At 39.4% G+C, this 288,358-nt stretch overlaps 1 protein-coding gene across 1 annotated transcript; it reads left to right on the top strand.

Annotated features, from left to right (window-relative positions):
* Positions 1 to 63,012: 63,012 nt before the first annotated feature.
* EPHA3 (EPH receptor A3) lies at positions 63,013 to 282,145 on the top strand. Its single transcript, XM_061342566.1, has 17 exons — positions 63,013 to 63,089; positions 80,430 to 80,494; positions 136,183 to 136,843; positions 209,281 to 209,436; positions 209,927 to 210,262; positions 226,816 to 226,940; positions 233,522 to 233,684; positions 236,035 to 236,137; positions 236,603 to 236,670; positions 240,893 to 241,018; positions 247,449 to 247,634; positions 252,696 to 252,757; positions 255,039 to 255,248; positions 262,814 to 262,963; positions 264,934 to 265,127; positions 276,459 to 276,614; positions 278,385 to 282,145. Exons 3-17 carry the CDS (start codon positions 136,249 to 136,251, stop codon positions 278,488 to 278,490), a joined length of 2,736 nt encoding a protein of 911 aa, XP_061198550.1. The 5' UTR covers positions 63,013 to 63,089; positions 80,430 to 80,494; positions 136,183 to 136,248; the 3' UTR covers positions 278,491 to 282,145.
* The last annotated feature ends 6,213 nt before the right edge of the window (positions 282,146 to 288,358 follow it).

Genomic DNA, 288,358 nt, shown 5'->3' with positions numbered 1-288,358 from the left:
TCTGTGAGGGACTGTAGCTCTAAGATCTTTCCAGGCAGTAGTTCTTCCTTTTAATGTTACAGAGGTCACAATCCTCTCCTTGTTCTTCTCTTAAACTTGATCTTAGCCAGTAACTTTCATGTGACAATAAATCAAGATGCTTTACTAAATCCCAACAGAGGATCCCTTTGTTCTCTGCTCCTTTTAGGAAGAGAGGTGTATTATGAGAGAAAGGATACTGGGCCAGTTTGGATCAATCTGTTTCTTGTAAATTTGATTGTACTTTACCTTTTTACTTTGGAGCTCGAGCCAGAGTTTTATTTGTGTATTATTAAAACTGCAGTTGTGCAAAGCATTTCCTTTCTTGCTGAAGTTACTGGGTTTGCAGATTTCTAATTACAGGGCACTATACACATTGTAATAGATTACTTAAACATCCTTGCTACTGTACATGCAGTTTTGTATGCATTTTTTTCCTGTCTTCTGGACTAGATATTTTCCAGTCCCTCCTGCTCATAACAAGCAATACTAGGTTGTATCTCCAAAAACTCTGTTTCCTCTTGATACCTCTACTGACACTCAGGCAAAGTCTGACACTCATTCTGGCTGTTCTTTAGTGTTACACATTTTGATCTCTGAGATAGCTTAGTCTGCCAGTGAGCCTGTAGGTTCTCAGTTTGTTCCAATTATTCTGCTAGGGATGGTTGATTTACTGCATCCTTTTCACAAAATATCTCCCACTTGCCCTTTTTTTGCATCCTTTTTTCCTCCTCAGCCTTTGCCTCTTTTACAGATTTCTTCTGGAATTGTAGCAGCTTTCCCTAAAGATAATCCACTCCTCCTGGAGGTTCATGTAACTCAAGTACTTGATCCAGTTGAATTCATTGCTTGGGTAACTTCTTAGACTTTCATTTTCAAGTCAAGGTCAATGAAACCTACTTCTGATCCCTTTCCTATTTAGAATGAACTTATTTGGAATAGCTTGATTCAAGGTTATTCTAGAAACACTTACAGGAAGTGCTTATCTACTACTTATTAAGGCAAGATGTCATCTCTTCATAGCTCTTTTTGGCAGAACATTTCCCATCTGAGCTCTGCCTCCATGGGCTTTCAAGGGAGCTGCAGAATTTTCTCTTGTGGTGCAAGACTCAGTGGTATTCCTCTCTGCTGAAGCCTGTTTTTACTCATACATGGTTCTGGCACAATATATTCTAGATCTACCACAATAGCTCAATCTATCAAAGTAACCTTAATGTAAATGGATTCTTTTATTCATCTTATCACAGATTAATAAGCCAACAGGAAGCTCAGACTTAAATCAGACTGAGCTTTCATTTTTTTTTTTCTGGGCTTCATTTTAGTTCTTACAAATCTATTTGAGATAGCTATGTGTGCGCTTCAGCAATGGTTTGAATTGCAGGTGATATTTGTCACTTATAGATTACTGCCTCTTTTTTAGAAAGAAAAAGCTTTTTGGTTTAATTTTTTTGTTTTAATTTTTTGAATTTTTTTTTTTTATTTTCTCACTATATTTGTTACTGCCAGAGCAAGGTATTGTGAAAACAAAAATATGGCAGTTTCTTTCTCCAAGGGAGGCCTCTCCTTCCTCCTTCCCTCCAGCCTCAAGTCTGGACTCTAAGGCAAAGAAAATGCTTCTTTGTACTCTGTTTTTAGGTGAATGTCTAGTCCATTATAAATTGATCCTATATGATCAGTACATCTTCTGAGATACTCTGTTTTCTCCACTTGTCAGCTAATATTTTGTCCTGGCTCTTACTTAACTCTCTGCCAGTCTTCCTATTATATAAAACCCAATCACAGTTTAAATACCTAATCTTCTGAGAGAAACATCTGCAGTGTGATGTGCTGCCACACTCCAATTACTTAAACAGAGCTGTAAAGGCTCCTTTTCTCTCAAAAACTATTTACTGTAGTGGATCCAAATAATTAGGGACAGCTTTATTTTATAGTAATGGAGAAAGAGGCACTGGAAAACTTGCAAGCAAAAGATCCAATTTCCGTATCCAAGTGTGTGGAGAGAAAGGAGGAATGGACAAAAAAAAACAATTAAAATTTGAAGAACAGTGCACAAAGTTTGTTCATGCACATTTATTTAAATACAGAGGAAAGCTTGAATTCCAGGTCCCATTATTATGGGTCCATTTTCCAGATACTGCTCTTAAGAATTAGCTTACTTTTAGGGGCAGGGCTAAAACATCACATAAGGTTCTATCTGGCAAATAGTTTTATAATCCTCTTCACGGTAAAACACAGATGGCCATTCAGCAGCAATCCAGATGCTCCTGCAGGAAGCTTAGACTCTCTGTGGAGCCATTTGGAGGGTATCCGTGGGTGCTGCTAGCTTACAACAATGCAGCATTTATTCTGTTTTTGAGAGATGATTTGAAAAAGCAGCACTACCTTATTATATCAACAGAGCAGTAGCTTTTAGCATTAGAAATAAATTACATTTTCACCTGGAGTGATGGTTATATCCACCTATCTATACCTAGAATGAGATACCTAGATTTTGTGGTATAGCCTTCAATATTGCCTGCATTTTTGCAGTCAAAATGCATGCATTAAAATGTGGATGTTAGTCTGATATTGTACCAGTTGGCATACTGTACCAAGCAGCACGCTGCAGGAAAAGCTTTATTATATACTAAATAGAGTAAGTTATAGTCTAGTGAAGAAAGCAATGCTTGAATTTATAGCATAGAGAGCATGTCATAGTGAAAGGCATCTCTTTGAAACCATATTTCGGAAATACGCTTACTTTGCTATGGATAATAAAATACAGAATGAACTAAAAAGAGTAAGAAAACAAAGTAGACAGATAACAGAATTCAGTATCATTGCTTCAATGAGACTACTAAAAAGCATGAAATTGAACATCTGCTTAAGTGCATGTCTGGGTTATAGCATAAAGATAACTATCATAATTGTATCCTGATATTTCCATAGCAGAGATTTTAGTGGATGATAACTAGCATAATGCAAATATAGATGTTGTACTGTGGTAGAAGCTGTATGATTATTTTACCTGTGATTGACAGGAGGAAAAAACCCCAAAATCAAGTTCTCTGCAGCTTACTTTTTTGAAGGAAATCCTTTGAATCTATTAAATAACTGAGGAAATGTTATCATGAATTTAACATTGAAGCTTTGTCAGCAGAAAGTCTTTTCCAATAAGGGAAACTGCTTGGAGCAGTTCCCACAGTGCTTGTGGTGGTTGGATTTTTTGATACTTTTTTCCATGAAAGAAACATTCCTTATGCTGCCAGTTCAGTCTTCCTGCTGTAGAAAAGACCTTCTTGAACAACATAAGGACATAATAACATAACCAAATATTAAACTGGGTGTTTGTTTTTACAAACTTAACTAAAGAAAGCTTCCATAAGAAATCTTTCACATGAGATGCCATGTTAGCTTCTGTTGCTCATACGGGGAAGACTTGAACTGAAGACCAGAATATTCTAGCAAAACCAGTGTTTGGGCATGGGAGGATGAGATGCCAGTGATGTAAAGCAATTGTTTAGTTCTTATTAATCCATAGAGGCTGCGATGTAGCAGAGGCCGGTTCCTAGTTCTAAATTCAAGTGCTGAGCTTCACATAAGCTAAGTGAGATCATCCTTACCCTTCTGGACTTTGTAATATGCTTGAAGTTCCTTAGACTTTGTGACTACACACAGCAAATGATACAAGACTTGGGGCTCTTATTTGTTTTTTTCCTAATAGGACATTGCTAAAAAGGACTGGGTCTTTGTAATGCCTCATTGTTATTCTACCATGTACAGCTTTGGGGCAGCTGGTCTATTATAAGTCCACATAGTTATGAGTGGGAGACTGCGAATTTGTAATTCTAAGAAAGATGCACTGTTTCTGACATATATAATTAGTAACGGTGCCTTTTTGAATTTGTTTGGGCTTTTTGTCTTTTGTTTGTGGGGTATCAGTTGAAAGGGTGGTTCAAGTATATGGGAATACTGTGTATTTTTAAAGGGAGGACATATAGCTCCCTATAGCCTTCAGACTTCTCAGAATGCTATGGATGAGTTTAGGAATATGGCATGTTATAACACTTAGAGATTTGAACTTAACCACCCTACAAGACCCCCAAAAAACAAGGCCAACCCCCTTCAGCCCCTCACTCTCCCTCCCCAAAAAAGAAGACAAAACCCCCACCTACTTAGTTGAACCAGCACCAGACCATGATAAAATCCTAAAGTAAAACTCATGCAGGAAAGGTATCTCAAAATTGGGCAGATAGTCCTCCACAGTAACTAGCTGAACATTTTAAGCCGGCTTTGAGCATTCACGCTCTTTTCTCTGAGATGATGACTTCAGCAGTAGGGTAGTAAAGAAACATGGTTTGCCTGTCTTATTGTTTTACAATTACAGGCATTTAATATGAAAATATTAAAGAAGGAATTGGCTTCCCTCTGCTGCAGGCTTGGCAGCTTAAAATCCCTCAGCTTTCCAAGACTCCAGGTAACACTCTCTGTGATGCAGACGCTGCCTTACAAGGCTCAGACAGTTGTATGTGTATCTGAAGAAGCTGAGATGACTATGACAGGAGAGCAGGCTGCTCAGAGTGTGTATTGCTGTGTGGGAGTTCTTGCTGACATTTTTGTGACTGCTTAAAATGAGAGAATACAGTGTTGGTGTAAATGCTCTCCAGCTTTTGGCAGTGACTTTCAAGAAGATGCTTGTGAAGTTTGAAGGTTTAAGCCCATAGATTCCGATTAACACCTGAACAATCAGGAGAAACAGTAGGGTCTGAGCTGTTTAGGTGGAAAGCTAATAATAGATAAAGGTTTTCCTCGGTGAACACTGTGTTCTGTCATCTCAGCAGTATGTGCCAGAACACTTTAAATGGGTTAAATATGTCACTGAAAAGTAAAATGACAGAAATAAATACATTGCCAGTCTCTCCTATTGTAAACGCTTTGATTTAGCTATTGGGATTTAGGAACATTTTGTCAAAACTAAGTTAATGTTGAAATGTATTTAACCTGTACAAGGCTTGTCTTTTTTTCCTTGAAGACATGTAAATTGTTTGCACGCTGAGACCCAGATTCTCAGATTGCAAACACAGTAATAAAAAAATAAATGTAACAGCTACTTCTTCTCTTTCAGGGAAGATATAGTTGAAATGGGAGAGTAAAACTAAATAATGACTCTTCAGCAATGACAGTTCAATAAGAGAGTTTCTATTATGTTAAATTCAGAATACTCAGAGTTAATCAGAATTAATGGTGTGGCATCTTCATTAAAAATAGCCCATCTTCAATAAACCATTTTCTTCTCATTTTGATTTTTTTTGAACAAACTTAATATAATATCTGATTGAGATTTAACCATTGGACTCAAAAGCTTCTATACTGTGCAGCTTAACAGACCCTGCATGAGAAAGTAACATTAGCTAAATAACTACCTACAGTACATAACAGAAGTGAACAAGAGATTTCATTCACTAAATGTAAATGCAATCCTATAGAAAATAACTTCAACTCAATTTACTTCCAATCGGGGTTATTAATCCATTGAAATGAATATTCAAAATGTGCCTAGGTAAAAACTTGTTGAACTTACGTGCCTGTGTTTTAAGAAAAAAACTTAATTGAAGGGAAGACTGAATTGTCTCATTTTGTAAGCAACAAACTCAAGAAATACAGATTTAGGATCACTTGTGTTGAATTTATTGCAGTGTGGAAATTAACTCATATTATGTTATGTATTTTAATGCCACTGACATAATAGAATCATAGAATAGCTAAGGTTGGAAAGGACCTTAATATCATCTAGTTCCAGATGAATAACTTTGGCTCTTCTCTAGATATTCCTAATCTTCATCCAAAAGCAAATGCTCTTCATCTCCTCATGGTGGGACTACCCTCAGGACATGGGACAAAATGTGTTAAATTGTGTTTGTAACTATGTGGCTACACCACCAGGTGCTGCTGGAATTGCTCTAACGTCTGCCCCAACCCTGCACTTCACTTAAGGATTCAAGAATCATGCCTTCATAATTAAAGTAACACTAAGCTTCTAGCTCTGAGTGTACTGATTAGCATAAATATTTAATATATGATCTGCTTAGATCTGGAGAGTAGGCTTCAAGAGCATCTTTCTTATTATAATGAAAATGCATGGTTTAGTTTTAGTTCCCCTCACCCCCAAGTCATTCTTTGTTCCACATCAAAGTGCTTCAGCAGATTGTTGGGAATGGATAAGCTTCACTGGAAACTCCTGCTGTTGTGCTCCACTAAAGTAATTTGGCCATAGATATTTGGTCAGAGGTAGAGTATGAAGCACAAAGATTATACACTTCCTTTAGATAACATTCTGTGTGATTTCAACTATATTCCTTATAAATGCCTTGCATAGCTTCTCCTCTGTATGCTAGAATGAATGACTTGCTGTTCTGGTGCCCACTAGTCCTCAAGAGTAGCACTGGAGATGCCTGACATTGCAATCTGTTATGTGAACTGTCTGCTGTTTTCAGCTGAACTCAGAGGCAAAACAAACCCTGGGCAAAGTGCAGCTAATGGCGTGACTTCAGAAATAATTTGCAGTGGTGACTGGTTTACTTTTAAGACACCAGAGAGACTGTTTTCCTGGTGGCCGTCCTTCGTAGATTCAGCTGCTTGTTTTATGATAGCAGTTAAAGGAGAACCCCAGATGCTCTCTGACCCTTTTAGGTGGCTTATGGGTTTTTAATAGGACAGCTGAGAATTAAGTCCCTAGTAATCATCACAGGGACACTATGGAGTCAGCTACATGTATGCTTGCAGGATTAGGCCTTGGGTCAGCTCACTGTTGGCAATATTTTTCCTTAAGTGTCAGAGGTACAATAGCTGTAACGCTTGGCATCCTTCAGAGAGATGACTGCATCTGTTCACAGACAGTTCTTTGTGGTCACTGTAATTAGCTTCAGTGGCTGAACTCTCTTCCAAGCTGAATCCAATTGTTTCCAGAACTGAGTTTTATATGAGTTTTATACAGGTTAAATCTAATGATTAGGTATCTGTGGTGGGTGGACCCTGACTGCATGTGAGGTGCCCGCTAAAGCTGCTCTTTCACTCCCCCCTCCTCAGCTGGACAGGGGAGAGTAAATGTAACAACAGGCTCATGAGTCCTGGTAAGGACAGGGAGAAGTAATTCACCAAGTTTCACCACAAGCAAAACCGACTCAACTTGGGGAAATAAGTTTAATTTATTACCAGTCAAATCAGAGCAGGGTAATGAGAAATAAAACCTTAAAACACCTTCCTCCCACCCCTCTCTTCTTCCTGGGATCAACTTTATTCCCAAACTCTCTACCTCCTCCCCTTCAATGGAGCAGGGGAAAGGGGAGTGGGTATCATCCTTTGGCAGCTTCACACAGAAGCCACCCCTGTAGCCTCTCCACTACCAAACCCTTGCTGTGCAAGCTCAATAGGATGTTTTAAAAATGCATTTAGATGCAGAGAATGCAGGTTCTATTTCTCATTCCTTCAGACTTCGTAGGGAGAGGTACAAACAGTGAGTGGCTTTCATACTTCCCTCTCAGTAATGTAAAAGTAAAAACTGCTGCTACTCATGATCAAATATTTATCTTCCCTTTGTTGTGTTTATTGAATTCATCTTTGCAATTGTAAACATGGAAGAGCATTGGAGTTTGCTCATAGCTGATTGGAAGACTTGGTCAGGAAAGATTCTCTGGCGCAACTGAGCCGATTAGCTTGATCTGTACTACTGCTTCTGTCCTGAAGCTACTGAGATTAGCAATGTTTAGAAGCGATGTATATTACATGTTTATCTCACTCCTATGACAACAGATTTTGGCATGGCTTTACAAAGCAAATCAAAGGATTTACATGTCCTTTTTGCAATAAGACTCGTCTTTGCCTTTGGCTAAAAGTAAAAAAAGAGAGGCAAACTGTGATTTGTTTCCCATAGTTCAGTTACTTGTAAATTTACCCTATAGAAAAGGTCATCAGTCTCCTGATAATCTCAAAGTCATTAAAACTATATTATTGAGCAAAAATCATGTTAAAATGCACCCTATCTCACATTTTCTGAAGTGTATGGAGTACGAAATGGCATAGGAAAAGCATGACCAGCCTTGACCATATTCACACAAAGTATATTTTTGTCTCTCACTTTTAGTTTATCAATCTTCAACAGCATCACAAAGTGTGTAGTGGTTAATTATTTAGCCTTTTCAAAGGCTTTGTGTTTCCAAAAGTTTAAAAAATCTCTTTCAGCCATTTCAACACCCATCCCACTCCTCTTATATTTTTCCAATTAAATTTTTGCATGTCTTTTCTCAGGTGATATTCTTATTTAAATTTTCCATGAAAATCTGTAATTTTGTGTTCATAAATGTGTGAAAAGCATGTGTTTATCGCAATAAAAATGGAAGAGATGAGGAATAGAGGATATTGCCACTTCTCTTTTTTTTCTTCACCATTAACCTCTTAAGTCCTTAGTAAATTGGCTGTCCTTTAATGATGTCCTTAACAATGCATGATTAATTGTATGGATACTGCATCACTTGCAAAATCCCCCAGTACTGTTTTAACTTTCCCATCCCTCAGATTATAGAAACAAGAATTTATCTGAAAACCCTTTCTTTAGTTTCTTCTTAATTCTCATTAGGACTCCAAAGGTCATCTCTCTAGACCAATATGAAGTGGTTTTTTTCCTTTTAGTCATGATAATTTCACTTTATTTATCATACAGGCTCACAAAGATGACTTTTTCTTTTTCTGTTTCATGTCTTCTCTTTTTTTCCTGTCCACAGAAGATTTTATTTTTCTTCTGAAAGCTAAAAGAAATTCAACTGATAGCAGGCAATAGATTACATTTCTGTGTTTTATCTTGGGATGTTCATATTCTATTGATGGTAAATGTTGGGTTTGTTTGTTGGGGTTTTTCTTGTAAGGATTGAGAGGATAACACATTATTAGATGTATTTATTTTGTCTGACCTTATAGAGATTATGGCAATTTCATATCAATAGAAGTTAGATCTTAAAATAGCAGCTTTCTTGTTGCAACTTGGTTTGTTTCAAAGCAGGTTACGGGCTGCAGGTTCCACTTACTTTTATTGCCAGTTTAATGATATCCAGAGAAAGAATTCTGTCAATTTGTATGGGCCACTCTTAACCTCCATATTTCATCACTGTCTAATATTCAATTAATTTCTGATTTTCCTCTTTTACTTCCTCAGACTGAGCTAAAGTGGAACAATTCCAGTTTGTTCCCTTTTGGGTAGCTTCTGTATTGTGTTTTCAATGCCATACATAGCAATGCAATTTTTTCCTATCTTATTTGCTGAATATGCTACTTGACTTTTATCCTAAAATTGATTCATCAGGGGCTTTTTCTGGACTATGTGTAAAAGAAGGCATGCCTGTGGTGTTGGTAGTTGTGGTGTTTAATTTTCTAGATTCTTATGGAAAAACTACAAAAGAAGCAATAAGGCAAAGTATAATGTTGCTACGACATGCTGATTCACTGAAAGACAACCAGTAAAGCTTTTATATGAAAATTCATTTGAACTGCATGAAGAACATGTATAAATGAAAAGGATACACTTTGTATTCTACTGAAAGTAAGTTCCTTGTCATACATTTTGTTGCCCACTGTGCCTATCAAATTGAATTAACACTTAATGATCTGGTGAAAAACGGTACCTGGATCAATTGTTTTGGAAATGGCTATAGGAAAACTGATGTGTATTCCATCCAACACCCAAAAATCAATGAGACAAATCTGGCTGTTGTCATCAAAGCAACTCAAATTCAGATCCATATTTGGTGTGCAATGAGAAATCAGCACTTACTGGACAATAACAGCTATTTTTAGCCGAGCCTACTTGTTTGCATACCTGCTTCAGCCATGCAAACAGGTCAGCTGCTGCACAGTAAGCACCCTCTCAAAAATTAATAGATGGACATAATTTTTTACATAATAATTACTATTTTGTGTGATATGCCTGGTTTTGGCAGAAACCTTATTCTCACAAATACCACTTGATGTACCTCAAGCTCTAAAACAGTCTTGAAGCCTCCCAAGAATACAGTGAGAGGAAGTGACAACTCAGGAGATAAAATTGACAAAGAAATAGTAAAAGCAATGCTTAAATTAAAAAATCCAATAAGTTTTTAGTTAAACCAATGCCTCTTTAGTGAAACTCTGTGCATCAAACCTATATATAATAAATGCTCTTTCTTCAAAATCTACGCATGGACAAGATCCTTGCCATGATTTAGAGAAATACATCTCTCAAGTAACAAGTGATAAAACAAGAGGTAATGGCCTCCAGTTGCACCAGGGGAGGTTTAGATTGGCTATTAGGAAAAATTTCTTCACCAAAAGGGTGCTCCAGTGTTGGAACAGGCTGCCCGAGCAGTGGTGGAATCACCATCCCTGGAAGTGTAGATGAGGCCCCTAGGGACATGGTTTAGTGGCAGCCTGGGGGTAAAGGTTGGACTTGGTCACCTTAAAGTCTTTTCCATCCTAGCTGATTCTATTAAAAGAGGATTTCAGAAATAAGAATTCCTCATAATAGAAATCAGCCTGGGAATTTTGTATTTTTTTTGTGTTTTTCAATCTACCTGTAAGCCACAGTCTATAAGCAACAGAAACTGTAAGATTTTTCTCCCTGCATTAGGGAATTCTGTCTTGTGTGGTTCATTTCCTCACCAAGCTCTCATACAGAGGACTCTTCTTTATACACAGTTGTACAATTAACTTTGAGGGGGAAACATCCAAAAACTTTTGCATTACAGGAAGTTGGGAACTGAAATCACTGAAGCAGACTTGCCATGTTTTTAAAAGGTGAGGGAGTTATTTCATCTAGTTTTCCTAGGAGAGGTAACCTCTTATTAGCTGACTAAACACGACTGCTACTGATATTGGGTACACAAGGCATTCCTTAGCTCTCCTTTCTCACTGATGAGGGAAATGCTTTATCCCCCAAGTGATTATGACTGAATGATGAGATTGTGCATTGAGCAACTGCAAAAAGTAGCAAAGATTATTAGGCCACTTGAGCTAAACTCCATTTGCAAAAATCAATTCTACCATGAGAAAAATATTTGTCACTTTTAATCTTTGTGAAGGATTGATGTTTAATATCAAAGAAAACATTCAGCCCCTGGTTGGCACTCAGAAAATGCACTACATTTGCTTGAGTTGTGCCATTACAATATTGCATGTAAATAGAAATCAATTATGCACCTTATTTTCTTAAAGGTAGGAAATTATAACACGGGGCGATGATTACTTTGCTAATGTGTATTTATCTATTAGGTGGGTCAGAACATACAAGTGATATTAGCAGGTATATCTAAAATCCCACACTGCTAAACCAGTCAGTGCATCTCCTTGTCTAAGCTTGTTTCAGGATCTACTTGTAAGAAAACTCTCCTCAGTTATACATCCTGTGGACATGCATTGTGGCCTCGCTCAGTAAGATGTCAGTGGTTTCTCTAGTGTTACAATCACTGTTCAGTATATGTGCCCTGCAACAAGTTCAAGATAACTATATTTTTCTTATAGTTATAATTAAGGACTGGGGTGCCAAAATAACCTTCTTGCATTATGATTGAAAAACCAGTTAATTAGGGCTTTTAAATCACTTGTTCCTGACCATATGAGCACTAAAGTGTTATCAAATCAGATTTTTCACCTCCATCCATGCTACGCAGTGATCATACACTGCAGATAGTGCAGAACCCTTCCCTGTGTTTTTGTCCCTGAAAAATAACCGTAAGAATGGCTCTCTTTAAAACAAGCAAGCAAAAAACCTTTCAAACAGCAAGCAGAGTTTGTTTTACCCTCTCTTTTGGCATCCGGGGCTCTACTAAGCTAAGTAACACCTTCCACACAGACATCCTGAAGCAGAAAGGGCACTTCTGGCATCTTGAAAGGCAGTAGCAGAGGCAGCCTTTGGACTGGCCCACCTCTTTCTATTTGAAATGTTTTTGATCTACCTCTCCCTCACCACTGTGCACGCAAAGCACTCTGGGTCACCCCATGCCTCTCTTCCTCCAACTCTCTTCCTCCAACAGCCTGGATTTTCCTCCACTACCTATCTTTTCTGCCCATCACCCCCTCTGAAATGAAACCCATCCTTTTTTCCCAAGTACCAAAAAGGACAACTCTCACTTCCTCCATCTCTACAGCTTTGGGCACCTTTGCATCCCCCTTCTCCAGGCAACAGCCTCTTTTCGAGTTCTTGGAAGTCCCCGGCAGGCAAAGCAGCTTCCCTTGCTGCCCCACTTCCATGTGGGAAAACTGGGGATCTACGCTACTTACAGCTGTTGTAATGTCCTTACCGGGGGAAGAGAACGGGTGGAGGGGGAAGAGGGAACAGCTGTTTTTCTGACATCTCACCACTGCCACTCATAGCATGCCTCCAGGTCTCACTTTGTTTTGCTCTCCCTGCCTGCCATCTCCTGTTACACTGCAAACCCTTGAGTCGCAGTAAATCCAGCTTTATTGGGGAGAAAACTTTGGGGGTAAACGGAGCAACAAATAGAAGAGACAGGAAACCAAGAGGAAAAAAAGGAAGGCCAAGCATACCTTGGGTGAGAAGGCTTTTGTGATTCTCCTGGGGGAAACCTGCCGACAAAGTCAGCAACTATAATAATGGTTTTCTACCATGGGCAAGTTAAAGGTATTTAATTGTGAAGCACTTTATAGCGGTGTGTATGTAGTATGTTTGAATGGCAAAGTGATGTTATACTTGGCCATAATATAAAAGTAAACTCTAACTTTTCTAAATCCAGTGAAACCCTAATAAAATAGCTTGAGCTATTTTATTAGTCATTGTGGACCCCAGCAGAGGTGTAGGAATCTCATTAGGAGCGTAAATGTCAGGTTAGGATGCTTAAAAACCTCATTATGGGGAAGAACGCAAGTATCAAAAGTGACATAAATTGCTGGCCAACCTGAATGTTGCAGAAAAGAAATCCTACAGAGCTCTTTAATGTGGTTTAATTGGAATGACAATTGTTACCAGCTTTATCTTGATATAATGAAGATTAAATATGCAGATAACTAGACTTGTGCTTAAACTGACTAAAAAGAAAGTAATGCTGAGAAAGGTAATAAGTTTCTAAGTATACAATAAAGTTCTTAGGCAATAAAAATATTTTGTAGGAGTTTTGTGTACTTTAATGGTATATCTGTTAATAATAATGCCACAGACTGACATATAGTATAAAATTGCATAGATATATCTATTTCAGATCTGAAATCTAGGTTTATTCAGTAAAAACTACTTTCCTAATATAAAACTAGCTATTCATCAGTCTCTGTATTTGGTTGTTTAATACTTCCTTCGCCTTGCTTTATGATGAAGAAGCCAGGCTCTGCTTGGCTGGAGCATGAAGAAATGCCTGATAAGAGGATAAGCCCTTGTAACTGAGCAGACTCGGGATGCACATCTTTAAGTGATCACACATCTTTAAGTGATTTTAAAGCTGAATTGGAAGAAATTAAATGGTAATTTTTGAAGATGCACATTTGTGACCTGCTGCTGTAATGATGCAGCGTGGGTGGTTTGGCAGGGAGGAAGGATAACCCTAGGAATTTGCAGGGGGAGATGAGGAGAATGTAGACAAACTGCTCTTGATTGCTTTTCACTGTTAGCTGTGTCCTTGTCCTGTTTTCTTTCCTTTCACATCTTTCCCCATTATCAAGGAAAGTTTGGAGTACAGTAGGATTGCTTTGATGCATATGAAATGAAACTGGAGTTTTGCAGGCAATCAGTTTTGATTATTTTGATTTCTCTTTATTTAAGGAAGTTGATAGAGGTGTTATAGCACATCCAGAACTCTGGTTGTGTTGTAGAGGCTAATCAGAATACAGAGCTTTACATACACTACCGTACTAAGATCAGGCACATGGTGGCTAGGAAATGCCTAACCATGTTCAAGAACCTGTCTAACAGAGGCATAAATATCCAGGAAGCATCAATACACTTTCAGCAGTTAAGCTGTTCTATATAATAGATGACATGCATTTTTTGTGCTTTAAAATCAGTAACACTGTCCAAACAGCGCATCGTATGACACACGTCTTTTTTGTGTGTGAGGAAAGACAGCAGAACCAACAGGAGATGTAAGTAATGAAGGCACTGGGTTGAGTTTGTTATACCCATAAAGCATAAATTAGTTGGGCTTTAGCTTTAAATCTCCATTGGATTTACTCATTCAGTGCTATCCATATAAAACCATCACACTGTTTAGCACAATTAGGCTTGATTGTTTAAGCAGTCTGGATTGAAATAGCATTAATTAGCGATGTCATGCTATTATTCACTGTCCATAAACTTGCTGTTATCATTCAGATCATGTTTGAATTTACTGGCAGAGCAAAACCTGAAAAATATATCAGACAAAGTATACGTTATGGAGCTGTTTTAGTTTTCAGTTATTCAATTTTCTGAAGGAAGACATACTGCAACATCACGAAAAGCTTTTTAAATCTAAAATGGAGTAAAGAAGGAGAGAGAAGAGAGAGACAGGACCAGATGTTGTGTAGCTTAATTAATATGTAGCTTTCTACTTTTCCCTGTTTCATAGTCCATCTTAAAATTTCTAATCTGACTTCCTGGGTGCATGGAGCTGGTCTTTGCCTATTACAGACATCCCAATCCAGCAATTTACAGGCATAAGATTTGCTTCTCACAGATGTTTTATTTTGCCTTGCTTTTATATTAACTTTATTTTCTTTTTAGCTCTTTTATAATGAGCACATATATCCAAGAAATACAAAATGGCTTAATTTAAGATTTAACCAGTTAATTTAAAGAAATACAAAGTCAAGCACAGAGGCAAAAGTACACCATGCTTAAGTTTGTGATTCAAGTCACTTTAAAAAAATAAAGCTGAATAAAAATGCCACCATTTATGCTCATTTACACAAACAAGTGCCTGTTTGTGTATAGTATGTGGGGTTTTCTTATTTAAATGAACAGTCATCTTCTAGTTGTAAGAACCAGCCATTATCAGATCCTTAACCTCATCTGATAACAGTAACTGCTGTCTCCAAATTCTGCTTTGTGCTTGGATGATGCTCCAGTTTGCCCCTTTGGTGTAAGCAATTACTGTCATCAGGCATAAATCTGTTTCATAAAGTCACAGTTTAAGCTCAGGTTTCTTAATTCTGGGCCTCTTTGCTAATGGTTTCTTAACATAACATGTGAAGAATTACCTATGTGAATCAAAAAAAAAAGTCTTGAATGAAAAAATTATTCCGTCTTCCTGAAGAGTCTCTGATTTGTTTTATGCTGCTTAGGCACATATACTGTTATTCCATTCAATACTAACACTTGTGCTGAGCTCATATGAGAACTTCATTTACAGACAAAAGGAAGACAGGAAAGAATGAATGTCTCTAGTTTAGCAGGCTCTATTCTCTCACACAATGTTCCTATATAAAAAAAGTAATAAATCCATGGAGAAGCATAACAGCAAACAGTAACTCCTCCTTTAAGACATAAACCTCCTGCATTTGTTGGGAAAGCTTCATTACAGAAGACATGTTGATACATTTCAAGAATGCATTAAGCAAAAGGAAAAAACAAAAACACCCTGCTCACAAGTACACATATTGAGAAACTTCATCAGTCCCTACGTAGATAATGTAAGGAAGGAAAATAGAGTGTTACTGCTCTTTTTTGTTGCTGGGACTGTAGGATGTGTAGATTTTCATATAACTGTTGCTATTGAATCCTGTGGAAATATCCAGGTGATTGGATGTCATGGTCAAATTCTAGTCCCAGTTTGGTTTTTGCCTTGCTGATAAGCTTGGTAACCTTCACTGTCCTTCCCTAAAGACAAAGGAGAAATACTGGCCTTTTGAGTGGCTGGTAGAATTAATGCCTGATGATTCTGCGATTAATATTATCTTTATGCAGCAATTTCCACTGTTGTCCAATATTCAGGATGAATCTCTTCATAGCAGCTATCAAATATGTTAAGAAATTGTAACTTAGTCACGAGCATGAGATGCACATCTAATCAGAACTTTCTGAATGTAAATCATATTCATGCAACACAGACAGATTTCCTTGGTAAAAGAAGTCAATAACACTAACTAGGAAAAATTCATTCTGTTGAACATGTAGTACTTTTAATGTGCTCAAATTTTGTTGGGTGCTTTTAGACTGTCTTTTTAATTTAGATTTCCAGACACAGCTAAACCACATCCTGGATGCAAACCATACCACAACTATATGTAATTTTGATCCAGAAAAATTGCTCACAACCATCAAGAGCTACATGGATATCTTTCTTTAATTTCCTTTCAATACTATTGACATCCAAGTGAGTCTCAGCAAATGTGGTTTAGTCAATAATTTCTACTGGCATTACTAGTAAGGCTTACAAGAGAGAGAATGAGTCACCTACCAGACATAATAACTGTATTGGGAAAGATGCTATTTGTCACACTGATCTTTGCCTGCCTGCACAGCAGGAGATGAGAAGGCAGTTTGCCTGACTTTGTGATTTTTTTATTTCTTTTTTTCCCCCGCTTTCTCTGATTTGGCTAAATCTATTTCTGCTGAAGCCAGTGGAAATACTTTGCTCATCTCACACAGCTTTGGCTCATGTAACCTTTTAACAAATGTCTGGTTTATATCTGTATCTAAGACTTCTTTTCATTCAGAAATCCCAGCAATATTGCAAACCCCCTAGCATTTAAGCTAATATATAAAAGAACCCTCCATCATTTCCAAAACCTACAAAGCCTGCAATTAGCATCTGAATAACATGAAGCAAATGTATCAGAAGAAGATTTTTGAATATCTGGATCAGGACAAGACTCAAAGATTGTAAGCACGTGGAAAGGCTGAAAGCAAGAATGTGGTTTTTACACCCTTACCTTCATCAGTTGCTCCTGCTGGCTTGGTATGAATTCGTTAGTGCAGGTTAACATATAAATTCACAATTTAATCTCACTAGGAGTTTACTTTTTGTATTTGTCATATTTTTTAGAATGAGGATTCTGAACTCTGTGTTCAATATTTTTCTCTTTTGTTGTGTTTTTTATAGTCTAAATCAGCTACAAGAAAAAGACCAAATGCTTGCTTTGGTGAATCATAATCTGTTTTGTCACTTAGACCTTGGTGGTAGAACATAGGATGGGATGAGATATGCAGTGGATGAGCTGCCACTTTTTCTACAGTTGAATGTCAGTTAGATGGAGACCTTCCTGCCTCAAGGTCTCAGCATTAGCTAAAGAAAATTTCCTTTAAAGTAACACATGAGTTAGAGCAGTATAAACAGTAAGGCTGCCAATTCATTGCTATAGACTTCTGTCAGGAATCTGAGTGAATTTGGTACTTGATTTTGACATGCATGTTTATTCTACACCAGAAGGTTTGCTTTTTCCAATCATACTTCTCCTCAGGGTTTATTTAGTTTTGCCAATACTAACATAACTATTTGTGTGGTACCTGTTGGATTATTATCAAAGGCATCTAGCAAGTCATTCTACACCCTCTTCTTAAGGTATTTTTAACTCAACTACATAAACAGTTAACTTATTCCTTAAGTAACTGCCTTCCAAATCCCAAGTCACTTAAGCTTTCTCTGATTATGTATTTACAAGATGTCACATGTCAAATTTTGTTTTCTCAACATCATTAGAGTGAAATGCTTTGGCTATTGGGGCGTAATAGTGAGTGCTGTATATATACTGCAGTCATCCCATGCTAATGTGGGCCTGTGGGCCTCTTATCCTTTTTACACTGCTTTTTCTTGTCAAAATGTTGGTCAAAGTCAGATTCCTTTGTGAAACATTTTATTTGGTATTTGCTTTTTTGGGGGGAGATCAAGGGGAGGATGAGGTGATGGTAATTAGCCAGCTTAATAAACTATCTAGACTAGTTCACTGCTTAACAAGCAAAAGCCTATTTGCATGCTCTTTCTCCTTTAGGATACTCTAAATTTACCAGATCTCCAGAGTAATCTAATTTTGAACTTAATATGCTTAAGAGTTTACCCTGTCTCTGCTTTATTTTCTGCTGGCTATCACTGATCAGTGCTGAGAATTCCTACAGACCCTTGTGTATTTCAGCCTTTCTCTGCCATGACTATTATTATGCATTGTGTTTTCCAAGGACAAATTTCACATGGGATTGGTGAATCAACATTTTCTGCCAAATTTCATGAGTATTTGGCAAAGTGACAGTATTAACTGAAAAAACCTGCTGGCAGTTCAAGCGTGCTAATGTAAACAGGGGCACTTTTTGTTTCTAGCCATGTATTCGAGACATTTAGTGGCAGGATTTTAGTTCCTAGGCAAAGGAAAGGCTCTCACAGTGAATGGCAGGGAAGTCTTCCTTCAGAAAGAATATTATTCCCATTCAAGATGAAAACAGATTAGATCAGCTGAAGTTGTCCCTGTTCTCAAGAAGACTGGGTTTTATTCTGTGATTTGGGAGTGATCTGGGAGAAAGTACAGTAGAAAAGTTTTCTCTTGAGGTGTTCATCTACCAGGAAAATTAAATGGATGAGGAGATGCGTATTTTCCATCCTAAAAAGGGATTTTGAAATCTTCACTGTTGGCATTCCTGCATCATCTGCCTAGAGGACAAGCACAGGCCTATATAGAATCATAGAATAGTTAGGGTTGGAAAGGACCTTAAGTTCATCCAGTTCCAACCTCCCTGCCATGGGCAGGGACACCTCACACTAAACCATGGCACCCAAGGCTCTGTTCAACCTGGCCTTGAACACTGCCAGGGATGGAGCATTCACAACTTCCCTGGGCAACCTATTCCAGTGCCTCACCACTCTTACATATATGTACGATACCATGCTGAAGTGATTTATGATTTGTATGATACCAAATTGCTGATTATATTCGCTTGAGAGGGTAAAACTCCAGTTTCTGTTTAAGTTGAGAAACGTGCTTCTATTCTGCTTTAAAGGTGTGTTGTTGTTTTCTAGTGGATAGAATATTTAAATTCAGGTTTGAAAACAATAGAGGACCATTTATTGTGAGGAGTTACCATCACCACATAAAGAATTTAATTGAGAGCCTGCATAAAGACTGTTGGACCTCCCTTGCTAGAAGGGCAAATTCTCACTTGTTAGGATCTGCTGTGTTTGCTCAGACAGATGTTGATCTGCAACTGCAATGTGGTTCTTCTTCCCCCTGCAGTTCTGGGGACAAATAATCACAACTGGAACAAGCCCAGGGCTCTGCCCGTTTACCTGCTTTGACATCATTAGCCTCCAAGCCCTGATGCTTGTACTTTGCTCTCCAGCTGAGTAGACTTTCTTGCAGGCAAGGAGGCAACATTTAGAGCCAAGCAACCTGGGCAGAATATTTTAATATTTAGCACTGGAAAGCTATTTCTAGTTCAAAGTGGGTTTCTAATTTAAAGTAGCCCTGCTGGTTTTGATGGGACAGGGAAAACACTTAAGCCTTGCTTTAATCTAGTTAGTCAGTCCAGATAGCAATAAGAAGGTTCCAGCCAGTTCTCAGGATAATTAGGCTGTGTATTTATGTGTTGCTTTTTTCTCTGGCTAATACCTGAGCTAGATGTCTTCAATTTATCCTGGGTAAAGATACATTTGCTGCAGTCATGATTCTGACTGTGGTGTAGACACAGCCTATGACTCTCATTTCTCAAGGGAAATAGGCAAGTTTTCCTGGCATAAGTAGAAAAAACTAATGACTCCATCTACTTTTCTTCATTATCTTCATCATTTTGCTGCTGCTGTTTGGCAACATGTCAGCATTTAGCCATAAACATCTCTGCCATGTAAAAGATGTATGCTGACTTATAAACATCATGTTATGCTGCAAGCACACATAAAATTTCCAAGTGAGGTTTTTTCCCTTCATGACTGCAGGGTTATTTCTGCAGGTGAGATTACTTACTGGTCTGTATCCCTGTGTTCTTATATTGTTACTAATTGCCCCTTGCTTTAGAAGTAAACCAAACTGCACAGATTCTTTTTCAGATATAAGCAGTGAGTGTTTCTGGTAACAAAAGCTACTATTTGTGAACTTATGTGCTGTTATTGTAACCATTTTATGTGATGGAAATTGGTGGGAATCTTTATGAGTTTTATTAAGAAAGAAGGCAACAAGACTGGTTTCTAGTAAAATCCCTGTTTGTGAATAAGTTTTCAAAAGCTAATGAAAATATTATCCTTTTTAATTAAGCTGCAACCTAGGCATTGAAAGAAAAAATGGTGTGCAATAAGTTGATTAAAAATGTAGAAAAGGCTATTACAGAATTCTCCCTGAATTTAAATCTCGTGATGTGTTTGAGTCAAATCATTATGTGCTACCATTGACAATTTATACCAGCTGACTTTAAGTGTACTTCATTAGTGTAATGCCAGTGAGAATTTTCCACTTAACTGAAAACCTAACAAATGCAGAAGATTTAACAAGCTTTAAATCCACATTAATCTAAAACATGAAAAATCCAAAATAACGATGAACTTTTCACTTATAATGCAATTGATCATTTTAGTGACCCCCGTAGCCTGGAATCCCTATATCTTTTTTTGAGATCTTAAGCACTGTTAGCACAGGAAATTTGCAGTGTCTTTGGTAGGAAACTAGAGCCCAGCTCTGTTCATAGGCTATTTAGTTATAACCTAACCATTAGTTATTACAGCGCTACTAAAATCCATCTTAAAAACAGCAACAAATTTGTATAAAATAAATTCTAGTGCTTCAGTACATCAGTCTTTAAGATGAGTTTTGCATGATCTTGAATAAACTTGTGCTTTAGAGAAGCAGTTTTCTTATTTTATGCAATGCTAATAGCAACTTGTTTTTCTGTAAAATGTAAATGGATTAGAGGTTTTGTTTTATTGCTGTCTCTGGTAATGGTAATGACTTATTGTTTGTTCATGGGAGCAGCAGAAGACATCCTAAACTGAAAATCTTAACAGTTCTATATAAATGGGCTGGTTCTGATCTCATACTTTTTATACTTGAGTGACTTCAATGCTGCTGCTGTTGTTTTTATGCCATCCAAAGTCATGATCTGACTCAGTGGGAAACTGAAGACCTAAATTCAAACAATGATCATTAGCTGAATGCTATTTGGGGATCAATAGTATTTCAGACTAAGATTTTTAATCTTTTTATTCGATTCATTAAATCTTATTAAGAGACATAATGAATACAGGAGTTCATAGTCCTGCTATGTTATGTCTCTGCATCCAGCTTTAAAGCCAAGTTTGAAATTACTTTGTCTGTAACTTTTTTAGCAGTCAGACTGAATTAAGCTGGTTGAATAAACCCACAAATGTCACTAAGTAATGATATCTCACCATAATTGCTAAAAGAGTCTTAATACTGCCAAAAAGGAAAGTCATGTGCAAAGGACACAGAAATCACGGAAATTAATGTACTCTTCTGAAAGCTTCTAAAGTTTCTTTGTAGCTCTGACACCACCAATTCATAAATATCTAATGTTTTTAATTAACATAAATCTTTATGTATTATAGTGTTAAATGAATGAGAGATGAGGAGTCAACATAAGAGTTTTTAGCATTTTATAAAGAGAGAGATTTAAAAATGGATGATTTAATGACAGAGACAGGAATCTCGTCTATAGTCTATGCTCCATTAATTTTGGGTGGTATCTTGGGCAAGTGTATTCATATAAATATGGTGACAGGGAGAGCCAAAAGTTGCATTTTACTCCATGAAGGACCATTAAAAGGGTTTTTTCCAGGTTAAAATATTGAAGATTTGAAATTTTAATCATGTTTGTAGAATATTCTGTTTATTTCCAAATTGTAACATTATTGATTACATATATACACTTTTAAAAGCAATTAGGTTTTTTGGGGGGAGTAATTCAGCTGGCAAATCACATCAGGCATTGTCTTAGAAGCACTACATAGTTACATTTGTACTTCAAGTGCTGTTTCAGAAGGGTAGAGGCCCTCAGCCATGCATCCTGTCCCCATAGGCATGCTTTACCTTGGAGGATCTTAAATAGCATGAGATGCATATGTGTAAACAGCTGAATTCCACTGTTATAATAATGTACATATAATACGTATGTATATATATTGTATAATTCCTATTATTTTGCTTTTCTATCTTGTGGAAAGAATACATTTTTCAGTTACAAAATTAATTCTATGAAGAACTTAATGAAGCAGAGCATTTGATTACTTAATTCACTCAGTTGCAACTCAGTAGCAACAGTTTGCTATAGAAACTAATTGCTAATCTTTACTAGGTCCTTGTACTGCCTTAGATACTTGAAATGTTGGACAGTACCAGTAAATATCAACCAGTTAGTTTAAATTGCTGGGAATTTTAATACAAGCAGTAGTAAAAGAAATGAAACTCATAACTATGTTAAGACAGAATTTTTAGTGCTGTACAGATTATAATGTGCAATGAACATATAAGATGCACAGATGCTTAGTTTCATACAGGTAGGAAAATGAGGATGTTTACAAAGAAAACTAAAGCTGAAACAAAAATTAGGACAAACTGAAAATGAGGTTTGTGGAAAAGATGTAACAGAGAGCTTTGGTCCTACAAAGAAGCAAGTGCAATGCACATATGTTTGAACATTTGCCTTGACTTACATCAACAAGTTGCTGGGCTGACAGAGAAAGGGTTGCAAAAGCTTGCAAAAAAAGGTCAGTTTTATGCCCTCCATCTTGGCAATGGTTAAGGAGAAAATACAGAGGCCTAATGGCTTTGAACATATGTTATTGGCAATATGAAAACAGAGAGGCAAGATATACAAATCAAGAACTTTTATAGAGCCAGTGAGCAAGCCAAGCCTACAGCATAGTCACAGAGCCCCCTGGCCATGTGGACAACAACCACATCCAAGGACCTGAAAATATAAGCTGAGACCTCAGAATAATGTTTTCTGTGCCTGGTGGTGTAAGAAAAAAATCTGTAAAGTTGGCAGAGAATCCTCCATTACTCTGGCAGCCTGCCTCCATGCCTAACAGCAATGGTTTCAGACATGCTTGTGTATGTGGAATCACACTGCCACCATTCTATGGTCTTCAAAGGCTTTCTGTCACTTTTGGCCTGCTCCAAGGCACAGTTAATACACCCACCCCCTGTGCCGAGTAGTTTATATTGCCATAGCCATGTTGGCAGCTTCTGCAATTTGGGTCCAGTCCCACTCTGTTGAGTATGATATAGGGACAACTCAAGACAGTACCAGTTTGCCTCAGATGTAACATTCAACATCTACAGTACGTTATACATATAGATTTATATGATTCAAGAAGTTTTCCCTGCATCCTCTAATTTTGACAGCATTTTCCGAGCCTTGCATGAGGTTGCTCTCCATCTCTTGTACTGGAAGAAACTGCCTGTCTGGTTCAATAAATGATGTAACATGTCCTGCTGTACCAAGAACAAAAAGACAAAGGGAAAAAAAGGAAGAGCCTACTTGCAGATTAATTCCCATGAGGAAAACAAATATTTTATCACAGGAAGGAGAAAATCAAGGACTTTTCTCCAGTACAAGAGGAATGTTGAGAGAAGATCAATCAGCACTGACTGAGTCATGTTATTTTTCTTAAAATTGAGGGCACTTTTGCAATTCTTACAGCTAAAACATTAAAATTAGAATGTAGTAGATGCAGACAAATGTATGGGTACATATAATTGCTCTGTTTAATCTTTCACATGGAGAGCAGAATAGGGAGAATACATTGTGAAAAGATCTTTGTCAAGCATTACTGACAAGAGGTAGAAGAGAAAGCCGATAAACCTAACATGCAAATAGTGGTTCTCATGAATCAGCCCAGTCTCCTGTTTGCCAGTGTAGGAGAAATACAGTATGGTGTAGACATAGGAAATCAATGCAACTGCGACACTTTAAGTACTCTGAGCTTCTAAAGGTCAGAACAGCCTGGCTATCGTGCATTAACTCACTTTTGTTACAGTCCCCTTCTCTCTCTGCTGAGGATGTCTTTAAGAAAGGAGAAAATTCCTTAAGCTTATGTGTTTTTTGTCCCTCCCTCAACTTTTGTAACGCTGCTGCTCAGGTCAGCTCAGTAAATAACTGTTCTCAGGAACAGGTGATGCAACATTTTTTTTGGTTTTTAGGTTTCTTTCTTAAGAAATCTCGTATTCGAGGAATTTCTGGGAAATTATGTCAAAGGACCATCTTTGTGTTGGATGTTTGTATAGCGCCTGCTATTGCATCTGTGCATCCCATGCACAGGGGGAAACAGATATCTGGATATGCATACTTGATACTATGACTATATTAATAATAGAGAAGCAAGACTGAGTTGGCAGTTGGATTTAAGCAGTGAACATCATTACAGGTCCAGCTATTAACTCTGCTTAATTTCTGAGAGAAGTGCTTGTGTTTGAGTCAGGCCAGGATCATGCAGCTGATGAAAGGATTTGGAGTACCTTAATATTTGTACCAGGGAGGCCTTGACAAGCATGAAAAGGGGAGTCTTAGTATGGACAAGGATATTCAGACAGGAAAATAATGCAGCCCTAAAAAAGAGGGCATATATGAGACTGATTTAATAACATAGAATAACAGAAGTGTTGTCTGGAAAGGATCTATGAAAGTCCAACCATATGCTCAATGCAGGACTGTCACCAGAGGTAGATTAGCTCAGCTGTGGCTGTCTAGCTGAGTATTAAAAACATTTAAGAAAGGAGATTCCAACATCTCTCTGGGCAGAAAAATATATATGTGTATGTGTGTATATATATATATTAAAAAAAAAATAGTGCCCCATAAATCAAACTGAACCAGGTGATGAGTTGCTTCTGATTCATCATTTCTGTGCAGATCTGAGAGAACACACACAATTAAAAGCGAGGATTTGGGTTATTCTCTTTGTTTTAATTTTCACAGCTACATGGAGATCCATAATATGTTGCTGAAGAGGTGTATTGTGTGACACAACTATGTTTCGTCACTAGTTTCTGCGTGATTTATGCACAACAATAGAATACATTGTCTATAAACCATAGGTACATTTTGGATGAACAGCTAGAAGTTTGGTAGAGACCAATCCTTTATGCATTAAACTACTGTTTGTTGAAAGGGGTTATATTCATATATTGCTGCAGGCGGCACAGAGTAGACATCAATATGTAGGAGAAATACGACTGTTTCCTTAGCAAACATGACTTAACTTGTACCTTTCAGCTGCAGAACAGACTGACCTGAAGAAGCCAGTGTATACCTTGTGTAGTGATCCATGCTGCAGGTACTGTTGGATCACTTTCTTGTTTTGTAGTAGTGGCAATTATCTGGGTGGGTGAGTGTGTATTATTAGCATAGTGCAAAGATTTTACTGATGTATGCTCCTTTATGATGTATGTTCCTTTTTCCCCAACCTGGTGCAAATTGTATGCAATAAATGAGTACCTCTACAGAAATCCTGGGATTTCCTGGAGACTCAGGAGGTAAAAACAAATATGTAAGTGTGGTTGTGGGGATAGAATAGGAACATTTATGCTGTACTGTCATGTAGCAAATGTTTTTCTATCATATGATTACTTCTCTCTTTCTGACCTGCTATCTTGTTTCAAGTTGCCGCTTTGGTTGCATAAGACTGTTAATTTAAATGGCTCTTCATAGTATTTCTCCATGGCTCGCTATGGGGTTTAAGAACTACATGGATGATAATTATCAGTTTCACATCACTCTTGTGAGATTTGTGCAATAAAATAAAGAATCCACCATGCCTTGGTTATGAGAGTAAACTAGGGTATGTTCTTGAAGCAAATTATCAGAGTTGAGGCTTCCTGGTGTAGTACTGGGGTAGTACTTTGTCTTGCTCTACATTGATAAATGTCCTGGGTTCAGCAGTAGCAGTCATTTTTCTCCTTCTTAGTAGCTGGTGCAGTGCTGTGGTTTTGACTTTCAGCCTGGGAACAGCGCTGATAACACCGATGTTTTTAGTTGTTGCTCAGTAATGTTTACTCTGACCAAGGACTTTGTGAGTCTCATGTTCTGCCAGGGAGGAGGGGAAACCAGGCGGAAGCAGACACAGGACACTTGACCTAAACTAGCCAAAGAGGTATTCCATACCACAGCTCGTGATGCCCAGAATGTAAACTGGGGGCAGTTACCTGGAAGGGTGAGGTCACTGCTCAGTCAGGCTGGGTATCGGTCAGCGGGTGGCGAGCAGTTGTGTTCTCTTCCCTTGTTATTTCCCTTATCATTATTATTATTGGTGACAGCAGCAGTGATTTGTGTTATACCTTAGTTACTGGACTGCTCTTATCTCAACCCGTGGGAGTTGCATTCTTTCAATTCTCCTCCCCATCCCTTCAGGAGCAGGTGGGAGGAAGAGGTGGGGGGGGGGGGGAGGGAGTGAGTGAGTGGGTGCATGGTTCTGAGTTACTGGCTGGGTTTAAACCACGACAGTAAACTAGGGAAAATACTTATTTGGGTATGGATTCTGATGTTAACTGGAACAGAGACCATCTACTTTCCATTAGATTAGAAAAGTTTTTAGAGCAGAATGATACCAAACTGTTACCAGGGAATTCAGATTCAGAACCTGGGGCTTCTGTACCATCAGATCTTGCAAAGTCTGTTTAGCAAACCACAGTCACACTTTGTAGTCTGCCTCCTAACCAATCTGGTGAAGTTTTGGATAAAATAATTACAGAGCTATTTGTGAGTTTTCTCACGTTTCAGAGGTTGTCAGTAACCTCAAGCTGATTGCAGAAGGCTAGGAGAATTACTGAAGTTTTGATAGAAACAAATGCCACTTTAAAGAAACAAAACAAAGCTAGCAACAAAATAAAAAACCCTTTATCTATGGCAGACAGAAAATTCTAGTTCTGTTTTCTTTAGCATTTCCATGATGTTTGTGAGCTTGACAGGACATAGAAAAATCTGAACACTCTTCCTCCTATTGCCTTGCAGTAGTCAACTGATACTATTCCCTAAAAGCTAAAGGTGAAAACTGAAATAATGTACAGAAACTTCTAGTTTGAATTGTGCTTGATTTTTTGGAGTAGTGTTTTCAAACATTCAAGTCACACGTGCTTTGGAATTCTGTTTTCTATATTTCTGACGTTCCCTATTTGCAGTCAAAGTTATAATCTGGTGCCCTCCAAATTAAGAGAAATTATGTAAATGTGAGGGTATTCCCACATATTTGCCTGCTTGAGTCTGTAGCTTCCTGACTGAGATTTTCAATTCAGAAATGCTAACAAAAAAAAATCTGTGTTAAGGCTTACGTAAATTTTACAGAATGCCTAATCTTGGCCATTTTGAAGTTTGTAATCTACAGGTGAAATGCTATTCCCAAGTTGCTTCTTATTTATCTTCAGTAATGGGATTTTGTACAAGTCAGTACTTACAGTTCTGTATTTGCTCTAGGTTGGATTAAATATCTCACATGAAAGGAACTGGATTTGCTTGTGTTTTGTTTGTTGGGAAAAAGAATGCGTGGTTTTGCTTGATCTGGTTGTACTTAAGTTCATTAAGTCTAAAAAAAACATCTGGCAAACACAGTTGTGTAGTTTTGTTTGTTTAATTGTCTTCTGTCCAAAAATGCCTGTAGTGGGGGTTTATGTCCATCTGCAACTCTCTCAGAACTGGGTTTTCCCTTGTAAAGTGTGCAGAAGTTATGGGTTTTCTTCCTTGATTTTTATTCTAAGATTTTACAACATTCTGTCTGGTTGAATAGCTGAATAGCAAAGCAGAAAGTCAGCCATTTATAGTATGTAATTAAGCTCTTTATATGCTGAACATTTGTCATTAGAATAGGAAAAAATATTTGCTTCTCTTGTGTAGTGTTCTGATGGTAAATACTGTGAATACATATCATTATTACAGGTGTATTTTTGAGAAGCCAACATTTTTAACACAGGTTTGCTTTTCTTTGCAAAGCAATCATCTGAAGTATAATAGAAGAGGCTGCAAATTAGAAGTGATCTCTAATGCAAAGAACATAACAAAAATCACACTTTTGGTGCACATCTTCACAGAACACTGTGTGTTACAATTTATGACAATCAGTGCAAATCAAATACCATGCACCATGCTGAGCTTGGAATCAGCATTCAACATACAACCCTCCAGACAGAAATAGGCGGTACGGGTGGGGATGAAAACCGGTTTGGCTGAAAACTATGAAAAGTAGAAAAATAGATCTTATAAGGACAAAATCACACCTGGTGTTAAAGCCTAGTCTCTCATTAAGCAATGATTATTGCCTGCTGTGTATAAAAATAGCCAACATAAATAGCACAGCTTAGCAGTGCTAATTTAATAGTTGAATGTGCTTATGGGTGTTCAGTGGAGCAGAGCAAATAATCTGGCAGGAGTAGTATATTGAATGATTTTAGTCCCTCTTTTCTACTTACGGAATAACCACAAACAGATCATAATTTCCTTCAGTTCATCTCTTTAAATATTTTTATTAACAGCCTTTCCCAGATATAATTTACTACCTTGATTGATCATGAATATTCTGAATTTGAACCGTAGTGCATGCTTGTGGTTAATCACAGAAGTCACATTTTATCATTCTTGTTGACTGACTGGGTAAGTACCCAACAGCTTTCAGGGAGCTCAGCTCAGGCATATGTAAAAGGAAGCAAATGTACAAAGGAACACATATGTCTAAAGTATGGTACTAAAACACATTTGCACTATTTATCTTCCATATAGGTAGAACAGAATCTTCACTGCATGCATTAACAAAAAGTAAAACAGGACCTGTAATTTTGGGTTTAATGAAGTATTATATGTTGCTATTGCAGATGTGTATTCTAGTGGGTGACGTGCATGCGATGTTTCCTTCACAGGGTAAAGTGAAATAAAACTTAGCTGTTGGCTTTCCAACATGGTACGGAATTGTCACACTGGAAAAGCATAGAAACAAAATCTAAATATTTTACCTTGAAACAGAACATGAAATTCATGCATTGGCTGATAGCCTGCATGCCCACTGATGAATCACAAGCAAGAGAATAAGATGATGTAGGGCTATCAGGGAGAGATGCAAAGTGTTGGGATTTGCTTCAGAGAATCAGCAGGAAACTTGCAATTAACAGGGATGAACACAACAGTGAGGACCTTGTGCAGAAAGAGAGGCCTGCTGGAAGGGCCCATGGCAGATCACAGTGCATCTCTATGGTCCCATTCGCTTAATTTCTTCCACTTTAACTCTGGGTATGCTGTTCCACCTCCAAGTACACACTTCATAATGCTTTACAAAAGCTAACTCATTTGGACTTGGTGAGCAATTCATCTTGTGCTTCATAATCCGTGCTTTGTATTATGAACCAGGGACTGTAGTGATAGGACAAGTGGTAATGGGTTAAAACTTAAACAGGAGAAGTTTAGACTGGATACAAGGAATAAGTTCTTTACTGTTAGGGTGGTGAGGCACTGGAACCTGTTGCCCAGGGAGGTTGTGAATGCTCCATCCCTGGCAGTGTTCAAGGCCAGGTTTCCTATACAGTTTACACACTAAACATAGCTTAGTGTGAGGTATCCCTGCCCATGGCAGGGGGGTTGGAACTGGATGATCTTAAGGTCCTTTCCAACCCTGACTATTCTAGGATACTATGAATTTACACTGTGGATAGACCTACAGGGACCCAGTCCCTTTTGGGCTTCTGGATGTAGCTGTAACCAACTGGTGCTATAGACGGCAAAGTAGAGCATAGATTTTGGGCTTTACAGATCACTCTTATTCACATATGTCATTTATGTATGGTATGTATCACAGAACAGCAAAGCTTTTCGTATATTCTTTTTCTCAGTGTTTGAGCCAACAGCGAAACCTGGGAGGTACGGTGTTGAAAATTCACCATCCCTCAGATACATTTAACTTGCACATAATTACTGCTAAAGTTTTCACTTGTAGCTGTTCCTTCTAAGCAAAACAGATGCTCAAAAATCCTTTCCATAATAAGAATTAAAAAAAGAAAAAATCATGGATACATCAACATGTTCTTCTGTGTTCAAAAGGGGAAATTTCCAAGCTCTTGATCCTTGTTTTGCCTAGATTACCCTAAATCTCAAAACAACCATTACTGCATTGAATACTTCTGTTGTAGGCTCTGACTTTTGCCAGAGCAAGGGTGCAAACAGTTAACAAATGAGTTATGTATGTTATCCTATGGCCATACTTTCTTCCGAGGCTGGAAGAAAGTAATGATGAAATAAAACAGTAAAATAATCTCGAAACATAGTATTGATTGTCTCATTTAATGTTTTCCCAACTCTTTCTGCCTCTGGAAGTTGCAGATAATTTATCCTTACAAAAGACAGGAGGTAAATCAACAATAATTTGGAAATGATACATTAAAAGGGTGCTTGAAAGAAGAAACTATCAGAGCTGTTATGATATTTACAAACCAAATCTGGAGCATCACTATAGGCCTCTGTTTTGGCACATAAGGATTGTTTTAATTCAGCTTTTCAATCTCTTCTTGCAGTTTTTAAGTACTTATTCATCTATAGAGATTCAGGGTTTATTTTGAAGCACTAGGGAAGGGAAACAGAAGCTAGGAAGGTCCTAATACACTGGAAATTGGTGGTGCTTATTTTCATAAGTAACAAAGGTAAAAGGTGTTGTCTGCATTCATGTAGTGCATAACTCTGCTCCATTTAAGCTTTTTGACTTGTTAGGCTGATTAGGTGTTAGATGTGGTTTGCAGTGACTAGAATGAGACTTACACTTGTAACAGTGTCATATTTAACTATTAATTTATAAAACTGAGAGTACTCACTCTGAAATCAAGCTCAACACCTTTTTTCTGGGAACATTACTGGTAATGTTCACTGATGCTTTCCTCCACTTGCTTTCCCTTCCTCCTTTAAAACAAACTAAAGCAATAAAATATTGCAAAAAGGTTATTTCCCAGCCAGATGCATTTGCTGATCCAGTCTGCTGCAGATGGAAGTGTATTAGCCCAGCAGGAAAGAACAAGCATGAGAGGATGCTTCAGCTGGTTTAAAGTTACCTGCGTAGCCATTTTCCCAAATGTATGAAACTACAACTCTGGCACCTTTTTGCATGAGGTTGCATAAGAAAGAGTACCATCGAATGAATGTGTCTCCTTTTGTCAGGAGAAGTAGGACAAAAATTGGATGCTTATACCAAGAAGTGCTAAACAGTTTCAGCATTTAATGATTCACTGACAAATACCTGCATTCCATGCTGCCTCATCTCCATTTGCATTTATTTGCAGGTTTAAGTTTGAATTTAGCATGTATTTCATTGCAGAATGAAAATAGACATTGATATTCACCACAAAACAGAATTTCAGTTCCAGTTATGGCAGGTGAGTCTCTAAAGCATGTCTAGGTAGGATCCCCATTGACTGGAGATTTAGTACTTCGGCTTTATCTTGCTTATTCAGACAACTGATATCATTTTAAACATGTGGACAACAAGGCATGGATACAACTGACATTGCTGTAGCCAACATGAAGTGAAGGAATCTTGAAACTGACTTGAATCAAAAAAAGGTGCTCTTCACATAAATAATAATAGCCAAAATTACTGTATGGTTTAAACTATAACCAGAAGTGTAGGAAAGCCTGTGCCTCAGTGAGCTCAGTAACACATATGAACCAACTTTTCTCACGTGTCCTTCAGTCATTAATTCCCAGCTGTTTTCTTTCAGCCAAAGATGGGGAGTGAAGTGAAAAATCCTCTCTCCATTCCTACCCACCTTAACTGGAAGTAATTAAAACCTGTTAATTCAGAGGATGCTACAGCATCAGTTCCATCATTTATGCCCAGGAGGAAAATGCTTTCTAAGGATGGATGATGGATGACATTCTTTATCCCGTGGTTTCAGAGAGACTTTTCGTTTATTTACAAAGCTTTCCTTCAAAACACAAATGCATCTCGAGTTAGATAAGTGCTCTTTTTAAGGGGGTGCTAAAGAGGCAGACATTTGATAAAACTGGTCCAGCATGGCTTTGCTGTCCATTGTCATCTCTCATTTCCTTCCTCCCACTAGTATCCCTGCCCTATGCATGCTACCTTTTCTCCCTGTTCCGCCCCCCCCCCCACACACACACTCTTCTCCCTTGCTGCTTCACTATCCCCTCCTACAATCTCCTTTACTTCACAGGTACCAAACAACTTTAGTTTAACTTTATTCAGAAGAGTCTCACCTTGTATTTGTCTCAGATTTGTCTTGGCTCTCTTGCCTCATATTTGCCTTTGAATCTGTTGTGTCTACTGAAGACCTAACTTTCTGAACTGCATCTCTTGGCCTTAGAAAGATTTTCCTTCTATTTTCAAATCTACAGAGGTACTGAATTTATCCACAGGAATTTGTATCTTATGCAAATGCTCTCCTTTCTTGGGATGATAGCATCAAGGTTAGAGACATATTTAAAATGTAATTACAAGACTCAAGTCTCACACATGGTGATCAAGCGTTTCAGCTTGCTGGGCTATAGGTAAGATGTGATATATGACAAACATTAAAAGTGGAGATGACACACAGTTCATTCAGGAGAATTTAAACACTGTAGAATGATGTATACACAAGTGAATGTTTTCTAGAACCATTGTCATGATTTATTAACTTTGTGGTTTCTAAAATAGCAAATGAAAAGACACTTTTCCATAGAAAGCCATCTTTACTCCTCTAGATGGGTGACTAGATGACAAATTGAATAAGTCAGAGGTCTGCTGTCACTACAGGTATGGGAATACCTGAACTTTTGTTTTAGTGAATGTTAAAAAAAAACCCTAACCCCCCCCCTCAATATTCTCTTAGAGTGCTTTATGCCACATTACTTACTTCACTCCTGTTTAATTTTCCTGAACTAACTGAAAGCTCTTTGGTGAAGTTCTGAAACATTGCTTCATTATATTTTCTCATTGTCTCTGTGGATAGCTGTTCTTAATTTGGCTAAAACTGAATTTCTATATGTGTGGGGTACTAACATTAATAGAAGAAAAACGATCTGGTTTGGGGTTTTGTTTTTTTAATGTGTTAATTTCTTGACTGGCTTAAATGAGACTTCTTAGAATAAGGAAAAAATAAAGTCTGAAACAATAGAGCTTTGGGTAGTTTTACTTGGTCTGAAATTGTTGGTTCACCCTGCTTCCTAGGCTTTGTACAATTTGACCTTGAGTGAAAGAGCTTTCGTTCTTGATAGAAGCTAATTGTGTGTGTGGTGTTCAAATCGTAGTGTTAAAATGAAATTGGTACTGCACAGGAGGGGATAATACAAGGAAAATCATACTCTTAATGGGCTACAAACCTTCTGAGTGAAGCACTGTTCTCAAACCAGTGAGATAGATGTAAAGTCATCTTTACCATCTACAATCCAAGTATAGCCCTGGAAGTTATATTTTATACCTTAAATAAAGTCTGCAAAGACTGAAAAACTACACTCTGATGCTGTGCGATGTCTTCCCCTGGGGCAGCAGGGTCAGGCAACAATCTTAGGCTGCTCAGGAACTGGAAAACCTTCCTAGTAAAATTAGGTAAGGGCACATGTAGCTTGTGTCATGGCAGCTTCCTTGCAGCCAATTGACTGGTGCAGAAAGATGCTGTAAGGTTCTGGGCAACGTGCATGTTTCAGTAACATGACAATAAGCCTTAGAGAGTCCAAGACATTGAACTAAGTAAGGTTTATAGCTGAGATAAGTGTTTTACCAAATTTCAGTGCCAAAGATTGATGTGTAAAGATTTTTTGCAGGTTCTTTAAAGGAAAGTCAGGTTTCACTATATTAATATGAATCTGTGAGTTGTGCTCTTTATTTTTTTAAGAGCACATGATAGAAATTAATGTGGTTTCCACCTTTTTTTTTACAGCACGCTTCACTTTCACCGTGTACACAGTGATCTGATCTCAGCTTGTTTGCTCTGACGATAATGTAAGTTTTGCCAATGACTTTGTCAAAGAGAAACACTTTGCCCAGTAATTGATTGTAATATGCAGATGTAGCTATCTGTAATACTACATGTTGTATTTCAAAAATAGAAGGAACAAGAAATGTGAAGCCATAATACTGAAGAACTGTAGGCTTCAGTTCTCATTTGCACTACACACCCTTTTCACTGCTTAGCTCTGGGAATGTAAAGCAGTCTTGAAATGGTACAATTATGAACTGGGGTCACTTCAAGGTTGCTTTACTGTGGCACAACGTAAATAAGCCTTTAAATACCAGTGCACTGGCACCAAGTAATAATCACTGCCCCATCCCTTCCTTAATGTACCTATCTACAGCATTTCAGAATGTATTCTTTCGGCTCTGTTCACTTTAGGTAGTAGCACTTCCAGTTGTGGTGATCTCTTAGTTAACTTACATAAGAAAATACAACAAAAGTATGCTTTAATTATAATTCCTAAATTTTTTAATAATTCAAACCCCTATTCTTCTGTAAATAGCAATATGATATTGAAGGCTGTTACAGAAAAAGTGCTGGCTCTATAGCAGAAGAAGCTCTTGTGATAGTGAGTCTGTCCTGTGCTCTTGCATCAGGTTAAGATAGTCTTTGCTTACCTACCTGTGATCCTCATCCAGAAGGGTCTGTTGCTATTTCAGTATTTACTGCCCTTTTGGTGGGCTTGTCTCAAACAGCAATAGTAAATAAAAAAACATTGGTTTAAAAGAACAAATGTCTGCGCTGTAGACCATTGTTGCTTCTGCATCATGATGAAAGGAAACTTCAAAGGATACACAGGAGTATTACCTCCTCCAGGCAGTAGCATGCCCAGCACTCCTGCTTTCCAGTCACTGTTATGCTGGAGCACAGGTAGGGTGGATGATAGCTGCTTCTCATGGCTGATTTTGCTGGCTGTAGTAGCGTGTAGTGACTACTATCACCACATACCACTTTATTTCAGCTAGAGTGGGTATCATCCTGGACAGGATTCATGGTCAACTGAAAAAAGCACTAGTTAAGATGTTCAAAAGCAGGTGGCAGGTGTATGTAAAGTGAAATTATTGTTTAGTAAACCCAATAAATACTTATAATGATCTTCACTAGTTCAGGTATGGGAATAAGAACATAAACTCCCATGTCCTTTGTGTTTTGCATCCTCTGTTTTGGAAATATTATTCAGTGGACTGAAAGAGAGCTTTTACTGCTTCTAAAAACAAATTTAAATGTGCTGTGTGAAGGTAGTTTCCTAGAAATGTTGAAATAAATACATGACATCTTTGTTTCTGGATATTCAAAGACATTTAGAAATACTACTGCACAAGAATTATACCTATTGCCACTCCTGTGATACCCATTTAGCAGGGATTTTTTTCCCCCTTTAAAGCCATGTCTCTGAGTCTTATTTTTAAGTGGAGTCTCGGCTTTTATTTGAAGAAACGTCTGTTTTCAGAGGAAGACTTGCAAGTGTAAAATCAAACTGAAGGCAAGAAAACCAAAATTATCGTCTTGGACTTTAGTGTAGTGTGTTTCAGTTTAAGGCAGTCTCAATATTTGTGCGTGCCTAAGACTGACAATACTGATTAGGCATAATCCTGAGACTGCGGAAAAAGGAGATGACCATTTGTATTGGGTCCTTCCTCTTATTTTACTGTAGGCAGGGAGAGAAATGATAACAAAATTACTTCCTGAAAAGTGGCCCTGGCAGGAACATAGAATCCTAGAATAGTTTGGGTTGGAAAGGACCTTAAGATCATCCAGTTCCAACCCCCCTGCCATGGGCAGGGACACCTCACACTAAACCAGGTCACCCGAGGCGTTGTCCAAGCTGGCCTTGAACACTGCCAGGGATGGAGCATTCACAACTTCTCTGGACAACCCGTTCCAGTGCCTCACCACCCTCACAGTAAAGAACTTCTTCCTTATATCCAATCTAAACTTCTCCTGTTTAAGTTTTAACCCATTACCCCTTGTCCTGTCACTACAGTCCCTAATGAAGAGTCCCTCCCCAGCATCCCTATAGCCCCCCCTTCAGATACTGAAATGCTGCTCTAAGGTCTCCAAGCAGCCTTCTCTTCTCCAGGCTGAACTGCCCCAACACCATCTCTGCAGAGTTTCTAATCCAAAACCACTGATCTAACTGTTAGAAAGGACAGGATCCCAAGGCCACCTCACTAGCATGTCAATACACTCGCCACAACTTCGATTCAACTCTGTTCCACATCTTCCTTTCCTTGGCACTCCAAGGGGAGAAATCTGGCAAGATGGCTACCCTAGGGAAATGGGTATTGTTTTCCCTTGGAAACTTAGTGAAGGAAGCAATATGCTCATGACTGAATTATTTGGGCACCTTTTTTTTCACTTGGGTAACATCTATTTGTTGTGAGAAAGCATACAAAGTCAATGAAAGAGCCAATGCCATGAAATTAAGTATGCACACATACATTTTCCTATACCCTTTTTAAAGCATACATAAATAAAGTAAAATAGGGTTCTCTTCCTACTTCTCTGGACTGAAATTCTGCAAATGTGTTAAAGCTTTGAGTAAGCATTTCTTCTCAAGGAAACCCTGATCCTGCATATTTCTCATGAATGAATAACCACTTGATCCTCTTGGGTTCTTTGGAGCTCCCCCCAGCTGAATAAAAAGGGCTGGACCACTCTTAGAAATGTAGAATCTCTTCCATATAGAGCTGAGGGAAGTTGTTCAGAGATTTTGATTAAAACTGTAGAACATATACCATATATATGCAATTTCTACCAGGAAAAACTATTGTTAAAGTACAAAGCTTACCTGTTCACACCTCTGGACTCTTGTCTCTAATTTATTTCTTGTCAACAGCACAAAATGTATTTGGCATCTTTGTTTAATGTTCACACATCTGAATGCTGCTGTGGGTCTTTCCAACAGGCACAAGTGTTATGCTCCAGTGAAATGAAAGGAATTTCACTTGCTTATCTCTTTGGCAAGTGGACAAGAAAGTTGATAAAGGAGAGCTTTTGCCAAATGTATAATAGATTAGTAACGATGCAGGATAGTATAAGTGAAGTACGTCTGCGAATCAACAAATAATTTGAATGAGGTATATTTGCATAAAAAAATAACAACTGTGTATTTCCTTTAAATTCACAGATTTATAAAGGATGATTTGGATGAAAAAGACAATTTCATCTCTATGTTACCACTGTCAATTTATACTTGAAGGAATGCTTGTTAGCAGTGCCTATTCAAAAAATATGACAACTTTAAATGATGCTTTGTGGTTTTTTGGTATTTTAGTTTGTATTCTTCTAAAAGCAAGGATTATTTTATAATTTACAGATGCAACAGCGTTTCTGTTGCCAAATCAGTATCATCAAATGTCATGTTTTGAAAAGACAGAAAAATAATGCAGTCATTGCTTCAAACTGAAGGTTTTCTTAACTTTAGCAATGCTGTAAACTGTCATTAACTCCAATGGGATCTGAACATATTTTTTTGTTGTTACTTTCCATTTCAGAGTATCCAAAGTGAATTGCAACCAGTGCTCATGTTGAGAAGAAAGTTGGCTAGAAGTGAGGATGTAACCCAAGTGCAGTATTTTCAACAAAGGTGGGGGTTTTTTCCATGGAAAGCAGTGGAACTATGTAATATTTAATTTCATTTAAGAACCATTTTTCTGTTTTTTTAATCAAATAAGGTCTACTGTAAAATCATTTGTGGGTTTGAAAGATAAGATTGGTACTTTATAAAGAATACATCTCAAGAACCATTTGAAAAAAAAAAAAGTCATTCTATTCCTTTAAAAATAAATGAACTACAAAAAATGGGCTTGATGAATATTGACAAATTACTTCAGCTGATCTGAGCCTGAATGTTGGTGTGGGCAGAGAGCGCTGCTGTATAAAAAAGGAAATGTGTATATTTTCTACTTAAAATGAAATCTAGAGACTATAGATACTCTCCAGACTGAAGTGCACAAGATGAAATTTAAAGCATATTTATGAAGAATGCAAATATTTTGTGCATGAATTATAATGTGGCTGTAACTCTATTGTTTATAACTGAAATCTAAGATACGCTATATGCCCAAAGTGAAAACAGTTGCGAGTGAATGGGAAATTTTTCTTCATTCTATAGAAGTATTAGATAGATAGTAGGAGTCAGCAAAGCAAGAACTTGAGTTTCCATGGCTAGAGGCATTAGTTGAGTTCTACCAATCTGTTATACCATGAGCAAGGGCCAGCAAACCATCATTTTCAATAGCAAAATCCAAGATTTCTGTTATATAGCATCACCCAAAGGGTAATAAACTGAAGCACAAAATGGATGCCCACTTTTATGCTGATTGTTGGAGAGAATTTTGTGAGGATTTAAACAATTGTGCTTGTTGAAATTACCTAAAGTTGGAATTGATGTAACAAAGAATCCAAGCCATTATTTGTTTATTCGTTTAATTCTGAATTAGTTGAAACTTAAAGATAGCACTTTCTGGGGGACCTGCAAATAGCAACACACAAGTGAAGAGAGATTTTGTGGTTTTAGGTTAAGCAGTGGCCTTAGCTAGAAAAATTGAAAAGAATAGCTCTGCCCATTTTAATACCATATTTTGATATCTTTTTAATGATGATTTGAGGGTAATCTAACATCTAAATTGGCTTCACACTTCTCTACAGGCAATCTGTGGCAAAAGAAGCAAACTGAGGAAATAGCATTATCTAAATGATATGAGGAAAAGCAGTGGGACATCCAAATGAACCACATGCCAGTAATCAGAGCAGGAGTATTTTTAATAGCAGGATGTTAACCCAGTTTCCAAGTGTAACTCAGCACATATTGGTTTTTTTCTAAAAGTAACAGAAAGTTCTTACCAGTATTCATTCGGTTGTAGTACATTAGGAACCTTTAGACAGGGAAAGACATCAAAATATTTGTGAGCCCTCAAAATGGAAATATTCAGCTCATTTTTTTGTTTCGGGGTTTGGTTTTGGGAGGTTTTTGGGAGGGTTTTTGTTTTTTTGTTTGTTTTCTTTTTCTCTTTTTTATAATGTCATTATGTAAACCTGAGAAATTGCTGGAAACAACATTTTCCCTTAAAAAGGAAAAAAAAGTAGCCACTTTTCCTTGCAGATGTGAGGTATCAGGTTAGCAGCCTTAACCATGGGAAGGGGATGGTTTTGCTGCAAGGGGTAACATAAATCAAACGCTTCTTCAGAATCAATTCCACTACAATTTTTTGCCACTAGTTTCAGAATCTAGGGAAAATAACCCATAAATAAATGAAAATGTGGTTGTGCTGTACCTTAGGGATATAGAATGGATTAGATTAATTTAATTAGATTAATCTGCTGCTGAAGTGGAAAACATTTCCTTGGTAGAGTAAATAGGAAGGCTAAACTTCTGAAACTTTATTAAAACCCAAGTTAAACTACCTAAAATAAGTTTCCTTTTGATTCCTTAAGGAAAATAAAAATTAAAACCCTAAACAAACAAAAAACAAAACCAACAAACTAACCCCCAAACAACCCCCCCCAAAACCAGTAAACCTTAGAATATTAGCCATGACCACAGAGATGATGAGATTTTCCTTAATTGCACAGAGCTGTTATCCTTTCCCATCTCCTTGTCTTCTAATTCAGTGGGTATTCAGTTTTACAATTTACTCTTCTCAATATCACAGTCACGTCAACTGTTGACTGTCCTTCTCTCTACCAGAGACATGCAAGATGGTGATGAATGTCAATATTGACTGTGACTTTAGGTTTTTCAGGCAGGGAAAAATGTTATTGAAAATCTGTTATGCCTGTATTATGAAATTACTACTATTTCATGAAAGCAGAAGGGGAAAAATGAAAATATAACAACAAATACATCATATTCAGTACATATGGAATCTTCCTCTCTGTAAAACCTACTTATGTCTGAGCTTAAGACATCATCCAAAGTATGAGTCCCACATCGGTTGTAATTTTTGTGTGTGGCTGCAATTTAAAGTTTCCTGTTCTTTTAGTACTAATGAGAAACAAACGACAAAACAAGTTTTGTGCTCATACACACACAAAAAGATTTTATCTCTGAAAGCAGAATTAGGGTGATTTTAGTTCTCTTACGTACTTTAGGTTTTTGGTTTGTTTATATATTTGATTTTGCTTTCTTGAAATCAGCTCTAAAAGAAACTTACTCTGCTCTGTCTTCTTTGTTAAATCTGGCATAGGGCATGGAATCAATGCTGGGAAAGATTATTTCTTGTAGAAATAATGAAGAAATAAGAACATTGCTGCCTTTTTTTCCTCTCTCTCTCTCTCTCTCTCTCTCTTTAAGTGGATTTGAATACACCCAGTGGTTTGAAAAGATCATATGCTGAAATTTCCATGAAAAATTCCTTAAGGAATTGGAAGTTTATTCTTGGGTTTATTTGAAAATGCCAGCTCAAGTTCATAAATTTGATATAGGGATAGGAAATAATATCACATGTGGAGTAATTTCACTCGGGACAGGAGAAACTGCCCACATCTAACTCACTGCAGGCACCAAGAGATACAAAAGAGGAAAGACAGTGATTCAGACTTATCATTTAGGAGTACTGATAATACTGCCTGCTTAAGAAGCAGGTTTGAGGCATTTCTATGAGAAACCTTTTACATGTAATGTTTCTCACTAGCTTAGTCTCTGTGACTGTTAAGTCACAGTTCTACTCCTCTTAGTTTAGTCCATTCTTTAATTGCCCTTTCCCTTTTTTTTACTTCTCTTTTTTTCTGAACAAATTTCTCTCAGACTTCACTTTTTTAGCGAGGGATCATTTATGGTCAGAACAATTCTACTGCGTTACCGTGTTTATTTAAATCATGCCTGTCAAGCCCATAGCAGCTGTTTTTCAGGGCTTATGGATAACTGAATCCACCTGAACATGGAGAAGCTGCTTTAGTTTCAAGGAGTCTTAAAGTCCTAAAAAGCTTTTGCAGGTCTTCGTCAAAGGTACTACTGTGTAGCTGAAAAACAGCTTTAATCACAGAATAATAAGCATTGCCACTGTGGGGATGTGCATCTCAGTAAAAGCTCATCTGTTCTGCCCAAAGTGTCTTGACATTGGCACAAGTTTTTGTACTGAGAAATCGCAGTTATTGACCAGCTCTGGGTGACTTAAACTTGCTGCCTTGTGAACCTTCCATCAGCACTTTTGGATCATCATTCCTCTAAACTACATGACTTCTATGTGATAACAGTGGCCTGTGGTACTGATAATGTTTAAATAACATTGTGATAACCTTTTCAAATGGGTTTGTTTTGTTTCACAGAGACAATAGCATTGCTGAAGAAGCGCTGTTTACGTCTCATATGGCTCATGCTTTTCTGACTGAGCAACAAGGATGATCAAAATCCACAGTTTAGTATACTTCCCTCTTAAATTCCAAGTTATTTCTTGTATTTTTCAATTTAAATTCTTGAAGTAAATTGGTGCCTTGAAACTCATCTGCATATCCCCAGACTGTCAAATACCCAGGGACAGATGTTGAAGCTACTGGTGTTCACTGTGGGTTTATGAGGAGGAAGCAAGCCTTGCAACTGTCCAAAGCACATGAGGGAATCTTGTAATAGTACTTAAAAGAAATGATCATGTGTAAAAAGTATTTGACTTCTCTGCCTCAGAGCAAGCTGGCACTTTGTTCTTCACAGTCTTCCTTCTTAGTACCATTTGGATTAAGGATATTTTGGGACAAGAAAGATCCTTAACGCCTCTCTTCCCTCTCAGCATGGTAGGAAAAAGCCAGAGCTAATAACCAATTTGGTGGCAGATTCTAGCTGTAACATGTAAAATATGTGACATAAATATATATGTCCTAAGCACATGTGTTTTCTCATTTCTCTTTTAGCAATTCCTAATGTAATTATGAGCCACGACATATGGAGTATAATCTTGGGGTGAATGCAAATGGGCATTTGAGGGACTAAATGCCCTAACTGGGTATGGAGTGCCCTGCCTTTATTTTGGCTTCAGTGTCTGATCTAACCCAAGGTGCAGAAGGGCAAATGAGGTTCATTCTGTTCCTCATTGCTGCACAATACTGGTGAGGGTGTTTGGAAATAGAGCTCTAAGATCATGCCTTAGGTGACATGGTTTAGTGTGAAGTGTCCCTGCCTGTGGCAGGCGGGCTGGAACTAGATGATCTTAAGGGCCTTTCCAACCCTAACTATTCTATGATTCTATGTTTGTCTTCACTGTGTTGACAACAAGGGTCATGGCTTTACTGTGAATCAGCCTAATTACACAGGTACCTTGTTCATCTATGTAAAGCAGGAAGGAAAGCAGCATTGCTGTGGAAAGTGTTCTGTGCAGAAGAATAAACACAGCTGTAAATATATAAAAATGCAACCAATGTGTTTATGAAAATACAGAAACTGTCCTGATTAGTATTTAGAAAGTTAAAAATTACTTAGGCTCTGTCTAATCAAAAATATATTTACCAATTTCTCTGCAAAGCAGTACGCATTACCTAAATATTACAATCAGAATATGCTGTCATTCTTGCCAATTTACTGGGTTCTGTCATGTTGCTGATGAACAGTGACAAACTGCAGCTCCTTTAAAGACTCTTGGTACATTTGAGTTTTTGCCTTCAAAAGAGCTAGGAGAATAAATCATGTGAGTCTTCTTTTAAACCTGGTCATTATCTCCCACAAACAGTGTCTGTATTCTAATGTGATATAAATGTGATTCCTTGAGTTGCTGCCCATGGCAATTGGCTCAGATGCACTGGCAAAGATAGTTGTATGCCCAAGACTTCAGCTTCAGTGGTGAAACCTGACTTCATTAAACATCAAGTAGCATAGCCCTGGGTATGATTACATTTACAACCAGTTCCTAGATACAGGATACCCACCTTTATGGCCACAGTTCAGAACACTAGAATCCCTTACTTTCCTCAGGTAAAATGTAGTGCAAAGAATTAGGAGACCTGCTTCTGTGATTCTCAGAGCTCCTAAACCATGTGCTGTTTTGGGATAGCTCTCAGCCAGTACCCCAGGTTCCTATGTGAGTATGTGGGTCAGCCTTGATTACCTGGCTGCTGACAGTCACATCCTTTAAAGCTGTGGCAACATTCACAAAGCTTCTGCTTTTTCTGGTACTACAAAGAAGCTGGGAGTCCTGATAGGTCAGTGCATCTTGGTTCCCCAAGAAAATTCTGTTGTCATCCTGCTACATCAGGCAGCACCAGCATGGTCCTACATGTGAGACCTATTGAAGATAAGTTGTGCAGCTTTGCAAACTGACTCTGTTGACCTTCATATTAGTTCATCTTTCTCCATGCAACCACTTTTTCACTTTGGAGGTGGACATTGAAGTAATAATGACTTGCTTTGAGTTGGGGCTGCCTACCTTAAGGCAGCTAACTCCTACACCTGACAGGTTTTTTTAATAGCAATCAAATGAAACAAGGAAGTAAACAGCCAAACAATATGTCAGCAGTCAGAAACAAATACAGCAAACGGCTTTAGTGTATAGGCGCTGGTACAATTCAGTGCTGTTATTCTACTTAGAAAGTGATTAGAATGAGTGCAGAGCAGTGCAGTTTGTAGTTTGGCATCTGTGTTGCTTGTGAAATGCTACAGTCACCAAGAAACACTAGAGGGACTTTGCAGGAGCATGAAGGAGAGGCAGAAGAAACAGAGGACTTGATAACTGGAAACTGAAGAGCCTGGCAACTGCAGATAAGTAGACACTTATTGCTTAATCTATGAAGAAGTATCATGAGACAGGTAACAGGGTTGGCATGCTACATAATTTATTTAATATGCCATTTTTTTTGGTTTGCTTCTAATTCCTCTTTGCATCTTAAACTACATATTCAAAGAGGCACAGACCTGCCCCTTGGTATGAGAATGTGCTGACTTCTGTGCACTTGTGATAACAAAGCTTACAGACTTCCTTCACAGCTTGTGGATTCCTTCATATCTGCAACTGAAACTGAAGGCATGGTCTTTTTTGGATGCAGAGGTGCTTACTGAGCCACTACTTTTAGGTCAAAGTCATCATCCTTGTTGAATAGATATAAAGGAAGAAATTGCACTGGTTTCTATATATCAAACTCTTCATGGGACAGCTGTGATGTGGGCAGAAATAGAATTACCTGTGCTGTATAGCTAGAATATGATGTTTTTAAAAGAAGTCTCTTACAAAGTCTGCTGACCCTTAGTAAGTATAAATATTGATAACAATAAGAAGCTCGATGTAATTATTCTTGACCCTGTCCAAAGCTTCTTTCCGTTGACAGAAGCATGAAAGAATTGGTAGCTACACGAATGTGGGGGTTTAGTAGAGAAAGACTCTTTCAAAGACATTGCAAAGGGGGAGAAACAAGCAAATAAAAAGGGAGACACATTGCAGATTTCAACCGCAAAAGTCAACACTGGACTATTCAGCCCCGGGAAATTCAAAGAAGGGGGATCTACTGTGAATTTAAGAACACTGTGGTTACGCTGTAGTTTATATCTTGTGGCATTCGAGTAATCTAGTTAGAAACTGTGTTTTCTGTGCTTAGCAAAAAACATAAGAGAAGAAAGTTTTGCTTTGTGCTTTGTAATGTTGAAAGCATTAAGATCCATAAACAATAGCATGGTTTAATTAAGTTTTGCAATTAACTCCTAGAATTATTCCAGAAGTTCCCAAGGTTCTGGCAATGTTTTCCCTTTCTCATCTGCATTCACAGTCCTCACGATGTTCTAAGTCTCATGTGATGCACACAGGAGTGTCCACAGAGATCACTGTTTCTCTGATCACAGTTCTTCACTGGCGAAACTGCTTTTTAACATGGTAAAGGTATGTGATGATGTATTTTAATGTAGTGCACATTTGATTCGCATACAGCTAGAGAGAAAAATACCCATTTTGTGAGGTTAATAGCACTGTTATTCAATTTAGACGCTCTTCCATTTGTACATTCATCTTTATCATGCAGCATCCCTAGCAAGCATCTCTTCTGGAAACTTCTCTGGCGCTCTGGTCAGAGGCATTTGCAGACTTTGTCAGCGTCATGTCAAGAGCACCAATGCTAAAGCAACATCATTTCACTGTTAGTGTTTGCAGCAAGTATACAGTCCAACATGTCGACAACTGTATTTCACTGAAATTTATTTGAGAGTTTACATTTGTAGTAAGGAGCTGGTATGTTGGGAAATTTACCGTCAAGCTTTGACTTGCAGCATTTCTTGGTACACAGCAGGATAAACTTTTGATGGATTTTTTTTCTCCAGGTTCTGAGATTCCATAGAAAATGCTTCACAAGATTGCTTTTTCTGAAGGTTGCACATCTCTCTGTTGGTCACATGATTTTCTATTTTACATTTATATAGAATCATAAAATCAGAGAATGGTTAGGATTGGAACATGTAAAACACTTCTAGGTTTGCTAGCATAAACTTCCCGAAATAACATATATTAGTCTATCAAAGCAAACATATTACAGGAAGAAAATAAACACAATGTTGCATATTTCCAGTAGAGAGGGGTTTTTCCCCATTAACATTTGTTTTATTATATTTCTGGTCTGAAGCATGTGTTGTGAGAGAGTCTAATTCTTTGCTAAATGAGGATAGTAGTTATTATTAGCCCAACTGTAGCTTTATTTTTGCTTCTTAAATGTTTGCATTAAGAGAATAGTTTAAATATTGTTATTAACAACTGGTGCTTGCTTTATACCTTAAAAACTATCATGCTTTGCATTCCTTTTTTAAAGTAGTGTATATAAGAAGATGATTTTGAGCATGACCAAGAACTTGTACTTTACAGACAGGGTCAGGATAAGTTTGCTTTTGTGTTAATTGTGGGATAGTTCCTTGGCTCAAAACAGCAAAAAAAGAAAAAGCAATATTGAAATATAGGAATAATTTTCCCAGGTGAGAGAGCATGTTTCTAAGTCAGATGAGCTTAGCATATGCGTATTCTTTTAATATAAAGTAGAAAATTCTTGAAAACTTCATTATCCAAACTACAGAGAAGGTTTGGATGCCTTCATTGCATTGAGTGCTTATATCTATGTCAGTGTGTCCTAGAACTCCTTTCTTCCCAAATAAGCTTTCCAACATCTGAACAAAGAGGCAAATGCCTTCCCCTTCGTCTTTCTTCTTGCCCCTACTGTTTTTAATAACATATGTCTGACATGCTAACAATCAGGCACATGCTCATTCATTGTCGTCTCATTTCAGCTGCCTGATAATGGCTTAAGAGGGATGATGAGTGGAATTGCACATCAAGGATCCCTTTTGTTGATGGAGTAACCAGGAGTGCATTTCCAATTTGCAGCTTGGCTCTGGGGCTTCAGAAGCACCACGTATGTTTGATATCCACTTGGTTGCTTGCCACCGAACTTGAGGATCAGTCACTATGTTGTGAGAGCATATATTAAAACACAAAAAAAAACCCCAAATCAAGACAAAAAGTAGGAAAAGAAAAAAACAGGTAAAAACCTGACTTTTGTTTTGAAAATAATAGGCCATCTCACGGATGGAAAACTTGTCTATTGTAAAACACGTGGAGGAGCAAGAGTGTGTGTGTGTGAGGGAGAGGGAACGTATGTATGTCTCTGTTTCTCTTTTATAATATCTCAAAGACAAAATAATGCATAATTTGATTCCGCAACTGTTTTTGAGTTAAAACAGGGATTACATTGAGCCCTTCTTAGACAACCATTTCCTTGTTAGGTCAGGGCTCCTTGTGGCAAATCTGCATTCTTTGTAATCACTTGCAGTCAGTCAGATTTTAATTTGCCTTTGTCTTCAGCCCTGCAAAGTTTAGGCCTGGAATCCCTTTGCTTCAAGGATCAAAGAATGTTTTCCCTGTCTATGTCAGGCACACTTATGGAATGCTCTTGTGTGTTTATGTAGCTCAATAATTATTCCATATTAAGAAAACCAGATTGATTCGGGAATGTTTTTCAGAATAGCCTTTTTGAAACCTTGCTTTGTTGGAATTATGGCACCTCCAATCCTGTTCTTTTCCTTTTGAAATACATTGTAGGAATTCACTATGAAATCTATAAAAAACCCCATTCAGGGATGAATGGCTTCTTCTTCTTATCTTGTTAATCAATATTGTTAACTAGCTGTGATGGACATAATTAATGCAATGACCCTAGCCCCCCTTAATTAAAGATAATTGTTCAGTCACATTCAGTCTCCCAAATAAGTGTGAGCATCAATGTCATAATATATTTTAGGCTCTACCATGATGATTATGAATTCTATTTTCTTGATAACAGCTAATTTTAATTCTAGCTCACCCAGCAAAGTTGAAAGCCATAAAACAGCCCTCTTACCTCTCTGAGCTGGGTGTCTAAATAACACATTAGTCTATCGCACGCTTACAGTCAGGAAGGGTTGATGAGGGTAAAAACAGAATTCCACTACTCGCTGGGCTCTGATGCTGGCCTGAATCCATTTCCCAATAGCTTGGTAAAGTGCTGCCTGATGAGATGTATGTCTTGGCTTGAAGTTAAATGGTGCTGATATCAGAATAAACCTCCTGGATCTTGGTATGTGTTTCATGTATCCTTTTATCAGCTCTATTTGTTATGCTTTTGCTGAGCTTCCTTGAGAAAGAACAAAAGGGTACACTTATTATGCAGAAATCTCATGAAAGCTATTTAAAATAATATTTGAGGAGGAAAAAACAAATCAAAATGAATAAAAGCCTAGGAAACACATGATGAAGCAGAACGAATATCAGAGCTATTAAATTAATAAGCTTGCAAAGCATTATTTATGGTATCTCAATAGAAGTTTAGAAATTGATACTGACTTTCCCAAAGTAATTGAGTACCTTTGTTGTATTTCAGGAATACATATTCAAACCCACTGTATCCATTCCTTGTGGAGAAAAATTGTTCCACCTGCCAAAAATCTCAGGAGTTTCATCTGATTTTCATCTTCCCAAGGTAAACAACCGGGGTATTGACTCAGTATGGTGTTCATTCAATGAATCTGTATAGTCTGAGGTTGTCTGTAGATGGTTGTCTTTGTTCTCACAAGTTGCCCATTAAAAGAGTGTTTGAAGCTGTGCAGAAGCAGTAGCCTGAAACAGAGATTTGGCAGTTCCACAGCCCCACAGGCTGTCCTGTCAGGGCAGTTTACTTTTAGGTACACCCTTCCTTCCCTAACAAGTACAGCAGAAATGCATGTGAAGGATGTTATTCAGGACTGATGTGCTCAGGAAGACTATGTGCTCACCACCAGTGTTGAGCCAGTCTGAAGCCCAGTAGTATGTTCCTGTGGAGCATCTCACACTCTTGGGCTAGGACCTCCCTCAGCTGAGCCCCCAGTTCTCAGTGGCCTGCAGAGAAACACAGGGTCAGGCTCTGCTGAGCCCTACAGTGCTGCTACAGGCAGACCAGTTGATAGGACTGGAAGGGCAGAGAACTGAATGAATGGTCGCTGAGCCTCCCAGTACAGGTTTCTTTGCAGTATTCATTAGTACAAATGAGATGGAGATGCAGGTACTTAGGTACTCTGAAAAATGTCAGCAGACCAGAGCTGTTTCCTTAGTTTGCTCTCTGCTTTCTGATGGCTTTGAGTTGTAATGAGTGGCTGAGATTCTAATCCTTTCTGCTACAGACATGAAGTCTCAGTGACCAGAAAGAACCCTATACCTGCTGTTTCAGTTTATTAATCCATTTCTCTTCCCTCTTCCTTGTTTCTTTTTTAATCTGAACAAGTTTCTCCTGGACTTTAAGTTATTTCAGTGAGGGCTCTTTTCTCTTTCAGAAAAGTTCTGTGTCACAAAATCTATAACATGCTTTCCAAGCCCCTAGCAGCTCCATGCAAAGCTTACAGTAATATAAGAATCCCATGCTTAGTGTGCTGCAGTGTAGGTCCTTATTTTGTAGTGTTTAACTATTAATGGGATAGTAGCTTAAGCTTTGCGTTGTTTTACCTAAGGCAGCTTGTACTGTGGTTGGATAAGGGTGCTTGGTGTGTGCTTAGCACACTGGGAAAGGATTGCTCATGTGGACGCGTTGAAGCTGGACAGGTTGTGTCTGTAAGGATGTACCAGGACCCATAGCAAGCGCACTGCTGCCTGTGCACGCTTCCTGGCCTCCTTGTGGCTGTGGAAAGAATTAACAGGACTTAAGTGCTGAAGCGCTGAACCAACCAACCTGCCTGGCTTTCTATCTGTTTCAAGCGACCTTACACAGGGGTCTTGCAAAACTGATGTGATGCTGCAAAGAGCCAGGCTCCCCGAATGCGATCTTTAAACAACATATTGGATGAGAGCTCATGATTTTTAGAAAGCATTCAAGGGTGTATAAAAGAAGCAATAGAGTGAATTGGATAACAGCAGGAATAGCCAATTCCATATTTAATCTGTCTTGCAAATCTACTTCTGCAAGTATTTGCAATTCTGCCAATAGCTGCAAATGTTATTTGCTAGTGCAGCACACCATTTCCAAGGAAGCAGCAAAAATCTCTTGTACATCTTGGTTTCCCCCCTCATTTCCCCTCTCAGAATAATGACAGCTTAGCTACAAATAGTGTTGTTTCCAAATAAAATTTCAAAGCTTTATTTCTTTGATTGTAGTCATCACCTGAGAGGTGATACCTCACTACCCAGTGAGTACTAACCCTTCCCCTGCTTAAATGGAGAACCCTGCTATAGAGAGCTATCAAAGCTTTTGTCTCTTTGATCTTAGACATTAACAAAGCAGTATCTTTCCCTTTTAATACTGTCTCTGATAGCTTTTTTTCTTCTCCAAAATGTTCCTAACTTAAGCTTCTGAGATCAACCAGTATTATAAGTGCTTAGGGTTGTTCTCAGTAAGGGTGAAAAACCCAGTAATTGTTTAGACTGAAAGAAGCAGAGAAAGGATTTTTACAAATCCTCTTTCTATCTGCATGCTAGCAATGAGTAAGTGCTTGTGGTTTTGTTTCTCTTTAATTTCTTGTCTGTGCCTTGCATGTCTGATTGGGTTAATAGCAAGGACTTTATGGCTGAGGACTGTATACTCATAGATCGCAGCTCTAAAGGACATCGTTCCTGGCTGGTATCTCCAGGCACTGCTATAGTGCAAAAAATACCCAAAAGGATAGGGTAATTGTATATGCTGTTTGTATTCATGTTTGTACCTGTAGGGATGTGGTGGTGGGGAGCTGTGGTGAAATGATAGAAATGTTACTAAAGACAGATATTCCTTTCTGTGAAATAAGGAAATCTGATGGCACCAATTTAATTCCTAGGAGCACAGTGAGAAAAGGGCTAGCACCATATAAAGGTAGCACCAGCAGGAACTGAAAAATAATAATGGGAAAATCTATATCTAAAGCACAGTCTGAAATATATTTATGCATGAAGAATATCCAGTGATTGATCAACAGTAAACCTGAGAGAGACACAGAAACTATACATAGATGTTTGTATCACTCCACAACCACCGCTGGAGATAAATATGAAATATAGCCATATTTCATAGGAGACCTATTTTAATCTTTTCTCATTCCAACATGCCCTTAACTTTTGCAGTGGATTTGTAACCACTTCCTTGCCCCTGGTGGAGCCATTTTCATCTCTTTGACCCATGAAACGTTTTCAGAGAGTACGTTTTGTCCTCAGTATGGAAATGGTTGCCTTAAACTACAGAGGCTACGATTCTCTAAATACATGTTGAGAGACAGCAGCCCTGATTTCTCTCAGTCATATCTCTTTATACCCTATTTTATGTTACCCAAAGAAAACCTTGTGTCACGTTGTCCCTATATGAATTCTTTTATTAACCACAAAGTAGAAAAATGTCCAGTGAATTATAGATGCCTCGGTCTCTCACTGGGATTATTTTTGTTTGAATATGGAAAAATGCGTAGATAATTCATTTTTTCTCCTCTCCTGTTTGTAAAAAGAAGAAAGTGAACTAAGTCTTAGCAGATTCGATAGATTCTCCTTTTAAATTTCAAGATCACTGGGCGGTAGTGAGGATTTAAGTATTCTTCTTATTAATCTACTTTTCTTTGACAGCACACAAAATTTAATGCCCTGGAAGACCTACTGAGTAAAACAGAGAGGCTTCTGAAATGCAGAAATTGATAGTCAAAGCAACCAACGTGTTTCCTGAGTCTGAAATGCTAAAGTTACAACCCTGGCCTCAGATTTAACATCACGTGCCTTGAATTTGACATCATTCTTTTCTTTGGGAAGCAACTTCAAATATTACATTTCTTGGTAAAGACTTGCACTAAACATTCTTTAGTTAGAGTTTTTTCAATTAATGTCAAAAAGAAGAAATTTTCCTTTTATCACCAACTGAACTAAGAATAATGATTTCCTTAATCAGACTGTCTGTTCAGGCTAAGGATGATCTGGTCCAGAAATAAGACACAGGACAAAAATAGCTTTGCATCTCTTAGCGTTCAGGACCGTACAGTATGTTTTAGGGAGAAGAAATTAGGCTAGTTTCTCAGCATGTGGAAGGGAGAGGTGCCTATAGATCAGGAAAAAGAACTTTTTCCATCCCATTTTTCTTTGATATCTGAAATCGGATCAGTAGTACTACTGTTTTCTTTTTCATGTCACAGCCTACAAAGGATTAATTTTAAAAAGCAGAAATGGGCAAGTGAGTTCAAGTGAGACCTGATATTTACACTCAAGTTGGAAAGTCCAAAATGAAAAGCTGTGTGATACAGTAAATGGCACCCATGATTCATTGCCCAAAATAGCAGCTTGCAAAAGAAATAATGTTTGAGATCCCCCTGAGATAAAAGGAAAACCTTCTGTGGTATGATTGGCCTTTGCATCTCGAAAATGGTGTAATTTATGAAGCATTTTGTATTAAGGCAAATGATAGAAGAATCAGATGAGACAGTGAGGAGGTTTTGTGAAAGAAATCTGTTTTCCATCTTGGTTTGTAAGATTAAATCTCAAATTTTGTAACATTTAGTGTCATAGAACCACATAACTACTTTCAGAGAAAACTTACTATTTGGCTATACGTAAGGCGAACTGTATTCCCTTTAGAGAATAAACAGCCCTGAAGAAGTCATTGGGGTGTCTGCAGGCCGATAGACACAGCAAGACAAGCCTCTAGAATGAAGTATTAGTTTAAAGCCTCATATTTACTGCATCATATACTATAAGATTCATGGATTTTTTTCAGCATTTGGGGAAAAAAACTCACAAATGAGATAATTGTTCTGCAATTATTGATGAAAAGGAAACTCAGCAGTAGAAAAACTAATCTAAAATTCAAGTCAGGATGAGGGGAAAGTCATTAGCTATGCTGTGTAAAGCAGACATATACAATCAATGTGTGAATGTCATGTTTGTCAGGCCAAAGCGATGGGAAAAGACTTCTACTAACAGAGAGAAAATTGAACACATCTATAACAGTGGAGGATAGTTCATATCCTGTTGTAATCACGGTGCACTCGAAGAATGAGAACAGCAAGGGGAAAAAAAAACCCCTCTCCTGAGCTTTACAGCAGCATTGCCTCGAATGAGTGACAAAGGTAAAGGCTTGAAAGGTGATGTTGTGAAGAAATCTGAAGCCAAGCAAAGAAGCTCAGGGAGATGCTGTGAAAAAAAAAGCTCCAAATTGAGCTGTAGGCAGCTAGGAAGAAAGTAACTGTAAAAGAACCCCAGATGGTGCCAGGGAGAGCTGATAGTTTTGTTCCTTCTGTCTATTAAAATGTGTCAAGCGTGCAGGGTCAGAGTGCACGTGAGGATTTGATGGCAAACAGAGGCATGGTAGAAATAGGAAGACTTTGGAAGTTTGGAGATGCATTATTGATAGGTGTGTATTGAGTAAGATGCTTACGTATCACTGCTCACTTCTGGTCGTATAAGGTGAATGAGGTGCCACCAAGGACAATCTTTTATGGAGAGAAAAGCTGAAAAAGCAAAAGGCACAATGGAAATATTATTACCCCATTAGAAAATAATGAATCCCAGATATATATCAGTCTGTATCTGTTAAAAAGTCCAAAAGCATCTAGGTGTACACAGAACGAAGAAAGTCTGAAGATGTGAAATTTTTGCATTAATTACTGTTGTATACTAGATGCTATAATAATGGGCAAGTATGCCATTATGTGGGAATAATAGCAACAATAAAACCCCCTACAATTATAACCCCAAAGCATCACCACATATAAAGTAAGAGGAATAGCAGGTACACACTTGACAGTGGAGTATGAAAAGGTAAATAAGACAACATTGCTCAGCAAGGCAGTTGTGTAGACTCCCATTCCATCAGAATGAACCAACTTATTTTGTTGTTTCGTTGGGTTTTCTTTTTACTGTGAGGGTTTAGAGCTGGGAGCAATTTGGCTCAGTGCTACCTTTCAGATTGTGGCATTCTCTGAAATCTCTGGTGCTGCTGTGATTTAATCTGATGCTAAAGAGGCTGAGAAGCAATGCAAGACAGAAGAGCAAGATGCCTGTATTTCCATGCATGCATTTCTGCAGTTAGTTTGGAAAAACCACCCGCTTGCCTGAAACAGTCTTTCTTTTCACAAGCTACTTCATTGTCCAGAAACATAAGCAGCAGCTTCTGTGTATTACGGGATGGAAACAGTAAATTTTACAGCACAATTCATCAGTGGCGTCAGTCAGATTTAAGAGAGAGAGCGTGTTTTTGCAAAGCTGCAGAGATTGCTGTAACTGAGGTCAACAGCAAACTCCTAGTGCCTTTAAAAATTGATTTTACTGAAATCTTACTCCATTTTCCTAGTAATAAAGGCCTCCAAGGATTTAAACTGCTGTAACTGAGAGCAGTGTTTGGCCCCATTCTCTAAGTAGGTGTGGTGTAGCTCCATTACAACTCCAGCGCAAATAATAACATCCTTTAAAAATGGAGACCCCTTCCTAATATTTTAGTGAGCAACCTTCTGTTTTCTCTTGTAAAAGCTCATAGGTCATATGCTTGATCTTCTAAAGTCTCCAAGAAACCTATTTATCTCTTTTGCAAAAGGTCTAAAATGAAATAAGAAAACACATGTGACAGGAATAGAAATGTATTTGCTTATCTGAGAAATCCAGTGCAGATTGCTTCATCAAAAAAGCCTTGGCAAAATCAATGTGACTTGGTTATTTAATTTGAGACAGAATTTGATACCATATAAAGTAATGAAAGATGCTGCCTTGATTATTCCAGAACACACGAGAATCTTTCACAGTATTCTTAAGGAAGGCTAAAGGGCAGGTGCCCCAGCATACATGGATCTGAAATTTATAGAGCAGCAAAGTAGTTAGAAATGGATAATAGTGTCATTTGCAATTGTAATTAAAAAAAAAACAACAACAGAAAAAATTCAAACAACAAAACAAAATGCATAAAAGAAACAAAACTAAAAAAAAACAACATAAAACCCCAACCAACTCAACAATCAGGACCTGTACTATAAATGAACCCTATCTGCCTGTGAATGAACGTTGTCCCCCTGGGTCACAGATCTCAGGCTTCTGCATTTCTCACAAGGCATTTGCATGGTTCTCCATTCTTAAGCAGGACAGAGGTTACAGTCCTCCTTCTACTTCCCGTGATTTATCTCAGCAGCTTTTACTTCTGTATATGCTGCAGTCCTTTTCTCTTCTGGGCAATGGTAATAACTCATCCAACTGACTCCTTAAAGCAAAGTATTATTCAAGACAAAGTCACGTCGGAGGAAGCATATCCATAAAACCAGCAGAGCACACTGTTTGCATGTATTGTGCTCCAATAAAACCTTCCCTTCCACAGATCTGGCATTTTTTTCACAGACCCTCTGCAGAGCATCTCCTTTTTTCACTTTCTGGAAAGCTCTCATTTTATGTCATTGTTGACGAACGTTCTCTTTTCTCCAGAAACCCTCTTTGATTGCAGTGGGTTTTGGATCTTCAGTTTTGCAGCTTGGCACAATGTTAGTGTCAGTTCAGTTTAGAAGCTGAACGTGGATTATTTTCTACTAATTGCCCCCAGCTTTTCCAAGAGTGTCTTTTCATTCTGGTCCCTTTTCTGTACATGTTTTCTGCAGCTGCCTTTTGAGCTAGAACACTGCATTCATTTAGGAAAATCTTGCAACTATCTGTAATAAATTCCTCCAACCATATTGTCCAAGCTATATAATTGTCACATCTTTCTATTCATCCTGCTGTTACTTCCCAATTCCAAAGCTGATGCAGAAGGCATCTGAGGGAAATGAGTGAAAACTGGTTGCTGTGTTTCTCTCACAAAGCCTGCAGAATGATGACTGATTTCAGTGTTGGTATACCTTTTCCTACCAACTTTTCTTTGGTAATACAAAGGACTAGGAAATAAACAGTGGCTTTCTCCATTTCTGGTACCATAAAAGTAACATACATACTCTCCCATGTTTTGGTAACAGCTCAAAAAAGAAAGAGATATGCTATTTATGCAAATGTTTAAGCTAACAGTCTCATTAAATCTTGGATTACCTGTATAATGAAAAAGAATGATGATTAAAGGTGTTTTAAAGATTGATGGATAACCCAAATCTGATATTGCAGTGGGAAATGCCATTTTTTTTTCTCATATTCAAGAAAACAAGAAATCTTTGTAATAATTCTTTCCTGACATAGATAGCACATCCATAGTACAGAATATGAAATGCTTGCATTTGTCCTGCTAGTTAGTGGGCCTTCTGGGTTAGAAAGGCTGAGGAGCTCTATCCTTCAATACAGAGCTGCAGCTGGCTACAGGATTGGGGAGGAAGTCATGTCAGAAAAATATCTTACTTAATGAATGAGAATTGTTTGACCAAAAGTTGACAGACTGTCATGCTGTGGGTCATTTATTTCCTCTTGGGCTGGGAGAATACAAATGACATTAGCACTGACTAATGCTGATTATTTATTGCATGTGTTTTATAATTGTTATAACAGCAATATTAAAAAGAATAATATTTAGGTAATGTTATCTTAGTCTTTAGCAGAAACTGCAATTCTTCATGGCCCAAGTGGCCATAGAGGATTACTATAAGGCTACCTCATCCATTCTGGCAAAGTGATTAACTCATTGTAAACAAAAAGAAACCACTGGAAGACTTCAGCACACCCAGAGTCAGCTGGGATGATGTGTCAGGAGGATGGGGAGCTTTCACAGCCTGTGGCAGAAGTTGAAGGCATTCAGTACTACAGGTAAGACTGGTGACAATTTGTTCTGCACCCAAATGTTGCTGACTGCAACTGAGGGCAAGTCTGTTGCGGGGGGCTAGGATTAGGAGATTCCCTCAACTCTTATGGTCTTACTCTTGCTGTATTTTGATTGCAAGATCAGAAATATGGGAAAATATGGGCATATATCTTCACTTCCATGAAGGAACTTTTGGAAGACTTGTATACCCTGACAAGGACTTGTTCTGAACATACACAGCTCTTAATTATCATATATTATGTTCTCAGTTTCCACATTAATTACTCTTCCCAAACAGCTGAACTAAGCAGATCTTGAAGCAAATAGGAGCCCTTCATCTACACGCAGTCATTAGAACTCAGAACAAGCCTTTTGGAAAAGGTTGCCACCTTTTGAGTTCTGATTTTCTTCCTGGGGGGAGGCATTTACTTAGGAAGTACTAATTATAAGCACATCGTGCAGTGAAGTATATATCTTGCTATTGGGAGCAAAGGTGTGAAATAGTTTCATGCCTTTGTGAGGGTTGTGAAGTTAAGACTTCTAAGATAATGCTACTTTCGGGCATTTGCCAATCTTATTCCATCCCTACATGCTTCTTTGGACCATAAATAAAACTCATGGTGCCAGTTTCAAGAGGGTAAAGAGGAGAATACCTCAAATTTGACTACAGGGCAAGCGGTGAGAGGATTTGAGAAAAAGCAGCAAATGGGCACAAAATAGAAAGGGACCAAATATATATATATATATATATATATATGGGATCTCATGTAATCTTTGTTGTAGCTAAAAAGCATGCAGTAAGATACCAACTCAGTTGTCAAACACAAAAGGTTCAGCATGGGAATGAAACTGTTAAGGAGGTTCTGCATGCTGTGAGCACTGACACTTCGAACAATTTGATTATGCTCTTTTAACTTGCAGTTTACAATAACTATTTCTGCAGTTAGCTTTTTAGTTAGCAAAAATAGACGACCCATTTTGCTGTCAATGTGCAGGCTTGGCTCTGCAAAGACAAGGGAATACTTCCAATCCAGCTCAGCCAGATCACAGAAATATGTCTGTGCACTCTCCAAGTACATTCTCTAAATTGGATCCTGATCCCCAGTATTAGAAGTACTGCAGCTTTTACTTTAAAATGTGAAAGGTGACTGCCTATTTACTGTCCAGTGCTGCCTGACAATATCTTCTGTAAAGAGGAAGAAGCCAGTTAGTTGAAATACATAAGAATAATAAAAATAACCCATTTCTTATTATCTTTTTCTCTCTTTTTTATGACAAATTTGTTTTGAACATCCATTGGGATCTGCAAGAAGAAAAACTAATCAAACTCGCCATTATGCACCTCGCTGGAGGTCTGCCAGTACCTCCATAACACAGTCTGGTTTTGCAGGATTCATGGATTTCTACTGTAAATGCTCAGTCCAAGCTGAGATTTGGCAAGCTTTTTCATGATGTAGTAATACTCTCTCCTGCACATAAATGTTGCTTTTCTCTGAAAACTGGCAGTACTGTTAGTGAAGCTTTTCTTTTATGGCTTCTATAGATTTTTGTTTACAGATAGGTAAATTCAGTCTAAGTGCTCGAAGTGTCACCTTTTTATTGCATGCTTAACAAATGATTCAGCCTTTACGGGGAGAATTTGCAGTTAAACTGCATTTGCATTTTGCATGCTTTTCTGTTGTATTCCATTTCCATAACAAGTAATGCTTTTTGTTTTCATTATGGAACTGGTGTGCAGTCTCTTCATAACTACAATTGCAGCTACGCTGCTGCTCAAAGCTGATTTTTTTTTTTTTTAATGCTGCCTAGTTCACCCATTTTTCTGGATTTTAACATAATTATTGTCTAAGTATTGATTATCAAGAGCTATAGCTTAGCTTTAAATGAGTTATTTAAAGTAACTTTTCTCACTTCGTTCATCATTATCTTTTATTGCTTTATTGCATCCTGTCTTATGTTCCTCTGCATCCTGCATTTCCTCATGTGCTTGCACTTTCAGGGAAACATTGTACATAAGGGAGACCTTTGGGTTATGTTATAAAACCTTTCCCAAAGAATGCTTAAAACAAGTAAATCTACTTACTTGATGGTTCGCAGGAGGGTTCTTCCTCCTTGGCACCATTTCTAAGTCTGGCACAGGGCAGACTGCTGCCTTATGACGAATTCAAGCAGCATTGCTTGCGTTTATGATGTTTTGAGCTCAACACTTCAAACAGTTAATCTGAAAAGATATGCAGATATATACACAAGCGTTTATTTGGAGGCCTAAATTATCACTGAAAGACCCTGAAAGGCTGCCCCTGGTATGATTTATGTGGAAATGTTGTGTCAGCCCAGGTCTCTGTGAAGGGGGAGGGATATCAACACCACAAACAAGAACCTTCATAAATAAGTACCAGAAATTGAGGAGGAAATGTTCTCACGCCTCCGAACAATCCCATCGAGTCCCAGGCGAAGCATCTACCGATGGGAAGCATTGTTCTGCCGTGCACGTTGCCTCCTCCCTGAATAAATGGGGGATTGTCCAGCCACCTTTCTTTATGAGTGGTGAACCTATCATTAATTCTTTCTGTTTGTTTTAAGGGCGATATTTTATCTTTAAATCTCTGAGATTAGAAGTTTCGTGTCATTCAATTAATTAAACAATGCCACTCCAGAGCCGTAAACATTAAAAAGCCTTCTTGGAAGCAGACTGTGGCCCAGTCCATTGGATAAGTTGATTGATTGCTTCTGTGGCTGTTCCTAATAATCTGTAACATTTTTTCATTAGGCAGAAAGTTGTTTTCCTATTTAGTATGCAAACGTGAGATCTGGAGCATTCTGCCCATGTGTTATGATTTCTTTTTTCCATTATGCAATCACAGAATGTGTCACTTCCCTGTTTACAAAAGAAAAATGTAAGAGATAAAATTTGTGTTTAGTAAGGATTTTGATCTTCGATATATTAAAGAAATTAAAGTCCAGGGTTGGCAGAAATTCATAAATCATGGTTATGGGCTTCTCTAGAATGATTTTATGGATGCTAGGGCAAAGATATTACCATGTGCACTCGGGTTATATGGAAATGCCACTAGAGGCTATTTGCTTTCTTCAAAGGTGCCCTTTAAGCTCACACAAAATTACTCTAAACAGAGTAAACATGCAATTTGCACTAAACTAACACAATACATTCCAGGTTACGCGTCACAGAGAGAAAAAAGACAGCAAAAAACTTGCAGTGAATTTTGTCTGTCTTTCTGCTTTCTCCCAGAACCTGCAGTTCTCCAAAAAGCATTTGTTATGTCAATGTGTTCCAAATATTTCTGCTCTTCTTTTTTAGCTGCAGAGCTGTCCTTTGTAAAGGTTCGATACTCAAAATCGAGTTACATGGATTGTGTTGTTTAATATTCTTTGCTTCCCAAATGAGATGAGTTCTCTGGTGAGAAGATCTTTATGAATTCAGAATGTGTTTGCTATGACTCACCTCAAAGTATTTATCAAGAGTAATGTTTCTCAAATCTGGAGAACAAACTCTATGTAGTTCAGCTTTAGTGTCGGGATGTATTATCCATGCTGCCCCTTGCTATGACACTTTCTAACAGCTGTCCACAACGAGACATGAAAATCTGATCTTTCGTTTGATTCTAGGAGGTGTATTTCTAATGCTCACAAGGAGAAGAGAAGGCTGATGGATGGTGAAATTAACCCAAAGTACGTATGCGTGCATGCATGTGTGCGCGCACACAAGCTGTCATGAGGTAGACTTGGGAATTCACAATCTGTTGTTTACCATGCACATCTGAAGATGTTCCTCCTCTTCCTTCTTCTATTTCCTTTACCCTTTTAAACAAAATCTTTACCTGGCAACCCCATCGCTATCTTGGAAAACGTTACATAGATATTTGTAATATCCACCTTTCTTTCTTTCTTACAACCAGCCACCACGAAGGACCTCATGGTGACATTACTACTTTGCACACAATCACTTGCAACATGTCTTATCTTTTCCATTACATTTTCTTTCCAGCTTTTTTCCATCAGTTTTGCCTTCCATAATTTTCTCTCCCTCCCCCTCCAACCTCCCCCCTCCACCCCCCCCTTTTCTTTTTCTTAGCTTGGATTTACACCTGTAGAATATGGCATCACGAATTTGTAGCTACAAAAAATGACACCACAGCAGAAGACTGAAGTGGATTCTCTCAGACATGGGCTTTGTGGGTAAGTTGTAAGAACAATCCCAAACTTAGAGATGTAGGCTTGGGAGGAATTCAAAGCAGCCACCTTGTTGATGTGGTACCATGCTCAGTCTGGAGGGATGCTGGTCAGTCCAAGCTTCAGGGTGCGATACAGGGCAGGGTAGTGTGGGGGGATGCTGGGTGTGGGTCAGGCTCTGGATGCCAGCCCTGATTCCTTGGAGGAGCACTTTTCCTCCCTGGCAGGTGAGGCTGTGTGACACACATCCTGTGACCAACAGCCATGCGCCAACATTAATACAGGGCTCAGAAGTGCAGGGGGATGGCGTGTGCTGGTGGAAGGAGAGGGCTGTGCTCCTGCCTTTGGCAAAGTGCTGTGACCTGCTTGTGATCAAGAACCAGCTGGAGAATATTGACTTCTTGTGTACCCTAAGGAGTTGCCTTTCCCACCTCCATGTCTTATGGGTTGTAAACGCTCCTCCTTTACAGAATAGCATGGGAAGGGAAATGCTGAACGCTGCAGCTCTTCCCAGGAGGAGAAAAAACAACTTTGGCAGTTGAACGTGGTTGCCTCTCCTATTTCTCTTTTCCTTCAGCTAATCAGTGTTGTGTGGTAAAACCGTGATGGGTGCTCAGCCTCCCACTCCCACAGGGAGAGAAGAGCAGAATCAGGTGCTGAAGCTGGAAGGTGCAGATGTTTTATACACACACAGCTTGAAGATTGAGAGCCAAAAATTTCCTTCTTTGCTTCTTTGAAAATATGTTTTCCCACTACCTGAAGAACAGAATTTTGTGTATTTGTCTGGACTTTTTGCTGTGGAAAAGCATCTTTGTCAAATAGATAAGAAGGTATAATGAAATGAGCCTTCAGAAAGACAAAGGAGGACAGGAAATCCTCTTCTCTGAGCCATACACCATTAACCGTATGGCCAGACCACCCTGTTCTTCTCTCTGCCCCTGGGCATCTCTCTGTCTCCTGTTGGAAGTCTGGCCAGAGAGGAAACAGATAGGGTAGATGGTAAATACAAGTGTAGTGAAAGGAAAGGTTGAAGACATGAAACAACAGATGCTATTAGAGTTGATAACTCCTTAATGTGATTGAATGATCAAACCTGAAAACAGGAAAAGAGAAAGAAAGTAATGCACTCGTCTTCAACTGTAGCCCCTTGAGACAAGTACCTGACTAAGACTGACTTCTCATGGCCTTATCCCTCCTTTGGTTTAGCTTAGGCACACTTCCAGCCCCTTCAGCATGATGTTAACCTGGCAGAACTAAACTGTTAGTTTGTGATATGCCAGTATTGTGCAGGGGAGATGTTGGCACAGGCCCTGACTTCTAACCAGCCCAGCACCTCCTCTTCTTCAGGTAGGCATCAGGAAAGCTGCACCATTGCAAAGTGAACTGGCAGTACCATGTTGCAGAGTTGCTCCACAGGCAGCATTGCTGTTGATAAACTTGGAGCTCAGATGCTGCAGGCAGCAGTTCTCAGCTGTCCTTCTGATAGTGGTGCCCTGAGGACACACAGGACAGTTCTTTTATACCCATCAAGAGGAAGGTTGTTCGGGTGTTTAACAGACTGGTTTGTGAAATGTGGGATTTCTGTTCCATGTGGTATCAAAGACTTTTGATGTTATTCCTGCACTGTGGTTCCACTGCTGTTGCTGAAAGCCCCTTTCCTCACAGCCTGTGTCTTGCTGGCTGTGCAGACAGCATAGGCATTCAGAGCAAGACCTTGTCCTGCGTGGATGCATAACTTTGGTTTCGAGTAAAGTATTTACTTGACCTCAGTGTTATTCACGTATTTTCCCATTTCCACAGAACCTCACTGGGTGGCTCTGGAGACCTGAGATGAGTCACTTGGGAAGAAAGATGTCCGTATTCTGAAGAAAAGATACACAGAAAGGGAAGCTTGGGAAGTGCTGCTCTACAGTGATTCCCCTTGGGAGTGGTGGAATAGCGGTACTGCATGCCTGCTGCTCTGCCCTCTGCTCTGACAGGTACTCTAGGGCCTGTGATGGGCTAAGGGGAGGCGAGGTGCGCTCATGCAGAGAGTGTTTCTAAAAGACATTACATAGTAACTTCTAGAGTAAAGCTGCGTATCTCTACAGTTAGCAGCGTCTGGGGGGAAGCCGCTAGCACTGCCACGGCTCCAGTTTGCTTTAGTGATGTCAAAGTCAGTCTGTTATGTGGGTTTAGCGTTCTGGTCCCGCATGGAGCAGACTAGAGTCACTGTGGACAGCAAAGGGATGAGTGATGTAGCTGGCATTTCTCTAGCCAGCCTGCTATGGCCGCACTCAGAATACTCTGACGGCTTTACCGCTACTTTGCAGCTGCATTCAGCCTAGGAAAGACCGGTAATTGGACATGATCGGATTGTAGCTGACTGAAACACCCAACCGAGGCTTCCGAGTTATGTGACTTCAGTCATCCTGTACTGCAGACACCCTGCTACGTGACGCATGTGACCGGGCATCTCTTCAGGCTCGGGGCAGGCTCTGCGCTTTGCCCCCGGTCCGGGATGCGGCACTCGCCTCTCCGGGAGCGCCGAGGGGTCCCGGTACCCGGGCGGCGGCCACCTCCGAGCGCGCAAGTCCCGCGGAGACCCTGCTCGGGAGCGCCCCCCCGCCCCGCTCCCCGCGGGCGGGCAGGTGGGCGGGGCGGCGCTAGGGCCCGGGGCGGCGCGGCGGCGGCGGCGGGGCCGGGCGGGGGTGGCCCCTCCCGGGCGCAGCGCGAAGGCGGGCGCGGGGCATGGTCCCGGTCCCGGTCCCAGTCCCAGTCCCGGCGGCGCGGAGCGGGCGCGGAGCGGTGGCATGCGGCGCGGAGACATGCGGCTCTGCCTGCGCGCTGCCCCGCCGACATGGACCGCCGCCGCCTGCCGCTGCTGCTGCCGCCGCTCCTGCTGCTGCTGCTGCTGCTGCTCTGCGCTGCCCTCGGCGCCGCCGCCGCAGCTGCCACCGCCGGGCGTCTGAGCGCCCGCCCCGGCAACGAAGGTGAGCCGCGGCCAGGCCGGGTCCCGCCGCCGCGGGCGGGAGAATGGGCGGGTAGGGGAGCACTTCGCGCTCTATTTTTCTCCCTCTCCTATTTATTTTTCCATTTTATTTTATTTTATTTTCTATTTTGTATTTTATCTTATTTTGTTTTATTTTTTTTTCCTATTCCTTTATTTTTCTGTTCTCCCATCACTGTGGACCCTGCGGGCAGCGGTCTCTCGCCCCGGGACCTCAGCCTTCTCTCCCCGGGGCCGCGTTGCTCGCTGGCAGCGCGGCCGCGGCCCCGCTCACAGGCGCGCAAGGGAGGTGCCAGGAGGGGAAGCGGCGGCGGTGGAGAGGAGGGGGGGAAGCGGCCGCCCTGGCCGCCCCCGAGGAAAGTTGGCTTGGGAACCACAGCGGGGCCGCAGGACAGCCCGAGTCGGCTCCGGCCCTCCGCCCGCGGCGGGGCTATGCGCTGGGAGCCGCAACGCTCGGGGCGAGGCGGGGAAGGGCAAGGGGGGGCTTTGGAGCACGGAGCGGTTGATGCCTCCGCCAGCCCTTGGCAGGTGCCCGGCGCCCCCGGGGCTGGTCCTGCAGGGCGAGGAGGAGCCGCCTCTCCGCTGGCCTCGAATAGCGAGCGGACCGCTGTTAGTTGACAGCGGTAGGAGCTGGATTGGCTTGGTGATTAACAAAAGTAAGCTGTAAAGGCTAATGGGCAGCTCCCGTCTCCCTCCTTGCAGTGGTCACTGCGATGTTAGCCCGCTCGGGTGTGCGGGAGTCGCGGTTTCATCAGTCGTCCTGTGTTTCAAAACTTTTAATTAATACAAGAAATATCCTCGCTCCCCTGTAAAACTCCTGTTTGGGTTCGTAGTGGTTTCGTAACCGGCTTTCTTAACGTGGTAAAATGATGTCCGTGTTTGTGGGTGAATGTGTGTAAATGTTCAAAACAAAGCGGGAGTGATTGGTGCTCCTTTGCTATGGTAATTTTGAAGATGGCATTTGATGGAAACGCATGTTAGGCGTCAGGAAAATACGATGACCACCAGACGCTTTGAAAAAGTAATTGAAATACTTAAAAAATGAGATAAAACTGCTTTTTCCTTCTTAATAAAATAAAAATACAGGTTTTTTGCTCATTTGAGCAGTGGAGGTAGTCAGCATGGCCAGGATGTCCAGTGTAATCGTCTTTCAGGATAAAATCTAGAGGCCAAAGGTTGTGAAGAACTTCTCATGTCAAACAACCATGTAAAACTTGCACCTGCTTGAGTGGTAGTGTTTGTGCAGAGAAGCAGATATCAAAGCTGTCGGAGCAATCATTTCTCCTGTATAAATAATGCTGACATGCTTATTGATAGTCTGGGGGCTTGTGGGATAAGGCTGTGAGATAACGACTTTAAATGATTTCTGGAAGGAGAAAGGAGTATAATGCAAAACAAATAAGGGAAGATTCGAACTTTACAAACCCTGGGTACTCTTAAATCAGTTGGTTTTATGGCTAGGAAGGAAGCTATGGTGCCATCCTACCAGAAAAAGCAATATATTATCTGTTTGTATGTTTTGTGTAAATTTGTTTTGCGTGGACAGTGCTTTATAGGCTGTTTAAAGAATGTGCTTTTAATTGTCTGTCACTTTTAAGCCTCTAGATAGATGCTGTTTTTTAAATATTGCCGTGTTTCACAAATGACTTCCAGAAATGAAAACAGGAGTGCTAGTAGGGGTTACTCTTATCTTAGTACTAAAAGCTTTTGGGGAATGTATGTAGTTGTCAGTCAGTGGAACAGCTCTGCTTCCATGGAAGTGGTAGCCAGGCACAGCCTGGAAACTAAGATTAATTATGCCAAAAAGATACCCGAGCATTCCAGTTTGCCACAGAACCCACTTTTTTGTTTCTTTGTTTAAAATGACCGATAGCGAGAGTTGAGGAAGGGGGAAGAAAATCATCATACACAGTGTGCATGAAGCATACATACTTGTCCGAGCCAGCGTTCAGCTGGTACTGCGTCTGTTCTCTCTTTTCAGTTTCAAGAACTTGTGCGATACGGGCACTGTTTTCAAAATGGCTAGTGAAAACAACAGCATGAACGCAGTTATGGGACACTAACCCGCTCTTGCATGCTTCCTTTTTGCAGTATGTATTTTGCTGTTCTTTACAAAACAAAGAACACTGACAGTTTCTTTTAAGAATGAGACCAACTTTAAAGGACTTATCCTTTCCCCCACACACACACATAGGAAGGCTCAGTAATTCTTTTACCATTTTATAGCACTTTTAGGCTGATACTGTGAGTTTTGAAATCTGAATTATTATAATTTGCTGACACACGAATTTGAAGGTGAAGCGTTAGCGTGCAGCTTTAAATCGTGTCACAAGATCGTGCTTTCCACTTTGAAATCATCTTTTTCTCACCACTTCGCTTACTTTCCTGCTGTCGTTACCACAAATTTCCTCCCAAAACTAGAGATAGGTGTTTCTTCATTTCAGTGGGGTAGCTAGAAAAGTTTTCTTCTTCCACCACTGCAAATGAAAAAGGTATACTTTGGACAGAGATTGCTAATATAGGCACATAGATAAAAACATACTCTTTTTTCCCCCTATGCTTTATATTAGAGCTACTGTTGAAATTCTCCTCAAATGATTGTTTTAGCAATGGATGGAACTGATTTTTGATCTTTTTATATAGCTTTAGCTAACTTCTGGGAGCCATGAGTGTTACAGTGTGCACATTACAAGAGTACGTTCAGAGCTACCAGTGATTTTTTCCTACATTTATATAACTAGAAGGAATTATTTATATTTTTTAATTTCAACTTCAGATAACATTTAGAATTAGTGTTAAAGCTGATGACTGCCTCAGTTAGGACTAATAGTGCAATGGGAATGGATAGGGTGAAAGGAGGAAAGGATGGAAGAAGGGCTGAAGGCAAGTTGTTGGGTTTTTCCCCCCCCTTGGAGTGCTTGACTTTTTATTCATTTGCTTCATCACAGAGACATTTTATTTGGAGCTTTTTCTTCACAAAATGTAACATTTTCCACTGATTTTGCTTTTAACTCCCTTCTGTGCTCATCACGAGGTTGCATGTGTTTTACCTACGTAATCACAGGAGCTCAAGAAGGTTCTCTAAAGTTTAGGTTTATCTGTGTGCAGTGGTTAGGTGCGTGCCGTTTTCTGCGAGGCAGGAAAACGTCAGGAAGATTTAACATCTAACTTCTCCAGTTTGAAGTTGCAAACCGAGCCCTGTAGGTGCATATAAACCACATGTTCTGCTCTTCCATTCTGTTGGATGTTTTCTGCTTCGGGAGGGTTGTGGGTTTTTACTTAGAAGGATGCAATTTCTTTCTGAATAATTCCAAAGATAAGAAGAAATCGAATGAGCTATAAAATTATGTCATTTAATAATTTTTCCTCCATCTCTTCTGTAACTATAGTGCCTGCCTGAGGGTACCAGCAACCTTAATTTCACTGTTTTATAACCCACAACAGTTAACACTTGACCTAGGTCATTAACAGGATTATCAGCAAATTTGTTTAAGCTTTTACTGACAACCTGAATTGCTTCAATAATATTTTGTCTGTGCAGACAGGAAACTTATTGTAAGCTCTCAATCTAGCATAAAATTAATTTCTTGTGAACACAGCTACCAAAAAATCAATATGGTAAATATGCTTACAGTACCTGGTTTCAAATAGTGTCTGTTTTGGTGTACAGGAAGAAGGTTCCAATTAGCCTCTCTTTTCAGTCTGTATTATATTTGGGAATGCAGTTTCATCTTTGATTCATTGATTACAACCTCAGAGCTTTATGTAACTACAGTTACATGCATCATTTTATCTGGGCTCGTCTCTGTTAATACTTAAAGTTGCTAAAGATGACTTACTGTGCCTTTGGAGTAATGACAGCTCTTGGCACGGCTTTGAAAAATGCGGTGTTTGCATGTGGAGCAAAATGCCTGCCCAACTTTTGCACGTAACCTTTGAAAGGCAGGCAAGACTGGGAACTCCTCGCTGGAATCAAAAGGGATTGAATAGGGAAATGCCATTTACAAATCTCACCTCACTGTATGTCAGGTATTGTTAGATCTGCAGAAGTCTTCATTAATCGCGACACAGTTCCTGCTGGTGTTTCTGGCTTGCTCTGGGGTGTTTATCTGTAAAAGCAGTTAAAAGTAGGTTCAGAAATCTTAATTTTAAAATCTGATTTTAGAAAGCTCAGAGTCTTGGGGGTCTAAAAGGCTGTTTTTCATACAGCTGTGTCTTATTCAGAGCTTCTGTGCTTAGTCCTGACCTGTGCGATTAGACAAATAATGAGCATGCTTTAAAATTCACACCATGGTGTTCTTAAAATGCTGCATAATAGGGGAAGTAACTTGGGTAAATTCCCCCTTGTCTGTCAACATTTTTGATAGCAAGTGAAACACATGGGATAATTCATTTTCTTTTCTCTTTGTCACTGAGCTTTGCCTTTACTTACTACTGATTTCAGTATTGTATATTAAGAAAAATCACTATGTTGTATATAGCAAACTGAAGGCAGATGTTTAAAATATAAAGATGTCCAAATTGGACACAGCAATTAATTCTTACTGCAGTTAGTTTGGATACAACATATTTGCTACCCCACAAAGCAGTCAGGGTGTAGAAATAGGTTAGAACTCTTCAGTACTCAGCCTCAAGAAATTAGGCTTCAGAGGCAGTACCAGGAGGGAAAGCATTAAACAGATAATAAGCACACTAAGTTTAACGCTTGTTTACATGAAATCTTTTCAAATCAGGAGTGTGTTCTGATTGAACTTAAATTTTTAATTCCCACCTGGGAAGATGTACAAATTAGGTTTTATTTGTTTTTAGCAAATTGCTATTAGTATACTTGCAAGTTCTCAAGCAGAATCAAAAGTAAGTTTTCCTCTAGGCGCATATGTAATGGCCCTTGTTCTTGTAATCCCCACTTGATGAAAGTTTAGAAATACGGATGCAGGTGTTCGTTTTCTTGTTTTCGGAGCTCTGGATTTTATCACCAGTGAGGGTCACTACAGAGCTGTTACCGAATACAACAGTACTGTTTGTGGATTTTTATTGTACAGAGCCTGAGTTAGTTTCATACAGTACCTGTAATTCTTGTAGATACCAGTCTTTTGTAGCTGCTGTTTGATTTTTCTGTTTTATAAAGAAAAAAGAAAAATAAAAAGAAAGAAGAAAATAACTGCAGATATAATCATATCCTTACTTTTGTTAAAGTTCGGAGCTGTACTTAGCAGAGCTGTTACTGAAACACAGACAAGTCATTGTGGTACCTTAAGGTGCAAAATTGGCTGGACTTGTCCAGAGATGTTAGATGAAACTTCAGAGGTGGGGCAGAGGGCTCTCACTAACCCATTGCCTATCTAAAAGATCATTCCAGCAGCGAAAGAGTTGTGCTTTCTGGAGTGAGATGTAGGGATTTTAATTTGCAACATTTTCTTTCTTACAAAAATGTGGTGTTCAATTTGTTGAAGCGTTGTTGAAAATGGATGAAAATATATTTAGAAGAAGGAAAAGACTTGCAGAAAGATATTATACAGTGAAATGGGAGGATTTTTTGTTTGTGAATGTATGTGACTACTGCTAAGTGATCCATTTTCCTAGCAGTACACTCACTGCTGTGGTGTATTCCTTCTTATTTCCATAAGCACTTTAAAGCAGTAGCTTTTTTTATATATATATTTAAACTCTACTAAACAAGAATTAAGAGAAAATAGTTTAATTCAGAAGATTAGATAGGAACTCCCAGTGGTGTAATTTTGGAAACAAAACGTGGTAGTAATTTGCTGCGTTAGGATTCTATTCCCCACCAGTAGTCTCGAGCTTCTTAGTTTCTTAAGTGCTTGATAAATCCTAGCACAATTACTTTGTTTTTCAGTGTGAAAAAGATTCCTTTTTATTTTCTGCAGTGAATGAATGACAGAAATAAAGATATAGCAATAAAGATAATCCTGCCTGAAAGAAGTCTTGGGACGGTGACAGAAAAGTTCATCTGTGAGAGTGACGGGTAGCCTGAATGAAACACTGGCATGCAAAGCCTTACATTTGCAGAGATGTTATTAAACCAGACACACTGTAAGCAGAACCGTTAGTGCCACGCTCCTTTTTTTTTCTCATTAAACTACTATGTCCTGCTGTTTCAGGCAAAATATGGAGGAAAATCCCATTAATCTGCTGGAAAAATATTGATGAAAGAAGAATAGCAGACCAAATGAACAGTGGTTGAAACTTGCTAGCAATTAAGCGAACAATAGGATGAATGTTAAGGTTCAGTTGGGGCAGTTTAGTGTAATAAGGTGTGGGAATGGTGCTTTCTTTTTGTTTCCAGCTGGTTTCTCATACCAATCTTATATCTGTATGTGGATGGAAAGGTTTGCATTTCATTGGTCTCTGTTTTGTTCATTGTTGTTTTACATAACAGTTAAAGCATAGCTGCCTTGCACAAGAGGTCAATAATTAATACCTAAAACTTCTAAATTGTTGCCTAAGAAAGGAAATTTTTTGGAGAAAACCTGGAATGATGACTTACCATTTAAATAGATAATAATTAAAGCACAAAAGTATGTTTTGTTCTGCAGCAGGCTTCCCACAGACTTTGTGCCATAACAAATAGCCATGAGTGAAGCTGGGTTTCTTGATTTAGTTGTTGAGAAGCTAGAAGGCAGCTAGAGGGCTTTTGCTGTGCTTGACTTTTTAGAGGGGCAAGGCTTTTTGAGAGATCTCTTTTGGAGGGGGAGAGAAGGGTTAAAGGAAAAGGATAGATAGGCAGAGATTAAGCAAAAGTTGGACCTGTATCTGATTAAAAATCAGACCAAAATCCAACCTTCCTCCGATTAATGACAGTGTTAGGCACCCACAATTCAGTGCTGACGATGATCTGAACAGTGAGCAAAGCACAAATGAAGAAATTCCTTGCCTCCCTGAAAGTCTGAGCTTTGTTTACATTAGTAAGCTTCATGACTATGATTTACCAGTGGTGAATTTCCACAGACGCTGCAGTTAAGATGGGGTAGAGGCATTTTTACTATTCTAGTTAATCTTTCCCTAACAGTGCTTTATTATTAAAAAGGAAAAAGTCTTATTAAAAAGGGAAAGTCTTTCTTTCATGCCCGTGCATTTCCTTCTGTCCCTTCCCTCCCCAAAATCAGCATTTAGCCATCAAGAGTAGAAGGCAAAGATGGTCTTTCGTTATCTGACTTGGAGGGCTGCATGTCCATTTTGTCTTACTGAATGCTGTTTACTGGGAGGGAGGAGGGGGGCTTTGATCCTGTTGATTCCCAGGAAAAAAAAAGACACAGGAAAATAATTATATGTTCAATGGCATTGCTTTTTCCATGGTTACTTGGCTGTGTGTGCATCCTGAAAGCTGGGCAGAGAGCGTTTGGGAACTTGAAGCCGAAATTTTCCATGCTAACCAAGGAGAGCAATTCTGGAGAAGAGGCATGAGGAACATGCTTAGTTTGTAGACCATAATAGAAACCTGAGCCATTTGTGAGAAGGTAATGGAAGTAGAGGAATAAACCAGAAGACAGGGGTCCGACAAACTGGCTTGTGGCTAGATGGGGATAGAACAGTCATTGAGGCATTTACCTTTGTTATAAATATTTGTATTTCTCACATATGGAAATAGTGAAAAAAGATGTTAGTGGGGTTTTGGTTGCAAAGGCAGCAAATGAAGTCAGGGGCAATTCCATTTTTCATATGGATAGCTCAGCACACATGTTCTGCATTAATTACCTCCATAAATTCTGTTAACCTGGCAAACAATGAAAATATCATGTTGGTGACATCACTGTATTGGAAAATAAAACTGGTTTTAGCATCTTGATTTTCTCAACATGACATTTGAGGCGGTATCTTATGCTATTGGCATTTTACTCCCCCAGTTTGCATCAGGATGTTTAGTCGTTTATTTATTATGGGTTTATCTATGGAGCAGTTGTGTAAGGACACAAGTGTTTCATAGCCCATGCAAGCTGGAGCTCTTGATTCATGGAAGTAAAGAAGCTTGAGCTGTCAAGGCACACCTGAGAAAGCCTCTTTCCAAATGTAGCACTTCAGGAATCTCTTGGTTTTTTTGTTGCAACTCGCGACTTCTGTGTTTCAAACTGAAAACCACCAAAAAAGCCCACAACAAAAACTCCAAACACAACCAAACCCAACACAACCACATTCACTGGCAAGGGTTTGCGTTTTCTTGTGCCCCATGCACAGAGGAATTTCTTAGAAGCATTGCTTTTCCTCCTGAGTTGTGGCATGCTGCCAGCTGATTCACTTGGGGATACTGCAGCCTTTTAAACGAATGAATGGTCGTTTGCTTTACTTATGCTCTGGTCCCAGTCTCAAAAGTTTGTGTCCTCAAAGGAGAATCGATTGCTCGCTGCAGGACCTTGAATACGCTTGAACTGCAGTAAAATTTGTGGGAACTTAGGAACTTCTTGTCATGGGTGCTGCATGTGCCCAGGTGTCTTTTCTGTGGCACCTTTTGGTATCTAGAATGCTAGAAACTGAGCATGTCCTACTAGGTTTTGAATTCTCAGTTTACCTTTAATGAACTTGGACACTGCGGTGCAACATTTTCGTTCCCCTTTTAAGCTGCTAGAAGCATTCCCAAGGGAGATTTTGTGCCACACTGATAGACCCCAGATGCGTCAGAGCTTTGGAGCGCTCAATTCTGCAAAACTAGTGAACGCTGAATATTAGTTTTTTTTCCCAAGGGAGCAGGAATGCAGAAGTAAAAAGTCTCAGTTGTGCAGTGTGATCAAGCCCTTTTGAGAAGTGCTTTAGAGCTTATAAGAATTATTTGAGTTATGTTTGTTGTTGAGTTTTGCCTAGACATAGGCATGTGGTCCCATTTTATGTGCCTTAGTATTTGTGCACCAAATGGCACGGATACATCTTGCATGACACTTCTATTCTGGGCTGGTGAAAGGCATGGAGTGGCTGTGTTAGGTAACCGAATCTCATCCTTAGGTTCTGGTCTGTTTTTTAAATTCCCTTTTAAGACAGTGGCCCCCACTTTGCATTTACGTGTTTAACATGATGCTTCACTGATGTCAGATTTAATGCTATAATAGTAGAGTAGAAAGAGATTTGCATGATTTGGATTTGAATGCGAGTTCAGTACGGTAATTCGGGTATCTAAGGGTTTATGCGTCTTGTTGGCGCATTGGTCCTGGAAAAGGACCAATTGGAACTGCTTAAAATTAAAAGGAGGAATGCAAAGAAGTGAAAGCAACACAGTAATTTGGAACCCATTAAGTTAATCCATTTTTAATTTTTATATCCTTGTCTTAATGAAAAGAACTGGCACATATCAACTTACAGGAAATAGCCTAATAAAACCGAAACCTTATTAGGCCCCTTTGATAAACATTGCATTCCAGCCCACCAGTCATATGTTTTTGCATACTTGGAAATTGAGCTTTGCGCCACTTTAACAATATCAAGCGAGCTCTCATGTTTCAAACTAATAAAGAAGAAATAAAATCTGTTTTGTCTGTGTTCATCCATGAGAATGGATGGGCGGTTGTCGACATAACGCAGACAGGTACTCCAAGAAAAAGCAGCGTACAGATTTGTCACCTTACTCCTACAAAAGGAGCTGCTGGTTCATATGTCATCATTGCTGCAGAATTGGCTTGCCTTTGTTTTCACTTCTCAGTAGCTGGAATGACTTCTGCGAGGTGCTAAGTTAGAAGGTTTGAGTGTGCCTGCACACCTACATAGGCTCAAACCAGATTGATGAGAGGGTAATAGGAAAGCTTAGCATATGTTGTCTGGCCTTAGCTATCACTTGGAGTCCCTCCACAATAGAATGGGGATGGTGGAGGGGACGGCACACAGCTTTTGGTGTTACAGGAACACTTCTAAGGTTTCTAGCAACAATATATCTGTTATCTGTTCTGCTTTGAAAAGAGTTCTGGTTTTGTCTGCTAAGGAAGAGTAGTAGTTCTGCAGTTTTGCTCTCTGAAACCTCTCATGTGAGGCTTTTATTTTGGGGCCTGATTATCATTGTCCTATCGATTCAGGAGATTTAGGATAGTGTTGTTCCTTTTCTGCGTGCAGCCTCCATACTTGGCAAAAAGAGGAAGACTGCTGGAAAACTACTTGGCATTGAGCGCAGGTGACGAGAGCTGGGCTGGCTGGGCTGAGGCACACGTAGAGCTGTTAGCATGATCTGAGTCACCGTGAACTGGGCATGGGAGTGCCACTGATGCCTAGCAGTACTGAAATCCATGCTGTGTGCAGCAAGCAGGGAGAGGGCTGCTATGCGGTGGTAGAGCCTCCCTGATTGGCTCTGCTTTTGCAGTTTACAATCCCTGTATTTATTTATAGGCATTCCTGCATTGCTTATTGCTATCCTGTGTTCCCTCCTTCATGGCAGCCTTTTGAGAGAAACTTTCAATAGGGTTCCTCCTTTGGCTGCTGCAGTATTCAGCTGTAGGAGAACAGGAGGTATCTATAGCTGGCCTCAGATGCTCTTGGGGAGTGTGTTTGAGAAGAGCAAAATCTGAGAGGAAAATAAAGCCCTTCCTCTTGAAAAGCTGAGGGTAACTACCATAAAAAGAGAATTTGCCAAATAATCCAAATTGACATAGGACCATTATATGTTCTATAGAAGCAATAATCTATAGGGTAACTTGATGCGTATTGCTAGTCTTTTGTCTTTTCATCTGAGATTTGAAGCACAGTCTCTTAATACTGGAAACAGTTATTTACTGAACATTTAAATGAAAGCAACAGAGGCTTGGGCTTTCCAGTCTTCTTTTTTGAAGACCCCTGTGTTCAGTGTTGGAGCAACTGTTTTTTAGTACATTTTGGTTTCCCCTTGTTTGTTCATCTCTTGCTCCCACCCTGGTGGAGTTCTTCAGTCAGCAATTTAACCACAGATTGGACATGACAGTTGCCAAATTTGGAATGTTCTGCACAAAATCATATTTGCATTGTACAGTATAAAGGCACAGGCAAGAAGGGTTGAAAGTGCAGACCTCACAGCGTTGTGACTCTCAAAGGACTGTAGTCTGGCTTTGAGATGTAGCAGAAATCTCACTGAGAGATCTTGCATTTGGAGATAAGTTGTGTAGCAAATGGGCCAAACTTACTGGCACTAGGTTGGGTATGCATTGCAATGTATGTTCTATTGGCTGGGTTTACTCTGTGTGGCTGACACTTTGCTTCCTAGGGTGGCCATTGCTGGAGGGGGGCAAAGCTGTAAAAGCAGAGCTAGTAGATGGGGACTTGAGAAGACCTCTCTTACACTAGAGCCATTTTCTTCCAAGCAATAACATCTTCACTACAACATTTGAGGGGAAATGCAGGATCATAAAATCACAGGAAACTTGACTTTTCTTCATGAATAAGCAGCAAATTAGGCCCCAAGTCTGCTGCTTAGAATGAGGCTTCATTGTTGGACAGCCTTCCATTAAAAGAGTATTACATTATTTAGCATTGCGTCGTGAAGTGGTTTCTTATCTACTGATTTTACTTATTTATTTATTTGATGTCCCTTCCCAAAGACTTTGTGGTCCACCTGCAACATCAGCATGATAGGTGAATGAATCAAGGTACAACATTGACCTTGCCTGTTTGTCTGTATATGTTGCTTCTAGTCTCAGAGTAAGCCAAGGACACAAAGCTGATCTGTTGCCACTCTTATTTGACTTTTGCCACTGCTGGGGGAATGAAGAGTTGAAGAGACTCAGATCTGCAATCGTAAGTGGATGTAAATCCAGGTGCAAATCCTCTTTGCTGGGCAGAGGCCATCATTCGAAAGACGTGCGTCAGAGTTTGCACTGACTCCGCTCTGTCCCACCTCAAAACCAAGTTCTGTATGACTTCCTGCCACAAAGTGCTTCCTTTGCTGCTCAGGATTCTATGACACATTTCAATTGTGGGCATTCACCATTTTTTTTGCTTTTTGGTTGCACAGCAAATTTAATTTTCCCCATTTGTTGGCATTTTTTTAATACCTGACTAGCGTGTTTCTGAGCCGGTGGTTTGATGCCAAACAGGAAAGGACAGAACAGTGGTGGTTACTTGTTCGTTGGTTTTGGTGGGGTGGTTTTAACTTTTAATTGGAAGGGTTAATTAGTTGAAGAAAGAATGTTTTCTGTACTTGACCTCATTGTCTATTGCTCTGTATTTTCTTTGTAAAATATATGACATGAAACTGCTGTCAAGTGCGAGGTTGTTTCTAGGTGGCTCTTGACGTATTGAAAGTTGCCTCCTAGCAGGCTTTTCCTCACCATTTCTCAGGCAGTGAGGGGGATCTCGGGGAAGTTCTACCTGGTACATCCTTTGTTTGTTTGGTTTTTAGTGGGGGAGATATTTATACTGTATTGTAGCAGTTGTGACTCCACGTGTTTCTCCAAGTGCTGCTGCTTTCAAGTGGCATTTCTTAGTTTTACAGTTCTCCTCCTTTCACTGACGCTAATCCTGGTGGAACCTGCTGTTCGTAAGCCTCGCAGCAGGCCCTCTACCATCAGTCTCAGCCTGGAAGCAGTTTCAGGTAGTGTGAGCAGGCCTCCTGTCAAACTCTACCTGAGCCTTCATTTGTCTTCTGCCTGATGCCACGAAAAGGAGAGCGAGCGAGCTTCGCATTTCCCATTCGTGTCCCTGCTCCAGTTGCTGGGAAGAGATTTGCCTTTACCCCCTGTGCAGAAGTGTGTTTTAAGGGAACTAATAATGCTCTCTCTTGCAATTGTGAATGGGGAAGGCCAGAAGAGCTGGGCATGAGAGAGCTTCTAGAAAGAGAATGTGTTCTTAACCGGCATTTTGCCGCTATGCTGCCACTTGGCAGAAATAGCCACAGTGTACAGTATGGTGAGCAAGACTGTTGTACAGAAGGACCAAGCCATTGATTTTCAGAGCCAGAAGTGATGGTTGCTCAGTTTGTATAGCACTGTAGTATTTTAATATCAAGAAACTCTCCCTTGTACTTACCACTCGTTTTGAAGCAAGTTAATTACCTGATGGGAACCCATGCAGGATGCTGAGATTATTACACACTACTTTATTTATTGAAAGTTATTTTATGAAAGCTCTCCTGTGTCTCAGCATAACCAGTGATCCTTTTCAAGGCATTCTGTCGGAAACAACCATCGATAGCAGCAAAACTGGTCAGCTAGTTGAAGAGTTACCCGTAGTAACCAGCTGATCAACATCAAAAATTGCTGTAAGATCTATCTGAATGATACTCAGTTTTGCAGGAGGAAGAGCCACAAGAAGAGCAAATGCATTGTATAAGAAATGGATAAGCTTTAGAAATAGCCTGGAAATGCTGATTCTCTTTCATGTGGCCTGACTTGTAAAATCTACCTCTTCACTCTCTTGTGGAAAGCAGTGATAGGAAGGAAGAAGAGTTATTAGCTTACCCTTCTCCTGTTCCCCGGTACCCTACTTAAGATATTGACAGTTGTGGGTAAGCAGCTGTGAAGTGATCTGACCTGTGGTTACGTTTGCTTGCGCAGCCGTGCTCTTTGCTGGGCCAGTTGCTCTGGAGGAGATGGTCATTACACTTGCAATGAGAGAAAATGTGTTGCCACACGAAATAGCTTTACCTCTTTTTTGGTTTTGACTTTTCTTAAGTTGTGCAGTTCCCTTCATGCTAGTGTGGCTAGAGATGCACCCCTTGTGCTATGAGAGACCTTAGAACTCTCTTCCTCTCCTGTTCCCTCCTTCAGCTGGTAAATACATGGCCATAGGCGTTTGTAGTACATTAAACACCAGCTTTCATTTAACTTTAATTATATGTGGAAAAATGTGAGGGTCATGCTGATATATGCCTGCTGCTGCTAATCTGACTGAATATATCCTCATGATACACTTCATGAATTGGTTGGGTCAGTTTTGTGAACCAAATGTTGCCTTCTGTTACGCTAGAGGATATATCAGGGTTGAAAGCAGTTGAATTGAGTCATTCTATGGATCAAGTGCTTGTGTAAAGTTGGACATTTTTTGCTTTTTACCTAGCCTTACAAATCCATGCCAAAAAAACCATTAAAAAATCAGACAGTGAATACCTAATCCATTCTTTATGTATTTTTTCAGTCTTAGTGTAGGGAAATGCTATTTTCTTCTTCAATTTCCAAATTCATATGTAATATTAGGATATACAATGACAAAATGAAACCCCACATTCCCTGTCATTTTTGTCTAGGGGACCAAGCTTGTAAGTTCTGTCATCATTTCACCGTTTGCTCTCTATCCAAGGTGTACGACTCCTTGAAGTCACAGGAAAATGAGTGCATTAGAAACTTCTTTCGGGGAGAGGGAGGTGTTGATTTGTTGTTTGCTTGTTTTTTTTCAGGTGGCTACCTGAAAGGAAATACGTTCTTCATTTTACACGCTATTGAAGAACAGCACAATTGTAGTGAAAAGTTTATTTGGGGGGTTATTTTTTGGTTCTTTTATTTTTTTCCATAATTCTTTAATAGGAAAAAAAGGATTGGATGTATGACTTCCAGTTGGACTCTAAACAATCTCAGAACTCAGGCAGTCTGCTCTGTGTTTCTGCTTGCCTGTAATGTAATTCTTACCTGGTAAATGATAAAGACATCCAGGCAAAGTGATGGTTTTCTAGGAAGTTAGTATAATTGTTTTCTTCCTTTGGGTATTTTTTCCCTCCTGTGGTCTTTTATTTCCTGGCATTTCACACACACGCTCATACACATGCCCCCAAAGACCCCCAACCCAAACAAGTGGTCTTTATAATCACTGAAGACTATGTGGCTAGATAGGTGAAGGACCTTAAGATTTACTGATCTTCTGCTAGATAGAAAAGTTACTTGACATGACATGCTTTGTTCCTTCTTGCACAAATGAAAATGAAGGAAGTCGAAGATTGTGCAGTATAAATAGGTTTAATAAAACTAAAATCGTGCATATAAATATGTTTAGCACAAAAGTACTTGCTGATAAAGTTACAGACCTGGAACATAGCTTTACTTTGGGGTTTTTCTGTTTGTTTGCATGTTATTTGGTTTTTCTTGTCAGTAATGGTAGCATTCATACCACTCTAAGTACCTCCCTGCGCTCTCAGGCTTGCATCTGATCACCTTTCTTCTAAGGGTTTATAAAATGTAGTGAAACACGTACAAGTATGGAAAAGCATTTTGCCTAATGGTTCCAGTTAGTTGGAAGGAGGTGAGGAAGATAAGGAAGATGGAAAGAAGGAGAGATGCTGAAGAAATATTGTCATATATCTCGTAGATTCGATCCCAGCGTGTTGCGACACAAACTGCGCCATGGCTGAGACATCTACCTGTCGTGGGGCACATCCACGGGGCATGAACGGGTTTCACTGAATACTTAACTGCCCGTCATGGCCCTGTCATGATGCCTGTGAGTGCTTCCTGTAAGAGTAGCTGGTAACTTGGTAAGCCTGTTCTGAGATGCAGGCAGGCAGTAGGGAGTTGACATAGAGAGGTTTGGGGAGTGATGCTGAACGCTGATCTGCACCTGGAGGGCGTGCTGTAACTGCTAGGCTGCTTGGCAGCCCAGAGAGGGAAACTACCACCGGGTTACGAGTCTATTGCCTGCTTATTTTTTCCAGATGAGACTGATGAATTTGGGCTGAATTCATGAATTCCAGAGTTGCTGCAATCATGTTTTCAAGCAGCTCATTCTTAAAGAATAAATATGTTAGTTACATTTACTCCCAAGTGATTTGCCGTAGCAACTTACGGCCAAGCAATTTACCTCAGAAGTCGTACTTCCTTCACCACCATGTATTGCAGATGCACAACAAACAGATCTGTCTTATCACAGGAGATCCATAATCTGTGGGAATTTGTAGCCACAAAAGCAAGAAGTGCATTTTTCCCTTTTGGGTTTTGATTAGTATTTATTTTCTATAGATGCCAACCTGCCTGCAGAATAGTATGCCTGGGGCCCTATGCCCTCAGTAAAGGACTGACTGTTTTTTCATGGTGTAGGTGATTGGGAACTTAATTATTGATGAATTCAGAGGAAGAAAATATAAGACTGTATAATGTTTTTTCTATCAGATTAGTAAAGGTATTTTGCTTATTGGTGTAGGCAAAAAGTCAAAATAGGGTTGCTTTCTTTTAAAGGGATGTATGCAGGGGGAAATATTTTCCCTCACATAGATGGCAGAGCAGCTTGTTCGTGGTAGTATATCTCTGTGTGTATCCACATACACAACACTAAAGTGTGTGCATACAAATGTAGACAAACTGGTATATTTATGGTTATTTATACAACGAAAGGAAGCCCAAATTGCAGATAATAAATACTGAAGGTGTTCAGATTGGTTCCGTTGGGAACAGCCTTGTTATGTTGTGTACTAATACTTCAGTTTGGTTGCTTTTTTGTGTGGTACTTTGTATTAATTCACCTGTTCTGCCTCATGTTCATAAAGAATGGTTAGTTAGGGATTAAACTGTGTGAGTAGGGAGATTACGGATTAAAATGTGTGATTAAGCACTTGGAGGCTATCCGGCCAGGGTTAGGAACAGAATTGATTTGTGGGCTTGTGAAAACCAAGTAAATAAGAAAGAAGAATATGCAATGATTTGTTTGTACGTATGTATTTGAATACCCGTCATATCTTAAAATGGATGTTGAATAAAACACTGTGATTTGATTGACTGGAAAATGTCTGTCTCCGACTGTTTGCAAATAAAAGCTTCATTCTTACTCTGGAAATTGTGGCATGCCCCTTAAAATAGCAGCAAGATTAACCGTGAATTGATGGGTCTCTTTAAAAGTAGGTTTGTCTGCACTTGTCACATCGTAAATAATGACTTTTGTATCTAATGCGTTACACGTGGCATTTAGAGAACACTTCAGGACTGCAAGCCCGTGTGAGAGCAAATTAGATCAGAAGCCAGAAAGAAATGAAGACTTTAATCAGCATTCATTATTTATTCCTATATCCTGAGACAATTATATATGCCAAATGCAGGGCTTTAATCAAATAATGATTAAAACATTCAGGTCTCACCTATGTAGTTAGATGCATCGACCCAAATTTCAGGCATCCAAGGGGAAAACGCTGTAGTTTGTGCAGCTGATAGAAGCGCTCTGTTCCCACCCCCTGCTGTAATTAATTTGGCCAGCCATCCATTGTTTGTTTTTTGTCACTTTCTTTGTTTTGAGAAGTTCCCCCGTCTGCTGTTCATAGCGTGTTTTATGATAAACAAGAGGATCCTTTTTATTTGTCTGCCTTTTTCTTCTTTGTAGCTAACTGCCAAGCCACCTGAATAAATCAAGTGCTCACAGGGTCCCCAAATAAACACATCTTTTGGTACGGGTAAGCGCAGTTAACTGGACGGAGGCAGATGAAACTAATTCCTCTTCATTTTGTCTTCTTTTGTAGTTAATCTGCTGGACTCAAAAACAATTCAAGGGGAGCTGGGCTGGATCTCCTACCCATCACATGGGGTGAGTTCACTAGACTGTGAAATAGAAAAGTGCTGCTACAGACCAATGTGCTATTTAACCATTGTTTCCTCTTCAGAGGACACCGTGCAATAGCCCTAGTTCTTTGGAGCTTCAAAAATAGCCTGCTCTAAAGTTGCAATATGTAGCTTATGTAGCCATGGTGCCTTCTCTTTTGAACATGCATTGCACGGCATGCGATCCCTGGGAAGAGCTCTGTCTGGTTGGAGAAAATGAAAGCAAGAGGTGCATTGAACAAAAGAATGTAATAAAGAAATTCCACTTTAGGTATTGTTCCCTCTTCTGTCACAATGTGTATTTTGAGAAGGTATCATGGGACTGTTCCATAGTGTTACTTGCTAATTTATGCAGATAGAAGTAGCGGAAGGTGAAAAATATGTGGACATAAGCGGGTGTTGTAAGTATGTGATAACTTTTGCGCTAAATTGTTCAAGTACCGTTACTAATGAGATAATATATTATTAAAGAAATGTCTAAATAGTGTTCTTGACCTGTTTTTTCCTAATTTGCTGTGTATCCAGGTTTAATAAATCTAGACATTCTATTTGGAGAAGTAGAAGTGCAGCCTTAACACATCTGTGCTGTTGAACTTTGCTAACTCCATCATTTTTACATAACATTTGCCAGCAGACTCTTTAAAATTCATGATGGCTTAGTACCAGTGCGTAACCATCCATTGGTGCTGATATCTGGTCACTCCCCAGCTTCTTTTTTTCTATGGAATGTGTATATGTGTTTGTGTGTAGGGACAATCCATTACTCTTTTAAGACATTGCATAGTGCAGGTATGTAAGGAGGCTCCTGCATTCTGTCCCTGGCGCAAACCCCACTCCCATTTCTCAGGCTGAATTCCTGGTTTCTGGAACTTCCCTCATTCTCAGAAAGGGCTGTGCCATCAAATCTTTGCTGAAAGAAGACACTTAAGAGACCTGTGGCTCCTTCTCTTGCTGTGCTGTCACTGGTGCCTACTCTTTAAGGTGCTTTGCTTCCTTCCTCTATGACTGTCTTACTTTGGTTTTCTACCTTTAGAATGACAACTCTGAGAAGTCTTCATGTGCCTGTGTCTTCTACCCAATGAGTAAACCTCTGTCAGAGGGTACTGGCATTTCTAAGTCCTTGAGAAATGCTGTCTCTAGTCCTGATAAGGGTGAGAAGTTGCTATCTAAGAGTCCAGCAACTGTCCTTTTTCCAAACCAACTGCAGTTTGAATTCTCGCTGTTGGCAGGTATTTGCTCATTGGTTTGTCTGTAGGATCATGAAAGTCCACGTTTTGATTATTCTGTGGCTTTGGGCAAGCTTTTACTTCACCTTTATCACTTTTACGGATTACAGAGATTAGTGGTAATAGTACTTTTGCATCTCTGCCTCATGGGATTCAGTTGTTTACATTTAAGAAGTGCCTTATTGATGTTAAGTGTTATGCAGGTGTTTAGCAGCATTTAAGGATTAAGGCTTGGTTTATTTTTTGAGTTTACACATGGATCTCTTCCTGTGTCTCTCAACAAATTGTTCCGTTCTCATGGGGAAGAAGTGGGAAGAGGGTTCATGTTTCTTTCTAGTGGTGGTTCCTGCTGGCTTTTCCCAATAAGAAACCTCTATAAACAGGATGTCCAAGAGGGAACTCTCCAGCAGTTTCTAGCTCATCATTTTTTTCTTGTCTTCACTTGCAATTTTGGTCCTAGATTGTTTCCCCCCTCCTCTGCTTTACTCTTCTGCTCTGTTCATCTTGCAGCTGTGCAGCTCTGCTGCTCTGCTCCCTGCAGCTGTGCCTTTCTTGCCTTGGATGCCTAAAGCAGTTGGTAGGGAATGAGACAGGGTACCTTGGGGGCTATAAGAAAAACAGATGTGCTACATCAGCCTACCAAAAAGGGCCTCCACATCTCTGAAAGCAGTTTTATTAGCTTTTGCAAGTTTTTGTCAGGTAAATCCAGCACAACTTGCGTGTGTCTGTGCATGCTGTTCCTATTTACTGTAGTATCCACGGATATTGAAGCCAAAGTAAATTTCAGTACACAGAGTGTACTGATGTTCTTACATGTTAATGAAATTCTTAGTTAAAAATCACATGGTAGTAAATTAATGTAGATCATGTACTGTGAGTGTTTTTGTAAGAGAACTGAGACTAAACTGCAGCCTTCAAAATGCTGTGAAGTTTTAAGCTTACATATTGAAGCATGAGTGTGCAGTATAGAAATAGTAGCATTTATTCTATCTAAATTGGCATTTTGCTGTAAAACGATGACAACTTGAACATCGTGTGAAAGAGACGCCTTCTTTTTACAGCCTTTTATTTATAGTCAATTAATGAAACCTGGTAAATACGGCTGCATCTATCTCTGCGCTAACTAAAATATGAACTTAAACTTTAGTGGGAAAACATTATAATAAAGATGTCACATCATATTGAAAAATTGCTAATAGCATGGTGGTGATTTACGGAGTAGAGCTAATAGAGCTACACTGGAGGCTGTGATTCACAAATGAGTATATTGGTGGTGTGCCAATTCTCCTCCAGCTTGCAGCAGTGTTCTCATCTGAAGCCATGAATGTCAGTACACTGCAGCCAGTGACTTATGGAATTCCTAAAAATAATTTAGCTGAAGTGTTTAATAAGCCTCTTACTTGGTTAATAATTTTATCTTATCAATATGTGATATTGATTGATTTCTGGCAAAATGACCAAAATGGATTTGTTGTCATTTTCAATATTCTTCTTTATTCTTTTAAGTCTGCCTTGACATATATAACAACAGCTTTCCAGAAACTTGTGGATATTCATGTTAAGATTTATAGATCACTGGTATTCAAAGATTTCTGTGTCCCACATAAGAACACGCTAATGGCAGTGTTTTAGACCGTGGTTAATAATATCACCCTATAAGAATGTGATCTCTCCTTGAACCATCCCACACAACCACAGTCTTGGCGTCAGTAATGCTGGTCTGGTCAAGCTCATTAAAATCCCTGAAGTACAAAACGTCAGCCCCTCTAGATAGCAAGGCAATGGAATTGGAAAATATAATGGGTGGGCTTTGCTGATGCTTGAGCGTGATTGGCAGCAGCCACAAGGCCTCTGTCCTGTACTACCATCTCCAGCACCTGCCTAGGCAACCTTTTTGTGATGCCAATCAGTCAAATACCAGTTCCATTTCTATAGGTTTCATTAAAGGGGAAAGAAAGAAGAGCTACTTAGTCTGTGCAGAGTATATTATTGATATGCTGATTAAGCATAATGCAAGTGATCATTAACTGCAATTCACGTAAATTACAGCAGCACAGATGTGGGGGTTGGGAGGATGGAAAAGCAAGTCACTTTAATAATATACAATAGAAATGTGATGGATTATTCATGCAGGACAAAAAGAGTACAGTCTGAATCCTGCTCTGCATATTCATGCCAGAAGTTGTACTGGTTTCAGCATCATTTTTTTTTAGGAAGATAAGATGTATCTTATTTGATTCCTGCTCCATGTTCTTTGAAAGTTTTGGAGAAAAAAATAAGGAATTGTGACATAATTGCAGTGCATCGTTCTGCTGTCACCCTACTTGTGACTGGTCTTTATATGGTTATCATTCATATTTACAGACTGGACATTTTGGGGCACTTTTTATGTAGTTGGTAGAAAAGAAAGCATGGGAAATTATGCTTATCTTGTTTTGCTTGTAGCTTGCAAAGCGAGTCGTAGAATCATAGAATAGTTAGGGTTGGAAAGGACCTTAACATCATCCAGCTCCAACTGCCCTGCCATGGGCAGGGACACCTCACACTAAACCATGGCACCCAAGGCTCTGTCCAACCTGGCCTTGAACACTGCCAGGGATGGAGCAGTCACAGCCTCCCTGGGCAACCCATTCCAGTGCCTCACCACCCTAACAGGAAATCATTTCCTCCTTATATCCAATCTAAACTTCCCCTGTTTAAGTTTTAACCCCGTTACCCCTTATCCTGTCACTACAGTCCCTAATGAAGAATCCCTCCCCAGCATCCCTGTAGGCCTCCTTCAAATACTGGAAGGCTGCTATGAGGTCTCCACGCAGCCTTCTCTTCTCCAGGCTGAACAGCCCCAACTTTCTCAGCCTAAAATCCTCTGACATTTGTTACTATCATATAATAGATAATTGTGAAAAAGCCCAAACAATTAAAAATAAAACCCAATCAAAAAAACCCAACCAAAACCCAACCACAACATGTTCTGTACAAGACCAAAGTTAGTAAATTGCTGGCAAAATTGAAAAGGCTGGTTGGGAAATAAAGATACTGTGTTTGATTGTGACAGTTTTCTAGGTCCCTAAGTTTCTTCCAAAGCATCTGATTTCTTTGAGAGCTGGCTGTGCTCAGTACCTTCAACTTTTGGGCACGTACTTGAGCTGCTGAGTATACGCTGAAGTGCTTTGAAAATGTGGAGTGAGTTACTTTGCTTTTCCTTAGCGGTTGCTCTCATGATCCTTTGAACAAGGCAAGCTGATCATCTCAGTAATGGAAACTGGTTCGTAAGTATTGGAGAAGGATAACATTCCCTATTCTGTAATGGTTTGTGCTGGGAAGGCTGGAGCATGCGTGACTGAGATTATTAGAGCTTTTCCATCAACCAAAATTGGGTTAGAATGCAAAAATTCAAGTGAAAATTAGGAAAATACCTCCTTTCTTATATTTCAAAAGCCTGAAAGTAGTTTGTCACATTAGACTGTATTACTGCCAACCCATGGTGGTGGCAGTCTCCCTGGCCTCATTTATTCTGGTTTCAGTAGTCGGCTGATGTGTGGCACTCTATAAACTTTTTGGCCTCTTTTCTTGTGGGATATCATGGACATGGTGACTGCAGAAGAGTCCGACTACATAAGCATTGGGATAGCCCTTGTGACTAGATGACAGTAGAGGAGAACTTGTGTGGAGTCACTTTTTGGCTGTGAGTAAGTTGTACTCAAGGAAACTGCATCCAAGAATCAGTTCTTCACCTCGCTATGAAGTGATTTATGTGGAAGACGTTTTCAGGATTAATAAGGATTTCCATGACTGGCAGAAATAATGAGGTTTGTTTTCCTGTGGCTTTGTGCTTTGTGGTTAATTGCATCCTGTGACTGAAGGGTTTTTGCATTAGGTCCTTAGTGCCAGTGGGTTTCCTGGTGCCACGCTTCAGCTGGGCACAGAGCGAGTGTCTCTTCCTGTACATGTGTCTCATTTTCACACCACTGAAGAATCTTAGGACAGCTGAGATGTCAAAAAAAAAACAACAAAACAAACCCTTAAAACTGGCCAACAAATATAAACCAACCTGATTTTAGTTTTCTTCTGATACTGATTGACATCTTAGACTGTATTCATTTTTTGTCTGAGACATCAAACTTATCTTGTCAGCTTCTGAGTGATACTGTATCCGAAGTATGTCACCAAGTGGTTGTGAAAATGAGTTTCAAAGTAAAATGAATGATATCAAACAATTGGCATAAGACAAAGGATTGAAACTGAAAGGTATCTTTGTAAAATAAAAAATGAAGTCCTTTTTTTATCAAAATGAAACCTGGCATGGGATGCTATTACATCCTTTCTTTTTCCTACTCGTTAACACTGGAATTTCCTAAGTCCTTAAAACAATTCATTCTGTTAAAACCAAAATTTATCCATGTTTTGCTTCAGCTCTGCTTTCCTTACGACTTCATATATTTCCTACTGTCACCCTGCCTTTCACGACCGGTGTATCAGGTCTGAAATGCAAGCAGACTGTTTTGGCGATTGAAAGTCAAACGGATCACTTGGAATTCTGGTTTTGTGAATCACCAACTTTGTTTCATCTTACACTGAATGGTTGATTGAGAAAGTAATATTTTTGGCTAATATTCTCTGGTTTTACTCCCCACTACGATATTTGCTTTGGGCTGCACTTTAAAGTGTATTTGTTTCATTTTATTCTCCTCTTTCAATGATAATGAGACAGTGTTGAAAAAAGGAGTGCACTTTTACTACAGCTTTTTCAAGTTCTTCCCTTCACCTCCTATTTTCTATGATCAAGCATGTGCTGTTTCTCTCTTAGACTTTTCTTTTTTGCTACTAGAATAAAACTGCTTGAATTTATTTTTGTTACTGTGAGGTAAATGATTTTGCCTTGGAAAGGGGCATTTCAAGATTCCTGCCTTTTCTGAACTAAAATCTCTTCACTCACACTCAGAGCCTTGAATCAGGATTGCAGGGGTGGTTTCTTCAGTGTGTGGGTGCTGCTTTTGCAAGACATCTGAACATGATGAAAAATACATTTATTTGTACTGTATTTTTGCCCCTTCTGATAGGTATTACATTCACCATGATACAGCTATGAGATATACCAGATGATTATTTTAATTACATGAATATTGTTAAACTGATGACAGCATTGTTTAGTGCTGCTTTCTGAATATAATGTGAATGTTTTCTTGCTGACTTCACATGCGAGTAGTGAAGGGTAGAATATACTTTTGGTGTACTTTGGCTGGCTTTGGCTGTTTCATCTGCGTACTGTCTTCAGCAGCTTGCGTTAAGCATGCATTTAAAATGGAAGTTTAACTAAAAAGAAATAGGTGGAATTGACTGAACAGATGGGGGAAATGATTTGGGGGAAAGAAAAATAATTGAGATCATCGTGCATATTATCTTTATGCCTGTCTTTTGTTAGGAATTGTTACCAGAAAGAAATGCCTTTTTAAAATGTGGAGCACTGTGATATTCTTTAGATGAATTGTTTTGATCACTGTAGTCTGTAATGCCGTATGATCATAATGGCATTGTGTTTTGGTACGTTTTCAAAACAGCTTTTAACTTGATCTAAAGTAAGAAGTGTGCTCATTTCCATTCTGTGTTCATCATTAAGGAAAGGGGAAAGCCTTTTTTCTTGTTTCTTTTGAAGCAAACATTTTACCATATTCAAATTATGAGATTTTATATATATATATATATATATAAAGTAACAATAACAAAAAAGCTAAAGGTGCAATAAGTGCAGTGCCTTTGTACCATTTTTTATAATGCAAATACAGGACCCCCCCCTCCATTTCATTAGCCTCATCGGTCATGTTACTTACTGGTAATAGATTGCTGAAAGTTGGGGATTGGTTTTCTGCGGTTTCAAGAACAAAAAAAGGGGGGCGGGGGGGAAGTTTTGGCTTCTATTCCAAGAGTTAAATAAAGACCTTATTTAGAGTTGGAATTGCAGCTTCCAATTTTTCTCTTTAACTTTTCAAGCTTAGAAACGACATCCTTCTCCTCATGGGCAGACTTTTATGTCTGTCAGCATACACGCAGGTCATCGGTGAGAAGTTCTCTCAAATGGCCTTATCGCCAGAAGATCTTTTTACCTTAGTAAAGAAATGCTTGCTTTATAATTTGATTAATCTTCTTTTGTGCTGAATTTATTTGCGTAAACCAGAATCTAGAACAGGGTAAATATGGTGACTGCCATGAAATGCAACGTTATTTATCACAGGGGCACACTGCAGTCGGTTTTAAGACTGGTTTTATAGCATCAGGATGGCAAGAAAAGTAACTCCAGTCTCCAGTTAAAAATGCTTATAAGCGCTTTTGCCTGATAGATTTGCTGTGGATATGGGTTATTTTTTATGGTCTAAATAGTTTTGGTAGGTAATTTATTCTGGATATATATATATATATCTCCCCAGATTTCTGAAAATACCCATTGTGAAATGGTTGTCGGTGTAGAACAGTATTCAAATTGTTCTTTTAGACGGCACTGGAAAGCAGGCGTGTAAGTGCACCGACAGCTGCTGGCTCCTACGCTAAAACAGCGAGACCGAGGGTGCAGAAGGATCTAGGCAGGAGGTTCAAGCCCCGTTGCTTGCTTTGCACCCCCCCAACCTCTCCAGGTTTGTGCAGACAGCCCGAGGACCCTGTTGATTTCCTAGCTTCGCACACTTTAACTTCTCCCGAGTCATGTTCCAAGCTTTCCCGTTAGCTTTTGGAGACCGTAAGCAGAAGCAAGCAGCAGCAGCAGCGGGGAGCGGGAGGCTGGCTTCCGGAGGTGCGCGGGTGCCGGCGGGGCTGCGGCCGATGCGGGCTTGGTCCTGCGTCTGGAGGGAAGGTGAGCAGCCGCGGGGAGGGATGGGGGACACCCAGGAGAAGGCCTGTGCGGGAGCTCCTTCCTTTCCTCCCTCCCTCTCGGAGCCTGCGGGCTGGTACCGACCAAACAGCAGAGAGGTGCTGCGGTCCTCCGCAGAGCTGACCGCTCCGCCGGCCCCTCGCAGCGTGACCCCGGGGGGTTCAGGCCCGTTTGCCAGCAGTAGGGCCGCCGCAAAACACGCGGCAGGTTTCCCCGGGGATGCAGGCGGCCGTCGGGGATGGGCAGGCGCTGCGGTGCCAGCACGGGAGTGGGTATTGGTGGAGGAGGAGTACCGCGGGGCGTCTGACCCGTCTAAGCCTGCCCCTCACAACCCGCTCAGCGTGGGCAGGCAAAGCCCCTCGGGCGACGGTGGGATTCAGCTGGGTTTCCTCCCTTGCCAGGGGGGCACGGGGTGTGGGATGGGTAGGGCAGTGTTTCAGGTAACACTTTGCCCTCCTATTAATAGTAGTCACGGTATTACTCGAGAGCGAGGGGGAGGCGTGGGTCCAATGCGGTCTCGTTTAGCTCGGAGCGAAACACTCCAGCTCCTCGGGCGTCCCCACTCGTCCCGTCCCGTCCCGTCCCGACGCCGGGAGCTGCGCGGGCGGCTCGGCAGGTGGCGCTGTTCCTACAGCGCGGCCCCCGCTGTGCCGGGCCAGGCTGGGCTGCGCCTCTGGCAGCGACCCTCGCCCTCGGGCATCGGGGGATGTGGGCTATGGGCAACACCTTTTGGCTCCCGCATGGTTGGGCTCGCCGTGTCCTTTTAGGCGTGCCGCCAGCGCCAGAGCATAGCAAGTATTGCAGGTCCTCATAGGCTTTGAGTAGGTGTTACAGTGAAATGAATGTTTCCTCCTTGTGTTCTGCTTTTAATCAGCGGCTGAGCTCTATGAAGGATATGCTAGGGTTAAGGGCTCCTTGCACTGTGTATAGATACTATCTTATACATAATATGGTGATGAAATCTGTGAGTTTTACTCGGTGACATTTGGTCCTTGCATCTGTGTGTTAGTTTTCCCTGCTGAACTGCTGTTCCTCGATGTCTCTCAGGCTAGAACTTCATTTCCAGCTGTTGGATTTGCAGAGGCCCCCAAGGATAATTAAGACATGCAGAATGATTGCTAGTTGTCTGTTAGCGCAAGTACATATGGATGAGTGCTGCGCTGCTATGTGGTTTGTGTGCTGTTAGGTTGAGACAAGTAGGGGCAGTCAACACCATGCCTCCTCAAGTGCCTGACAATTGATTTTACTTAGACTCCAGGGAAAAAGATTGAATCACTTTATGTTCTTATTTTAAAACCAAATTAAAACCTAACCCCAAAGTGAACCTTCTACATTGACAGGACAGTTGCTGTTTACAGTAGCTGAAGTTTAATTTCTGAATTGGATGTCAACATTTACATAGAGTGCTCTTGGCACAGAAAAGCCATGGAATCATAGGAACTAGTATCCTTCATCAGTTGTTAATCTTAGAGCATTACAGGTAGATTTTGACCACCAATTCTTTAATTCTAAGCGCCTGCTTGGACTTGATTGACAATGACAAAAAACTGTGGTGAATTAACTCCTTTCAAGTTCTGATGTTGCCCCAAAGTTATGATTGATGAGAGGGGTTGATGATGGCAATGTTGGTTATGGATCAGGCAGCAGAAAGGCATAAATCTGAATCTAGTTTTCATTTGGAATCTTTTTCAGGGTTTGATACTGAAACGTGTCTCTGTTTCAGGGATGTAGGTTGTCAGAGAAATAATAAAATGGTGCTTCAAACAGTTTCCAAGGGGTCATTGACTCCATCCAATTGCTAGACTATTGCTAACATCGCATCAGGTCAGGAGCAGTGGTTTTGGATAATGAAGTCAAGGAAGCACAAGAAGATGGAGATACCAGAGCCTCTCCAGGCAGCCTGTTTCAGTTCTGCACAGGCTTCTTGTGGACAGAATTCTGCCTGATACCTAATCTGAATGTCTCAAGACACAGATTGTGGCTGTTTCCTCTTCTTACAGCAGCTGCTTCTACCGAGGAGAGGTTGACTGTGTTAAGTCCCTTTCAGGTTGTTGCAGTCTGTTATTAAATCACTCCTTAGCCTTTTCTCTTTACAAGAGTGAGCAGCCTCTGCTTCCTCACATATTGTGCTTTTGTCCTCTAGCTGTCTTGGTATTGAGCAATCTTGTTAGGTATGATGCCATGATTATTGCCATACTCGCTTCCTTAGCTGGGAGAGATGAACATGTGGAAAACCTCTACTAGAATGGCAGGAAAAAACCAAGGCTGGGATGAAGTAAGAATATAATGTGCTTCATCTGGGAAACTGATCAAGTGGTTTTTGTATAGAAACAGTTCACAAGCCACAGTATATTCTATTCTACATTGCTTTTATCACCCAGGGTTTTGACAAGTAGAAGCTAAATGGGTTCTGGAGGAGTTGCTGAAAAGAGAAGATAACAGCGTACTATGGCTTACTTCTCCACCGCTCTAAAAATGAGAAGTCTGGTCCGACACTATTTTTGTTATCCAAAAGACATGGGAGACATGGAGACATGTTTGTCTAGAATCTAAATGTTTTCAAGGCCTTTTCCAAACTTAAGAGCTTTTTCCATGATAGCGGAAAATCTTAAGCTCCTGTTTGTTGCCCGAAGGGGGTATTTGATTTATTTAAGGTGCAGTAGCAGGAGTCCTGTTTGGATTTGAGTGAGTTTTATTTGTTTTCATCTTTTTTAAAGGCAAACAGGTTACCTGAGGTTGGATAGGGCATAAAAAAAGAAGGGTGAGGAAGCAGTGGCAGCTGAAGATGAGAACTCAGTAGTATTTAGCTTCTGCAGGAGGGAGAGAGATTAGGTTAACTTCTAGCTTCCCTGTTACTTTGACTCCTTCCTTCATATTGCAGAGATGGATTCAGTGACATTCATGCCTGTTGTCTGTTCAAAAGTCTGCCTCTGTGAACCTCTGTGTAAATATTTACCAGAAGCTCAAGCAAACCGGAATCTCGCTTTCACACTCTCCATTTGATGTTAATGCACAGTTAAAATCCCAACCAGAACTTCAGAAGTTAATTTTTTTTCCCGGCCATGTAGTTTGATATGTAACGTGCAATGCGTTCCGTCAAACTTATGGGACGTGTAACCTGGCAAATCAAACATCGCTACTGGAACTTGAGCATTTATGTTCCTTGATACCCTTGTGTTACCTGTTTAACTTTCACTGATATGTTTGTATCACTTTATTAATAAATGTAATGTATCCATGATGGTGATTTAATTTTGCTCTAAAACCTGGTAATAAACGTTTGAACTGTAGAGCATTTATGTAGAAGTGCTTTAGCCTGAAGAAATGTTTGGAGGGAAGGCTCAGGCGTTGGCGCTGTAATTCAGCAGCATGTATTCAGAAGTAAATGGTTTTCAGATTAGAACATCCTCTTAAAATGAAAACAGCCAGAGGGGTGAACGTTAATAAGGTTGGTAGAAAAAGTACTGTGTGGATGAAGGACAGGAGTGGTGAAGTAAGGCATAAAATAACTGTGCAGCCCAGGTGGAAACTTTCCTATGTGACTGAATTGCCAGGGTGGTAGGACTCCTGAATGATTATTCTCTTGTAGAATCGGAGTTAACTGGAGGTATCTCCAATGTATTTATGTGACTAACAGAGATATTCACTTTACAGCACAGAGGATAGGATTTGATGGACAGAGAACAGTTACCAAATCTTGGAGCAAACCACTTACTGAATGTCAGTACTGTCACGTCTTCAGTTTATGCAGTGTTTTAAGAGAAGGCTATATGCTCTGTCTTGCTGTAGATTATGGACTACCCCACTTCTGAGTTCTGAAACCGAGTGAATGGAGAACACTTTGGAACTACAAAGTAAATGCTGAGAGTTGGTATTCCTAAGATTTTAGGGAAACTAATAGACACATGGCATACTACATCTTGAAAATTAAGTTGTTGCATGTGACTGCACTAGTGCAGTGTCTTGATTTAGAAGGTGGAGGGCAGCATTAAACTCATAGAGCTGTCTTGGTTAAACCACTGTTACCAAAGATGCAAAGCGAAAGGCCTGCAATTTGTGTTATATAGGATGCAATGTAGTGGCTTTGAGGACTGAATAAAGAAAAGACAGTTTTACTGACTGGAAGTAATGCTTTGATCTGAAGAATGGCAGGTTTCTATATAGAAGGTGTAAAAGAATAATACTATTCATTGTTAGTAATATAATCTGTATTAAGTATATAATCTGTGTTATGTCTTCTTAAAACCAAAAAGAATTCAGCAGCAGAGCAAAGAAGTATCTGAACTGAAGGTATGCCCTTGGCCTCTTGCAATGACTGATGTACTAAAGTTTACAGGATTATGTCTGCCATCCTATTTTATGTTAAATATAAAATGTATATGTAACTGTTTCTGACCTGTTTGGAAGTGAACCTTTTCAAGCCATATGCATTTTAAGTGGTGCATGTTAGAGGTGTTTACAAACACTGGCCAAATGTGATGTAGCTTTGTTTGACCTGGTTTACTTAGTTGGGCTAAAGGCAGCGCTGTGGCCAAAATGAAATAAGTTTTGGCATGGCCACTTGCAATGTGTTTTATTTAGAAATCAAGTTGATTTAGCAACTAGGGCATTGTTTTTTTTTTTTCCTCTTTGGTTATGCCTTGTTTAGAAAAAACAATTTAAATACAGAGATTCAAATCTATTTGCATTCTCCTGTAAAACAGCGATTTTGAATTAAAACCTTACAAGGTCTTTTCAGTTTATTTGCCTGTTCAAATTCAGCAAAAGGCACTCATCCAGGAAAGAGCAAGGAAACAGACAAGAAACAGTCTGCTTATGATTTCTGTTGCTTACTTTCTCTATAAAACTATAAAAGGGGGTGAGTGGATGAGAAGAATAAAACTGCAAGTGATAGCATTCCATTCAGCTTACCTTTTTACTGCTAAATTCCCCTCAATCACCGTAACAGGAAGAACAGACGAGTCTTCCTGTCCCTGTTTCTTGCCAGTGAATGCTTTGGTCCAGTAGTTTCTTCTTGTTACCTATAATGAGATGCTACCAATTCCATGCAGGATTTTGCTGGATATAGTTTAGTGCCAGGCCCGGAGGCTCCTGAAGCCCTTGCAGGGTAGCAATAGGGTAGGAGTCTTCTCCAGTTCTCTGCTGAATTAACCATGTGTGTTCTCAGAGTTAACCAAGTGTGTTCTGGAAGAACATCATTTATATTGCCTTATACCTCAGCTGATCTTGAGCTGATTTGGGGACCGTGTGTCCAAGGCTGAAAGATCCTGTAGAGTGTGTTGTCAGTGCAAGTATATTCTTCATCTGAGGTGTTGGTACACACCTCTGGAACATGTATATAGAGATACATGCCTCTGGACATGGTATTACTAAAAGTTATGGTAATATATATATTTTTTTTAAATGGCTGTTTTCAACGTTATAATATTAGAATTGAATCCTGCCATGTTTTGTTTGATCCATTAAGGAAATAGGTTTTAATAATCCTGATAAAAAATCTGCTATTTTCCACCCATCCCTAATAGTTTCTGAGAGCTTTCTCTCTGATTCCAGCCACATTTGACTGTAGGGAGCCAGGCAGCTTAGTTCTCAAATATACTTCATTCCTGTGTTTCATGTAAACAGGACTTTGTTTTCTGTTGAGTAACCCCACTCAAGCTTTAGTTATTAACCTTTGCAGTATATACATGCAGGACAGCCATTATAAATATCCAGTTCAGGAGAATCATTTAGATAAAGCTCTGCATTCCTACAGCTAATATCATATAAGCATCAGATAAAAATCTGTATGAAGCCAGGCTTCCTTACTTCTCACATGCATAGGAATTACATTATTCTAGCAAGTTTCCTTTGGCTTTGGAGGGCTTCTAAAGCATGGTATATGAGGTGCAATGTCAAACGATAAATATGACCACACAGAGGATATACACGTCTATCTTACTGCATAAAACCAAGGTATGTGGATAGAATTTAAAAGGCCTTAGAAGCACATCTATGTTTGAAAGTCGATGTTTATATTCCTAGCAATTAAAATCCTTCAGAAAGTCTCAAGTGCGTGATTCTGTGTTTGAGGGGAGTGCCTTAGGGATATATGTTCATGCTCACTGTTTTGCCCACTGAAACGTGATTCTGCATCCTAGTAAAAAATTGCATTAACAATATTTGAAAATTGGCAAAACCAGCTATTAAAGATACAGAAGAAAGGGATCTGAGAGTAAAATACCGGAGGTGGGAGTGGGAAGTAAACAACTGCTCCTGAATATCTATACATGACGCACCCATTTGATCTTGAATATACCAGATGACAAGATCATAGAATCATAAAATGGTTAGGGCTGGAAAGGACCTTAGGATCATCCAGTTCCAACCCCTTGCCACGGACACTTCACACTAAACCATGTCACCCAAGGCTCTGTCCAACCTGACCTTGAACACTGCTCAGGGATGGAGCATTCACAACTTCCTTGGGCACCCCATTCCAGTTAGTCTCTGCTAGGTGCTCTCTGCTTCCTAGCAAGGGACATCAGAATCCTCACTGTAAATGACATAGTTCCTTCCCATCTGAATACTTTTAACAATATGGAGTAGTTGAAAAAGTTTATGTGGAAAACCAAAAGGATGTAAATGTCGGAGGGTGATGTAAAGGATGCCTGGCAGAGTTACCCTGGTAAATTTCCTGAACTTAATTCTTATCAGGAGACAGAATCACTCTTATCCTAGCAAGTCTGTCACTTTGGGCAGAGCTCTAGGGTTCATAGTGTACTAAAGTTGTTGTTAACCTACCTGTGAACCCATTTTAGGCACAGAAAGTGTGTGTTGCATTCGCATTGTAACTAACAGTAAAATATAGCTTCATGCAAGTAATGCTCCTGCACTAAACACATCAAAGAGACTAGTTAATGTAATCTTTTCCTTTTGTCCACCTCTGTCATCCTAGATGGGAGTAGTGATTTGTAAATGCAACAAACTGAAATGAATATAAACTGTTGCATTTTGGCACTGCATTTTGTGCTAGACATTCAATGGGATAAAGTCATGGCTGAAAAGGACAGAGGTGAAATAAGTGTCTGAAGAGGAATCTTTGGTTCAAAACAACTATAAATGCCTTGGTTGTGAAGATAGAATGAATACAGAAGTGCAAAAAGCAATCACTGGTGGCTGGTGTGAGCAATGCGCATGGTATACTAGGTAAATGTGAAGGTTATGGAATGGTTAATGGCAATATTGAAATGATCATAAGGTAAGAATGCCAGAAGGTCAAAATAAATAGTAAAGATGTATTGTTGGAGAGAGAATGGGCCAATGAAAGAAAGAAAAAAGTAAAGAATCTCAGAAATAACCAAGACTAATTTAATTAACATTGAATTAACATAAAACCAAAATTAATGAATTGTTATATATGGCTTTCCAGCCATGCAGCCACTGACTCCCACCTGATATAGTAGTTGAACAACAGATGACTGCAAAGTTACATACATTTAATACTGCATTTAACCTTTTCTGTGTATAAATACATACATCCCTATTTCATAGCCTTACAGTACATCTTGTATGAGAGCTGTGTGAGTCTTGCCAATTTTGATTTATAATGAATTTATTTAATGAATTAAGTTTTAGGTGCTTTCATACGTGGGTTGTTTCAGGAACACCAAAGAGAAAACCCTAACATAATTAATTAAGTGTATATGTTGTGAAAATTAATTTCTTTGCCCAAATTGACTCTGACAGAGACAAAAAGATGGTATGGTCAGAGCTGTAAAAAGGACTGGATGTCAGAGCATAACACAGAGCTTGCATGTATAACAGGTATTTACATCAGTCTTTCCAGGCAGGAATTGATTGAATCCAGTTGGCTATGGAAAATTGCTATTTGGGGTATTTTTAAGACATTTTTGATTTTCTTTCTTGTTTTGTGAATGGGAAGGCTTTTCTGTGGATGCAGGGAATTAACATGAAACAGTCTGTTAATTTAAAAGATATCATGTCTCCCATGCAGGTAGCATCTTTTGTATGTCAAAAGTTAGTCTGTCAAACAGCATCTCCCCTTAGGAGTGCTCCTAAACTCTAGTGGTATGAAGATGAATTCTGACCTTAGCAGTAGGTCGCAGAACTTGGTAAATGTGAGTCTAGTTCTCACACTTAGTTAAGCCTTTAAATGTCAGCTTGAGTTCTTCTGGATGCAACTGTGTTTTTGTCTGTCCATTTATCTTTCGACATGTTCCACTTTCCTTATTAAGGTTTCAGACTTCTATGAGCATGACAGTTTTGAGTCAGCTTGCATATGTTGTCATGTAAAGATTTCCAGCTGGAAACACTGAGAAATGTTCTTGCTCCTTCGGCGCGGCTTATACTTCAGGTGGAAAAAGATGATAGGAGCAAAGGACTCCATGTTTCTGCTAGGAGGCAATAAACAAGAAGGGGCAGAGTGAGAACTGAGTATGCAGGGAAAGGGTGTGTGCAATTTGCAGACATACAGGCTGCTTTTGTAGGGAATTTGCTAAAGTGGTGCTAAGATTTGGGTTCTGTGGGAGTTCGTTCGCTGTGGATTTTCGCTTTTTTGGGTATGTGTGTTGCATACACACGTGAGAATGACTTACTCCATCATTAAAAGTACTATTTTAGGATTATAACCTGAATGAAATTGATTGCATCATGGAGATGTAAGTTCTCTCTTTCCTGCCCCTTTTTTCTGCTTCGGATACCTAGTCCTCAAGAAAGTGAAGTTTCTGCTCTTGAATTTCTGAAATCAGAACCTTGATCTGCAAGGGGAGCTTCTGTCTTTTTTTTTTCTTTTTACTTTTTTAAAGATTTATTTATTTTTAATACAATTACCAATTTAGGACTTTGGATTCACACATCTGAGCCCATCTGAGTTTGTTCATATATGCTAATAGCTCCTTTTCTGTTTGACTCTGATGTGCCGGGTTGGTGAATGGTCTCTCACAGCTGTGGAATACTTACTTTATTGTGAGGGTGGGAGCACCAGCAGGAATCATGGTTCAACAGGAGGCTCAGGTGCCAGCATGCTCACAATTTGTTGAATTTCCTTTGAGAGCAGGCTTTTCCTTGTTTCCCATTTGTGTTTTGATGGTGGTCTGTGTCAGAAGCTAAAGTCCTGTCCTGTTTGTAAATACCATTGTTCTAGTAGTGTTAGGTGTGAAAGAAAAAGCTGTTCCTCAAGCTGCTGATAGCTGTGACTGGCAGCCAGTACATGTAGTCCTGTGAAGTTGGCAGAAGGGTTTTAATTTCCAGCTCTGTAAGTACAGGTAAGCCTTAGGGAGCCCATACTCCCTGATTCTTCAGTAATCGGATGAAATCAGTATCAGGGAAATAGAATATTTGCATCATTTACATGATAGTAAATCAGTGTAGGAAGTATTTTCTGCTCATCAGCTGACCTTTTGGTGCTCAGTGCCATATACCTACATGTTAGCTCTACTTTCCTATTAGGAATTCCCCACTGGAAAATGAGCTGTTGCTAATAATTTAAAACCAACAATAGTATCCCACCCCCCAAGTCTGTGAGCTTGGTTGTAGCTTATGGTATTCAGTTAAGCATGATGTACTGAATTACCTGGATTATATGGCATTAAACACAGAAGTACCTTAACAGGTCAAAGTTTTTTATCATTGCAGTCTGCCTTACACATCTTATCTTTTTGTCATGTAAGCATGTCCATGTTTTGGTTGGGGGTTTTTTAAGTGCACACAAACTAATTTCAACAAGAATCTTCTAAAAGAACATGAAGAGTGCATACTTTTTTTGTGAACTGATATTTCTTACACTGGACATCTAATGCTAAGCAGTGTGTTAGTATATCAAAGTAGCCAAATGCAGTGGATGTAACTTGTACTGGTCTTGCTAAAGGTTGGTATGTGGAACAAGTTTCACTGACCATTCTGTGGACTGACAGCACTGGCTCTTCCAGTGGTGTTAAAGTAAATCAATTTATGCATGAAAGTCATGGAAACAGAATGTGCCTTTGACTGATAGGTAATTTGCAATGAGTTTTTCTAGGGCTTCAGCATGGTTTCAATGGCAGCTATAATCATAATGTTGGGAGGGAATATGTGTGTGCTTTAGGGTTTGGGGTTTTTCAATTGTTTTCTTCTCTGATTTAAATATTCATAGGAAATTCTTTGGATGCAAACCTGATCTCAATTTGGCTACTTTTTACTGTAGCATTAGTATGCTGCTTTCAGAGGAACAGCTCTTACATACTGTGATTATATCACTATATAACCAGAATAAATGCTTATTTTACAGTATTAATGAAATCACATTTTCTTCCCAATGACTAAATGTAAGTGGCTGAAAGTGTAGTAACAGCTAGAATCGTAGCTTAATGAAGTTTTGCTGTATTTATATCAGGCTGATTTTACAGGTTTGATTATTCTTACAACTAAGAAACATCTTCCCCCGCACACCTTTGTCGAAGGTGTAGGCATGTGGTTCATTAACATGAAGTAGTGCTGTTTTCTAAGATGAAATTAGTAGTCTGTGTTATTTAGTGATAAAGAGAAGATGTATCCATTGCATAGGTGCTGTATGTCTCACTAGCATGGGCCATTGCATAGGTGCTGTACGTCTCACTAGCATGGTCCATTGCATAGGTGCTGTACATCTCACTAGCATGTTTTCTTTGGTCAAAAAAAAAAAAGAAGAAAAAAGAAGAAAGAAAGAAAGAAAATGCCAGACAGGAGCTGGCAGAAAAAAAAAACCAATAAAAATCACATTATAAAGTTGGTTTTGGGGATATGAGAAAGTGACCAAGAAAGTAATTTTTAATGAGAAAGTAGTTTTCTGTTTCCTGACTGTGGTTTATGCCAGTTGTTGCAGTATTAAATTAGAGTGAACCAAATGGTACAAGAAGTAAAATTACTGAAGTATGGATTCTTCATCTGAGGTCTTAAGCTTTGAATTGTGATTTTTGCTCTATTATTGAGCATGTCTCAAAAATATGGAGAGTCTTGATATTTGGAGACCAATAACTCATGTAACTGTTGTTGCTTTGCTCCATGGACTCAGTTTTCAGGTTTTCTGTAATGTCATTTTCAGCAGAAGCTCTTTAATTTTCCCTTAATATATATTGACACATTGTAAACTACAAGATAAAGGTTTATTGTGGTGATGTTTGCAAGCAGTAAAGTGCATACCAGTCAAGAGCTTCAGGTAGGCGGTAACTAATAAGCCACAGTTTAAGAATGCTTCCTTAGGATCATTGACTCAGTTTAGTAGGGTATTGGATGTGTAGTTGCAGAAACTTCTTGCGTGAGCTCTATCCTTAGGCCTCTCCAGAGATCTGTCAGAAGTGTAACTTGTAGCAAAATCCATGTATTTGAGTTTCTGCTACAAACTGTGATCATTAGTCTGTGTTATATGCAGTTTACCGTGGGGGTTTGCACAGGGTGGGATAGTGGGGTACCTGGAACATGGGGACAGGAAAACTGAGTTGCAAAATTCAGAAGACATGACACGACTTTAGTAGGTGTAAGCTTAGCTGGAACTGACCCAAGGCAGAGTTTCACTTCAGCAAAACACAAGTGTTTGGTGGGATTGTCCTAGCAAAAGGCTAGAAAGTAACAAAAAATCAAACATTTGGTGGGTGAATGGGTTCATGTCGTGGTTTAAGCAAGAGCAACAACTTTGAGAGCCAATAAATCAGCATTGTGACGAGTACTTTTAATCAAAAACAATAAATGCTTATCACAAATACAGTTAGACACACTCTTGTCAGATCTGTTGTTATTTCAACCCTTCGTTCTCCACGTTGTGCACCAAAAGGAACGGTTGTGGTTTAAGCCCAGCCACGCAGTCTCTCTCTCACTCCCCTACTTCCTTCTCCCCCCTTCCAGGTAACTGCCCCCAGTTGTACATCCTGGGCATGATGTGCTGTGGTATGGAATACCTCTTTGGCTAGTTTGGGTCAGGTGTCCTGTCTCTGCTTCCTCCCAGCTTCCCCTCCTCCCTGGCAGAGCATGAGACTCACAAAGTCCTTGGTCAGAGTAAACATCACTGAGCAGCAACTAAAACCATCGGTGTTATCAGCGCTGCTCGCAGGCCGAAAGTCAAAACCACAGCACTGCACCAGCTATTAAGAAGGAGAAAAAAGACTGCTACTGCTGAGCCCAGGACAATACATTTTAAGAAATAACAGCATTTTGTTAAGGATGATAGAGTATTGCTGTCCATTTTTTAAACAGTGTTCTATAACACTCTTGGTTCCTCAAAAACAACCCATACTGAATTTCGTTTTAATTTATGGCTTGGGATCTGTGTGTCATGCACATGATACGTTTATGGCTGATATGTTTGTCAGCTGTCACAATGACACATCCCATTTTGTGAGTTGTAGCATTTTAATTGTAGCATTTGGCTTAAAATGGTGTTATGTCCTTTATGGAGTTTGAGACTAAAATTACGTTCTTAAATTTGCATGACCTGGATCTTACTTAAGTGTAAAGAAGAAATGTGAACCTTCATAGAGTATCTTTATAGGAGCAAAATAGCTCATGTTGTAGTTCAGTCACATCCATAGCTGTTAAAGCTCACATCATGTGAAAAAATATATGGACAATATATTACATGGGAGGACTGCAGTGTGATAAGAGAGCGCAGGATATTAAAAGAGATTATATGTCCAAAAGAGGAGAGATTTACTGTACTAAAGAATGGCAGCATGGATGTGGAAAAATGAGAATGGAAAAATAACTTGCAGATATAAAAGAAAGAAACGCAAAACAATTGAAGGTCAAACAGTGACAGATTTTGCATTTGGGTGATAGATGGGGCTTTGTCACTTTCTTTTGTACCCTCCTGCTCTCTGCACTTACTGCACAGTGGTCGCAAGTGCCAAGATCAACTTCCCTAGTCCTCTCCTAAGGCAGCCTGTATTTACATTTGTGCCTGTGGCCATGGTAAATAGAGACAGCAGTGCAATGCAGACCTGGGGTAGAGGGTTTTCCGGGCTTTTCCAGAAAGCTGAATCACAGGCTGTTGTATGGTCATGAAACAAACCAGGCATCCAGTTGCTGTATTTTCCTTTGGATGCGGGGTGTGTTGGGGGGGAGGACAGTCTTTTTCTTTCTTAAAATCAGCCAGCCTTTTTCACCCTGAATTAGACATATTTCACCATGTGTAACTGACACCATAGTTCACAGCATCCCTGAATTTGTTCCAGAGTTTGTCATAAATACCTGAATACTTCATTGTCTTGTTGTTTATAGCCTGCTTGAGCAAATGTGATGAACAGGATTTTATCTTTTTTCTATAGATATTATTTTACTCAAAGCAGATGTTTTGTGACAAGTAAGTTGAGGGTGTAGCATTGAAGAGGCATGGAAAGAAAGCTGCTTGAGAGCAGCATTGTCTGAAATAAAAAATGGAGGCATGTGGAGATAAAATAATTTAATGGTATCAGTGTCATTGCAGTTAAAAAATGAACGTGTTTATTTTGGGGAAATTTTCTGGGAGAAATCCATTTAAGATGCCAGTGATGTTAGAGTTGAGTTCATAGTATAATTTATCATATTTGCTTTAGGGCAAGATCTCGCTCGTTCCTAAACAATATCTGGATGTAATAAAACAAGGATGGAAAAATTGCAGGTAATTCTAGTACTAAAAATGAGCACTGAGGGGACTGTAAGAGACAGCTTTAGACTGAAAAACAACAGGTGGATCAGAAACAGGACCTTTTTTTGAGAGATCAGTACAAAGCTTCCATCACCACCATCACCCCCTGCCCCACTCATCTTCCTTTTGACTTGGAGTTTTCAGAGGTTTATGACTATGAGAAGTGTGTTTGGTAAGTATAGAAGAGCAGGAAACACTGTGCCTTACCTTGGTGAGTCTAACCAGTGTGCTACCACAGGAGAGGTGTGAGACCTTGTAGGGTAGAACACTTTTTGCTCTTGGATCAAAACTGAGGTATTTCACCTGTTCCTGAAAGATGTCATAAGAGTAGCTAGTGCTTCAAGCAGCACTGTTGTATTTCAACGCTGCTGTGGAAGGTAACGGTGTAGAATATATCTTGAACTTTGCATCTTTCTCCTGTTACCCAATACATAAGAGAAAGCTATAGGTAGAGAACAGTTAAAATAACTGAGGCCATAACTGGATAATTGTGGACTCCCACCCCAGGAAGGGAGACTGCAAAAAAGCATCAAAATCATTCCTCTAAGAACTGATTGCTAATGGTTCCACCTTAGTAGCCACAGAGCTACTGCTGCATCATGTGTATGATCAGTAGAAATTTTATTAGCATCTACATTTTCAGTAGTCTTCCTTAGTTTATTTAAATTGTGTTATAAATTTATTTTAAATTGTATTATAAATCTATATTGTGTTTAGAAGAAGCAAATAGGCCTGTAAGAATTGCGGAGGTGCTTTTTGTGGTATTAGACTGTTTTCTGGCTTTTTCCTATGTCCAGGAATTTTTAGTATGAAACTGCAAGAAAAAAGTGATCTTGCTGTTCCTGCTCTGGTTAGCAATCAACATGGTAATGTGCTGAAATAAGCTATTTGTTACAGCCTAACTCAGGCTATTTATTCCCAGTTCTTTGAAGGAATGCAGGTGGTCTTACTGCTTGGCTTTCTTCTCAGTGCTTTTCTCATTTCAGACCTCCTAAGCAGGTATTGCACAAAGAGGCAAAATAAATCGAGCTAAACTGGGAAAGGAAAACACTTGAAAGCACATCTTTTTATCCCCTAGATGAGCAGGTTGGATCCCTGAAGAACATATTCTTATATGTTATTCAGCCTAATTTTAACATTCCAGCTAATGGGCTTCCTCTGGGAGATCTTTTTTCCAGCCTGCTTTATATCTCTCACTGTTATGAACTATTTGCTGATAATCAGTCTCCTGTTTCAAATGGGATTTTTTTTTTTAATGAGTACTTTTTGAGTTTAACCCTGGTGAATCTTATGAAAGTAGTGATTTGTGTTTCTTTATTCTTTAAATAACTGCTATATGACCATTTAGGTTTTTCTTTGTTTAGCAAAAATTCATAGTTCTCTAACTGCTATTTTGCTTTCTCTTTTTTCTTTGGGTTCTCTGCCATTGCTGTTCCCTTTCTGTTGCTAATAGTAGGAAGTGAACTCACTGGTCAGTGTCCTAGTTTTGAACTGATGGGAGCATAGGTATCATTTGAAGGAATCTAAGAACTTTTTTCCATGCATAGTAAGTGATGATCAGCAGTCAAGAGAAGGTCAAATGAGTGTAAGAATGGGAATGTGCAAATTAACAGTGGTTGCAGAAGGACTTCCTGGATGAAGCCAGTGAATCATGTAAAGTGTTTGCACAGTAATAGTTCTCTTTGAAAGTAATAGTTTATTAATGTTTCATTAATTGCTTGCCTCCAATTTGTACGCAAAGCTGAGGTTAGACTGAACAGTGGTAAATTAGAGACACGGAGATAGTGAAAGAGGGAAATCATTTTGATTTATACAGTAAACAGTAATGCTAGGTACTGTTTAGCATGTGAAGGGGAAAGAACTGTTTCATATTTTAACGTCATTGAAAGAAATGCCTCCGTGTACAGGCGACATAAGAAACTTTCCAGTTTAGGCTTTTGGTTATCTCTATCCCAGCATACTTGAATTAGGGAATAATAGGAAATTTCATTAATGTTTTTTGTAAGCATTTTCAAGTAATATACACTATAACCTTAACTCTGCCATTAAAAAATGTGATACCCTATGGAAAAGAATATTAGGCCAAATTAAGACTTAAACATCTGATTTCAACAGATGAGAGAGATCCAGTTGAACTTGTAAGTCAATTTATGATCTCTACTTGAGATCCAGTTGAACTTGTAATTCATTTTATGAAAATTGTGGCGTTTTTGTTTGGTTTTGCCTCTTAAAAATCACAATGTGACAAAGAGAAAATAAAGCTAGTTCCTTCTAAACCCCTTTTGTTAATTTGTATTGGTTGAGTGGTTAGAATGCAGATAGTTCTTAATTATGTTCCACCAGGTTCAAAAACCGATGCTAATTCTTCTGTTGTGTAACTTTGGCACTAGTTTCTGTCTGTCTGTGTCAATGGTAAATTTCGTGTGTAGTGGCAGTGAGGAAAAATGGTGATTACTGGTATTTATACTGTCAGTTCTAGTTGTTGTGAAAACTTCAGTTTTATGGGAAAGCTTTCAAGTAGCTTATGATAAAAAGGATCTGCTTTGAGGAGCATTTAGCAGCCTATGTCTTGCTTTGAAGGTGTCTGTATGATAGAAACCAGCTGAAGGATGAGCTTATGCCTTTGTTTTCCCCTTTTGGAAAATAAAAGTGGAAAAAAGGATGCTTAATCCCCAAAACTTAGTCCACCATGGCTGCATTAATTCAGTCTTGAAGGACCTGGAGATATCTATTCTACAAATTGTAAAGCACTTCCTAACTCTTCGTAATAAACATAAGTAGATATGTAAATAACAAACTTGCATAACAGTAAATCAGCCACACTCAACACAGAACTGAGATCAGACATTAGTGCTACCTCTTTCTGACACAGGAAATTTGTTATTGCAAATGATCCTAGGAATTGGGCCATGACATGGGCAAGATGGCAGAATATGTTAATGAAAGATCCCAATTGTTATTTATTTTCTGATATGAAACGTTTTGATAATCGTATCTGCAATGTTAAACATGTTGTATAAACTATACATACAAGAGACTTCAGTTACATGGCAGCCACAGGGATACCCTATAGTGGAGGTGGATTTACATTCTTCCCTTTTCCATATTCATTCTTCAGCATTCCTTTCAGTTTACTTTATGTGTGGTTTAGGAATTCGCAGTTTGCTCCACGCAATTCAGCGGGAGTTGCCCAAAATAATGGGATGCACAGGCATCCAGTGTGCAGCTCTGTTTCCAACCCAGGTGGAGATGCCAGAGCATCTCAGAAGAATTCCAATGCAAACTTGGGTTTTTTCCCTCTGTTCGCAATGTTTAGTAAACACCAGTTTGAAACACACTGCTTTGTCTTCTGTCAAAGGTCTGTTGATGATGCACAATTGTTTATCAGCTTTAGAACTGAGCAGACCAAGTAAACCTCATCCTTTAGCATCTTAGGAATATTTGATTTTAATAGAAGAGCTATTTGCAGTTAATGTTTTATGGAGCTATGCAGAAGACAGCTTGAACTCATGTTTTCCTACGTGTTATTTTATTAATAATATTTTACATTTTGGGTACTGGATGTACCTTTTTTGGAAAATTTCCCTCTGCTTTGGTATTTTTTGTTGTCTTGCATGAGGAAAGTGCATAAAAATATCCTTACCTTAAGTGACTTCAGAACCTAGCTGGACTGGTTCCTGCATATCTTACTGCTTACTGAACAGTGGAGTATTTATCATCCCTGAGAGGTCTGATGTTTGTGTATTCGTACCTGAATGGAGGAGTTCATAGGTGGTTTTCCCTGAGTAAGCAATGCTTGTAATTTGTGCATTGCCAGCTCTAGCTACTATTATGTATCTTCTGTTGTCTGTGAAAGTGAAATGTCTGTAGTGTACTCCTAAACTGGAATAGTGGTTAGGAACTATCAGTGGAACATGCTCATAGTTTTTAGTATGATGCATGTTTCTTCTCATGGGAGCATTCAGAGTGGGTTTTCTTTCTTTCAGCTGTTCTTATTTTAAATCTGTAATTTTAATAGCTTAAATCAGAGCAACATAGAAGGTAGATTCATTACAGTGAATGAACTATGGCTCTAGTTCTGCCAAACATTCTACACCTGTATCACTCATCTCTTTGGATCCCACTGGAATTAGCAAGTTTGCTGTCTGTGATACTTCCAGATCTGCAGGAACAAGCATTAATCAATTTTTGGGTTTATTGTTGTTGTTTCAAATGTTAGTGTTATAAAAGTTACTTCATTTTCTCCATGTGGAGTTAGAGAACAGAAAGTTCTAGGGACTGAAAGAGCTTTAGTTTTTGAAATATCATCATTTACTTTGAGGTTGAGGAAGAGGAATTGCACTTTTTCAAAGAAGCTTGTGCTACCGTCTTGCAGTGAGGTTTCATGTGCTGACCTCATCTCTGACATTTTTCCTGTTAGCAAACTTGCTGTCAGGATGTGTGTCATGGTTTAAGCCCAGTCAGCCATGCAGCTCACTCGCTCCACGCCTCCATCTTGCTGCCCCTGGTCCCGGAGGGATGGGGAGGACAATCAAAAGAATGCACCTCCCATGGTTTGAGATAAGAGCAGTCCAGTAACTAAGGTATAACACAAACCACTACTGCTACCACCAATAATAATAATGATAAGGGACATAACAAGGGAAAATAGTACAACCGCTCACAACCCACTGACTGATACCCAGCCCAACCCAAGCAGTGATCTCACCCTTCCAGGTAACTGCCCCCAGTTTATATACTGGGCATGACGTGCTGTGGTATGCAATACCTCTTTGGTCAGTTTGGGTCAGGTGTCCTGTCTCTGTTTCCTCCCAGTTTCCCCTCCTCCCTGACAGAGCATGAGACTCACAAAGTCTTTGATCGGAGTAAACATCACTTAACAACAACTAAAACCATCGGTGTCATCAGCGCTGTTCCCAGGCTGGAAGTCAAAACCACAGCACTGCACCAGCTACTAAGAAGGAGAAAAAAAGACTGCTACTGCTGAACCCAGGACAGTGTGAAATAAAAAAGCAGTCTTAAAAAAGATGGAAAAGAAGGAGCCTTGTTGGCATTTTATTGGAAAAGTTTAAAGCAAAACTGCTAATGGGAAGGTTAAATGTTGGCACTGTATTAAGAAGGAAAAGTGATCTTGAACTAATTGGAAGTCCACTGTTAGCCTGGATCACAGGTGGCAAGAAAAGTTTTAATGATAGACTGGCCCGGGCCTTGAGGTAAATTATGCGTAATTATTCATAACTGCTATTTTTGGCTTGCTTGCATTTGTCCTAGACCTCTGCCTGAGGAAACAATTTGAAATAATTAGTGTGCGAGTGCACTGACAATGATGAATGAATCAAATGCATCTGGTGCCAAACACGGGTCTTGATAAGAAGCAGATAACTTCGGCAACTGTGGATTTTTTGTTTCTAAATCCCCGAGACTGGGAACAGTTGGTTCTTTTTTTTTTCCTGGGCTGACATGTTCAAGGTAGAAAATTACCCCTCGCTGGGCCGTGATCAAAGTGCAGCTAGGAATTCTAGCATTGCGAACATGAAACAGGTCTGCACCCTGTGTGTGCAAATATTCAGGGCAAAGAAAATGAAGGGGATATTAAGGCGGAACGTTTTGAGCACACGGGTCAGAAAAGCCAAAAGTTAATGTTCCAACAGCAAGATGCATTGCTTATCTTACATAGGTTGCAGACATGTTATACGTAGATATGCAGCAACGTAAATACAGCTGTATGTCATTAGTCAGGGCAAAGCGAAAGCAGAAACAAAAAGATTCTGTTCGGATTCATGCATTATAACTTGGTTAAGAATGCTTCTGGAAGCTTCAGGTGTGTTTGTTGCTTTCTCTGGCTTGAGTGCTCAGTTTCCCATGTATGTAATTAATTCACTTTACATGGTTTTAGATGCGGATGAATATGGGGCTCTTTAAATTGAAGTGTTTAATGAAGATGGGAAACAACACATTTCAGTTAGCATGCCTAGGATAGCTCATTTTTGTCTTGTCGGACTCGTGCAAGGACTCTTAATACCTTTGAGTTTGCTCATAATAAATAGAATAAAGCAAGAAGAGGGCACAGAACAGTGTTCAGGTCAGTGATTCCATAACTTAGCTATGACTGGCAGTCTCTCAATGCAGAGATTGTTTGGCTTATAATTACTACCTTGAAATGATTATACTGGGAATCAAATTCTCTGAGACAAATATGGCTGTAAAGAAAGATTTTACAGAGTGACTTGCCAGGTATAAATTTAATAGAAGAACTGACAGGTTGGGAGCTCTGCTGTTCATCCAATTTTGTCTCTAGATGCTTCTGGTGAAGCTGTTACAATGAGGATTTAAGTTTTTCAGCCTGTTAACTGGTGATGCATGTTTTATGCATTTGATTGGATTTGATTTGGGTTTATGGATTTGAAGTTTGTCTTCCAGCTTGTTTCAATATGTAGTTAATATTTTCCTAGTAATTTTTCTAATAAGAATCCTAACATTGCCCCAGAAACTTACACCTGTGTAGGTAGCACTCACTGCAGACCTCTTATGTCTTTTGGGTGCCTTTGGCAGGACATGGATGTAAAGCAGCTTTTTAGCCTATCTAAGCAAAATCCCTGTTCCTAAGAGGAGTTCTGCTGTGATGTGTTTGAATGATCAGATATTTTTCTTGTCAACATTTCTCAGGGCCATGTCCAAATCCCTTAAAATCACTGAAAATTTTTGTTTATTTACTTGTTCTTTAATCTCTGTGGTCTCTGGGTTTGCTGCTTGGTGTTAATGCGGGAAGAGACCAAGGAAAGAAAACATAGTGAATGAGTGCATGTTAAGAGTCTTCATTTGACCAGTTCAGAAACTTAAAGTGAGCCCAAGTATTAAATGCTGACGTGTTGCATAAGCACCATTCAACCTGTATATTTAGAGGCAGAAATTGCCTGACTAGCGTGGGCCATTTTAACTGCCAAAGATCCCAGAAGCAAAACTCCTCACAGTTCTGAGGCTACCAGGTAGGATGTCAAATGAATGCCTGCACAAAGGCTCTGTCACAGACAGACTGCTGAGAGCTCTTTTTGTTGTCTTTATTGTGGATTCTGCTTCTCTTCATGACTGGTGAGCTCCTGCATGTCCAGCATCTGAAGCTGAACCTACTCAAGCGTTGTCTTTCTTCAGCCTGCTGAATGGGTGCCCCAAGATGTATCTTCAGTGGATACTGCATATCCACTGTACCAAATCCAGGGGTATCTTGAAGTGGCCAGAAGTTGGGGTACAAGTTTTGATTATCCTGTAAATTGTCTCTCCCCAGGATTACTGAATCCAGACCAGATCTTACTATTCAGCACAATTTTTCACTCTCCTGGAACACACAGGTCCTGTGGGGGAAAAAAAGATGTATAATTGCCTAATTAGGTGGTATCATAATGCGTATGCACAGTGGAGCACAGTTAGATTTCCATGTCTCAAAGAGCATAAGATTGACATTTCAGTGGCTCTGGGAAGAGTGAGAGGAAATGATGTTATTTTCTGCATTCCTGTCTTTTCAAGGATCTGGTGGGGATGGTTTCTATCAGTAGGCAGTACAGGCCCTTTAGTAAAGAATTTGCAGTTCTGCAATCAGCCTACCATTTGTATTCAACACTGTCAGGTTATTTTGACCTACAGGGCAAACACAGCATCCTGACTCATCCCCACTTCCCATTGCACTTAATGTTCCATGGGAGATGGGGTAAGAGTATTGTTTCATGGTAGGCGACAGTGTTAACTGATGGCGCAGTGATTTCTACAGGATGATGAGTGGAGCATTGGATGAATGTCTATTTTCAAACTGGAAGGAGTAAGATAATTAAAAAAATAGGTTGTAAGCTCTTCTAAGTTGTTCAAGCTGCTTATAATCACTAAGTATGCAGGTTTTGACTTTCCTGAAGACCTTGCCACATGTTGCAGAATGCTTCTGCTCGCTCAACTGTGCTTCCTTAAGTGCAGTGGCTTAAGTGCAATGAAGCTCAAAGTATTTTGTCAGTGTTACTGAATTATATCTGGACAAATTCAGTAGCTTGTTCTGCAAGCAGCAGAACAAAGCCATTATATTTTCTCTAGACTGATATACTAGCCCTAGGTTGCCCATGTATGTCCTGTGGCTTCTGTCCTTAATAGCAATGCCATTATTCTGTGTCCATTGTCATTTCTTTTAAGGAGTTTAAAACTAATTCCTGTATACGCTGGTTTCCTCTTTGCACTTGTCATCTTCCTTCACTGCCCCTGAACTCCCATGGACAACCAGCAGTCTTCTTATGTTGGACCTGTGCTTTTAAAAGCGTGTGTATGTGTGTGGACCCGAGGCAGCTGTTAAGCCTCAATGTAGCTGTAACCTTGCCCTTTGTAAGGGGCTTTGTCTTTCTGTCCTTTACCTGACTAGTGACTTCTGCAAAACTCACTGCAATCCTTTGAGTCCCAATCCTCTAAAATTCAGATGAAATTGGCCAGGAATCTCCAAAGGTAATGGTAGCGGTATGGATGGGGTAGGGAAGAATAAATTTGGTTGGCATAATGATTTAAACCTTGTGTTTTGGGGAAACCAGACTAAACTGCCTTAATTTCTGCCTTTTGCAGAGTATAATGTGTGATTAGCTGAATCTTATATGTTGGTTTGGGATCCTAAACTTCTCCAAAGTGTGTTACAAATCTGTCCGATGCCAAAAAGTGTCAGCTTTGCATGCAGATCTGGTGAGAGCTGAAAGATGTGTGAAATCACTTTCAGTAGTCAGCTTCTCATTCTCTAAACACCTGATGAGGTTCATGTAGGCTGTGTGTCGGGAATTACATGAAGTGTATTGTACTACTAAAATGTCACCTCTCTCTACACACCGTAATCTTTCTGCTGAGCTTGGATGGCATGCAGATACCTTGTGGAAAAGGCTAAAAGCCTTTCATTTGCATGTGTTTCTTGGAGGTGTTAGTGAGAAAGAGTGTGCACCTTCTGGAGCAAATACTGCTGCCAGCATTGCATGCACAAGAATCTTTGTCAAGCATGTGGTTTGCTTGACAAAAGGGGTTGTTTTCTTAGAAACGCAAATTCACTCTGTTCCTATTAGCTTGGTTTGGTTACAATTCAATTCTGCTGTTGTTTATCCGAGCTTGTAAAAAAAACCCCAAACAAGAGATTTTTGGGTTCTAAGTTGGTGTCAAGTCAAGCTCCTCTGTGCATGTGCTTGTAGCAGGCTCATCTGTGACGTGAAGAACTGAGTCTTGGTGAATATTTCTCTTTAATCTGTCAATAGGTCAAAATCAGACAAATGTGGGTTTCTTGGTCTTATTGACCGTCAACCAATTGATACTCCTAGTGTTTAAAGCATGAAGATAACACCAGGAATGACTGCTGTCTTGAGTAATGTATTTGCAGGTAAAAGCCTGACGGGTTTGATTTCATGGTGTCACAGTGAAGCGCAGGCATCTGTGGAAAAAGAATCAACTGCTGAAAATGATCAAATGTGAACTAATCAGGATGCTTGATGTTTTCTGATGGGAAAGGAGTGAGTGCTGTGATGCTGAGTAAGAAGAGACAGAATGCTTCCTTGGGGGCTTTTTTGTGTGTTTCTTTGAACTTGCCATACTAGGTGTTTAATTCTTGATTTATCTTCATGTTCTTCCTATGGAAGGAGCGATACTGTAAGGATTTGATAGCTTAGGGCTGTAAAGGCCTAATTTTCTTTCTGGAGAACAGGACTGAACCCTATGTTCAGGGGAAATAACTTTTTAAATTTTCCAGTAATTAAAAAAAAAAACGTAAAAGATAGAATTTTAAATGGAATGGAAATGGGAAGATTAACAGGCCAAAATATATGAATAATTTAGCCTTTAAAGACTATTTGGTGGTCCTAAAACTAATTGGATTTTCATATAGTCACAGAAACAAAAGTAATTTTCTCCTTACCTCTAAAATTCCTCTTCCCAAATCACATTTATGTGCTGTATTTCGTATGGGCTTTGTTTTGCTGCAAGCAAATCTTTTGGTGTGGATTTTCATGCAAGTTGAAGTTACTAGATAATTTTTTATTTTACAGTGTATTGATTGCCCAAACAAGAAGCGTAAGTTCTCTGAGGCAGTAGGACTGGACTGTGTACTAGTCTTTCCAGGTGGAAGTGTAGCACACATTAGGAACTCCTTTGAGGAGGAGCATATGTAAAGGTTCTCTTTGTAATGGATAAAGCTATTTTATTGCTAGTGTCTGAAGCTGTCACTGTCCATCTGTGGACTGAGTATGGTAATCATAGGATAGTTTGGGTTGGAGGTGCTTAGCATCTTCTTATATATGACAGCGGCTGCACAGGCATTGAGGATGGTGGTGTATGGATGGACTTTTTGGTGGTAGTTTGGGGTTTTTTTTGTTGATGGCTTTTAATATGAACCTGAGCAGAAAAACCTTGTCATTCATCCTGTACCCCTAGTCTCCATTGCCATGTTAGGAGCCCATTGTGGGGCTGACCATCCTCAGCTATCACTGCTGCCTAATCATGTTGGCTTGCAGTTCAGGGCCAAGGCAGGGTGCTGGAAAGCCACCCATGTCCCAGTGGCTGGCTGGTAGGTAACATGCAGTTTAACCTAACTCAGCTGCACCATGCTGCAGAAGCAGGCCTGGACAACAAAAGGCACACATGTGTCCTTCATAAGCTTCATTAACTCTTTTAGCAGAGTGCTACTTTGACATATTAATTAGTTGCCATGCTTTCTTTTACTCCAGGTTAACCTTTGCTTTGGTCACTTGATTCAAATGACTGATAATTGCAAGGCTGTTAGAGGTCTGTTTATGCAAAGTGTACTTAAAGGGGCTTTGCTGTCTGAGTGAACAGGCAAATGTTTCATATCATTTGAGGGCTGCTGGGTTGTGCTTGCCCCACACTCCTCTCCTTAGACAGAAAGAGCAACTAAGGAGGAACAAAGCAAAGATAACAGAATACCAAAGAAGTTACTGCTAAGGAAAACAGTTCTTCATTGGAAATTAAATGGAATAGCGAAGGAGTGGTCCGATATAAAGTTGTTAGGCAAAGAGAATACTTACTATATGTTATTTCCTGCATTATGTTACTTTTTTTTATATATAAGTGCTTTTAATGTGCTTTATTTGTTCGTTTAGAATGAAAGCAAGGAATGCTTTTCACAAAACGCTGCGTTGATGCTTTGTTGCAACTTTTCTCCACTATTTCAATCAAAGCTTAGTGCCCAGAATCTGTGAATAGTTTTGATTGTCCCCAAACAGGATCAGGTTTTTGGTTTTAGCAGTAAGTTATCTGAGTGAAAAAATTCACTCTGACCTGATTTCTAGAATTATTTGTAATGTGTGTTTTCTGTTAGCTGAGTATTGGTTGGTAAGTGCTGGTACCACAAGCAGAAATATGGTTTTAGACAAACTACCCCATTATGTATTTTAGCTAAAGTCTCAGTATTCAGAAGATAGTGGCATTAAAGCTGACTTTTGTCCATTTGTATGTACAAACACTTGCATTCAAATGTTAAGGAAATGTCCACTTGAGTTTTCCGATTCCTAGTTAAACTAGGACATTACACTTACGGTACACCAGGACACTTAGACTGATAAAACATGAGCTTCTGTTTTGAGATGTGTTGTATCCTTCTTGCTGTGATAATTCATTGCAGAAAGGCATGGGGCTTATAAAATAGCATCTACTATTCAGACTGAAAGCTTTTTCTGGCCAGACACGAGTCATTCTTACCTATTCCTATTACACCTTGCACAGTGGGATTGTGCCTTCTTAATGATACCACTTTTCAAGTAATAAATGTAGCAGTAAAAAAAACTTTTTCCTGAACTTATCTCTTGCAAAAAAGTGCCATTATCTCACTGTCAGGGACATTAAAGTTTCCTTTTTCTTTCTTTCTGTGACCTACTTTGTAGGGTAGATACTTGCTTAGAGTTCTTCATTTTCCACAACCAATCTGTCTGTATTCTTTATTGCACGCATCTCGGTTTCTTTGTCATTTAGTACATTGTAATTAATTTTAATTATAACTAAATCTTTAGTTTTAAGGTAGTGCTCTGTTTTATGGTTATAAACCAGGAATACTAATATGGATCTTAAGTAATTCTGAGAGACAGATTGTTTTTATACAGATGTATATTTAAGATCATCAATGTAGAGAATAAGATTGGCTTGAAATTGTAGAAATTAATTTTTTAGCTAGCATAGGTTCATGCCAGGGTATTTACATTGCTCATTGTCAGAGATATTTGGTTGGTTGTTATTCGGACTGTTAAAAGATGTAAAGCACAGGAGCAAGTGTTAGGTGCCAAAAGAAATGTTGTTTGAGTACCTAAAAATACTGCACTGCAGTTTTTTAAATGCTCTTCATGATCTGCTACCCTTCTAGATCTGAAATAAAGGGGAAGTGACCTCCAAATGGTTCAGGAGCAATAGGGGAAAAAAGGGGCTTTTTATAGTGACAAGACAGCCTGAATGAAAATGGCACAGGCTGCTTTCCTGTTAGCTGTTTTAGCTGCTAGTTTTGTACTGTGCTTTCTCCCAGGCTTGGTGCGAGGTGGGTAAATCAAAGTACTTTCCTGCCATTGCACATTTTCAACATTGCAGTAACTCAGCAAGACTTTTTTCATACAGCTGTATAGTGTGCAGTGTTGTGTTCTGAGATGTGATGCATAGGATCATTTTGGTACAGGTATAGCATTGCCCTCCATGGTTTCATGTGGTGATGGGGATTGGTCTTCCCTGTCAGGAATATCATCAATCTCATTATGATTTTTTACATTATTTGATTCCTGGATGGTGGTTCTGCAGGGCTGAGGACTGTTGAGTATTGATGCTTGTTTCACGTGCTGTCTGTGGGACAACTAGCCAGACATCTTAGAGTGAAGCATGTGATGATGGGGCGTGTGTTAGCAGTTGTCTTACATGGCTATTATTCTTATGTTCCAATTCCTTTTTAACTTATCACAATTGTCACACCTTTTTTACCGGGAGGAATTCTACCACACTGATATGGTAATTATCTTTCTCTTCCCCCAGTTAAAAATAAATAGATAATATAATAATAATAAAGTATTTCTTAAGTACTGACCTCAGCTACCTTATCCCAGAATGAATAGAAGTCTACCCATCATTACAGGTTGGTCTCAGTCTTTGTCTCTTACACTTTCTCCACCAAAGCAGGTGGCTGTGTGTACTGTTGAGGCCATGAGTTTGTCAACCCACAGAAGTGATTTGTGCTACTTTTCCCTAGTGTTGTGCAGAGAAAGCCTCTTTCTGTTTATAAAATATACTTGATCTTGTCTTTTCTAAAAACACCCAAAAACCAGGTTTCTCACATCTCTCAGTTACCCTCTGTATGCCAACAACCACAGAAATCTGTTAAAGACCAAACTGTCTCAACAAGGATAACAGCTGGACATGCTTGCTTATACTGTTCTTTAAAGTCATGAACGAGAAGTTAAATGAAATCTCATTTAATTCTTCCCAATTTGGATCACGTGTGTGCAGTCACCCCAGAGTATCTGTCATGGCTGAATTAGGACTGTTGGAATAAATGACTGCCAAGTATAGCCTGGAAAGAGTTAACAAGAGTTTCTACTATAAAGTGAGAATATCTTCCCTGCTGATGAAGGAGACAAGCCCTTAGGGTACAGGCTTGTGGAACTGAAAGTACCATTGATTAGGTCTGAGGGATCATAGAAGAAGGTGTCTGTGGAAGTGCTTTTATGTAAGAAGAAAAGGCCTTTCACAGGTATTCTGTAGACTCTTGTTTTTCATCCTTGGTTTAAATCACAGTTCTCATCATAATTTAAAGCAGAAACTTTGTGACCTGACCTGTATGCATAGAGATGCTATAAAGTGCAGTTACCAAGTTACCAGTTTAACCTTATGTCACCTCCAAACTGTACTGTTTTACTGAGGTTTGTGCTGTGCTTGCTGGTACTATTGCTGAGACGGACAACTTTACTCTCACGGTCAAATGGTTTGTGCCAGACACAGGATGCTCTTCTGAGAATCGGAATGAGGTCGCTCTGTAAATTATGCAGGAAACCAGCAGTGCTGGATCCATTATAAACTCTTTGCTGTAATGTATAGAGTGGTGCCAGTGTAGAAGAGGAAGTAATCTAGAAAGCAAGTGCATGGATCGAGGTGTTTTTTTACCGAAGTTAGCTGCTTATGTTTGGGTCATGGTGGGCTGATGATGTGCTTATGTGCAGGGGATTCCAGTTTTGCAGAGTAGAAGTTCCAAGTATGTTCTTCCCCAGCTGCAGGACTTCACACTTTCCCTTACTGGACTTCATGAGGTTCTTGTCGGACCAGTTCTCCAGCTTGTTGAGGTCTCACTGAGTGGCAGCACAACCCTCAATGGCATATTAGCCATTCCTCCCAGTTAAATCTCATGAGCAGATTTGCTGAGGGTATGCTCAGGTCATTAATGAAGATGGTGAACAGGGTTGGATGCATTGTTGATGCTTGGGCCACACTGCTAGTTACTGGCTTTTAGCTAGATTTTGTGCCACTGGTCACAACCTTCTGAATTTGGGTGATCGGGCAGTTTCAGTCTTCTTCACTTTCTGCTCATCTAGCTTATACTTTGTCAGCTTCTCTATGTGTGTGTTATGGGAAAAGTGTCTAAAGCTTTCCTGAAGTCCAGGTAGACAATGTCCATCGCTCTCCCCTCATCTACTAGGCCAGTCATTTCATCATACAAATTTACCAAGTGGGTCAAGCATGACTTCCTCTTGCTGAAGCTGTGCTAACTCTTCCTGAGGATTTCCTTGTCCTTGTGTGCCTGGAAATGGTTCTCTGGATTAGTTGTTTGAGCACCTTCGCAGGGATCGCTGACCAGCCTTGAGGTTGCTTAGATCTTCCCTACTCCTCATACCTCTGTTAGTACCCCAGCCTTGGAACTGTGTTAACACTTGGTGACCGTTGATCATAGTAGTTGCTCTTGTGACTTATTTAGGGCTTAGAAGGTGTTGTTTTTTTTCCTTTGGTCTGTTTTTGGTATGTTTTTTGCCAGGTTGACGTTCAAATGGACCAGCTCCCTGTACTGTCACTTAAACACGAATGCAGGAAGGAGAAGAGAAGGTGGGAGGAGGGCAGAGCAGAATCAGCAGTTAAGCTGTTGTAGAGCCATAACTTCACTGTATATGTACGAGTTCAATCAGTTTTCCATGTGGCGATTAGAGGTCACACACCCTGTCTATACTCGTCACAAAACATCAGATAGAGTATATTTTGGCAGGTATGTTTTGGTTGGTGTTTGGGTTTTTTAGTCTGTTTGGTTTTTAATTTAAGCTTAGTGTTGCAGTAGGCAGCGGTTATTTCTGAAGGACAGTGTCTTAGTAGTAAGTAATTCTAAATTATGCCTATGTTGTGGTAGACAGTCTTGAAAAACACCCAAATTCATGTCCAAAATGTCCCATCTTGAATACTGCGGAGTTGTCACTCTGCTAAATTGCCATGCTCTCCATGTGGAGGTATGCAGTTTGCTGTAGTCAAGAATACAGCTTGGCTCCAAAGAACACGAGTGTATTCCTTCCATATTCTATCACCTTCACAGCCTTCTGATTTAATTAGGAATTGCCTTGCCAGATTTAGGAATGCTGCATGAATTTGCTCCTCACTCTTTCTCACCTTCATTATATTTATTTGCCCATCCAGACCTGGGGGTCTGCTTCTTCCCTACACTCCCCTGTCGCTAGCAGTAGTTTCTATACAAACTACCATCTTTATGTTTACAATGCTTGCTTTTTCCCCCAACTTTCATTTCTTGTTTCTGTCTCAGTCTCACTTGATTGAATTACAGCTTTCTTTCCTCAGCTCCTTTGTTCATAACAGTTTCTGAACCATACCTGCTTCTGCACTGGATTGTATGTAATTGTTTATTCTTTTCCCTTCTATGATTGCAGCCGCGTTCTTTTTAGCTCATTTCTTGTCATTTAGTGGCCTTCTCTTTGTGACCTAGTCTTGTAAGCCTGTCTTCCTTTTTTCCCCATTTCTTTTCTTTCACCTAGGCTTCTGATGCTTTTAACTTTTTTTTTCTTTTAATTTCCCTAAAATCTGTATTTTTCTTTTCTTTCTGCTTGGAAAATACATCGTTGCCTTTTGAGATAGAGCAGTGCAAACGGTTTATAATATGCTCTGTGCATTTTTGTTTCTTCAGTAAAAAAGCTTGTTCAGACTGGGTTCATTCGTAAATATCATTTGAATGCTTTGTGTCAACAGATTTCAGCTGCGGGAGGCTCGCGAGGCTTTCTTTGTGATTAATGACATACATTGCGTGCCGGTGTTTGTTTCTTTGCTAAGATTACAAAAACTTCATCAAACATCTTCCTAGGAAACTGGTTTGCTCCCTTTTCTTGTCTTCCCCCCTCCTCCCTGCACTGACCTTTAGGAAATACAGCAAAACCATCGCTGAAACCAGTATGTAACCGCTGAACAACAGCAGCAAGAGTAAACGGAGACTAAGCTTTGGTCTTTTTTCTAAGTACGATCTGCCTTGCTAATGCAGACAGAAAAGGAAGAAATCACCCTCGAGAACAACATTACAGTTTTATACTTGAATTCAAGAACCTGCATAGAGGAAAGTGGTCAAAATCATAACAAAAGTTGCTTTTACTCTCATCAACCTTTTTCAAAGCAAAAGGCTTTTGTCTTTTCTTGTCAGTCCAGCATTTTTTGTGAGAAACTGAGATTTCATAGGGTCAAAAAATGCTTTCATAAAAGAGAAATTATGGTACATGAGGTATATAGTTTATCCTTTATAATAAAAAAAGATGTCCTATTATTTCAGTATAGTTCTTGTATTATCCTTAGCTACTTGGGAGCTCTGTCCATGCAATTATAGTTAGCAGTACTTCTAAGTCTAAGAAATGTCTTCTAAGACATGGAAATAATCTTATATTCTTTCCAAAATCTCTGCATAAAATGCAGTGATTTTTTTCAGTATTTTCACTGACTTTTTGTATTCAATTTTAAGCAAATAATTGCTGATTTATCAATAATGGCAACATAACTATTTTCCTCTTGGAAGTATCCTTGTTTATGGAATGAAATATGTGCAGTGTAGTTACAGTAAACACAGTCTTTAATTTAGTCTGAAATAATATTGCGTTTAAAATTAGCAGACCAGAATATTCCAGAATGTTTAATGTATAAATTATAAAACTGCTGTGCTGTGCAGATATGTTATAGGGTTTTTTTTAGTTATAAATCCTGATTTTTTTAATACTTTTTTTTTTTAATTCCTGACAAAATGAAATTAAACTATCGGATAATGTATTTTTGGGCTGTTATGGGGGTAAATTACAATTTTCATGACTGAACTATTAGCACTTGTAATTTTGGTATGTGAATTAAGGTGGTTGGTGCCATGAAAGATAATGTGTATATTTACCTTCCACACCCCCCCCACACCCCCCCCAGCTCATTTAGTTTTGGCTGTTGCATTACAGAGGTTCATCAGTAAAAAGTTTTTTCATTATTGTGTCAAAAACGGAATTCCATGTGTTACGGTTATCAGCTTCCTACGTTCTCCATCTCATTTTCTGCTGTGGTAAGCTGTAAGTGGCATATGGAATTCAAGCTGTAGTTCTCATTTCCCCAAACATTGCCAATTAGGATGTTGGCTCTGGGACATGCGAATATGAAACAACTATGAAATGCACTTTTGAACTTCATTGTGTATCAGTAAATCTGTATCACTAGCTGCATTTCATGGGGTATAAATCAGGAGCAATACTGATTTTTTCTTTTTCTTTTTTTTTCCTTTCCTGTTTCCTGTGGCTTGAAGCACATTCCAAGTGTTTTCATGTGACAGGTTTCTGACTGGGTCCCATCCATCTTGTAAGAGAGAGCTATGATTCCATCAATGGCGAGGATTCTTGACAGCTTAGGTTCTTTGTTAGAAATGTGGGGGCTTTGAATTTCACTCTCGTGACACGCTGAGGTGGATGCTATGAAACAAGTAACTAAGATCTGAAAGATAGTTACCTACATATGGTAACTTTCCTAATCAAGCCTGTTCAAATGTAATTTTTATCTTCTGGTTATGGGACTTCAAACATTTGCATTGAAAGTCAGTGACGGTCTTATCTCTGTCCTGAGATTGAGTCTTCTTTATCAGAAGCATAAATAATTGGACACAGTTCCTGACCTTTGGGCAGGAAAAGCCCAGGGGGATGAGATAGTGCGAAGGTTAGGCTGTCTCATCCTTTGAGTTGTGATTCACCCGTTAATGTTGAGGTCATTGTCAGGACAATATGGAAAACCATATGGTTCCTACTGCAGGGCTACCCTGTTGGCAAATAGAGGGTCTCATTGTATTCTGGTTCTACATCAACTTTAACCTCTGGAGCCACAATTCAGCAAAATAAATAAAACAGTGAAATCCGTGTCTGATTCCCCCTCCGCTCTCCGTGCAGAGAACCAAGTCAAACACACCCACATTTATCGATACATATTCCCAGCAGGGCTTTCATTTACGTTTAGTGCTGTGGTTTGTGGAAGAAAAAAACCCTCTCTCCTGTGCAGTTGTTTTCATTTTGAGCTTTTCATAGTATGTAATCGGTGTCTTACTGAGAGCAGTGCAAGGTTAACTTTTTTTAACAGGACCTAGAAGTGAGGCAATTTTGAACGTTTGGCTACAAAATCTGCAGTGCTGTACTATTGCGTATATTTATATCTAAGCTAGTTATAACAAAGAAATCAAGCTTGAGTAAATGAAAATAAGCCATAGATATATTTTCAGCATTACATCTAATGAGCACTGTTTAACATCACAGTAGTTCTCTGAACCGTATTTAATCTCTGCGCGAAGGTATTGATAGTTATGATGATTAGTGTTGTGTATCTTTTGAAGCATGTGCTCCATTGCACCATAGTAAGCTAAAAAATGAAATCTAAGCTTTGTATTGACATAGAAGAGTCTTAGGGAGGAATTTTGCTAGTGGGATTGCAGGTCAGGAATTTGTGTTCCTGCTAATGTCTGTCAACCTCCCACATAGCAAGTATACAAATAGACCTATATAATGAGGTTTGAATTTGAGGTTCTTTCTGAGGCTTTTCTAATACATGACAATAATTCCAGTATTACATGTATCCCACTGATAGAAGCTATTTGACGACTCATTGGGTTGCAAGATGCAGGTAATGTGTGAACAACAGATTTTTTCCCCAAGTTGTGGGTTTTATTTTGTTTGTTTTTGTTGTGTTTTTTTTTGTTGTTTTTTTTTTTGTTTGTTTTTTTGGTGAGCTATTTTATCTAATGGTCTTATGTTTACTCAAGGCTGAAACTGAAAGCTGCCCCATGGCTACTTTTTATTCCCCGCCCCACTAAAATCAGGTATTTCTGTGGCAGGCTTATGTTTGGGGCGGGGGGGGTCCCAATGTGTACAGTGTGTCAAATAATTAACATCGAGTTTTTATAAGATGGTGTATCTCCAGCTTACTGCTACAGTCAAGAACTGTGAAGCTTAGCTAATGCCATTGCTCCTCAAGAGTCTTTGGTTAAAGTCCTGGTTGAGTTACTTCTGTTTATTTATCTCATATTAAATTAGGCGTGAGTTCCTCTTTCATCCCTGGTTTGACATATGAAAAGTAATTGTTTAATAATGTTTCAGAGCCTTGAGAAATTAAGAGCATCTTAGCCAGAGGTTGAGAAGATATCTGGACTATCTCCAGAATTCCCGCTCTAATTACTTTCTTCTTGTTGAGCTGAAGCGAATTTATCTTCAGAAAATATGAAATGTCAGCTATGAGTTCCTGTATTAAACATGGTTTTTAATTAAAATAACTATGGAAATATGTGCATAGAACTAACTTTTCCTATTTGCATGGCAAGAAAATTAATTTCCATGGGATTACAGTAAAAACGTGATAATTACAATTATTCTTTTGACCCAGTAGTTGACAAAATAATAATAACCTCTTTAGGGGGTATTTTTAACTTAGCCTTTTAAGCATAATAACTGTTCTCCGTTTTCAGCATCTGCTTAATTTTCATGACCCTATAGATAGCTAAATTTAAAAAGCAATGCCTGAACTATTTCTTTTTGTTGCCATTTTTTGCTGTACTTCCCAATTAAGGGACTATAAGAAACAATATTGTGCTTTTCAGGTACATCTCATAACTATTTCTGGCTTATCCCCCTTGAAGGGGAGGTATGATGGCAGAGACAGGATTTCAGATGTTGTGTCTTTTAAGAAAAGAGTGGGTGTACTGCCTTATACAGGAATGAAAAAGCAATATTAGGAGGAAAAATGCTGGGGTTTATTGATGACTTTTAGGAAGATCATAGTATTAAGTACTTCACCTTCTTTGCTCACAGCAGAGCTGCTGATTGACCTTTGTTAACCTATTGTCACAGCTTCAATTAGTCGATTCTGAGCTGATGTAGGAGGTGAGACCTTTTGCATACCAGACTGAAAGCCATTCTGTGTAGGTAAGGTTACTGGTTGTGGATACAGGCCTTATGCAGCACCTGAATAAAGAGGTTGGAAGAGAAAGCTTTTAGTGTACAACTAAGGCATATGAGGGCAGTGTAGGCTCTGGTCATTGCTTCAGCTGAAATACATGGCAGGGATATAGGAGAGGTGAGTCTGGACACTGGAAGCATGTGTGAAAGGTAGCATCTGGGCAATGGGATGCCAGAGCTACTTACATCAGCTGAGTTGAAGCTGAAGAACTGGCAGTTAATGACTGACATTAGCATATGCCTATTTAATGATTTTTTTTGCTAGTATTCATGATAGTGAACTCTAAATAACTATACTGAAGAATGTAGTTTTCAAAATAGTGAAATGATGAATGAAAAGAATGGCTTTTCAAGTTGTTATGAAGAATGATGCTGAAGATGGGAGCGTGAAGATGGGAGAGTGTGGAACTCTGCTTAGCTGCAGAATACCAAAAAAAGAGCATTGCCATCTGAACTAGCTAAAACCAAAGCAACCCAAATGCCTCTACATGACAGTAATTACACTGAGCAGCCTTTTATGGAATTGACTGCGGGCTCCATCTGTCACGGACGTTTGAGTTTTCAAATTAAATCGGTCTCTCATAGGAAGTTATGTAGCGTTAACTATGCTTCGCTCACACAAATTAAACTTTCCCATTTCTAGATTAGTTCTTAATTTAGGTTGTGCCAGGGAGTTGAAAAAAGTTTCAACAGAATCAGGGTCTTATAGAACAGAAGCCCTTGCTTTTCACTGTCTGCTGTACAGCATTACTTCCAGTGTTGTGATCTTAAAAACAGTTATCATGTTGGAGGATACAGATCCTATGGCTTTCCTCAGAATCTGTGAAGCTGCCTGTAAAGGGGTCCAACTTTTAGGATTTGCAGACCCTCTTCAGTTGGGGGAAGTTTACTACATTCAGCAGTAATCTGCTGTACAGTTACTTGGCAACAATGTGGTGGTCTTGCCAACATCAAGTGTGACAGAAAGCTGGAAACAGGGACACGAATCGTAGAGCATGTCCATAGGCCAACTCCGTTGTGTTTGCATTCTTTGCTGTATTGTATTCATCTTCCACTCAACACTAGTTAGTCTGCTTGTGAGGAGTAAAGTTGTCCTGCGCATGCATAGGGGAGTTGCTCATGGGAATAAGTATCAACTTCTGGATAGCTGGTACTGTCTGAGTGTTTCTTGGAGTGATCCAACACTTTCTATGGAATGAATAATGAGCCACTCACCACCCCGGACACTTGTGCTATGTCCCATCTTTCTACCTCAGCACACTGTACTTGTCAATTCCTCTTTATTCATGGTCTGTGAAAACACTGATTGAAGGCTACATTGGTCTCAGAGCAGCTGGCATAAAGATGCCTGGTATTTATTATTAAATATGTTTTTTCTGTTCAGTTTTGCCCTTAGAAAGGAAGCAAATATTGTTTGGATTAAAGAAAAAAGCAATGTAAAATTTGCTCGGAACTTTACATCCATCTTTGGTTTAATGATCTAAGAACAAACCAGATTTTCTTTTGGGAAGTAGTTTTATATGTATTTGTGTTACTTGTCCTTGTGCAGTAGTGCTGCCAATTATATTTATTAGCTCTAAATATTAAACAGCTGGCAGGATTCCATTGTATATAAATAAGACATTTGAGACCTGGAAGAATGCCATTTCTAATACAGCCAGCTGGTGCTTTTTACAGTTACATTCAGCACAACACTACTGAATTTCACTGTACATTCAGTGTTGGGTTAATGACAATAGGAGAACATGGGGTGGTTTGGGATTTCTGTAGGAAATGCCATTGTGTAAAAATGCATTGTTTTGAAAGATTGACTCTACCAAAGAAATGCTATATTGTGCACCTGTTATGTGCATTTTGATGTAAATACTTTGTGGGTTTTGATGGCAAATCCAAAGCAGCAAATTGCAGAGGCTTTTCAAATGTGAATTTTTAAGTGTCCCTGTGCCACAAATGTGTTTCGCTGTCTATTGCAGTGATGTTTTCTTATTTAAGTAATGGCTTCCTGCTTCAAATACCTGCTTGCTGCTGCTTCTGAACCCATTTGCTGATATTTTGGATGTTTTTCGTAAAGGCATGGCCTGCTCTGTGTTAAAATCCAAGTAATAACTAAAATAGTAACAAATATATCTTCCCACTATTCATTTGTTCCTCTTCTACTTGTTGGGAAACTGAGGCATAAATGTGGAGTAGCTGTATCTTTAGATTTACCTAACTAGCAGGTAATTTGGAGAACTGGCTTCTTTCCATTCTTGACTGACTGCCATGGTAGTTTCTTTGTAAAGGTTGGCCATCAGTACTTGTCTTGCTACATCCAGAGGCAGAGCTTTAGGTGAAGCAGAGGATAATGCTGGAGGACCTGATGCTTTTTATTCATATTAAATATTAAGAGGAGCTTATTGTTATGAGCCATTTAGGGGAAACTATAATGTCTAACGTGAAATAATTTCTAATTTTAAATACTGAATACACATTTTTTCACCAGATTACCATGCCCACAGCCTTGGGTGAATTCCTTCATGGGTAAAATTCTGCTTGCTGAGGGTACCCATTGTACTAAGCAGCTGCTTGTTTCCATCTCTGAAGCAGCTACACTTAAAGGCTGAATCTTTCCTAGCTCATACAATCCTTGTGGATGAAAGGTGCTTACACGTCAGTGGTCATTCGGTACAGATTTCAACCATGGAGACTGTCATTTTGAAAGTCCCAGCAAATCTGCTTAACCTGTGAGATAAATAAGAGGGAAATCTGTTTCTCAAGGAGACATCCAGCCTAGAGAAAAATAAAGCTGTAAATGTTTTGCTTGTCCGAGCTCTCCATGGGCATTTGAATGCTGGATTCAGATGCCTGTTAGAGAGTCAGATGTTTTCCTCATTGTAGTGATCTTTTTTACCTCACTGTGATTTTAGAGGATTTTGCTTGCAGAAGGGTGAGAATCCGCTGACCTTACAAGTTTGATGATGAGATAATCAGCTCTCTAGCAATTAGAGATGGAGAAAATGATGGCTTTACTTTATCTTTCTGCACTTTGGTTTAATTATTAGCCTAGTACTCCCATGATAAGGTGTGTACTGTTGCTTTCTGAAATATAGTGTGTCTGTGTGTGCTTAGTACCTACAACATAGTTGCACTTATGCTTTTAATCCTATTTATTGTAGTATTTATGTTATTTTACTTCCCAGATGAAAGCTGTTTAAAGCCTAAGAGCTATTAGTGCATCAACACTTCTGGTGGCTCTGTTTTGAGGGAGGGAAAGGCTCAAGCTTTATGTTAAATAATGTATTTATTTGTTGTGCCTTGGTGCAGTGAAGTTTAATTACTTTGAAAGATATTCAGATTACTTTCACAGAATGTATCATGCTGTAGGTAGCAGCGGATGATGCAGCCATAGTAGGAAGAGAGAGGAGGTTCTTCTCCTTCGCATCTTCCAAGTCTGGTCTTATCTTTCTGACCAGGCTATGGTTCTATGGTCACATCATGGAACACAGTTTCTTTCCAGTCCCCTGTCAGGTCATGTGACAGAAAATGCATGTTCTTGTGGGGAGGATAAGGATAAAGGGTGGGCTTGCTTTTCTTAAAAATAAGAACAATTAAAAAAAATAAAAATGGAAAAAATAAAAAATTCACTATTCGTAATTTTTTGGAAAAAAATAGTTTCACTATTTTGACTTTGCTTACAGAGAAAGAAAAAATGTGAAGGAACAAACCAGGCAAAAAGGTTACATAAGAATTTTCCATTAGATTTGGTTGTTTTAGATAATTTGGAGCTATGCATTATATGGAAAAATGCTGTATCTCAGGTTTTGTTGGCCTAATTTAGTGTCTGGGTACACTTAATGAGTTTCTCATTTCACCTGAGTTCTCATCAGAAAGACATTAAGATTATCTTCACTGTAATTGTGAAACTGTTTGCTTAGTTATGAACAAACCCCAACTTTTAGGTTGAGGCTACAAACAGAGTCTCCTGAATGCGATGATAAGCAGTCAGGTGTGTTCTGTCTGCTGCCACACAAGCAAAGAGTGCAGTGGGTAACTGGACAGAAAATGAAGAACACCACAGTGGTGGTACCAGGTGGATCTTAAATTGAATATTGCTGTGTGTAATTTTATACTAGTATATCCTCCTTTCAAACTTACCTCCTCCACAATATGCTTATTTTCTGTCACAGCAGAGCTTTTTGTATGTAGCAGTTAGGACTGCTTCATGTAAAATCATAGGCTAGTAAAACATTATTAGGAGAAAGTGTACCAAAGTCTGTGTCTTAGAAGGGTTTATGTCATGGCAATGATCATTTCACTGCTTGTGTAACTTAATTGGAAAACTCTTTATTTTGCAACTTAGAAAAAGCAAAAAATTGAAACTGGGGAGAGACCCATTACCAGCAGGTAATTTCATTGACTTCTTAAAGCCAGACATTTCCATGGTACTTCCTGAATTCCTTGAATTCCCAAAGTGGATGATTTTCTGTCCTTTGTCATCAGCTGACTGTTATTTATGGGCCTTGCATTAGCATCTTTGGCTATGTTGTGAGAAAAGTGTTTTCATATTGATGAGCTGGTCCAGATTGCAGTCTTCTATGATACGGTCATTACACGGGTTTTCCTAATAGCAAGCTTCAGAGCTCTTGCATCCTGTTACTAGTTAAACTTTTACATAGTGGGAAGGTTCCACTTTTCATGTAGATTTGAATTATTTTATTTCTAGTCTCAAGCTGTCCTAAAATGTGTGCTGATTTATTTTGGCTGCTTGATTTCCTCACTCCTCCTCAGAATTTTGGCTGTTGTTTATAAGAAGTCTGTCCTTGAATACAATTCTACTTTCGAGTAAGTGAAAAAGTTCTTTTTCTCTGTGTATTGGCTAGGAAGTTGAGTAGAATACATTAGAATCATGTTCAACATATGTGAAAGCTTGATTCTCTTACTGATCTGAATTTGGACATATTTAATGTTACAGTAAAAAAAGTCAACAGAAGAGCTAACTGCTACAGAAAAGGAGGCATTCAAGTTATTCATCTCATCTTAAATCCTGCAACCTGTTTCCCAAAAGTGTGCTTCAACATGGTGGAAATATTTGATAGTGTGTGATAGGAAGTGTTAGACTGAAATATATATATATGTTTGTTTAATTATGATATAATTTCCTATTATCATACTGAAAGACTTTTAGCTCAAAATCTTCTTGAACAAAAAACCAATCAAACAACAAAAAGCAAACCCTTTCCCCCCCCCAGTGCAAATGTTATCTAGATAAGTGGTGAATATTCCCACTCCTTAGGCTTTCAATCTTGGCCTGTTCTGCTGCTACGGTATAAAGTCAAGCAAGATGTTTTATACTTGGCATGGATTCTGTTTTCAGTTAATAAAGGTGGCAAGCACGGAATTGTCAGAAAATTGTAGCTCTTTTGTGTTCTTGTGTAAAGGTACAAATGTCTCTGATGGTTTTGTCTTTTTGTTGTGGTTTCCCTTTACCCAACATTATTTGTTCAGTTTTAGTCCTTTCTGAAAGCCTTGCTTATCACAGTGCATTTTCCTTAGGAAGTGGGGGTTTATTTCAACCTTTCAACTCACGTTAATATCAAGTGTCCCTTGAGAGAAGGATCAAGGATTCTTAGGCAAGTGTCAGATAGACACCAACAAGTAAATGAAAGGTCTTAGATCAGTGAGGACTAATTTCCCATTCTTAAGATAAATAGCAGAGAGCATTGTGTAATGCTGAAGGATGCTTACCTATTACAGCAACAAATACACAAAACTTGGTTTAATATCAACTTGGCAAGGTTGTCATTGTAGCTCAATTTCTTTGGTTACATGCTTGTTGGTAGCACTTCCATTTTCCAATATAAGAAAATTAAATGTTTATACATTTCTGACACAAAGAAGTACAACTCTGAAAAGAATAATCAAATAAAAAGTCAAATACTTACTTAATGTCAATCTCTTGTTTCCAAGGGAATGAACTTTTCACCAGGAATGTCTACTTTATGCTTGTGCTCAGGACTTCTACTGAACTGCCAGCTGTCACTTTTTTCCCTTTTTTAAAATCATTTATTTCATTTAAAATTACTCACTGAGGAAAATACTAATTGCAGTTGGTATTCGGATAATACAATGTCTCAAATGCCTGCAGATCAATCACCTCAACACTTTTAGGAATTGAAAATATAATGTGGAGTTTTGGACTACTTCAGCATTTCAAAGTGCTTCCTAAAACCTTCATGTGCCTAACTTGAAGCTCATAGCAGAATATGCTGATTTTCTGCTTGCAAATGTAGATGTGTAGGGTTTTTAATGCATAGTGTCTACACTAATCTTAGCTGTTTTAAATACTATGCTTGGCCTGTCTGTGAAGCCACTGCCCCATCTCTGGAGAAACTGGAAACTACCCCTTAATAGTTGTTAAACTCGGAAGTGAATTTCAGCAGTTTCACAGAGGAGCAGAGGTCTCCAAAGCCTTAAGGTCCCTATATGATTTATGGCAATAAGACATAGAAGGAGAGAGAGGGAGAGGGAGAGACTGCATTAATGTTCCTAATGAAGAAGAGACTTTTTTGTGCTCACCTTCCTTTAAACATCAGAGTCCATGTTGGAGACCAAGGATGAGACACAGATTTATAGGAAACTGGGCTTCATTCATTCTGTTGCTCATGGGGGGGGGGTTGGTGGTTACTTCTTTTTACTGAGATTGCCTGGCAACCAAAGGGAGGGAAAAAGAGGAAAAGAAGAAAAGGTTATTGACCAGTTGGTATTCTGTCAGTCAAATGCTGAAAAGTTGCATGTATTGACGATCTGAAATGTTGAGTTCCCATTATAATGATCTTTTTGTCTGGAAGGGAGTTGCAGAAACTGCACTGAATACTAAGAGCCAGTGTGTGAGAACAGGGTAATTTTTCAGTATTAGGACAAACCCTGGTTTTCAGGTAGATCTTGAATGCTGGTTCTGTAGAGGCTTATGTGAGCCCCTCACAGACAGTGAAAAGCAATTTCATTGACAACAACAAAAAAATCACTTCTTAAAGTTAGTTCAGAAATAAGCAGTGATTTGACTGCTCTGCTCGGTGAGGGTGAGGATGAGACATCCTAACACATGAAGATGTTTCCATGTGGTTTCAAAGTCATTTCACTCAGTATTTTATTTCTGATTCTTGAGCACTGTATTCCCAGTCTCTGTTCTAGCATGCACAGCAGTTATGTAGTATTAACTTACATCTTATGCATCTTCTATTAGAACTATTAATTTATGTTAAAGGACAGTGGGACGTCAGTTGAACTGCTGCTCATACCAAATGTGTTATCATACTAAATTTGTTAGTGGAAGATAAAATTGTTAATAAAAGTTGTTAAAACTGTTGCCTGAAGTTCTCAGTGGAGTCTTGGAGTTAGCTGCCTGGGTTCCAGTGGTATCTTCAAGGACTATAAAACTGTGTTTTTAGCAGGACTTTTATAGGTTAGGAGTTTTATAGATATGTGATGCTGCAAGAGAAAATGTAGGGTTTCTGAATCATGCATATGTGCTGTATTGTAAATCACAAAATACCCTTCAGTTTGTTAATATCAACTCCAGAGTCTTATTTTCATTTTTTATTTGAAGGATAAAAAGCCACACAATTGAAGTACATCGCAGGAAGGGTGAAAGGATTGTGGAGATAAATCATGTTCTAGATTGCCACATTGCGAGGGAACTATTTAGGGAGACTGCTCATGATATTCTAGGAAACGACATTCACTTGGTGCATATTCACTTCTTTACATTCCCTTTTGTAAAGAAAATGGAATTAAAAAACCAAAGCCATAAGTCTGGTACACACTGCTAGATCTGTTCTGGAAGAGAAAATCCTTTATGTCCCAACTTTTTCAGTCAGTATGACAGGAGCATATGAGTTACACCCTCTCCCTGGGGATCTCGGAGATTTTTCTATGCCACTGGAAGCACTCTCTTGTTTCCTGCCATTAACAGTATGCAAAGAGGATTTGAAAAATGAAAAGCAAACAAAAGAACACTTCCCAAAGCCAAATGATGTGCTGAGGAGGGAGTGGTACCATGGCACTTCTCTTCTTCATGTTTCAGAAGTGTAGAAGGTGCCTGAGGTGTTAGAATCACGTAATGTCTTGGGTAATGTGAATTCAGAAGTGGTGGTCACAACCATGTTCCTTCTGTCCCTCTTGATGATAGGAACAAACCCAGCACCCTCATGTCACAGCCTCATGTTTCCAGCTCTCCCACCTTGCTGTCATAAAAACCCTGACACAATGTTATAAATCTTTTCAGTAAAAAATACTTGGATTTGTCAGCCTTATTGAACTGCTTGGAAGACATTCTCATCCCTTCGTTCTTCCAGCATTTAGAACCTGGATTGTAATTTCTAGTCTAACCATAACTGGGACTGATAAATATTCTGTAGCTCCACAGTACTGAAAGAAAGAAATGCCACTTGGGGCACTTATGAAGTGTAATGCGCCATGGACCAGAGTTACTGAACTAATTGCATGTAATCGAGGTGAGAATTAGGTTTGTGTCCCACCAGTGTCTGACTTACGCAGTATAAGTACAGATCTTTCATGCAGTTATTCTGCCAGCATCTCAACAGGTTTTCCTTTAAGTTCTCAGCCTAACACCCACCTCGGTATTAGATAGGGCCAGTTCCTTCCTTCTTGGATCAGGTAACCTTCTCTAGGTCTTACCAAACTTCTCTAGGTCTTACCGCCTGTGCAGGGATTTTCTGCAGCATTTCTTTGCTGTCATGGCTGTGTAATCTTATCTGACAGCTTTTCCTTCATCTTTATGCTTATTCCTCTGATATCTTCTGCTTTATCTTTTCCATCTATCTGGAGGACAAAACCTTGCACTGTTCTTATTTTCCTCTTAGCAAACCTTCAATAGGATGAAATTTTGCATGGGAAAAGGCAGTATCCTCAGAAATAGTTTTTCTGAGCTCCAGGTGGGTTTCTAAGGTAACTTTGGGAGCCTATACTTTCTTGTTGGATGCTTTCTTGGCCATTGCATTGTATTCTTGCTCCTGCAGAAATGATAGTGGTTGCATGATGTACTGTTTAGAATTGATTCAGTAGAAATTAGCCTCCTGTGCCATGCTCGTTTTCCATGGGATGGAAATAGTTTTGGGAAGCTGAAGGTGGGAGGAAAGGAAGCTGAAAGTGAAGCAGCATAAGGAAGCAGCAGCAATTGGACTCAATGCATAAAGTGAAAAGAAACGTGTCCCTTTCACCTATCTGTTTGGCCTATGTAAAGTAAATATCTGCCTTGCAGCTGAAATTTTCTTTTCATGCCTCTCATATCATTGTTGCATGATTCTCTTTGCATTTCATTGTCTCAATTCCATTTTGGCTGAATTCTTCTTCATGACTTTTCAGTCTCACTTATTACAGCTACCTGCCTTTTGACCTGTTCAACTAGGTATTTGCATACTAAAAATGCTGTATTTTATGTATCCTAAGTTACAGAGACTCATTTTAATTACAACATAGTAACTCTGAACTCCTCTTTTAGTTGATATATCCCTACCTTCCAGGAGATCAGAATTTTCCTTATGTGTTTGAAGTATCTTAGATACACAGTAATGAGAAGAATAATTAGAAATAAAAAGTATCTAAGGATACTTTAAAAAGAGGTATCTCTTTCATTCCTTATAGTAAAGGCACCTTGTCTGTAGCTTTTGTTTAAGAAAGATCTGTATCTTCTATTATAAGGAATATCATAGATTTTTTTCTGCTTTTCTCTAAAATTTGATTTATCCCATACTTACTCCTGCTTATATATCTCTTCCTTTACTTTTGACCTCCTACCTTGTTCTGTTATTGCAGCTAGCTGTTTGGGAATATAAATGAGAATGATGCCTGTACCAAGTAACACTGCACTGAATACTATAATACTGGATAGGCTGCTTGGTGATGCCGCACAAGGGGTTCGCTTCCCATTGCCACTTATCCTCTTAATAGCCAGCGTGTTTTTGTGACAGTACCTCTCTGTAAAGCTAGCGTATTGCACTGGGTTTGTGTGACAAGGTTTTAATAACAAGGGGGCTACAGGGGTGGCTTCTTTAAGAAGCTGTCAGAAGCTTCCTGTGCCTGGCTGAGCCAATGCCAGCCAGCTCGAAGGTGGACCTGGCTGAGTCCATCAGCGACGGTGGTGTGGGACTGGTGTGCTTCCATTCAGCAGTCCCTCGGCATTAAATGATAGATTTGAACTGTTGTTGTTTGTGTAAGTGGGCTAACGTGGATTACAATTGTTTCCAAGAAATTTTGTCTCCATTGCAGATGAATGCAGTTATAATTGCATGTTATAACCTCAAGGTGAAGAACATAGCAGTGCTACCTTTATTGTGAAACTCGTACATCCATATTCAACTCTGTGTGAGCATCTTGGAAAAGAAACTTCTGGGAAAAACATTGCAATGAAACTTGTTCAGAAAAATAACATCTGCCTTGGAGAGGCTTTAAATTCTGCAGGTTTTGTTTCTGTCTCCCACTGGACATCTGAAATCTGTTGAGCTGATTAGAAATCATATGGAAGAGATAATTGGTAGATCACTTCTGAATCAGTGTGAGCTGCTTTAAATGTTCATAAAATGATGTTCCATTATATAATCTTATTAATTTCATCGGGTTGGTGTAATTGAATATTTCTGTTCAGGTAATACCTGTAGTTAAATAAGTATATCCAGCTTCATGAGAGGCAATTACAGCATCTGAATGGCTTTTTGCAACAGCATCAGATTGTTGGCTCAGGAGCCATGCTTGTACAAGGACATCTGTCAGAGGAGAGTCCTCCGCTCAGTTGTGGGAACTTGGCAGAGGCTGGGAGCCAGCGTCCAGCTGCTTCTTTTGCAGGCAAGAGCTTGTCCTTGTTTGATGGGCTGCCATGTGACTTCAAGCTCTCGAGTGGCTATGAGTTCTAAGTGTAGTCTCTTTGAGTCAGAGCATCCCTGTACTGCTAGCTCTCTTTGGCAGTGTAGCGTATTATGGCTTGCTGCAGCATTTCAGCTGCTGTATACACATCCAAGATTGTGTTTTTAACTCTGTTGAACTAGTCAGGAAGAGATAAGACTTGTGTATAGTCAGATCTGTAAAGTGAACTAAAATAAACGTTGTTTCAATTAAAGGAAGAGTATTTATACTGCTTTTTATCTGCTGGTTTAATAACATGATTTAAAATCGCATCTTCAGCGGTTTGTGGACAATTTCATTGTGCAGACTAGCTCTTAGTCATATCAAACTTCCTAAAGTCAGTTGAGACTGAGAACTCTCAGATGCTACTCTGATGTGGACATTTCTTTTGTTTTCCCTTTCTTTGTGTGTGTGTCTTCAATGCATGCATTGTTTAGGGTGGTGAGGCACTGGTGTGGGTTGCCCAGGGAGGTTGTGAATGCTCCATCCCTGGTGGTGTTCAAGGCCAGGTTGGACAGAGCCTTGGGTGCCATGGTTTAGTGTGAGGTGTCCCTGACCATGGCAGGGGGGGAAGGAACTTGATGATCTTAAGGTTCTTTCCAACCCTAACTGTTCTGTGATTCTATGATTGTAAAATCAGGAAACTGTAGAGACAGTTTACACTTCTGCACCTCAGTTTCTTCGTCAGTAGAGTGGAAATAGTACACCAAGGTCCTGCATCATATACACCTGCATAGGTAAAATGAATAATTGTTAGGCTGAGATCTTGAATATAACACTGATGTGATCTGATTTTTGAGGGAAGGTGTTTTTTTCTGGTAGAAGTTCTTCTTTGTCTCCCTCCCCCCAAAGTGGCAGTGATTTTTCATGACATACTTAATTTTATCTACCTTGTATCTCTAGTTTATGTAGCATGCAACAGCTCTGTTGAAGCTCTACTACTCCTCAGCTGCTTGGCATCTGGTTGCATGGGGCAGCATTTGTGGTCTTTTGTAGAGGCTGTGTACATGGGTGATAGCAGAGCAAGGATTTCTTTAGCTGCTGTGCTCCCATATGCTCTATTATGTGCTTCATTATCATGATAGGAACTGTGCCTCTTTTGTTTGTGTAATTAACTTTGAAGCATAGAAAAGAAGATGATAAAGCTCAAGGGGATCTTACCAACGTCCATAAAAGTCTGATGGCAGGATATAGAGAATATGGAGCTAGACTCTTCAGTGCCCAGTGAAAGGCCAAGAGGCAATGGATGCAATCGCAAATACAGGAAATTCCATTTAAACGTAAGGACAAGTGTTTTTACTCTGAGTGCGAACAAACACTGGCACAGCTGCCCAGGGAGGCTGTGAAGTCTCCATCCTTGGAGATATTCGAAAGCTAGACTGGACAGGATCCTGAGCAATCTGCTCTGGCTGACCCTGCATGGGCAGGGGGGTGGGCTAGAACATCTGGAGGGTTTCTTTCAACTTTAGTAGTATTGTGAGTCCATAAAGGCGATGTTCGTTGCCATAAGTTCTAGCACTTTAGTGGTGAGGCATCTCAGTTTGTGTTTTAAGACTCAGAAAATAGAACAGCTGCAGCATTTGTGTGCATAAAAGCTGAAGAATGGTGACCTTAAGAACCAAAACCATTTTGGTCCTAATTATCCATTCAGGGGAAAAAGTGAAGAAAGGTGCATCTCAAGTCACTTAGTTTTGTATGGTACATGGCTAACAGTAAATAGTTACTTTAAGCATCCCTCTAGGATTTCTTTCTTTCATGTGATTGGTAAATATTCCTCTCTGATAAGAGTGACTTCAGGTATCAGGTAGGACTGGTACATGAGTAATTCACAAAAAGAAAACCCATTCCTTCCCTGTCTGGGTCAAATAATTTATCAGCTTATGACTGATGTAGAAACAACTGATGAGTATGTATACTTGAAAAATCATTCTAGCATCGTAGCCTATATAGTCCATAGAAGAATTAGGTAACTAAGATACGGTAAGTTGGTGGTAATTTTTATTAACTCTGCCAACTGGGCTATACTGTTTGTCCAAAGGACGTATAACTGAGGCAAAATCAGTTGTCATGCATCAAATTAATTTAAAGCTAACCTTTTATTATGGCTGTATGAAATTTCAGTGGGAGCCATAGGCTTTTTGCTTGCAAGATGTTAAATTTTGTTTAATCTTTGAAATACAACTTGATTCTAAGAGTGAAAATGTGATGTTGTCCTAGTAAACCTCTTCTGTTTGACATGAGTGTAGTTGTAAAGACATGTTGTCATGATTGAAAGGACAGCACTGCATGTAATTTAAGAAAGCACAGGTTTTTAGTAATGTAAAGCAGCTGTAGCATCTCTTTCATGCCACCTTGAAATAACTTGGTAAGGATTGGCTTCTTAATGGTGAATTCTGTATTCATTTAATATGTTTGTAAGTTTAGCAGGAAAAAAAGAAGTGCAAGCTCTTGCAGACTTTGTCTATTTTATAGTGATTCCAAGCAAAGTGATTTTTGCTTTTTCACACCTTTTGACTCTAAATGTGAATTTTTTAATGGTGTAATCATTGGTCTTAAAATATTTCATTTTTTTTCTCTGTTTTCCTTTTTTTTTTCTTGTTCCAGTGGGAAGAGATTAGTGGTGTTGATGAACATTATACTCCAATCAGAACTTACCAGGTGTGCAACGTGATGGATCACAGTCAGAACAATTGGCTGCGAACAAACTGGATTCCACGCAATTCAGCTCAGAAGATATACGTGGAGCTGAAGTTTACCTTGCGGGACTGTAATAGTATCCCCTTAGTTCTGGGCACTTGCAAAGAGACTTTCAATCTGTATTATATGGAGTCTGATGATGACCATTCGGTAAAGTTCAGAGAGCATCAGTTTACAAAGATCGACACCATTGCAGCTGATGAGAGCTTCACCCAAATGGATCTTGGGGACCGAATTCTAAAGCTGAATACAGAAGTCCGTGAGGTGGGGCCTGTCAGCAGGAAAGGCTTTTACTTGGCTTTTCAAGATGTAGGTGCGTGCGTTGCCTTAGTCTCAGTGCGAGTGTACTTCAAAAAGTGCCCTTTCACTGTCAAGAACCTCGCCATGTTTCCAGATACAGTACCCATGGACTCCCAGTCACTGGTGGAGGTGCGGGGTTCTTGTGTCAATCATTCCAAGGAGGAAGAGCCGCCCAAGATGTATTGCAGTACAGAAGGAGAATGGCTAGTGCCCATAGGGAAGTGCTTGTGTAATGCTGGCTATGAAGAAAGAGGCTTTGCGTGCCAAGGTAACAATGCCCTCCGTATTCATAGTTCAATTATTAATAGGGGCTTCACTTTATGTCCCTACTCTGTGTATTGGGTCATGTTAATTTTCTCCAAATTCTTGGCAGAATTAAATTAGTTCCTAAAATCACCATGAAAATGGGGTTTATTTAAATCTGTGTAAATAATGTAATTTGATAAAGGTCAACAGCTGCTTTTTAGTTCATGCGGTGCGTATCACATCTAATCTCTCTTACCCGTCTTGGACTTCGTTTTAGTAGATTACAATTTTCTCAAATGCATTGTTTGTGTCCAAATATTTGATTTTTTTGTGTGGATTTTTTTCCTTGAACTTTGTGGTTTGATGTATATTTTTTGCTACTGAGCTGTGTTGATTAATTGGGATCGGTTGGGGAAAAAAACAGGTAACATGGTTTCAGGTAGCATAGTTCCTAAATGTGGATACATTTGGAAAATGAATATTTGAACTTCAAAATTCCATTTGCATGAATACTGAATTTTTGCCAAACTTTTGGTTTCTGCAAACTGTGGTTATGTGAATGCTCCCAAGAACAAACGCCAGGGAGTTTGAGTTTTTTCCAGAGGTGGTCTTTTAAATGGTAAAGAAATGCATTTTATATTCCCCTGATTTGAATATCAACTGAAATTATGATGGTTTACGTTTTGCTTTATTGTAAAAATACATTCTGAAGTTTTGTGCTAGTTGAATCTTAAACCTCTTCTCACAGAGTGCATCAAAGGGTGTTGGCTGTGGCAGAGGGTCTTCCATTAAATAAATAAGTAAAAGTTAAATAGTAACCTCTACAGATACCATGGATGGAAGGAGTGGTAGTTCTATCCTGGGGAGGTGGTGTGGGGGGGGTGTATAGGTGTTTGTATACATGTGCATATGCATGTATATTGAACCTGCTTTCAGAATAGGAGCACCTATTCTTTTTGTATCAGTCCTAGAGCAAGCTTTGTCAAGCAAGTAAGTCCTGTGGAGATACTAGGGGCCCACCAAACCATAGCCACTGTTGCTCAAATTAAGGTGACTTTTCTACAAAATGACAGGAAGTTGTGGGAGGAAAGGGGTAAGAGTGTGGGTTGTTTCTGTTGTTGTTGTTGTTGTTGTTTTGCTTTTCAATAGGGTTTAACATTGGTTTTGCCCTCAAAATGAATAAACTGAGCTGTGTCTGTTGAGCATCTTTTTCTGCCATTAGATATCTACAGTAAGAAAAGCAAGTTCTACTCTTCTGTTAAGAGCTGAGTCCAGGAGCGGATATTTTATTGTTCAGAAATGCTTTATCTAGGGCCTCCTATAGCTACACTTAAAAATGCTAAATTGTTAGTGATACTCTTTTAACCACTGTACGTAGTCTTGCTTACTGTAGAGCCTGTGTCCTTGTAAATGGTTGAAAGCTGTTGGTGTAACATTTCAGTTACACATGAGCACACAAAGCCAATCACTCCAGAAAGTGACAGACTACAACTGAGCAAAAGTTGAACTAAGTGAAGTAAAATCAAATGTTTTATTAAAAACAGGTTCGCAAATGCTTGGGATAGGCAGGGCAGCTCCTACTGAGTTCTGTAGAGATTAGGAGTGAGTTCACATCCATATGTGGGGGGTATATCATATGTGATTTGGAAGGCGTAACATCAGTCCATAAGACTACTATCTTTTTCTTCCTCCCTTCCAACCCTTTCTCACCAACTGTTGATCAAGGGAGTGATATATGATGAAACCATTAACAATAGTGACAGGTCCTTCTCATTTATCCCGATTTAACATATAATGTTCTGCTAACTTTTATTGTAAGTCATATTTATAAATATTTTCAGTGTGGTGTGATTGAAGTGGCACTCTAAAAGCAGTCAGTAATTCAAAACCTCCCATTTGTTGGCATCAGTAACTCAGCAGAGTTGGAAAGCTTGGAAAAGACTTCAGTTTTGACCTCAGGCTCAAGGCAGCTCCTGCACTTTTCCTTATCTTGTTCTTCTCTCTTTTTCTTGCTCCTTCTTTTAGTGTGTTGGGGTTTAAGGGTGTTTTTTTTGTTGTTGTTGTTGTGGGTGGGATTTAGATATTTTGGAGGAGTGAGGTTTGGTTTTTGTCAACAAAAGGGCAGCCAAGTCAGGATTGTAGAATCTGAAGAAGATCCAAGATGGTGTCGCGAAGCTGGTCTGGAATGAAGGCATCATTTAGGAAAAGAGAAAAAGCTTCAGTTGAAGTTTGAAAAAGTAACAAGTAATAGACAATATTATCTTCCCAGTGATTGAAAACATTCAACAGCTTAGTGTCTGTTACTCCTCCACAGTTCAGACTGTTGCTGATTTTGATTGCTTCCACAACACTGTTTTCAGGATTAGCAGATTATCTCTGATGTTTAAAATTGAGTTCTCTAATAGTATATAGTCAAGCTATTTAAATTCCCCCAGAACAGCTTTTCTTGGTACTTGGAAAAATATTAAGGCACAGTCATTCCCCCAAATAACACAAATTGTACCATTGTCCACATCTGCTTCCTTTGTCTGCATAGCCAGGAGACGTTGACATAAGGCTCAAGCCATTTGTTGCTGTTGGTGTACATGTACATATAAAACCATACGTGTTTATAGAATGTATTTGTATATAAATCATCAAAAGCCAAGATTGGACTATTTGCTTTACTCAGTGTATTGTTTCTTGTTGGAAAGATTGTTTTTCTATTCTGGGTCCTAGCAGCTGATAAGCATTTTACATGTACAGCATTAAGATACCTACCTGTCAGTCAGTTAAACAAGCAAAATCAGTTTTGCTGTCACCATCCTTGTCCTCCTTAATTTCTCAAACGCAAATTGTATACCTCACCTTGAGGAATTCTGGTCTTCATGGTATACTTTAGGTTAACATTCTAACACCTCTTCTAGCAAAGACTTTTGTATCTGGTCAGTATTCTGGGGGATTAGGTTTTTATAAGGTAAGATGTATTGAGAAGTGTCTTGAAAAAAGTACTCTTTCATACCTTTTATTTCCCTTATAAGTATGTATGTTAGCTAACTAAATACGGTATATGTAATCCACCACAGACTTATTACAGCCTTGTTAGTGCTTGCGTTGTAGCGATCCTGTCTATTTAATCTTACTGTAATATTTCATGGTTGAGTAGGACTTCTTCCTCACAATGTCTTTCTAAAATATGTCTTCGTGCCATTTTGGCCAAACTATATCTTTATAACATCTTCTCTCTTAGAATTAGTGCATTTTAATTTGTTTTAATGAGGGGGAAAAAAACCCCAAACCTGCACATTAAAATTAATGCTTTCTGGTCTCCATCCTGTTCCCCAGTCAACAAGAATGACTCTTTTCCATTGGTTCCCCATCAAACAACCATAGCAGATCAGATCAGAGATTTGCCTGCCTTGGTGTTCTTTCTCTGACAGTGGTTAGTGGCAGATTCTAAGCAAAAGCATAAGTGTACAGAGCTGCTTTCCAGGGTATACCTTTCACCTTCTGCCAACCTACTGTTGACTTTCTAGGACTTAAGATACATCTTGTAAGGAAAGCTATGAATAATAGGTGACATGTCAACCTGTAGTCTATTTTTTTACTTTATACTTATGGTAGTGAATGCCAAATCTTGTCTTATGTGGAAAACTTATCTTCTTCCTATGTTTAAGCCTTGTTTTAAGTCAGTTGGATAAGGGTTTCCATGTCCTTGTATAGTGAGAAAGTAATAACTGCTCCCTTTTCAGCTTCTGTATTAACAATTTTCAGGGTCTCTTTCATGTCTAATATCTCGTCTCTAATACCTATTTTCCCAACTCCTTCTCTCTGCTAGTGCCTTCTTATGTGGAGGACAGGCTCAATTGCTCCGTACCTCAACTTATCCTTTTTAACTGTCTCTGTACATATTGAAAGTAAACAATGTGATTTTTATGTAAACGGCAGTGGGGCTTGTGTGCGATGCTTAAGTTGCAAGTACACCAGGAGATTACACAGTGGTGTAGTGTTGGGAACAGCCCAAAGTCTAATAAAAGAAAAGGAGCATTCACATCACCTGCCCAGTGAGTGATTTGTATGTGGAAAAGCTACAGAGAGGAAATAGATCTCATGATGTGAAAGTTGGTCAGTTGGGGTAACAGTATCAAAATAAATGGGAAAATATAGGATCAATGACAGAAAAAATGTCTTTAGTTCTGTAATGATCGAGAAGTCTCTTTGGGGAAGTAATGGAAGCCTCATTTCAGAAGCTGTGTTTTAAAAATGCAGTAACCGCATGGTAAAGGAAATCCTGCACTGGCAGGCTTGGACTAATAAATCTCTTCCATCCTGAATGTGTCTATTCTGTTGTTGGTTTATTTCATGCACTTCAGAAAGACCAGCTGTACATGGAGAACAACATTTATCATGATGATGTACTTAATTAGCAAACATGCAATGGGCAATTGTTTATCCATGTGGGAGTGCGAGTGAGCTTTAATGTTCTTTTGAATGCTTCCAACAGGTGACCCTTTAGACCAAAACCAAGCTTTGTGGCTCCCATTATCAAACATAAAATTAAATTGCTGGGCCCAAACAAAATTACTCCAAAAGCACCAAGTTAACGTTTTCTGCATGCTGTCATTTCAAGGTATAGTTCCAAATTTTAGTTGCTGGAATTGAGTAAGTCTAAATTGTAAATTTCCTATGTAATACTATGAAATAAAATTGTAAGCTTTAACCACAACTGACTGACACATTTTCTATAACAAAGCCAGATGAAAAATAGAGAATGTAATTCAATGGTCCTTCCTTATGTACATGATCTTTAGCTATTAATCAGGTAGATTGAATGGGAGTAAGGGGTAAAGGAGGGGGAGGTGAACTTCACCCACTGTGCCTGGTTATTGCAAAAATGACTTCACAAAACTTCCCCTAACACTAAATTATTCAGTGCTTCAAGTCATAGGGTGAGCACATCCTAAATCGTATTTCTCTCTCTGAGTTTGTGGTGATATGAAAGGAATGCCATCCGCTGCTGCTAAATCCGAACCATTGCATATTGCTTAATTCTTTCAGGAGAATGAATGCTGTGCTTGGGATAAAAATATGTTAAACATCCTTAATGCTAAGGATGAAAAACATTACATTTTTCTTCTATGCTTTAACTGTTTTGTCTCTACATAAGTAAATACATGACTTACTTGCTTGTAACAGTAGATAAAAGATAACTTTATTTGTAAAGAGAAAAGGGTACTGTGAGGGTCTACTCAACTCTGTGCAAGTGGAAAACAGACAGAAGGCACATGTGCTTGCTGCAACTGCAGAGACAATAAAGTTTTCCCTTGGAAATAGCCGAGTGGCTCAGTTATGTTGCTAACACTGAAGAAGTGTGTGGTTCTAACTCTTAAGCTGTGTTCAGGAGTAATTATGCTTAATAAAATATAGGAACCAATCATATGAAGATCATATAATATACTAAAGGAATTATTAAGAGAGTTTGCTTTCATATGGAATCTGGAAAAGGCAGGGATTCACATTTTATAAAGCAGAGGTTTGAGATGTATCTTTTTTCCCCTTTGGGTGGAAGTATTGTTTTGATTTTTAAGAAGCGAGAGAGATGCTTTTTTAAAAGGAACTCTTAATCTTTCAAGCTAGTAAATGAAAATGACAGGAGCTATAAATTATGAATCAGTTTATTTGTAAAATATTCATTGTTCTTATCCACTTTATGTTCTATAAGTACACAAACAGAGCACACAATGAAGGATTTACCTTATCACTTGGAATTTATTTAACTTTTACATAAATTATGTCGGAGATGTTCAGATTATTTTTCAGACAGGAAGAATTATGTTGCACTGAATATTTCAGAAAGACCATAACCAATTTTTTATGTAACATTTTCTTACTGTTACGAGTTTGAGAAGTATTTTCTAATTTGTGCATCATAAACAGTAGATTTCTTCATTGGAAACTTAACAAAAAGTATTCTGAAATTACTTAAAAAGATACCATTTCAATACGACACTAATTTTGGTAATACAGATGATCAAGCTAGAAAATTGTTTCACTGCTCTGTAGTTGAGAAGAATCTTTACTAAGTTTATTGGGGATTGTAATAGAAACATGGAAACAAAAACATGGTTATTCTATTCATTTTCTATGTTCAATAATTAAGAACCTAGTGTTAGTGTTCTTTAACAAAGTATACTAATACACCTCTCCAAGTTGTTCAGTACTACAGGGTCAACGTGTGACATGATCGAGTAATTCAGAATGGAATTTTTGCATTTGAAACTAGCTGGGAAATGGACAGGTTTACTTAGAAAATATTTGTTAGTGTTAATGGCTCACAAAATGCAACTTAATATAGCTGCACTGTCTGTTTGTTCAATCCAGATCTCTTACCAGTTTAGAGGTGGTGCTTTCTATGCCACATTGTGTGTATTTTGGCAGTTTCTTCCTTGTCCCCCTCACCTGCTTTTCAAGGAGCAAAAGACCCCCCAAGGGCCAACAAAAAAGAACAAAACTCCTCTCTTTCACCCTGAAGTAATGGAATATACTGGGTATTGACCGAGACTCTCTACAATTTAACAAGTATGTATGAGACATTTACTTCCTCTTTTTAACACTGAAATTTTCACCCTAAAGCTCCAACTCTTACATGTTTAAGACCATAAGTGCTGACTTTTTGTGCAGGGTTTTACTGCAAATATCTTGCGGATATCTATCACTGAGCATCCTAAGGGATCTTGCTGGCATTTCCTTAACCTTTTCATTTTAATGGCTTTGCTTCTTTGGAGGCTTTCAAAAGATTAAAAACTAAATTAATAGTATCATCCTGAGCATGTTTTGCTTGTACTGTCTTTGGTGACTTTCAATATCAGCTTAGCTCAGAGTTGCACAAAGGTTGGATTGTTAGTGTGAATTCATCAAATACATGCTTTTTTCCATCAGTTTCTCTGCCACTTGTGTCTGTGTACAGAGCTATCCGACAATCCCTTATTAGTTCCAGAGTGGAACTTACAAAGGCTAACAGGGGTTTGCATTACAACTGGCAGCTGGTACTAGGCTTTAATAGAGAGCAATTGTAGTGAGAGCTGTAAGTTTTGATAATGTTCGATGAAAATGCTCTTAAAGTAAGAACCATCTTGAAAGATGAGTACGAGGCAACAAGAATCTTCTTTATGTCTGCTGCTGCTCAGCGTGAAGCACAAGATGTTGTCAAAACATGCTGTTGGCAGACATCTAAATAACCAGCAGTTGATATTAGACGTTATTGAAACACTTAGACTTCAGAAGTATCAGAATTAACTGTTTCACTGGATGACAAATTGGATAACAGAGTTGTATTTGCAATGTCTCTTTTTCTTTACATTTGAAATTGCAGTTTTATTCTTGATAGTACAAGAGGAACGCAACGACTTAGACTTCGCACAGTCTTTTTAGGGAGAGATGGTGAATTCGTTGCCTAGAATTTGTTTGTAGCGTCAGCTTTAAGTACCTGCCTGCATCGGATACCCTGACAACTGGTGTAGCTGTTGTGCTAAGGCAGAGATAGACCTAAACAATGACAAATCCTTCACGGGTCAAGGAGGTGAACTGTTTCACTGTCATGAATCTGTGGGTTCAGTGGTTGTCTACTGTAAGGTTAAAATTTGATGTGATAATTTAGAACAGCTGCTCTTTGACAGAAAGATTCACTTTCAGCAAGGGAAGAAAAAGCCATATGGTAAAAGTTGACACTGTGCCAAGCCTGAGTAACTGCAGAAGTGATACAGGACAGTTTTCTTCAACAACATGGTTGAAGTAATGTATTTTTACTTGCCATTGGTATTTCCAGTCGGTATGCTTTTTTGAATCAAACCTTATCCCATGATACTCCCTTTGTAGTTATTTTTGAATAATATTTTTTTATTAATAATGATGATTAAGTGACAGAAAAGGATTTTGAGCTTTAAAAATACAGTTTGTTCGTAACCTTGTCCAGGCCACTCTCTGTGCTGTAACTCATCAAGGTTTCATAGAACAATTGCTTCAAAATGTGCAGCCAAAATGAGATGCATTATTATAGGGGATGTCCAACACCTGGGTTTATATACTTTAAGCAGAGTATTTAAGAATTCACTTAAGTCACACTGCCTTGATACATATACTTACATTTCAGTAAATTGTGCATGTGAATAGCATTAAACTTAATGAAAGTAGTCATTTACTGTGCTCAGCCTAAGCAGTAGTGGTCAGTTTACGTGTAGGAGTAAAGTGGTCATCAGGTATTCAAAATCCTAGGAAGAATTATTTTGTCCTCCAATTTGCAAGGAACCATTTTTCCCAACAGTTAGTTGTAGGTAAAAGATGCATGGACTCTATTGTCTTTAATGTGGCAGAGCTTTTTAATGGAAGGAGAATAACAGAAAAGATTACTTGGAAGTAACAAGATCTTAGATCTAAGAAATGCCACTAAACAAAGACCAAAACTCCCTTACCTCTAGGCATGTGTCTGGTTTTGTTCCCCCTTCTGTATAATGGGAATGGGGCACAAAATAGTTTAAGCAAGAAAAACCTCACTTTGCATTCTCTTGGTGGGGAATGAGGGGGAAGAGAGAGAATCTCTGGTTATTATAAAGTAGTAAATTGAAATGGTCATCCCTTGCCAAGCTGAACTAAGAAAAGTTTGGCAAATATATTAAAGGCAAATATTAAGCATGTTCTTTTGATGTTTTGCAACCTTATACAGAGTTTACTCATACAGGATTTGACCTAACCTGATCAGTCCTTTACGCTCTGTAAGAGGTAATTCTAAGCTTGAAGTATGCATGTATATAATTTTTATTTATACATTTATTTAGCTTTTTATTAATATTAGTCTGTAGGCTACAATAAATAGAATTGTTCCTTTGTTTTTACAATAAATGGTGTAATGTAGTTATTATATGAAGAAATACAAGCAAATTATTTAAGAGACTGTAGTTTCAGTTTAACTGGGCATCTCCAGCTGCTATAATACACTGGTTTAGATTACAAAACAACTTGAATTCTCTGAAGCTCTAACAGGATTTATTTTCTTATTTTGGTAATGCAATCCTAATACTGAGATGACAGGTATGGGCAGTTATTGTAACAAGCTGCTCTTCAAATCTGTTCTAGGAAATTCCAGGTTTTGCTCCCAAAAGAGTGATACTGAAAACTAAAGCAGGGCTGAGGGACTGTGACTTGAAGTGAAGTCAAGGTGTATTAACCATGAACATGAGATCACTGTTCCAGATGTAAAACTAGTGTTCATCCTGAAAAGACAAACCAGAAAAGATAAAAGTTGGGTGGGAATCAGGACGAGCTAGAGGATGTTGTTTAGCAATCCCTGTTAACCACAGCTAATGAACCTTCTGCTTCATAAATGGAGAGACCATTTGCTAAGCTGCCGTTTTTATACAGTGCAAAATGTCTCTGACTTCTCTGACTGTGAAGATGAGATGCCCAGAGCTTTCACCTGAAGGGTACATAAATATATATATATGTTAACACAGGAAATGGAATTAGAAAGACATATAATTGCTACTTGTGCATGCCATTTAACAAGCAGTGATGGTCCTGTTTCCCATACTGTGTGAAGGGATGAACTGGCAGTGAAATTAACAGTAAAAGGGGAATCAGCTTCCGTGTCTTTTCTCTACCCACACAAGCCACAGCAGATGGTGGAAGAAAGAAAGCTAAAGACATTTTGTAAAGGGTCAGAACAGGAAAGAGAACAGGAAGAGAGAGAAGAACAGAGGGGAAAAAATAACCTGGTAAGTAAAATACGCCTATGTAATTGTATAAAAATTGGTGAAACGTAAAAGGCTCTCATGAGGAAAGGGAGAATTCTGGTTTGAGTTCAGGCAGCAGTATGATTTAATGCTGTCTTTAAAAGAAGAGGAGTATTTGTGCAAGTTTGCTCCGTGCCCGAGTGCTAAAAAGGCATTCCAATTTCAGCATGGGGAAAATGTGACTGTTTAAAGTTTGTGTTTGGGTATATGGTAGGTCTTGCATGGAAAGGGTCTGCAAATAGTAATAACAGTATTGTAATAATGTGTGTTAAACTGAGAGACTTAAAGCTGGTCTGAATTACAGTAAAGGGGGACACATCTCCTGTGTTTCAATGAGTTGCATTAAATGAATGCATAAATGAAGTTGCAACCTAGAAAGTACTTGTTGTTTTCCCAAGAGCCTTTCCCCCAGGGGAGAGAGACAACATGGAAATGATCTGATTTTCTTCTGGCCAGTGTTTTAAGAGTGTTTCCTTGATATTTCTTTACATCACTGAGTTTTTTGGGAGTTCTGAATATATACCTATCAGCATCTCAGAAGTTACAGGAGCAGTTTCAAAGCCAAATGCATCTTATCCTGAACTGAATGGACTCTCTTCTTTTCACTCTCTTTGATGATTCAGAGAGCCTGCAGTCCAGTGGACCTTGCCCCACTCTGTGCAGTACTTAGTAGAGGGACATGAGATAAAGTGCTTGTCAGTGGTTGGGTATATGTATTGTTTCCCTTTGTAGGGATGATTTAGAGGTGTAGTTTATCATCCTCATCCTTTGGGAACAGCTGCTTCATGCCGTGTTTGCAGGCAAACAGCTGCTGTGGCCTGGGATATGAGGTGTGTGTAGAGTGGAGCGTTGGCAGGGAAAGCCCTGAGTCCTCCTGGTCTCTGACTTCTGTGTCCACTACCTTACAGCAGTGAAGAGGAGGATATCAGGTGATGAATCCTTGAGAGGGCTGAAAGAAGGAGGTAACAGAGGTTCTCAGACTGAGTAGGAGTTAATCCTTGGTTGCCCCCACATTGCAGCCATGCTGCTGAGCCACAGAGCATCTGAAACCTGACTGTAAGACAGATCACGTTAGTTCTTACTTAACTGGATTTCTAGTTTTACTGCTGATTCACATCTGCAGTGTGATAGCAACCTAACCCTTTAATTCTTAAGCTCTCCTCTGAATAAGTAGATTTTGCTGTTTCCCCCAAAAGCTAAATATTAGTCTTTTAATTGAAAAACACACAACCCCTCTGAAATCCTGTGGTAAAAGCAGGTGTTCAGGCACAAGTCTGTTTAGTATAGAGCTTATTTAAACATGGATTAAGAGCTTCTTTGGAATGAAGTACACTGTTTTTCTGTGCAGTCATTACTCTGCAGGGCCAGTGTGTTTAAATTACTGCCTTAAAACACAACCATGCCATCTATCCCAAATTCTCTTATAATTAGGGATTATCATATAGCCTGTCAGTTATCCATTTGTTGGGAAGCTTCCTTGTCTGTCTTGCAGTCGTAGCAGTGAAGCTGTTACCTCACTCTTGCATGTTAGCATCAGGTCCCCAGATGTGCATCCGTAGATTGCACATCCACGAGGTTGGAACAATCATCTGATCCACCTGTGTTTTCTTGTTTTTGTGTGGCAGGAAGAATACTGCATTCATGAGCAATACACGTGGTGTGTAGGTAGTTTCTAGTAGAGATTAAAGTCCAGGTTATAATTCCCTTAAAAATAAAGCAGAATAAGAAGGATGCTGTTTTAACAAGTTTTCATAAACTACTGTCTATTTGTAATCTGTAGTATTTCCATACTCTTCTTTAAAATGTCCACTATTTCAGAGGACTTTTTCCACTGGAGCATAGCAAGTTGACTTCTAAATTGTTGCATTTTTCATTTTCCCCCAAAGCCCTGAATTAACCATAGCTAGCAATCAGATGTTCATTAAGGATACTGATGTTTCTCCAAGTTAACTTATCTTGGGCACTTTGGATGTCTTGTCCTGCTCTTGCCTTGTACATTAATCTTTTGGCTAGAACTGTGGTTTGAGGGCAGGAAGGGGATTTTGCTCTGGATCAGTCTATCAGGTTCCCACACCCCCTGCCCAAACACATGTGAACAATAGCTCATGCATTCACTGTACTGTAGGATACAACTGATTTTGTAGGATTATCTGGAAACTGGGGACGTGTGCGGAGAAAAAATGTCTTCACTGTTGCTGTGAGCTAGGATTTTAGGAGCGCTCTTGGCATCTTTGAGATGAGGTGTTTTGATACAGCTGTGGCTTTTGGTCTTTTAGTCCAGATTCTAAATCTGATTCGGGGCATTGCAAGTTGTTTTGTGGTGCTTGATAATGTGTTTTGTTGACTTTCTGTGGACTGTTTCCATGAATTGAAAATCTGGCTGCATCCAAAGGTTGCTTTAAAAACAAACCAAAGAATAAAGGCAATGTTGCCTGCTACCTCTGCAACCAATTTAGAAATGCTTACTCTTTTTTGGATAGAAGTCATATCCTGCAGTAATTGGATGAGGTTTCTAGTGGAAGATAAAATAAAAAGGATTATTATTTCCTTCCTAATTATGAAGAAGTTTGGAGTCAGATGAACTTGACTGTTATGTACTGAGGGCTCCTGGATATAAGCAGAATCACTCATGCCAGGTCCCATCAGGAGTTTCCTTTATGTTGAGCTGAAAACATGAAGAGGTGAGATGCATGTGATTTTGTGTAGGGATTGAAAAAGAGAAAGTATTTTATGAAGACAACTATTGACAGAGGTATAAAATGTTTATTTTAGAGTCCCACTGCAGAGTCATCAGGAACATGCTTGCAAAGCTTGCCTAAGTTCTAATAAAACGTTTCCTACAAAATAAAGGCTTGTTCATTCTGCAAGAGCTCAACTGGAGAGAAACTAGTAAAACTAGCCACTGGCCCTGTGGCTGCTTTCCCCTGAGGAGCTGAGGACGTGTGCGGAGAAGGCAGGAGGGGTTACGGTGCACACAGCACGCCTCACCTTCTGCTTCAGCAGCTATTCATAACATCAAAGCATTCGTTTTTTTTCTTCTTTGTTGTTGTTGACATAACTTTTTCCTTCACCTTCTCATGCTGCGCTGGACCTGCAGACCTTCGCACAGGCTGCTTTTTTATCCTTGTCTACTGCGTTCCTGTTTTTGTAAGAGAGAGTAGGTGGGTAGAGAAAGCCAGCTTTCCCATCTCAAATAGCTGGCAGGCTGGCTGAGGATTGATGCTCGTTGCTGGCTCTCAGTAGGAGTTGGTGGAACCCGTGACAGAGACAGATGATGGCACGCTGGAGCCTGTCAGCTGAAAACGCAGTGGCCTGAATGAGAAGGAATGCTTTCCTCATCAGAAAAGCTTCCTTTCACCTTCTCTAAAGGTGGGACATGGGGGAATGGTTGCCTGGTGGAGTATATTTTTTCTTTTGTCTTTGCATTTTACAGGCAAAGTCTCTAACTCCATATAGGGATTGCTCCTGCTGTCTCTTGAAGTCAGTTGCAAAGTTCCCATTGATTTAAGGGGAACAAGCCAAGAATTTAAAACAATAAGCAGTTCTTGGACAGATGAGAACATGTGGCTTTTTGATAAGATGCTATTCCTTTTAAACAGCAACATATCCCTCTACAGTTAGGGAAAGCAGTGCACTAAATCGGCGGATATGTTTCTTTTTGTATTTGAGAAAAGCCTTTTAAATCAGATTATGAAATTTACAAAATGAGGAATGTGTGAATCGTTTAGCCGGTCTACCCAGAGAAGATCTTTAGCTCTGTCAATCATTCAAAACCACTTTGTACTGTAATTTAAATACAAGACAGTTGGTGTGCTAATATTAGTCAAGTGTTATTCTTTCAGATTCCAGTTGGCTAGCCTCTATAACTAACATCACTACGAGCTGTTAAACATTTCAGTGAAGTATGTGACATTTGTGTGATACTAATTTAAGTGCATCGTATGCAGTTAGGAAACAAAAGCAACTGACCATGTGGTTGTTCTAATAGAATTAGCCCAACTTTCAAACTATCAATTTAATAAATAAATGTGTAGCTAAAGAGATTCTTTAGCAAGAATCCAATCTAAAAGTAGTGTCTTATAAAATAAAGCATCAGCTGAGCTTCACCAGCACAAATATTTGCAGTAGTTGTGTATTAGTGAATGCAATTTGCTCCAGCTGAAACTTAGGTTAGAATGTAGATAGCTGTCTGCATACTGGTGTTTTTACAGCGCTCGTTGTTCAGGGTCCAGTTCTGCCAGCTTTATGTATATTGGGTAATTGTAAGAAACTTAATCAGATGTTTGTACATGAGGCCTTTGAAAACATAAATATTTGTTATCAGTTACAGAAAATATCACCAGTTGCCCACACATTTCGGGTTCTTTTTACAGAATTACAACAACCTGAAGGCTTTGTTTCTACTGCTTTTTGTTTTGTGGTGATAGAGTCCTCGTGATCACAGTTTCATTATTGCTATGTGCATGAAAAAATGCTTCGATCAGCAATATGTCGAAGCGGTTTGCAACTGTCATGCTCCTGCCTTATAATTTAGGAATGTGCAGAAATCACTGCATTCACAGGACTGAACTTCCGGCATGCCTGAAGGCTTTGGGTCTGGTCTTCTCATTCAAATAAATCCTTTCAGTTCCTTAAAAGCAAACCTGTCCTTTTCCCCCCTCTTTTTGTCTTGTTATATATTTTCTCTCTGTCATACCTACACATATATCTCTGTGCAGATATGTATGAATACATAGATACATCCCACAAAGACAAGAACTGAAGGTCTGGCCTTTACTTGCTTTGCATGTCTTGAGAGAGTAATTTATAAAACACAGGACAGGGAGATTTATTTGAAAACATATGGAAGCCATGGGGGTGAAGCCTGAAGAGGCTACTTGTCCCAGCATGGGACGCTCCATCTTAACCTGAACAGGAGCTGCTGGATCAGGCTAGATGACCCCATGCTGGGGCTGGCAGTCTGCATGAGCTAGGCTTTGTGACCAGCAGACCTATTTGGCTCACAGACCGCTGCTGCCACATAATATATTGCCCTGTTAGTAATGCCAAGTACCTAAACTTGCAATAGAGGGATTTCACCTAACGTGGTATGTTAATAAGCGTTACACGTTTCATCTAAAAGCACATAGCGCTAATGCAAAAAGAAATCGAGTTTATGTGTATTTAACGGAATTGGTGGAGGGAAACTAACTTTGGCTTAAAAAATAATTGATACTTTTAAATGTGGGAGGTCTGTTTTAACACTCTATTTTAAAGACTTAGCTACCAAGGTGTATGCAGTGAAAAGAATCAAAATCTGGTGTGGAAATGAAATGTTAGTGTTATTTAAAACCCCTAGCAGCAATAGTGTCTGTAGCCAGAATAACGTTTGCTTGCTAGGCTTAATCAGAACTGTGTTTTGGTTAGTTTTTAACAGCTGTTTAAGTCCAGTTTACCCTGAGGAAAGCTCATAATTCATAATTCAAACACTGCAGTAAATTACTGCCAATGGGTGGCTTTTGTTAATACTTTATAGTTAGCATCTTCTCAGATCTGTTCAGAAATGTCACGTTTTTTTATGAGAGCTAAAGTGTTATCTTTTTACATTGCAGTCTCTTGCTCACCCTTTTTAATTCTGAGATACGAGTGATTTACCCCAGATGCCAGTCCCTGGGAGATTCGTTGAGCTGAGGTGCTCACCCTTCAGTCTTGTCCCCTGAGGTGCTGGGGCACTTCTGAGATGGCAGAAGGCATAAAACTGTACTATGATCCTCTGGGAAGGCAGGTTGCTGGTGAGCCCAGGCAATCCCATCCCAAGGACTGCTGATCTGATTGCACAGATGAAAGGGACTACTTTACTTATGGCAGTGTTGTTGTGCAAGCACGTTTTATACAGGATTTCATCCCTTTTTGGGGTGGGAATGAAGGCTTTTTCTAATATTTCACATGTATGCTGTTGCAGGTCGCCGTGCAGCTAAAGGCAATGGCTGCAGCCTATTAGGGATGCTGTGCACCAGTGCTGCTCCTGTTCCACACCTGAATTCCCACCTGCACTTTAGGGTGTATCTCCTGCAAGCTCCTCCGTGACTTGCTCTCATAACCTACTTTTTATTTGCTTCCTGCCTTCTAACTTGTGTTTATACTCATTTCCCCCCTTTCCTTTCTTCCTTCAGTGTCCAGTGGTTGTATAGCTCACCCACACTGTGTAGTCCTTCTTGACTGATATGACCTTTTGTTACCACCTGGATTCACCCAGCTCAGGAATTCAGGAGCTCTTCAATTCAGTCAAATCATTGTTTCTAGCGTTTCTCGTAAATATACCCCAGGGGCATTTCCAAAAATAGTCCAAGTTACTACTTTCTCCTCCACCATGTCCCGTTCTTGTTCACAGTGTGTTAAGCATATTACTGTAGTGCAACTTCTGTCGGTATTTGGGGAGCAGGTCCTTCCTCACACGGAAACAGCCAGGCTGCTGGTTTTCAGACCAGACTGCACGCTGCCTGCTTTGGGATTCACAGATGCACACTAAAGAAGTCACTTCTCAGCTCCAGGAGCAATTTTTTCATGTGCTGGCTTGCCTCAGTCCCAAGCGTGCTGAAGCTCTGTGCTGGGGAAAGGGTTGAGGACTGTGATGATACCAGTCTGACCCATAGGAAAAGGCAAGCAGTGATCTTGCCATACAGGTGTTGCTAAAGCAAAATCATCTGTAAGGTCAAAGGACCTCGGGTACATGGCCATGGAAAGAGGAGTGGACATATTATGCCCCAAAAGGTTTGTGAGAGTCTATGTGCCTGTAAAGGCTCAAGTTACCTGAATGCTTGCTTTCTTTTCTTTCTCTATTTGGTAAAATTGGCCTGCCGTGTAAAGGTCACAAAATCAGGATGGTTGTAAAAAAAATGTTGGGTTTTTTTAGTGAAGGTGGACTAAAACACACCTTTATCTTATGGGAATACTTTAGCTCTGTTAAATGACAGATTTCCTGCTTCCCTGTATCTCATCAAATAGTGTCTTGTTCATATTTCATTATGCTGATGACTGTATTTGTGAAGAAGGCTCTTTGCTTAATGATCAATCAGGGAATTTAATTCATTAATCTAAAGCACTTCACAGCATAATAAAATATTATCTACAGTTTACAAATAGAGTATTAAAATCAGAGAAGATGAAGTTGCTTGGTCACATAAATCTGTTGCGCAGTGAGAAACAAGACTCAGAGTTTTGAGTCTCATCTCTCTCCTGCTTCATGACCTGTGGCCACCTCATCACTGAGAATGATAAATGCTTCCCATTTATAAGCGCATATGCATGTTCTGGTAATACAGTCAACAATGAAGCCTTTCAGTATTAAGTGAAAGTATTCGCAAGAGGCCGAGCCTGTGGTCCTTACGTAGACAAAGCTCTTGTGGGCTTGAGTCGGAGTTTTGCTTTGAAAGATTACTAGACCAAGCTCATAATGTGTGTTTAAACCTCCTCAGGGGAGGAAAACATCTAGCATGAAACAAATCAGAAACGAGATTTTCTTTCCTTCCTGTGGAATGAAGGAGAATAAAGGTAGTATCACTGAGGATGAGATCATATAAGAAAGCCCTTTGCAACAGAAGCGAGCTGACTTTTGCTGTTCCTAACATGGGTTTCCTTGAGGCCAGTTAATATGTTTCACTTCCATAGTTCATCTGCCTGATGACTTACAGAAAAGGTAATGCTTTTATTTGTGCAATAAATCATGTACGAATATAACGGGTGCTCTTCCTAATTAATGTTCTGCAAAATAAGATACAAGTTTAGTGAAGGACCTCACATTTTGTGCTTTTGCAGACACATTAATTGGCCTTTGGCTTCGAAGGTTAAGTTTCAGATCAAAGGTATTATTTCTTAAAGGTCTTTTCCAACCTAAGTGATTATCTGATGCAATAGTTAATTCTACTGCTGTGTTCTCCAGGCCATTACACTTTAAATCCATAGAGATGGAAAAATCTATTGTGGACAGTTGTTTTAAAAACAACCACCACTACCCAAAACATCCAGCCTTTACCATGAGAACATTCTGGAGGTGAAGGTACCTTAGAGTACTTTGATAACACAAAATGTAAGGATAAGTATTTTCATCTCACCTCCTCCTTCATATAGTGGGCACCTATATTCCGAGATTAAATCATTTCTTCCTCTCTTCTAATGGGGGTTCATAGCTGCTTGTAAGGAACCCTGGTGTTTACATGCAAAACTTGGAAAATGTAGTCTCTTTTGTTCCTTTAGTCAATAAGCTTTCCTTGTTTGTCTTTAGGTATTTTGTACATAGAAAAATCAGTAATTCAAGAGGAAATGGAATCGAATAAAGTTGAACGTAAAAGGCCATGTAACACATACTCACAAAGTCGATACTGAAAAAGGTTAATTCTTCTTTTCCCTTTTTTTTTTGCTTTGATTACTTGTCATAGTGAATTTGCTGAGGAATTGCCAAGTAGCTAAATGTAAGCTTTCTGTGGTGGGCTGTGGTGCTTAAATGGGTCCCAGCTCACTCATCTTTTGTAGTCTTACTCCTTCCAGGAGCTGCTTGCAGCAGTGAGGCTTCTTTGAGTGTCTAAATTTGCTTGTATGTATGCATTTCAGAGCAGGGCTTTTTAGCAGTTTGTACCTATCTTGAGTGTTTGTGTCCGTATTTACATGCACGTAACATATTGGCACAGCTATGGAATGCACTTTCATGCATTTGCACTGGGCTGTTTATAATGGTGGCAGAGCACACTGATTTTATTGGAATATTGAATGCAGCTGTGAGCAGCCTTGCAGCTCTGTCCTCTGCTATCTATACAGAAGGATCGTGTCTCATGCATGATCATATGCTGTCATAATAATTCAGTGTTTTTTTTCCAGCTGACTATTCAGGGCTAGTGTAAGTGTGGAATAAGTTAGAATAGCAGAAACAGTGATTTAAACACACTTAAAAACAAGTAGTTTTGAAATACCAGGCAGTAAGCTTCTAATAAACCTATTTTTTAGGATGACATTCTTGGATTTGTATGTGGAATGTTAATTTACAGTCTCACAGTCACCCAAACATGTATGCACATGCACACATCTTGTCAGTTTTGAGAAGGGATTTCAGTCTTGATGTAGCAGTATTTTTGAGCAGAAAATTGTTTGGTGAAGGCTTTTCCAATCAGTTATAATCGTACATGTCTGAGTAGCTTTGAAGTCATTCTGGTTTTAGAAAAGAAATACATTTTTCTGCTTCAGATATTGAATGCTCCTACTGAAACCATCTCTGTCCAAAGATGAAGGGGAGAAAAATTCAATCAGGGATAACTTCCCTATTCTTTAAAGTATTGTAGTTTTCAATTGGTATAATTGGTACCATTAAGTGAAGGTTCCTGGCTCAGGAATTCCCTTTACCACAAATAGCTGGAGTCTAGGAAAATACTTGGAGGAAGCATCAACTCATTTGTCTTGTTGCTATATCCTTGTCAAGCATAGACAGATAGATGATTTTCAGTAAGGACAGAAGTCTCTGTGGATGTGGGGTCTTACTTGCTAGAGTGCTTCTTGTTGTAGTCCTTACATTTGTAAGGATATGCCTATGAAATTTTACCCTAAGAAGCAAATAACCTTATCTGCAGCAAACTGGCATTCAAAATAAGTGAGTGCAAAATGCAGGTTGATTAGAGAAAGGGCTAGTGTAGGAGGTCTCCAGGTTCAGTCCCATTTTTTCTGCCTAAAATTAACTGATACTTTATGTGTACACTTAATGCATCACATTGAGTGCCATATTTCTTATGGTGTCACTTAGTGGTGCCTTGTTTATGAATACTAAATATTTGGACCAATTCAGGTTTATGCTCTGAGCTTCTGAAAGTAGTTACTCTTCCATTTACTCCAGTAGGGTCTAATCAAGGTTTGAATTTGTACTTCCAACTCAATAGACGTGAACTTGAAAAACTGGAAAGCAAACAACACACCACCACCACCCACATTTTGTTGATGAGAGGAAGGGGTGTAACTTGTGTGAGATTTAACTCTGATGGAACTGAGACATGCGCCTGTTGTAGAGATGTAGTTGATAAATAACTGCTTCATGTTAACAAACCAGCAAAAAGCAGGAAGAAGGTTATCAAGTGAATCTGTATCAAACCAGTCAATATCTCAAAGTCAGATTATTTCCTTTACCCTGGAGCTATGGCAGAGAAGTCTGAGGACAGTGAGAGGAGCAATTGTGAAGAGCCTAGGTACTACTTTCATAGGTATAGGGATGTTATTTTTCATTGTGGTGTAAAAGGAGTTTTACTCACTTAAAAAAAAAAAAAAAGGTTAAAAGCATTAAAAATGGGTTTTCTAGTTGATTAAACATTCAACAGACGGGAATACCAGACCCAGGCTTACGGAGCTCAGAACTGGTATAATGTTTTTTCCTTTTGTGCCCTTTCTGAAGCAGCATAATTAATCAAGGCAATATTTTCTGGTAATTTCTGTGGAAAGTAGTTTGCTTCCTCCTTGTCTCTCAAGTGACAGATTGCTGAAGTTGAACCCGTGATCAGGCACCTCTTTGACAGACAGTTTCCTATTTCAGTGAAGGTTTCCCCAGCCTGGTTGGCTTGATTTATAATGGCTGAGGTTAGTGTGAAATTAAAAATTAATTAATTTAAATGAATTTGTAATCAAGCAGACTGGCCTGAGCTGTGGAGGTGTTAATGGGTCTCCGGTTTGTTCCCCTCCAGCCAGCTGGTCCCTCAGAGTGCAGAACAGCTGCACAGGCAAAAATGACATCTGAACGTAGGCAAAGGGTCAGGGGTCTGTCTTCCAGCCCCACTGGGGCCGGGCTTCCTCCTAAAGCTTCAGGTTAAGGAAGAAAGTGCAGCAGCTTGTGAACATAACCCATTGGTACAGTGGTCAAGAGGGAAGCCTCTGTGAGTAGTCATTGGTGTTAAGCTTTGGTATCTGCTGTTGCCATTTGGGGTGCAGATGTCTCGATACGCTTAAATACTTGAAGGACAATGTCATGGTTTTGAATACATAGGAATAATACTTGGTTGTATGCTGATCTAGAGGGTGGAGACATTTGAAAACAATAATTGGCTTTTTGAAGTGAATAATTTGGTCCTTACTGTGGTTCGTGGGAGGTGTATAGCACATCAGAAGCTATGTTGGGAAGGTATGTTGATGTAGGTCAGGTAAGTAATTTACACAAGCTGCAGCAGAGACTTGGATGCCACGGAGTACTCACTTCTATCCTGTGCAAGCTACAACCTCTTTCATGGCAAATAAGAGCAGTGTAATCGACAGTAAGAGGACCACTAAATGCTCAGTGACATGACGTATACAGTAGATGAATATGTCATAAACCTGACATGACTGAATCCATCATGTAAAAAAGAAATCATCTCCTTCACAGCAATTCTTGTATTGCAGGGAGGTAATTTTCTGGAGACTGTTCCTGTCAAATGGAAACGTGTGATACATGATGCACTAGTTTTTCATCAGTTTCTCTCTTGTCTTCCTTGTGAGGGAAGAAGAAAATGGTAGGAACAGGTACCACAGCACATTCCTTATCTCAGTTGCTTTCTGAAACACATCTGTGATGTATTTGAATGCAAGATGAGCAATTAGACCCCAAATAGTAAGATACTAAGTGTTTCCAACCTCTACTGAAACAGTAGGTTAAATAGGCAAAAAGGTGTGATGCTAGCCTGATAAATATCCCCGTCCCCCCCCCTGCTGTTCATCATACTTTCAGTTCTGATGATATACAACTTCAGACTCCTATTGTCCCGCTCTGTTCAAGGAAAAAAAGATATCTCAATTTAGGGATTTAGTGAATTTCTCAAGTTTGTACCTGTCTGAGAATAAAACAGAAGGGATGAATTACTGTGGGACTAATTTGACCAACTGAAAAAGTACAGCTTGATTTGAAGCAAGCCTTATCATTATAACATTTGACCCAATATTGGCTAATTGTTTGACTAACTATTCCCATGACAAAAAAATCTACTGGCATTAGTCTGTATGAGGCTGCAGATATGAGGCAATTATGAGTTATGCATAAATGTTTCACTTATGAATTTATCTCTTCAAGGATGGATTTCCATTGACTTTTGCTTCTCCCGGAGGACCATGGGTTAGCTCTCTGTTTTGAATATAATTTTAATCGATCTGTTTGGGGACTCAGTTCATCCCTAATAGCTCAGAGTCATCCAGTGTATTTCTGATCTAAATTGAAGTGGAAAGAGTAGGTCTAACTCACGGGGATGCTAATCTTTCATTATTGGTTCTGTGACTAGAAGGAATACAACCATGCCTCTGTCTGATTTGCTTTGAAGGTCACTTTAATTCTTTGAAGGCTCAGGAGAAAAGTGTGCATTAATAAGTATCCTTCCCATCTTCACACTGTACTGCATCTGTTTATTTATTTAGAAATCTGGACAGAGCAGGAAAAACAGAAGAATAGTCTCATAGCATCCCTTTGCAAACCCCTTAATTGCTGAAATAACCTCTGTGTATGTGTGTGTACATATGTACACGGTTATATGTATGCACATATAAGTTTATCTAAAGCTGTTGTGAGATTTCCTTTCTGTTGGAGCAAGGTTGGTTAAAAAGATGTTTTGCCTTCTCTAGAGTTGTTACATGAAAACCAGAAGGATATTTTAAAATGTCAGCGTGAAGTATTTTCTAACATGCTATACCATAAATGCTAACTGTAAGGAAGTATGGTAAATATAAAATTGCATGACTGAGATTTTAGCTTGAGCTGAGTATTCAACCAGCAGCAGGTACTCAGATTGAGGCATCAATATGTGAGATGGGGGGCAGCTAAAAATAAAGATGAATGGATTCAGTTTTTCCCTATGAATGGATTTCAGTTTCATGACTGGCCCAAGACTGGTGTTTAGTTTGTTTAAATGTTGTATTTCAATCTGTCCAAGCGGAATGGATGTATCCTCAGCCATTAGCTTAGTGAAGTATGGAAAAGTGACCCAGCTGGGCTAGGAGTGTCATTTGGGAAGGATGCATGACATAGAACAATTGATCTGTGCTGCTTCTAGAGAGACATTTGGTGGACAGAACCACAGATGGTAGCTTTCCCAGTTTCTGCCTGCTTAGCGCAGTTATAAGGAAAGATACTTACTAAACTTGTATAGAAATGAAAAATAAGAGCAGCAGTGCACAAACAGGGCATTCGTAAAAGCCCCATATGGATTTATCCCAGTAAGTATCTGTCACAAATTTAATGGAGTGCCTTACAAGTATATGGAGATGAGGGTTTGTACTTGAAATGTCAACATATATTATTGTTTTAATGTAAAAGCACGTATCTTTGACCTACTTTGAGACACATAGATTATGTTGTTTTCTGGTAGAGCAATATTTTTTGGTATTAATGGAAATGACAGTTATAATCTTATTAATATTTATTTTGGCACTCAGTGTGCTTTTAACAGTTAGATACCTTATAAACAAGGGGAGACAGATGGGTTGCTTCCCTGAACACCTTGCATCCTAGAGTTTTTTACCAGCCCAGCATGCCCGGAAATCAGCAGGAATTACTGAGATTCAGCATTTATTTCATTTATTTTCCAGCTCCTGATTGTTTTTTTCCCATTGGAAAAGCAGGCATCTATAAAGTGAATTTCAGCTTGGCTGTGGGCTTCCTTTTCTTCAGTAGCTTTTGCAGAGTGCCTTACAAATCATTCAAGGACTACAGGTTGAAAACCAATACCTGAAAAGCATTTCAAGACAAGGTTGGATGAACCCTTGGGTGACATGGTTTAGTGGGAGGTGTCCCTGCCCATGGCAGGGGGGTTGGAACTGGATGATCTTAAGGTCCTTTCCAACCTGAACTATTCTATGATTCCATGATTCTATACCTGTTTCTATTTCAGACCCTTGTTTCCAGAAGTTTGATAGCTGACGCTGAGATTGTGATACCCTTAAGATTTTGAATGTAACAGAAATTTCTTGTCTTTTAAATATATTGTGGTAGGTAGTGACAAGAATTTAAATAAGCAGGATTTTTGCAAGCCTGAAGAAAGCTGCCCCATTGATTGTATTGCATTGACATATGGATGAGGTTTCAAAGATAATCACAGTAGTTTGGGTATTTCTTCCCACAAAGCATGCTTCAGATGCCACATTGAAAAGAAGATTGAACCAAGCCATAAGATTACAACACTGTGTTCATTAACTGTAGGGCATTGACCTCTTCATCTCTTATCCCATTTCTAGAATACTCCAAACATAAAATGAATATATTTAAGATGAGTCTGACCATAATATTCTGGATAAATTCCCCTCTCAAATTCATCTGGTTTAAGGAAACGTGGGAGTCTTTAGGATGCTTTTTCATCCTGCTTCAATACTGTTCCCAGGTGTCGTTCAGTTATTCCCAGCGATAATGAAAGATTTATGCATTGACAAGTGTGGAGGTGAAACAGTGGTTAAAGCAGTGTTGCAAGTGATACTCCTGATCCCAGCAGGAGTTGCTGGCATGCTTGCATTTTTGGAAGATTTCGCAAAGTTTCCCCTTGTGAATAACCATAAATTACTTTCTGGAGCCTTTTCTTGTGGAAGCTAATGTCACCTCTTCTGGCCTAGAGATTCCTGAGGTGCATAGTAGAAGTTAATCCAGTACGTTTATGTTCAGTGGATCTAAAAGGCTTTTAGTATATGAAAAGAAAGAGAGGATTTTCAGGCTTATGAAATAAGAACATTTACCATCACTTAAGAAGTTGGAATACTTCTTATTCCTTTCACCCACCACTTTGTTTGGAAGAGAAGGGAATTAAAAAAACCCTATCTAAATAAAGAGGGGCAGGATGGGGAGGGAACCCCAATCTTTTAAGGACTCAGAGTAAGCCAGTTGCTATGATCGTGCTTTAACTGCAGTTAGTCTCTTGAGAGCTGAAACATGGATTGAATTCATCAAAAACAGAATGTGTGTCAGAAATGACCCTGTGTATAATGGGGAGAGATCAGGTCCTGCTTTCATGGTACATTAAAAACAAAGGCCAGTTTCAGGTCTCACACAGAAAGAAAAGAGGAGAGGCTTTTGGGGAGATTACCGAGTCAAGCAGTGATGTTATAAATAAGTGCTTGCCTTGACTGGTAGAGCACAGGCTGCACTTCCAAATATTTGTGGGTCTGAAGGAGCTTCAAAAGCCCTGGCTGATAACACCGAGATTCTCAGAAGAAACAAACCCCATAAGGTGCAAATCATAAAAGTTGGGTTTGTCTGCTTAGGGAATAAGGGTATGGTGGGCATTTTTAAGGAATAGTTGAATTTCAGCTGTTCTTTCCAGTAGCATTTTAAAACTAAACCCCATCATCCAACACTGCATTTCAGCTGTTTCAAAGGCAAGAGTTGCTAAAGAGAGCCTGCATGTAGTGTATGTATCTTGCTTGGTTTTAACAGCTGGGGAAATTGAATTTATGGTAATCTGAACTGCACGGGTCAGTTCATCTGCAGATTACATTATCAAAAAAAAAGAGCAAGTCTATCTCACTGTATGCAATCCCAAATCATGGACTTGGGGCTTAAAGATTGTCAGATTCTGAAGTGGAAAAGCTTGTAAGGTTGAAGGGCTGGGTATCTGTATTCAAAAATTTCATTAGAAAATGTTGGTGAAGATCCTAGGGGCTCATGGATTCCCCTTCCCATCCTCAAACAGGCTGATAGTGGCTGTGTTATCATCGCCACTCCACTGAACCCTACAGATGTGCTTTCCTATGTAATACAGTTGCAAAGGCTCTCTAGCGTATACCAGTTAGCAGGTTTAAGGCTAGGCAGCTTCAAACTTAGATTTGAAAGTTTTCCAAGGGATTTGAGTGAAACAAAATTGTGAAGGAAGGTTCAGATGCACTGAGGGTACCTTTGATGTATTTTATACACCTTAGTGACAGTAAGATACTGTCACTGGCTTCTATGCAAAGCTGTATACATAACACTTTTCTTGATCCAAAATGAAAATATGACCAAGAGGTAGATCAGTCAATGTATATGTGCTGTTCTGTCAGTCTGTTGGGGGAAATTACTGCTCCAGACCTAATTTAATGTTAGCTCTTTCTCCCTGGGAGGTTTGAAGGGCAGAGCAGAAGACACAGCTTGATAGCCAGTAGACCAGTCCCCCATTCACAAATGGAGGTGCTTAGTTTGGGAGATGTGACATTCTAAGAGGAGTGAAGAGGACAGGCCTTTTCCTAACACTATAGGAACTGGTCTGTTAACCTACTGTCACTCAACCTTATGTCGTCATGTCTCTGTATTATGATTTGTTTTATCCTGTGTGGCTTAAAGGAAGAGTTGATAGACACAGCAAGTTCTTATTTGGTTTTGCAAAGAGGATGAAGCATGCCTTCTTGAGAGCTCTCTGGTTATTCTTCAGGTCAGACTCATACAGTCCCTCAGATCTGAGGATGATGAGAAGCTTCCCCAATATCTGTACAAGTCTGTCCTCTTGATCAGAGGAAAATTAACCTCAGGCTGAAATACAAGATAAAATGAGGTGGATACTAACTTCTTTTACACTCATATGCTTCAGTTTACCTGCTTGTTTTCATTCTTTCTTAGATTCAGGAGACTGGTGGTTGGGGAAAACAGGAAAGGAGACAAAGACCAACACAGGAAATCACACAAGGGAGTAAAGAGGTGGAATGAGACTCGTGGGCAGCTGTTAACTTTGAAATCCGCCTTTAACTCCAGGCAGAATTAACAGAATCCAGGTCAGCACCAATGGATTTTTTCCCTAAAGCTGGAATGCAAATTGTCCCAACCATTAAAAAGGCTTATCTAGGGCCAAAACCAGGACCCGGGCACATGTTGCTGGACATGCAAGAATGTATCAGTGCAGTCTTTTTCTTCGTCTTCCGGTGTGATTGGATAATACCTTTGCTGAATGGAGCTTCCCAAAAATGTAGGACATAGGTGGCTATTTGCTATTTTGCCTCATTTAGTATTTTTTCTGTTACACCTTTGAGGGAGGGAAAGGTGCCTGTCTGAAGAAAGGCAGGGTAACTGTGGCAGCAAACACATATTGCAAATAATATTTTTTGCAATATTATTATTTTTTGCAAATATTTGCATATATCATTTGCAATAGTATTGTCATTATTTGCAAATATTATTGCAAAAATACTTTTTGCAATATGGAACATAAATGGAAAGTGCAGAAATGAAGCAGGGGAAGTATGATGATTACTGACTTTGTAATTTGTCAAACTCCCCATGCATAACATTGTTGAGCTGCTTCACTACCTTATGATATATGCCGGTTTGCTTGGATACTGAGATCCTCCTACTCAACCTTTAAAGTCCTTCAAGAGTAGCTGACCTTTAAAAAAGTATTTAAAACAAAATGGCAAACAAGAGTTTTCCCAAGTAAAACTCTTTTCCCTGTGTCCTTTTCCTTTGATATTGTTCATGCCTTAGACACATTTTATGCTCTTTTGCTATTACAATACAGTCAAGCTTGCTGGTAGAAGCCGAGAAAAATGAAGCAATTAAAAAACCCTAGACCCCAAGACTGTTCTTTCTCTTTGGTAACTAAGTTGTAAATGAAACTGAGTAAAACATGTAGCAGAAAATTAGTAGAAAGCAAACTGGATCAGTGGGAAAAAGTAACCTTATCCTCAGAAAGCCAAATTCTGAAACATACAAAAAACGTTTCAAGGCCTCCAGGAGTAATTTAAGGAGCTGGTGAGCACCATTATTGTTTGCTCTGTAAATTAATTCAGTCGCCTGTCTGCTGGTGTGGGAGCTTGAGTTCTGGGTAGGCCGTTTGCTGTATATTCACTGAAAGCATGTAATTAATTATCTGCGGTTATTTTATGCAGTGGATAAATCAGACATTACTGGGCCAGCAAACAGGAAAGAAATACGTTGTAGGAAACAACCATACAGGGAAGGAGGGAGGGGAGGTAAAAGCATGGGCTGGATGACCTAGGTCTTTTCCATCTCCGGCATCTATGTATCTATGAAATAGGCTTACTGGGGCCTTGGGATATTCTCATTAAAAAAAAAAGGAGTCAGCAAATACACCATGAGCAACCATAATGCAATTCCTGCTGGAAATTGAAGCGCAGTGATAGAAGGGGAAGTACATGTCAAGAACTGCTGGACTCAGACCTTGGTGCACCGGTCACAGGGAGGGTATCGACTAGACAGTGTTATTGGTTAAATTCAAAATGCTCTCAAAAGTTTCCATGTCAAATAGCAGGAAAATACACGGCACTTGTAATATGGTGTCACAACCTGAAGATCTGCTTTGTGATTGACATTTGTGTTTAGCAAGCGTATCCTGTTCTGTCTGGCTCTGCCCATTTTTAGGGGGTTTGATTTATCTTTTTTGCAGCTTTTGTGAAACTCTTCTTGAACCGTATATGAGGCTTGTGTACTTATTTCAGCTTCTTAAATCTGACCTGTGATGTGGGTCTTTACCCATTTCTGGTTAGAGAATGGTCTGAATAGGTCACCCTGGGAAGGAAAAGCAGGTACCATGCCGTACTGGGCTACTGTCCTTTCTCCTCCTCTTGCCTCGTCCAACCCTTCCTTTCAGTCTGCCTCACTGCTTTGGGGCACGGAGCCCTGGCCGTCCGTCTCCTTCCATCCCACTGGGGTTGTATGGCTGCAGGGAGAGGGAGGCATCCTGCCTGCCATCCAAAGGCAGCGTCTAGGCTATCTGTCAGACTATGGCACCTGTAGATAAGGGAGGAGGGGCAAGTCTTGGGACTATCCTGTTCACCAGTGCTCTGTGTTTGCCCTAGGTGCCAGACCCAGAGTCTCTCTGGACTCCAGCTGGTTTCTTTTTACAGATAAACCAAATTGCCCAAAGCTTCATCTGTCAGGAATGTGAAAAATTAAAGTGTTCAGGTTTCACTACTTGCACATATTCTGTACCTCTTTTGCGCTTCTCCATTGTTGGTGGTTATACAGAAGCACTGGCATGAAAGTAGGGCATAATTTTGATATGAAGTCATTTATTATACTAGTTTCACAATTTTTTCATAAAACTGGTCCAAATCCTTGAATAAAACCAGAAACCAGGTTGGAGAAAAATCTCTGATGGCATGAAAGTTATGTGGTCTGCATTTTGACAGAACCATTTCACACAGCCTTATTCCTAACAGCTACTCAGGGCTGAACACAGATCCTCAAAAGATCAGCTTTCCTCTTTGTTAAAGCAGGTGAGGAATGTTCTTTAGAGGGATTTATTTATTTTAGCATGCTAAGACTTTTCTAAAGAAGTATTGTCAAGAATTTATTTTGGTTACGTGCATTCACAGAGACAATGTTTAGACATTTTAGTATTTTCCCAAACAAAATGAAGCTATGAAAGTGATTCAAAACCAGGCCAGCATGCTTGTAGCATTAAGGATTTCACTTTCAATTGCTTCAGGATAATTCTAATGATTAAAAAAAAGAAAAAGAAGAAATCCATAGCAAAAACTTCTAATGATAAATTTAGAAATGTCTAAGCTAAAGATGAAAGAAGACCTACTGGTTCTGTCTTTCTCTTTTAGTGTTGGTTGCTCCCTGCAGGACAGGGTCTTTTTGTGCTTCGCTTGATCCTACCTTAAATAGATCCGAAGTGGTAGATTCCATTGTTTCTTTTGAGAAGTTATTCTGAGGTCTAAGAGATGTCAGTCTCTTACACGTATTTCTTTCTCCTGGAACTCATTAAATCTTTTCCCTGTAGTTTCAACCCCTTTTGCTTCCATTTGATACAATCTTTTTGGTTTCCGTTCATATGGTGTCTGATATTCTTTAGATACATTAGATGCATACTGAGCCTCTCCCACTGTAATAAAGCAGAGTGGGAGGAAAATGTGAGATGGCAAACCTTTTACATGACATGGATGGTCAGATGATGGCATGATCAATGGGTTTGTTTCATGACAGTGTTTCTACGTGTTGCGAGTAGTGGGTTTGCTGGCTTTATCTTTCCTCTTCTTCCTTTGTACTTACCTTCTTTAGGTTGCTTCTTTTGTTTTAGCTCTCAGGGCCTGGGGAGTCAGTATAGTGATAGGAGGGAAGGCTGGAGGAAGGCCATAGAAATGAGATACTTGTCACTGTAAGAAGGTGCTCGAGTGTCATGTGTAATACAGCTGGGCAGTAGTTCAGAGTATGGGATACTGAATCAAACACATTTGCCTTGCATTGCAGACAAGCCCTCATTTTCTAATTGTCGGGTTTTCAATGGTAACTGTAGGTAAGGAGAATTCTGCTGTCATATGTCCTAACAAAACTGTTCAGAGGTTTCAGAGGAAAAATGGTTTTAATAAGCTATTGATAAGGGTGGCTCTTCTGTAAGGCTGATGTTTCTTTGCTGTTGTCCATGTTGTTCCCTTCCCTGTTTCTTGTCTGGCCATTGTCAGTCTCTGCTCTGCAGCCTTGCCCATCTTTGGCCACCTTTATGATGTTTTGCTGAAGCATCCTTTAACACTGTATCTTAATAAGTGTTGCTTCTCAGACTGTTTTCACCCATTGACTGTGTTCTTGGCTTTTCCAGCGAGTGCATGGTGTTCTTGTGGAATTCATACACCTGAGGCTGTAACAGGGCAGGTTTAAAGCAGGAGCTTGTCCTCCCACCTTCCAGTGCATCGGGAGCTTTGAAAAAATGCCAACTCTTCTGCCAGCAGGATCACTGGAGTCCTGGAAGGAAAACACCTGAATCCCTTCCCACTGCTGGTATTTATTGGGCTGAGTCAGAAAAATCACTGCCAAAACCTGTTGCCTCTCACTCCAGGAATGGCAAGGAGTTATGTGGTTTTGCTTGTGCTGAAGTGCTAATAGCCAAGCTGCCGTTCAGAAGAGAAGTGATTTATTATCAAAGGTTTAGCAACTCTACCAAGTTCCATTCCCATATTCTCCAGATGGTTTTGGTCATAGTTTTTGGCCTGAGCGTTTCATCTCTAAAAAGGAGCAATGTTCCCTAGTCTGGTGAGTGCATAGTGATGATGTTTTTTGCGATAACCCAGATAACATGATTGGCTCATGTAAGTGTAAAAATCAGGAGCTCCATCAGTTCTTTTTTTTCCTGTACAAGTACCTATATGTTAGGCATATTCCTCAGTTAATAATGACTGAGATAACAGAGGCAGTCTGAGCAGTGTTCCTGGGCCTTGAATTCAGGAGATGAAATGTTTTTTACAGGTGCCTCCTTAATTTGAGCAAGTAACCCTTCTAACCTGACATTTTCCAAAAGGCATCGACAAAGCTTTAGGAATAACTGGTACTGGGGCTATCTATGAGTAGTAACTTGGTGCTGTTTTCTTTGTTCACATAGCCATGTCTCCTCTTCCTGAAAATACTGTGTTCTGCCTTCACAAGGGGAGTTTGGAATAAATTATAAGGGTCCTTCTTTCAAAACATGATGTCCTAAAGTAACAAAAATTTTACAGTTATTTGAACTAAATAATGAAAGCTTGGCTCCCTCCAAGGTTTTAGGAAAAGCTTTCTTGGACTGAGAGGAAAAAGTGTTTCCTGTCATAGACAAATGAAACGCAGCTTCTTTACTGGTGTTGTCAACAAAGTTCATAGAGCAATACTTGAAATTGATAACTGACTACTGAATGAAATAGAATTATGACAACTGCTCCAGGTAGCTTTAGTCTTTGCATAGTGATGCTTGCATGGAGCCATAAAAACTGCTATTTGAAGTCCCAACAAGCCTTCCAAAGACCTGATAGGATACTTTCACTGTTGAAACTAGGAGTAGCATAAATGGTTTATCATCTTGCATGTCATCACATGGAAATTCTCTTGAGAACCACTGGAGGAGGGTAAAAAGTCTTTTTTTTTTCTTTTTTCTTGGGATATTGTTTATAACAAGCTACAGATTACCTAATAAGTAATCCAAGTTACAGATAGCTTGAGAAGCTCAGCAAGAATACAAATCCTGGTTCATGACTAGTTTAGAGAGGATTAAATGTAGTGTTAGAAATTTGTTCTTGTACATCACTTAGAGCACTGAACTGTACTTAGGCAACTGCTATTGGCTAGTAGATTCTTACTGTTTCAGGAAAACAGATTTGAATCATTAGAAAGGAAAGGAAAAGGTTTTCTGATAATCTCACATGATTTCTATAGTTGCTTGCTTATTTAACATACGTTTACCGTTTTCTCATACAATGTTGGTTTTGGTGCAGGTTCAGTTTGTACCTCACAAACCAGAGCAGGGTAATCTTCCTTTACAAAATTTACTGGGAGGCTGAATGCACTCAGAGGCTGACACTCTTGTTCCTTAAAGCAAGGTGTCTTATTCCAGGGTACAGTGTTTTGCTAACCTAGTGCTGGAAAATTTGTGTCTGGAATAAACCTTTGCTGCTTTGTCAGCAGGGCTCTGAGTTGACTGTCATAAATTTCTATTGTAGTACAGCTTCACTTCTGCTGATCCAAAGTCGCTTCTACAATTTGGCTTCCTTTGTCTCAGTTACGAAATCCTAAGAATAGGGTTTTATGATGGCAATACTGACACAACTTGACCTATAGCAATGAAAGTACTGCGCCATTTGAAAGCCTTTTAAATAAGTTCCAACTGAGTTCTCAGTGTGAGGAAAGGGAGATGTGCCATGCCGAGACTTCACATCCAGCCATCATGGATTATTGGCTATTCTACCTGCCAGGCTGGTACTTACAGGCAGGGCAAAGGGTGACTGAAGGGAAGAGGTTTCTTTGATGATTGCCCACCTGCTTGTGAGGAGAATAGTGTTGTATGTCCTTTATGCCATATGCCTAATTAACGCCTGAATAATAAATACATGAAGATGTCCTCTATTTTTATAGAGCAGGTTCGCATGGTTGTATTGAAAAACACAGAAGCTGAAAGCAGCAGTGAACAGCAGAGAGCTAGTTTAACTACTTAAGATGTTTTTAAAAGAAGCCTGATGTAATAAGCTTGATTAAGTAAGAAAGTGAGTTTTACTGAGCTTTCTGCATTTAGCAGGAAGATATATGAGAATAAGGTAAATGGTGCTCTCAGGAAGCCAAAGTTCCCACAGAATGCAGGAAATCACATATTTTTTTCTGCAACACTAAAGAGGGTGTTCTGCATTAAAAGACGTATCTGTGAGTCACTGATGTTCTGAGAGAGTGCAGCTGTGATACTAATCCAGGCCACTGTAATTTTACTCCCATTTAAAAACATAAAATAACCAAAGATGGATTTATGTATGTCTGGCAAATATCTTAAACTGAAGATTCAACCTAGACAACTTGTTTTAATCTGTAATCTTTAAATAATTCCCCCACCCCACTTTCCTCACAGCACAATGCTTCCAAATAAGGGTTAGAGCTCACTTCCAACAGGGATATTTCAAAAGCCTTGTTCTTCTTCTTTTTTGCCATCTAACAACAATTTGTTTCTTTCTTTTGTACTAAAACACGGTATTTGGTCTGAGAAATTCATTTTGTCGAACAGTTACTGTTTGATTTTTTCCTTGGTGTGCTTGAGATGTTGTTGCAGTTGACAGCCGCATTCTGTCCCTGATGTCTGACAAAGCACAAGCACTCCAAGTGAAATGGAAACTCTGATTTAAGATATGTTATTTCAAGCTTGTTTTCGGAGTTGCTGTTTCATTTGCAAAACGTGAACATAGATTGGTACAGAAGTTCCAGGAGATCATGTTTTGGCTAAAACCGTAGCCATATCCTTTTTTCTTTATGTGCTCTCTCTGCTTACATTTAGTATCACATGGAAGGATTAAACTTGTAGCTTTTAATGCAGTTATATTTTTTAACTAGTTCTCCTATGAAATGACCTTTCTTCCCTTAAAATTTTATAGATTGGTATCTGTTGAACAGCATGACATCAACAGGCTTGGCAGCTGAGGGTCATCCCTTCCCGGGAAGACTAGGCCCTTGTGTTTAAGGGGAAGTCCTACCGTGGATTTTCTAGCCGAGGTATTCTTGTCATTGAATGGAAGGGTCAACACTGAAATAATCCCTTAAGAAAGAAGATAGATAAAAATCAGGGGATGATTTCTTGAGCTGCGATCCTGAGCTATGTTTAATTCCAGAGAATTTTGAAAAGAATGTTTTTTACACTAAAAAAAAAAAAATAATCAAACTTTTGGAAGTTTCACTTATTCAAACAATTTACTGTTTTATTTACAAAGATACAGAATTAAACATCTTAAAAGTGGGTAGACACACTGTATGTTGCATAAGCATAGATGCATATTCATTGCTTTAGCAGAAAGGACAGGATGAGCTGTCTAGAGTGGCATTCAACCCACCTCAGGGAACCTAGTATTTGTCTGGGTTATGCTATTGTCCATAATAGTAAGGTTCTGATTAGGTGATGATATAAAGAATAGTTGATGAAATAAGAATATGAGCCAACATTTGTTAAAGTGAGTGTTAATGTTGCTTGCAGGGGAATCCTACCATGCCTGTGATTGCACCTCAGAAAGAATTGGTAGCAAATAGCTGCATTTAGAATTATCACCTTCTCCTAAGTCTGCTTAAATTTCAGAGGCATTTCCACATACCTTTTGGATTTTCAAACAGGACTTTGTACTGTCAGTGTTGAGTTGCCAGCTTTTGACTATTTCTTACCACTTTGTATTTTAATATGGATCTTTATTTTCGCATGTTCTAGAGACCTTTTTAATTTTCATCCTTTAACATCTTCCTTGAACAAAAGTTCAGTGCTGTTTACCTTGATTTCCAATTGTGTAAGACCAGAAGTTGAATACATCTTTAGGTCACCTATATTGAATACTGATTTGCAGTAACAACATGATAGAAGACAAGAGTTTTTAAGCAGTAAGAGGTTTAAAAACTGTCTTGATCTATTCTAAATAAGCCTTAAATTAGCAGGATTAACACAATTGGATCTGTGTTTTACCTGGTAAAGACCCTCTAGGGGATAAAATGGCAGAGAAGAGGGGAAAAAGGCATTCATCTAGAATAGCATTTACGTATGTGCTTCGCTCCATGGGATAGAGGTATGTGTTTAAATTAAAATGTACTTTAAACACACTTCCTGAATCAGATCTGTAGAGAGCAAGACATCCTGGAGTACATGCAATAAAGATTGAAAAATAAGGAGACAATGAAGTCAGGTAAGGGAAGGGAACAGAATTCAGATTCTTTTTAAAGTATGAATAGTGTCAGTTATAGAAAGAACAGCCGGTCATGCCAGTTCATATTTTCAAAGCTTTGATCTAATTTCAGGACATTACATTTCTGTCTGTCTCTTTGTAATGGGGAAGAAAGTGACTTGTCATTGAAAAGTAGTTTGGAGTTGAGGAGAAGGCTGCAAACCTGAACTTTTCTAAATCTGAACATGAACTGAAGAAATGCACACCATCTTTATTTTCGCTAGCTAAATACAGCTGATATGCAAACAGTGCTGTTTCTGGAAATGTTGTGTGAGCTGTCAGCTCACCTTACAAAGTTTGTAATCTTTACAAGAAGAGTGGCAACATCTTACTTTACCAAGTAGCTCGCCATGCTTCATTGTAAAAAAACCCACAACATTTGTCTTTGTATTTGTGTTTGCTTTTGGAATGTCCACAATGGGTTTGTACTTTTACAGTATGACTTTGAAATAGCACCTTTTTAATTCCCCTGAAACCTTTTAAAACGGGCTTTGGCAGCTTTGCTGCTGAATGAAGATTACCCCGAAGACAGATTTATGGTAACTTCCCTTGGTCACCTTTCCCTTTTTGAAGATGTATTGCTAATCCCAAGCACACTGGAGCATGATTCAAGGCATATTGCTTAGTTTTATTCCAGTGCTCTGCTGGTTCCTTATCAGTATCCAAGTGTGTGATGTCTCTTGAATAAAGGCAGCAGCAAGCATGTGGTTAGCTCTGTAGGTGGTTTCAGGTTGAAGAAGCTGCCTTCTTTCAGGTGGGAAATCAACCTGTCAGGCTGAGTTATGGAAACATGATTAGTTTACTGAGTTCATTAAATGAAAACTTTTGCAGCTCTGGGTTCCCATAGCTCGCTGTGTTTGTTACAGTGAAACAATCCAGTTTTTCATTCACTGAGTGGAATACCATGTGTAGGCCCAGCGGGTGGACATTCCAGATTCCCCGTTGATTTCCTCTACCAGAAAGTTGTTTTGTGATCTGCTTGGTGTCACGTATAGCATGTGTATTGTCAGTTCTCTTTTCTTGCCATTGAGTATGTGCACAAACTAGCATTCAGAGAAAATATGGAAGACCAGCATGTAACAGAATCAGTCAGACTATTACAATTGCCCTTAAAATATTTTGCTCAGTATAGAATATGCGTATTGGTACCCACTTAGATATGGGACATTTACAATCCATGGTTGAGAACCTGCAAGAAATCTTTAACACACAATTTGGTGCAAGATTGGATAAAGAAGCATCTCTCTAGCTCCAGATGTTGCCATCCTTCGTTATTTTGAGCAGCTAAGGGGCTCGCCAGGTCAGACATGGTAACAAATATCACTTACTGTCAGCAAGGAACTGACATGTGGTACCTGTTTACTTTTAACACAAGTTCACTTCTATTTGCTGCCTGTTTCATGGGTGTAATTGTGAGAGCATAGTCTGGGAAGTCATTCCTATCAGAAGTTTATGTGTAGTTTTCGTATTTTCCAGTGTGTTATCATCATTGTTATTGAAAATAACACCAAACAAACAGAAACTCTTTATGCAGGCTTTCAAGGGCACTTTCAAGATGTTTATCTGACACTGACATCCATTAGAAGTGTGTTGTATTCATTCCATTTTGTGTCTCTTCAAAATCATCCCTTGAAAGGTTTTCAGAGAGGGGTAGGGTGTTTTCCATTGTTATTTATTCATATGCTTGTAACCAGAAAGAGTAGCCTTCTTCCTAATGAAAGGTATCATCTTCTGTTAAGCTGAAAGTGGCCATTTCTGACTTAAAAGCAAACTGCTATCAGTCAGGTATAGATTCTTCTCTGAGCAGTAAGCAACATGCTTAAAAGGTTATGCAGTCCTGGCTAAGACAGAGCTGCACTCTGCTTGTCTACCAGGGAGAAGATGGAAAAGGTCAAGGAGGTACAATTGCTGTACTGTAATATTTACAGATAAAGTACCAGATAACACCAAGTTTATAAAAGAAACATCATGAACTGCCCATCATTAATTAATTTTATTAAGTCCTTTTAAGTAGCTGTCTATAGGTAATTGTTTAAGGACTTAAAGATTTGTTTAATAAATGCCTAGGGTAAATGGAGCTGAAAATTCAGAGAACTGGCTCCATTTGCTCCATATTCAGTGAAATAAGGTGGTGTGTGTCATGGTTTAAGCCCAGCCAGTACTCAGCAACATGCAGCTGCTTGCTTACTCCCCTTTTTTCCCTTCCCTGGCTCCGGGTGGGATGGGGAGGAGAATCAAAAGAATGTAAACCCCACGGGTTGAGATATGAACACTTCAATAACCTGAGTATAATATAAAACTACTGCTATTACCACCAATAATAATAATGATGAAGGAAATAACAAGGGAAGAGAATACAACTGCTCACCACCCACTGAGCAATACCCAGCCTGAGCCGAGCAGTGATCTAGCCCTTCTGGATAACTCCCCCCAGTTTCTATACTGTGCATGATGTGCTGTGGTATGGAATACCCCTTTGCTTAGTTTGGGTCAGGTGTCCTGTCTCTGTTTCCTCCCACCTTCTTGTGCCCCTCCTCACTGGCAGAGCATGAGAAACTGAAATGTCCTTGATGAGGGTAAGTGCTACTTAGCAACAGCTAAACCATCAGTGTGTTATCGGCATTGTTCTCACACTAAAGCCAAAACAGCACTGCACAGCTACTAGGAAGGAGAGAAATAACAGTTACAATTGAACCCAGGACAGTGTGTCCTGTGTATAGGTAGTTGTATGAATAGTGATTTTGACTAAGTGACATCCCACTGTTCCTTAAATGAGGGAATTCATCGTCAGTTCAACCCCTTTCAAATCAACATGAGTTTCTTGATGATACTACTCATTTGAGGATGTAAATTACTTTATGTTTCTGTCTTATTCTTATATTTGAGAATTAAAAAATGAATAACCCCTGTTTTTCTCAGATTCCCTAAGGAAAACTTTTTTTCCTCCTCAGTAGGTATTATGTGGACTTAATAAAAAACCCCAATCCTAATAAGAAAAGAACTACAAACCTACATATCTGAACCTATTGTGACCTATTGCTTGAAAAGTACAGGACAGACTCAAAAAAGTCTTAAGTGTATCTATGGTATTTGCCTAGGCTAAATGCATGAACTGGCATTAAGTGCATCACTTATGTTATTCATTATTCAGCCTCTGGGAACCCTCTGGAATTCTTTCAGTATAACACTGTATTTAGCAAAAGTGTTGGTAAGTTGTTCCTCAGAAATTGAGATAAATAGGTCTAGAAAGTTAGGGCCTTTTTGCACAGACCAAGGGTAAGTGTTGCATTAGACAGTGTGTCTGCATCCTCATGACAGCGGTGCAGGGAGAGCTTCTCAGATTTAATACTAGATCAATATGAAGGCTGCCAGGGTCTGGTGAAGCAAACTGGGGACACATTGTCATCTTGTCTGTGCTGCCTGTTGTACAGCTCATACGAATCAAAGCACTTCAGCAGTGACAAGTGATGTTTCTATTCCTATCGATCTAAGCTGAGTGAAGTATCCTGGAGGGAACGATTATTTTTCAGTGTCAGATGTCCTGTGATTGGGTTTCAGACACATTACAAGCCCCATCAGTGCAGCTGTTAGAAGTGGTTGGAGTTTATGTTGATACCTATCTACCTGTGCAGTTGCATTGTATAATGCACACCTTCTGTTAAAATGGTAGAGTGCTCACTATGTTTTTTATCCAGTTGATCCACAACCTGAAAGAGGAACCAAATAAAATCAGCTGTGAATTAGGTAGAAGCCAGAGGGGTATTTGCAGTGTTGGTGAGCCTCGCCTCTTGCTTCCTCCAGGTGGCCTGAAGGCAGATGTGCCACGTGCAGCCAACAGAGCCAGGTTTTGATAAGTTTAAAGGTTCTGCCCCAAAAGCAACACATGCAAATTGTTGATGAAGATTAAAGATGGACAATGGTGAAGCTGTATCAGTTTAGGAAGCAGTATGCTGGTTTATATCAGCTGGTCATTTCATTGGACAGTGCTTTTTCATCAGAGGGCTTCTGGCTTTTCATGGTCTTGTAGACCAGTTAGTAAACTTTCAGATTTTACGCAGATAAATGAGTATGCCTCCTCCAGAATGTCTCCCAGCAGAACAAGCTCCAAAGATCAGCTGGCCTTGCCGTTACAGGAATTTAGGCATAGTTGGGCTCTTTTCCTAGGATGGGAATGCAAACCAAACCAGACATCATTTCAGCTGATTTTTCTCTTTCTCAAACAAAAAAAAAAGGAACTAAACCAGCAACTGAATAAAAAACTCACTGGAACAGTTAATTATTTTCAGCACTCTTAACATAGCTGATTGTATGGGATTCTGGTTTTGCTGTTGGAATTCTTTGCAGCTATAGCGGAGGATGAAGGCAGCTAGACACTTGTGCTTGCTGCATCAGCTTTGAAGAAGTTTTGCCAGTGAGGAATGAGTTTAAAACTCACAGAACATAAGAAGTCTGTAACTGAATATTTGTCTTTTGTCTTAATATGTTTTCAGTTTGAATTACTACCTGCAATTTTGATGTTCAGTTTTTGTAGTTTTGGCAAGGAAAACTATTGAGTGTTGTAATGTGCTGGTGTGGAAGACAGAAAGATTTGCTTTTGTTTTCATGCTTTGTGACAGCCATGAAGAATAGAGTCCTGTATTTATTGAAGGCTTTAGCTGATATTCTATAGACAAGATCAGTGAAATTTTCCTATAGTGGTGGGCTTCAAATGGAGATCAGCTGAAAACCAGGCAATTTTATGTTTATTTGCTTTATGCCAGTGTCCATGAACATTGTTATCTAAAGTATTAATGTGTTCTGCATCAGAAGTCCTCTCAAGAATGAGAAGGATGCCTAACATTTTTATGGTGGGGTTAGTCCACTGGCTAACCAACCGTTACCAGGTAATCTGAAAATATCAGATCTGTTGTTCATGATCGTTCTGCTCAGTTATCTGTCTCTTAAGTCACTGAGATTTTCATTCACTGTAAATCCTGATTTAAGGAAAATTAAAGGAAAAAAATCATTATTAATCTAAAACCACCTAGGTGGGACTGTGATATTCAGCATTCATTTTATGTCATTATTAACTCCTGGAGAAAGAGACTGAAGAGTGGACACTGATAGTATTTTATATGCTTTGCATTTATTTTGCACTGTTTTCAATTGGTTTGTGTCATACAGGACAAGAAATCCAGCTGAGATACTAACAGCACTAGGCAGAAATTGTCCTGCAGCACACAGTTTTGGAAAGTTATATGTGCTGAACTGATAGTCATATGTTGTGCAAGTTTTACAATAGCTGAACTGTAGTGTTTGATTGACACCATTTCTTCTTCACTCCTTATCGTTGGAATTGCATGTAGGAACTGTTGAATTTCGAAGCATATGTGGACATCTGTCATGGTAAAGCTATTTTTGAGCAAAGGCTCTGTGCCAAAACTGTACAAAATTCTGTCAAAGTATATTTCTCAGAAGTTACATGGTCTGTACTGTTAATAATGACTGGTTTGATGGGTGCCAGTGGTAAGAAACATTCCTTTATTTATTTACTGATCTTGTGCACTTTAAGTGCTCTGAAAGCACTTACATTCTCCTGGGAACTTGTATTAAATGCATGTGTTGTATGGCTAATTTCTATTTGCAGCAAGCTAATTTTTGTAAGATTTTCAAACATCTGAAGTTGGGCTGTTGGCAGTGGTGAGTGTAGCTAGCTTTGAACGCCTCCAGAAACCCAGTTTTAGCTCTAGCACATAGAAGTGATAAAGAGGAGAAGGCGGTGAAAAGATAAGTTGCAGCTGGCAAGTGTAAGTAGAGGCTTCTTGGCTCCATTGCTCCATCTTTGACTTGCTGCATAACCTTAGGCGCATTATTCATCCACATGGTGTCTCAGCTTCCACAGATTACAGTAAGACCAATACCCCCTTGTATAAATGTCTCTACGACACATAGATGAAAAGTGACAGAAAAGGCAAATTAATATTACTGATGCTCTTCCCATTTTCTTCTCTCTGGTCTTGTTGAAGGTTTTAAAGCCTCATCCCAGCCCCAGGATGCTTACCATGCAAGCAGTCCTGTGCTACATTTATGTGTATGCTGTCTTCAGTGCAACAGCCCTTTATGATGGCTTTATTCCGTGCCAACAAATAACTAAAAATATTGCTTCTTCACTGATGTTCTGTAATAACAACTCAAATCATTCTGTCTCTGAGATCCCTTTAAATTTATTTGCCTTAAAATATCTATTGAGGCAGTTGAATCAGGTTTTTGTCAGTAAATAGCTGAAGATAAGCAATCACCCTGTTGACATACATTTGAGAGACACAAGAGGCCCTTTACAAAATATTCTGTATGGCATAAACTCACCGATGGCTTAAAGAAAATACCGTATGGAGGAAGATGCCCAGGACTGTAGGTGTGAACATTAAAACCTTGTGTTCTTTGTGCTGCCTCAGTACAGGGTGTCTGAATATGACTCTATTACAATCATTCATAAACATTTGTTACATATGCTAATGATAATTAGGCATGAAATTGGTACACATACACTGTTTTATCTTTCTTAAATAACTAGCAGAGCAGGCTTCGCTTACTAATAAATGGAACTCCTAAGGATTATGGCACTTTTTCTGTTCTTTATTATAACATTAAAATGTCTATTCCAAAAATATATATGGAAATCACTATTTTTTAGTCATTTATTTGAAGTATACTTAGTTCTTTTATCCAGATTTATTTCTGAATCATATTATAAAACAAAATACCTTAGGACTTCAGTATCTTAATAAATTTTCCATTAACGGCTTGGAAAGAATGACTAAGATTGACTAGTAATTGATGCTTAATTTTAAAATTAGAAAGTTAAAAAGCTTAATTTGAAGACAGTCTCCATTTTTTTAATCTAATGTACCCTTTTGTGAGAGATATTTCTTGATAGATTTTTGTCATGGTTTAAGCCCAGCTGGCAACCCAGAAACCATGCAGCCGCTTGCTCACTCCCTCCCTTCTTCCTCCCGCTCCTGGAGGGATGGGGAGGAGAATCTAAAGGATGTAACTCCCATGGGTTGACATAAGAACAGTCCAGTAACTAAGGTATAACACAAACCACTGCTGCTACCACCAATGATAATAATGATAAGGGGAATAACAAGGGAAGAGAATATGAGAGCTCTCCACCCGCCAACCGATACCCAGACCGACCAAGCAGTGATCTAGCCCTTCCAGGTAACTCCCCCAGTTCTATATCCTGGCCATGATGTGCTGTGGTATGGAATACCTCTTTGGCCAGTTTGGGTCAGGTGTCCTCCCAGCTTCCCCTCCTCCCTGGCAGAGCATGAAACTCAGAAAGTCCTTGGTCAGAGTAAACGTTACTGAGCAGTAACTAAAACCATTGGTTTTATCAGCGCTGTTCCCAGGCTGAAAGTCAAAACCACAGCACTGCACCAGCTACTAAGGAGAAAAATGACTGCTACTGCTGAACCCAGGACAAGATTCTATCTGACTGATATATTTTTTTGCTTGTTAAAAAGAGAGTGGTTGCACTGGCTTGTTTTGCATTGCATTGGAGGAAACTTCGTGATTGAACACCCTGTGAAAACTCAGGAAAAAGCAGCCAGATAAAGGAAAAAGAATTGTTGCTTTTTCCAGTTGGCTTGTTACGAGGTAGACCTAGTATTAATTTTTGTGTTCTATTTTCTAGATTTACCAACCCAAAAGAAAGTTTCTTGTTCTCAAATCTATCAGTAGGCTCACTTTCACAGATAGTGGTCTCAAAATACAAGCTGCAAGATGACTAACATGTGCATGAGTGTACTATGTTATTGACATGATAAACCATAGTTAGCCTTCATGAAATTCTAGGAACCAGTGGATCTCTGTTTTACATATGCATTCCAGTACCTTTTCCAGTGATGTTGAACAGTCTTTAATGGAGACCTCTGGAATTGTAAAGAATACTTAAGTTGAAAAATAATAGTTTTCAATTAATTGGGAAGTCTCCTTATAGTTATTTTTCAGCATGCATTCCAGAATCTTCCCAACTCAGTTCCCAGGTTATCCTGCAGGAGTGGAAAAGAAGCAGCTTAGCGGGAAGTAGTTTTTTGCTGTTGTCTAATTGAAAACTTCTTAAGGCTCTTCTTGGAATGTGGGGAAGTTGTCTTAACATTTCCCTAAGCTTTTGGTCCTGCCATCTTGCTTGATGTAAGAGCATCCCTTATAATTTAATATGGCTGGGATTATTTTTTTCCATTTATGAAAGAGTAAAACCTTTTGTTTTATTCCTCTGAAGTGTTTTGTGCAAGATTCTAATGTGAAGTGTGTCATAGGTGATGTTTTGGGGGAAAACTATTTATTTTTATTATGGCTATCTAGATGGTGGATATTATAATGACTTTATTACATCTTGCATTTTTAAGTTTTCTTTTTAAATGCGAGAAGTAATAGTCTCATGGATAAATCCCTGAGTTTTGTGTGGTTGAATTTCTGTCTCTCTTAGATCCTTTTCAGAGCTGAATCCCCCTGTCTCTTCCTCAGTTCCCTGTCTGTGTTTCCAAGCTCTTGTATCTGAGGGATAGCAATGGCTTCGACATTAATTGTGGTATGAGTGAATTCCATTTAATGCAATGTGTAATGAAGAGTTGTTTCCTTCCTCTATTTTTGCCTTTTCTGTAGATGTGTGAACATATTCTTAGCACAAGTGGTGTGTATGAAATGCAAATATGGCAGTTGTCCTGGCACTCGCTACCTTACATCTAACTTCTTCAAGCGGCTGTGATTCTAGAGAGAGCTATGACTGTGCAGGTGTTATGTGGATTTTTCAGAAGCCAAAATGTTGAAGCATTTGCTGATGAGAAGCCATTCTTCTAACTTGGAATTGAGACGTATTAGAGATTTTCAAAGTACGTTTGTATGATTTACCGTAAACCAGCTTTATTCTTTACCACATGTTTGGCATGACTCCTGTATTATTCAGTAGAGGTTAAAAGACCCTACCTGTGAGAAAAACAGTGGTTTTGTATTCCTTGCAAGATCTCAGTGTCTTGAATTGACATCTTTGATGCTTTAGCTCTGACAGGAGTAGCCAGGCAGTTTGTTTTTCCTAGACCCAATCAATACAAGTAGATGGTGTTAGATTACAGGTTAAGGAGTGACCTCTCAGATTATATAATTGAGCATGGACTCAGTTTTAACAAGCTGTTAATTACGTGGAACAGGATGGTTGCCTCACTGGATAGAGGGCTGAACAGTGTGCTGAAGAGAGATCCGACTGGAACTGTGCATAGTACATGCCCAAACTCTAGCTCTGCAACACTAGAAGTGCACATCCTTCTCAAAATACTGCCTGTGCCTAAACCTTGCTCAGGAACCAGTGAGATATGCCAGGATCCTCTCCTTTGCTCCATGAGCTAAGCAATATCAGAGAATCTCTGCACCTGAAGGGGCAAAGGATCCAGTATTTGGGTGGTTTTGCAGATTTGCATCCTTCTGAAGAAGGTAATACTCAAGAGCTGGTCAAAAATCCCAGATTCGCCCTGTTTAAGTTACAGTGATAAAGAAGGTTTCTAAACCACCTTTAACTATAAATGTGGTTGTACCTATTACAGCATGCTCATGTTTGATATGCTTGCATGAGTGCAAGAGGCTTACAAAAGCAGTATTTAGTGGCAAACTGTAGGACATTATTTCAGGCTTTTGATACTAGAGCATTGTTCAATACAGATGTAGGTTTTTGACACTGGAATTGCAGTGAGTGCAAATTTATGTCTTGGTTTCTTCTACAATAAATGTTACTAGTGCAAACATTCGTTAATATAATGGCGCTCATCATATAAAGACCACTGTGTTTTCCTGCCTATGAGCGCTTCAGTACAGTAGCCTTCATATTCTCCACAGCTATTTAAGATTGTCTATGAAAAGGGCTGTAAATGCCAGCGTGGTACAGCACCATAGTACTTCATTTGTGTCACAGAAGGCATGTTACCAGTTAAATATTTAACCTACCCAGAAATTGTATTTGGCATCCAATTAGGCAGATGTTTAGAATGAAAAGCATATTATGAATGAGATGCCTCTTGCTGTGTGACGGGCTATGAAAAATGTGTCAGTCATTAGTGGAAGAAAAATGCTATTGTTTCATATATCTGACAAAGGATGATGTTTTGATATTAGAGTATGTGCATGTCAGTGTGTGTGCCTGGTGTAGTTTAAGACCTATGGAAGTGCAGTGGTAATAGAGACCTGAGTGAAGAAAAAGAGGAAATACAATTCAGAGGTTTTGTGGGGGTCTTTTTCTCAACACATATTGTTTCATTCCTTTCAACAGCAAACCTTTTTTCCTTCTCTTCAGCATCAAAGGCTGTAATGTTACTGCAGTGTGTGATTTGTTGCATTGGCAGCCTCGCTGCTGTAACAAGTACAGGACCAGCAGCGCAGCGCACTTTACTCACTAGACTACATCAACATAGAATGGGTGTCTTTAGGTTACTGTTTAGTGGGATTCTTTTTCAGTGGCTGAACTGGGTGAAACTCTATTTTAATAACTGATAATTGATTAGAACATTCACACATTTTTCCATGGGGTTGTCATCGTGTGCCTTTTCCCAGGAAGACAATGTTGATCTGGTCTCTCTGCGGACATGCGAAGCACCCCACAACCCTACACGGGGGTGGTATCACACAGGTATATATGCAGCAGCAAAACCCAAGATGAAAGTTGTGATATTTTAGAAGCCTTTGGCCTTACTCCAGCTGCCCCTTCAGAGAACACAGGGGCTTTCTGATTTAAATACTTGATGGAAAATTAAGGCCGAAACATCAGAAGACTTGTCATTATATCAGGTGTAAAACGTGGTATCAAGAGGTCTGTAGTAGTGTCTACCACTGACTGTGGGTATGAGCTAGGAAAAAGCTTTTAACCTCTTATTTTAAAGCCTTTATAAAAATATGGTGATGGTACCTAGCTGTCATCTTGGAAAGATAACTCTCAGAAAGAATTTAAGGGATTTTGATCAGTTTGGGCCTGAGTAGTAATACATAAAAAAGAAAAGGATGTGCCTGTGCTGAACTGTGAATCTTGTTTGATTTGCTGGGATAAAGGTTTTTGTTTTTCTTCTCAAAGGCAACCTTGCCTTTCCAAAGCTAAGTGTGTAATAAATTTCTCTTTATTAAAAGGTATATGGGCATAGGGTAGGACATCAGTGAGAAATCAAGAATGGACTATTGCCATCTGAGTAATACACAGACTGCACTTGTTTTCACATGGGACTTACAGAGCTGTGGAAAGACATACATGGCAATACAGGTATAACTCTATGCATAGAGATATGGCAGCTGCTGGTTAGAGATTGTATTCCAGAGGTAAATTACACCAGAATATTTTTGTTGTAGAAACTTTAATTATGATAAATGTCTGCTCTGAATGGAAATCTTTAACTTTTTAATGCAAAACTGAGCACTTTAAATCAGAAAAAATAAATAAATTTACAATTAATACAGAAAATCTTGATTAGAAAATGTCATTTTGTGACAGTAATATGAATTCCTTTGATTTTCTGTGTTAGGCTGCTTGTGTAGATAGACTGCTTCTTATGTTTTTACCCTCAAAGTCCCTCATTAAAGTAGTGTTCCAAGCAGCTCTGAATAAAGCAGTGTATTTAACCTCACTTCTCTCTTACCTGTACCTTTTGTTTGGTCTTGAGGGGAGAGGTTAGTTTGTTCAGCTTTACTTTAAGCTTTGTCTTGCAGAGATTAGGAGCTTCCCCCAGCACACGTAGAATTACCTTCTCAGAAATGTCTTGTCTGCTTGGGCTGCCAAGTGTGTCAGGGAAATAACACATTTATGCACAAACAAGCATTTTATATGGAAGGCTTTATTTTATATAAGGCTCTGCCTTATCCCCAAGCAAATCTGAATTCTAGATTTGAATGAGCTGGTCCTGTAATGTTTGAAGTCATGTTTCCTCTAGGGTGGTGGTGGTGTAGGGTTCTATTCTGCACCTGAGTATAGTTTGCAACACTTTATGTGTCAATTTTGTGAGGTATATTTCAGCATTTCTGGATATGCTTATGTGATGGAATGGGTTTGATAAAGTTTATTTTGTATAAAAGGATAACGTCGTGCCTCAAAGTTCAACTTCTGGCCACAGGAATTTTGTAATGCTTTTGCTTTTTTAAGGAGTATAATGTGAGATAGAATGTAGTCTGCCAGCACAAGTTTTTGCTTTGGAAGCTAAATTTCTGGAAGCCTGGCTGATTTTCTGTGAGCTGGGATGCTGCACATTCCTGTAACTGTGCAAAGTGATAAGCAAAAGGAATATATCCATTTTGCATCATCCATGAGAATATCCAGTTTGTAGCATCTGACCATGTAGGTGAATGTAATTCAGTGTATAAAGGTTAGTAGAGTTAAATCAAACTATTTCTTGTAAAAGTTAATAGCTTAACAAGCACCTTATGCAAAAGAAGGGGTTTTCCCACAGATAAACTCCTTCAATGTCAGGAAAAAGTGAAGCCCTCTTCTAACAGGACACGATGTCTTGGAGGCCTTTGAAGGCCTTATTTCAAAGGTAGTAAAATGGATGAAATGATGTGGCATGCTCAGAGACTCAGACTTGGGTCAGTGCTGACGATGGACTCCTTTTGTTGGTGTTGATTGTGTTGTGAGTTATTTGGGAGGCAAATATTTGGCACAGTGAGCAAATCAAAGCCTTAGCTCCCATGATATGGATAGATACCTTTACCAGTTTATCTCTAATGTTCAGTTATTAGCACGTAGTTCTGAGAAGACAAATCCTCACCTTTCCCAAAGGACAGTGCATTTGCAAACTTCCAAATGATACAAGAAACTTCTTCCTTTAGCATTCCCAAGGCACGCAGGGGATGCCTGGCTTGGAGAAAAATCCTAATGCTCTAAACCCAGAGAACCTAATTATGTTAAACAGCTTGATGCATATGCAGAGATGCTTAAGGGAAGTTAATAATGCACCTCTAGTCCTGAACAAAAGCCCAAGCCTAGAAGAAAGGGGAGGAGAGGAGAGAGTTGTTTTACAGAATATTTGAATAATGAGATAAGTACAAGATTGCACATCGCAGATAACCTTTTAGGCAATTTAGGTACTTAGGCTGAAGAGCTATTATTAAGCCACTGAGGACCTTGAAGTGCAGTGTTGCATGAGATTATGTGCAAGGATCGTTTTCCGCACTTTATAACTCTTGTCGCTTACTGACAGAAAAAGAAAGAAACTTTGCTGTGCGCGGCTGAAAGTTTGGGCTGATTTATGTGGCACGGGTGCCCAACTGGCATGATATATGAAAACATCTCTCCTCCTGATGAACTTCTTGTTGTTTTGCGAGAGGTGTGATGTATTTTTGAGCAGGTTTACAATCTGCCCTATCGCCGTTTCAGTGCCCAGTCAGTGGAGATAAATTGGAGATGGCTGGCAGGGAAATCTTAACAAATGTGCTGACATCCCAGCTGAGCCACAGGCATCCGATTTGATTGATTTTTAGGTTTATTTTATTTTTTCTATCATTTTGGTCTCTGGGTGGATGCAGAGGCTTGCTGTCCCTAGAGGTTCCTCTGCTCTGTTAACCTCTGATGAGCATTTTTAGTTGAGGTACGCTGAAATAAATCAGTGCTCTTCTCTCTCAGTAGTTAACGCTTCTGTTACAAACTTTGCTAGCTTTCTCTCATTATTGTACACAGTAGGCTGGAAGGCTGGACAGCTTTTTAGTGTAGTATGATCTCAGATGCTGTAATATGTAGTCAGCATTTTCTCATCTGTTTCCCTCTAGTGTAATTATAAAGCCTTTGCAGCCTGCACCATCGCTTCTTTTCAACTTTGTTTAGTCAGGCCTATTTCTGAAACTAAATAAAAGAGAAGGAACTGAAGAATTAATACTGGCACCTGCCAGTGCTTGAGTTAATGAGGTATATGAAGGAAAGCCTTGTGAAATTTCCTCCCTTTTTTTCCCCCTTCTATTTTAATTACTCTGGTTATCCTATAGCACCGGTCAGCACTCAAAGCAGTGTTATTTGCCAAAAGAAAGCCCATAAAAAGAGCTACATCCACATGTAATTTCAGCCCTTACATTTTTTGTACCATCTGATGCAATTAAGGAGAAAGCCTAAGGCTGGAATTTCTGCCTCTTAAAAAAGCAAGAGCTTTAGCATGAGACATTTTTCCACTGTATGTTGAGCTGGGAACTGAGAAGGCAGTAACTCTCCAGTTTTTAACTGGCCCTCTTCATTACAGCTATCTAAGCCTGTAGGTACGTGCTTGTGACCATTTGAATACAGCACTTTTTCTGTTCTAGGTGCTGTTTTGGGCTATTGTATAGAAAGGGATAATCGAACCCTAAATTGTACACAAGATCCAGCTAAGCCTATTCGGAAAGGACAAGTCTTGCAGTCCTCCTGTTCTGAGTATTTAACAGCAGCTTTGTAAGATGCTTTTCTTTTTTTGTAAGATGCTTTTTTTTTTGTAAGATGCTTTCTTTGGTGTTTTCTCATATGATTAATATTTTAAATTGAATGGTTAAATGGTTGAATGACACATGGTGAGGTGAACTACATTTCTATGTTGCTGATCATCTACGCTGTGGTTTTGCATAGGCTGTGTGGTAAAAAGCAGCAACTTGTTACCGTACCATGCAGGTTAGTGACTCCCATCAAAACGTTCTGCATGTTTCATTTAAGCATTCAGTTGCCACAGCTTTTTGAAAGTCAAAGCACTATATTTGTGAAGCCTTTGACTAAACTAATGCTCAGCATGTGAGGGTAAACCAGAATGGTGTGCTGAGCATTCCCGAGGAAAAGGGAATGTCACCTTTGGAAAGGTGACATGGGAAACCAGAAATGTCTAAAGAGTATTTTTGTCCAGATATTCATCAAATAGTGGTTTCATCAGTCCAAAGGCCATGCAGACAGCGAAACAGCAGTCTCAAGAGGATGCTACTTACTAGCAGGAGAAAACCACCTAATTGAAGACAGACATTAATATAGAGTGTTAAAGTGTCAAAATGATTGTTTATGTGAATTGCCAGCAGGTCCCTGCTGTACTCTTCATAAATATCAAATAATCTTCCCATGGTAGAATGTTTGCCTGACTTTCTCTTTATAGAGGCAGAAAGTAAGCTACCAGATTCTGTGTTTCTGAATGTTTAGTATAACTTCAGTGTAAGTACAATAAGAGGTTCTTTTCCCCATGTCTAAAAGGTAAGATTTCTCTGTTTTCATGGAAAAATTCCTTATTTTTTTAGTACCACAAACAAGGCACTGCATAATTTCTGAGAAAATAAGCTCTAAGCTGTCATGGGGCAGTGGATAATGGCTTTATTGAATGCTTGAGTTTGAAAATGTGAATTGTATCTTCTGCTTTCGAATAGCGTTTCTTCTTTTGCTGAAGACTGTCCTTTGGGTATGGTTGAGATTTTATCTCCTGCTTGCTTTCTGCTGCTGCTTTTCTTCTCCTGTTTGTGTGAATTGCATCCCACCTGCTTGTGTGCTGCTGATTCAAAAGTCGTCCTATTTTAGTAGTTGCAGTATAGCAGCCTCTTCCTGAAGTACAGTAGCAATGTGAAAAGGAATTACCACATCAAAAAGGAAATTATTTTTCTCTGTCATTATTGTGAATGGTTATTTAAAACAAGGAAATTGAATTTGAGCAGTGTGAATTATTTGTGATGTGACCCTAAATGAAAGATATAGGGCTGCTTGTGCTGCTACCTCTATATCTTTTTTAGGATTGCCAAACACACATGCACTAACTAATCAGTGAAAGGGAGATAGTTTCTTCAGACTTTCCACAGCCAGATAACCCAGATATTTCTGGTGTAATTCACGTGGGTCTATCACAGTATGTATTTGGTTTGTTCCTGTAACTTTATTTTTGCTCTTGTTTCAGTCTAATTTAATATTGGTAATTAAGACTTTGAAGGATCTTGCTGTCCTCTGAAGAGATGAATAGTGGCCTGTAGATAATGCTTTGTTCAGACAGCAATCTACCTTTAAAATCTTTCTTATTTTTACAATTAAATCCTTTTGTTCAGTTTTTGTTGCCATTGTGGGGGGTTGGTGATGTTTTGGTTTTGAGGGGTTTTTTTGGTTATTTTGTCAAGAGTCTAAAGTATCTTGTAAGAATATTAGAATTAAAGGGCATAATTGAAAGAGACTAATTTTCAATGCATTTGCATCACTTGAGCAAAAGGAGGGCCCCTCATCTCTCTGTGCATGCATGAATAGCACAAGTTCAGCATCTGCCATGAGTATTTGAAATGATTATGAATTTAGCTCTTAGGAAAGCAAAGGATTAACAATAGTAGCTTATGCCAGGATTAGAGTAGGGAAGTGCAACAACAACATTTCTCAGTCACTTTGCCAAGACACTTGAGTTTTAGCTGGTGAGAGCAAAGCTGTTCAAGTCGTTTAAATTGCTCTTTGCAGAAGGAGACCTCAAGGTCCCGGAACACGTGTTCTCAAGATGTGAGTCGTAACCAAGTTTCAGTGTTTGGCACTCACACTTGCTTGTCTAATGGCTGACAGGGAGCAAGGTCATTTTGCTGCTTTGTTTGCAAAGGTTGAAAGTAAGAGTCAAAGATATTAAGGCTGCAAAAGAGCTTCTGAAGCCATTTTGTACTCACCTGTGGGTTATTACGTGATAGCATTGCTAGTTTTCCACAGCAGTTCTTTGTCACATCCAACCTTGAAACCTCTATTTGAAAAGGTGGTCTCAGAATCTCCTTTGCCAAATGATTACACTATTTGCTTTTAGTAGTTTCTTTTTCATCTTTTAAGATGTTAGCTTTAGTTTCTTGACTCCAGGCATTTTTCTCTTGCACTTGCCTCACTTTTTATGAATATTTCCTAGGCTTTTACAAATAATGTTAAATTTTGGCAGTTTTTTCTTTTCCTCTGATTGGTTGTTGAAACCACTTCTACAAAAAATCAGGCTTTTGAAACAAATAGAGCATTCTGTTTCCTGGCATCCTGGATGTTTTTATGGGCTGTTGGTGGGCATCTGTAGTGTAAGCACCGTATACATGCAATTCACCACCAGGTACCTGGTAGGTGAACCAAATTCTCCCAGCGTATTGGATGAAAGATGGCATGTCCTTTGGAATGCTATTCTTTCTTCAGCTCCAAAGCAGGAATTTCACTGTTCTCTCACTAGTACAATAGTATTTTTTTGAAGTTCCAATGAGAATGTAAGATGCTCCAGTGGTAGCTTCACTCATGCTATTGCATGAAGTTCAAAAGTACAATCTTGGAGCAACACATCATTCTACATACCAGCCTTGATTTGGCTTTTATTCTGAGGAAGTATCCCATTGCACAGCTATTTATGGCCCTAGTTTAGTTATGTCTGGTTTTGGTTAGTTTGTCTTTTCTGTGCAATCTTGATTTCTCTGAAATGCTCCATATGGACTGAATGAAGTTTTAAATCCATTTATCTAGTTTTGTCAACTGCATTTGCCGCATCTGCAATAGCATTAGCCCAGGACATTTTATGGGGATGGGTAATATCTTTGGAGCTGCATAGTAGTCTTTGGAGAATTCAGATACTCTGCCTTGATGACATTCCAGGATGTCTCTGAATGTGGTTGTATTTATTTTCACATTAGTCAATACATGTGCTTGTTCTGCCAGCTTACCCCTTTATCTCTGGAAGTTTTTTCCATGTAGGTTCTTGCACTTGTTTTGGCAGTGCTCTTCCAAAGGTTCTTCTCTTTTATTCGATGGCTCACATACATCAAATCGTTTCTACTCGAATAAAACTTCATCAGCCTATTATAACTGATCATCTTTCTCTTTCTAGCTCTCTTTTTTTCTTTTTCTTCTCTCATTCATTATGAATACCAAAGTTCATCAGTAAAATAAAGCAGAGAATGCTGTAACTACCTTTCTTCTGTGCTAGGGCTTAATCTCAGCGGCAGAAAATTAGTGGGTGGGATAACAAAGGGACTTCGCATTGCTTGTGCCTGGCTCCAGTCATGTGAACCAACAACCTGCAGCCTCAGGAGCTGTAGGAAGAGGAGTTGTAGGTCTTGGAGTTGTATAGTGAATGAAAATTTCTAAAGAGATAGAATAGGCTGGAACTCAGCAGGCCATTTCTATGAGTGTATGATAATAGAAATCTTGAATTTCAACAAAGGATTATTCTGAAACAGAAACAGGTTTGGTATATCTGCTTGACTCAGCTTTATGTGGAAGAGAACCTGAATTTCTTCACAGTAGCACAGGTTGTTCTTAGTAATGTCTGGCAACACTTTATCTCAGATATTCAAGCAACTATGTTTAGCTTAATTAAACAGAAGACAGCTAAAGGAAATCAACATACTAACTCAAAAATAGTTAAGTTTCTAATATTGTATGTTTGGGAATATGAAGCAGTAAATAATGGAATATATACTTTATTCTACCTAATAAATTCCCACAACTAATAGCACTGCATTTATTTATTACTGCTTACATTTTTACCCATATATATGCATAAATATATGCAGAACATCTACGTAGAACATATGTGTATACCTACAAATATATAGCAATTTTTCTAGGCAAATATAAAATAACAAGAGCCATTTGAATAATTATAGATCAAGCTAACAAAAATCAATCATTGCCCAAATTGGACATTACCCTAGAAACAGCTGCAGTCACCAAACTTCATATTAAAGGAAATAAAGCACAAAGTAAACCGGCTTCAAAATAAGAATGCTGGATGGGTGACCTGCACTTTAGAGGCAACTGTGAAGATGAAAGACTGATTTCCCAGTTGTCCTATAAATCCTTTCTATCCATCACGTCTAAGGAAAATTAAAAATCATTCTTTGGAAAATGAGGGAAATATTCTGCTGTATCTATAAGCCTTTAGGAAATCACAGAAAGCCATTCTTGTACTCTAATTGCACAGGTAAAAGAGAATGAGAACATAACTGTGATGTTTTGATGTAGTTTATTTTGTGCACTAGGGTGACCAGCTAGGACAGACCAAATGTGTGAGTGCTGTCACAGGAGCTATAATGTGTGGCTCTGAGCTGAGGAAGAAGGTGCAGAGAATGCTCAGCAAGTAAAGAAAGCAAAGTGGGAAAAAAAATAGAGAAGCCCTGGATTACTATTATGGAAAGGCAATGAGAATGGACAAATAGGACAAGATGGGACTGAGCAGTTCTGCCCAAAAATTAGGGAAATAAATAATTAAACAGCTACTGTATAATTTGTATGGGTTTGGCCACTTCCCAGTGTGAGCTGGGATTCTCCCACAGGAATCTTAGAAGTGCCAGAATAGGTAATTTTGCAGTAGTACTTTAGCATGGATTTTTGACCTGTTTATGAAGAAATCCTGTTGGCTCCCATCCAGATTTTCCGCTAGATATGCTGATGTCCTGATTAGTGAGGACAGCTTAATTAGGTAATTGCAAACACACATGTGTGGACATTATTCTGATATAAGAAACTCTGACTTGATATTAGTTCTTATACCTTCGTTTAGCACATCAGTAAGCTCTGTAGCTGTAGGTGAGGTTGCTTGAAATTGATTTACCTAAGCTAGTGCTACTCTTGTATAGATCCTGGCTTAATTTCAGGCTAATTTTCTCTTAACTGAAATTGATTAAGAGCCTATTTAAGATAAGCTGATATAAATGACTGTTAAGCAAAAGCTGTGCAGAGAGATTTACAGTCATGGAACTAAACCAGGTTAATCCATGCATTTAGGTGGTCCATCTTTCTCTAGCAGTTACCTGAAATGTGATTAGCCTTAGGAAACCAAATAAAACTGTATTAAATGCTCGCACACACAGCACAGATACATGGTTGAATTACTTTGGATCAGCTGAAACCTCTTGCAATGGTTTAACGTAGTTCACAGTTTTTCTCTTAGAGCTTAGATGTGCATGCAAGTTACTGCAGCCAAATAAGTGGCGGTGTGGAAGAAGGGCGAGGATCTGCTTATGGTAAAGAACAAAGGAAGCTTTATGAGTGCATTTTACAGTCTTATATTTACACCAGGTGAAGAACATACACAAATGCAGTTACTGCTGCTCATGATAACCTCTTGTGAGTCATGTATCCTTATTTATTGCTTGTGATAACCTCTAGTCGGTTATGTTTGAACCCTGTTGCCTACCTCTAAATATAACTCAAAACCAACAAAGACACACACACAAAAGTGTTGGGTGGTTGGTTTTTTGGTTGGTTGGGTTTTGGTTTTTTACAAGTACTTCTTCTTATGTATCCATTATGAATATATTTCAGCTGCTGCAGAGGAGCAGCGGTCTTGATTTTTTATTGCTGGCTATAAAAATGCAAAGCTTCATATTTGAGTATGAAGGTATAGCTAAGAAAAATATTGATATATAGAAGTATCTATAGCAATTGCTGAAAGAGAAGAACATACCTTAGCCCGTTTTACTGGCATCATCCTATGAAATCTAGGGACTACCATGCAGAATGGATGGAGACAAGTGGTTTTCTAGTCCAGTGTCCTCTTTCTGATACTCATCAGTCCTAGGTGCTTCCTTTTTGTAGTCTGTTTTTTCACTCGTGACTACGTACTCACAATATGCATTCAGAAGTATTTCTTTCTCACGTGTTTTAAAGGCTTATCTAAGAAGTTCTTGTCCTTGTCTTGAGGTGGGAAAGAGTAAGGAAGGACCTTACCCCAGGGCCATCAGCATGGGCAGGCAGGGATCTTGAGAGGACTTTCAGTATCTCACCAGAAGCAAGATCAACCTTACCTGGTTTTCCCATGCTGAGTAGTTATTTATCGTTTATAATCTGATCATGTTCCCTTTAACTGGTATCACCCCTAGAAACAACCTTTTATGTTTTCCAGAGGGGAGGGTGGTGTTTACCCTCACACACACTTCTTCCTTTTGTTTTCTGATCTCTTTATCTACCTCTGAACTAAATCGCTGCTTCAGTAGCTGATCAGTCATTTGGGTTCGCTTGGACTCAGAGATGGACCCTGTTTTCCATCAATGGGCAAAAGGCTGGCCTGTATAACTTTTTAATATCTTTTCTGTTATTCTGTATACTCATTTTCCCAGTCTCGAGTATATAGAGAGCTAAAGTCTATAGACAAAGCCATCCCCTGCTAATCTGTTTTCTCTGCTCAACATTCGTAGAGTCAAAATCAGGCTAGGTAGAAGCAAATGCAGTCCCACTTTATTTTAATGGGAATTCCGGATTTTCCTATCGTGGATGATTAAAAGTGCTCCTGATATTAATTTCTTATAAATTATTCTTGTTTTGCATAACCCCTGAACACATTAATTTACTACTTAGAGCTGCTGCTGCCTGCTGCTAACAATTAGATAACCAAGTTGTCGCTCCAAGTTTCTCACCACTGAACTTGGCAGTGCCTAACTGACTTTCTTCTGTCTTATCTCTGGGAGTCCATCCCCAAAGAGCCAATGTTAAATTTAGCGGACATGAAGACTGAATAATCACATGGATTCCTAACTGCTCACCCAGGCCAGCTCTTCTCTTGCTTAAGTTGGAACTGTTTCAAGAGCTCTTATAAAGCTGGGTTATTTTAGCAATCTGGAATTCATAGAAGATTTGGCTAAGAAAATATCATGCTTTTTCCTGTGTATTAGGATGAATACTACTGATGGATGCTATTTAGATATTGCACACAGGTTCTACTTTTTACTTGCATTGTGCTATTTTAGCACGAATAAGTGTTGAGATAGTAAGCTTATTTGATAAGAATGGAAATTAGATGGGTAAATGCTTATTAAAAATACTTCAGTCTTTCCTCCTATTGTTTTATGATTGTTTTCTTTATGTCCTTAAATATTTCCTTCTCTGTTTATGGTCCAGTAGAAAACTCAACTTGACGTTTGCTTGCAGGCTTCATTTTGAAATTGGTTTGGTTGTACAATGCTTTCCTGGGACAGAAATTACCTCCTCATAAAGATGTGGCCCCTAGAAAGGGCCACAGGTTGCTTTTTTTAAACCTTTTCTCTGAGCAAGTTCCCTACGTTAGAAAACCTGAAGCAGTCAAGTGGTTCCACTGTATCCTTTCCTACATGTTTCAGATGCAAGGTGGAAATGGGCTGATTTTGCTTGGTAATAGCAACTGTTCCGGCTTTCTTAGAATAGTTGAACAATAGCCATACACAGCGAAACTGCCATGGATAAGCATTCCTGATGCCTGAGAGTTTCATTTTCCTTCCCTCACCACTTTGGAAGTCTCTAATGCTATTGCACAGGCTGGAATCATTTGCCTTAACCTTGTGAGGTAAGCATGTTGTAACCCAGGAGTTTTAGAAGAAAGATGCTTTTCATAGAACACTTTCTTTTGCTACCAGATGAGCTCTAACTCCTTTTCTGAGTTTTTGTTGTGCTGTAAAAGATGGAGAAGAGAGGGATTTTCAGTATTAAATGCAAAGCAGGATTTTGAATGTGATATTAGCAACTGATATAAGAGGGTAGAAAGAATTGGTAACAGCAGTTCCTCTAAGTAGTCATGTGTCTGCAAAACTGGCTTTCATTTCAGAGCTGTCAGAAGTGGGGATGTGCAAAGACTTATAGGTACAAATCATCCCACAAGCCTGAAGTCTAGGATTTCCGCCCCTGGCCACTAGGCAGCTGGATGTCTCTTTTGGTGAATTTTAGATAATGATTATTTCTCCCCCTTTCCCCTCCATCCCTGCAGATTTAAAGAACTATAGGGTATGCAGAAAGTGCTCCACATGTCCTTCTGTTAATTAGAAGAGCCAGCTCTGGAAGTGCTATTCCTTCTTCCCCACAATGATGCATTAGGTATAATCTTTGCTTCTGCTTTGGAAGGGGCCACTTATTAAACTGGGTGAGTCTCATACCTGAATTGATCATTGTAGTATCTTTCTCCAAGTAACTTCTGAAGAGTTGAGGGTAGGAGTCATAAAGCATAAGGAGGGTGCCACTGAGCAGGCCGGGCAGTAACATTTCCAACTGCTTGCAGGGTAGCAGAAGGGGATGAATACAATTCAAGGCAAATTTACAAGCACTGCATCACTCTTTTCCAAACTGGGACTGTTGGCAGCTATTAAAGCAGTTGTAAGTATTACAGCTCTTAAGTTACATTATTCATCAAGAGTAACAAGTCTACTTGCTGCTAGCCTGTCAAGTATTTGCTGTACAGATATTTAACCCAGTGTTCACTGTAACCGAAAGAAGTGGGAGAAGAGCAAAACATTCCTTAATAGTGAGTCCTAATGTAGAAGTAAAGTTTTCCTTGTTAGGGAGAGGTTAGAAAGTGAACTATAGTTGTACCTGAAAGTGACTGGCTTCCCAGTCAGTAAAACCAGTGTCCCTGTTTGTAGCTGGACCTGAACACGGATGCTCATAATCCCCCAAGTGGCACAGAGCAATGAAGAAAACTGTGGTGGCACTGGAGTAAGCTGCCTGCCCTTACGTTGTTGGCCATGCATTGTTCAGACAAGGGTATTTTGTCAGTACTGGAGGCAGTTCAAAGGAGATTCACTGCAGAATTTATAAGGTGGGAACAAGCTAAAACAAAGGGCTGTATGTGCTGTTTTCTCAGTGCCAGGTGGGGATGTGAGTGCTTCATAGGCTGCTGTGGTTCAACGTTGGATCTGCTGTGCCAAGTTTATAACTGTGGAAAGCTGTCTCTGTATTACTTCATGATGTTAGTAGAGCAGACCACACTATTAGAGACATTCATGTTAGTGGAAGATCATTTTGGATTTGTTATGCCATAATATGGCATTTCTCTAATGTATTTTGACAATACCTTCACAATACAGTTGTACTTGTCTATTGTAATCGCTTGTGTTCTTCTAATCCGACATACAGTGTAGGCAGCAGGGAGAGGAGCAAGAAAACAAATGTAAAAGCTTTACTGACTTACATGGGCACTGAGGTTTATGTTGGCCACAGAGCATGTTTATGGATGTTTCTACATTTATTGTAAAGAGGTTTCTATTGTACTTTAACTAACTGGATTCAGCTGTCTGAAGAACAGAGCCACTTATACAGGAGAAAAACTGCATATGGGATGCTTAAACTGACATGTGCACTTATTCCATGGTTTTGGTGGTGAAGAGATAATTTGTGATCTGCTGAACCACGTCTTACTGTTTAAGTAACCCCCCTTGTAGTCAAATGTTGTCCCAAGCTCAGTCCTTGTGCAGGATCTGGACGAGCTACACCAAAGCAGCAGCTTGCCTCAGGAGCTGGCTTCCACCTGCAGCGTGCACAGCATCCCATCATGAGGCTGGGAGCTCCAGCTGTGGCCAGGAGATTTGTATATGATCTAACTAATCTAAAAAGCTTTTACTTCAGGTGTAGGGTTTGATCTATCAGTCCTAGGTTCTGAGAAATGCACGTGGTTAGTAATGGATGTGAGACATCTAACCACTTGTGAGGCAGGGAGGAACCTGTTTCCCATTCTCCTCTGTCAGCTTGGGAGGAGAGCACGGATTCTTAGTATCTCATTTTTCTCTTGGTTTTTTAATCTCGTTTGTTGCAAGAAAAAGATAATTTTAAGGTCATTTTTGTGTGGTGACTTCAGGAGCTTTTCTGCAAAGCAAGGCGATGGTATTACCTTTATTTTGTCTATCTCAGTATGGTTCTGATTTAAGAATTGGGGTCTGGAAGAGGAGTTTCTTGTCAGATGCCCAATGATGTCTACTGTTGTGTGTTCAGTTGGCAGTCTTTCAAGATGTAGTATTTAGTGACAAAAAGGAGCATGTGTATGCTGGAAACCAATTGTCCCAATCAAAGTCATATTAATAAGAGGGAAACTATTTCTATTATAACTTTATTTCAAGAACAAACTTTTCTTACTTTATTGTTTCTATTAGGGAAATTTACTCTGCTTATGTGCAACAGGATAATCCTTTGTGCCTTTGCAAGCTGTGCCTTCTTTTACTTGAAGCTCTGTAAGGCCCGTGCTTTGCAAGGAAATTTATGCCAATCGGGTCAGGGAAATTGTTTCTTAGTGTATGACAGGATGATAGAAGACAAAAAGAATAGAGGACTTTGGTATGCTTTTCTTATAGCTTTCCCAAAGCAATCTGAGAGCAATGTTCTTCAGTTACGTGAACTGATTTGTTTAACTTTTCAGTTAGGAACAAAACAAGCAAGTATTTTGTGCCCCGTTTCTTGAGCACAACAAAACTGATATTGTTCATTTTTATGTGCTATTTTGTGTTTTGTGCTATTTTCTTTGGCTGTTAAGTTTAGAGTGTGCAGAATGCTTTCTTCCAAATGTTTTTTGCCCTTTAAAATAAATACATAGAAAGGCTGAATATGGGACTCAGCCAAGAGAGAAGAAAACTTTTTTTATTGTCTTGAGTTTTGCTCTATGCTTTATTGCTGTAACTTGCTTTAAGTTTTACACACAATATAAGATTTAAAAGGCTTTATTGAATTATAAATTATAGGTCTTTCATTACAGTTACAACTAGATCGAAATATGTCTTTGCTTGAATATGTTGGATATTCTTCAGAGGGCTGATTAAATTACTATTCTATTAATGTGCAACAATTTCCTGTGTTTTATATACGTCACCATGATGGTATAGCACTTATAATCGAGACAGCAATGGACTGCCCTGACCCAGTAAGATTCAATATTGGTTCAATATCCTACCACATCATAGAATCATAGGATATGAGACATCATTTACTTCATTATCAAATGTGCCATCAGGTTTTATGACCTGAATTGGTCATAAGAAATAAAAGAGGTCTTTTAGATCTCTGATGAGAGTTTTGCTAAGCATGGTAACCAGTCACAACTGGACTTCCCTGTTTCCAAGATGAAGCAGAAAAATTACTTCAGCTCAACTGCAGTGTGTGTGTCTCAAAACTCATAGTCAAGTCAAAAGGATTCTAGTGGGAGTAGGTGGGAATATTCCTAGTAACAGAAAACCCCACCACAACCCTTCTTCTGCATCGGTTGGTACTGATAGAAGCAGGATGTCATATCTCATGGTAGATTTGCCTAAATGCTTTCAACTTTTGAGGGGTTTGCAATGTCCTTTCAGGCTCCTTGTTTTCTGGTTTTGAATTGTTAAAGCAAGAAAGGGAAAAATCAGGAATTGTTTGGGTTGGAAAGGACCTGTAACATCATCCATCCCAACTGTTAAAAAAATCAGTTCTTTGTGTTTACAATATTTTTCCTTCAGCCAGAAAGTGGGTATGATGTCTGTACAGCAAAACCTTTTGTATAAAGCAGTGCAGAATCATGAAACAGATTTTAATGCTGTTTTTCAGTTCTCTACCCCATGGAATGCAGGGGTGCTAACTTACTGCTAGTGTTGAGCTTCAGTGGAATTAAACCCTGTTAATTGAGCATGTGGTTTCATGCTTTTGGTGCTTGCACACAGTATCATTTGTTAAGGGAAAATACGTACAGGATTCAATACTGGAGACTTAGTTTCCTCTCCCTTCTGATGAATATTCTGCATGCAAAGTGAATGCTCTTGGAGAATATTGAGTCCTTGTTGCTGTTACTGTTTGTAAACCTTCCCCACTACAAGAAGAGATTTAATTCTGTAGCAAATACCCTGTAAAAGGCAATACATCAGATTCTTTGTTTTCTAAACAGCTGAGATTCCACCCCCTTTGAATTCACACAGGTATCAGGCTATGACTAAAAATGCTGAACTGTGGTTCTTTTTTAATCTACGTTTAATTGGGTTTTTGTTTAGCGGATAATTGCTTACCCTGAAAAGCTGGACATTTTTAATACATGCATTGAAAATGCATGTTAAGTAGTTAAGACTTCTCTTTTAAAAAGGCAAAATACCAAGGAAGTCCAGACAAAAGCCCAAGCATACAATGGATAAATACTGCACTTGAGTGGTTAGATAGTTTTGCAAAAGCCTAGGGCTTTTCCTTGCAGCTCTGAGAAGAAGATTGTCAGTGCACAGATGTCCCCAGAGGCTGTGACTATTTAATTTTCAGGCTATCCACTGGAAGGATGAAAATATAGTCAGGAAAAATAAGAAGGCACATGAGGAAGAGAGGTTGTTATGACGATGAAGAAGCTGTGATGTTTTCGTCTTCTGGTTAAAGCCTTTGTTTATCAATCTCTGAAGCCTCTTTTTGTGCCTGTTCCACATGGTAAAATACAGGCAGTTATGTCTGTTTATTTGTGTTTATATGTTAAACGGCTTTATCATAGTAAAATCATCCTTTTTTTTCGTTACTGGGGCTGTTTGAACCTTTGTTCTTATGGAAATTTCTACCAATTTTAGCAGTGCTGACTGCACTGAGCTATTCGAAGGCTGGTAGTCATGAGTTAAGTCTACATCAGCAAGTAATGTGGCTAAATACAAGCTGATTAGAAGCGTGAGGCAGTCGGTATGAAGGCGCCTGTGCCAATACTATAACTATCTCAGCACATTTTACTTTATCTCCTTTTTGTGTTCTCTGGAGGCATTTTACATTGTGAACCAGATCATGGCAAGAGGAGAGAATTAGGATTTTGCTTTAAAAGTGCTCTCCTGGTCTGAAGTAAAACACTTCTGTAGATGTACACGTTAAGTGCAATAGCATCACTAGGAAAGCAATGGCTGTTTCTTGTACACCACTGGAAATTAAGACCATGTTCTGATGCACTAAATTACATCCCAGACTTGTGTCAGCAAGTAATGACAGTGGCTTCAACCATTAGACTTTTTTCATTCTGGTTCAAGCACTTTCCATTGCAGCACCATTTCTCGTCTTAAGAGCTTCCTTTTTCCAACAGCACCCATCAGTGTCTTCAAGCAGCAATATGTCAACAGTTGGCAGCAAAACTAAAAGTAGCCCTCATGGGATGATGCATAGGCACGTGAGTTTAGCTTTTCATCTGTTGTTAAACTGACTGCTTAAAACTGACAATTTTTTTTTCACCCATTTTTCCTTTTTTTATTACCAGCAACTGTAATATTTCAGTGTTATAAAATTATCATGGTTTAACCCCAGCTGGCAGCTCAGCCCCCCCCAGCCGCTTGCTCACTCCCCCCCTCACTCCCAATGGGATGGGGCAGAGAATCTCAAGGGTAAAAGTGAGGAAACTCCTGGATTGCGATCAAGAGAGTTTAACAGGTAAAGCAAAAGCCATGCACATGAGCAAAGCAAGGAAGGAATCAATTCCCCACTTCCCATTGGCAGGTGGGTGTTCAGCCATCTGCAGGAAAGCAGGGCTCCATCACAAATAATGGTGACTTGGGAAGATAAACACCATCACTCCAAATGTTGTCCCCTGCTTCCTTATTTGCCCCCCAGCTTTATATGGTGATAGTTATGTTTTATGGTGGTCAGTTGGGGCCAGCTGTCCCAGCTGTGTCCCCTCCCAACCACTTGTGCACCCCCAGCCACTTGCTGGTAAGGCAAGGTAAGAGGTAGAGAAGGCCTTGACTTTGTGTAACATCCCTGTGTTATTGATGCTGTATCCAGCACAAAAGCAGCACAAAAATTGTTTTTTTCATGTCATTGGCAGCTTGTGACAGGTACCAGTTTAACAGCTCCAGAAAGCAAATCCCTCTCTTTTTATCAAGAAAACAGGTTCAGCAAGGGCGTAAGGAACATGAGCTTCCCCCACATTGCTCAAGCAATATGCCTCAACCCTGACCCAAAAGAGTGTCTCTAAGGGGAATGGCATTTGTTAAATTTCTTTTCCAATTAATTTGACAGCTCAGCTGAGACTACTCACAAAAGTACTAATTCATGCTAATTGCAGTAGTGGACCTATGCCACTGGGGAGCTGGGCTGAGCTCTTCGTAACATCACAAAACCCACCAGGCAGCATTTTGATTAGGAGGTGTCACCGGAAGAAAGAGCATTGGATTTAGAGCCTGTTCTGCATTAATTTCTTTCACCTGCAAAATGGGGACAGCAACACTTTCCTTTATGTGTTAACAAGGGTGGCAATGTGCAAAAGAACATTCACCCTCAGTAAATGCAAAATCCTCTTTCCTCCTTCCTGGAGAGAAAATATAGACTTTTTGTATGTCTGGATTAACTGTTTGGCTTAGGATGTGCGCGCATTGACACAGACAACTGAGAGAAAGAAGCCTGGCTAACGGATTGCTGGAAATAAAAACCAAAACAGATAAAATGTCATCCAATATATAAACCGATCGGTTTCATCAGATGTGTTATGAAAAGAATAAGAGCGTTTTCCACCTGATAAATGACACTGCAGAAGCAGAGATGAGTATAATCAAAGCTATATGATATATTCCTATAAAAGTTGATTGAAAAGTTTGTGTTTCTTCATCACAAGACAAACCAAATTCATAAAAGATCTTTGTAAGGTAAGGAAAGCTTAGTGAGGACACATCAGGAGCAGCTGGTCTTCCTGTCTCATGATAAAAAACAAGGATACATTGATTTGGTTATAAAGCTATCAAATCTGAAGGTAAACTGAAGGAAAGATGTATTTTTTTCCTTCACATTGACTACCTACTGACTGGAGAGGAATGGTAGAAGGATTCCTGGGGACTAATAATTAGCAAAAAAAAATTGGACATTCTACATGTGATGCAATGGAGGATTATCACAATTTATCTTTGTTAAAAAATAAATTAGCAGATATAACAAACTTTGGGTTTTCAGGTTTTTGAGATAATATCTAGGTTGTAAGAATGAGGGTGAAATAAGAAGGGATAGCAAATGGTCATCCCCTATTGTCCTTTCCCTTGCGCTTTCATATGGTGCTACAATTAACACCAGGGTAAGTGCTAGGGTGAGATGTAATACGTGCGACAATTCATGTGTTCTTCTTTATTTGTATTTCCTTTCGTATTGTTAACCTGTTGATCTGGCCTGGTTCAGGCATAGGGAAACTATATAGACATCTGCAGGTTATGAAAGTTGTTTTTCACTTACTGGTTTAATCTAGCCTGGGAGGATTGCCAGGCACTAACTCGATTTTTCCCTTGAGCTGTTGAGGTAGCATTTCCCAAGAGCTCACGTCCTGTGGAGCAGAGGCTGCCATGTCTATCAGGTTGGTTTGGTTTGCTTTAGGGCAAGGGGGACATCAACTGGTTGTTGCTTTTGGAAGTTCCGACATAGAGAGGCGAGGCTGAAGAAAAACTGAACCAAAGCAGTACCATGGCTATCCCTGTGTGGCGTTCTTGACCTATTGTTAGAAAACAGTTATGGTTTGAAGCTGTCAGGATACTACATCTAGTTTGCCTTTGAGGAATTCATAGCATAATTATAGTTTAGAGGGGAAAATACCTCTTTATTTACTGTTTAGCCTTGCCAAATGGTCATTTAAAACGTCCTTGTTTGTACAACTTTTTTTCTTTCCTGTTCAAGTTGATGCTGGTAGGTTTTTTTCTTGGTATTTGTTGAATTTATTTTTCAGTGATTCTTGAATTAGGAAGTTATTTTTCATCTCTGCATGGATTAAATTAAGTTTTAGAAAAAAAAAAAAGAGAACATGGAATTTCTTTATTTGACAAAATGATAGCTTAATGTATCTCAAGGTGTCCAGGCTTTGCTTCAGGAAAACAGCTTGCTTGGGGAAAATGGAAGACAGTGCTTATAAATATAGGTTTATTAAAGTCACTGTGCAAATACTTCAGTGAGTCACTAAGTATGGGTGGAATTAAGGTAGAAATTCGTTTATTTTGCTGTAATTCTGAAACAGGACAGTAGTTCTCAATGCTTTCCTATTAGTGAAAGATTTCTTTTCCTCAAAACTGCCTGCGAAGAAGCTGCAATGCCTTATGCATTTTGAAACAAGGTATTTGTGTGCCCACGGGTGCGAGCACATCTTTGCTGTAATGCTGTGGTTTAGACCTACTTTCTTTGACACTGCACTTTCAGCAATATTGCTGGTAGCAATCACAGCTGTAATGCACTTCATAAAGAGAGATACAGAAGCCTGCAAGGCATAACGTGGAGGTATTGCAGACTGCAGCTGAAAGGTGCAGTGTTATTCCCTCAGGATAAAGCTATCTCTTATGTACATATAATTAATATGTCTGCCAGTAATAGTTACTAAACAAAGAACAGGAATTGTTTCTGCTGAATGACTTGACCTGGGAGTAATGCCAATTTAAAAAGCATCTGATTAAAATATGTTAAGGTCACAGATCACTATAAAATATGGAGTGGGGAGGAAAAAGCAGAAATTTACTCATGAGTAAGATTAAATACTTCTGAATATGGGTTTTGTGATAGCAGCAGCTTTCAGGTGTAACAAATGAAAAGTGCTTGTTATGAAGAGTATTATTCTAGAGGCATTTCAGTATCAAGTTGCACTGAAGCCTTGCCCCATGCATACCACGCTGTCCATCCTGCTGGCAAAAGGCCGGAGGGCTTAGAAAGAGTGGAGAGAAGAGAGACCCTGTCCTGAGCCCTCAATTATTTGCCCCTGACTGTTGGAGAAGGCCTAGAGATAGGAAAGGAATGGCATCGGTTTTGTTAATTGTTGGTTTCTTCTAGCAGTGGGCAGCTGCAGTAATTCTTCAAGTCTGACAGCAGCTTTGGCTGCAATTGCTGTATTTTCCAGATGCGAAAGTATACAATGCATGTTTCCTTCTGCAGTAGTTTTCCCCCTCAGAGATAAGTTACAGTAATCAACAGCTGCATTTTCCAGCACTATTGCATAGCTAATAACGGAAGGAGTGGTGGGAATTCACTTTAGTATTAAAAATGCAGCTTCTTGTTTTATGACTGCATTTTCAGAGGGAAAAATATGCCCTGTGCAAAGAAAAAACAATGAGATTTTATTGATTTGCATATAATGCTTAGCAGAAACTGCTAGGTTGCTCCTGCTGCTGGTCACAGCGCTGCTTGTTTTGTAATTGTTTCAGGTATTATGTATGTGTGCTGAAGACTATAGGGAAGAAAATGTAAGAATACAAAGAACACTAGGAATAATTGTTAAGTTTTTATTTCCCCAGCAAACAGAACCTTATGGCTAATGGGAGAAAGCCAACGTCCTTAACTCCTTCTGGGGATATTCGTTGCTTGGCGGTAATGGAGTCCATCCCCACCAGAGCTCTCAGCCCTCACTAAAGTCTTTCTCAATCTTATTTCCTTCCTTCCCTGAGCACAGTGTACACGCCAGTGCCACAGCCCAGCAAAGAGAAAGCGTGCTCTGCCTGTGCAGCAGTAGCTTTTAGTGGAGATCCCCACCTGCTGACAAGCATTAAATCTACCCCTCCCACATCCTCTTTTATCTCTTCCCTAGCAGGTACAAGGAGTTGTCAAAATGCAGCAGTGACATCCATCCCTGTACCTCTATTTCTACTGTAAGGAGTAGTACTTAGCTTTGAGATCTACTCCTTTAAGTGGTCTTACTGTTCATTCAGATCTGGTGACAGAAAATGTGCCTTAAGTTCATTGCAAATAAGAATCAAAGATATGCTGTAATTTTTAGAAGCCTATTTGGGCTGGGTGGGCATGCAAGAAGGTACCTAGAGGCCCAGGACAGAGAGGATGTGCAGATATGTAACGCCATAGGTCGCGTGGCTTTTCATATACTAATAGACAATGAGAGATACTGAAGATGTTTTCCCTGCTCTGAGGGATACATTATAAAGTGGTGTTTCCTGCTGAACTATAGTGAAGAAGGAAGTTAAAAACAAGACATGTTCAGTGTTATGAATAAGCTGTGATACCAAAAGGTGGGATGACTCGGTAGAATTCTAACTTCATTTCTTCATACACATCATTTATCTCAACCGGAACTATACTGTACCTCTATAGTGGTATTTTTAATATAGCAAGAGTAACATGTGTGGCTGGATATAATTTGTGACTGAAGTGTGATATGGACAGTTTAGAAATCTTCATTTAAAGCTAATAATGATTTTCACCTTTTTGTTTTTCTCAAAGGTATAAACAAGTGCAAGAAGGGAAATTACTTGCCCAAAGAAAATAAACCAGCTTTGAATGTTTTCTAAGGTTGATCTGTGCTGCTTGTTATGCCATCCATTTTCACAAGCTGACAGTTGTGCTGCATCTCATTTTGCATGTGCACGTATATGTATGGGTGGGCGAATGTGCAATTCTGTTACTGGTGATAAACACAGTGCTGCTGGCACTATGCTGTTGTCTCCAGATCATGGCCATAATATGTGTAGTGAGAAAAGAGAATGATGTAAATGTTTCTAAAAGGGACCTGGGAGCATTGCAATGGTGCAATTGGGCATTGAGGTGAGCCAGTCAGTAGCATTCACTTCCCAGCACGCCTGCACAGCCAAAGGTCATCCTGTAGCTTCAGGTCCAGTGCAGGGACCTCCACTGCTGCTCAGTGACATGCCATTTCCAGGGGTGACAGTGGGAGTAGTTTCCAAAGCCCCTCTAACACAGACCACCTGTGGGGGGGAGTGTTCTTCCGTGTCCTCTATGGAGGGCACAGGGACAGGAGGATTGTCCCAGGGTTGCTGTCACCCATCTTGTTAGCACACACTATGAGGAAATGCTCAGCTACCCATGAGCTGTACAGGTTTATAGTGTTGTGGATGTGTATTATCTACTCTCAGTGCATTGTGATGCTTGAGCCTTGCCTTGAAACATAGCACCTTTATTCAGAGCACAAAAGGCAGAGCTCCTGTAAGACTGGGGAGTGCGACTCATTGAGCTGCTTTGACCTTGTGCAGGAAAGTGGTCCCTGTCAGGCCTGGTGTAGCAGTGCTGGGGAGTCATCTGCTCAGGCAGCATGGACTCAGGTCATTAGTTGGTATTTATGGCTGGGAACTGGTGATACTGCTCCATGTATAGGGGGCTTCAGGACCTGAATACTAAAATGCCCTTAATTTTAATTTGCTAACAGCTTTTTATTTTAATTTAAAATTAATTCAAATCTAAATGAATCATTTAACCTGTAATTAGGATCATGTTTTCATCTCAAACACATTAGTCAGAGGCAAAATTCACTTTGCGGTTGAAAAGGCAGTTATATTTCCTTCAAGTAGTAACTACCATAGAAGGCTACATGCATTTGTTTTTCTTTCACTGAAGTAACTTTCCCAATTCTCCATCTCTGTGACAAAATCATCGGTTCTAGCTTAAGGAAATTCATTTTCATACAGTAATGAGGACAACTGCAGTCCTGAAATACTTTCCATGGCATGCGGGTTGGAACTAGGTCTTAAGGTTGTATCCAGTCCTAGCTATTCCATGATTCTGTGACTTCAGTAAAGTCAGTATGGCTCACACTCAAGTAAAAGAGATTGAAATCAGACCACATACAGCTATAAACTAACATGGCAGTTTGGAGTTATTGCAGGACTCTCAGGGCAAACAAGTATTGGGCATCCACTTGAGGAGACCTTCCTAAAATGTAAAACCAGACAGCCTTGCAGTCCAGTTTATGTCATGTGTGTAGAAACGTTCAAGGCTTCATTTACTCACTTTTTTGTGTGCTGAGAGATTTTATTTTTCTTCCTGGCCTATTGCGTCTGCTTCCTCTTCACATCATTCCCCCTTGTGAGGGAAAGGAATATTTCATAGTTTCTGGAAGAAAACATTGAGAAAATGAAACTGTTGTTCACAGCTGGTTCCCACGCGGAAATTATTGATTCTGTAAGACCTCCTATGCTAGTCCTCTTATTTCCAACCTGACTAAACCAAAGCTATGATATTCACCTCAGAAAGCCAAACCTTCTTCCATTGGTTAATGTAATCCAATTTTTCTGACTTTACTTTGAAGTAAAGGCTTAGTTTTTTCTCTCATATATTGGAATATAAGATTTACTAGGACAAGAATAATAGTAAGTATATGGACAACATTTTCTATTGGCATCCCCCTTTTCCAAGCTTCAATTTCAAGTATAATTGATTTTTCTTTTTTCTTTTCCTTTGGGCTGCAATTGTGAATAATCTTGAATTGGTCTGATAGACAAAGACAGAAAGCCTGAGACAGCCTGAGGGGGGAAGACAGCAGGTGGGGATGCCCTTGCCAGGGCATACCAGGGCAGCAGGGATGCAACCAGCTCATTCCCCTACCCTGCCTGCTCACTCTGTACCACAGTAGCAGTAGCACAAGATGATCATATTCCTGTCCCTCTGAAAAAGAGGGTTACCAGGATGCTTCCTGCATGCTCCTCTCTTTTCTTCCTTTTTTTCTGGCCTTCTTTACACCACCACTACCTTTTCTTAAATGGGGTCCATGAGTTTTCACCTGAGGGATGAAAGAGGCATTTATTAATGGAGCAGTTTGATCCCCTCCTTTCTCTTCCTTACCCTGCAAAATCTGTCTACTTCTTACCCAAGCTTGTTTTCTTATGTGAAATTCATTGCTATCTTAAAATGGTGGAGGTGGGTGCTTTGAAAGTGTCCCAAATAAACAGCCTTACTGTGATTCCATCCTGTGAATGAATGCTCATGGGTTAAGAATTAATTATGCTTAATAAGCATTGGAAATTGTGTCTTCTAGGAAGACCAAGCACATGGCAAAGGTTCAGTTTTAGATTATTAGTCTTTTTCCAATCTTTACATTAAACTAGTGTATAAAATTATTTAAAAATTAGAAATTTATACTGTGCGTATTCATAAATACATCTTTGTATTATATATGCCTGCCTATAAGTATGGAAATATCCCTTCAAGGTGAGTAGATACGGTTAAGCAAAACTATTTCAGTTTAATACTTGGCAGTATTAAACTCCGTTTTAGTTTCCATGGGAAGTTTTGGTGAAAGTGCCATGTAATCAGCTGGACAGATGTAGCGTGATGTTTATTCCTTAATGTGTTGATTAGTTCCTAGAGCTTGGGCAAGTGGGATTGGCATCCATCCTTTTCTGCCTGGCACATTGTCTTAGGGCCAGGAATGGCTGTGCTGTGCCGAGAGGCAGTAAAACTATTTGAGGCTCCTCTGTCAGCCAGCACACTCTAGGTATGGCTGAATCATGGGGCAGTATTTGGAGGAGATGAGATTTGAGCTTCAAAAGGCTGCATCAATAACAGCTACAAACCTAAAAAAGCCACCTTTGTTATTTGCTGCATGTTCTCCTAGTGGAGGTTTCCTCCAGTTAAACAGAAATCCCCAAACACCCTTGCAGCCTTAGAGGAGATAGAGAAGCAAGACACCCCAGCTGAAGGAGGACAGGCTGTGCCAGGTTAGGCAGGTTGGTGTTAGGCCCTGTGAACTCCACCACAAAGTCATTTTGAGCAGTTCTGCTTTCACAGATTGCCTGTTGGACCCATGCCTCAGAGGCTCAAACTTGGGATTTTCTCCTCAGGGCTTTAGGAGAGAACTTGGAGCAGGAGGTGTCTTTCCCAGCTGCTCTGCTAGCATGGAAGTCAGAGGTAGCAGCTGCAGCCAGGCGCCTTGATTTGCAAGGGTTGTGAAGTGCTGAGGAGAGGCTGAGATTAGCACTTCCTTGTAAACCATTTCATGCTTCTCACACTGCGTTCAATGCAGTGTGAGGTAGGGTCCTGTTATTAAGATATTTCGGAGTGGGACATAGGATCGTACAGGAGTTTGTTCTCGCTGTGCTTGCCAGTGCATTTCACTCAGGTGGTCGGTGCCAGGAGCTAATCAACAAGTTTGCCTAACCTAGATGCTCAGTAAGGTTTTAGTTATGGATGATAACGTGGAAACTGAACATATCAATGATGATAGCATTAAACTGAGCCAGTTTAGCGCTGCAGCTTCCCTCTCTCCTCCATCTAAGCACCCCAGTACAAAGATGCTAGAATTTTTATTCTGACACATTTTCCAGCTCAGGCTGCTTATCCAAACACTTTTCTGTTTCAGCAGGGCATGAATGAACACGAAAGACTCTATAGTCTTGTATCCTGGATTGTATACTACATTTACGAATAAGTTCATCTCCATGAAAGTGTGTCCCTGTTAAGATGTATGCTAAGACTGTTGAACCCGTTCTTTTGGCTTCAAATTAACATTAAATTCAGTGACAGGTCTCAGGCAACTTTATCTAAGCTTAACTGTCTGGGCTCCAGAGACAAAAAAGAACTTCTGTTTTCCTTTGTATTACTGGTTTGGGGGGGGATTTTGGGGTTTTGTTTTAGGTTATTATTATTATTAAATGTTTGCAATAAGAATGTATTGGGGTGTTTGCAGGGCTCTTGTCCATTAAACAGTGTTTACTGTGGAACCAAAGTGTAGCAAAACATGAAGGCTTTTTAAGATGTGTTCCCTTTTGTTATGTTGTCTGTTTGTCTCTGGCTGTTGTAGGTATGGGTACAGACCTACAGGTTACCAGTGTCAGCCAGAATGCTTTTACTTGGTAAATTCCATTGAAGAAAGATGCGTGTTTTGGGGGGAGCCAGCAGCCAAACAGTGGCATCTGTTGATTCTTATCACACTATTAGAGTGCCCTTGTAAGCAAATCTTGGCAGCAGAGAGAGTATAAAGTTTTTATGCAGGATAGGGCCAGTGTTTTGGTAAATTAACCAGAAGAGAAGAAAAATGAGTGAAACTCTCAAAACGCAGCATAGAAAAATGTTTCTTCTTAGTGGTACAATGCACAGCTTTGTTTTCTGGGCAAAATTAAATGCAAATCCAAGTTGATGCCTGAAGAGCTCCATTCTGCCAAGAGGTTTTCTTTCCATCAGCTTTCTCATTATGAGAGAAATCTGTATTTCTATGCCATAAATATCTGCAAAACGTGATCTACATATGGATAGGTCCAGGGCAGCAACAAAGTGGCATGTTAACATTGCGGAGATGTCCATGGATTTTAAAACTGTACTTCTGTTACTTTGCAGCTTGTCGACCTGGGTTCTACAAAGCCTCTGCTGGCAACGTGAAGTGTGCCAAATGTCCGCCTCACAGTTCCACCTACGAAGATGCATCTCTGAACTGCAGGTGTGAAAAGAATTACTTTCGCTCTGAGAAAGACCCTCCATCCATGGCTTGCACCAGTGAGTAGCATCATTATGCTCGGGGCTGTCATTCTTGCTCCTCCAGCTGTATCTCAGCAGCTTGCTTGCTTCTTCTCATGTCCCATTGCAGTCAGCCATCCACTGCCTCCCATGTTTTCTTCATGTTGGACAAGCTACCAAAAATTGGTGGGCTGGGTTTATGTCTTTCTATTTTCATTTTCTCCTTCATGTTCTCTGTCAGACTTGAAAAGGAGAGCTAGGATTTTTGAATTGCTAACAATATTTTCAGCCCTCGGTCCTGAACTGCACTCTGAGGGTACTGTCTATAAGAAAAGATGGTCCTTGATAGTCTAGGTCTGGAGTCCAGTGAAATATTTCAGGCATCTCTACAGGAAATAACTGTAAAAGTTTGGTTATCTATGTTTTTGACTTGTATTTTTGCACACTTGTTACTCCTCTCTTAGAGCACTACCCATCTTAGAGCACTACAGGAAATCTCATCCTTCTGATTTCCTGTTTCCTTTTATAGGACCACCATCTGCTCCAAGAAACGTTATCTCTAACATCAACGAGACATCTGTTATCCTGGACTGGAGCTGGCCTCTTGACACTGGAGGTCGAAAAGATGTCACTTTCAACATCATTTGCAAAAAATGTGGAGGAAACACCAAGATGTGTGAGCCTTGTAGTGACAACGTACGATTCTTACCCCGTCAGACTGGCCTCACCAACACGACGGTGACAGTAGTGGACCTTTTGGCGCACACCAATTACACTTTTGAGATTGATGCAGTCAACGGGGTATCTGACTTGAGTACACTTTCCAGGCAATTTGCTGCTGTCAGCATCACAACTAATCAGGCTGGTGAGTCTCTTTCTGATTACCTTTTCTTTGTGCAGAGCTACTGAGATGTATGTACCTTTGTTTCCTTACACTGTTTTACAGGAGTCACTCTCACCACTGGTGTGCTAAGGTAACTAATTGACTTGAATATGCTAGTAAAAGTAAAAGCAGAAACAAACCCAGTGTGTGTTGCTGTCAAAGGATCTGGCAGCATGACTGTTATGATTAAGTCCCAGTTCCCAGTTAATAGTCTCTAATAGCAGACTCACGTGATTCCTTAGCCAGAATGTGTTTTATTAATAAAACCAGATTTTAATAAAACACTCATTTCAATAATCTCCAACATAAATTACCGTAGTAACCTTACTGCTTAATTTTGATTCAATAGAAGTGAAAAAATGCTTTGATGTCAGGCACATAAAAACCTAACATTGAATTAGAGAGGTTTAAAACACAGCTTTTTGCCCTTTTTTTTTTTCCTTTATAAGTTGTCTCACCGACTCTGAATTATTGCCAACATGTTGGGGGTGTGGAGCTAAATACCGAGTTAGATCCTGGAGTCATAGTTGATAGTGTATAGACCTACTAAAGTCACTGAGGCCCTGCATGAGCAGCAGTATGCCCCGACTGTTGGATGAGAGCTTTTGTCACTGCTGCACTATTCTACCATATGCTTCTCATTTGACAAGGTTCCATTTATCTGAAAGATGTGAAGAATCTAGATTTTTCTCTGGCATTTGTTTAGGTACCATTTCTTTAGGAGCAATGCTTGCCAGGGGAGAGAAAGACTAGATCCTGAAATTTCTATACTCCTTCTCTATGTGGTGCAAAGGAAGCTTTGTACTGAAAGCATGTGTGCAGTAAGCCTTCTCCCACCTCCTTCCATCCCACACCCCGTCCCCAAAATACCTACAAACCAAGTTAACGTTGCTCTAAGCAGACGTTCTCCTAGTGAGCTACGTTACTGCTGTGTTTTTCACTATAGAGGATATAGCTGTTCTCCTCAGATCACAGATCAGCTTTAGTGGGAGGCATAAAAATGTGTGAACAGATGGTTTTCTGAGAGCAGTCACTACATTTCCAAATGCTCTGTAGGCTGAGGTGAATCTACCAAACTGAAACATGTTCTCATGATCTCTTTCTCATCTAGGCATTGACTTCAGCTCTGAAACTTGCATTTTATCCCCGTTCCAGACAATTTGCTGCTGTTAACAGTTACATTTTTTGGACGTTTGTGCCAGTGACTTGAGTAGCCCTCTTTAGTTGCTCTCTTTCCTTCTGTTTTTTATATCAGAGATATTGCCTTTCAGCCTGTTCATCACCGTAGCAGTTAGAAATCCCCTGGGGACACTCCATAGAATGAACTGCCCAGGATCAGTGAAAGGTATTGCTCTGCAGAAGCCTCCTGCATTGCAGTGTCTTCCCCAGGGCCCAGAGCTGACTGCCTCTGCACTGTGATGCTAGGTGGATTTTGATTTTGTTTTTGAATGCACTGTTATGTGATATGGCAGGGTCATGCATTTCTGGCAATAGCAACTGTGTTTAGTGCAGCCCACAGGCTGCTTAACCAATTTGTTTGTTTGTTTTCTGCTGTTATGCATAGCCTATTTTTGCTTTGAGTACATTTAGGAGGTGTGGGTTACTACAGGCTTAGCTGTGCTATGTTTGATCATGCCAATTGGTTTACTATATTAGAATTACTCTAAAAGTTCCACAAGTTACTAAAATTAAACCTTAAATATGTATACGAGTAATCTTTTAAAGCATAATTCCAAAAATGCAATTTGTCTTGCATTCCATTCCTTGTTAACATCACAGAAGGGACACACCAAAAGCGTATTTTTAGCTTATGTCATATTTAAACACCTGGGTGGGGAGAGAAATTCTGAAGGTCTTGGATTACATTATAATTAAGGGTTGAACTGGAGGGCGTAGCACTTAAAGAAAAGAGTTAAAGCACCATTGAACTGGATTTGGAAAAGAACAGATGTCTCCAAAAGCCAGTTATGATTCTAAGGCTGTCTGACTTCAGGTACATTCCTTGAAGGGCAGGGGTATCCACCAGTTGGATAAAGCTTCGGTTAAATGTCTGAGCTCTGCTAGACTCAGGGGAGTAGGAGAGGCATATTACTTTGGGAGGTCATTCTGTGGACGGAGTATCACATGGGATGATATAGTTCACAAAGGCTGGGCAGATCCTGGGGACAGACCCCCTGGCAAGCCTGCAGAGGGAACATCAGTCAGTAGGCTGTGAGTTTGGGAGAGAGGATTGAAGTACAGAAGGTCCCTACAATCTGGATCTCTTCAGTCTCTCCCAAATCCAGGCTATTTCTCCTGCCAACCTTGATCTGAGAAGCCTGTATCCTTGCAATAGGTATGATGAAGTTGCAGGTTTAATCCTGAATTTTCAGTATCCGTGTGCTTGCACTGGCAGGGCCCATCCCCGCTTCGTGAAAGCTGTTCTGCAGAGTGTTCCTCACCCACCCAAAACACTGGGTTTCAAGCATATGAGTTTCCAAGAGCCCGAGGCAGAGCTGCAGAATGTTTTCTATTTTCTAATGACAAAATTGTGGGGTTTGTGGCAGTTCTCCTGGTGGTAAAAATCAGACACTCTGCATCTTTACTTCGGATGAGCTCACTTCAGGATAGGCATCAGCTGGCATTATGTTTGCTGGGTCTCTGAGCTCCAAAGGCCTGCTGGGTATTGAACAAATAATTCTTTCCATGCTTCTCACTGTACACACGGGCATTTATGCCTATAAATCCATCACCAGCCTAATAGATCAGAATGCACATAGTACTAATTTTCTGTAATGCAGCAACTGGGAGATCTGCCAGTGTGTGCTAAAGTAAATTCAGCTGATAAGTTAGTCAGTCAGCTTGCACAGCAGCTCCGTTTTTGTACGTAAATAGATCATATACACACATGCATACATGTGTTTATAATTTGCATACCGATGTCCATATATCCACACACACAAAGGGTCACCTTAGATGTTGGTACCTTTGCAATGACTTTGTGTTCTCAAATCTGTAACTAGCAATCTCAGATTTTCCTCTCAAGAAGTTTTCAAGCCTGGTCTAGAAGCAAAGGAAAGGTGTGCTTCACCGTCACTTGTGAGGTTTGAAACATTCAGACCCTGATTCTGCTGCTTCTGTGAATGCCAGAAGGATAATACACTTTAAAGTACAAAACTGTTGTAAAGCCAAGATCCAGTCCCCTGAATCGAGGCGAACTCAGAATCATTTCAGAAGATGAATTGGGTTTTTTTCTTCCAACTGTCTGACCTGAGTTTTGCTGTGCTTTTATTGCACTTTGTTTTCCTTGCCTTCCAGCAGAGGTTAATGAGCAAACATCTCTTTAAGACAAAAACAACAAAACCCATCAAAAAGGTCTCTTGCAAAATATGGTGAGACAAGTATGACACTACAATAATTCTTATTCCTAGGAGTCTTTCTGGCTTTAGTGTGAAAGTTAAATAGGATTACATGCCCTTTCTGTTTTAGTTTGTTGATTATCCCTTCAGTTGCCGCCTGATACAGCTTCCTCCAACTCATGTTGAAGCATTTTGCTGCTGCACAAAGAAAGTTCTCACCTCACATCAGTATGGTGCACCATGCAGATGCTATCTCCTAATAACACCAGTCAACCCCATTTAAGAAGGGTCGCTGGCAGCTATGGGAGAGGATGTGGAATTTGGTACCCCTGGAGGTGGCAGGCTGGTTGCGGATGTGCCACAAAGAGAGGCTGACAGCCTTGCCACGCTGCATGCTGATATCATGCAGGTGTCCGGGCACAGATATTCTAGGTCTTTTTTTAATGCATTTATCTATAAGGATGAGAAAGTTGTCTGTTCCTTGGAGTTTCCCCAAAGGGAAGAGGCATCCAGTCCAGGTCAGGGTGGCTCTGCATTTACTGCCTTAGGGTCATAATAAGTGGAAAACTCACACTTGCTCAAGGAGGTATTAAATGGGAATTGTGTGTGGAATTCACTGAAGAAAGTAAGATTTGAGAGGGACAACACAATTATGCTACTGGGTAATCAGTTTACAAAAATGAGAGGAGGTTTTTCAATGCAAAACATAGCCATAGGGTCAGGGATATGTGTGAGCTGAATATGTTTTGCAGATGGTGTGTGAGAAAGTAACGGTTCTTTTGCCCTGTCACTGCTTTTGTGGTATCACACACTGTCATACAGCTTGTAGGTATGACTCAGGAATGCTGAACAAAAAATGTATATTTGAACCAAGGACATAATTGACTTAAAAGCACTTCAAATAGACATATTCTCTGCAGTGATCTTTGCAACCTAGAGGAGACAAGGAGAACTTTCAGAACTTGTAGAAATCTGTACCATTAGCAGATATTATCTATCTAGGTCTCAGGAAACTTGGCCATCTACTGGTATTCCATCAGACAGTGTTGTCCCCATCCCTTCCTCCCAGCAGCTCTGGTGAGAAGGTTCACCATACAAGAAGTGGTTTGTTTGATCTAAGCTGTTTGCTTAGGTTGGTTTAGCTTTGTATTTGTTGGCTCTAACAACTATAAACTCAAGCAAACAAAATGATAGTGGCATGTCTAATACATAATAGATACAGTTCTCACTGTATTTATTGTGTAAAACAAAAATACTGAAAGCATTCTCAGCTTGTTGAAACTTAGGGAGTTCCCAAAGTGAGTGATAACAAATAAACCTTGCTATGTTCCTGCACTTCCTATCTAACAAATAAATATGATGTCTGTGCAAGTATAATCCAAATACGTCTATTGGATATATGCATATAACTAATGATAAACATTTATTTAACCGCTTAAGAGATAAGTCAGAAATGACTGTAATTCACTGGCCAATACCTTTAAAGGCTCTAATTTTACCTGGAGAAGGTGTTAGAATTGGTTTGTAAAGCATTCTAATTCTAGGCCTGTGTCCCAAAGTTGCATAAGTTGATGTGTGAAATTGGTACAGAATATTTCCTCAGCAGTCTTGGCTTTGGCACTGTGAAGAAGCTGAGAGTCTTTGTCTTCTCCTAACTTTCCAGAATATAATTCTGGTAAGCTTCCTCCAGCATTCCATTTTCAATTCCATCTTTAGCCTTCCTGTAGTCGAGTACATCCTGTCTCTGCGGAGGACTAACCCCTCATGTACCAGGACACGCTGGAAGCCAACTGGGTGGAAAGCAGCTTGGCAGAAAAGGACCTGAAGGTCCTGGTGGAGCATCTGGGACTGCAATAGGAGGAGCACTACCAGCAGGTTAAGTGAGGTGTTTCTTCTCCTCAACTCAGCACTAGTTGAGACCACATGTAGTGTATCCGTTTTAGCCCCAGCCCAGCACACAAGAGACATGGATATACTGAGGCAAGAGCAACAAAGAGTCAATGAGGTGATTAAAGGAGAGAAACATCTGTTATGTGAGGAGAGGCTGAGAGGTGGAACTGCCCAGCCTGGAGAAGATAAGGCTCAGGTGGATCTTATCAATGTATATAAACACCTGGTGTTGTATAAAAACAAAGGGAGGCTCTTGTCAGAGGTCCTTAGTGGCAGGACAAGAGGCAGTGCTCGCAAGTTGAAGTACAAGAAATGCTGTTCAAACATAGGAGGAAACTTTTTTACTCTAAGTGTGGTTGAGCACTCTAACAGCTAGCTCAAAGACAGTGTAGCATCTCCATCTGTGGTGGTATTCAAAACCTGACGAGTCAAGATCCTGAGCAGCCCGCTCTGGCTAACCCTGCTGAAAGCAGGGAGTTGGAATGGGTGATCTACACAGGACCCTTTCCACCTCAATACATGTGTGATGCTTGTGTACAAAAAGGATGATGATAACTCAAAGGAGAAAAGGTAAGGGAATGATCAGTAATTATTGTCCTCTTTTAACTCTGACCTTTTCATCCACATAGCAAGGCCTTCTCAATTAAATCTGGGGGAGTAAACTCCCCATATATTTACTCATTGGAGAGAGAGTAAACCTGTGGGTGTAGAGGGGCTGTAAACCTCAATATCCCTGCTTCAAAGAAATTCAGTAGAGTATCTTTGAATTAATTATTTATTTAGTGATGGGAACCTCAAAATCTTTTTCATTTGTCAGAGCACATAAAGTTTATGCATACATGAATATGGAAAACAGCCTAAGACTGGCTTAATTTACAGAATGCCTCCAGAAGACTAGATACCTTTAAAGGGAGTGATTTGATTTATTTAAATTGCCTGTGGGTTACTGCCTCCTTCCTAAGCTTTTTCACCAGAGAGCCTGCATGATTCAATCTTACTCATATGTGTATTGTACAGCATTATTGTATGCTGCAGTGCTATAGCAAGCAGTTATGGTACTCCCCCTTGGAGTCAGCAACGAGTAAACTGAGACCTACTTTCCACTACTAGCTTTCCCCATGTGAATACTGGGATTCTTGATTATGAGGGCAAGAGGTTTTAAATTGCATCTGAGCATTTCAGTTAAATTACCGCATACCTCTGCGTAGTCACACTTGTGTTACTCCAAGAATTAGGTTTTTTCCTACTTTTTCATGTTAAATTAATTGGGATATTCTAAAGGTAGAGTGCACATTTTGGGATTTGAACTGATCTGAACAAATTAGTTTATAAGAAAGTTTACATTACACTAGTACAGTTTTACTATGGAGACAGGTAATATATGTAGAAGGTGTCTTTGGGCTTCCTTGCAAGAGCTGTGAAAGCTCTGGAATATTAACTGCTGTCCCAAGAGAGTTTGTCCACAGTTAGATCTTTAATTTCCATTTGCCATATTCAAATGGGTCTGGGTCATCACGTTGTCCAGGTTAGACCAGAGGGGACACAGGGGCAAAGCAGAGCAAATGGGCAAAATCAAAACCCTGTACACAGGGTAGGTGGGAACAAGGGGTTTAAGTCTGTGACCCTCCTTTTGCAACAGAGTATTCCTGGATGGAGCAACTACTCCATATTAGACTGAATATTCTGTCTCCAAATACCAACTTTGCACGTGCGTCTTCTGAGCTCTTACCCATTCTATTATTTCCAATACGATCCAATGTTCAGGGTTCCAGCAAAATAATTATTAGCAACAAAGTTCAACGAAGCTAATTAAATTCTCTGTATTTTCCAAGTGTACCCATGCTGATGCCCAAATCTTTTTTCTTTTAATACCTCAGGCCTTTTTTGCATGACTGCTTGATAATAAAATAGACTGTTTTCTTTTAATCACCAAGAGCCCAGGGTAGCAGCTTTAAATGCAGTATTATGTTTGGTTAGCTCTTAAGGACTTAAGGCCTCGTAAACCAAGGTCTCAACTGTGCAGCTGCAAATGGTGGTGGTAACTGAGTTCGTCTGCAATGTCAATACTAAACCAATTCCAGAGAGTTTTGGGCTGTCACGTGTATTGACACCAGGAAAGGAACACAGGGAACATGTTGTAACAAGAGGCTTCCTCAAACTCTGCTCTCAGTTCAAGCCAGCTCTTTCACAGAATCCATGTAGGATTCAGATAGTTAAAGTTAAATTGGGGTGTAACTAGGAATCTGCTTACCTGCCGTAGAAGGAAATGCAAAGGAAACTCAGGAGGCCTTTTGTAGGCTAAATTCCACCTGGAGATATTAGTCTTTTCCTAGTAGCTGTAGAAGGTGAATAAGCTCCTTACAGAAGTGTCTTAAATAGCCTCAACCTGAGTTCTGGTCTCCGCACAATTCATTTGTGCACTTGAAAAATATTGATTTATTTCTCTGCTTACATAGGAAGTGTAAAGACAATAACCACCGCTGGCTGATGAGGCATCTACATACAGCTATAACATATAGAATAACAAAAATACCTAGATATGTCCTATGCCATCTCAGGCTTCCCTAGAGGAGCAGTAGTCTTACTATCAGGAATCTGAAACACAGAACGGATAAGCTTAAGGAGAAGGTAAGCAGTAAGGCACTATGGAGTTTGTGCAAGGGGCCAGAATGGAAATCATTCAAAACTGAGCGCTAGGTACAGAAATTAGGATCACTGGGAGGAGAGTCTTAAAGGGTGTGGATGTAGCTGGTTCCTAATATCTTGATCTACGTGTGTCATTTGCAGGTTGAAAATTTCAAGCCATCTTGTAGTTTCAGCTTGGGAGAATAAGCATTTAGAACAGAGAAAGAGTAAACTTTTCAGTGCTGTTGTAAGCAAAGACTCATTTGGCTCCCGGTAAATGTTGTTGAAAACTCCTCAGAGCTAGATTTTTATTTGCCTGAAATCAGTGGCTTTATGGGAATAAATTCAGCACGAAGTTGAGCACCAAGATTTATTTCAATATATCTTTGATTACTTGCAAGAACTGCAGTGATATTTGTATGTTCAGCCTTTATTCTGTTAAGCTAGACTGCACTCTCTTCAGCAACTCACAAACGATGTGTGATGCTCCCTGTTTAAATAAAATCCATATTTAGAAAGGGTTGTGTGGACTTTACTATCTGTATCACAAGACAGGTCCCTTAAGTAGATCTGTCTTCTAAGAGACAATTTGAGAAAGCCACAGATGTTTGGGGCATGATATATTTCTTTCTTTCCCTATGGTCCTTATAAAAAGGGCGAGAAGATAGACTTATTAAAAGTGAGCTAATGACATGATGTAGGGAGTCTCTGGTTCACTGACTGTTATTACAGCTGTGCCCCCTTACGTACTGAATACCTAGGACATGCTTGGGTTTTTGAATGACATTTATCTTTTGAGTTTCAAACGTTCCTGGCATAAATAAAGATTTTACGCTTTTCAAATGTGTTTTACAGTTCAGCCCGGAGGCTATTCAAGGATCATTTTAACTCAATAAAACTCCTCCTTTAGGGATATAAAAGGGAAGTGTTTTAACAATGTCACTCCATGCATAGCCTGTTATTAGCTAGAGACATTCTGCCTGCAAAGCCTTTGATCCCTTTTCCCCTGAATGTCAAGGAAGCTCTGCTGAGGCTTCAAAGTCTGACATACATGAGTGTCTTCTGTGTGCACACCGTGCTCATGTGCATGCTCATGACCTTAGACAAAGTTCGAAGGGAAGTTTGTGGCTCAGCTTTGATTTTTCACTGCCAGTACTTTTAGCTACCTTTTCCAGAGGTCATGTTGAAATTGTGTTCAGCAATCAATGGATAATGGTTACTCGCTTCTATTAGTCTTTAACATAAGGATGCATGTGGATTTTCATTTACTATCTTGGCTTGGTAAAATAGTAAAATAAAGGTAAACAGGATGCTTAGCACTCAGTTAAACAATATTCCTTAGACTTCTGGATCTCTCTCCCTTATCTGTGCTAGCATTCTCAGTAATCACTGAGGGAAACAGTCTGTGTTTCCCTTGATGGTAAACAAAGCTATCAACTTCCCTTACTTCAAGAAGCTACTCCATCTAGTAAATTTTCAGGCTGGGGACAGCTGGGTTAGAAATGTTACTTGGTTCTTTGGGTCTGGGGCCTATTCCTGTCCATGGGAATTGTTAATGTCATAATTATTTTTTAAAAGCATTTCAATATAAAGCCAAAATATAGTTTGAGTTACGCACCCCTGTGTGTTACAGTCTTCACATACGCACGGCATTGGTTTGACTCACACCAACTATGTAACCTGGTTTCGGCCTTGGCATGTGCTATCCTATAAAGAAGAAATAACGTTCACGGAAAGGGAAAGCACACTTAGCACCTGACTCTTGATGTGATGGGCCAGGTGGATAAATTCCTCATTCCAAAAACTTCACACCAGGAAGCCTGAGGCTCTACCATCCTATAAAGCAAAGTAACAATGGGGTAGGAGAGGCAAAGCAAAACTGTTTATTTTAAACTGATACGGTCTTAAGCACATCCAGTGAAAAATATGAAGTATTGCAAAGCTCCTACCATCGCCATCTCAAGCAGAGAACAGAAAGAATAACATTTGTGTTATGAGTACCTTTGGGCTGAATCCTTATGAAAGCATATACAGCATTTGCCTCCTCTCTGAAATAACAGCTGTGAATGCCATGGCACCATAATTTTCAGTTTCTCAAGTGAGTGCCTTGTGCAGCCTGATACTTCCCAAATGGACATGGCGTTTCCATGATTTATTACACATGTGTTAAACATATGAGCAAGTCTAACGTTTTGCTTGCTCTGTGGAAGGCATTTGCTATCTCTGTTAATAAAAAGAGGAAGAAATAAGAACATGAGTGTGCAACACTTAATGAAATTTGCTTTTAATTTAGAATTTATTTGCAAGAGTGAGAAATGAGCTCTGATAATCTCTTGTCCAGTGACAGCTGCTGCCCAGAAGGTTGCCTTTCTCTGCACTCGAGATGGAAATCAAGCTGCTGCCCTTTAGTGTAATTCCTGCTTGTTTCCCTTTTCCAGTTCCCTGCTATCTTTCTCTCATGGCACCTGTGCAAAGCCCGCAGCCACTCTGGAGGCTCTAACCTCAGGCTGGAGTCCACATGCTTCCAGATGCATTTGAGCACTTATGCCATAATGCAGGTAGTTATTCATTAAAATAGCCATGAACAAATCAGACTTTAAAATTGTCCTGTTTCTGGGAGAAACGTACTCCTTACTCAGCTCTCCCACTCAGCTTGGTTACATCCAAAGGTACCCTGCTTCTACTTGTCCTTAAAGTTTTGCTCTATTTTATTTGTTCCACATTTTAATACATGTAAATACTCAGATATTGATAGACCTTTTCTGGAAATGGGAAACCTTTTCACCTGCTTCTTTATGATTGTATCCTACTAGGATCCAGCCTGGATCTGGTGTGAGGCTCCAATAAGCTTACCCGAGCATCTTGCTGCTGAGATGGCCAGACTCCCAAATGCCTGATTCCTTTAACAGGGAAGGTGCTTTGTGTTCTGGCTGATGGTCACCTAATGATGTTATAGAATCACATTTTACAGCCCAAGTCATAAAAAAATATATTGAGCCTGCTTCAGCTCAAGGAGAAGGTGCAGGAACACAAACACAAATACTGTGCTAGTTTAACTATGTGTCCTGGAGATTAAAGGGCAAAGGACCGTGTCTGCACATGCATTGAAGAGGTGGGTAATTGTATCTGGAAGAGGAGCATGTAGGGTTTAGCAGGTTTCCAAAGTGTTGTTAAAGTGTGGCTGTTTCCTCTTCCTCCTGCCTCCTGGGAGGCAGCTGGGGACCCAGCGCTGACAGGCCCTCTTTGGAATGTGCCCGTGGGATTAGGCTTGCTTCAGCACAACCTCATAGAGAGAGGCAGTGCCTCAAACTGCACTCAAGAGAGAAAGTAAATAGCAATGCAGGCAGAGAAGACTTGAACTAGTACAATTCCTACCTTCTGTGAGCAGGCTTCTGTAAGAAACCCCTCAGATGTTAATCTACAGACAAGATCTAAAGGGTCCGAGGATGAGCGTAACGGTTTATACAGACGTCATGTTAATGTGATCATGCCATGGAGATGTGACATCATTATTGTGATTTGCGAGTCATTGCTTAGGACTCTGCCATGAGTAGAATGCTGGTTGGTAGTGGAAGGGTTGGGTAAACCTAAAGATAGAAAGGTTGGTTCACAAAGCCCCAGGTGTTGGGCTGTTGAGTGCAATGTGTATGTGCAGCAGTATGATCAGTGCCAGATTAAGCCATGGATGCATGCCTGATGCTTGCACTGGGTTAATTTCCCTCATGTATCCCAACTCTGTGACTCCAGTTTGCTTTGCTAGAGAAACTGCCTCTGAGTGATGAGTTTCTTCATTCAAGCACTGGTATTGGCACTATGACCTGTATGATAGTTCTATGGCTTGGACACTGGTCCTCTAAACCTTACAGGTTTGGGGTTGTGTCCCAGTGGATCCTACTGTCAGAAGCTGCAGATTTAATATTCGGATTGTCATCTTTATTGCTCTTGTTCCACATCACCTCCTAGGGGCATCATAGACATTAAAGAAAATTTATATCAGATTACAGTAGTGTGATTAGATAGTAATATCATCAGTTTTCTAAAGAAAAAGAAACAAACCTTCCAGTTATTCAGTACTGCAGACCTTGTTGCAATTTGGGTAATACAGTCAGTTTTGTCAGCTCAGGTATGTTCTTGATAACTGCCTTTCAGCATAGCTTGGAATATTTTACTCTCTGATTCTGATAGCTGGGTGTAAGCAAAAGCCAGAAGAAGTGGGCTGGCATGGTCATTTTGGGATGAAATCCTTCCTTAAAATTGAATTTGTGATATAGAGACCTAAGCAAGAAACAGCAGGACTCTAAATGTTTCAGCAGTTGTACACACATGGCTTTCCAAAGTTAATACTGGGTTCTGTGTCAAAGGACAGGGAATTTTCTTCCAGTGCATATATATGCATCTGTAAGCCAGTCACATATGAAAACAATAACAAGGAATAAGGAAAAAGTCAATCCTCCAGCTGCTATTAAACTGGAGAAAAACAAATGATCTGTTGGGGTCAGTTTCACTGGGAAATGAATTTGAGCAGAGTTTTATTGTCATCTCCACTAGATCCTTCGTGTTATTTGCTTGCACCTTTAATAGTCATGGCTGAGGAGATATTTACACTTGTGAGTTTAAGCTCCCTGGATCATTGCATTTGTTACCTTTTCAACATCGGCATTCCCAGTTGTCACAAATGCTACCTAACAACATTGAGCGCTCAAAGTACATTTCCCCTCGTAACTCTAGGGAGATTTGAATGTTCATATTAACTGCTTAAACTAGTCATAAACCAGTTAGGCTGGAGTACCAGACAAATAGTAGCCATGCGATGCGTAAACACACTTCTGCATGCATTGCATGTAAACCTCTTAATGCATGGGCACACAAGCCTAAAGTTAATTATAAGAAAACCCAACTCTTATTCAGTGAAGAATAAAGAAGAGTATGCATGCATTAATCAAAACACCAATAAAAATGTAAATACACAGGGGTATATGAGCCATAGGTTTTATCCCAAAATCACTGAAGCAGCATTTATTCAAGTTCTTAGTCTAAAAAAGTACTCTCTTGAAGTTTTATCCTAAAATGTATGTTTTCTAAATAATAAAGTAATGTAACTTTGTGTTGCTATTGATGCTTTGATATAATTTTTTAAAACTTCAATTTATCCTAAAAAGCCTCATAATGCATCATTATTTGCTAAGCCATAGTACAGAATTGGTTGTGTTAGTGGGAGCTGCAGACATTTAAAGTGTCTGTTCTAGTACTCTGTTGCTCCGCAATCTAAATGTCCTTTAATTTAAGAAAGTTAAATCTTGAAGCCATTTATGTCATCTTGGTCAAACTAAAGTGTGGGATGTGTTTGTCAGTCAATCCCATGTGTTAGTAGAGGAGTCATTTCTGGGCATAAGCAACGAAACAATTTAATAAGAGAGAGACAGATTTCAGTCGTGCCGGGCAGCAGGCACAGCAGAAGAGCCAGACCACTTCTATCTGTTGGCATACAGCAGAGTCTGGTTTGAGGAAAGGCGGATTAGGGCTACAGCTGTGATAGGTTGTGCAGAGTGGCAGCCCCTCCAGGCACAGGATCCCGACTCCCTTCTCTGCATCCATCCACTGGGGACAGCAGGGCTGGCTATCAGGGATGCTTACTTCGAGATTTATCCTTGATCCCTTCAACTCCGCTTGTTTCAGAAAGAGGGGTCCCAGTGCTGAAGTCATCCCAGGAGAAGCACAGTTTGGTTTTGCCTGTGCTTCAAAGAGCTGTAAACCTGACATAGTGCCAGGAGAGGAACTGCTGGAAAAGAGGTTCTTGTGAGGGCTATCCTCTCCAGGGCTCTGTTTTATCAACAGAGACACAGAGGCAAATCAAAGTCAGCTATTGCTTGTAAAATCCAATGTGAACACACAGAGGATGGGAACAGCAGGAAAACGATGAAATCTGGACCTAGATATTGAGTCTGTATTTTTAGCATCCTTTGTGTTTCAGTGTTGAAATGCTCGGATGATATACGAGATAGTTTAGCAAGATATAAAGAAAAAAAACAATGAATAAAGTAAAAGAAACAACCCCCAAAACCCACAAAACTGAAAACTAAGCCACAAATGCATAACTTTTCTCTGAATGCAAATAGTATGGTTTATCCTCTGAAAAAATAACTGACCACCAAAATATCTGAATACACTGTTCCTTTATGCACTGAAGATTAATACTGTAAAAGTAGGTAACTTTCGTAATCCACGTAGTTAAAATGAGGTGGTTATTTCAACAGATTTGGAATACATAACTCAGAGGGTCAGTAGCTGTTGGAGTGTGCTGGTATGCGGCGTTGTGTTGCTGTTCTGCTCATGGGGTCAAACGAGCCTGAAACACTGTGTTCCCTATGATTATATATCTCCTCTCCTCTTGTCCATGTGGTAGGATGCTGTCTCTTCCAGATACTCTGTATGTATAATTTCCACACAGCTTTGGAAACCCTAGGGATTAGAAAATGTATATGAATGTTTTATAATGTTATTGATAACTGCAGAGCAGATGCTTTTCTAATAAACTGCTGTGAGATAAGTTACTGGTAGCATCTGCAGAGATGGGTGTAAATGAGCTCAGAATAATTAATGCTGTGTTAGAAGAAAGCTTTTTTCCAAAGCACATCTGTATTGGAGCAAGTAAGATTATTTCAGCCTGCCCTGAGAATGTGTTATAACACAAATTACCATAATTTACTAAGGGAAAAGCCATTTCTGTTAATCATATATTAATTATTCATAAATTCTGTATTAATGTTACCTTAATGGGAAGTGTTACCAGCTGGGGTACTGGGCTCAGCAATCTATTCCCATACAAAAAAGATTGATTGCTTGATTTAAGACATAAAAGTGACTCACAAGAGCATAAAAGCAGCAAGCATAGGTGTATGAGCTAACACAGAGCTGGCTACGGTAGAGCAGTCCAGTCAGCTAACTGCTTTGTGTTTTGGCTCTAGCACTGGTTTGTGCCTGAGTGGAATTCAAGTGGGATTACTGAAGGATGTTCATTACAAACTAGTCCTGTACATTTTGCCCTAATGCTTTTCAGCTCTTCAGCAGGCATAGATCTGGTGAGTCTGAGTAAAACAGAAAAAGGCTCCTTCCCATTCTATTTAAAACAACACAAAACCCCTCTCCAAAGTATGATTTCAGTAGTTTAAATTAGGATACTTTTGCAACTCTTTAATCTTCTCAGAAAGCTATTGTGAGCCATGTGTCCTGTGAAAATACTGCTTGGAGAATATGTTTCAACCCAGACCAAATGTGGAAGTGTGTATGTACGTATGTGCTTGTATGTATGTATGTAGTGCTCTACATGCTCCACTCAGTTAAAGGAGGATGCCAGTACTTAGATGAGGACTCAAGACTAGGTGTGTTTTGGATGGAAGTTCAGCAAAATCAAACGCAGAATGAGGTTTCAAAAATTGATTTTAATTAAAAGTCCTTGGTTTTCTGGCTTTTCTGGCACGCTGTCTTGCACGAAAGCAAGCCCAAACAGAAAGGGCACTGGCTAAGGCTTGCAAATGTGTAATGCCTGTAAAGTGCAACTAGTTTTATATGAACAGTAAAAGCTTCATAGGATTCAGCTGAAATTATATTGTTTAGATCAGCTAGAGCCTTTTATTAGGATAGCAAAATGTTGAGCTTATAAACACGTTTGTTTTACATGTTAAGATAAAAGGCTGTTTATTGGTGAAAGATTCTTTTTTGAATGACAGTTATAACCTTCAATGTGCAATCTGTAAGCTATCATCTGATGAATTCTGGCCAAAGCGATGGAAGAGAAGCATTTGGAATGGGAAGGCAACCCAAGAGAAACAGAAATAAAAAGAATTTAAAAGATTGCATAGCTTTCAGTGAGTCTAGGAAACGTAGGTCTGGCCTTGGAGCAACACATAGAGCTACAACACCCATAGACATGGGTGGTCTAAACCTGAACTCATGTTCAAGAGTCTTAGGTAATTATGGGTTTTTTCTGTTACATTGATAGTACTTCCAAGTTGTGGGTAGTGGGTAAGTCTGGGGCATGCAGTCAATTGTCATGCCTAGCTGATTAATACGTCTCAGAAATGAGGTTATATTTTAGTCTGGATATTTTTCCTTTGAATTTCATTTTCAAAGAAATGCGGTGAAGGAGAAGTGTATATGGGAGCAATTTGTATCTGGAGAGCTTACCAAATAATGTCATAAAAGAGTCTGTATTCTGTGGTATGCTGATGGCTATTACTAGCCATGGATACTAGGAACTCTTTGTACGTAATGCATCCCAGCACCATTTTGCACTTGCGTATGAAAATGTTATCAGAGTTATGCCATCTGGTAATGATAATACTCCAGCATTACAACAAATAAGTAGTACTGATTTTTTTTGTTCTGTATTTTAGTATACTTAACGTATTTCATTGCTTACTCTGTAGTAGCAGATCGAAACCATCTGCTGTCTTGCCACTAGTCCTTCACTCGAACAGAAAATCTCAGTTCATTTTCTTTGAGGCCAGTATCCTTTAAGGCATGTGTACCAGGACTATAATCCAGCTGCTGAATGTTGATACAAGTTCAGACCTATGCTCATGGGTTTTTAAAGTGGAAACAACGCTCTTTGCCAAGGATTGGAACAGAGATAAACTCATTTTGCTTTTCTCTCTTCCCTCCTGCCCCCATTCCCTTTTACAGCTCCATCCCCCATCACAGTCATAAGGAAAGACAGAACATCCAGGAACAGCGTGTCTCTGTCTTGGCAAGAACCCGAACATCCAAATGGGATCATCTTGGACTACGAGGTCAAATACTATGAGAAGGTGGGACGAAAGATCAAAGGGCACATTTTTGTGCTAGTAATCCTGTAATGAAATTATTGCATCTTGCTTGCATTAAGGATTCAGGGGCACCCCAGTTCATTCACTGTCTGCCTTAATGACATTAGGTGTTGAAACTGTTCAGTTTTTGATAAGGAGAACATCCTGAAAATGTGAAGTGAAATTGCTAAGCTGTGTTGTCTACCAAGTTCATCCCCAAACACATCAGAACAAAAATAGAAATTAATGCAGCCAAGCTGTAATACCTTTGTTTTTTCCCCTCCCTTGAGTACAGTTTGCTTACTCAGTTCTATTACGCTGTCAGTGTTCATATGTTTATTTGTCAGCATCCATATGCTGGTTCTTCCCTGTGGCACAATTATCTTTCACACAAAAATTATTTGGAAAGAGATGGGTGATCCTTTGGGCTGGTTTGCACTATAAGAGTTCCTACTTCTCATAAATAACTGGATTCTTCATCAATTGTATGTAAATAACTATAGACGAAAGAAAATCTGCCATTAATCTGCTTTTCACTAGCGTTTTCTCGTACTTACAGCTGTTGGTTTCTACATCCTATATAGATCTGTATATAAGAAAAAAAAATTAGTCTTCATAACAAAATGGGGGCTTTTAGTAAATCGTACTGGTAGAATTAAAAAAGGCAGAAATTGTGAAGATTATGGGGGGTGATATTAGCCATTTTTTGATTGATCAGAGAGACCTTTTGGTCGAATATATTGCTACTGAAGTTGACAAACTTTGGAAAAATGTCACAAATAATGGTTTAATTTACTTAACATTTACTAATGCTGTTCATATCTAGGAATCAGGCTTATATTTCATACGTACCAGGGAAGACATGGTGCTAATATCCACTTAAGAAACTGCAGTTAAGACAACTCCATGGGTATTCAGTTAATCTTTAGGAAGTTTTCTCATGGAGCTTAGCAGTGGTGCAGTGTTTTATTGATGTCCACACATGATCGTCAGCTGAAGAATAGGGGTTGGAAGGCCATATGCTGAAAAGATTTCTCCCAAATTATTGTGCCATTTGATTTGGGGATGGTTGTTATGGTGAGCACTTGAAACTTCAGAGACCTTGGTTAAACATATCTATTGCTAAAAGAGGAAGAAGGAAACTTCCTAACATTTCAGTTCAGTCTCACCTTATAGAGCAGTACCTTACAGATTTTCACTTTGTGTTGGGGTTTTTTTTTGCATTATCAGCATTAAAAGGATGTAGAAATTATTTGGGAGCACTTCCACATTTCTTAAGGAAAGATGTACTGTCTTTTAGTAGGGCTTGGAAGAGCTATTTACCTCGCAAAGAGACGATACCTGAATGACCCCAGAACTTCAGCCTGGTTTGCATAGGCCACATTGTTTCTCTGCATGGTTAACTTGTGTTTCATTTGAAACCTACCTTGCTGCTGCTGGAGATATCTTTGTTTTCCAAGAACTTCAGCAGCCCTTTCTGAGCTTAACCTCCAGCCTCCCCAGGTGTAAGTCCTTTCTTTGGGGTCTTCGCGCAACTGCTATGAAGTGCAGGATATATCACGTGCCTATATTGAGCATTGTGTCATTGTGTTAATCATTGTGGCATGTTTTTCCCCTTGTGTGCTTTTTAGTTCATTTTAATTAAACTGAGAAGTTTTATTTTTGTATTTGTTGTTTTTTTGCTGTGTTTTGAAAATTTTGCTGCACTGAATTTGGCTTCTTTCCTTCCAGGAAATTGTCACCATTCAGTACTGTTGTATGCACAGTTTGATATATAATATATATATGTGATATATACTATATATATCATATGCAATAGAAGCATGCTTCTATTCCCACTGATAATATCTAGTCTTATGGAGCAACTGGTTGTCATAAGACAGTTTCCTAAGACAACCAGTCGTAACAGGATGATCTTGCACATGTGTTTCTTCCCTTTGAAGTCTATGATCAAGAGTTAGTATGCACCAGACAGCTTTCTTAAACCAGAGAGCCAACTGCTTTACAATAGGAGCCAGACCATTTGGAGCAAAAAACCCAACCTTCTGACACCAGTGTTTTTAATGTGTGCTCTGCAGTCCCTTGGGAGTCAGAAATCTGTTCCTCAGGGTTTATGAAAGGTGACTAAGAAAAGCAAATCTATTGTCAGGAGGCTTTAATCCAATGCCTATTTTAGCTCTGCAGATTGTAAAAGATGGAAAACTACTACTGTGTTAAACTTACCTGAGGCCAGAGCAGCCCATGCTTGGCTGTTACACTTCCTTACTCCTCCAAACACCTTTGGAAGATGCTGCTTTTTAGTCTGAGATCTCTAAGCAGCCCCACTCACTTCTTCTTTTGAAAAGAGAGCTTTCTTTATCAGCTGGTCCCATCCATTTGATTTTCTGCTTCAAACATCATGCTGGTTGTGCTCATTAAAAACCCTGCTGCTGTTAAGGGTCAGCTGCTAGGAAATGCAACTTTTACAGTTAGCAATCTGCGTATTTCTCCTGACATGTCACACCTGATTGCTGGTAGACCATTTATCTTGAGCCATTATTTCCTTCCTGTTTTATTTTTCTTATTTGCCATACCTTTTGTAATCCCTTAGAAATTAATACATATAGAATTAGTAGAATAGTACAGCACAATTCTGTCATATACCTTGTCCATGCAGTTTTATTTTATTTCTTTTAATTTTGCTAGGCTGTTCTTAAATTTCAAGGAATACGTGCTTTTTACAGGCAATTGCATGTTACTGATATTCAGGATGTTAGAATAGATTTGGAATAAAAATAGAATTTCCTGTATCTAAATTATGATATCGTGTAGTTTTTCTAATGTGCTATTGGCATAAAGTAAGTGGAAAATATTTGATTTCTTCAACCTATTCAGTTGTCAGGGTTTTTGTTCACCAGTGATTGCACTTGTGTAAGCAAGAGAGAATAGAGGGAGCTTTATATGGTGTTTCTAGAGAAATTAGGAGCTACAATCTTGGGAAACTTTTAACATTTGGGGATGAACTTATGGGGTTTTAATGCATAATATTATGAACGGAGAGTGGCAGTTTTCAGTGTTTGAAATAGAATTGTATTTTGTGTAAAAATCTATAGGGCTTAGTTATGAGGCCCCAGTTACTATTTAATCAAAGCATTTGAAAGAAATAAAATCCACTTTCAGGCAAATACTGCGTGGAACTTCTAGGCATTTGTTTTATGGTAGGGCATAACATTTTATGTCAAGTTAATGGTACCAAACGACACCCCAGTTCAGACCATAATGCTGTGCTGGATTTTAAGCATCTTGGCTGTCAAAGTCTACATATAGAAAAAGCCATATATATCTATATATATGTGTGCATGTCTATATATATATATACTTTTTTTTTTTTTACACAAGGAAATAGTTTATTTCCTTCTTGTCCTTGCTCACATAATTATGTTCTCTGGAAGGAATATCTCTTCATGCAAAGATACAAAAAAAGCCATATCCTAAATACCACATGAAAACTCTTAATTGCTTCATTTAAATAGATGGCTTGCACTTATGCTAAAAACCACACACTTTATTTAGGTGAAATCTGCTGCAAACAATGAGTGAAATTTAGTTGCATTCTCACATTACTAAAACAGATTTGCCTTTTCCATCATTGAAATCTGTGTGCTAAGTAGACTGGTTAAATCCAGCTAATAAATAAGGATATCCAGTTTGTGTTCTTTCTGAGGCTGATAAAGTAAACTATATGTAAATGCACTTAGTTGCTTTAAAAACTCTTATTAATCTGGCTCTGAGGGTAGGTAGCTATGTATGCTCCACAAGGTTTGTAGGAACTGGCTTATCGATGAACTGTTTATGCTTGACAATAAGGTAAAGCAGTATCTGGACTGTGGGTTCCTCCCAGAGATGTGTAGTCTGGTTTTGGCCTCTCAAGTTTACACTCAGCTGATGGAGAAAATGTTCTTCCTCATATAAGATAAACACATACTGTGCTTATCTGAAATCTGCATGCTGTTCACTCTCACTAGTGCTGCCGCTATAGATTTTAAATGTATCCCAAATTTGTATTTTGTAAAACATAGCTTAAAATTATAAAATGTTATTTGCAAATGAGACACAGTAGTGGGATTTGCTTCCCAGTAAAGACTGTGTCTGGTAAACTATGCAGACGTATTCAGGAAGAATACACTTTGTGTGTCCAAGTTCAAATTTATCATCAAACTGAGCGTTTGATTAAAGTCCTGCTTGGCAAAGACTGACTCCTTTTTGTATATTCCTTCTGCATGTGGCAGCTATAGTGTTATATCTCTAAAGTTTTACTTCATCCCCAAGAATGATAAACTTGGGCTTTTATGTGGTGTTTCACTGATTTGATTACTGGTAAAATAAAAAATGACTTACAAAATATGTGTGTAAAAAGCTGACCATAAACTAAGATACCATGACATCCTCCATACCATTGTTTTAAACATTTATTTTCCAAGTTCCATTGTGGATTATTAACAGACAGGCCATGCCTATTTTTTCCCTTGCACGTATGTATCTGCACAAGAAGGAAATGTTTGCATTTCATAAAAGCAGCCTGAAGTGAGATCAAAATGAATGTGCAGTCATAACGTACACAAAAGGTTTTATGCTTTAAAGACAAGATTAGTATGTCTTTGAAATTAAAGAGTTGCCTGTGTTCAACTGAATTATGAGATAAGGAAATCTTGCAAATTATAATGCTGGGCCTTTGTTAGGTCAAAAATAAATTCACACAAGCCTGTATGCTCCTTAGAATGTGTTTTCTCCCCAGAATTTATAACAAAACTTTTCAGAGTATTGGGAAACTATAAGGAGGTCCATTTTTACTTTTAGTATGAAAAGAAAATGGACCATGGCAAACATCTTTATAGTCATGCTTTGAAGATTAGGTGCAACTCACCCTATCTGAGGTTTTGATTCTGGACAGTGACTTTTAGTCATTTGCTTAGCTCCTTCTCCCCCCACCCCATTCCCTTCACCGTGATTGCTCCTGTGCATGATGGCATAATGTTGATTATTATGTGAAGGCTCTGAGAATTTCCCTAACTATGGTGTAAAGGTTTCTATTTCTCTTCATATCAAAGACTGCCAAGAGTACTTAGGCTTCTGTACCACCAAAGTGAACAGTCAAAGTGAACAGTTTCTGATATCCACCTACTAACTTAGACTAAACCTAACTTTCTTACTCTAGGCATCACTGCAGAGCAAACACACTAAAACAACTCTAGTCAGATGAACTTTTCACATGGTGGTAGGATGGCTTTGACATTGAGTTATGTTGAGTATTTTCCAACCTCCGTACTTCTGCATCGGCATTTTACCGTTGTCAAAGCTAAAATGTCAGTACCTTACAAGCTAATGCAATGCCATAAAAGACAGTACGAATTAGGTGAGATTGTCTGCATCCGACATGCATTAACTTAACGGAATTTCTGCTTTCAACCAGGCAAAAGTCAATGGTATTAATGTATGTCAGAGCATGCAAAGTAGAAGTGTGGCATATGAAGTCCCCACCACCTCCAGAATAAAAAAGTTCATGGTGGGGAACCTAAATAACTGGGATTCTCACAGTTTTCCACATGTGTGGCTGCTGTCCAAGATTTTTCCTGAGGCAGTTCCAGCTGCCATTTTTAAGAAGCCAAAAATGCTCTTTTGGTACAGGATGGCTTTAGTAATATAAGCAACACCTCAGGCTCCAAACGCATGCTTAATTTTTTAGACTAGGTGCTTTCAGTGGGACTGAGACATACTTTTATCAGGGTTAGCTTTTTACACAGTGTGAACTTAGTAAATTACAAAATGGTCAATTTCTTATTTTATATAAAAAACCATTATGCCAGAAATACATGACTTTAAGTGTGTGTGAGTGTATCATCTGTACTGGACACATGCCTTGCTATTTGACAAAAAGCAGTAAGGAGAAAATTCGTTTCCTTTCTGGCTGCTAAAGTCAAGACTCGTTCAAGAGTAAGTTTTCAGTGGGGTTTTGCCCAAATGAGGATGGACTCATCAATCTCAGTTTTTATAGCATAATAGAAAACCAGTTATACTCTCCTGTTTGCAGACCTGAGGTGAGGAACCTGAGAGGAGTTTCTTTTCTGATGGTTATAAAGGTAAATGCTGTCTTGTAAAATGTGAGGCAGTAAAAACTGCATCCTGCAATGGCTCTGCAGGGCCCTAAAATGTCTAAGTTAGACTGTTACAGCTTCCAGTTCAGTGTAGAAGGCAAATCTTGTTTATGCCCTTTTTTAAAGTAATATTTTAATCTTAATTTTCTTGTTGTATTACAGACTATGGACAAAATGATGCAAAGCCATTTAATGAAATGTCATATTACTCAGCATGTCTAGTGTTTGATTTACAGCAGAAGGCCAGAGGAGCTCTAATGATTTAGGTTTCTCCTTAATCAAAAGATTTGTAGCAGATTGAAAATGAATGACTGCACAAGCATTTGTCAAGCCATAAATATTCAGAAAACATGCCAGTGCTCTCCAGGTGACTTGTAGCAATTTTGTGCCAGCCACCTCTTCTTTCTGTTTTTTAGGGTATGGTTTTAATCTGGTAATTCCTCTTCCCAAAAGCAGGAGCAAGAGACGAGCTATACTATCCTGAGAGCCAAAGGCACCAATGTTACCATCAGTGGCCTCAAACCTGATACCACCTACGTCTTCCAAATTCGAGCCCGAACTGCAGCTGGATATGGAACAAACAGCCGCAAGTTTGAATTTGAAACCAGTCCAGATTGTATGTATTTGTTCAAATGGTTTATACTGACATCCTGCCCAGTTGCTGACTGATTTGAATAGCTGCTTTCGCTCCTTTTCTAGTTTAGTAAATGCAACTCATAACTGTTTATGATTCGTCCTTCTGGGTAGCAATACTATATAACTTTATATTTTATCGTTAAACTTGAAACATGCTATAAAGTGTATACCATGACTATCACAGGTGGTATTTTCTTTCATTCCCTACTCAACCGCTGCCTTGTGCCAGAATTGATACCTTGCTAGACCACGGCTCCTGCCAAGGAAGGAAGTCTGACAGAAAAACAGATTCACAGCCTCACACTATTCCAAGTTTGTGGCCTGAACCCCATGGACTATAAACCCCTGATCCTAGAGAATTAATATTATATTGGTCCATTACTCCTGCGGGTCAGTGTGTAATTCGCCACACTATTGCAGAGCATTGTTGATGTCTCCTATGTAGCCTTGAGTTGCAACTAATATGCACAGGTCAGGAAGGATAGTCATTCAATTAAGTAGCTAGTCAGGCAGTTGGGCTGTTTGGGTCCCCCCTTCTTCCTGTCACAACACTTCTGGGTGGCCTTTGGGAAGATATTTAGTGGTCTGGTAGGCCTTTTTTCTTTCCTCTGATGCCTAGATTTATTTAACTGCTTTTAACATTATCTAACTGATGTACTTAGGTATTGTTTATAAATTCTGTTATTATGCCAGAAAGACTCTATTTTAATAGAGCTCCAGAAAGACTCTTAATGGGACTCAGTCTTGAATGTTACTTTCTCATCGCTTGATACTATATAGTAAGTCAGACCTTCTCTTTGCTAGAAGCTGAAAGCGGATTAACGCATCAAAAAGTCAGCCTTTGCTTGGGTACCCAGTTACTGATGTAGATTGATGATGCATAATCAAAGACTTTACTTTTTAGAAGGCTGGGCCTTCACAGAAGATCTGCTCTTCAGTGTTGTAACACAACTAAGGACTATAATTCTGACATGCTCTCAGAAGGCTTATTCATGTACTCATGCTAAGGCTTGAGAACCCATGGTATAAAAAGTGCCCTGCTAAAAGTGACAAATTTTTAACCAAGAAGAGGAGCAAGAATTCAAATGGTCTTTCACTTGGCATCGTGCATTTTTGAGATATGTTATGTATTTCATCCCCATTTATTCCTCCTCCCTTTCAGCTCTTATTCCTAAAAGCAAACAAGCTTATTGTTTAAAAGATATAGATCTTTATTGCGGTAACATGCAGCTTTGGCATACTGGATGAAACTGGAACTCAAAATAAGACAAATAAGTACAACAAGGAGAAGTAACCAGTTGCAGTGGTAGAGCTTAACGAATTTTCTCTGCCAAGTAATATTAAAAGAAAAAAGGTAGCTCTCTGACAATGTGGAAGGTGACAGGAGGCAGTGGTGCACATCTCAGTAACAAGCGTACAAGTTATACAGATAGACAACAAACGGCATGACTTTGTTCCTCTTGCCAAGTTATCATAACAACAGGAGTGTAGTTGTAGGTCTGTAACAGGCAAAGGCTTCTTCCCAAGGGGAATTGTGTGAGTCCAAGCAATCACATACCCAAACTGTCTAATCTGTGGGGACAAGCAGTGCTAACTTTCAGCATTCTTTGGACAGCTAACTTGAAGACTAGAGCTGAGGAGCCTAATTCTGCTGTGCTTGGTGAAGTTCAGGTGCCTGCTAAAGATTGTTCATAACACCTAAGACCTAAGTTGTCCTGTCGTTGCACAGCAGTCTAGCACACCAGAGCTCCATGCTTAGGGACCAAAGGGAAGTATCCAGTGTAAGGCAGAAGATAGCCCTTCGTTTTCCTGTAGACATTGATTAACCATGCATAGCTCTTCTCTCTGCCTCTGTCTGCCCTGCTTTTTGTAACCTTCACGGGGATATTGTCACGCTTAACTGGAAAGCTTAATTCATTAAAGCACTTCCCATCATCCAGAAATGAGAATAAGGGTGACAATTATTGACTGGCTGGGATTTCTTGCCAAGGAAAGGTTCCTTACTGACCAGGAGAAAACATATGTATGTCATGGGATGTACGTTTGTATTTAGCTATCTGTTTATATGTAAGTATCAGTTTAACAATCAGCAAGAGTAAAAATCTTCAGTAGTTGAAACAACTTTGGTAGATCATCAAAGATGGCTGGAGTCTTTTGTTTTCTTCCCTTGTATTTATTTGTCTGATGAAAAATTACTTAGTAGATTAAATCTTTGGAAAGGGACCAAATGCTATGTAGTGATGACTGTTCCATATACAAGCGTCAATTGTGATGTAATCAGCTTTATGTTTTGCAGGGGTTATTTATATATTTTTGTGTTAACTTTGCAGCATTCTCCATTTCCAGCGAGAACAGCCAGGTTGTAATGATTGCCATTTCAGCGGCAGTAGCCATTATCCTCCTCACAGTTGTGGTGTACGTCTTGATCGGGAGGTTAGTTTTTATCCTCTGGCTTGCACATTTGCTCCTGCTTCGATTTCCCCCAGGGGCCTTGATGAGCATGGCAAATTGGGTGTCATCGGGCAGTAGTATGGCTTGTTTGTACCTTCTCCTTTGTCTGCTGCCCAGGAGCTCTGAATGCCGCTCCATGCTCAGTAATGAGCCCGCTAACGTTAGCAGCCCCAGTCATACAGCAGTTGTTAAAAAATGCTATAAACACATTCTTAGGCAATTGTAAAATTAAACTGTAGGGGTCAAAAATCAACAAATCCTCTCATTAGCCAATTTCCTCGAATTCCCTGAGAATATAACATGCCTCTATGAGGCACAGAGAATGTAAATATCATTAAACTTTCAAACAGGCATTTAATTGTGGAGGAAAAAACATTTTATTCTGTTTCCACCTGCAGTTAGCATATAAAATTCTCTATTTTTTTTTTCCCCCTCTGTTGCTTGTAGATTCTGTGGATACAAGAAGTCTAAGCATGGCACTGATGAGAAAAGACTACATTTCGGGAATGGCCATTGTAAGTTACTGAAGCCTTTTAAGGCTTCCAAATCTATTGAATGCATCCCCTAGATAACTGGTATTTTTCAAATTAAAAAGTCATACCTCACTTAAACCAAGGTGAAATTGGGAAGAGAATTATCGCTTCTCTTGTGGGTAGGGAGATTTTCCCCAAACAATTATTCTTTGTTTCAAATTCTTTCATATGTGTTCAGAGTAGCAATGAGCAAAACATCGCTATGTTCAAGCAATGCGTGTGGTTAGTAATGTGATATCGATTCCTGTGCATTACTGAAACGTGGAGCGTAACTTCAGCTTCCTCATTATGAGCTGTATGAAGTCTAAGAGATGTCATTTTCTCTACAAAGCAAAATATAAAATCAATGAAACCTGTCTTGATGACTACTGAAGGGACTGTGAAAATTGCTCATTTGACAAAGTTGACCCATTAATAGCTTGGAATTATTCTAAGCGGTCTGAAAAGTGGCTTGGAGTAGTTTCTTAAATTAAGAATAACTACTTGACATAAGCAAGTATGTCACAAATTAATGGGAATTTTTAATCCAGCTCTCTTTTCAAACTTGTTTTTTCAAGTCCTGATTCCCCCCTTGCAAGAATGAATATGTCTGTGCTTTCTCTGGATCTCATCTAGGACTAACAAGAGAGCCTTTCTATTGACTTCTGTTGTCTTTTGTATGTAGTTAAGGATGTGAAGTTTTGCTCATCCTGAGGAATCTGGGTTACTTTTGAAATGTGTTCAAAAGCCAAACCTGAAACCTATCTATTTCTGATGTTTCACTGCCTATTTTTATTAAGGCTAAATGGGACTTTATTCATGGCTATTCTGGGCCATTTGGCTGTGCCCTCTGAAAGGAACAGCATGGAGCAATATCCTCTTCAGCAGACACTCAGGGGAAGGAGTGTTGATTTTCTGAGCCTTGGCACGTGTACTGGGTACCAGGAAGAAGCAGCCTGCTGTGGCCCATGGATAGAGGAGAACGTCATCCTGCAGTATTTCAGCTCCTCTCTGATCCTGTATTCTCTCTGCAATGTACATAACCCTGCAGCACTTTTCCACAGCAGAGGAGATATGGTTTATGAGGACTAGAAGCTCCATCCATACCTTCTTTAAAAAAGAAAGAAAATAGTTTTGGAGCAGGAGAAGTTGAGGGGAGGGGAAAGTGATGGTTTAACGCTCTTGATCAGGGAGGGGGGGGTATTCTTGGGGGGTTTATAGTTGCATTTGTGTTATTTTTTATCTTTATGGGGCAAAGATAATGTCCTAAATGCCAAGACTGGAAATTCTGTTTTTTTTTTTCTCACCCACAGAATTCTTGGTGTCTAATGAGCATGTTTTTACTAAGAAGCAGTAGTTTGTCTTTGAAACTGTTTAAGCTCCACATAAATACCCTGCTATACCATGCAGACCACGTTGAATCTATTGCTTAGCATGTTGTAAGGTTAATGTACATGGGTTTTCTTCACGCAACAGTGGCGCTGTACCGTCGGCAATAAAAGTGCTCTTGGTACCATAACCAGATGCCTCCCCACCGAATATAATTGAGTTAACATTTTAACGAGGGATTTACCTGCAGTACTTGGAAATTAGAGCTACTTCCTAATCCCCATGACAATGGAATAACTGTTCTCTGACTGTTCTTATTATTATTTTAAGTTTGGAGCCCCTCCTTATCTCCTGAGAGCCATGAGCATGCATATCCACAACATGTGTGCTCCTTCCCCTGCACTGTCAGGGAATACACAAGCTGTACCAGTGGGCTTTGCTTTGTGCAGCCCAACAACTGCTAACCAACTAGTCTCAAAAAGACCCTATACGGTTACATGTGGCCCATAGAATTAATGCTTCATCATCCAAATTTAATGAGGTTATAAAATAAAAGCAGCCAGTAAAAAAAGTGTCACAGACAAATAACAGGTCAAAATTCTCTCTCCTTACTCCCACACAATGGAAAGTTGCAATCACTATTCTTAAACATGTCAGTGCTGTTAAATTCCTGCGGATTAAATTGCTTTTAATTTGGCTTTAGATATTTATGTACTGTTTTCTGAGTAGTGCCATGCTGATTCACTGTGTAGTAAGAACAGAGCTGACCATGGTATTTCTGTTAGAAATCCTTGGAAATGTTTTATTGATTTTTGCAGATATTTGTGTTGGGATTTGTATGCATGCGCATGTGTGGCTGTTGAAACTTTATTCTACCAAATTGCAGTCTTTCTCAAAGAATAAGAAAATTGCTCCCATGAACTGTAAAAAAAAAAGGATAAAGTAACTTCCATGGCTGTCGTAAACTTTCAGCATCTTAAATACAGCAGCTGGTTTATTTCAGTCAGTTTATTCTGAATTACTTTAAAAAAGGCTCCAGCCATGACCTATTCCCTGCAGCCTTATTACAAATCCTATAATATTACTTCAAAGGAGCAAAAATGTTTCACCTCCTCAGATCCTCTCCCTCTGCCTTCTTTGGCTAGGCCCTTTTTACTTTTTTGCTACCTTTAGGGCAATTCATGCTGTTAAAATGAAAATGTAAATTATTATGCTTGCACAGAATGAGCTGTAAAGTAGTGCAGCTTAACACATGTGCATGTGTTTATTATCTGTTTTTCATGACAGAACCCAGTTACTATACAGGCTGTCCTTAATTATTGGTGTGAAGGGATTATTCTCCTTGCAGTCACCATCACCTGATCTTGGGAACCTCTGGGGTCAGCGTTAAAAATCTGCAGCCAAAAAGCCCACAGTGCAGAAGCTTTTAATTATGTTTACTGGGGGTACAAGGGAGCCCGTAACGTGCATCCAGCATGGACGGAAAGGAGTATTTACAAGGTTTTTAACCAACAGCAATATACAGCCAATTACTTTTTGTTTTACTTGCAAGTAATTCTGTAATCATCAGGCTCTTGAAGGAAACACAGTCGGCATTTAACGCTGCACGCACGCAGTTCTTGTGTTAAGAGCATGGCTCTTGGTTTGCATTGGTATTGAGGCAATTAACTTGGGAACTCAGTTTTATCATTTCTCTGTCAATCCTGAGGCCAATAAATCTCCATCAAATTGATTCCATTTGTTTATTTATTTATTATACATACACTGGGGGTTGTTTGACGAAACAACGTTGGGCTTTAGCTAGTGGTCCAAAAGTACTTTTTCCCCGTCTGTGTAACCCAAACAAAAAAGGTTTAACTATTCTGGTAGTGAACAATTGATGTAGTATAATAATGCCAAGCTGGAACAGGTATTCCTGAGTGAGTTAAGGCAGTGTTTGTAGGAGGATGTAATATCTTTTACAAGACCAACTGGTACTGTTAGGCAAATCTAGAATACATATCCAGGAATGCAGGTTTTTTGGCAGAAGCTGAAAACTTCAAGCTAGATGTAATGATTATTTCACTTTTTGTTAACAAAACACCTTTGTGTTCTAAAATGAATACAGACGCAGACACACAAAGTACTGGGTACATGCACAAGCAGGACTTTGATCTGGGGAGGAGGAATGAGGCTATGCTTTACCTTCAGCATCTTTGCTGGGGAGAAAGCTTATGAATAAGAATACATTCCTCCCATACCCAGTCCTGCTAGAGGAAGAGATGTGAAGAGCTTGAAACTGCCCTTAAAATTGTTCAGTCATTTGAGCTAGAACTTGCTGCAGGCAAAATGAGCAACCCCTGGCCAGAAAACTGTAGAGGGGGATAATATAATAACATGGATATTAGGGAAACTGAGCAGTGCAACCAGACTTTAATAATAAGAACAACCGACTGCCATCCTTGTATGTGCTAGCAGAGGGATTAAGGCATTTGTTCACGTATAATTTTCTTATTCACCTTGATGGAGGACTTGGAAAGAAAAAGCTTGAGTTGATGTGTTCTCCTTAGCATATTCCTAAGAACTTTTCAGGTTGGCTGTAGCATCACACATTTTGTTTCTTGTCTCTGGTGTTACATTGATAGGGACGATATATTGCAGCATCTAAATACAGCAAGTTGGAATAGGTGGGTAGTATTTTAATATTTGAAAAGCAGTTAAATATGGCAAGTGCAGACATATTTAAATTGGTTTTTAGGCTTCTGTGCATTAGTGTCTCTGGATTTACAGAGGTTGATTTGGAAAAGCTGTATACCTCTTTGTTCTATAGATTTGATTTCTGCTGTCTCATGAGCTTCCTTGCGAAGGATTAATTAAGTCTAAGTAACATTTTCTCTCTGAATTTGTTTTTACACAGTGAAACTCCCAGGCCTGAGAACTTATGTTGATCCGCATACATATGAGGATCCCAATCAAGCTGTGCATGAATTTGCCAAGGAACTAGATGCTTCTAATATCTCCATTGATAAAGTAGTTGGAGCAGGTAATGATCAGCAGATTTAACGAACTAAAGGGTTTTGCTGTATCTACTGTTTTACATTTTGGGGTTTATACTTGTGAGTAAAAAGAAAGCTAAAGTGTTCAAATTTCATATTTACAGCTGATTCCAATGCATTTGAAAACTTAAGGGGATGCAGCTCTTTTTTATTGTTCCCAAAGAAAGCAGGTAGCGAGGCAGTTTTTCCGACACCCGTTGGATATAGCACTTTTGGGAGTGAAAAGAGTTCAGCCTCACTTCTTAGGTTTCTCTTTCAAATCTGTCAGCACAGAAAATGGTATCAACTGTGGAGATGTTTTCCTTCTCTTCAAAAAAAAAAAAAAGGACTGTTGACTATTATGCCTTGAATGAAACCACAAACTCATTTCATACCAGTCACCACTCATCCATCAGGCTGCAATGACCTTTGGTCATTGGATTGATTTTGGTCACTGCTTTGGATTTGAATTATCGATTTAGGAGGAAAGGGTTGTCTGTCTGATAACTGATTGTCTGAGCCATGCAGACGCCATAGATTGTTTGGTTTACAGAAAACAAGCTGTCGAAATGAGCAGATTTTGTAGCAGAGGAGCCAGATTACAGAAAGTCCCATCACACTGAGTTGTCCATGTTGCAATGCATGTAGTCCCTGATAGGACATGTGATTGCTTCTTGAAGTGGCAGATTGTCTCGCTGAGTCAGAAGATCATGAAGTGGTGGCTTTCCTGCTAAATTAAAACATTTGTGAGAAGTACTATTGATTTTTAATCCATTGAAAATTACTAATTCTTTTATTATTGATTTTTTTTTGCTTTTCTCTAAACATATTACTTGAATTAAAATCAGGAGATGTGAGAGAGACAGACTCCTAGTGCACAGCAAAAGATTTCCAGTTGGAAACAAATGTAGAACCAAGCTACTGAACTCAGTTCATCTCCTGAATCACCCAGTAAAAAGAAATAGTATTCATCCTCTCTCACTGCAGCTACTCAAGTGCTTGTATGAAGTTAGGTTATCTTCTGCAAAAGTAGGGTTTTTTGTTCCTTGCTGGTTTTAATTTTGCCCCACAAGAGTGCACTGTTCTCCATCATCTCCATTCAAGGCAGTGGAGCTCTGCTTACTTAATAGAGAGTTATTATGGGGGTAGGGAAGGGGGTTACTGAAAAGCTAAATCCAAAAGCTGCATTTTTCTTTCTAAAACTTTCAGGAGCCTTCCTTCACAAAAATAAGCTTTCCAAACTTGGGCTGTATGCAGTACATGAATCTAGAAAACAAATGCATAAGAATCAATGATGTTTCATATTTTATAGCTCATTGTTCTGACCTATCAGAAAATACATGAGAATGAGAGGTAAGCCAAAACCTGTCAGGTATGACCTCTGAAAATGGAGAAAGAGTTTTCTGAGAAGCTTCAAGGCACTGGAATAGGTTGCCCAGGGAGGTTGTGAATGCTCCATCTGTGGCAGTGTTCAAGGCCAGGTTGGACGAGGCCTTGGGTGATATGGTTTAGTGCGAGGTGTCCCTGCCCATGTCCTTCCAACAGAACTTGATGATCTTAAGGTCCTTTCCAACCCTAACTATTCTATGTTTCTATAAGAGTTAGGTGGTTTAAAAAGAAGTCCCTTTGTTCCACTACAGTAAAAGTGACGGTCATTCCTGCAGGTCCTCTGCATTGAAGCTTGGACTCAAAATATGAGATAGCCATTAGTTGGAGACCCTTTGTCAGATTCACGTAGTCTAAACTACACACGGCATTACAGCTAGCATGTCCTATTAGCAGTTGCCAGAGATGTCAGCAGGAAGAGCCATGGAGGGAAGAACAGACAAAAATCATGATATAGAGTGCTGGGAGCTTCCAAAATGTGTTCGTAGCATCACTTTACACTGTTGTCACATTCAGCACATTTGGAACGAATGACTCCGAGGCTGCTTTTGCAGGAACGCTTCTTTCCTTCCCAAAAGCAGAAAGGCATTTCCTGTCTCTTGAGTCAATGACTTATTTGAGTGGATGACTTGGTCTTTTCCTGCCCTTCTCCTTTACAAATGCAAGTGTGAATAAAATTATAAGAAGACAGTGATTTGAGAAGAAGGGATTCATTTAACTGTGTTGAAGTGTGACGTAAGTAATGAGACCTTCAAGGCAGGCAAGCAATCTTGATACTCTGAGGTCCTTCTCCAGGCATTTTTTTCACAGCTTTAGCCAGAAGTCTCTGAGAATAGAGGGCAGCTTACACGGCTTTGAAAACATACCCAGACACAATAAGGAAATATTCTTGTCCAAAAGAACCTCAAGAAAAACACAAGGGATTTTAGTGGGAGGCTAAGCATAAGAAAATTGAGGTCAGGAGCTACTTTTTCAGTTTTTTCTTTGAAGTAATTCTTTCTTTTAAAACAACTTACTTGTTTTTATGGATCCAGTTCAGCAAACCACTTGAGAAGTTTAAATCTAATTGGATAGCAAGAAAATACTACAAAAAAGTACTTTCTTGATGTGGGATAGATTTACATATGTGCTTTGCTGAACATGAAAGCCAGTTTTGTTTTTCTTTCAAAGTTTAAACATACTTACAACATGACATCTTCTTAAGCAAAGTACTTTTAAAATTGAGGGGCTACCTGTTCATGGACTTATGATGAAGGTTTGGAGTGTCTCAGTGAAGGCTTGTAGAGCATTGTTGACATTCATGAGGTTTCTGAAACAATAAGTTTAGCTGCCTCTCCAACTCTGAAGGAGTTCTGTGCACAACAGTACAACCATGATTTAAAACACAGCAAAGTAAAGGGAGTAGCTAATTTCACAGTCATCTTTTACTTGTCCCCTGGGTCTCAATGCACAGCAAATGCCATTCACTGAAGCACTAAGTAGCCTATTTAAAAAGAAATTAAGATCTCCTGAAGAGTGATCTTTATTGCATGAACAGCCCTCCTAATACTATCTATTTGCTTTCCAGATGTAAATAGACATATCAGTCTGCAGGGCAGGTTATACAGTGTTTATGTGTGTCGTATAATTAAAAATAAACACTTTAGAAAGGCTCTACATGAAAATGTAGAGCCATCAAACTCATCTCTTTTTGGTTTTCTACCTTCCAACTTGTGTACAAGTCTTTATTCCTCCTAAACAATATCTGATGAGATCCAGTCCATTTCTTATGGGCACCATACAGTAATGATTTGCAGGAAAAAAAGATGTAGTGTAGCTGAATGTCATTATGTATGTTGACCAGGTAGGGTTATGTAGCATCCATGCTGCCCTGTATATGAATGAACCAAAGGTTAATGTGCCCAGTGAGCTTTTTCCAGTGAAATTGTTTTCCATTTTATATTGACAGGCAAAAGTAAGCTCCATTGCTATGAAGGCTCCAACTTTTAGTCTCTTGCGGCATCAACTGGCCTTGAGGCATTTACAGAATCCGATTAATCACCCAGTTTCTAAACCGTGCAGCCGTGGCTGAAGGGACCATGTTGATGCACATTAGCAGTAATCTTTTCCTTCCCAAAAGTCAAACAAATATCAGATATATGATTCCAGTTGTAAATGAAGGCTTGATTCCCAGACTGCTGAAATCATAGCTATAGTCTTCATTGACCATAATTGAACAATAGTTTTAAGAGGTTAGCTTTTTTTAGCCTTTTTGACCATTAAAATATAGAGAACAGGAAATACAAAGCTGGACAGTACAAGATTTATTTCAAGCACTTTTTCCCCTTCCTTCTGTTTTCAAGATGTGCTTTAGTCCTCTTCTTTGTAGTCCTCTGATAGTATGGAGCTGGACTTAATATTTGAACTGTAGCAGTGTTTGCGCTTGGTAAAGTATATTTGTCATTTTGGTTTGCAGAGATTGAATATTTTTAATTAAGAAGTCTGAACCGGATTCAACACCCATTAGTTACTGGTAATAGGTTTTGCAATTCATTTTCTGAGCTGCTGCCTGTCTTGCCAGCCTGAAATACAACTAATGTTAGAAACAAAGGATGTAATGTATTTTAGTAGTATATATGTATATAAAGATACATACTCTGAGTTTAATTTTTTTTGGTTATTACGTTAATACCAGATCAGCATGCCTAGAGGATGAAGCACCTCAGCAATTGGTGATAAGATATGGTGACGTTCACGTCTATGTTGACTTAAACCTAGCCTGTGTTAACAACAGAGAAAGGTCATTGACCTGTGACACATTTGATCAGGTTTTTTGTTTAAATTGGCTGTCTAACAGAGAAACCTTATAAAATAAAACTGAAAAGTGACCTCAGGAGGTCATGAAGCCCATACCCTTTCCCACCTTCTTGGGTACTGCTCTTGACAAATGCTTATTTATAATCTACAAGATAAGAGTTTGTAGACTCCATAAAAAATCTTTTGTACTGTCCAAGTGTCCTTACTGTTGGAATTATTTTCTTGATCTAGCTGAGCTTTATTGTAATTTGAAACTATTCTTGGGTTTACTTTTTCTGTATAGAATAAGGAGCTGGTGTACATATAACCATAATTTTGATAAGCCTAAACTATTGTCATCTCTCATCTCATTCCTTGTTGTGAATAACGGCAATCCCTTGAGCTTTTGAATGTGGAGACACAGCCCTGACTTTTAAGACTCAGGTCATTGTTCTTTCCCCCTTTATCATGCCCAAATTGCGTTGCTACAAATGGGGCATGAACTCTACTGCAAAAGAATAATTTCAGTTTTCAGATGAATGGGCTGAATGTAACATCTCAAATGTATCCCATGTGGTATCACATCTGAAGTCAGTGGTGAAGGGCTGGCAACCCATCATACACTTCCAAGCGTTAAATCTATGAAGAGCAAAATGATTTAAATTTGCCTATTAAAAATACTTTATTTCTGTGGATTTTGGTCATTTTTAGTTTTCACAGATGTTGCTTAATATAAACAATCAGCTGCAGATATAAAGAAAGAATCATTGTGGGCAAATGAGTTCCAAGAGCCTTTGCTCTTTAGAGGCATAGTTATGCTATTGCACTTAAAATTATTGCACTTTAAGTGGGGAAAAGCTCATATGTAAGCAGTATAATCACTCTTTCCATGGTACTTCACTCACAAATAAAATCAAAATTCCCAGTTGACATGAAAATGATGCCAGCTAGATTTAGATTTATAGGATTAGTTTGTTTCCAAGTCAGACTTTCTGTACAAGGCCACTTGACAAAGTATGGCATATGAGGGACTATTTATATTTAGATCTTATGTATTCTGACAAAAGAACTTGAATAGGCATGTGTTAGAAAATGAGTGTGAAAGCCCTCCAGCAATACCCTCTAGCTTCTTGAAAGATAACAAACAAAGCACACACACAAAACAGCAACCAACGAACCTTTCTTCCTTGATCAGTATAGTGTTTTCCTTGTCTTTAAAGATAAATAATTTTGTAGGTTCAATTCTTGCTATCATATTTCTTGTGTATTTTAGCCATTCTCTGTTTTTATTGTGTTTTTCATCGTTTCAATTGTTTTGTCATTGAAACAAGGAGAAAAAAAAGTTACCTCCTGTAATTTTAACTGGGATGTTATAGGTGCTGTATTATGTGGTGTAGGTGTTGTATCATATTGTATGAAATCTAAGATGGGAGGTTGGATAACTGGGAATCAAAAGTCAGTTGCTGCTCATTAAATGCTTCCATTAAATGGAAAATGGAAACTTCCATTAAATGCTTTATGTAATCATTAGCTAAATACAGAAATCTTCAAGTGTTTTCTTCCAGCAATTTGTCTACATATGTAATATATGCTTATTTGAATGCCAAGGTAATTTTCTCTATATACTCTTCTTGGATATTACATAGCAAAGGATAAACCATGTTTTATAGAAGTAAACATGCGGTGATATCTGCCACTCTCTATTTAGGGATCTCACACAAGATGCAGTGGGCACAATATTCATGGGGGACTATCAGGTCCTGTAGTCCCATAGTGACAGCATATATTTGCATTATTAGAGCCATCTGAATAATGACAGAACAAGGATAATCTGTATGGATTTGTTTTTTTCTTTGCAGCTGTGTAGATAAATTATTTTATTAATAATTACCTTGCTACTTTAAGAGGACTAAGTTTGGTAGAAATGAAGAGTAAGGATGCATGATTATTCTCATACTTATTTCTGTGTTAATCAGCCCTCCTACCATTGCCTCAAAGTCCATCAACTGAAACAAAAATGGGATTTTCTGGTCATATTTATGCATTCCTCTGCTCTGCCGTCATCTGGATATGTGAAATTGTCCAGTTGGACAGCTGGAAAACCCAAGCATGGAAATGTTAAGTAACTGTCCAAAGGTCTCCTTTGGCACTCTGGTCTGTGGCCCACCAGTAAACATCACACCTCAGGGACTCTTGCTGAATGCTGTCTTCTTTCTTAAATCCCCAGGAAACAACTGTATTTAATCTTTTGTCATTTTTTTTTTGCACTTTTTTTAGGGGAATTTGGTGAAGTTTGCAGTGGGCGCCTGAAGCTGCCTTCTAAAAAGGAAATTTCAGTGGCTATCAAAACCCTGAAAGTTGGTTACACAGAGAAACAGAGGAGGGACTTCCTTGGAGAAGCAAGCATCATGGGACAGTTTGACCACCCTAACATCATTCGATTAGAGGGAGTCGTCACTAAAAGTAAGATATCACAGGGGCATCTGTTTTGCATGGGAAGTGTTCCTGTCCCACCTAAACTGTTCTGGGATTTGTTGGTCTTTCAGGAGCAAAAGCAAATAAAGAGCTGACTCATCCATATTTATTCTCTGCAAACCCTTCCAGAAACGTTTATGCTCTAACCCTGTCAATATGTACCAGATATCCTTTAAAAGAGATAACAGCAGAAACACATAGTTTGGCTCTTGCAATGTATATTGTATTTCCTTAAAAACAGGAAAAAAAAATACCCATGTGAAAGCACCAGCTAACCCCGCACTGATGGATCCAATGAAGAATGGTATTGGAGGCAATTGCCTGCAGTGCAGCTGCAGGATCTTCACTGGCTTGCTGCGTGCAGGCTGCTCAGGACGTAGAAACCATGCCCTGTGTTGATGAGCTGGGAAAAACTGGGGAATAAAAATAGTCTGCTTAAAAAAATACAGAGGACGCATAGAAAAATAAGCGTTTCTGTAATGAACTGGCAGGTTTAATAAACTCCAGAGCTACAAATTGCTACAGAGTGGCCAAGAGGCACTTGGTGATCATCTGTTACCAGTCACAGGGTCTAAGGGTTCCTAATTGCACTGAAGCAATATGTTCTGCTTTCAACCAAGTCATTAGACATTATCATTAGCACAAATTAATGAAGAGCCTACCTGGCTCCGGCAACTGGTACCAGTATATTAATAAGTCCAATCTTCTTCCTGCATGGTTTCCATGAAGGGGAAAAAATACTCCATGTTACTTTATGTGATATTCAGTACACATGGACGTACTGATGTCTATATTCAGTACGTACCAGTGCATACCAGTATGAGACATTTTAAAGGTCCTGAACCTCCACAATACCTCTTAGTAAATATCTAAAGGCGAAATAAATACAGAAGTAATTAAAAAATCTTGGGACATTCCAATGCCAGTCATAAAATTGGTTTTATTTCTTTGATAATATATATATTCTTTTTACTGAGACGTTTTCTGTATCTGCCCCTGGTTGTTTCTGTTATGGGTGTATGGGATTTTTGTTCAGGCCTATGTTTGTCTATTTTTTATGATAACAAATCACCTTCCCATTTTGAGCCAAAAAAAGGAATCGAAACGTCCATCCCCATGTGGCACCTGCCTGAAAAGTAACATATTTGAAGAACCCTCTCCAACTCTACTGTCATCTAGATAACAGCAGATTGTAACAGGCATTTCTGACACATCAGAGCAGCCTCCTCTCAGCTGCCCATGTTCTTCTCCTTATGAGCAGGTGGTGGGATTCAGTGATGATGATACTGCCTTGTTTAGGCAAATTCTGGCTCTCATGCTCTCATTGAGGCAAGATGTTTCCTAGCTCATCCTAGAGGACTCTGCTGGCAAAGCAGCTCCTTGCCATGTCAATGGACTGAGAGCATTTACAGTTTAACTGGGTAGAAGTATACCAAATACCTTGTTGTTAAGTGGATGGCTTTACTGGGTTTAAGGAGCCTTTATTTTAAATTGCATGATTCAAGGTTTCAGAAGAACAGACAGGTATGAAAGTATTTGGTAGCTTACTGCAACAAATTAAATTAAAAACAAAACAAAACAAAACACAAGAATGTGTTTAAAAATAATGAAATATATGTAGAAAAAAACCCTATGTGTTATGAAGAGACATAATTACAATAGTAATGCTCTAAGTGTGATTCATGAACATCTATTTTGCTGATTTAAATAACAAAGTAGTTATTCTTCAGCTCAGGTCTCACAGTCTCATTAGGAAGGGGCTTCCAGGTCTGCCTGTATAAATCCAAGTTATGTCCTCCTTTTCAATGACACACGCTTTGCGAAGGCAGAATAAGATTTGCAGTCCCCAAATTACTTGAAACTGAAGCATCAGTCTGTACACAGCTGAGCTAAAATCTGTTCTGTTACTTTTTTGTTGCACTAGAGAAAATAATCTAATTGCTGTGCATGCAGAATTTGTGCATTGCTTTGAATGCACATTACTAATTCTGTCTGTATTCTGTATAACTGACTATTAGTAAACTTGCTACTCAGCTATATTCACAGCAGACTGCTGTGTTTCAGGGGGTTGGGAGTGCCAGCTGTCTGTCACATTTCACTATGAGAGAGTGAGCTCTGAATATTCCCAGCTGAAGTCAATAAAAGCCTCAGGGATACAGCACCCTCTCCAGATAGCTTGAGTATAGGAGTTGAGAAAACTGCTGTGAAACTATTTGTTTCTCTTTCTCTAGGTAAAATTATATGGCAGAGATGCAAGTGAAGATAATAATGTATTTTCTTTAACATTGTGTTGGGTAATAGAAGAAGGTTGTGGGGTTTTGTGTTTTTAAACCAAACCAATATACTGTAATAACACATTAGGAAGAGTTCATATATTTTAATGGTAGTTATTAAATCACACTGAAAAGCATTAGCTTATGTATAGTAACTAGAGAGCCTGTGGAGTATTTGCTGGACCACTCTTAGTACAGGTAGTGCATGATAAGCAGGCAGTATGACCTTTTCTTCATTAACCACATTCTGTTTGACAGATGGCCCTTAGCAATGATCTAGCTTTTCATACTAAGCAGATCTTCTGAAGCAAGTCCTTGTAACTGCAATTGGCACAATCCCTGTAACAGGACTGTTCGGTGTAGGAAGTTCTCAAGCTGGAGTGGCTCTGGTTTGCCAGGAGACAAGCCACCGCTAGTATGAAGGAGGTGCACCAGAAAAGACTTCAGTCCTTTGGTCCAATGCAGGGTTGTTCCCCTCCTTCACGTTAGTTTCTGTTGTGTGTTTTCCTGTTACTACCCTGGTCTCCTCAGCATGCTGCAGGCAGTAGCCTTAATAACCAGCGTGCATGTTCTGCTTAGTTTACTAATAATTTACAGCAATTTGTAGCCTGTTAGTATAATAAATTTCAGCAACACTGTTGACACGAGTTGTTATCATGTATAAAGGCTGTGCTTTGATGAATGAATGCAGAATGGTCTTTTAAAAGCACGCAGTGTTGCTTTTGAGCATGTGCTTCTTATTACGGACACATTTCCAACTGAATGAGAGTGCAGTGCTGCACTTGGGGCTTTCCGAGTATGAGTGAGCAAGGCAGGAAGATGCTCTCTTAATAATATGGAAGATGTATCTTCTTACTGTACTTTTACTCATCTGATATGTCATAAAATTATCCAATTATTAACCAAGCAACCATATCCTGGTTTCAAAGTATGTGGATTTATCATAGGACGTTTTGGATAGCTTCATCAGTGCATTGCCCTTTGATTGAAAGATCCAGCATCATTTTCTGTGCATTACCAGAAATGCCTTTGGGTTACTATTAGATGCACAGTGGCAGTTAGATATTTTTCCTTGCACTGCATACTTCTTGCTAACAAGAATAAGCAAGCAACAGATTTTTTTGTTTATTTTCTTTTTACCTGTATCATATTCTATATCATTCAAGTTTAATGTTTTGGATAGTTTGTTCCTACTACTTAATGGATGTCAGAGTCAAATACCCATCAGTGTAACTCTCACAATGTAACACATCATTTGCACAGCAGAAAGAAGGTATTTTAACCTGTCAATCCACTCAAAGGACAAAGGATTTTCTTCTTGTTATATTGATATTTACCTTCTAAGAATTTCTAGTTGGTAGAAGTTGCGTTTTCTGAAAAACAAACAAAAAAAGGAGTTGCTACCATTTACTTTGCTTTTTTAATGGCTTTCTTGCTTTGAGTTATACTGAGTACCTCTTTCGAGCGTCATGCTGTTCAATTTTAAAAGCTAAAATGTCACCATGCCTGCTATACAATATGCAGGCCTTTGTCATGCTTTTATGGTCAGATGCCTTTCTGTACTGTATGTGAAATAATAATTCATCTTCTTAAATAACTTCATGCTTTTACCCACCTTTCTCTCTACCACGAAGAGAAAATAAACAAAGCTTTAGAATGTATTATGAAATAATAAAATCCATGCTATGGTAAAATATTATCAGGGCAATGACCTTTGTCTGGAAACTTCACCGTAATCACATTAATTTTTGCATTCATTTCTCTTCATGTCAGAGTTGCATATGAAATCTTGGTTATTGTTACAAAATACCTTAGGGTAGAGAGAATGGTTTCAAAACCTGATCTGAATCCGCATGGACAAGCTTTGAAAGATACCAGAGGCTTTTCAAGGATGTAGGGCTGTTTGTTTAGAGATTGACACTGCCCCATGGATGCAGCATGGTTGGCCCCCAGCTATGCTGTGCTTAGCAGGAGAGGGCCAGGTTCATCTTGTCAGTGATTCCCGCAGAGGGAGGCAGGACTGCCTGCAAAGAGGGCTAACCTCCAGGACTGGAAGGTGGCCGTGTTACAGCTCTGCTTTTCTTTCCAGTGCCCTGTGTTACTCTGATTCTGCACTTTTCCCATTTCTTTCCCCACCCCAACATTTTCTATGGCTTATGCTAGGAAAATACTGAAGCTTAATAGTTTATATGCTTTATAAATACCTTCCTGAGGGAGAGCATTTTTTGCTATTGCTTCTATATATGCTATTTCATCTCTCCCTTACAGCAGTATCTAAGAAACATATTGACTGTACCCACATGGTAGAGCACGGCTTCACAGTCCTTGCACCTCTGTGGACAACACTTCAAGAAAAACCACAGCTCCTGCCACAGCAAGTGCCCAGTTCCCTTCCAGAGGGAACCTGGGGGACAATTGCATGACAGAATACACCAATTTAATTGCACATATTCAACAGTCCTAGGAAGGATTATATTCAACAGTGATGGATAAAACACTCATACTGAAAATGCAGGTTGCTTCACTTTGTTTCTTGGGACTTGAGCTGCTAAAAATCCAATCACTTTATACTGAAATAATTGTATTTCTGTTGATGTCAATGGAATCACAATTATGTTGTGCACAGAGCTGGGTTTGCCCATGCGTCTTTTGCTTTCTTTCTCACTGTAAGATTAGCCTTGGGATTTGGAAGATTTGGGCACATTCCTGTAATTCTTGGTCTTACAGATCAGTATGTATTCATTTTGAATGTGTGACCACTGTGATCTACTTGCAGGTAAACCAGTTATGATTGTCACTGAATATATGGAAAATGGTTCCTTGGACAGCTTCCTACGGGTAAGTGCAGTAGAAAACTATGTGGTACAGAGCCGGCCCTTGAGCTGCATCTGTTATGGATTCATTGCCATTCTGCTCTGATTCATCATCAGCCCTTGTTGCTTGATATTTCATTATTACCGTTTGGTTTTGTGTGCTCAGAAAGCCAGGTAGGGATCTGCTAATCCATTTTGACTGCTTGCAGTATTGCATCAAAACAAAGAGAATTTCAGTGTTATTAGTATATCACATCTGTAAAAAACCAAACTAAAACATCATTCTGGCACACAAAAACGATAATTGTTTTTCTGAGGGCTGAAAAGCAGTTATGGTTATTGGTTGGCAATAAGTCTTACCAGGTGACTTCAAACATGAACACATTTGTGGCAGTTCTATCAGTAAACCAACAATACTGATCAGAGAGCTGTTTCCTTCTAGATGAAAAGTTTAGGGAATAACCCCATACCTGAGGGTGTTCAAAATGTTTTGCTAGAAAACTCCATTGGCCTGTTTTCTTTCCCCGACCTTAGACATCCTAATGCTGTTGTTGATTTATCTTTGTTTTCTGTTAAAGTTGGTAGCTAGCCTAAAAAAACGTGAACGCTCCCTGTGTCACCAAGATTTACTTGTTGCAAAACAAGAAGTGTAACAGAAATGAAATCCCATCTGAGGGGAAACACTAGTTTAATTTGAATTTGTTAGGGCAAACTCACTTGTGGCTGGGAGACTGCTTTGGTTCTGCCACGGTTGAATGACATTATCCCCCAAATTCATAACATCGAACTAGACGTTTAACCCCAAAAGGGGATGTATTGTCAACCTTAGTTTCAGTGTGTACTATATATGTTATGGTGTCCACTGGAGCATGTAAAATGCATATAAATAACGTGTCAGGATATCTGAAGGAAATATATCTGCACTGAAATATATATATTTTGTTTAGGCTTAGAATCTTGATGAAAGAGCTGAAGAAAGGGGAATCATTTCTGACTACTAAACAGTCATTCAGTGTGTTCATTTGAATGTGATTGGTTTGTTTGTTGTTTCATTTTCACTACTGTTGTGTGGAAACGGGTAGAAACCTTGTGACTCATATCACGGGCAACTCAGGCCACATAACCCTCTTTATAAATGCCTTTAGATACCGGTTATTTTGCTTTTCCCATTGCCAGTGAAAGGCTATCTGAATGTCTAATTCCTTTCATGGTTAGAAACCACCTGATTTCTAGCTAAATCTTCTCCAGTGTCTATATAAATTCTCTTGTTGGCTCTATTTAAAGGAGGTTTCATAACAGGGAACTGCTAAGAGTCTTCTATAATAATTAATTTCTTCATTAAAGGGAATTCTGAGAGGTTCTTTAAGCATCCTCTGTGCCATATATTTGTCTAATGCTTATAGTGCTAATATTGCCCCAAAGTATATTAATCAAGAATTAAATTAGTTCAATCTGTCTTGCAGACTGACTTGTGTGAGCTCACCCCACATGGCAGAGCCAGCTCCCTTGTATTTAATAAAATCCTGGAAGAAGCAGCAGGAAAAGCTGGAGAGCTGCCCATGATGATACATTTACAGCACTGGGAAATTCATTTGAGAGCTGCACTAGGACGTACTGTTGTCCTGTCATCTGTGTATCTGCATATCACTATCAAAGCTAGATGTTAACAAACAGCATCAGTAATAGCTGGAAGATTTAAAACATGTGGCTAGTAGGCAATCAGAAATATATGCAGCAGTTGGTTTCTAGGCTAAGTCCCAGTGTGTTTAAGTGACTTTTCCTGAAGTTGAGGAAAATTTTAAGGAATTACTTTATATTTAATGGAATTTGAAAGCCCCTGAATCAGATCAGCCTTTGCTTTTGCTAAAAAAAAACAAACAACCCAGCTTATGTAATAGAAAACTTTCATTAGTCCATTGGGTAATGCTGGGATTTTCACTAACAAATCCTGTGGCCTTTCAGGGAAGTTGGACATCTGTTTCTCTAATGTCCTGATGCTCCAGTCCCAGGAGCACGCACAGCTTAGATTTATGTCCTGCTTTCACACAGGTCCCAACTAGGAAATTAAAATTCTGATGACAGCAAGAACAGGAAAAATGAATTTTAATCTCAGTTGAAAATCTGTCCCCTTCCCTCAGCTGACTGGGAGATTCTCATCTGCAGGTCAAAGTAGTTCTACTTGTGACATTTAAATCACTGCCCCTGACTCATGAGCTCTTCACTTGAGGAGCCTCCAGGGTCTTTATCAAGAAGCAAGGAGGAGGAACGTGAGCAGTCTCTGAAATGACATTTCATATGTTTTCCAGAAACACGATGCCCAGTTCACGGTCATCCAGCTAGTAGGCATGCTTCGAGGGATCGCATCTGGCATGAAATACTTATCAGATATGGGTTATGTCCATCGAGATTTAGCTGCTCGTAACATCCTCATCAATAGTAACTTGGTATGCAAAGTCTCAGATTTTGGTCTCTCTCGTGTACTAGAAGATGACCCAGAAGCTGCTTACACCACAAGGGTGAGTTTCTGTGTTTGTTTATCCTTTTAAAATTCCCATTGGTTGTGACGAAGTAGAAGTCGGAGGGAGTCCCTGAAGTTTATACTCTGTGTTGCAGGGGCCATCCAGTTTTGCATGGCCAGAGATGTTCAATAAGCCGTAATCATCACAGCTATTTTATAACTCATTTCTCAGAGAAGATAGAAGGCAAAAAATGAGGTTTATTGTGTTAGATTACTTTTCTTAGAGAATACAAAATTCTTGGCTCTGTTTCTTTCTGCTGGCTATGGAAAGAAGTGAGTACCACAATTACGATCTGAGTTGCTTTAGCGCACAGTAATGTAAGGCTTCATGTGTGCTTTAAGCAAGTTCTGTTGCACTGCTTCTTTAGCTCTCAACCAGCACAAGACAAATCCTACTCAGCAATATTTTTTTAATTTAAATTGGTTTTTTACCCTTTTGTGTTTTCTATTATGATGGGACGTGTCTGATAGGAGTTTACTGATGCCACTGTTCTGCAAGCGCATTTCAGTTATACCTGCTGTTGTACCCCTGAGAGAAAACTTGAGTAAACCAGGAAAAGAAATATTACTTAACAATCTCATAAACCTCCTGTGCTTTCTCCTTCTTATATCATATATACAAAGTGATACCCAGCTTTTGAAAAGGTTGTGAGATTAAGGAGACTTATCTCTGTTTTGTCCTGGGATAGAGATGCTTTTATCCCATAGGCAACTGCCCATAATGTGGGCTGCTGCTTGTTTCTTTTCTGAATTTCATCCTGCCTGAAAGCTACTTGGAAGCTATGGTGTTGGCTTAGAGCCTTATGAATGCCACAGTGTCTTCTAATTACAGCTTTGCTGCACATCTTGTTGTCATTTGAATAACACTTCTGGTTTACTGTAGAAACCTTGAAGGCATACATTCAGCTTTGTATGCATAGATACTACATTGGGATGTCTGGCTGTTCACTTTAATCCTATTGCAAGTGGATTTTATTAACTTTCCTAAAGTGGCATTAATATCCAGTTTCTTAGTCAAGTGTAATTTGCACTGATGCTAGTAATTGTCTCATCTTCACTGTACAAACCAGACTGGAGTAGAATGCATGGGCAAAATCTTAATGTGGGTTTTCTAGGGCTTCTTTCATTCCTGATCACTGACAGAAGCAATCAGTTACTGTGGTAGTTTGCATACTGTCTTGCTCATGATTGAAATACAATAACATGACAAATGAGTAAAGAAATCCTAGCTGTTTCCTTATACATTATATATACACAAATATTTATAGATACAGATTTATCAATCATACCTTCATAACTTAACCAGGCATAAAGACTCTATTCTTTACTTGACCTTTCAGTGCTTTCTTTGACCACTGATAAGCTTTCTCATGTTGTTAGAAATATGCAATGCATACCAATTTAGAAAACTGTCTGCAGATATCTCTCATGGTTAATATAAAGGGACATTAGTAGGAGAAAACAGTTTTCATTCTCAGTATAGGTGTAGCATTAATAAGTAAATCATAACATAGTGCTAGAGACCCTCAAGAGAAAATTACCTGTACTTCAGCCAGAAGTGTATTGCTTTGTCAGATATACTTGCCTGCCCTCTTTTTAAAAGCTCCTGCGAAAGTAATGGGTGTACTGTCCTCAAAGTAAGCAGGTTTAGATGCAGTACTTATCTAGTCTTCTCCTCTAGGATGTACACTTGCAAGCTAAAGCAATTACTCTATGTCCTACCACCACTGTCCACAGGCAAAGCTTCCCATCAAACTATATAGCACACAGCTTTATAAGGGAAGCATGTAAATGAAGTGTACATCAGTGGCATACATGCATGGGTGGCTAGGACAAGCCAGGATGCACAGGGTGTCAGTGTTTCCAGACAGTATTACATGTGAATTTCCTATGGCCAAGTGCAGTGTTGAAATTTTTCTTTCTGCCACCTGTTTTCTAAGCCTACCTGCGTATTTACATTTAGAGAGTGGAATCAGATGGAAATAAACTGTTTTGTAAAGTGACATCATCTGTGTTCAGTAAACTCCATCTGGCATTTATGGTGTATATGCAAACTGCTCCAAGAGGATGCTCAGATATTTAAAACCTCCAAATACAACCTAAGACAAATCTCATTTTCTTCAGTAGTTGCTGCAAAAAACCTCTGCCATGTTTGGCCTCCTAGAGAACGACAAGGCTATTTGCTATTCATCCTTTTGCTCAAGTTTCCTTTGAAGTGTATCTTGTATACGTGTATGCACAGGTAGTGCATGCCTGGGGTATGTTTGATCCCCAGCTTAAAAAACTGGAGACCATGAGAGTTAAACAGAGCTCCGCTCCACTGGCAGAAAGCTGGGCAATTCATTCTCCTCCTGCTTAGTCATATCACATCACATATAATAGGACCATTTCCTAGGATGCTCCTAGTTCATTTTACAAGTATTAATTATATGACAAAAGCAAGACAAAAATAGTGCCACTTCTTAAAAATAATGGCATCATCCAAAAAAGTGTCGTGCTTTTAACACTAAAGGATGTCAACTGCTCAGTAAGATCTTTGAAAAGACCAAAACCATAAAAAAACAAATTGTAACCACAGTTCCAAACTTTCAAACAGCAAAGAGCATGTTATGCGAATGGGTAGAGCCTGTTGCCAACCCTTCACCTCTTCCCACTTCCAGTTATTCATTTAGTGTCAGTGGTACCAGTGAAATTTGTAGTTAGCTGCAAAGATGAGTGATCTGTCCATTTAACTTCCTTATTTTCCACCTGTAAATGTCAAAGACTGAGAACAATTCCATTCCTTTAATTCATAATTGCAGTTTGGAATTGTTCTACCCTCAGGAAGCCCGGTCAACCCTTCAAATTTCAATACACACCACTGACTGGGTGAAACTTTATGTTGTGCTGTTCTCAGAAGCTTTACATAAAGGATATGAACGTGTACCTTTTCTTATATCAATAATGTATGTATCCCTTTATATATCAATACATAACCTGTGTTATCCATGCTATTGTGCAAGAGCTCTGAAGGACTATGCAGAGATCACAGTTGCATATGTGAAATATAGGGAATCAGGAGGTGTAAGAAAACTTTGCTACCTGACAGGGTCATTTTTTTACCTCCTGAATTACTGTCACTGACTCGATACCACAAAAGGCTTTTGGCAGCCTGTGGCCTGCCTGCTTACAGAAGCAGAAGCCAGCCTGTGAACCAGGCTGACAGAGCGTTTGGAGTTGTTTTTTACTGAGCCTTTGTGCCGTAGGGAATGTGCTGTAATTATCTGCATTCTCTGTACCTATTCACTTTTAATTGAGAGGCCAAGATTGTATTAAAATTGTCATTGTCAAATTGATCCGGTTTATTCTTATTATTTTTAGATGGCTATATGACAAGTGGGTGGACTAATGACACATTATTAAGTGGAAGTAAATTTAAGCCATCACACATGTAGAGGGACTGTAATTATGTCTCTCAAAGACATAATATTTGGGTAATCAGTAGACGAACTTTGACTATTTAAGCACATAGTCAGATACATCAGTGATGTTCATGGCATTTCAATGTAAAACACTGCCCAGTTACTATATTTGCATGGATAATTTCTCATTAAATCTACATTACTATAAAAAAAAAGCCTGTGCTTTGATAGCAAGGATTCTGGTAGGTGTCCCCACATAATGGTGCCAGAGCAGGGAGGGCATGGCAAGGCACTACTCCATTGTGTCCACAGGGAAGGGAGCAAGAATCTTCTCTGTTAGACACACATTATTGCAATTGGTGTTTGATAGAAATCTGTTGTATCTTTTTCACTCCCTATATATGCAAAACCACGGTAATACAGTCTCAGGGTATTGAAGGGTGTGTCAAAAAAAGGAAACAAACCCCACAGATTCTCTTGCCTGATAGAGAGGGAGAGAAACTGTGTTGTGTTATCATTTACCACTCAAGGAGATCATTTAAAGGTAAAACTTCCATTAATAAGGGATGAATAAGTAGCATCAGGCCTTTTTCAGGTGCTTAACAGCGTAAGTCAGGCTCATCTCAATGATGTGTAACTGTCTTGGTCTGTATCAGGGAGATATCTCCTGAACTGGCCTAAGCCTTTTGCTAATGAATTAATGTCAGGCATTTACCTTCAGGTTTTCCTGCAAAGTTCTTCTGATAATTCTGTTAGAATCCATTTTTCCCATGTCTCCATTCCCTGGGTCTGTGGCTTAAGGTGCCTGTGGCAATCACCCTGTAACAGCCTGTAAATCAGACTATTGGAATGGGTTATGAAGGTCTGGAAACGGCTGCCTTGTGCTGGAGTACCAGACATGTTAGAAATAAATTGAGGACTTCATTGATATTAAGTGAATTATGCTGAAAGGCCAGATACTGTAGGGAGTCACAGCTCCATCTAGATCAGATAGAACTTTTGGCTACCACTAGCTTACTAGTTTCAAACCCCAGGAGTACTTCTTTGACCTGTGCTGCCTGGGATTTTGAGCTGCAATAACAAACTCCTAGAATTTCTAATACTAGTGCTTTCTGCTCAAATTCAGGCAGCTTATTTGGCTTCACAATGAGCATGCTCTTAAAGGGAGACCATGACAAAAATGTATAAAACCTGTATTTAAATAGTCAGTAAATATGTTACAAATAGCTCATGCAGATTTCTCTTCATAAGCCTGTATCACATAGATTTGGGCAAACCTTTTCCCTAGGCATATATATAATGATTTTTCGTTTAGTAAGGTTGTCTTACATGTTCCGTCCTGATAGTACTAATTTTGAAGGGTAGAACCCCAGTAATATCAGCCAATAATATTACAGTTTCAGATTTTCCAGTGGAGGATAAGCAACAAAAATAAGAGATAAATTAGGTTAAATTGTATGAAAGCTTAAAGGATGTACATACGTAAATTGAAACAAACAGGCATGATTTCTTAGCACTGTCATCATAGCAGTTTATGAAGTAGGTATTGTTAAACACATTTTAAATACTGGGAGACTGGGGAAAGGAGATAAAAACACAAGAGGTGAGTAAAGAAACAAGTATGAGAATTTCCCACTCCAACTTTATGGTTTAGGGGAAATTCTTTGATTTAATTTATGCAAAGGTAAATTAGATAAGATATCTTTGATCCTGGCAAAAAAAATATTGCAAAGAATATACTGATTTCAGGCAAAGCAGACAATTGAAGAGATGATACGTGTTCAAATGAGATGGGTATTTCTTAGAAGTAGTGGAGAGTAGTGAAAAGGGATCTCCTAATGCTGAATGAGAATAGGGTTTTAGTTTCAAAATAGACTATTTGAACTAGCAAGCACTATAATTTTCAAAGGTAATAACAATAGAAACCCATGTCTTTAGCTCGATACAGCTCTTCAGGTTTCCTGCATATAGTGATATTTGGACATCTGCTAAAAGCATAGTCCTTTGGGGGAATTGGTTTTGTGTTAAAATGCTTGTTTGTCGAAAAAATATTTAATAGAACTTTTCCTTTTTTTTCTATCTTGCCCTTAAACTATTCAAAACCCAAGTCAACAGAGTCCCCTTTTAAATGCAAAGACAAGATTGACATTTCTGTGACAAATAGGGGAACAGAATGGCAAAATTATAGTTTTAGACTCTATTAAGTGGCAGTTGATTTCTTTTTAGCTGTATTTTGATACCCTCATTTCATTCTCATTTACGGTAATGCTAGATGTATCTCTAGGCTTGTATAGAGTTACAGCTGAGCCTTAGCAAAGAAAATTTATTTGCTTGTAATGAAATCTGGAGTTGATGTGCCTTCATTTTTCACTAAAATGAGCAAAGCCAGAAGAACTTGGTTTCATTGAGTTTGTAATCTTCCCTGCCCTGCCATAAGCAGCGCCAAAATGTTAGGAGGCTAATTAATGTCATTTTGTGTAAATGTGGTTCTGCAATTGTGTAAATGACTTTTTCCATGAGGCTATAAAGGTAAAAACCTTCTATCAGACGTGATGTTTCCTGCCCTTGCCTAAAGCACTCATGTTTTAGCCACAAGCAAATTTTTTCTCTGGGGTTCAGCAAAAAGAGCTCCATTTTTTGTATCTTGATGTGTAACTAAAACAGTGAGCCTGAAGCCACCCAAGGAAATTCAGATTAAAGAGAGTAATAGTCTAAAAACTCCAAAATGGTGTTTCTGCGTTTCACAGAACCATACATTATGCTGATGCAAGAAAAACAACATAACTACTGCCTGCCTTGAGGGCTTTCTTATATGGCATGAATCAGGCCTGCCTGTGTTGCTTATGTTTATTCTAATTTGTGCCATATTAGCCATAAAGTTGCATATGCTTAGGCTTCAGTGTATTTAGGTTTCTAACTAACACTGATGTCTTCATTTCTATTGTTGGCCAAGATAGTTAAGCTGAATATAGTGAGTGTATGGCTGCTGTCAGCACAGGTACACTTTATGGAACGGTAGGCAAAACATTAGTATCTATACATTTTATTTCTTGTTGGTTATTCAGTGGAAATAAGAGCACTCCCTTCCCACACAGGTTATTGTGAGGGTTCTGTATTCAAATATATTCACTCCAGAATTACCTGGAGTAACAAAATACGCACCACTGTCTTTCAGACATGTCTTTCTCATGTGTGACTCTCAAATCAGAGTCTCAAAAACCTCTGTCAAAAGCAGGCACCACAAGAAATGGTCTCTTTCCTCTCATTCTCATCTTACAGAAACTCAGCCTCCGGCTGCTTGTGTGCATGTTACACACCTGACCTGTGGCATCAAGTGGTGGCCATAATCAGAGATGTTCCCCTAACATTATTAATTGTAATGGTAGCTTTAATTATTTTCAAGTTTATGTGATTTAACGATGGCTTGTATTTCTTGTGACTAAAACATGTTCAAGACCACTTCCCCAGAAGACATTTTGGACTCTCTCTAAACAGATGACCCCATCTGAATCTGTTTTTCTCTGACTGTCTCTAACAGCTTTGGAGTTGGATATTTGTGTGTATGGTCACAGCCATTACCTTCTTCTGTGCATTTGGAGGGTTGGTGGTACTGAAACAAAGCAACATCGTTGATCCCTTCTCTTCCTTGAGTGTCCTAAAAAAACATGGTGAAACCGTGCAGAGTCCCCACCAAAAGGGAATTCATTTGAGTTACTCTACAAATTGCCAAATCCAGCCCTCTGTGCTGTGCAAAAGCGTCTAGCTCTAATCAGGGATCTTGTACTAGCTTTTTCATCCTTAATGCTGTATGACTGTCTTACTAGTTTCCAACCATTTTATATCTGAAAATCAACCATACTTAACACAGCATTTATTATTATCTGTGCACATTATGCTACTCATAAATATATATGTGTACATATATGTATATATGTACATGCATGCAGTATGTACACTCTATTTATAGATATATCTATGGCTTCAGTATATTTTGCACTGTAACGGTTTCAATCTATAGGGTACAAGATGCTTTCTTGGCAGTAGCATTTTCCAGCTTATGCTTACACACCAATATAATGATAATTAGGAATCTCAGAGATAAGACGAGCAATCGTGCAAAATTATATTCACTGTATGGAAGTGAAATGGACTTTTATTTTAGGGGGGCAAGATTCCTATCCGATGGACATCACCAGAAGCCATTGCATATCGGAAGTTCACATCAGCCAGTGATGCATGGAGCTATGGAATTGTTCTCTGGGAGGTGATGTCTTATGGAGAGAGACCATACTGGGAGATGTCCAACCAGGATGTGAGTATATTGTTATCTAAGTTATGTTCTTCAAATACAGGATCAAGCTGTGAAAGGAAGCGAAGCATAATGAAACCAGGTGGCTCTGAGTTTTTGACGTTGACATTGAATAAGATGTAGAAATAAAGATCTCCAAATCTCCCTGGTCAAGTAAAAGTCCTCATGAACTTAACAAAAAGCCAAGATCTTTGTAGCAGGGTATTTTGGACCTCTGAAGGAAACATAATAGAGGATTTCATCATGCTAGTGGTTTTCTGTAGGATGATTCCAACAATTCCACTGCAATGAGGTCATTACTTTTTACATTCCTTAGCTTATTGTTAGAAAACCCTCCTAAATGTCTGTTGATCCCTTTCGGTTCCACTTGTATAATATTCTGTAGATGTTTTCTATACGTGTCGAATACACAGAATCAGTTGTCCTTGGCGCTTGTGAAAATGAGAAGCAAAGCATCTCTACTAAGAGTTTAATGAAACCAAACTACTTCTGGAAGTAATCAAGGGATAAAATAGAGAAGTAGAGTGATCTGATTAGGAGACTTCCAATGCAGGCTTCTCTGCAACATTAGTAAACTGTCCAAGCCTGCAATCAAAATGATTAATGGATCTCTCCCAGTACTTTTGCAAGAAGCATAACATTTCCCCAGATAAGATTTTTATTGTATCTATTTTGGGATCTTTTTTCTGTTGTATTATTTATCCTAGATTTATTCCACAGGAGTTACTTATGAACTGAATTACCTGCAGCAGAGGCACTAACACAAATAGATTTTCCAAGGGGTTGGTATATATTGTCACCAGTGCTACATTAAAAAAAGTCAGTAATACAGTTGTCAGACATTTTCTAAACTACTTTATGAGGAAAAAGAGAAGAAAACTTCCTTTCAAATTAGTACCTCTGGAACCCAAGTCTCTGCAAAAAAACCCCATGTATTTCTTTTAATTAGTCATGAATGTTCTTTTCCATTCTTTTTGGAGATTAAGAAAATGTGTTATATAAGCTGATATAAGCAGAATGCCTTTAATAATATTGTATTAAAATCAGAAACAGAAGGGTTAACCTGTTTATGTGCCTCTGCTTAGTGGCTGCTTAAACCATGGCCTGTTTTCCTATCCCTGTTCTGATTTAGAATACTTTGTCCTGTTTTTTTATTAACCAATCCAGATAAAAAGGAAAACATTACAGAATATGGCTTTATCATTGCTATGAAGCCTTTTAATACAACCTTTTCACTAGGATATAACACCTATTGATCAGTCCTGCAGCATCTATTACACCATGAATAAAACCCCAATGTATACAATGATGCAGTCGATACTGTAAGAATATATACAACGATGCAATATTGCATCATTGTATTACAAAACTTCATAACAATGTAAATTCAATGCTAACTTTTTTGTCAATCCAGACAAATGATAGAAGGATTGGGCCTACCCTACATAGTAGTGTGCAGTTATCCTCATGGTAAGTTTGAACAGCATTTTCTGGCCCTGTGCGATACTCCACAAGACCTCCTATCTATCAGTTCAGGGTGTCCCGTGAGAGGCTGAGTTGGTTTTCCTCCAAGTGCAGTGCCCATTGGTGAGTGTGGAAAGTGTGTGTTGCTAAGGGTGATCAGATGAGAGATATTCAAGACGTTTTGAAGTCTGGCATAGTTAAATAAGCACCCCACTAACTGTAGCTGTTGTTTATGGATGTAGTTCAATCAAGTGTGAGTTTTGAAGATCCTATCAAGACTCTCACCTTCTTCAAAGTCACATACTGTATCTTAACTCCCCTTTCTGTATGCCTAATTTACTGCCTGGTTTACTTTGCAGATAAACCAGAGGCATTACATGACAAGACAATTAGTGAATAAACACATTTGTTTAAACACAGAATGTCCATGTTAATGTGGTTCGCAGAACTGATAAAAACGAGTTGATTTAAGTGCCTTTAAGTCTCCAAAAACTTTTATCCTTGTGCAGGTGATTAAGGCTGTTGATGAAGGGTACCGCTTGCCACCTCCTATGGACTGCCCAGCTGCCTTGTATCAGCTGATGCTGGACTGCTGGCAGAAAGACAGAAACAACAGACCCAAGTTTGAGCAGATTGTCAGCATCCTGGATAAGCTGATCCGTAATCCCAGCAGCCTGAAGATAATCACCAATGCGGCGGCAAGGTGACATATTAGATCTTACATTGCACATAAATAAATGTCTTTGATTTCTTCATCTTCCATAATTAGAATTTGTTCACCCTCTTTTTCAACTTTTAACTGCAGCTGTTTGTAATCTTGAAAGCTAGAGAAAGCTTCCTGGCTATTGCTTTTGGAGGTTTTATTATTATTATTGTTATTTTTATTCTTGATTTGCTATTATTTATTCTAATTGTGAAAAGCTGTTATGCTAGGGTTATGAAACCCACTGTAAGATTGAGCAGAGGTTTGTGGGAAAAATGCAGATGGCAGATTTAGCCATCATAGAATCACAGACTGGTTTGGGTAGGAAGGGACCTTAAAGACCATCTAGTTCAAATCCCACTGTCACGGGCAGGGACGCCTTCCAGAGATGGGGCAACCACAACTTCTCTGGGAAACCTGTTCCATTGTCTCATCATCCTCACAGTAATGAACTTCTTGCTTATGTTTAATCCAAGTCTATCATCTTTGATTCCTATTACTACATAGCCTTATAAAAAGTCCTCCAGCTTTCTTGTAGGCACCCTTTAGGTACTAGAAGGCTGCTAGACTGTCTTACTGTTCCTCATCACTCCCCAGTGACAGACAAGGGGCTGTGGGGTCCAGGTGGTGGGCATACCAGCATGGGTGTTGCAGTTATTAGGAAAGTAGTTGTAGCAGTTCAGAGAATGTGTGATTCGTGATCTCTCCGTCTCACTCTTACCCTGTCAGTGCCTGTAAGACCAACCCAGTCTATCCTTAAACTATAATATGACCAAGAATTATGTATGACAACGTGAGGGGTGCTGGGCAGCCCTATGCAGATTTAGAAACTCCTGATCACCCCCATGTAACCACTTCTAAAACCGACTAATTTCAAACCTCAGATGTGCCTATAAAGCTGCAGCCAGCTCCGTACCCTCTTTGTGTCCTGCAGAGAGGCATGCCTGGCAGGTTATCTGCAGTGGGAGCCAATGCTGTTGCTGGCCAGGGACGGAACACTGGAGGTCCAGCATTGGTTTCTGACAGACTGACAGAGAAAAATGAGGAGCCAGACTTAAAATGGGTTTGGATCTTGCTGTAGCCTTATGTGCAGGAATGTGTAACTGATACAAAAGGGTGGTGAGTCAGGGCAGCTCCTTGAGGAGACATGCAGTCGGATCCCTGCCAGTATCCTTGTACTGTCAGCAGCTGGAAAGGGACAGGCATTGCTGCAGAGGTAAAGCACTCTGCGACTCAGCCCAGAGGGCCCAAGGGATTACATTGGCTCTAACGCCTGCTCTCAGTTGTTATTTGAGGCTGTAGTACTCCCACAGCACCTCTCCTCATACCTGTAATAAGCAATTAATCTAAATTATAGAGGTCCCAGCTCTCTTTTACCCACGTCTGTGGTGCTACTGGAAGAATGCTAAAGCTTTATGCCCACCATGTGCGTGTAGGTGTTCTGAATATACTCAGTCAGGAAAAATGTTGAAGCTGACGATGTCTGTTGCAGAAGCAAAGCCTGTCTCTCCTTGCAGATTTTAGGACTGATGTTTGTTTAAAATAGTCACAGCACTGTTGTATCTTATTTAAAAACACATTGCTGGAGGTGCATAGGATATCCCTGTCCTGTGATACGTTACTGTTAACTGACTCCAACTGAAGGATCACTATGTGCTTGATTGTACATCTGATTCCAGGCTGTAGCCCAGGCACGTTTTATACTAATACCACATAGGAATACAGGCGGGAAGTAAAAGTCTTCAGTTCTGTATTTCCCTTTCAGTTTTCTATCCCCTCTGGCCACCCCATGGCATCTAATAATTTCTTGGTACCCAAGGGATTGGTTTTATCCTTCTTGATCATCTCTTTGCAGACCATCCTACCTGCATGTGAACATTACGTTGACAAAAGGGTTTTGTAACCTCAGCACAGCAAATGTTTTGTAATACCTTTCCTGGTGTAATGTTTCATCTCAAATTCACATGAAAATTCCTTTTCTCTTCCTTGTTGAGTACAGAGAACGGCTGATTTCATTCTTAGCTGTCAAAATTCACTTTTTAATCAGGTGGTCACCTTAAGCTCTTGCTAACAAGACTTGCGCCGTTTATAGGCACATGGGTGTTTTGTGTCCTTTAGGTTGCCTGGAGTTATCTAGCTCTGCAAAAAGGCTGTAGGCACGGAACTCGATACACAAGAAATGGTACAAGTCATGCAGTTTTCTAAAGCATAACCTCATGATATTTTTATTTGATTTATGTCTTGCTGTTCTTTCCTGTTTTCTGAGCATAATGTTCATTTTCATAACAAGAGTCCTTAGGTTGTTTAGATATCTTTAGGGTGGAAGTGAGTTCATAGTTCTTCCAGTTTTGATCAAGCTCATTATTTTTCTTCTTGAGTTTATGATTTTTTGAGTCCGCTGTGTATTAGTTCACATTTGTGAATGTTTCATGAAGATACAAAGCAGATGGAAAGTTTTCTCAACTTGAGTAAGAGAGACAGAATCACTTCACCCACCTGCTAGCCAGTCAGTGAGGTTGTGGTCTGAAAGGGCTTATTAGTTGCTGTTTCATTTATGTGGGAAAAAAAGGTAACCCAAGAGTCACGCAACTGGAAATACTTTATATATGCTGCAAATCTTAAACATACTCCTAACATTTCATTTTCTTTGTTTCATTTTTTTTCCACTTATTTATATTTCTGGCTCTTTTTCTCATCTATATTTCTGATTCCAATCATATATGTATATGTATATATATATATAAGATCAGCATTATATATATAATATAGTATATCTATGATGCTCTCTCAAATTGCAATTTTACGTTTTTCATACATGAATTTTATTCTTACACATCCATTTGAAAAAAAGATACTTAAAACACAGTGTGTAATTAGAAATATATTTAAAGCATTTCTGTGTCCCAGAGTGAATTAAGCTCTTGGAGGACAGTGTGATCTTGAGGTATAAGGATTGTGATAGGGTATTCAGGCAACCCAAGTGTTATGGCAGCTTTCCTATAATTGCTGTGTATGTTCACATCTGTGATGTAGCTGTGACTAAAGTCACCTAGTCTTCATGAGCTTGCTATAAAATGGGAATAGTCGAGTTGATCCACAGCATCTGCCAAGAAAAATTATTAAAAAAAAAAAATCTATATTTCTAATTCCAACACATGATTTTTTAGAAATTCTGGATTTCTGTGAGCTCTCCAATTGCTTCCAAAACTGATGAGGAATCCACATCCAAAAACCCAACCTGCTTCTCTGTTTGCTTTTGTTTCTGTATAACCTTTTGGTAAAGTGAAAATCACTGGGGTGCTCTTTCTAATACTGCAAGCACAAATTTAAGAAAGGAGGAAAGAATTATATTGCAAATAAGGGGAGAAAACCAGCTGAGAATTCAGGAGTTTTCTTTATTAAGTGGTCTGTAACCATTTATTTTGGTGCATGTTTCTGGCTGTATTAATAGCTCTATCTAAGTGTAAGGATTGCAATTTGTCTCATACATCAAATGCAGAAAATCAAAAGCTGATAGTCTTCCTTGTAGCAAAGATCATTATTTTCCAATCCCTCAGGGTTAACAGCTGACAATTTTGTTAGTTTCTTTGGGTCTTCACAGGTCCTAATTTTGCATTGCGAATTGGGAGGAGGGTCTCAGAGACAGCAGATTTTAATGGGACATTTATCATTCACTATTTTTATTCGCAGTTCATATCTAGCCCAAGCATTCGACCTGGAGAAGTCTTTATCACGTCTTACTGCTTACGGTTCTGTAAAACTGCCTGATTCTTTTTGTCCACTTCTTACAAAGATGCCACTAATGTGGTTTCAAACACATCTGTAAAACAGTTTTCGATTTGGATATGCAGCTATCATATGTTTTGCAAAATCTGTTGGCTCTCATTTTATTTCAGACAATGTCAAAACACCATCATTTCAAAGGCAGCTGTGTTATTTGGGCTGAAAACTGTTATTTTGTTTAGCTAACTTTTCTGTGTCTCTGACAATTTAAATTAACTTTCCACACAGGAGGATTAATTAGCAAGTTTGCCCCAAATCTTTGAAGATGAAGGTGTTACTTACAGGCTAACCAGCAGCTGTTAATAGGATTCAGCATCTGTTTCTTCTGGCATGGTGCTACCTTTAGTATGAAATACATGGAAAAGACAAAGCATCTTCAGCAAAGGCAGTGAGCTTCAGTAAAGCCAATTGGTTTCATAAACAGAGACAGGACACTCTTGCACTTCATAGACACCTCCCTCTGCTCTCCAAGCACTGCTTGCAGCATCAGCCAGCCAAGCAGCTTTTCAGTCAGTCCTTCAGTTTAAGATTAGTCAAAAGATCAGTCAAAGAGTTAAAAACCTGATTCTATGTTCTAACGTATAGAAGCTTCTGAAGGAGAGCTTTCTTTTGTAATTTCAAGCATTCCTTTTAGTCCACTTCTCTGCTCTGGCTAACACCATAAATGTTAAGTGTTGCAAAGGGTGGGATTTCTGAATACATATGCAAAGTCAAGAGCTGATTCAAAATATGCAATTATATTGGAAAGGAAAAGCTTTATTTCTGGACTGTACTGCAACACTGGTGGTAGATTTGGTTTCAGAGCTCTTTAATGTGTCAAAGTTCTCCATTTAAACTGTAAGTTCTACTTCTATTGTTATAGAAAACAAGAAAGGCTGGAAAAAAAACAAGAAAGTCGTTTATTTTCTGTAAAAGCATAGCTGAAATTCTTTTAATATAGTCCAGGAAATGTAGGAGGCCAGGGTCAGTTACTTTTCCTGGTGAAAATATGAAAGCCAAAATGTGTATGGATAATTCCTCGCATGTTCTTTCACGTATTAGCAAGTTGTTTACACCCCTATCCTGATTTTCTTGAGTTGGATGTGATGTTTGAATTATTCACTGGAGCAATTTCCTTGAGCGGTTTCGGGAGGACCTGTTGTTTGCAGGTAGTTAACTGCAAGTGTTCACTGCTAAGCATGTGCTTTGTTGCCCGTTATTGTGCTGCTCTCGATGGTGTCAAGTGTAATGCTTGCTCTCGAATGTCCAGAGGCATCATTTGCAATTTAAAAATCTAAGTTTGCTTCTCACAAAGTTTGTTTCCACTTAAAATCTGATGATTCAGTGGAAACTCCAGTATGCTGTAGCTTGGTAGGGTATCTATGGAAATTAAGCTCAATAGGAGCAGTGCACAGGTCAAATAAAAAATTCAGGCTGCTTCGTTATGCAGCATAATTCGAGCCCTGGTTTTACAATAATATTTGCAACAAAATAACTATTTGTGTTGGCTGAACATTTTGTTGAAGTGTTCTCTTGTTCTGCCTTTCAGGTCAGAAGGCTTCAGATGCTTGACATTCATTGCTGACCTGCTTGAATATTGCTTGTTTGCTTGTCCCTGTTAGGACCTTCTAGACTAGAGAGATGAAGGAAGGAGATTTCAGTGTTACTTGGAGCATTTCAGAGAGGGTTTATGTTTTGAGGTTGTCCAGGCGTTAACAGCCCAGTCTGGTTTTGGCCAAAGGCTGTGTAATGCAAGCCTACGTGTGAATATTTAGCCTCGTTCAAAACCCAGCAACAGTATAATCCGTGACCTAAAATGGACTGCTTGCTCTAAAAGAATTCAAGTAATGTAAGCTTACAACACCAGTTCTCTTTTCTTAAGTCTGTGAAACATTAAATAGTGAATTTATGGAGGAGGGGGGAAACTTAAGTACGAATCACAAAGTAAAATGGAAGATTAAATTATATTCCTTGGTGTCTAATCATAGTTTGGGTTGGGTGAGGAATCCAGGGCTTAAACTGCGGAGGTTTTTCAGGGACTTGAGCTAGTTAGCATGCTAGAGGCTGAAAAGCCCTATTTTCACCTGACTTTCCCAGCAGTCATTAATACCACGCCTGAGGCAGACACGAATTGGCCATTGTGCCTTCAAAGTTCCAAGTCGCTGGGGCTCACTGTTAACCGAGCCAGTAAAACATCTATTTGCAGTTTCACACCTCTAATTTGACTCGGGTGGTGAAACTCAGACGAGAATTCGCAGCAGACCGAGTTGGGTACTGTATAATTTCAATAGTAACATCAGCGGGTGGCCCAATCGTGAGCGTTTGCTGCTCACTGTGATTTCGGGAAGGGGGGGGGTGGGGGGGTGGGGGGGGTTTGTTCTGCTGTTCTCAGCTCGATGTGCCGGGTTTACAATGTGAAGCCCTCGTTAGCGTTAATGGCAGGTCTGCACTGGAAACGCTGGAAAAGAAAGCGCACAGAGCCATTGCCTGATGCTGCGAACGCCGCTGCAAAAGTCTGTAGGAATTTACAACGCGGCCAAATGTGAGATGTAAGGGGCAAATCATATACACCAAAAGGTAGATGCAAGAGCCAGGAAAGCATTTTAAGAGCTCTCGGAGGCATTTTTCTCTCCCTCTTGTAAAGAGCCTGTAGGCTGTCCTAACAATAATGACTGATTGCTGTTAAGGGTCTGTCTCTGGGCCAGCTACACATCCCAGGAAATGGCCGTGTGATGTTACTTTTGTGGCTTAAAAACGCAGCTTAAGCTGTATTATGAGAGAAAGAAAAGCATTTCAGCAGCGTGCTGGTCTTTTTTGTCTTCAGTGGTTTGGTGGTGGGAACAAGTAAATTGAGGAGCATGATATACCCACCCATATGATTTATTGCCTCACTGGGGCACTGAAAGGATATAAGCCCCCAGAAATGCATGTTCTGAGTGGCAGCTAAAGGAGTAAGGAAGGCAGAAGGACTGACCTATGTGGCAGTTGAGGTTTTATCTGTGCTTTATCCTAGAGCAAGCTGTGGTTAAGTTTTTTGCCAGCAGGCAACATGGAGCTAGAAAACAAGAAGTCCAGGATGATGTCTAGAGAGGTTTAATTCTTTGCAGAAGACCATCAGCCTCACCTGCATTCTTTTCCTTGTTGGTTATTTGTATTATCCCTCTGTTTCTCCAGCTCTCTTTTGACTTCAGAGAGTGGTCACGACCTTCTTATTCTGCGAGTGTGCATGCATCAGATATAGCCCCTTAGGGAAAGCAAATGTGTCACCCTAGGAGGTGAAATGTATTTTAGGACTAAGTTACAGATTTTGCTAAGAGTGCCTTAAAAATTAGCATGAAGAGGTGGAACTCCAAAGATTTATCTTTAAGGTCCAGGGATAATCAAGTAAACACAACGACTTTACTTCTCCTTGGCATGTCATTTATTTACTAGTCTCCTGTTGATACACATGTGTACTTACGATACTGCTTGCTGCAAAAGATAAAACTAAAGTTTGCTTTGCATGCCATGTGTTGGTTTTTGGTTTATTTTCCTCTTGAAATAGAAGATACCCTTCATGTTAGACCCAAATTCTGTGCTTTAGCTTGCCATGATCGTAAAGCACACAGGATTTGTGTTCAAACAAGGCCTGGCTCCCTCCTAGGGAGCAATTTCACTTTAGAAAATCAGGCTATAATTACCTAAAATTTGCCACAGGAAATTACTTTATGATTTTTAAATGCTTTCCCATTTAAAAGAAACTGATTGCAGAAGGGGAAGTCCTGATTTACAGACTTAAGGTTGGTTGTATTGTTTGGAGGAAGGGATGGAAAGAAGGAGGCTGCTGCAATAGGAGTCCAGGATCAGATGTACACAAGTCCTCAGTGTATCTGCAGAATGCTACCCCTCATGCAGAAGAAGTGGAAGGATATTTTCCTTTTATTTGCCTCGGTTCCTGGATTTTACAAGTTAATGTACCCGTTTCTTGCCAGGCAGCAGCCTACCAGAGATGAGATTTTCATGCTGTGTTGGGAATGGTTGTAATGACATTTTCTGTGTCTTTGTCATTACTAGATGGTGCAGCATAAGTTTCCCTGTGTTGTGACAAAAGGCTGTGCTAATGATAACAAACTATAGTTGTTCTCGCTACTGCAGATGACTCAAAGGTTAATTCCAACTGTTAACATAATGAGCACATCCAGAGAAAGCTTTCAGCAACGGGGTATTTTGTAACTGGTACCTTGCTGTTAAAATTGTCTCTCTAACCTGAGTCTTGCTGATTTTCAGTGCACCACATGTCAGTAAATAAAGTTCTGTAGTTAGACACACATTCAGGGTGAACAGGACAGAAAGTCTTTCCATGACTATCAAAAGACAACATGACAGGGTATATTGTTGTTGGTCAAAGCAACAAAGTAAAAAGAGTTCCAAAAGAAAAAAAGAGGGGAAAGAAGACAAGACAGAGGGAAATGTTCCATTTCACTTCCCCTGAGCAAACATGTAATTTCCATGATTTCTTTTTAATGACTCTCTTCTGAAGCTAGTAGGTACTGATTTATGAAAAGCTGTAAAAGATCAGGTGGAACCCTGCAGGACACCGTTTACAGCTGCGTGGATTGCAACCCATCTAATTTGTCTAGTAAAGTGTGAGCTCATGGCGCACATCACCCAGACCATAAATTTCATGTTCAGACCTTCTGTCTAGGGGCTGGGTCGAGGGGGGGAAAAACTGCCTATGTGTGCAGATGCTCTGAAAGCCCAGCTTTCCCTTGGTGCATGTGAGGAGACATCACAGACTCTTCGAAGTGAGACAAATTCCTGCTCATTGATAAACTGTCCAGATGTCCTCTCTGAGGAGGAAAGTAACTAATTTTTCTTTGGAATCCTACAAGGAGAAAAATGATACTTTACAGTGCTGGTTATTCTGAGGTCACTTGCATTAAAATTAGGTCATATTTTTTGTCTCGATGATGCTTTGATCCAAGTAATAAACATAAAAGCTCTTTTGGGCCATTCTAATTCCTAATCCTAGAGACCTGTTCTATTTCAACTTGTTTATACTTTTCTTTTTTTTTCATTAGTGATTCTTGAGTCAGGCCTTGCTTTATTGGATTTAAGTTAAAAAGACATACTAGGCTTGGAAAAGAAAAAGTCTCTATGCTTTATCACTAAGAGCACTTCATAAATACTCTTAATAAATGTCTTGGGATTCCAGATGCTATACCCAGACAACTATAAATAAAAAGCATTGGCTCATCTTGGAACAAACAGTAGTCCGGGAGATGCAGGCTGTACAGCTACTGAATAAGACTGTTTTGGACCTGATTATCAAACCTAAGCCTTTAACTGGAGAGTGTTTAAAGCTTTGTGTCACAAAGGTGCCTAAGATCTGGTTTTAAGATGAGAACAGTAACCCGGAGTGTGCTGCAGCTTCTGTTCTCAGCTCGGCCTTTGTGTCTCTGTGGCCACACTGTGCTTTCCCTTCTTTAGTGTTTTGGGGGCAGAGCAGGTTTCTAGTGTTACCTGTCTCTTTCCTTTCCATCTGCAGCTGCTCTCAGGATGCGAGGTCCATAGCTGATGCCAGTGATCATGGTCATTTGCAGCAGCTCCTTGTCATGGCTGGGGCTCTGGAGGGAAGGCAGTCAGGTGAAAAGTGTCCTATAAGGGATATTGCTGCTTGGAGACCTGGTGAACATTGATGGTAAATCTTCAGCAATGTTATGTCCATTTGTGGTTTGGAAGTTAAAATTTTGAAGCATTTTTAATTATGGTCCGCCATCGCAGAAGGGAAAAAGACATGAAAATACTTTTCTGAGCCTGAAAGAAGTCAACTGATTGATAACACTTGGTGAATCATCAGAAGGAGAAGGTGCTGTTTAATATGTAGCCAATACCAAAAGTTATTGTTTCACAAAGCTATATTGTTCTTTTCTTCAGAGGTAAAAGTCTTGGTGTAATTGATGTGGCATCTCCTGATTTCACTGAAAAGCATGTGTACTGCAAGGGTACAGTTGTACTATTGTAGTACTGCTACTAAGTACTATTATTGTGGTACTGCTACTAAGTACTATTGTTGTCATAGTTCTACTAAGGGTATTATTGCAGTGCCGCTGATCTCAAACTTAATAAAAACTTCTTTTGGGATTAAGAAGTTTTGCTTGGGTTTTCCAGGCTGCTTATGAGCTTAAATTTACCTGTATTTAACTACTCTGTTCTCTTTGGTGTCTTTACAATCTCTCCCCATTTCTTTTGTCCAGTGCTCAGAGATGGCTTGGGTTTGAGGTGAAGAGGGTGTTTTACAATCCAGATTACTTCGCCAGTACCAGCAGCTGTCAAGTACCCTTTGCAATGTGTAATCACTGCCTTTAGATGATGGTGTTAGTCTGACCACCTCTCATTTTCACTTCTTCCCAGTCACAAAAGTGACGTCAGATATATTCCGCTGTAGTAGTCAAACTCCTGTGCAAGTGTTGTTTCACTACAACCACAGGGAAAAAGAATTGTGGGGCAGAAAATAGACTGTAAAGATGCAGTGATAACTGCTTTGAATATCCTCTAGCTCAGTCTCCTGTGCTTATGAGTAGCACAATAACAGTAGCACAGCTAAGCACATGCTTAGCTTTAAGCCTGAGGTAGACACCTTAGACATTTCACTTAAAATGGAGCACGTATGTTTCTGACTGGGGGCTGAAAGCTGTCTAGTGTGGACCTATGTTTATCAGTGGAGGGAAAATTGCAGAAATAAGAGTTGATGTCTCTAATAACATCTGACTAGTTGAGGAAGTCATTATTGTACTAATTAGCACTAAGAGAGAAAGGCGACTAGAATCAGTAAGATCTCTTGTCAGGAGAAAGAAATTACTGATCATATTGCTATTAGGGGCTTCTCACACCTCTTAGAATAAGATAGGAAGTCAATGAGGAGGAACAGCTGAGAGCAGGTTCATCTATCTAAGAGCTGCATGTGTCCTCCAAGCTGTTTGCTTGGAAGACCTGTTTCAGGTAGGAAAAACCTCATGCCTGGAAATATATGTATCTGTCCATGTTCTGAAACACTAGCCCATAGAACTGGCTAGGCTTATCTGTAGTATTGTTAGATGGCTAAAATGATGTGTGTTAGAACCTGACTCTAGCAACTTCATAGGCAAGGCCTGGCATTTGCTTTTAGTCTTGATGCTCTCAAGTAGGAAGTTACAGTATGCTCTCAAGACCACAAAACCAAGCATATTCATAGCAGGCAGAGCTGAATTTCTGGATCAATGTGGGAACAGTCATTTTTTGCCATTTGCAATAAGGGAAGTTCTTCGCACATTAAATTGTAAGGTAGCAATACACTTCATGAATTGGTGATGCTTCAGTGACTTAAACATCGGCATAAGAAGCTGGCGCTCTGAAGTGGGGTGATTATGCCGTGTTCATCAGAGCTGCCAGCATAAGTACATGTGGTCACTTCAACAGCAGATAACTTCCACAGATGAATAGGAGAACCACGTCTACCCTGGAAGCTCCTGCCAGTGCTGTTTAGACACAAAATAAATCCATATGTATCTCTGCTCTCTAACTTTCCTTGCATTCCTTTCTTTATTTCAGGCCATCAAATCTTCTCCTGGACCAAAGTAACATTGACATTTCAGCCTTCCGCACGACGGGTGATTGGCTCAATGGTTTTCGGACAGGGCAGTGCAAAGACATTTTCACAGGTGTGGAATACAGTTCCTGTGATACAATAGCCAAGATTTCTACAGAGTAAGTTTGAATTGACTACAGCTCTTCTTCACTGGCGTGGCGGGCAGTACAAGTTTAGCCACAAGTACAGCAGTAGTGGTTGTATATGGAGCTTTTACTGGATATTCTTACGTTTGTTCCATTCTATTCCTACATTTAAAGAGACAAATATAAATTATTGTTGCAGTTGCAGTACACCTGCAGGAAACCTAGATGCTTTGGTGACTGTGTGAAGGACACGATCCCATAGCAGCCTTCCAGTATCTGAAGGGGGCCTATAGGGGTGCTGGGGAGGGACCCTTCATTAGGGACTGTAGTGACAGGACAAGGGGTAATGGGTTAAAACTTAAACAGGGGAAGTTTAGATTGGATATAAGGAGGAAATTCTTTCGTTAGGGTGGTGAGGCACTGGAATGGGTTGCCCAGGGAGGTTGTGAATGCTCCATCCCTGGCAGTGTTCAAGACCAGGTTGGATGAGGCCTTGGGTGACATGGTTTAGTGTGAGGTGTCCCTGCCCATGGCAGGGGGGTTGGAACTGGATGATCTTAAGGTCCTTTCCAACCCTAACTATTCTATGATTCTATAACTTTTTCTCACTGATGACAAGGAATTTCCCAGTTTCTTCTGCTACAGTAACACCGTGCATCCTCTGGTACATCAGCATCATTTTTTCTTTCACTCAGAGTTTCTCTGTTGATTTTTTTTATATTCAGCCTTTTATACGGGCTTTCCCTACAACTGACATGTGTGTCAGTCTTTCCTTTATTGCTCATCCCATATTCCATCAAACCAAGTGAGACAGAGCAAGCTCTTTGTAGCTGTTTTCCTCCTACATGCTAATAATTATTCAGAGACTGAACTCCCTCCTGCCTCCTGTTTTGACATTTAAACACGCTAAAGTTGGAAGTTTACAACTTGCAAGTTTATTCCATTTAAATGCAATCCGCCTTCGTCTTGGTGATAAGCAAGAGCAGGGTAGTGTTCTCCCTCCAACTGAAAAGACATCAAGTACAGTTATAAACCTAGTGCCAAAGGAAATCTTGATTCCCTGTTGGGCTAGCTGGGTGTACAACTATTTTTTAAGCAGCAGCTGTGGTACCTACAGTTAAACAGATCAATGCTGTTAATTATTGTATTATTGCAACTATAAAAAGCTTGATAATGTCTTTTTATAACACCCTTTGGGGACAGTGCAGGAATCCTCTAGGAATGCCCAGTTTCCTGTGAGCCCTTCACAAGTGTTAAACCACTTGTGTGTTGCAGAAGGAACAAAGGGATTGGGCAGCCTGGAGAAAGGAGAGGTGAAATACAGGGTAGATACTGGAATCTTTGCCATGCAGCTGTTAATCTCCAAGCTGATACCAGAGTTACGACAACGGTTCAGAGGGCTCAGCACATGATAGCGAGATGTCAGCACTGCTCAGGAAATGCCTAACAGGGATTGGAGATGTTAGAGAGGCTCAAGATTGCAGCTGGCCCAGAATTGAGCCTCTTGCCCCTAAATCCCAGTGCCTGTATCACTGTTTCATTGTCTTTCCTTCCAGGTAAGCAAACACGAAAAGGCTAGATGAGTTTTTACTCCTTTTTTTTTGCTGCCTCCTGCTGCTTTCATACAATGTCTGTCAGTATTTTCTGTACCAGAGCTTGTCTTTCAGCAATGCCACCATACCTGGAGGGCTCCTCCACTGCGGCAGTACAAGATGACCGAGTTGATTGCTGTTTGCTCGCATCAATGCTGGGAAACGCAAGAGACAGTATGCTGAAACTGATGCATCTTCCCTTTTTTTCCAGTGACATGAAGAAAGTTGGTGTTACAGTTGTGGGGCCTCAAAAGAAGATTGTGAGCAGTATCAAAGCTCTAGAAACTCACACAAAGAACAGCCCTGTTCCTGTGTAAGGTACCAAAATGATGTTGCTCAGGAGAGAAGAAAAGTTGCGTCACAGGTCAAAAGTGATGGCTGATAAACGGCAGAATTTAAAGGAGCTCTTTGCAACAGCTTTGGAAACCTAATGGTTGAAATTTCAAACCCACTAAGATACTCAAATGTTGAGTATAAATGCCTTAAAAATAGGAGCGAACTTGTTTTCTATCTGTTAATCCTAAAGGGTGGGTGCTCTTGACTGACTGTTAATGCAGATAGTAAATTTCAAAAGAAAAAGAAATATGTAAAAATCCTTCCAAGTAAAAACCAGTGATACTAAAACCTAGAGCCATTTGAATATTAAGTGACTGAATAACACGAGAAACCCATGGACATAAAAGCTGTGTATTTGATCTATACAGCAAACAAGAAGAAAGAAAGACTTGCAGTATTTTTATACAGAAGAGATCTGTAACAGGTATTTTATTTCTTTAAAAGCAAGGAAAATAGAGGACAATACCTCACAACCTGTCTGGCCATATTTACTATAATGTCATTGTAACATGCTATTTCCACTTCAGAAAGGAACACCGAAATAAAGTTTGTAGTGGCTTTGCATTAGTTGACAAAAGATTTTCGCCATTATGTTAGCTTCCCTAATTGTGTTCATTTAAATAGAACAAGTCTTAATTTTTAAAAGACTTATTTATTTCCTTTGGGGTTTTTTTCCATTATTGTTTATATTTATACTTAAATACCTTAACCTGGCTGTATTATTGCCAAGTGCCAAATGTTATCAGAAGTTCATTAGTTCAACCTGAGAAGTCGACTGAGGGTTAATTACTGGATTATTTTATACTCATAACATCATACATGAAGTACAGAAGGAAAGAAAGATGGGTCTTTTTTCCAGCTCTGACACTAGACAAAGCATCTGGACTTGTTGAAATTCCTCCCATTGACCATAAGGGTATTGTAACCCGGGCTTGGGTTTTGGCAGAGTTGTGTGCATATTGATCTCAAGATCAGTATTTGCCCTGGTCAAGCACACACATCTCATTTACTTCCCAAAGGCCTGCTTTCTTATCAGAATAAGGACCCCTGTTCTCAAATGGGAGATTTGTCTAGCAAACATAGAGAGTCAGGGTTGCATCCTGCATTAACTGAGGATGGTTTTTAAATTCACTGGGGAATGGTCCATTTCTGGCTTCTGTCTGGCAGGGCTCTGCTCCTGACACTGGGAACTGGGACATGTACTACCATGTGGGCAGCCACTTGTAGTTATGCTGAGATGGTGACTTGCATGAATAAGTAGCTTGTTTAAAAGGATGACAAGCTGTGAAATGGGACTTTGGTATGTAGTTATACCTGAGTCTGAGCTCAAAGACGTCTCTCCAGGCACTGCCACGCTGCAGGGGACTTGAGTTTTTGACACAGGTTCCCTAGGCACCTGTTCCTTGAAAGAAAACATAAAGGAGCCTGTCTTTAGGAGAGCATTCATATTTCCTAGTGGAAAAAGGAGCCTGAAAATTGGGATTTGAAAGCCCTCCCCCATCTTCAGCATCTTCCCAGTAGCAAACTCTTAAGCTGTTTCTCTGTAGTCCATCAGTCCCATTTCTGAGCAGATGCAACTCTTCACTTTGAAAATGAAGGGTTTAAATCAGTGTGAGACATTTCTTGTGCTACATAGAGGCAAGCTTCTTAATGCTCTAGATCTGATGCCACGCACCAGACATTAGGCTTTGGACACTAGTGGAAAGCACTCTGATTCTCAATTTGCCATGCTGGAATCTAGACTGGTTCTGATGTAACAGTGAGTCCCTAAAAGTCCAAGACTGCGTGGGATGCAGATGACTATATGGCACACCACTTTTCAATGTGCATGCAAAAGCAGGTAACCAGTTGTGGTTTTTTTCTTGTGTTGGTTTGGTTTTTTAACCTCCTTGTAGCATAGGGCATATAAGTAATGGAAGAATCAGTTCCTTGGATTATGTGTGGCTGAATTGATGTTTAAATTGATCTTCATGGGTCCAGGACTTAGAAAACGTAGAGACACAGCATTTACCCCACATTGCTAAATAGAAGCAGAGTTAGAAGCTTTTTTAATGAGTGCTGGCAGTGAGTATGCTGTAAAGGACTCATTTGAAACACACAGGATAATAATTAGTGATATTTTATGAAAGGAAAAGGAATGGGGTTTCTATTGCATCAAAATAAAAAATGAGAAGAGGAAGAAAATGAAAATAAAGCGCATAAGATGTGAAGAACATTTCTGCTTTATCTGCCACAGCCTATCGTGAAATGCAGCATGCTGAATAGAAAAGCTGTATTATCCATTGCGTAGCTTATTTGGAATCTTTCTTCTCCTCAGTTTGAGATTGCTCCAAATCAGACATTGTTAGTGAATTTAAGTCGCCAAAATCCATTTGCAGACATTGTCTGTGTGGGGACAGCTTTTTAGAACATGTTCCCCATGACCTTCAGCTTCATTCTGCTGCTGGAGACGGGGGACGAGAGGGCTGGGCTGGCGGGAAGACATCTGTGAAATGCGTCTGAAAACACAGAACCAGTTCTTAGAGGTTTAGATGACAAGTGAAAAACTACACCGACCACCCTCAATTTTCTCTTAGGATCATATCATGTTCCTTGCCCACTATTTCAGCATGCTCAGCATAAAAGATTAAATCTCACTGATGCTTGGGAGAAAAAGAAACTCAGTTTTGCTTTTCTTTGCTATTAGTAGTAGAGTTTGAAAATACATTTAGTTTTCTCTCCCTGTTGATTTGTACTGTAAGTGGCCTCTGTTGCAAACATCCTATACTCCCTGTCCCCATGTACATATGTATACATAGCAGTGTACAATTCCTCATTGTGGAGTAGAGATACTAGAATTCGTGTGGCCATCTTCCTGTACAGAACTTGCATCGGTTATCAACATCAAGCAAAATGCAACTGCTCACAAAATGACATGCCGCATTATTGGTTTTGTATCTTTAAATATAGTTTCCATTTTATTTATTTCTGTTAACATATCTAGTTTTGTGCTGTTATTTAGCATTCAATAAGTAATGTATAGATGTGATTTGATTGATAATATGTATTTACTTTAACTCGTATTTCAAAGCATTACTTACTCATTTAGATTATATATTGTGCAATTGTAGATGGCCTCTTACTAATGTAAAATGATTTGTAGTGGAAACATTTATATTTTTATAATAAACATAATGAAAGTATTTTTTACATACTGGAATACTGAGGTGATTGCTTGGAGGACAAAGTAAATTTATTTGATTAGAGAAGTGTGATAAAATTGTAATTAAATATGGATAAACTCTGAGTGTTAAAGCATGGGTCGGAGTGAAAGCTAGATCTTACCTATATTATCTATTAAGAGAAACAAGTAGTGCAGGTTTTATCTAGACAGACCACCATTTGTGCTAAACTGATTTACACCAGTCAAAGACTTTGCTTTCTCCGTGGATGTGGGAAAATACCATCTACTACAGCCTGCCTATGGGATATTGAAAAGCTGTCATTTATTTTAGTTATCAAGTACTTCCAAACTTTTGCTTTTTTTCCTCCCTTGCCAGTGGACCTCTTTTCATCTTATTACTATGTTGACTCCAGTAAAAGATGTACTTTTCAACAAAATAAAAGAAGCCCACCGCTTACTGTAATTTAACCCCATGAACATGTCTTGCCTCTGAGTATCTGTATTAGATAATATTTTGTTCCTGTTTTGTTATGTCCCTATCAAGTTGTTTCTGTATGCTTCACTGAAGTGCAGTGTCTGAAACTGCCAACATACAACTCAAGTTTGCATCTCAGGAATTATCTTCCTAGAAAAATAGGAGTGGATTGAATGTTTGCCAGTTACTTGAGGAGTAAAGTTACAGGATCTTTCTGTACCATAAATGATTTTGCATGCTTTTGTGTATTACTGTGCTTACTGGTGCAAAACAATGAATGATAATCCTGTCCTGGAGTCTGTAAGTAGATAAACTTTATGGCCATGAATGTAGCGTAGTTTTTCTTTGGGGAAATCACTGAAAAGAGCTGCCCAGAACTGGACTTAACTTTAAATGACAGCAGCTGGACTGAAATACACTTGTTCTTAGTAACACCACTATGCCTCATGCTGTGCTGCAGTGGGTACCTAGGATGTCATTTTAACTTCTAATGAGTGGGATGCTGCACTTGAATGACAGGGAAGCAGCTATGTTTGTCTAATCTGTGCAGCATGGAAACTATTCTCTTTGTGAGCAGTTGTGTTACACTGACTTGTGTCTGTCCCTTTAGCCTTAGTGGTACACTGCATTTGCTTTATATCCCAAAGGGCATGGTGGATAGTAATTCTTTTATAACTGTTGCATTTATTGTAAAATGGTAAAATACCATTTTACCAGTACAACTATATTCTACAGCCAGTTCTGGAATGGCAGTAGAATGCATCCACACAAAGCAAATGCCTTGCAGCCCTTGACCATGTCTCAACTCAAATGTGGAGGCATAAATTGCTGACAGTCTGTTTCACAAATGAAGATATGCCCTTTTTTTAGCAATGTCCAAGTGAGGTTTTCCCACTTTGCATTCTTTTTAAGGATGATGCCCAGACGTAGGAATCTATACCAGTAAAAGCCTAAGCAGTGCCAAGTGGAATCCGAAAATTACTTCTGCTGTCTCACATAACTCTTGTTAATTCAGACAAATACCCATACTATGGACTTCCCTTCATTTTCTGAGCCACTATAATTCCTCAGATCCTTTCCAAACCATCACTGCCTGGGCAGTAATTCTCCATTTGTGTGTGTGCACTCAGTTCCTTTGTTAGTCCTCAGTCTGCTTCCTTGTGTCTTTCTTAATGTATTTGTCTTTTCTGATTTAAAATTATTTATCCTGGAAATGTTTGTCTCAGCATGGATTCATTCACACATAGAAACATGCCCATGCTCATCAGCCAGGTTACTAATACAAGTGGTGACCAGCACGAAACATGAAGGACAGCCTTGTCTTGGCTTGCTTTCAGATGGCCAGAGAACCTCTGATAAATGAGTACTCAGTAAGCAGGATTTTTCAGCTCACTCTGCTTTCACATTACAATGATTTCATAATAGCCCATATTTCCCCTGTTAGCTCATAAGAATGTCATGTGGGACAGCACCAGAAGTCTTACTAAAGACAAGATAAATCACGTCTACTACTTTTTAGATTATCCTGTCACAGAAATAAATTAGACGAGTTTGACATGATTTGTTTATTCTTGACAAATCTTAGTTGGTTTCTTAAGACCTTGTAATCCTCCAGCTGCTTAGAAAACTATTGTGTGATGTATATACATATATATATCTATATATATATCTTTCTGGGTACTCGAGGTTAGCATACCTAGTCTGTAATTGCCTGGCTCTGCTTTTCTCCCCTTTTTAAAGCTTAGGATGATCTTTGTTCTTCTCCACTTGCCTGGACTCTATGACTTCTCCAAGAGAATAGCCAGTGTCTACATTTGGATTAGTCCCTTAAGCTGCTATAGTAAATCTCACAGATTCTGCAAACCTGAATGTGTTGCTCACTTATTCTGAATCCTAGGATTCCTAATTGTAACATATCAGAAATATAAAATATCAGAAAGCTAGTTTTTTTAAACCTCTTCAGAAAAATGAGCCACTTCAGTTTACCCACCATGGATTTGTAATTAATACTGAGGTTAGTTTTCAACCATTTCAGAAGTGTATGTTTGCCAAAAAGTGTGAAATAACCAGAGTTTTATATTCTTAATACTTGGGGATTTAGGGACGCAGATGTTGAGCTTGCGTCTGAGCTGGTTCATCACCAAGCCATGACACGTAGCACCAACAGTAAAGCATGTCTGGGCATAAAGCATCAGACGTGAGGACTCAAGCACCCATAGATATCGTTATCTTGTGTATGTAATATGCCTGTTGGTTTTTACTCAAATAAATATTGCATATCCTTCCCAGAAGAAACTCTGCAGTATGTATGTATTGAGGCTGCTCCTCAACTGGCAAAGTGCACATTGCCTCCTCATTGCTGACCAGACGTGTGCTGTGAAGGTACTGCCTTTTCCATGCCTCAGCCAAAGCAACATCCGACTTAGGAGGACTGCAGTCTTCACCCCAAAATGCTGTGCAGACCCCAGAGCAGCCTTCCTCACCAGGATTTCTCCTCCTGGCACAAGGCCTGCAAGGACAAATCCTGAGCATTTAGTCTTACTGTATTTGCTTGAGCACAGAGTATAACATTTAATTTTAAGGCACTGAGCTGAAATGAAGCCAGAAAAAACATATATATGCTAAAACTGATTTGTTTGAATGAAGAAGAAAATGGAGGTCTGGTAGCTTTGATCCATACTCTGACCAGGGATTCAAATAAGCATCTATGAGGCTAATTTTCCTGTCGTTCTCCTCTCCCTACCCAGCAGAAATGAGTCCTTGGTTATAGTTTACAGCTTGAAGTGATTTATTTGCACAGGGTGGTTCACTCTTTTCACTTTCATTACTGTCAGAGCTCCTATCTTCCCTCATGCAGTTCAACAGCCCCCAAAATTAGGCTCAAGCCAAAGAAGTTTTTGTGTGCCACAGCACCCTCTCCTCCTGCAGACTTTCCTTGATACCCATCATCCCCTGCCATGCCCATCAAGCATCATCCAGAACTGCCTTCTCCCTGTGCTGGCCAGAGGGGGGTCCCTGTACACCCTAGCTTATAGCCTAACCTAGTAGAGAACCCAAAACTCAGATGGGAGATGACTAAAGAAATATATTAGAGTCAAAGTGGTATTTCAATAGTTGAGTTAGTTAGTTGCTTGCCTTGCTGCACTTTCCATTTCTGATCTCTTGCCATACAAGTCTAACTATGTGGAGTCCCACCAGGCATTTAAATTTGCCTGTGATTTTTTTCCCTATAAATCACCTTCAATGTAGACATTTCCACCCACTTAGGATTTAGAGTGGTAGAGTAATAGTTTTAGCTACACAATGATATCATTTTAATAAAAACAGATGATGCTTAAAACAAAAACAAAAGCAAATTAAGACAAAACAAAACAACTAAAACCCCACACAACCCCCTCATCAAAACCCACCAGAGATCCAGGTTACTGAGAGGGGTAGTGCCTCTCTAGCTCATAATTTGGACAGTGAATAGATAACCTACACGCAAACACAGAGGCTAGTAAAGGAGGGATGCTGGGTGTTCTTCCCACGTTTCCTGCAGTATCTGGGTGGCTTTTCACACAGCTAGCTGGACATTTGTTGGCAGGTTCGGTCAGTGTTAAAATATGCATCTTCCCCTCAGGCTAGTTGTCAGCTAATCAACAGTAATGGTTCCCTGCTTTTAGTATGCCCTTTTAAAGTTGCGTTGCCATTTATTATTTTACTATTTTTAATCTCTTCCCTTCACTCTAATAAAAGATTTTTGGGGGTTTTACTGGACTCATCTACAATTCCCAGGTGGAAATACTTTTTAAAAAAGTTATGCATCATTAACTGAGTTAATATTTACCTAATTGTAATAGCAAAGCAATAAAATTCAATCCCCACAACAATGTGATACAGTAACTTCCTTTCCTCTAACTGATGGAGAGCTGGGCTACCTGCCAAGGAAGTCACATGGAAATAGGAAACAATATGAACAAATTAAATTTCTTTCTGAGGCTTAGATATAGATGTTTTGTTGCTTCTTTTTGTTTAGCTTTTTTTATCTTCTAGCATCACTTGATTAGTTTTTCTTTCTATGTGTTCCCAACTGCTGCTCTATCATTGCACGTGTAGGTTTTCAGGGAAAGGAGGATTCTGCCCACAGGCATTAAATCTTTGCCCCTTTTTACCTGTTTGTCTTATACAAGCTACCCTCTTCACATCAGGTTGCTTAACTATGGCAAGCACACCACCAAAAGAACCCTCTTCCCCCAACCCCCTGTCTACCTGCTTCAGTGGCATGCCAGTATTCACTGGTATCTGTCAATGTCTTTCGAGAGGAATCCCAGGATTCCTTCCTTGGGCCAAATCTTTATGTTTAGTATAGGCAATCACTAGCTGTTTCACAGCCTTCTAATGAGACAGTATAATGATTTTGGCTATAGTCTTTTGCTGCTAAGTACCTTCTAGGGGACCACTAAAATTATGGACTAAATACTTCACTGCTCTCAAAAAGATCTTGTGGATTGTAGCAGACACTGCACAAGAAAGGATGCTATGCAAAACAAAGCTGAACAGAAGTTTTCCATCTAGTGAGAAAATAGTGAAACGATCAACTCGCAAAACATTCTCCTAATCTTTCTGCATTTACTGTAGTAATATGAAATCCAGATCAGACACTTTCTTAGTCAGTGTCCTTGGTATCCATATAGTATCCTGACTCAACAGGCACAAAGCCAAAGGAATCAGTGATCAAAAATGCCTTAGCATCTTGCCCAAAAGGCAGCTTTCAAAACCAATTCCTACCATTCTATCTTTGCATCATCAGATATGACTTTTTTCTCCAAGTAACTATTCTTGTCACACTGTGAAACACATTGAGTTTGCTGTGATAGGGCTGTCTGTGTGTAAATAAGTAGATTTTAAACATGTAACCAATAAAAATTGCGTGGACTGGATCACCAGATATATGAAACGTACTTAATGTTTTAGGCTAAACATTAGCTCTGTATCTTGAGGGAGAGATTGCCACTACTATGCAGAGAAAAACTATATCTTGCAGCACAATAGAATCTGAAAAAGCTCATGAGAGTTGTCAGAAATTTCATCTACAGTTTGTGAAGAACTGATTAATTTTCCAATGGGAAGGTGAGGAAGAAAAGGTCTGGTTGAGTACCTAAAATACCAAGCTCAGTAAAATCAGAGGCAGAAGTAGAGGGCTCAGGGGAAGCATTCCTGTTTCCTTCATTTAGCCTTAGCTGAGTATGGACACAGGGCTAAAGTTACCGCACTCTCCAGAGATGTGGTGCAGGGTCTTGCATGTGGAATGGGAACAGTGCATTATAAATCTCTTTGCAGAGCATAAGAGTGTAAGATCCTTGGAAGAAAAATGTATCTACTCTTGTGTCATTTAAGGGTTGTGGCATTTCCAGCCTTGCAATAATTGCCTAACACATTTCATTTGTGAGAAAGTAGAATGAGACGTCTTAAAAGGGGGTTCTGCATATTGTAAAAGTCCAACCACGACTTGGAGAAACACCCCTGAGACTTATTGCTACCATTATAAGCTTAGAGTAATGTGCACATATTTTTCTTTTTAGGCCATGCACACTTTATCCAGCCCTCAGAGGTAAAAAAGAAAAAGAAAGTCCTGTTAAATAGGGAACAGTGGTTTTTTTGGTTTGATCTTCCTGGGTCAGACACAGCAATGTGTGTCATGAGGATAGCTCAGCTGAAGGCAAGGTTTCCTGCTAGCCACCGCATCCATGGCATCATGCACCACAGTGATGTAGCCTCTGGGGATCTGTCTGAAGGCTGCTATTTCACTGTTGGGGCTGGGATTTCCAGGTCTGCTTCTCAGCTGCAGAAGACCCAAAACAACAGCTGCAGGGGATGATGGAAACGGATGTGGCTTCATGCAGGCTGCAAGCTCAGAAGCTCAGTATCAGGATTCCAGGTGGATTACCAGAAACGACTCCACAGTCCTTGCTGGGGCACAGTCAGTTTGGCAAGGCAAAGTAGTAAACAGTGGTTGAATACTTTATTAAGGAAAATGCACATCATTTGAATCTTATTAAGTTTCATTCTCTGTGTATATCAGTTGTGCTGGAGAGCTCATGTAGCAGCACTGACTTAGTTAACACTTCAGTAGCTTTGGTTCTTGTTGGTTTCACTACTGCATTTTGGAAGATCTCAGGCCTATTTTGTAACTTAACAATTGGACATTTTCTTCCTTCTGTTCAAACTT

Source organism: Neopsephotus bourkii, unplaced genomic scaffold (genome assembly GCF_033783945.1).
Source record: "Neopsephotus bourkii isolate Nb327-2 ecotype Australia unplaced genomic scaffold, CSIRO-AGI_Nbou_v1 NB_1797, whole genome shotgun sequence".
Taxonomy (NCBI): domain Eukaryota; kingdom Metazoa; phylum Chordata; class Aves; order Psittaciformes; family Psittacidae; genus Neopsephotus; species Neopsephotus bourkii.
This window is presented reverse-complemented; position numbering and strand designations above follow the sequence as displayed.

Bases quoted from the DNA above. Each gene is read 5' to 3' on its own strand.
- EPHA3 (XM_061342566.1), top strand. From the start codon at position 136,249: ATGGATCACAGTCAGAACAATTGGCTGCGAACAAACTGGATTCCACGC. The intron at 241,019-247,448 runs GTAATGATCAGC...CACTTTTTTTAG, and splicing joins TGATAAAGTAGTTGGAGCAG to GGGAATTTGGTGAAGTTTGC. The intron at 247,635-252,695 runs GTAAGATATCAC...ATCTACTTGCAG, and splicing joins AGAGGGAGTCGTCACTAAAA to GTAAACCAGTTATGATTGTC.